At 33.0% G+C, this 288358-nt stretch overlaps 2 protein-coding genes across 7 annotated transcripts; one reads left to right on the top strand and one right to left on the bottom strand.

Annotated features, from left to right (window-relative positions):
• Positions 1-99048: 99048 nt before the first annotated feature.
• LOC143232875 (glutamate receptor ionotropic, NMDA 2B-like) lies at positions 99049-189210 on the top strand. 2 transcript variants are annotated; one of them, XM_076468869.1, is made up of 16 exons: positions 99049-99175; positions 131772-132319; positions 144009-144190; positions 148825-149078; positions 153476-153659; positions 159059-159185; positions 159897-160117; positions 162380-162527; positions 164642-164825; positions 168456-168581; positions 169924-170144; positions 177595-177755; positions 180331-180512; positions 182848-183083; positions 183921-184090; positions 187654-189210. In XM_076468869.1, exons 2-16 carry the CDS (start codon positions 131846-131848, stop codon positions 187811-187813), a joined length of 3030 nt encoding a protein of 1009 aa, XP_076324984.1. In that variant the 5' UTR covers positions 99049-99175; positions 131772-131845; the 3' UTR covers positions 187814-189210. The 2 variants fall into 2 exon arrangements, with proteins under 2 accessions (XP_076324984.1, XP_076324983.1); XM_076468868.1 differs by having other exon boundaries at positions 183921-184102; positions 187654-187953.
• Positions 189211-214073: 24863 nt separating this feature from the next.
• LOC143232874 (uncharacterized) lies at positions 214074-274986 on the bottom strand. 5 transcript variants are annotated; one of them, XM_076468865.1, is made up of 8 exons: positions 274665-274951; positions 269901-269936; positions 268108-268238; positions 259822-259920; positions 238072-238141; positions 222605-222737; positions 216412-216526; positions 214074-214564 (listed from the first exon to the last, which is right to left on the bottom strand). In XM_076468865.1, the coding sequence occupies exons 3-8, from the start codon at positions 268207-268209 to the stop codon at positions 214229-214231; spliced, it is 855 nt and encodes a 284-aa protein (XP_076324980.1). In that variant the 5' UTR covers positions 268210-268238; positions 269901-269936; positions 274665-274951; the 3' UTR covers positions 214074-214228. The 5 variants fall into 5 exon arrangements, with proteins under 5 accessions (XP_076324980.1, XP_076324981.1, XP_076324979.1 ...); XM_076468866.1 differs by having other exon boundaries at positions 274881-274939; XM_076468864.1 differs by lacking the exon at positions 269901-269936 and having other exon boundaries at positions 274881-274986.
• Positions 274987-288358: the final 13372 nt, after the last annotated feature.

Raw genomic sequence — 288358 nt, 5'->3', positions numbered from 1 at the left:
ATATATGCTCACACACGTTTTTCAAAATCTTTACTGTTAATTTTTGTTCCGATTTTGTCCAGTTCAGTTTTCATATTTTCACACATCAGTGCTATTCTTTGCATCTAGTAACATTTTCCCTACACTTTAAATTGTTATCAAGTACTCATTACTTTACATTCTAAGTTCTGCTGTAAGTCTACATATTCAAAACACTAAGATCCTGAGTTCGACAAATAAAACGAATAAACAAACAGTAGTCCCTTCTTAGGGTTACAAATGACCGAGTGGGACAATTGTAGTACTTTTAGTACAAAACAAACATTAGTTATACAATATATTTTACCAAAGTTGTTCCTTCAGACTCTAGTAGTCTCTTCAATTCTGTTAAATGCCATTATGAACCTAGCTTTTGTTCTTTAAGTTTATTTTGTAGTTTTAAAATATTGTTCTTTAAATACATTGTTATATCCACAAAATAAGAGCTAATGTCAAGTTAATATATTTACGTAGTGACAGTTCGTTATATTCAAGTTACGATATAAACGACATATTACAGTGATCAGATAAATTACTGTCCAAATTGTTTTAGTATTAAACATTTTGCCATCCTCATCTGACTAGTTACATATAATATCAATTATGTTAGCGAAGGTTTTGCTTCATTGACAGCAACATAAATTTGTTGATTATACAAAATGAAACTGTTGACAAGGTAATCAACTCGAGGATTTAAATCAACGCGTTGAATAAAAACATAATTCGAATGAGATTTCATTTCCTCTTTCAAGTAATGTTATAGCATGACACAATATTTCAGTTATCTCAAGGTTTTGATTCAGGTTTGAGTGTCATTTACGTAACATTTTTTTAAATGAGAGTTCCTGTGCATGCCATTTTGGCTACGTATCAGAAACGTTCTGGTCAATATTTTATTGATTATAAAGCTGAGAATTCACTATTTGTTTTTCTCTTTCTCTTTTTAATAGTTAATTTTTGATTTGTTGGCCTTTAGAACGCAATTACTTTTACTAGCCAATGACCCCCGTCATTTATTGTAGACAGCGCAAAGAACATCCTCATGTTTCTGTTAACTCGTAACAATGCTTGTTGAATGACGTACTATATATATGCATGAAAACAGTCGTATATGAAAGAAATTGCGGTCTAAGTCACGAAGAGTATAACAAAATTTGCAGTGTCTTCTACTGTCACTTGATATATGTGAAGTAGCATCCATCGTTTACTTTCTCTTCTGCATATATTTCAAAATCTTTAACATTCTGATGCTATGGGACAAACTGAACCATACTGTGAAACATTCCTTATTAGCTAGTAATATGCACATCGCTTGGCTTGAAGTAGCGGAAAGTTTCATTTAATTATACACGCTAAAGAACTTTAAAACTTACGTATCTGTAAACTGTAAAAATCTAGATCCTCGTATTATTATTGTTGTAAATTCAAGGCGGTCGATAATTTGGCAAATAATTTATACGTTTTCGTAACTTAACAACTTAATACTGCATCCTGAACTTGCATATTAATCACTTATTTATAATATATTTCTTTTGTTTTAATTTCCCTTGGTTAGAAACTTGTGTTTGACATTTCTTCTTTTTGTGCTTTCCAAAACAGTAGAGGCCCGGTATTGCCAGGTGGGTTAAGGCGTGCGCCTCGTAATCTGAGGGTCGCGGGTTCGCATCTTCGTCCCATCAAACCCCTTTTTCAGCCGTGGGGGCGTTATATGTGACGGTCAATCAAACTATTTGTTGGTAAAAGAGTAGCCTAAGAGTTAACGGTGGGTGGTGATGACTAGCTACCTTACGCTGCTAAATTAGGGACGGCTAGCGCAGATAGCCCTCGAGTAGCTTTGCGCGAAATTTCAAAAAAACAAAAACTTCATGTTTTAAAAAATGCGGCGTATTTTGTTTAATTTTGTTTTGGCCAAGAAATTATGGTTATAATATAATTAATCAGAGGTTGGGATTTGCCGTTTCTAAAGCAGCCCTTCCTCATTATTTTGTTTACTTATTTAACTTCATTTAAACATATTTGTTTAATTTCACTGATATATATTTATGAGAGAAGATTACGTCCAAATAACACGTGGAAAAAATTTCATATTCTTCGATGCAAAGATATAATTAATTAAATTTTTTGTGGCTACTATAATGTCAAATAAATAAAATGCTAAAAATTTGGGATTTAATAATGATAAATCGTACTAGCACGTAAATTTGAATATTCGATGTTTTCTACGAGAAAAGGATATTATCGCTATAATACCACATGGGGTTTTCTTGTTTGTTTGTTTTAGCAAAAAGCTACATCAGAATATCTAAGAACTGTCTGAGTGAAGAGTCAGATCCCGAAGTTAACGTAGTAAGTTGCCATTCACGTATCAGTATTCAGATTCATAAACCAAAAACAAACTACTCGTTCATGTTTGTTCAATAGCATAAACAACTGTAACATGCCAAATACGAGTTATCTTAACCTTCATTCAATTCTTTTATTTTTACTTCATGTATTATTAAGCTGTCTCGTAGTTGTGAATGTTGAAGGAACTTTCAATATGTTAATTCACACGAAGTTCACACTTCACGGTGCTGTAGAATAAAAGACTTGTGTAAAAAGTAACTATTTTAATTTGTTATGATATTTTACTGGTAATACTTTGATCTAAATACATTAGCGTGAAAATCTTATTTAGTTAATTTCGTATATATGATGTGTGATGTTACGAGAACAATAAATCTTAGAAACTTACATCGTCTGAAGCAATGAGTGAATTACTGATTTAATGAGAACGACAGTTCTATACATATTTTGGTTATGCGAAATTATCTGTGTGAAAATAATAAATGACAAAACGTCGACAGATGAATTGTGTGATACACTGAAATACTGATGTATGAGAACAAGTTTAGATATGTTACATTATGCGCTTAGTCGTTGATGTAGTAAGGTTGGATTTCTTCATTACTTGTTAATTATTATGTTCCGGTTTTACGAACGTCTTCCTCTATCATTTCGTTGAACGTCTTGAGTTTCCTTATGCATGATACAATCTATATCCTATTAGAATTAATTCTAACATTGAGTGTTATACCAGCTTTAGACTGAGACAAAATGGCTGACACTAAGTGCTACTAACATATGTCATATGTATTAATAAATCAGCGTTGCTGTATTTTAGTATGCTTTTGAGATGCTTTATCAATAGTCAATAATCGTCTTGCTTTGAATAGCAATCTCGCCATCTGGTACCAAATAAAAGAGGAGTGAAGAATGTTAAGCCAGACGCTCTACAATGCAAAATTTTAGATTGGAAATTGAAATTCAGAAATAGCCTCTCAGGATTGTGAGACGTAAATAATTAAACAACTTGAAAGTATTGTATTAGAACAATTTACTAGGTCATGAGTTTTGTTTCAGATTCTTTTTACTAACTTGTGTAAAATCATATTGTTAAGGAGAAAAATCAGTTGTAAAAGTTAGGTCCAAGCATTTTCAATTTTTTTGAGTATATTAGCAGTCGTACCAGGCTTGGTAAGAGGGTTATAAAATTATTGTTTTTTTTTCAGTATTTGTCATTGGCAATGTAAAAATAAAGTTATTCATGGACATTAAGCTTGATTATTTATATAATATTTTATGTTCCATCTTAGTTTGTTTGTTTTTTGTTTTTTTATCAAAAAGCAGTAAATAATATGTGACATAAAATCATATTTCATAGGCGTGTCTGTTTTGAAAGAATGTATAAACAATGTGCGGATTATAAATCCTTATGGCCTAGCGCGTTAAGGCGTGCGCTTTGTAATCTGAGGGTCGCGGGTTCGCGTCTGAGTCGCGCCAAACATGCTCGCGCTCCCAGCCGTGGGGGCCTTATAATGTGACGATCAATCCCACTATTGGTAAAACAGTAACCCAAGAGTTGGCGGTTGGTGGTGATGACTAGCTACCTTCCCTCTAGTCTTACACTGCTAAATTAGGGACATTGTAGAATTAATGTTTTAACAATTTTCTGTTTTGGTCCTAAGTATGTTAATAGTGTGTGAAAATAAATATTCTGCATGTACACCTCGTATAATAAAAGACAAAACTGAAAATGTCCTATTAGTATCTCTAGTGGCCACTCAGGGCGATTGAACAATATTAAACCAGCGCTGGAACTATGAAATGTTTGTATTAAGAAGTGCACTTCTTTTTGACACAACCCAAATCATACCTAGATTAGTCACAGCTGACATGTCTAAATACAAAAGTGTCCGAAAAATTAGAGGGCAAACAAACAAACTTCTGTCAAATTATAAGAGGATTCTTTATGAAAGTTAAACATAGTTTTCAAGAATCTTGTTAGTAACGATTTAACAATTTTTGGTAGAAAGTGAGATAAGTCATAGTTTAATGAGAACGATAATTTCTAGACATGAAATGTATCACGTGATTATGTGTCAAGTTCAATACATCTTGTTCTTATGTTTATAACAAAAAAGCAATATATTATAAAAACAGAACTTATTTATTTGTATTTATTTGTTATTATAAAGATAACAACCAAAATATTAACTTTCTAATATATACGCTACACTTGGTTGAAAGTTACAGAGAACAGATTAGCCCTGCTCATGACGATGATATGGTGTATTCTCTATTAGCTGTGTAATTATATCTAATGTTTTTGTACAAACTATTTTTTTTCGAAGTGAAACTTTTTATGGAGTTCTTTACTTTCACTAATTCAATAACCATATTGAATAACACAAAAGTGTCGTCATCTAGTGGCCAAAATCTTAGAAGTTTTCTTTGAATTTGTTAAAGAACTTCAAGGACAGGTAAAGTATTTTTTCATTTAAAACCCCACACAAGTAAACCAGATTTTTATTACACGATTATGGGCTAAAACATTGTGAACTAAATAGTGTTGTTTTACACTTTTTCCTAATAAACTGTAATATACTTATAATCTTATTCGTATATATAATTTTTTATGTTAGAATACCACAAACATTAATCTCAATTTGGAGAATGCAAATGTGCGTAAAAATAAATTAACTTAATATTATTTATCTATAACATAAGAGTCATTGAATGTAAGCCAATTGCATTAGCAATTCTTTAAAGTTCGTTAGTGAACACCACTTTCACCTGTACTTTGACATACTTTCATTCGCTAAGATCTTAGCCCTCTACGTTTTTAAGTGTTATCTATGTATAATAACACTTTACTAAAAATGCTAACTAGTTTTCAGCACTATTTTTGAATTTTTTTAAATGTCTATACAGTGTAATTATGGTTGATTTTATTGATTGTTAAGTTACCTTTGTTCTACTTTTGAGCTAATTACTTAACTTATAAGTTCTTAAATATAACATTTTTATTAACAACAGTTTAATAATCAGTTTCAGAAGATCGTAAAGAAATAAATGTTTTAAAATATTAATTATAAAGTATTGTTTACGTAAGGTCAACTTAGATGTTATTGTCATTTTGAATTAAGCACAAAGCTACATATTGAAATATTTGTGCTGTATACCGCGGATATCGAAACCTGGTACATCGCGTATAAGTTCACCAGCATATTGATTTCCCCAAACCAAATTTATCTTACTATTTGTATCCAACGACAAGCATTTAGTGATTAGTACTGTTGTTTGAAGATAATGAAACAGAGATTATCTTGAAATATATAAAAATCAATTCATTCACATATGAAGTTTTTCCATTTTACTAAAAGTAGAAATTGTAGACTAAGAATGAATTGAACTAAGTAAATCATTCAGGGATAGCCTCGAAGTAAACACAAAAGCTGAAAAGAAGAATTTATGAAAATAACCTGAAGGTTGAGGAAGATGTATAATGTTGGATCGTGTTACTTAATGACTGTTTCTTTGTTTCAATTTCGCGCAAAGCTGCTCGAGGGCTATTTGCGCTAGCCGTCCCTAATTTAACAGTGTAAGATTAGAGGGAAAGCAGTTAGTTATTACTAGAAACCCCCAACTCTTGGGCTGCTCCTTTACTAACGAATACTGGGATTGACCGTCACACGGCTGAAAAGGCGAGGATGTTTGGTTCCACGGGAATTCGAACCCGCAACCCTCGAATTACGAGTCGAACGCTTTAACCCACCTGGCCATACCGGACCGCTTAATGACTGAAATAATGTTATTAATTAAGGTTCGAACGCTTTTTGGTGACTTAAGTTTTCATTTGACGTGTCACAAGTCTTTTAACGATAGGTTTAAACATATAGCATGATTAGTAAAGACATAAATTTATAAGCTCTCAATATTATAATTACATTTTTAGTTGTTATTATAAGAAATAAGTTTTTAATATGGCAGAGCTATCAAAGCTAAAACTTTTATATATATTCTGTATAATATCTGAAAATATAACAATAACAGCACTTACAGTTGACCAGGGCAGCTCTAGCAGGGCAGAAATTTGACGAACTGACTTATTGGATAGGTGGAATCCTATGAAAATGGCACGTCGAAAGTCACTGAGCTCTTCAGTACGACCCATTTCACTGTCAATGTTTGTCTATAGAAATTGCACGACTGTATGTTTGATTTTATGCACCTGTTAGCAATGGGTGTAGCTGAAATAACCGAATCCTTTAATGAGAAGGTGTGTCCACATACGTTTGATCATATAGTGTATTTGCCTGCTGCAACTTTTGGTGTAAAAAAATCCCTCTAAAATTTGGTTGGAACTACTCATTTACAATATAATATGACAGGCATTTTCAACAGCAATACCTAAGGTTCGGTGCAATTTGATGGTGCTTCTGTTTTCAGATTTAGTGCATAAACAATTCTGAATAACTGTGTTCAAAAATCTGGATTTATACTGATAATTCTAGGATTAAGTAAGTTGTGAAGTTTCTAGACAGCGCAGATAGCGTATTTGCTTTGCGCCATAAAACACCAAACCAGCCAACCAACCAAGTTTCTAGATTAATTTGGGCTTCTTAAAATATTCGTTTTTTTCGTTACTGATCAACGATGCTTTTAAAAAAGGACCATAACAACCAGTTCAGTATGTAAGCATTTTGAAACATTTAAATAACAGTCTGTTTGTTGCATTCCTCATAGAAACGCAATTAATAAAAGTATAATCTTTTTTCTCATTTGAACTTTGAATTACTGTTAATGAAAAATATTAATGTAATAGAGCAAGGGACTGACCAAAGTAAGCCTCACAAAAAATGTAGGGCCAGTAAATGAAGTGGCGCAAGTAAAGCTAAAATAAGACTAGAGAGTGAGAGTCTAAATAATTTAATGATAACAACGATAGAATGGGTGTTGTTCAGTAAGACATGAAAAGGAAAGTTGGATAAGTGATAATAAGAAATAAATTGACATGTCTAAATGAAAGCTTTTTGTAGTTTATTTTGTGTGACGTTTCGAGCAGATTCCCATCGTCAAAACGGTGTTGAAATTGAAATAGTTGCAAAAGGAATCGTTGAATGACTCTAATTACATGCTGAGTGGTCGTGTTTGTGAACACATAAGATTTGTAAAAGAAAGCTCCACTGGTTTCTCAGTTCCTTTTGATCACAATTATACCTCCAACATCTCAGTCTTCTCTTTAGTCATAAGAAATGAACTACTTAACTAGTTAAAACGAGAAAGTTTAGAACACTGTCTTATATGCCAACTCAACACCAAGTCTCCTTATGGTTTTAACGTATTTAAAATAATTATTGTTTCTCTGATTTCATTTCGTTAAATCTTATCTTTAGACACATTTTCCTCACTTCTTTCTGATGGTTAAATCTCTTTCTCCCATTATTATATCCATAGAGTAATTATTATTTTATTATTTAGAGAGTTTATGTTATTATTTTCATGTGTTATCTTTTATATTTGCTTTTGCCTCATATTCTTGTTATGTTGATAATAATTTTGTAATAAGTTAAACAATGTTTTTATCAGTAGTTTTGTTACTGTGCTCCACGTATAATATCTGTGATTAGAACACTGGTATTTTTGTACATATTTACACTTCATTCTGACACTGTTTTCACTGTAACACGTTCTTTACAGCCTGACGAAGGGCGTCTGCTCTAAACATTGAATAAAATTAACCAGAGAAAGTTTTCATTTTAACAATGGGATTAATAACAATAGATAGTAACAGATTAAACCAATTTATTCTATAACAAAAATAATTTGCTTTGACATAAAATAACATGTATAAAAATGTGTACATATAATCAAATCACTCTGTTATGATTATTGACAAATCACTTAACGATGATAATCACATTAAAGAAATTTTAAGTTATATCTCACAGAATCTAAGTTGTTCGAACAGGAAGCTGACTATAAACTGAAAGTGTATTTTTAGTATCCATGCATAGAATGTTATGTAGTTCAGTCTTAGTTTCGGAACCTGTAAATAGTTATTGACAACTGAAGCTTTTTAGCGTCTTTGTTGATGGATAGTAATTAATGTAATGTGTAATTAACTTAGCACACACATTACTGAATATCCTGCATTTTTTTACACTCTTAGTGAATACTAGTTTTAAAAATTTGTTACAATGTAAGTGAGTTGCAGAATAAGAAGAGTTGAGAAAATTATGAAGAAAAACGAACAAAAAAGCATTATTAATCGTCTAAATTTCTAATTATTGCCTTCACGTCTTAGGATCATTAATCACTTTTACTGAAAGAAAGATAACCATATTCTGAACACATTCATTAACCATTAATTACGTGATTAACACTTGCTTAATCAACCAAATCTAAAACAATCTGTTTTGTTTTCGCTAGATTGTTACATTCAGTTATCTTTCATAAAAATTTAAATATTTTCTTTGTGTATTTATAGAACATATACTAAAGACAAATACTGTACATTTATGATATTAAAAAACTATTTAATTTTAACATTTGTAAACACAACTGAAATTATGTTTTTTCAATGTGAATAATATTTATTTATTCGTTTCATTTTTTCATGAAAACAGTTGTATTAGAAATTAATAACCATTTTATACTAGTATTATGAAAGATAAATCACTCATAAATAACAAAAAAATACTTATAAGATTTATTGTTTTTTACGCTTACTGGAAAATGATTATGATAACTTTTGCCATATTTGTTTCTAAATAATATATTTCCATTGAGCTGTCAACAAATGACGGGTACTAATTACGCAAACATGTATTCATACCAAATTATTTCGGGTAATATCACTTGTGCATTAATTTATTAAGGTGTCTTGTGTGAATTTTGTTATCATCATATACACCGTCAACGAGTTATATTTCACTAAAATAATTTTGAAACGTTAATCACAAATAGCACAATATTTCTTAGTTCATATTACACACAATAGATGACAGGATATTGTAATCACCACTGTCGTATCAATGTTTTTATTGATATAATAAAATAAATGGGATTTATTTTCTTGAATTCAAATTTGGAAATAAAATCAAAATTATAGATAAATCTGTAGAACTTTACTATTAGGAATTAACAGTGATACTGATAAAGTCATTTATAATTGTATGATGTATATATGGCAGCATTTTGAACTATCGAATAGGAAGAGACCATCTTACTGCTAATGCTAAGGCTAAACAATTGACTGTCATTCTTTTAATTCTCCCACAACTAAAAGCACAGTATATGGTATTACATGGATCCGAGTTTAGCTTAATATTTCCGAAATCTAGAGTTCTACTATGATAGACAACCAGCATCTCCCTTGTAATGGTGAAAATTTATAAGACTTATTAATATATATATTAAGTATTAAAGTAGGATTTTATATAAAAGAAAGTTAAGGACTACACAAACAATTTAATTTATGAGGATTTAATTAAAGTTGAAACCTTATTAGATACACTACTATTATTAAACAGGATATCATTATACAATCTAAAACAACATCAAACAAAAATGTTAATGAAAAATATAAGAGATGAATGAAAATCAGTTAGATCAAGACAACCTACGAGAGTAAGAGCTGAAAGTACATTAAAGGCGTATAGAAAAACAAAATAACATTTACATATGAAATAAATATGATTGGTTTGTTTGTTTTAGAACAAAGCCACGTGGAGTTATCTTATATGAATATTTTGGGAAAATAAACGTCCTAATTTAGTATTATAGGTCTGTGAACATACCGCTGTCTCACCAAGAAGCAATAAATATGAAATATATAATAATAAATCTACTCTGAGGTTCTCCAAGTACTTAGTGAAATGTTATGATCGTACACAGAAAAATTAGTATTTAATAGGAGAAAATCAAAAGAATTTTATGATATGAAGATATACATAATTTTATTTATAATAAAGGTAAATGTGTGAAAAATATTGAAGAATTATTAAAAAAAGAGAGAAATAGATCCATGGATTACTTTCAATAATTACTCGATAATAAAATTAATAATTGATAAAGCTATTTGTAAAGGTTAAAAAGCAAATTACTCGACTGTAACGGTTGTGTGATGTATTTCTTAAATATTGTTTTAGCTACTTTGTTTTATAACTCTTTTATTACAATATAGCGTTTATTCGGAGAACAAGGATCGTGTTAATATTTTTCTAACGTTGAAAATAAAGTAAGCGAAGAAAACAAGAAACAACAAAATAATAAACTGAGTAATTATTAAAATGAAATATCTAATATGTTTACCAAGCAGTATCACTATTTGCTAAGAAGAGAACAATATGAAATTAGTTTATATAAGGCAGGTTTAGGAAATAACGTTCAACAATAGGCTATTTCTCCTTGTAAACTGTGATTCACGAACGTTTTCAGTTTATATCAATGAATTTCCTATGCAAAATAACATAGAAAAATGTCTTTGCTTCAAAAACTAAAACAATTATTTATGTCCTTTTTTATAGACCTTGGGAGCTTTTTCTTGCAATGTAAATGTAAATGTTAATCTCAGTGTTATGTTTCCCTAGCTGAGAAGCTCTGTTTGTTTTGTTTAGAAGATTTAGACAAACCACTTCTCCTCTATTCTTGTAAGGCTTTCATTTGTTCTTGCACCATCTATTGTCATTACATTGGTGCTAGAACGAAGTACACCCGCAGTCTGATGTTAAAACTATAGCTACATAGTCCAACTCAGGATTTGTATGGTCGCGTCATATTCCCCAACACTCTTCGTAATCTTCAGGAGCCTCATATGAAATGCATCTCACGCTGTCCTTGACTCACAAAGTCATCATGTCAGCAGGATTCGCTAAACTCTTCAGTTTATCCCCCATGAAATCTGCTTCTTCCAGCTAAACAAACACCTCTTCAATATCTATGAGATGCCTCTACGTGATGGTGATCCAAGATATGTTGATTCTGCCAAGAGATATGTTTATTTTTATATATGTGCCTAATATATTTTATTAATGTACTAACGTGATAAAATGCAGCAATAATTTCATGTCATGGCAAAAGGTAAGGATATTGATAAATTGAAAGCAGTCATTCTGAAATAAAAAATACAGGTTTTTATAGAGGTATAGTTTGGTTCATAAAGGAATACTTATTAAAAATATTTGATAAAACCTGGCATGGCCAGGAGGTTTGGGCGCTCGAAGCCTCGTCACACAAAACATGCTCGCCATTTCAACCATGTCACGTTATTATGTGACGTTGAATCCTAGTAGTCGTTGGTGAATGAGTATTGCAAGATGGCAGTGAGTGGTGATAACTAGCTACCTTCCCTCTTGTTTAACGCTGCTAAATTACGAACGGATAGCGCAGATACCACTGTGCAACTTTGCGCAAAAATTTAAAAAAAAGTAAACAAAACAAATATTGTTTATATCTATAATCGTATTTGCAATTTATCTTGGGTTATATCGCTTATTTCTTAACAAAATTAAGCATAGTTTATTAAATTTACACCCTGACGAAGTAACTTCTTAACTAAACACATATTATATGAATACGCTATAACAGATACGTTACTATTTTTTTAATTTTTTGAGAAAAATATATGAAGGTAAAACACTTTCATGAGCAAATATTATAGTGTGAAACAGGTACAATACATTTTGTTATTGTTTATAATTATGCACAAAGCAACACACGTATTCAAGCTTAGAGGTACAAACAAAAATTGTTAAACTTTCGTTTTCTAAAATTTAGACTCAAAAAGTTCTTTTTTTCTCTCTCTTTTCAATTGGCTTGGCATGGCCAGGTAGGTTAAGGCGTTTGACTTATAATCTGAGGGTCGCGGTTCGAATCCCAGTCGTACCAAACATGATTGCCCATTCACCCGTAAGGGCGATATAATGTGGTAGTTAATCCCACTATTCGTTGTTAAAAAGTAGCCAAAGAGTTGGCGGTGGGTGGTGATGCACTAGCTGCCTTCCCTCTAGTCTTACAGTGCTAAATTAGGGACGGATAGCCTTGGAGCTGCTTTGTGCAAAAAAACGAACAAACAAACATCTTCTTAATTATCATAATTAAAATAAGTAATTATTATTTGATTTTGAAAATTTTGATAAAATATAATAATTATTTTAATCTCTTATTTCTAAAGATACCATCAATAGTATACAATTTATATATTTCATATTATACACTTTACTATTTATTATTTAATTACGAAATAATGTTATTTTGAAGTGAAACAAAATTAGAAAGATGGTCTAGTCAATAATAATAATCATTTATGGTCATAATTTACTAGGAAGCTTATGTATTTTAATAGAATTTGAGTAAAAATCTATTTTGCAATTCAGCTAAAAACGTTGACTAATATGAAGATTACGTTAAACAGCCTAAAACGTTAAAACACCAAGAGTTACACTCAAAAATATATCATCGCTTAAATTTCCTTTATTAGTGAATAATAAATATAATTCTAAATTTACTTTTGATTTATCATGTGTGGTATTATTTTAAAATAAATTAGAAATTACTCAATCATTTAATGACTTTCAAAGTACGGTAAAAAATGTATAATATATATTTTGAATTATCACTATAGTTAACAAACGTATGTATTTCAAGAGACTTGTTTAAACATAACCACAATATATCACTGGCTATCAACTATTTGAGAAGAAACTCAAACATATATTATCAAAGTTATTTTTGACATACACTTTGTTAAATATAGATTAATATATATAGTTATGTATGGAATTATTAAGTTCCACAAATTTTACAAATAACTAGATTTATCATAAATATTATTCAATTTATTAAAGACATATATTATTTCGTTTTCCTTCCAAATTTATCTCGTACTTTTGAGAAACAACACATACCGTTTGCTTTTCATTTAAAAACTTACTTGTGTAAAGTTAAATATCCTATTCGCAAGAAGATAAAGAAATTCAATATTTGAAACAACACTTTTCTCATATTTCGAAACAAAATAAAAAAATAGCAAACTTCAGTTTATGTCAGCCTATATTTTTGTCCTATTAGCTATAGTATTTGTGATGAGTTTGTCAACTTCCTTAGTTTCTTGTATTAAATGTCTCGCGCTGAGATAGAGGTTGAGTTCTGTGGACACAACAGATTGTTCTATGTGGCTTTGTTATAAGAAAATATACACTTATATTGAAATTCAAGTGGAATTATACCGAAATCTGTTTGAATTAAGCTCAAAGCTACACAATGGGCTATCTGTGCTGTTTCCACCACGAGTATCGCTACGAAAACGGACAGAGTCAAAGTATTCATATTACGAGATAGCATATCATAGCACAACATACATCTAATGTCATCAAACGAGAAATGATTTCCTGGGAACAAGGTATAAGTTTTACACATGTTCTTCATACTCCTTCCCGAGCTCCTTAAGACTACTCCTTTTGTACAGTTAGGACAGTGTCTTTGTTTCACACACTTTAATATGTTTACCTGTCTGGCTTTCTCTCTTTTTGAGGCTACAGCATATCCATATTGGACTAAAGAACTCACGTGACCTAGTGGTTAGAGTGCGACGATTATATATATGAATCTTAGAAAGAACGGTCGCATCCCGTTTCCACAAATAATTGTTTCACACTTTGAGGTTATGGGTGCAGTTAAATTATAGTCTTTAACAACAGTATCTTCTCTAGTTTATTAGTTTAAAACTAGGGTCAATTGTGATTTGATAGCTCTCTACGTAGTTTAAGCGAATGTTTTAAAACAAACTTTCTGATTTCTGTAAGTTTTGTAACGTTTTGTACATGCTATTTTAAGCGCTAAATAGGAAAGTAGCTAATATTTTAAATCGAAATTAAAATTTATATATTTAATTCGAAAATGTAAAAGAATTGTTGAAATAGCTTTAAGGAAGTAAGAATACTGTTGTTAAAATTTTGACTAAACAATCTTTCTTTGGAACACTTTATTTATATAAGTATGCTACACTTCAACAAGAAAAAAAATTGTGTATGTTCAACTTATTCAATTATGCCGTAGGCCTTTTCCCAAATAGCGGTGTAATATCAAGCACAGAATCAGTATGATAAAATTAATCCGAAACTAAATATTCGTAAATGCCCTAAAAATTAAATGGTTACCAAACCTTATAAATACAGTAGCAAAAAACACTTTACAAATAAACACCATTGAATAACGTTTAACACTTCTGATTGCAAAGTTTAATTGAATTAAATGCTTTGTTAGTTAAATTAATCATTAACAGATCCATTCACAACTAAATACTTTTAACTAGCCCAAGAGAATGCCACCTCAACTGAAAATTCTACGTTCTGCCAAAATTAACACTTTTAGCAATTTGTCTAAGTTGGTTGAAATTACCTAACTTTTTTACAAAATTGTTTTGCGAAGTTCATGCGTCACCACCTAGGTGCCACTGATATAGAAACGGTTAAAGTAAGTCGACATTAACATTTTCTTTCTTTGATTCAAATAATTTTATTTTATACGCACCTATAAGAACGGTTAAGTAACTACTGGAATTATTATATATTGGTCTAAAGTCTTTAAAACTGAATGAAATCCTGAGAGATTCGATCTGTTTCAAATTTAATTGAGAACCAACTTTTTAGATGTTGTAAGGAGGCCGACATTTTCTGCTTCCCAAGAACTGAAAACAATTGAGACTTAACTTATAGGTGAAAGTTTTTCTTTGAAATCCATATTTTTGTATAATGGATCAAGATCATCATCTGAACATCGTAAGTTTTTTAGTAAAGGCATTAAAACACGATAGTGTTAGTGGATTGTTCTTGCTCACTCTCACCAATATAACACTTCACATCACGAAAGTAGCTGTTTATGATAACTAAACTAATTTACAATATTTGAGGGAAGAAAGGAATTTTCTGCAAGTAAACATGCACGCAGTCAAGAAGTGAAGTCTTCTCAATATTTGGACAATTGAAAGTGCTAAGATGTTAAGCCCATTCAAAACATCAAAATTATAGTGGTATTGATGTTTAAGATTTGTGTATCCAAATACATTTAAAATGAATAGTCTATAATTTATTTACGCATATATAATTTTTCATATAACTTACCGTCATTTAAAAAAATTCCTGATGGGGCAGCGGTAAGTTAACAGATTTTTAACACTAAAATCCCGAGCCCTATTTTCTTCATGTGGGAGTGCAAGCTGTCTAAAATTTAGCTTCGTCCTAACACAAACCATCGAATGTAAGTCCATTTGTACTTCCTTGTAGCTTATAGTTTGCACTTCTTAGCCAAGTGTGGAGTCTAAGAGATTCCAATTCTAAATACGGTGCACAGCATAAATAGCCCATCCTCTAACTTTGTGCCTAATAAGAAAGAAACAAAGTTTCCAAAACAACTTATAAAAAAAACTCCTACTGTTATATCAACTGCAAATGTACTTTTATGTACATATTTTTTAAATATATATAAGTGTTTATAAACACATTACAGTTGTTATACATTTATTATTAATAACAGTATTTGTACATGTTAACTTCTAAAAGTTGTAATTGTTCAAGATACATTTTTCAATACAATATCGAATCACAAAAAAATGAGTAGTTCTAAATAAATTTTAATTAAATGCAAAGCTCTAAAGTAGAAACGTTTCATTATATTTTTATTGATGGGTGCGCCATATTATTTTTTTTATACGTTAAGATTAGACATCAACAACTTTAACGAATATTTCTTCTTTGTGTACTTCAAAACTTTTATCTTACTTCTATTACAGTAAAATTCCATATGATAAGGAGTGTTTTAAAGCAATCAAATATATATACATAAAGAGTGACCCAAAAATGTGCACACATTTTGAATGCTTATATGACTATAGTAAATGAGCCTACAAGCCAGCAAAACATCTCTATTGATATATCTTACAACACATTAATTGAACATACATTTCTGTATCATTTAAGTTGCTCAGTCTTGGCTCCAGCAACATTTATTCAGTTATGACATCTACAAAGGGAAGAATTTGTGATTTTTTGCTTTAATTCGTTACATAGTTTTGGGTTTATTTTTAGACATCTTTCAATATTATCTAAAATCAAATTAAAACTTTTAGAATCGACATACGGAAGTTTCACAATTTAAAAGTATTGATACACTCTGTGTATCCTTCTGTTATCCGGTGTATTAATTTCTCTGCTAAGTGTTTTTATATTATTATTTCTTCTTCTTTATTTCTTCCTCCTTCTTCCAAACACTTCAATCATCTGCTATTCCTTTATTTCTTCCTCCTTCTTCCAAACACTTCAGTCATCTGCTATTCCTTTATTTCTTCCTCCTTCTTCCAAACACTTCAGTCATCTGCTATTCCTTTATTTCTTCCTCCTTCTTCCAAGCACTTCAGTCATCTGCTATTCCTTTATTTCTTCCTCCTTCTTCCAAACACTTCAGTCATCTGCTATTCCTTTATTTCTTCCTCCTTCTTCCAAACACTTCAGTCATCTGCTATTCCTTTATTTCTTCCTCCTTCTTCCAAACACTTCAGTCATCTGCTATTCCTTTATTTCTTCCTCCTTCTTCCAAACACTTCAGTCATCTGCTATTCCTTTATTTCTCATGGAGTGTGTTTGTGTTTTTCTTATAGCAAAGCCACATCGGGCCATCTGCTGAGCCCACCGTGGGGAATCGAACCCCTGATTTTAGCTTTGTAACTCCGGAAACTTACCGTTGTACTAGCGGGGGGCATTTCTTATTGAATTGACTTGAATCTTGGTAGGACTATGCTTTGGTCAAAAAGACGACTTTTTGGTTTTCTCAGGTCAACTAAAATCAAATCTGTATTTTGGGCTTCTATGCAATCGTATTTACAGCAATGAAGATGAAAATCGGCACGGATATAAATTTTCATGCGTTCAACATATTCTTGTATAAAAAAGCTGTATTTGTCCATTTTCAGTCTTTTTAGAGAGGGGTCGAGCTGAGAATAAACAACTCAATATTAAGATGTTTTGCCAATTACTTGGCTATTTATTCATCACTTTACATGGACTTTGGTACAAATATCTATTTAAATATCATTTTAAAGAGTAAAAACATTATTTTAGTGATACTGGTATGTTTCTTGGCCATATTTTGATTAAGTGACTTGGGATTTAGGAGAAAGATATTTGTAGCAGATCCGAAACACAGACACAGAGAATTAGTAATTTTTGTCTTTTTCTCAATTTTTCTCCATGGAAAGCACAATTTGGTGTTTACGTGAACTACCCAGGCGCATTCAACCAACTTTCATGAGATTTAGTACAAAGTAACTTCCTTGCAATAATGTAGACAGTTTTCGATTTTTTCTTTGCTTTTCATAATTTTTTCTCGTGTTAAATTTGGTGATGTTGGAATTGCGTGGCGGAAATATATTGCAGTCTTTAAATTCACAAGTATTTTTACAAGATATGATAAGGATTACTATTTTTACTTTTATCCACGTTCTTGTTTCTATTTGTGTTCAGAAAGATTACGTCTAGCTTTCTAATAATCTTTGCACTGTTTTTTCATCAACAATGGTTACCAAAATTCAAAATTTAATTCATTCTGCAAATCTTCTTAATCCATCCATTGCAACAATGTAGCAAGTATTTTAAGCTCTTTTCCATGAATTTCACAGGTGTTAAATCATAGCAGTTTCAACAAATGGTATTAGTGTTATGTCTATGTTGTCTCGCATCTATTTTATTTACACAAGGGTTAAATAAAAATGTCACTTGTTGTATTAGAACTTAGCACTGTTTGTAACTTACGCAATGAAAAATGTTATTCCTTCTCAAGCAGATAAGCTCAATTTGGAGTTATGGTCATATTTAGCGTATTTGCAATAATTCTTTAAGCTAGTGGATTTGTTTTTATAGTTAACAAACAATTGTAGTGTAGAATATGATCATTTCGTCCATGACAGTTTAGTAGCGAACCAATTTATCTCAAATATTTAGATGTTGCGTTGATACTTGAGCGTATTAGCTAAGTCATTATTTTTCTATATGTATCTTTTTGAGATAAACATTCTAGTCAGGGATAAATGCTCTGTTAATTTTCACATATTTACAGGATGTGTTGATAATTTTCTGACACAAAAAATATCTTTCATACAGTATTTGGCCAAACGTTTACATTCTGTTCTATACTGATGTTATTTCTTGCGTGCGTGGAGTTGTTATTGAGTAAATTCTCGAGTAGTAACAGAGGAGATAGCGAATGATCGGATGTGGGTTCTTATAACTTGTTCGTCATAACATATAAACGTCTGTTTTGAATAAAAGGGTGTGTTTTTCGTAAACACTTTTGGAAACGGATTAACGCTCTTTTCAGACAGTTTCCTGCACTTGATGTAGAGTAATACGTTATCACGTGTTGGAAGTTACAGAAGGTCAAATTCTTCTACTGCCCGGAAACGGTATGAAGCAAACGGATATTGCCAGAACAGTAGTGCATTTAGAATCCTTAAACGTTATCTGACTACAGGAAAGTCTATCAGTGGACACCGAAAACTAATGCTAAAATGACCGCATTTTGATCTGATCAACAAGTTTTGCAAAACTTACGATAGAAATGGTATGAAAACATTCATTACAGGAAACTGAAAAGAATAGTGAATAGAAAACTGACCAAACAAAGTTATTTTGAAAGAAGAACTCTCTGGAAACCAAAATTACCTGTAATCCACGGATATCACTGTGTTATTTGGGTAGACAGCATGCCAAATTACAGTTAGGATTCCAGTAACTGCTCTCTTTTAAGATGAGTACTGTTAAAGGCTTGTTAAAAGCTGATAGTAGGGTTCGTACTCGTCTTTTGCATGAAGAACTGATAAGGAAAGATTGCGTTTCCTTCAAAGAACTACAAGAAGCGGTGCAGTGCGTGTTTGGGTAGCTATTCATTATGGTAGAAAGACTGTTCTTTATATCTTCTAGGGAACGTCAATGTAATCTCCTACAGGCATCATATAGAGACGATATTTCTACCATATGTTAAGGCAAGGTTTGGCAATAATATTGTGTTCCATAATGACAATGCCACTATCCGCAATGTACGTATTGTGGACACAGGAGGACGTTACAAGATTGTAATAGATAGCAAAACTCCCAGGTTGTGATCTCATTGATAACTATCAAACGAAATTGAGCCGGAAAATTGCTATCCATCACCCTAAATTAACTACTATTGCTGAGTTTCAGCGCCTTCTTGTGACAAGGTAGAACAAAATCACAGTGAATTACAACAATAACCATATCGCCTAGCGGAGGTTATTAGGGTACGAGGAGGACCAACCAATTACTGAATGTTTAGTGCGAACTGTTTATGAAAATATGATGCTAAATTTTGTCATTATATATATATATTTCTAAGGTTTTATTGTTGTAAGTGAAATGTTTCAGGCGTGTAATAAAGTTGTTTTCTATTCTAATAAATCATTCATGATGCACATACATATACTTAATATAACATGCCTTTGTCAGTTTGACAGCTCTAAGTATATTTGTATCCCATCTTACTAAGAATGACCTTATTTGTTACAAAATATGCTAACTTTTGGCCAAGATTGTAGATTAACCTTAGCTGTGGTTTTTACATAGGCTTTATGTGTTCAAACATCTGAACGTTAGAATGATTTTTTCTTATTTGAACCTGAATCTGTGCTTCTGAATTTTTCAGGATGTTGTGAGAACATGACATTAACCTTTCATTGTGTAGCATTGCAAGACTCAATTCAATTGTTCTCTTAGGAATTGCTATTTGACTGTACTAAAGTTGTAACCAGGTAAGTTTCAAGAATAAACAACTTCTTGTGATATGAGAGCAAAAATAGCAGAAGAGAATAACATCGTTAATCCTATTGTTATGTTTCTGGATTATGTAACTTGTGAGAGGTGCTATGCTTCAATGAAAGATTTTGCACTTAGAACTAACTCAATAAAACTCAAGAGGATGTGGGTTATTAAACATTAAAACCATAAACAACTATTTTCAACTAGTTTACACTTTAAAAAAAATTATTGACCCATTGATTGATATTAATATTCTTCCCATTACTTTCTTCGCTTTCATACGTTTCCCACTAGTATAGCAGTAAATCTACGGAATTACAATTCCAAACTTAAGGGTTTGATTCCCCTTGGTAGACTCAGGAGATAGCATAATGTAACTTTGCTATAAGCAAACACACGCTTTTCATATTTTTTCCATAAATACTTATCTAAACTGTCGAAATTTTATATATACTCTTAAGAAAAAATGTTTATAAATATTTTTAAGCTCTTTCGTTGGTTTTGGTTGGTTTTAAGATAAAGCCACACTGAGCCATCTGGTACATCCGCCGCTGTGAATCGATTCCGGATTTTAACGTTCTAAGTCCATAAACATACCATTAGCTTATCAGGGAACATTTTTTAAGACGTGTAGATCTATTATACAACAATAGATTTATTTCCCAACTAAAAAAAATGGATATGACAATGTAAAATTGCAATATATAGAAAAGAAGTGTAATCTAGATTTTGTATCGAATAATTAGTGCTTCACATTTACCAAAGTAAATGATTAAATTTGTGGAATAAATGATTTAAAATTACGCATTATATAAATGCGCGTTTTCATACAGTTCCTATCATTCGTATTTATTATAATTGCATCTTTTATTTAATTTTTAATTTCGCGGAAAGATGAACGAGGGCTATCTGAACTAGTTGTCCCAGTGTAACACTAGAGGGAAGGCAGCTAGTCAACAACATCCCCCACCAACTCTTGGCGTTTACCAACGAATAATAGGATTGATCGTTACATTATAACAACCCTACGGCTGAAAGGACGAGCATGTTTGGTGTGATGGCAATTCGAGCCTGTGACCTTCAGATTACGAGTACAGTGCCCTAACTACCTCGCCTTTAAGTGTATACATTGTGATGTTATTGTTGTATACAATCCTGATGATGGTAAATGTGCTACCGAAACTAATCCGCTGCTACTAATATTAAAGATTTTAATTTTCATTTATTTAAAAAAACGTCTTTAGTTTGTGTTCTCTGTGAATAAGTCCAGAAATATTAATATTGCATTGTCTTATTCTATCGTATATTGAACTAACAAGTACTGAAAAAACTGGAACTGTCTCTTTTTTTACATTTTACAATACAACCTTATAACACCTTTAGTTCTTTAGTTTATGTTTTCTCTAATGTCATGTTATTATATTATGTCTGATTTTAAAACAAGCTTCTCTTTCTAAGCTGATTCACAGAACATTTTCGGATTTTGTAAGCTCAGGGTGTATAGGGTGTTTTCTTACAGTAAAGCCACATCAGGCTATCTACTGAGTCCACCGAAGATAATCAAACCCCTGATTTTACAGTTGTAAATCCGTAAACTTATAGCTGTACCAGGGGAGCTGTAAGCTCACTCTAAAACTTAATTATTTTGAATATGCCACTCTTTGTATAAACACAGTTTAAAGTTACGTTTCTTTGAACAGAAGAATAATAATTTAAACTTATATAAATCTAACAAAGCATGAAAACACAAAACACGATTAGCACATCAAAAATATTTGTATAAGGGTTTCAAAATGTTAGTCAAGTTCTGTCAATGACTGAAATGTTTACTAACGAAATAAAAATTCAATTTGAGATTCCTACCTTAAATGTAAACCTAAATGTAATTTTCATACCTTAAACGTTAGGTATCTGTAGTCAGGTGAATCTGATTAGATTTCCGTGGTACAAAAACATAAAGCACCAGAAGTTCCTCACTAAGTGGTAATAGGCAATAAGAATGCCTGGATAGTCGTCTTGTTTAATAGGAACAGAAATTACCAATTAGGGAAGTTCTTCAGTCGTGAAAAAGGAAAATGGATTTGCACTTTCGCATCATTAGGAAGACAAATAGAATTTTCTTGGCAGAAGGAAAAACAAAACAAGAATTTGCTATATCTTGCATTCTTTTTTCTTCTTCTAGGAAGGAGCTACAAAGAAAAAATATCTGGAATATTTGGAGCTTCATCGAAGTAATGCGAGAATTGTTATATTGAAAACATAGGATTTCCTAAAACAAATCTATGTAGTATACTTATTTAAGTTTGTTAAATAAAAAAAAGGTTTGTCTACAGATATGTAATCTAAGGAGTGTCACTGATTAGAACAATAACAAAATTATTAAGCGTTAAAATATTTTAACATAGACAATGACAGTTAAATTTTAATTTAGTTAAAAACTACATTAATGGTGGCTGTTTCATTCTGATGAGTGTTTGGAGATATAAAGCTGGAAAAGACAGACAGACAGACGGAGGGTTAAAATAAAATTTTCTTGTATAACAGCAAGTTTTGTTGAATCCAAACAGACAAAGAAAATTAATTAGAATTCCTAGTACACAAACTTGAAGTTGTTATTGTTATTGCGTGCATCCTTTACACAGTAATGTCATTTTTACGAATTAATTTTTAGATCGGTGTATAATAGTACAAGTTATTAAAAACAACTCTCACCGGCATTATTCACTATTCACAACAAATAATCGAATAATTCGCTCAAACTTTTATGTCTAGAAAGCTTTCTGTGGTTCTATTTGCTAGACCCCGAGCAGCACAGTGGTATGCCTGCGGTGATCATACCGCTGAAAGTTTCGATACTTGTGGTGGGAAGAGCATACATAGCCTATTATGTAGCTTGGTGCGTAATTCAAAACAAACAAGTTGATTGGCTACTAAAGTTATCATGATATATGCTGTTGTAGTTTATAATATTTATTTGATTTTGATATTCCTTCGAATTAATTAACATTTTATCATCAAGTATTTGATCATAACGTAGTTATCAACATCTATGGAGAACCACATGAGTAATATCAGTTCTTTTTTTTTCTTTTGGTTTTGTTCCCTTGTGTGATTGATCGGAAAATATATTTGCAATATTGATATTAAAAATATCTCTTTAAACATGTAGTGTTGAAAATATTTATGTGGTCCAATATTTGCCATAAATTTTCAACCATTAAAATCAATATAGCATTATGTTCCAGGAGTTTTAAAATGTTATTTAGCCTGCTATAGTAATAAATCGTACACATGACTTAAGGTGAAGTAAGTGTGTTTTAGTGTTATGAAATATTCAGCAAATTTATAAATTTGTTGTAAAATATTAAACCGTCAACTAGCCTCATAAAAAGTATGAAGTTTTACTGTGAATAAGTTTGCATTACACATTTTCTTCTCTTTATGTGTATGAAGTTTCTTCTCCTCGAGCTTATAGATTCTTCACCACGCCATGGCTCTATATTCAGCGTATTTCTGATTCTAACATAAGATATGGTCGCTGGTTTCTTAATGTTAAGACTCCAAGGTAGAAAACATATTTCCTTTCGTTCTTCTAAAAATAAATTCGATTTCGATGAAGCGACGGAGTAGAAATTATGAAAACTCTCCAGAAGATGATAGATATTCTTATCCAATCACATAGCAGTTACTCCAAGAAAATTGTCTAGACCAGCGGGAATAAACCTTTAACATTTCCTCTAGCATCTTATGTATTATAGATGGCAATAGCTGCAGAACATCGTATATATTTTCATTATTATTGAAGTAAGAAGGTTCTGTCGAAAAATATAACCGTATTTTGATCTCTTTCTTATGATCTAAGAAATAAATTATCGTTATGACTTTCCAGTAAATGGAAAAAAAGTAGCTTAAAGTGAAAAACAAACAATTTAAGTTTATCAATCAGCTCTTATGTGTTATTTGTGTAAATACTTACATGTTTTTTTAAGAGTAAATATAAAAAGGCTAAAAATTAGAAAATTTTCTTTTACAAGCACATTTTTGTTTGTTTATTTCGTCTTCTTGCGCAAAGCTACACAAGAGCTATTTCCATTAAAAGTTCCTAATTTTGAGCTATCCGCTAGTGAGCTGTATTAAAGGCCAATCCTTTGGATACTGTCATTCAGTACTGGGAGTTCATGTCATATTTATAACACGTGCACGGCCCCAATGTACAGAGCACTATTTTGTGGCAACGTAAGTTATTTATTAGATATTAGCTACGTGATATTTTACCTTGAGAATAAGTCCTGATATTAGTTTTCTGTAGATTTATAAGTGTTAATTGTTTGTTTGTTTTGGAATTTTGCACAAAGCTACTCGAGGGTTATCTGTGCTAGCCGTCCCTAATTTTGCAGTGTAAGACTAGAGGGAAGGCAGCTAGTCATCACCACCCACCGCCAACTCTTGGGCTACTCTTTTACCAACGAACAGTGGGATTGACCGTCACATTATAACGCCCCCACGGCTGGGAGGGCGAGCATGTTTGGCGCGACGCGGGCTCGAACCCGCGACCCTCGGATTACGAGTCGCACGCCTTACGCGCTAGGTCATGCCAGGCCTATAAGTATTAATAATTATATCCTTTCCATTGGCTTCCTTTCAAACACGACACCACACACAGGAGACCACACACACATAAAATATGACTTTGAGTATGATATTATATTTGCATTTAATTCTCCTCATTAATTTTGACAGAACGAATTGAAACTTTCTGTGTAAACTCTTCTTCCCCACAAAATAGAATTAATAAAAAAATCGAAAGAGTCTTAGAAAGGCCAACACGTTAATTTTAAAAACGAAGTCTTGGAATTACTTGTATTTTGCATTAACATGTAAGATATTATTCAAAATAATCATTTTGCCTCGTCACACAAAACATGCTCGCCATTTCAGCCATGTCGCGTTATTATGTGACGTTGAATCCTAGTAGTCGTTGGTGAATAAGTATTGCAAGATGGCAGTGAGTGGTGATAACTAGCTACCTTCCCTCTTGTTTTACACTGCTAAATTACGAACGGATAGCGCAGATACCCCTGTGCAGCTTTGCGCAAAAATTTAAAATCAAGTAAACAAAACAAATATTGTTTATATCTATAATCGTATTTGCCATTTATCTTGGGTTATATCGCTTATTTCTTGACAAAATTAAGCATAGTTTATTAGAATTTACACTCTGATGAAGTAACTGAAAGATTTAAACACTTCTTAACTAAACACATATTATATGAATACGCTATAACAGATACGTTACTATCTTTTTAATTTTCTGAGAAAAATATACGAAGGTAAACCATTTTCATGAGCAAATATTATAGTCTGAAACTAGTACAATACATTTTGTTATTGTTTGTAATTACGCACAAAGCAACAAACTTATTCAAGCTTAGAGGTAGAAACAAAAATTGTTAAACTTTCGTTTTCTAAAATTTAAACTCAAAAAGTTCTTTTTTTTCTCTCTTTTCAATTGGCTTGGCATGGCCAGGTAGGTTAAGGCGTTCGACTTATAATCTGAGGGTCGCGGGGTCGAATCCCTGTTACATCAAACGTGCTCGCCCTTTCAGTCGTACGAATGTTATAATGTGACGTTCAATTCCATTATTCGTTGGTAAAAGAGTAGTCAAAGAGTTGGCAGTGGGTGGTGATGCACTAGCTGCTTTCCCTCTAGTATTACACTACTAAATTAGGGACGGCTGGCGCAGATAGCCCTCGAGTAGCTTTGCGCAAAATTCAAAAGAAACAAACAAACCTCCGTATTATTAAGCATTAGTTTGAATGAGATTTTTATTGCATAATTTACGACATTATTCAGTTTTGTTAATAACTAACTGGGAAAATGCCCAACAACATATATGAAAACAATAGACACATACTCAGCTTTATATTAAGATAAGTTTAAAGACCATATTTTATGTTTTAATTGTAATTTATGTCCACAAAGTATTCCTATAATCAAGTAATATGAATTAGAAAAGTTAAACTTAACTCTTAGAATTTATTTCAATAGCAACTGACTTAAGGTCTATTTACTACTGTATGAGAGTATGGTGAAGTGTCAACTTGTCAAATGAGCATCACTGTCACTAATTGTTAATATGGTATTTTCAAGTGAAATACATTTGTATAAACTTATAAAAACCAACTTAACATAACAAAATGAAATCATTAACTATTTTAACATATTTCTAAAATTATGTCTATATAAAGGTGTATGAATCTGAAAGTATTGGGTGTAAGAACAAAATTGATGATCACAAGAAATGGAACGTTCTTTCAAGATCTACGATACTAAAACATTATTAAGTAAACCATATCAACATGAAATAATTCAAATAAAACATTCATTAATGAGATAAATATTACGTATATTGCATATTCAATTTGAAAACAAATAAACAACAGAACGATGTTTAATAGATGTAATACTTTTTAAAAATGTGGCATATTAAGCTCAGTCTTCCAAAGTTTGATTAATTGTTTTACTTGCTAACTAGTGACGTTGGTTGACAACTGTAGAATATTATCTAATTCAACATATTTGTTTTGTGACTTGATTATTATTTTATCTATAACTGTTGTATATTAATATATTCTGATGTTACTTTTCTAATGCTCAAGTTGTATGATTAACAAACCTGTTGGAATGAACCTTATTTTTGTTGTTTTTTTTACTGCCATGAGAAGCTATACACAAAATAATAGACTCAGGCCTTAAAATTTCAACAGAATTTTATCTGTTTATTTATCTATCTATTATTTGAGCTTGTCGACGTTTTTTTACATATATTTTTAAACAAGCGCTCACATACAACCACATTCAAACACACATGAACATTTATATATACACATATAGAAAGAGAGGATTGGGAATAAAGATATTTGTTTCAATGTATTTAGAAAGGTCACTCACATTCTGTCATAGAACTGAGTTACTTATTTTGTAAGAAGATTTGCTCTTACATTACTCTTTTTTTCGTTTAACGAGTTAAACAGGACAAGAATCCATAATTCTGTCAGAGTTGGATCTAGTTTTTCAACTGACTGCATATCCTCCTTTTTTAGCCAATAATAAAAATATATTAGATAATCATGTCGTTTCACAAATGTTCCATTACCATGATTTATTCAGCATTAAAAAAACATTAAAAATTGAATAAAATGACATACAAAATAGGAAGAAATATGAGATATATCAATAATTCAAAAATATGAACTGAGATGAATAATATAAAACCTCAAGTATTTTTTTTGTGATTTATACAACTCTTGACACGACCCTTCCTCCAGTGGCACAGTGGTATGGCTGGAATCGTACAATCCTAGAAACTGGGTTTTGATACCTTTGATGTGGTTTCTTGTTTAACTTGAAGCAAATAAAGAAATATTAACACAAATTAATTGCATTACAAAAGAAATTATATCATAAATTACAGCTTAAATCATATCAGAAAAAGAGAAAACAAAGACAGGGTGTTAAATGTAAACTGTTTTGTTTTATTCCTTTTGACAGTAAAAGTCAAAAGTAAAGCACAGAAGAGTCATGGTGTTCTTTATCATGAATCACTAAAACCAACATGTTATAGCTTTTTATAGTCAGAACCTTTATCACCTGAAGCAGAAACCTCTATTGTGGCTTTTATATAAGAAAACACACACACATATAAAAGTTCAGGCGGCTGTAGTACCACAGGTAAATACTTCATAAAAAAAAGAATGTAAATTTGTCAAAAATAACGCACAAGGATCTACGTGAAATGATACGTAAAAATAACTCATATTGTTTTACTAGAGTAAAATTTAATATAAAAATAGTAGATACTCGTACAAAGTGAAAAGACCAAGTAGAAAATTAGAGAAAACTGTATTATAGCAGGATAATGTATACAAAACTTCTTATAGTTGTATCATGATTTTGTACTTGTGTTATGGTAAATACCTATGTAAAACTATATTTATAGGGTTTTGAGTTCTTTCAACTTGCCATATATGTTATAAATTACTTTAGGTGTGTATATAATATTATAGCATTGCTCTAATTTAGTATGCAATATTATACAAGGAACTGACTGTTTAATGCTTATGTTTAACATTTCGTTTATGTAATTTACTGAGCCAAAATGTGCTGATGGATCTCAAAATGATGAACCTTTAGTACACAGTAGAGACTGGGATGAATGAAAGAATGCATTAGGCCTTTTCATCACAGATTATGTTTTCATATTTTAAGTTTAGTAAAAAGAAAATTGTAATATAACCATTTGTATAACAATGTACAAACATCACAGATGTTATGATATTCTGTAGAGAGCTACCGATAAGGACATTCTTCTAATAACCAGATCTATCAAGGTAAAAAGGAATTTTGTATCTTTCATGTCAACATTATGCTATTCTTGCTCTAAAAAACTATGCTTATACTTCAACTTAACATTAGAATTATCATTTTATTTCTAAAAAGCTATACACCCTAAACAAAATAACAAACAATCAACTTATTTTAAAAGTACCTCTTTCTTACTGTAAACGAGTTAGCTTAAAGAGTTTACTGTTATCAATACCAATGTTGTACCCTGAGAAAAATATATCTTTGGATAATTTAATAAAAAGTTAAAGGATCTTTGAAAATAACTCCTATTAGCGGTAAAAGCAACATGTCTACATTGTAGAAGAAAAGCTTATCTAGTTTTGGAAGTGATTTTCTTCTATAAAGTAATTCATTGCAATAGCAGAGCAACGTTTCTTTATTGTAGGCATTATATTATGTTGCTTTAAAAAGCGTCTTTTCAACAATAAAGTCTTTATGAATGAAAGTATGAAAGTAGCGTTTTTTAGCGTAAACAATTCGTTTATGTTACTCCAAGAAGAGTTTTCTCTTTAAACAGTTCTTAATAGTTTTGACTCTTCTGTTAGCTAATTTCAGTTTCAGAAGATATTTTCTCCTTGTGAAAGCATGTCATATTCAAAGCAGTTTTCTATTAGATCACTAAACCTGTTTAGGTTGATTTACAAGGGAAGGTATGTAACTCATACCGTATGACCAGATAAAACAAGGCATTTATATGTCATGAAGACGAGGTTACATTAGATAGTATGTCTAGTGAACATGCAGTCCTTCTTTAGATTATTATATGTAGCAAAGGTTTACATTGCTCATGCTTTTCGAGAAGTTTTAATAAAGCATCAAAAACCTTCTCAATTCCTAGCGACTGCACTGAATCACACGCATAATGTTTTAAAAAAAGAAACTTACAAGTGCAATAAGAAATTTTGATATATTTTTAACTGATGAAATTTTAGTAATATATTTCTACGATATTATCAAATTATATTAAGGTTTCTTTACTTATATTTGTTTCTAGCGCGAAAGTAAAACATTTGCTTCAGTTACTCCGAAACATAAATTTTCTCATTTAAATGTTTTTTTTTATTATTTAACGTGTAATAAACTGCTTTTTAATTGTTATGAGTTATTCGACCAAGAGTTCTGGAAAATTAACATTTCCACAACATCTATTTCTAAGTCGAGCGTTGACCGATTTTGTGAGATGCCACCTGATTTATCGATTGCTTCAACTAGGTTTTAAATTTTTAATCTTTAAAAAGCTTCTCTCAATGGATTAAAAGGTCATTAAATTTGTGAGCATCACCCTGAGACCAATATTGCAGTATCTTACGTCAAATCATTCTGATAAATAAGATACCATATTCAAAGAACAACATAGGTATCTGTGAGAAATGTAGCTACTCTTGAAAGCTCAACCGCTAAATCGGTTCCGTTAAAATCTGACTTAGCTTTAACGGTGCTTAGTGACGCTAAAGTGAAACGTGCATAATTTTATTGACTCATTATTTCTGATATTTTAAAATGTTTTAACGTCACACAGAAACCCAAAATGTAAATGTTATTACATAGAAACTCAAATCATTTAACAAAGTTCATTTAAACGTAAAAAAATAGGTTTTGAAACAATGTTTCAACATAATTGGCTCATCCACAGATTACTAACTAACGAAGTTAAATATGAATTTGATACAAGTTTCTGGTAATCCTATAGCAACTGGTAGTTCTTTTGCCAGTTGTTTAACGCAGTAAAGTCATCTTCAAAACCACTTTATATAGATGTATAAAAGTTTTATCGTATGTCACTGACTAAATTACTAGCACTACCAATTCTTATAGTTGAGATCTAGATTTGATTTATTTGTAGGCACATCATAACAATCTGATAAACACGTTAGATATCTACATTATGCTAGCTTATTTACTAATGATCCAAGGCCTAAAAGAAGCAACATTAACCGTTGTATATTCCTCTTTTTCTCTTTTCGTATCTTCTGTCTTTACACTTTCAGTTTTATATTTCAATCCAATAATTGGTAACTTACATCATCATATGACACAAGATTCGACGAATGACATTTTATTTAACTTCAACAACCTTATGTTTTGAGAGTAATTTGTGTTTCTTATTACTATAAGCTGCATTCTATTATGTTGACCTTTCATACCTGAGTCGTTGTCATACCCCTCTACACTCTTCCAACGGTGTTTCATGTTAGGGGAGCTCCTTACGAACATCCTATGAGAAATCAGAGTTTGTGGTCTTTTTGTCGTTAAAAAAGGAAACGAATATTGTTTGACTGTTACCTCCTGTTACTGTATAGTCCGTGTTCTTATAACTACTGTCAATCTACACTTGATGACACACTCACTCGGAGCACAGTTCGTCCATATAGAATAGTACTTCATACTTTTACTTTTTAAAACTATTACAATAAAGAAATATATTGAATGAATCTCAAAATGGGTTAATACAGAGCTCATACAACTAGAGTTTAGTTTGTTGCTTACGATTGTGTTAATTCATTGTAGGGTCAAACTTATATTAGTTTGAACTAAACATTTTTCTGTCTCTACATGAATTAAAATATCAGAAATTCTGCGAAAAGTTTCATTTCTTTCTAAACAAATTACTCTATTAAGAACGTTCAATAAACGCTGTTTTTCAATTTCGATTAAAGTTTGAGCTGTTATATCTGCTACCAGAATTTTAATTCATTGTATTTTATAAGTCATTCTCTACATAAACTGTTTTTTTATGACATTCAAGGATATTTCACCAGGAACCAGATACATTTCGTGTTGCCAAACAATTTAGCGAAAAAAATAATCGTATATATATTTTATTGTATGAACCAAAATGCAGCATGTCGCGTTTCAGAATCTTGTCATTATTTTAATAAATTGATTCATTACGATTCATAATGAATTGATTCAACATGCAAAGAAGTAAACGAAATGTTAAATAAGAGAAATATCGGGAAATTTTGGCGTCCTTTGTTACTGGCTTTAAATGTGATAAAAATTAGATCCAAGTATTCCTCAATTTTTCTTGTACAATCTAACTACTTTTAAATCACGTGTCTACTCAGACACCACCATGTTCTTTAAATTTTAATTACAGTTTTAACAAAACAGAATTTTTCACACATACCAGTTTTGATCAGTTGTTTTCTCTTAATGAATGTAATATGTTGTAAAATCTTAAAATTCTTACTATGCAGACTTGAACACACAGTGATAGGTGTTACTACGAGACGATAACAGAATTTTTACTCACTCTAATTTCAATGTAATTATTTATATATAAACACTTAAGTCACTTTCTACTTAGAATATACGTTTTTAATTACTAGGCATATTACACATGTGAAAACGAAACATTTCATAATTCAAATGAATACCTTCCTTGTAATCTTTTTGTGCGACGTCTCTCGATTTACACTTCGTTTCGTTTCCTCAGTATGGAGAAAAATAAAATATTTATTTGTAATAAACCTTAAAATTTCACGATGGTGTACTGAAAACTTGCTTTTAGTTTTAAGTCCTGAGACATGTCGCTGTGTCACTGGGGTCAAGAATAAATTAAATAAACATAATAATTTTACTTTTGTTGAAAATTCACTTTTCTCAAGCTAAAACAAACAAAAAGTGTACCAAGACATGTTCAGAAACATAAAAGCAATGACATATCAGTACTAGAATGGCTATGAGAAACTTTACAGATTTGTCCAAAATTGAATGTAACAGTAGTAGTAGCTCAGCCGTCTTTAGGTGTCTCAAAGATAAGTTAACGTAAAACATCCATGGTTCGATTCCTCACTGTGTACACAGGAAATAACCCGATGTGTATTTGTGCGATCCCACACAAACACACTATCATATTCTCTCGTATAGTAACTTAACTGGACTGACGATCGCACTTGCTTTGTACAAGGAAACTAATGATTTTTGTTCAGTTATATGACGAACTTGGCAAATTACGATATCTTTTCTATGCTTAAAAAATATCAAATGCTTTTCAAACCAAACTTCACCTTGTTAATTACACATCTTATTTCTTTAATAAAACTATTTTAAAATTAAATTAAAATTATTTTTCATCTCGATTAAAGTCTAAACACACTTTATTAGTATATTTAAGTATTTTGATTTTGATACTGGAAAAAGATCTAAAACACTAACAGTAATATTATTCAGCACTCATTGTTTATTTTTCCGTGTAATATATTTTAACAAAATATATTATTCTAAAATTAATTGAAAATTATATTTCATTCGAAGTGGGTGCGACTCTTATTTATCAGGTGGAGAGATCATCATAGATAAAGTAACTTAACCCATTACAACATTCTTTATTTCAGAGTTTTCGCCACCTTAAGTCATAATTTTAACCTAATGATTATAGAAAGAAATTCACCATGAAAATTATAACACATTCATAAAAATATTAATATCTATGATACAGTTGTCAAACTAGAAGCGTTCCCTAGCTATTCTTTGATAGATTGTTTAGGCAGAGTATTCATGATAAAACTTTGTAAAATGGACATCAACTTCCTGTTATGGAGACACAAATGTAGGGACGACGTTTCAAAAGTCTTCTGCCTTTCGTCTTTAGTTAATTTTGATACCTATCAGTGGAACGTTCTTTCGCATCAATCTTCTCGTGTTTACTTTGTGTTTTGACTCAATCATATTAAAGAAATAGAATTTTCTCTTATTGTTGTTTTTTAGCATGTGTATTTGCATTACGTCTATTAAGTATCTTGATTATTCCTACATATATAATCTACTGACTCTTTTATATATCGTATTTATGATATTTCGTTGTTGTTGTTTTTGAATTCATTCGTGGTAATCAAGCATTTAGTACTTCGTGGTTCAAAAGTAAAAATATTCATATTTCATTTAAAAAACTCTTATTAAAATATATTTTAATATTTGTAATAATTTTACATGTGCGTTTGAAGATTTTAAAGATTATTATGTTTCAAAATATTAATATGTTCAAGTTAAGATGTTAATCGACGTTGTGAATCTACGCTGTAATTGAATCAGAACATATTTAGAGATTATTTGTGTGTTTTTTATTGCATTTACTTTTTTCAGATAAAATATATACTTCGCTTACAACATAGAACAATAAATGCAAAAATCGATGTTGTTAAACTTCCACATTTAACGCATAATTAAAAGGAAATTATTTTCTCTTAACAAATACGATGTTTGTTATTCTTTATAAATGTGCCAATATGCTCAAATAATGATATGCCTAATGCTATAGTAACATTCCATTCTCAAAATCCTTTCCGATGGATCAGCTGTAAGTCTGAATGTCTTACAATGTTGGCCTGGCATGACCAAGCGCGTAAGGCGTGCGACTCGTAATCTGAGGGTCGCGGGTTCGCGCCCGCGTCGCGCTAAATATGCTCGCCCTCCCAGCCGTGGGGGGTGTATAATGTGATGGTCAATTTCACTATTCGTTGGTAAAAGAGTAGCCCAAGAGTTGGCGGTGGGTGGTGATGACTAGCTGCCTTCCCTCTAGTCTTACACTGCTAAATTAGGGACGGCTAGCACAGATAGCTCTCGAGTAGCTTTGTGCGAAATTCAAAAACAAACAAACTTACAATGTTTAAAAAATAAGCTTTCGATATTCGTGTTGAGCATAACAAAGACAAACCATTGTGTAGTTTTGTATTTAATAACAACAAAACACTCTTGAAAATTATTAAAATTTACTACATGCAGAGGTGTGCTGGTCGATCTGTGCGTTTATGGTATCACATAAACCTTTCCCATCACAGGGGCTTCAGAAAATGCTTAAGCATCCCGACTTTCAGCGCAGTTGCAACTCAAGGCCGCATTAAGACATGTTTGAATAAATTTATTTTCTTATTATAGGCTGGGATCGGACATGTGAAATGAAGAGTTCGTTTGAAAGCGATCCAAGAAGAAAATAGACAATAATTTATGAACCCAAAGCGTGATTTGCTCAATACCTTTATTGTCAAGACTCCAAGACAACCAATGTGATCCAATGCTGATAGAACATAACATACTTTCAGATAGACAGGTACAAGGGACTGAAGGTCAACAATTAAAGGATCCTGGACAGTATGTACTCGAGGACCCTATAATAAGTGGTTCCTTCTCTGTAAAAAACACACGGAAATTTTTCATCTGATTTCGACATATATGATTCCACTGATGTCAATGTTGCTGCTTATGTTGAAGGTGAAATTCCGTTAACTTTTTTTTTTACAAAACCAAAACCTGGGAACGTTAAGAAGTTCTTGAGATTTCATCCAGTGCAACCTCAAAGGAATTCTGCAGTAAAACCAGTAAGAAAGAAAAGATCAACTACAGCGCAAACAATGGTTGATACTCAATGAAATGGAGCAAATTTTACATTGTGTCATGTGTCTCACATTTTTAATAATTCATGACAATCTCTTTGTTATCGGTTGCCAAGACTGAAAACACAATAGCCAACGAATTGCGAAACACCAAAGTACTGCTGTTCACAAGTAATAGGTCCTTGTACTGCTTTTTCAAGTAAGCATACACTGTTCAGAGAGAAATCATCAAATAACTGAAAGACGAAAAAATCTTCATCAGACTGATCTATGTGGTTCTTTATCTTTCAAGACAAGGCTTATTTCTTCGCATCAATTCCAATGAATCCTCCCGCTATATTCTTAATGAAATCTGTTGTCTCGGCAATTTTTTGGCTCTGGTTAAACATCTTCTTAAATATGACAAAACTCTAGGACTGCACGATGATACCGCTTCTCGAAAGAGCAATCTAAGAAAAGAGACAAAAGGACGAGGGTCATATGCTACGTTTCAGAGTAATCGCTTTATTGAGAAAATAAGTATAGCATTTTCGATCATGTCAAGGAACAAATTGTAGCTGGAATCAAATTAACTGTTTACTTTTCAATTCAATGTAATATCACGCAGAATGTCTGCGTCATTGAGCAATGAATTCTGGTTGTATGTTATATTTGTTTGTTTTGAATTTTGTGCAAAGCTGCACGAGGGCTATCTGCGCTAGCTGTTCCTAATTTATCAATGTAAAACTAAAGGGAAGGCAGCTAATCATTACCGCCCACCGCCAACTTTCTTAGGATACTATTTTACCAACGAATAGTGAGATTGATCGTTACATTATAACGCTCCCACGGCTGAAAGGGCGAACATGTTTAGTGTGACAGGCATTCGAACCCACAACCCTGAAATTGCAAGTCAAGCACCCTAACCGCCTGGTTATACCAGGTCTGTACGTTATGTCAGTCCAACTTCGCATGAGACGACGGAAAGCTTTTTTTTTTCATTAGATAGCATCACGTTACAGAGTTATTTCGACAACATCAGGAAATAACTGGAATCAGTTCGACTTCTTCACAAGAACTGCGTTTCTTCTTTTTTTGGTGGAACATCTGTATTGAGAGGAGACATTTCACCATTGCAAAGACTAAGAAAAATGAAGTTTCCCATCTCATTTTATCGGTGTTTAACACATGTAAACGTCGATGCTTCGAGTTCGGTTGTTCTCACAGTTTCATTGTTTCATCTTGTGCAGGTAATGACTGATTTTTTTTCGTGAATCAGGAAAACAAATGATGGTCTGAATTCAGCAGAAAAAATCAATATTCGGAATAGAAAACATCGAACGGTTAACTTTGATTAGCAAAACAAAATGGGGAAGTTATGCAGAGACAGTCATAAAAATCTTTGGCGAATTCAGCAACACATAAAACAACAACAACGGAGTGTTTGCAAATGTCATTTTAGCGCTACAAACAACCGACATTTTAACAGCCTTTAACCTGGCAGTGAATAAGGCGAACAACATTTTGAAAAACTGTGCGAGTTACAAATATTTTCGTACATTCAAATTTTCGGAATAACGCTGTTTGCATCTCTCTGTCTCAGGACGTTGGGCTTGATTTGTCTCAAGTAGCATATCTGCTTGAAACAGCGAAAAATTCGGTGAACTCGATTACTCGTCAGTGCACATGCGCTTTATCAAGAATTGCAACTTTCTTAAACAGGTTGGATGAAAATCTCACTGAAATCTTAAAGTTTCTTCAGAATTTAAGTTTTCAAGAAAATATCACGAACCGAAAATAAATTTTGAAACATCAGCGTATAACATAATCTTGGACACAATCTTATTGAGTCTCAGAACGCAATACTGTTCTCTTGGAACGATTCTACTAAAATTCGCTTTTGTTTTTATCCAAGACACTTTTACTGAAGTTCCTTTTGCTCGCTTCAAGTGAAAAAGAGAAACTTTTGGTTTCAGTAGATCAAGTGAGTTTTGCGCGCAGTTTGAATCTTTTGTAAAAGACTCTCTTAATCATGTACTTCAGGTTCTACCTGCTCCAGTTGATTTGAAACTTTTATTGAAACTTTTAACTTGATTATATTTGATTAATGATGATGATGTCTAAATCGAGAGAGTGTAACTTGTTTTCAGTGAAAGAGATATTTATAGAATGAGCTCCAATGGGTAAATTTTCTTAGACTTGATACTTAGGTATAAGAGTGTTATCGACATATTTACAAGTACAACAGATGTGATAAAATACTCGATCATTTTTCTTACTAAGATTTGTTAAGTGTAAAAATTCCAGATTGAATAAATATGCCACCTAGTGGCACAGTGGTATGTCTGCTTGCTGATATCACTAGACAAAGTACTTTGTGCTGAATAGCAAACAGCAACAGTATCAAATAAATATAAATCTGTAACTTGTGGGATGAAACTACCACTTCTCGTTGGAATTTCTTGTATTTGGTAGAAAATAAATTTGGCCAGATTTTTTGCAAGAATTCATTTAACGTGGAACAGTAGTAAATTTTATGAGCCACGAAACATTTTGCGTTTACCGACGCTGAGCATTAATTTACTAGAATTATTAAAGCGTCATGATATGGTTGATTAAGCTTTTTAATTTTATCAATGAGAAGCCTAGTGTAAGTATTACTGAAATCAACAATTTTTTTATTGTTACACACTGAAAACCTTTAATTTTTGTTTACATTCAATGGAATTACTGATGATAAAGAAAGGATTTCTCTCTTTGATGTTAACATACCTTAAAGGTGTTCCAGATTATAAGCTGTTACAATTGATAAATATTCACCTGTAGATTTTCAACTTTGGAATGAGCTTGTATTTGTACGGCATTTTTATGTAGTTTGGGAATAGAATATAATTTAACCATTAGAATGTTAGATAAAACTGAAATGCATTTTTGTATGATACCTATTATTTCCGTTTTAACGTACTTATACATTTCGATGGCTGGAGATTTAAATGTTTTAAATTAAGCACCAGTGTTATTATATGTTGTTATTTTTTATAAATTAAAACAAAGTTGTTAGTTGTTTTATCAATGGAATTGATCGCATCTCGTATACTGTGCAAATATTCCAAACGTTCAACAACTGCTTTTTTATTCATAACATGCTGATTGTTGTTATATAGTGCATTTCTTTAAGCATGGTATGCGTTTATCATGTCTTTAACTTTATTTATACATTTTCTAAGTAGGGTTACTATTACGTTTTCTTTTATTTACTTCATTCAAGTAAAATTTTAGTGAATTATATATCAGTCACTTGTTTGTTGTGTTTCTAATATATGTCTTTCTAGCTAATAAATTATATTATTGTGTTACGCAATCAGAACTTTCATTTGGTAGTCGATGTGTAATTTGGTCCAATATAAAATTAGCAGTATTTTATTATTCAATAAAGATTAATCAAAATACAACAAAATTTAGTCCTTACTCGGTGACAACAGGTGAAAACAAAACATGAAATACAGGACAAAGGTGTTGTCACTTCCCTCTCCCTCGCTAATTTAACCCCATTTATTATATATCTATATTAAATTTTTGGTTTCAACCTTATTAGTGCAGAAAAATCCTCAGTAGTCTGTCTTTTACTTAGTTCGCCGAATTTTGTTAAATGTAAAGTCGAATTTTATTCATTCATTCAATGAAATTTGCTGACACTTTCAAGCTTATTGCTAATAGTTCTAAAACCGTATTTATCCTAAAAATAGCTTGAGAGACTAATTATTCATAATCCTATGAAATTGTCGAACCCCAAGCGGCCTGGCATGGGCAGGTAGTTAGGACCTTCGACTCGTAGTATGAGGATTGTGGGTTTGAATCCCATCATACCAAACATTAAATTGATTTACAAAAGTGCAGGTAATGTCTGTATCTTCCTTTTGAGTGAACCACGGTTATTAAGGTATCAAACTCTATTGAGGCTTTACAAACATATGTGGAAGAAGTCCGAAAAACAGTACACAAATACTGTCACGTTTGTAACATGTATAAAAACACTTCCTTTGTACTTAAAGATTCTGGTTTATAAAATAAATCAATATCTGCAGTAAGCTTTACTTTTTGGGGGAAATAGTTTATTTTAGCAAAACGATATGAAACACGCTACTTGCATTTGTCCACAACAGGGAATCGAATCCCAGACTTTATCATTGTAAAGTCCGTAAGCATACTGCTGACCCATTTGAAGATCGTAAATAGAAAAGAAAACGTATAGAGTAAATATCTCTCTTGATTGTTTTATAAGAAAAGTTATGAACACTTAAAGAAGCGAAAATAAGTGCATAAAAAGGATGTAAGTACTTCACAAACTGTTACTGGTGTTTTGTCATTCACATTCTTAATGATTTTTAATCAATTCTAAGTATTTGCTCGGTTTGAGCCTAAAATTATGCATAGGTTTTGAAAGAAGCTCAATGAAGTATTTTAGAATAGTTCAAGAAATTGTTGAGAAAAGGATCATTGATCCAATAACAACTTTCAATAAATATAGTGATGAGGTACAGCACCATTTGCAACAATAGGATTGTTGTTTGGTATGTTTAATTATTCGCTTGATTGTTTTAAATTAAGCACCAAACTACACGATGGGCTATCTGTGCTCTGCCCACCACGTGTATCGAAGCCTTGTTTCTAGCAGTGTGAGTCCGCAGACATATCGTTGTGCCACTGAGAGGATAATCGCTTTATTTTTTGTGTAATTACATAAATAAATTTCATTTTGTTTTTTATCTACTCTTGTTTGTTTGTTTTGAATTTCGCACAAAGCTCGAGGGCTATCTGTGCTAGCCGTCCCTAATTTAGCAGTGTAAGACTAGAGGGAAGGCAGCTAGTCATCACCACACACCACCAACTCTTGGGCTACTCTTATACCAACGAATAATGGGATTGACCGTCACAATATAACGCCCCCACGGCTGATAGGGCGAGCATGTTTGGCGCGACGGGGATGCGAACCCGCGACACTCAGATTACGAGTCGCACGCCTCAACACGCTTGGCCATGCCGGGCCTTTATCTAGTCACAGAAATAAATTAAGACACTTACATCATACAAAAAATGCCCGTCCAATCTTCATTGCTATATTCCAGTGGTTCCCAACCTTTTTTATGCCCTGCACCCCTAAAAAATTTTAATATGTTCTCGCACCCTTCACAGTAATTATTTATTTAAGAATAAAGGTAAAGGTGGCCAAAACAAATGTTATCTCGCACCTCATGGAACGCTATCTAGCACCCCTGGTTGGGAACCACTGCTATATTCACTCTAGTTTATAATCGTAAAAAGAAATGTGAATGTAAGATCAAGTTTGCGGAGTTGCTACTGACCTTATTTTTTCATAGCTTCTAATTTTCAAAATAGAAACAACAACAAAAAAAAGAGACCTCAATTTTTTTATGGCACCAGAGGAAATCTGTAGATGTTTATTTGTTTCGAGGATCGGAGACCAACCATAAGCAGTCTAGATGTTTCAGAGATTCTCTGTTTATTTGTCCCTTGTTGGTAAGAAACGAGTAGTTCCTCTCAGTTATTACTGTGAAAGCTTCAAGTAACGAGGAATAAGATTACTAAGTCTCTTCATGGACTGTAAAGTGGTTCATTCAGGCGTGTTTTTACCCGGATACGCCAGCGGCGTGAATGAAGGTAGCGGTCTACTTAATCAACATATGTTCTTTGCTCGAACAACGGTCTTCTTTTTTTTTTTAGTGTGGAATAGTTTTTATGCATACATGTTATCATGCATCTCTTTATTCTTAATACCTCATCAAGCACAGAATTTTTGTATGATAATTCCTTCGTCTTACGGCATTATATAAATTCAGCATGGTTTCATTTGTCTTTAATAATCATAACTTCAGAATAAATACTGTAATTACAAATGCACGCTTAATTTTTTTTCTCACTACACATTTTACTGAGCTAAAATATTAATTATAATAGTAAATTAACTATTTCTTTTCAACTTTAAATTAATTATATGATTTTTATTTTCCATTTAAAAATTAACATTGTGATGTTTGGCCATGACTAATTTAAGGTCTGTTAAAAAATTACGCGGACTGACGTCATAAAACAAAATGTACTTTATTTAGAAGTTACAGGTCTGGGACCCCTTCAAAGTACTCTCCTCCCCAACGCACACACTTATCCCAACGGTGTTTCCACTTGTTGAAACAGTCCTGGTACGCTTCTTTTGTAATGTCCTCCAGCTCCTTCGTCTCATTTGCCTTAATCTCGGGAATCGTCTCAAATCTTCTTCCTTTCAAAGGTCTTTTGAGTTTGGGGAACAAGAAAAAATCGCAAGGAGTAAGGTCAGGTGAGTAGGGGTGGTGGTGGTGGGGAAGAACAGTGATCGAATGTTTGGCCAAAACTCACGAGTTCTGATGGCTGAATTTCGCAGCAACGCGGTGCATCTTCAATTTTTCGGTCAAAATCTCGTAACAAGATCCAACTGATATCCCACACTCGTCAGCAAGCTCCCTGACAGTCAGACGTCGATTTGCCCGCACCAGGGTGTTGATTTTATCGACGTGTAGGTCGTCAGTTGACGTGGAAGGACGTCCAGGACGCTCATCATCTTCAATGGACTGTCGACCATCCTTAAAACGTTCATGCCACTTGAAACATGCCGTACGCTTCATAGCAACATCACCGTAAGCCGTGTTAAACATAGCAAAAGTTTCAGTCGCAGATTTTCCAAGTCTAACACAAAATTTCACAGCAAGTCGTTGCTCCTTCAGGTCATTCATTCTGAAATCCGCCAAACGAAAAAATTGCACTTCACTTAAAACCGCGTAGCTTATACACAAATGAAGATATCTGCAATCGGGAAATGGCGTCGTAATTAGCTGATCTGTGCAAACCTAGCGACACCAAGCGGATTCCCTGGAACCAACTGGAGCCGCGCAATTCAAGCAGTCCGCGTATTTTTTTAACAGCCCTCGTACATGCACACACACACGCATACTCCGTCTATCAGCCTTAAGCTCCGTTCGCCAGTTTCACGGGAAGAAACTCAAATAAGTAAAATCATCAAGAAAAGTACGAGATATAGGTGGCCAAGCCTACAACATTCTACATCTATCTTACCTTTATCGAGCGTAATCATAAATGAAAAATATTAAAATTATTACTGTTTTTAAAATACTGTATTTTCCGATATCGTTAGCTGATACGAAGAGATTTCACTGCTCTCCAGAATTGAAGCGGTAAAGTCTACGATCTGGCGAGGAGAGTTAGCTAGAAACGTTATCCTCTTAAAATCAAAATATATAAACTTGGTGATTGTTTAAACTATTCTTTAATTTTGGTATCTTTGTCGCATATACGGTTAATTATATATTTCTTTTTTACATGATTAATCTTGTTTGTTTGTTTTGAATTTCACGCAAAGCTACTCGAGGGCTATCTGTTAACCGTCCTTAATTTAGCAGTGTAAGACTAAAGGGAAGGCAGCTTGTCATCACCACCCACCGCCAATTCTTGGGCTACTCTTTTACCAACGAATAGTGGGATTGACCTTAACATTATATCGCACCCACAACTGGGAGGGCGAGCATGTTTGGTGTAACCGGAATTCGAAACCGTGACCCTCGGATTACGAGTCGAACGCTTTAACACGCTTGGCTATGCCGGGCCGAAAACACTGTTATTTAAATCAATTTAATATATTTCTTTTTTATTGTTAACAATATGTACAATTATTTCAGCTAAAGTATGTCAGATATTTCTTTTGACATATGTAGGGTGGTTATTTTTAAGATCTAAATAAGCATTGGAACTTGCCGGTTTATAAAAAGGTACCGGTTTCTAAGGCGCTTACATTAAACAAGAAAAATGGATAATCATTTTAAGAGTGATATTCAACTGTGAATTTCCATCAATGACAACCATCAAAATATAATAATACTATGTGAATAATAATAAATTCTACTACGTCCATTACGTTTTCAGTACGCTGTGTAACTGGGCCGTAATGCATTGTTAGTTTACTGTTTTTCATTTCACACCGAATAACATTCAGTCACTCAGAATCGTTAGTCATTTTTCACACTTCCTTTTGGAGATATATTTACGAAAAGTTGGCAGTAAACATAAGATAAAAATGATTTTAATTCTGGTACGAGCATAATTTATATAGATGGATTCTACAAATGATAACTCAATATAATTAAATGGTCATCTCTGAATCATTGTGAGTATTTGATTTTATTGTTTTAGACATATTCAAGAAATCAAAATATATTATTAAAGTACATTAATTTCCTCCGTTGGCTGTAACGTTTAACATCATCGTGAAGACCAGCAGACCAAAATACTCAAAACATGAGCTTTGTTCGAACTTCATCATACTAAACTTATTTATTATTTTGTTTTGTTTTTCATTTCTGCAAATAATTAAATATTTATATTTTACTTTAATGTAATGTATATTTATTCTATATTTACCAGAAAGCAGAGAACTCTAGCTTGGTGGGTAAGAAACAAATATTTCAAGAAAAAACACAGTATATTTTTAAACCCAAAACTTTGCATCATGCCTGTCCTATAAAATCGATATATTTTCTTTGTTTTTTCTTCTTGCTATCTTCTAACATACTTCAAACGTTAAAGGGTTTTGTGTCAGCAATGGCACATGTAACATTTAAGAAAAACGAAAAGAGAAGAGAAATAAGATATATTTCACATTTTATGGGAACGCTTCCTTCTATAACTGTTAGGTTTTTCTTCATTTTTTATATTTTAGATGAATTTCCCCAGTATTTTATATAATCGTTGTTGGTACAATTTAAAATATTGAATAATTTTTAGGCTGCAACCTTTCATGAAACAAAAGGTTTAGATTTAAGAATAAATCTTCCTGAGTCATGTTTCGCTGCAGATCTTTAAAAGGTTACCAATTAATTATGTATTGAACTGTGTAAAATTAATGAACATTAATGTTCCGTATTTAACATTTACACTCCCTTTATATTTGCTATTTTGGATATTGTGTGACCACCCGTTGCAAAGATATATATCAGTCACTAGGAACTATATGGTAATGAGGCAAAGAAATGTATTTATTCAAACAAGTCGCATCGGTAAATATCCAAAGTACACTAGCCCTAAATTATAAAGTACGTCTCTTGGGCTGAGGTAGGCATATAAGCAGAATACATATAACCATTCGGTCGGTAGTCCTCATCGTAGCAATGTTAGGATGGTGCGTTTAATGCTTTCCTTCAAAAGGATATTCTTAAATAGAACAAATGAGATTTGCTATTCGCGAAATAACCCAAAGACATTCAACAGAAGGAAGATACACATGTGTTTAGCATGTGTCTTTCAGAATTGTAAAGTAAGAAATTGCTTATACATTAAGCTTAGTGCTTTTAGGGAATTAAAAACATAAAGTTCAAATATTACTGGCATTGCAGACAGTTCGGAGGGACATCAGCTTCGACCTAAAACGATAATTAAGAGAAAGATAAAAATATACAGGATTAAAAAAAAGAAAATTAAATCTTCCGGATTAAATGAACATATTAAACAGAAGTTAAAAAAACAAGCTTAGAGTTTAATAATACATGATGGCTATCATAAAAATAAATTATACTAAATTAATAGAAGTTTTATTGAAACACAGAATAGTTAATAAAGAAGTAAACAATTATCTTTTCTAGTTACGATCTTTGTACTCGGTTGCTGTGCGTCGTAGGTTTTCTAATTTCTAAGCTTTAAGAAATTATACACGTGGAGGACATGAAATAAATTTTTTTTAGGTTTTATGTATACATTTCAATAACCAAAAAGTCGTAAATTACTATATCGATACTTTAAAATTCCTTTATAATTAATCAAGTTTAATAACTGAATTGTATTTCGGTCTCAAACAATATGAACTTTGGAACAAGCTAAAGACTTGATTTCCCAACAGCCCGGCCGAGTAGTTATGGCACTCAACTCGTAATGGGTCGCGGGTTCGAATCCCAGTCACACCAGTCGTGGGAGTGTTATAATGTGGTGGTAAATCCCACTATTCGTTGGTAAAAAACTAGCTCAAGAGTTGGCGTTGGGTGGTGATGACTAGCTGCCTTCCCTCTAGTCTCACATTGCTAACTTAGGAACAGCTCGCGTAGAGAACCCTCGTGTAGCTTTGCGAGAAATACAAAACAAACCAAACCAGTCAACTTTCCAACACCGAGGTTTGTCTCGAAAGAGAGAGACGACGCCATTATATTTGAAAATGGTTGAAAAACAATCGTGGGGAGATATTCTAAGCTTTCGATTGGTTATTCACATGCTGTATATAGAATTAAGTGTATTTAAGGGTCCGTTTGATTCACTACATTAGCGGTATTTCAGCAGATAAAAAAGATAGGAGGTTGTTATTTATATTCTAGCTTTTAATTATCGATAATTTCAGTTTCTAATTCGTACTTTGTATTTTGTCATCATAAACATCTAATTTGAACTAGTGCTGCATGCAACATTTCATGTGACCGTGACACTCAAAAATCAATGTTTAGGTGTGGTTTTTAAATGCTTACTTTAAATAATGTAGTCCGGTAAAATTTCAGTGCAAGTAAACAAAAGCAATGGCATGGTTTCTGACCCATGACCCGTCGCGATGGAGTTAAATTTTTATCTGTCTATAGTTTCGATCTCTAGATATTTCGATAAATGATATATTTATCGGTTATTTTAATGTGAGAAATATATATATTGTATAGAACTAGTGAATCTAGTACGCGATACGCTCTTATACATGTGCGTGTGTGCATGTATACGTTCTAACAATTTACTAGTCTTCCAAATTCAATTACAGAGAAAAGGCTAACAAGCAGCCACAAATAGTAGGAATGGGTCTACAGCTTCAAAATTGAGAATCCAAACTTACAGTGTTATCCACTTAAAATATTTAAACATTTTACTTTTATCTGATTGACAATTTTTATCTTATTTAGTTTTCAGTTTGGGGTAATTTAAAATGACGGGTTTATGTAGCTTTCACACAATTATTTCATTGATAATATGGTAGTTTTGTGATTTTCAGTCTAATCTTATTAATAATCACATTTTTTGTAATTTTTAGCATAACATTACTAGATAATATTATTACATACAACTAAGAGTGATGTAACTGATAACATTATTGTTATTTGGCTGTATTCTCGACGTCACATAATTTCCTATGTTAATTGTGCAAAATCTTATGCTCAAAACTAGAAACAATACTTGTTTTCCAAAAAACTTTAAGAGTTTCAACGTTGTATTTATTTAGGAAAAATATTCTTAATAAGACATAAAATTAACTGATGTAAGCTATATTTCGGCCCGGCATGGCCAAGCATGTAAAGGCGTGCGACTCGTAACCTGAGGGTCGCGGGTTCGCATCCCCATCGAGCCAAACATGCTCGCCCTTTCAGCCGTGGGGGCGTTATAAAAATACGGTCAATCCCACTATTCGTTGGTAAAAGAGTAGCCCAAGAGTTGGCAGTGGGTGGTGCCTTCCCTCTAGTCTTACACTTCTAAATTAGGGATGGCTAGCACAGATAGCCCTCGAGTAGCATTGTGCGAAATTCAAAAACAAACAAACCTTATCAATAAAAGTGTTAATACCCATACTAGCCGTTCTGAGATACATTTTTATTTCAAGTGGGTTTCTCGTCATCAAGAATTTAGATTTCTTGTTTATAATTTCAGAATCTAGGTGAAAAAAAGATGCGTTTCTTCGAATCAAGCTTAAGTTGCCCAGTGTAGTACTAGTGATTTGATTTCTTTTTCCACATCTAGCCTGTCTGCGGAATGAATTGCTCAGTGGATCTAGATGATCTTATTATATATGGAGAGAAAGAGAGAGAGTAGAAACCTTGGTTTTTCGTTTTTATTAATAGGCTTGCACAATGACGTGGACTGCAAAACATTTTGGGTTGTTCCAGTCTGAAGTATTCATTACTTACAAATAGTATTATAATTTGAAATTATCTTCAGTGGTATATCTTTTGTGCATACATTATGACATTTAACTCTTACAGTCTTCTGTACATATAATGACATTTAACTTTTACAGTCTTCTGTACATATAATGACATTTAACTTTTACAGTCTTCTGTATATATATATATATATAATATGGCATTTTACTTCTACAGTCTTTTGTGTATATATTACATGGCATTTCACTTCTACAGTCTTTTGTGTATATATAACATGACATTTAACTTTTACAGTCCTCTGTACCGATTAATATGACATTCTTTCACACTATTTGGCCCTGTAGTAAAGTTAGGGATTTCGAATTGTTGTGGTATCGCTAAACAGTTCCCATACTCAAGGCTATGGGTGACGTATACATGTGAAAGTTAATCTTTTATAATGTAGATGGTATTGGGGCAGTGTGCTGCTGACTGATTGCCTTCTATCTTGCTATTAGCTCAAAATTAGAAACGGTGGTAGTTACTTAGCAGTGTTGTCATAAAGAGAAAACTACCAAAGCATCCTGAGTAAAATTATTGCTAAGTATACCTCATGAAACCTAAAAGAGAACAAACATGACTTATTTTGGTAGCTTACAGGAATTATGCAATATCTATTATGTCTATCTCTATAAATTCCAAGTAAAAAGAAATAATTCTAGATTCTCAGAAATGGTGACATTGTAATGATAAAGATCTCAGTCAGGAAAGCGAGAGTACGAAGTTACGAATGAAGCTTAAAAACGTTCGTTGCATAATTGGATATTATTGTCACATTTTTTCCAGCGAAATTAAATGTTTATACGTCAGATTTATGTTTATAAAACTATGTTTTCATATCGATTCTATGGTTTGGTTTAGCAATTGCACTAGATGAATGAGGTTTTGTGAATGCTTCTCTGTCAGTTTAAAGACTATTTTAAAGAGAAACTAAACTATAAATAACTAGAATTTCACACAAGGACAGTTTCTTGCAAGTATGTGCCTTAAACAAGTAGGTTCTTCACTGTGGTAATTTTCATTCTTACTGGGTTTTAGAGAACAGATCTTGGCAAAATTCTTGAACTGAAGTTCTGCTAAATTCCCTATTTAACAAGTTAACGCAGTACTTGTGGTTTGCTCCTTCTCCAATAAATGCTCTCTTATTATTAAAGTATCTCAATAATTTCTTTCATATCTTCAAAAAAGACAGAGGTATAGTAATTATATAAACATTTCCATGCAATTTTTTCTAGATAATTGGTTTATTAATTACACATATAGAGGAGAATTTACTGTCACAATTATTTTAATATTTTTATTTTTCACTGATCATATAACGTAATAACTTGTCATTATTTAATGATTTCAGTTTAGATTAATGAATTTCTGACAGGTTTTAAGACTACAATCATACTTTTGTTTGTTTATTGTTTACATTAAAACAGTATAGTATTGAATATTGTATAAATTCAAACAAATATGCTAAACAACGTTTTTCCCAGATCCCATGTTTTGTTTTTATTACCCGTGATTGAAACATTCATGTAGAAGCTTAATAACTAAAATTAACTTAAATCAACCACCGAGGTTCAAAGTCTCCTTTATAGTCAACAAGTAATGGGGTTATGGCCTCTTGATTGTGCCTACCCAGATTTCTATTGTACTAAAATTAAATTTACGAATATCTTCTAAACATAAACGATATTTTGAAGACAAAGAAATGTAGTTATTATTTCATCTGGCTTGATTGCTTGTTCTCATCCAATGTATATGACATCTAGTATTTATGTCCATAAGTCAGATTTTATAGCCTTAAAACCGTATTTATTTTATTGTAGGTTCCAATAGCCTATACAATTATTATTTTATTACATCTTGATCGCCGCCACCTTAATAATAGTAAATAGCATAAATATAAGATAGATATTGTGACTATATGTGTCCATTGTATTTGTATTAGTTGTTAAATTTTATTTATTTATTTTTAAATTAATTTTATCAAAAACAGTTATCAGAAATTACACTGTTTTCAGTAAGGAACCGAAATGACAAGTTTAAACGGTAATTTCTATATGTTTGTGTTCATCCAAATAAATTAGTTTATGATGTTTTCAAGAGAAAAGAAGGTATTTGTCTATATCTGAAACAGATTTTTTTTTCACTGCGTATCTGATATGTTTTCTTAGTAGTTTTATCAGACACCACTTTCCTTAACGCTTTGATTCAATATACTTTTAAGCTGTTTTCATCATCATATATAAACGTCCAGTTATACAAGCTTTCACATTTAAAATAATTCTAGCATTGTCTTATGATTCTTAAAATACATTATTTTGTGATATTTCTTAACGCCTGTGATACGATCACAAGAACACAAGTTTGATGTTTTTCATTTAGTAAAAAATTAACATAAACCAAAATCTATTTAATGACAATAAGTTTTATGTATGTCTGAGGTAATACGAATGTTATCTTAAATACGTCTCATATAACATATTTAATAATTTATTTAACTTCTAAGTTACATGAATAAACGTATTGTTTGCTATAAAGTGTTAATCGCATATTTAATAACTTTTTGAGTAACAATAAAACACTCTGTAGGTTTTATTCGAAGAATCTTGGATGTAACAATTATTGCAATATAAGTTGTTTTTATTGCATAAAATCTGGTATGAACCTTTTAGCCATATAGTGAGGGCCCTTGACTCGTAATCTCAGGGTCGCGAACTGAAATCCCCATCACATCAAGCATGCTCGCCCTTTCAGCCTTGGGGGAGTTTTATTGTGACGGTCAATCCCAATATTCGTCGGTAAAAGAGTAACTCAAAAGATGGCGGTGGGTTGTGATGACTAGCTGCCTTCCATCTAGTCTTGCACTGGCATATTAGGAACGAATAGCGCAAATAGTTCTCTGGTAGCTTTAAGCAAAATTCAAAACAAACAAAGAATCGTGATCAAAAATTGTTCTTTAAAATTATGCCTCACAACATAGTATGCGGAATGTACGTGTTATAATAATTTAAAGTGTTCACTTCAATATGTGTTTAATAGATGTTTGTCGTATTCTAAGATAGCAAACTTGAAACTCTTCAAATGAATGTAATTACGTTATAATAAAGAAGAATTGAAGAGATCAATTTCACAATATTCTTTTTTTCTTTTATTCATTCTTTAAAAATGGACACAAAAGTTAGTGCAAGAGGTAAAGATGAGCAATCGCCTGGAGAACATAGGAAAATTAAATCAAACTCGCCTCTAATATTACTGACTAATGGCATAATATAAAAATGGATTATAAGGTACCAAAACATACTGGTCTTACATATGTGTATGTACTTTGATACAAAACATTCCATCACTTAATTGCCAGTTTGTTCTTTTTCATTATCTGCATTATCGGACGTTTCTCAAATGTATTTAGCCATTCCCTGACATCTGTATAAAGGATTCTAAAACCAAATATAATTGATAAAATGTTAATGCTCCGAAACCCTATTTGTATATGTTTTGATAGCCAACTAATATCCGGGTTGCGCTGTAATTAACTCACAACAAGCGTGATATATTGTCAGTAGGTGATAAAAATAAGTTATCACTTTATCATATTTAATTATCCACCTCATTTAACCAAAATCAATTATAGAAACTAAATAACATTACGATCAAGAAAAACATGATTTCCCATCTACGTTCCTAAAAGCACTATTGAGCTTATCGTAATGGAAAGACGTTTATGACATATCCTTAATACAAAAATATGGATTTATTGGGTCTAAAACATTACATCATTTAGACAGCTACTAGTGGCGTAGCAGTATATCTGCGGAATTAAAATTCTAGAAACCACATTTCGATATCCGTAGGGGGCAAAGCACACATAGCCCATTGTGTAATGTTTTTGCTTTCTCCAGTCCAACAAACAAACCTTGTAGACAAGCTTTAAATGAATACAAACATAAATTGATCTATTCGTCTAAGCACCTTCACCTTTTAGAATATGTTTTCTTGTGTGCAAGATCAGAGTTATTCAATTTTTTAAATTACCATTTTACCTAGAGGATATTGTCTAACAAGAATCCAGTATCCCCAGCATTACTCAGTCAGTTAAAGATACTTTTGAAGTGTGAAGGTGCATATAATAAACATTGTAAATACTGGACTTCCTTCTATACTGATTGTTCAGCGGTGGCCTAAACTAAATAAAAAATATCAATTGTGTTACTCAGTTAAAATGTAAATTAATAAAAATGTCGCTAACAGCGAAGATGCCGACTAATGAAACAAAACATTTTATCTTTATAACTAAGAACGCAAAAAAGTATATTTAATTATCTTTAGTCTTTATGACCTTGATCTTTTAGTTTCTCTCTTTCTAATTGGTGTGTGTGTGGTTTTATAGCAAAGCCACATCGGAATATCTGCTGAGCCTACCAAGAGGAATCGAACCTCTGATTGCAGGGTTGTAAATCCGTAGACTTACCGCTGTACTAGCGTAAGGTCTCTCTGTGATCGGAAATTAAAATTAGTAATTCATAATCCATGCATGCGTTAAGTGACTCCTAAAACCGATACTCTACGTTTTTTTAATGCCACATAGTGTAAGAATGGACTATAAAGTATCGAAGAAATTCTGATGACAGGTCCGATGTTTGTAACTGAAGTAATGCTTTATCTAGCTATAATTAATTAGGATCTTCTAGAGTCGTCTCACAGTCAATTATGTAATAGATGCTGCAGATGTTATTTATTCATGTGTCCATCTATTTTTTCATAGGTATGTGTTATTATATTTAGCTTAATAATTACAATTGCATAAGGCAATGAACTACATATGGTTTATCATCGTGTCGTAAAGCTTTTCTATAATGCTTTTGTTTTTCATATTTTATTATGAAAAATTATTATTATTTTTTTATATTCATTGTTTTATTTGACATTTAAGACATTCTGACATAATAATCTAGGTTGTGCTCCCCTGATATCGAACTTCGAGGAAATGTCGCTCAGAAATAAGGGAGAAATGTTTTCATACAATATACTCTTCTATACAGAAATCAGCTTATAATTCGTTTTAAACTGTGGTCTCATCAAAACAAACCTCTTGGAGAACTGTTATTTCTTAGTACGTTTGACACCAACGAAAATATGGTACGTCCAGGGATTTTACAAAACTTCTAACAGGAAAATGAGCAAAAATGATCTTAAACAGCAGACTTGTCCTTGGAACATCACTTAACCCTCCTAAACAAATGGCGTAGGTTTCAAACATATTAATATCGGAAAAAAGCAACAACATAATTTTCCGATTGTTACAGGAAATTCAAAATTCATACATTTGTTTTTAATATTACTATTATTCGCATTCGTCTTATTTCATAAGCCTATTGAAAAAAACGGCTACGAATATTTTGTTCAAACTTACTATACAAACTCCTGCGAAAGACGAAGACTTTTCAGTTGATTCTTGAAAGTCAAGATTTCCGCCTTCTAAAATTTTATGTCTTCTTCGCTACTAACACAAGCTTTACGAAGTCATTCAAGCATCGCAGAAATGTAGGAGTCATTTAAGCATCGTTATACTAGTCAGAAACGATTCTTCTCATCAGAATAAACAATGTGTATATGTGTAAGAGGGGCTCTAGAGCTATTATTGTTAATTATAGTATTCAAGCCACTATACAAAAAAAACAACAAAAGCATTGTGCCTCGGTTCGTTGTGGCCAATGCTTCCTGTTGTAGTGCGCTGCGGTGTCCCTGCTGTCCCAAAGGCAAAGATAACAGGGAAACTTAGTAAAGCCTCCTTGGAGAACCATCAGGAACACCATCATTTTGAAGTCTCAGATAACCTCCCAGCCATACTCATCATATTTCAACGCTTCTAGCAAAGTCTTGGAGCTGTTGTATTCCTCTTTGAGCCAGGGAAAGAGATGGATACTTATTTCCTATTGTGGAGCAGCACAGCTTTGAGGCTTCTGGATGCGTCTGGAGAATGCTTGCAGCTTCTTGATGCCATCTCTGATAAAATCAGATAGGTCTATGTGCTCACTTAGGCAGCTAGAACTAAACTAAAGTGTTGAGTGGTGAGACCCTGTATATATATATTATCATGGAAAGTTCTAGAAAATTGTAAAAGTTCATGAAAATTCTTGTAAATTTAAGAAAATTCTCTATCAGCTACTCAGCACTGAATCTACAGGGAATGTCCTAAAAAATGGGTAAATTTGAAAATTTCATTATCCATGTCACGAAAATAAAGTTTCAAGAGAAAAATAGGTCTTTTCCATTTACTTTAGACATAAGCAAATGGGAAATAACAATTTCTGCCCAGAAACAAGAGAAAGTAAATTTTTGTTACATAGTGTTATTAACTTAAGTGAATACATATATTTAAGGTGCTCGCTGAGCGCTGTCAAATAAAAATAAGGAAAAGTAAATGTAGACAAATTCTTTGATTGTTCCACTGTTCTGGTCTCGTGGCTTGAGCATTGGACTCCTAACTTACAGGTCGCAGAATCGGATCTTATCAGCAAACGTGCTCGCTCCATCAACCTTGGGGTGTTCATTATAATTTAAAGTTCAATTCCACTGGCAAATAATTGTTGGTGGATGGTGGTAAGTTGCTCCTTTCTTTCTAGTCTATCACTTAAAAATTAGATATGGCTAGCGAAAATAGCAAACTGTTCCACCTGTCTGTGAAAGTCAGTATATGAAATGTCATTATTATACTAACAAAAAAAATTCAAGCTATACGACAATGTTCATATCTTTATACTATCTCTGAATTAGAAGTAGACATTAGAAAATGTTATAATGTAATGTGAGTTTATGTAGAATTCGTCACATGTATCTTCCAAAACAAAAAGATGATTCAAATTTGAAGAAACAGTTCTGTTTGAATACGAACGTGACATAAAGAGGAGTGTTAATCTCACCAGCACATAACCAGATTGTCATCAGAATTATGTCACATGCTAGCGTGCTCTCTTATTATAGTTTTGCCATGAGCAGTTAAGTTCAGTTTAACCTTTTCTATTGGCTCCCAGTGGCTCAGCGGTATGTCTGTACCGATACCGTTGGTGGGCAGAGCACAGATAGCCCATTGTGTAGCTTTGTGCTTAATTCAAAACAACAACAATAACCTTTTCTATTGAAAAATATTATATGAAGATTCCTTCTCCATGAAACATTTATTACTCTCAGAGAGCTTGAACATTATCTTCATGCACCAGAAAACGATTATCATAATATAATGTTTGGCAGGTGCTAATAGAAGTAGATTCACCGTGAGATAATCTTTACTTAAATATCGATCCATTCGCCATGTCATTTTAAATGTTTGTTTCATTTGTATCTCATAACGGCTGGTAAGGGTATTAACACTTTTATTGATAAAGAGAAAACAACGTTTCGACCTTCCTAGGTCATCTTCCTTAACCTGAAGACCTTAATGTGAAACTTATTTTCTATCACAATTTACAACATTTGCAGAAACATAATTACTACAATCAGCTCGCAAAAATAAAACTATAGTTTCATAATATGTCATAAGTTAATTTTATTACACTTAACTTCATAAAGATTGAACAGTGTAATGGAAAAGTGCGACATAGACAGCAACATATCACATACATTGAATATATTTTTAGAGAATATTATACTAATATAGTTCAGTAAACAAAATCAAAAGGAAGGACTGCGCTAAAAGCAGCAAATCCAAACATTTGACTAATTATATCAATTTGTTATAACTAAGCCGAAACAAAATAAAATCTAAAAACGCTGCACTAACTAAAATTATACCAGGATACAGGCTATAATGTGGGATATAGAATGTACTTTAGGTTTTGGAGGTGACCACGGACTTAGTATCCACATTGGGATGGAGATACACCATACATTAGTTTTAACTTCCATTCTCCAGTCTCAAATAAAGAAAAAAGTAAAGGAATAGCAATAGAAATAATAGATATAGAAATTAGGAAAGCAAAATGTGGGTACTCAAACCCACAACGTCCCACATCTACATCACCCTTCACTGCCTGCAGAGAGTAGTAGAAAGGTGACTTTTACCTTCATATGAGACTAGTGAAAGGAAGTTAAAACTCATAGAAAAGCTACACGTTCACTGAATTCTTATTTTTGATTCTAATGTGTATGTCGCTGTTCTTGATGTAACATTCATATTAGTATTTACAGCAACCAAGTCCAGTTATCAATAGTGATCTATTTCGTAAAGAGCATTAATAAGAAATTTAATATAGATTTTGGAAGGTTTTAATTTTCTACCTCAACCATATACATTTCTAACAATACCACTTTCACACCACTATTACTACTACAAACCATAGTATAAATGCCTGGCATTGCAATAACTAATTGATTGGATTATCACTAGTTGGAGTGTTGGCTATAAACATATGACTGTATCGTGGTACAGTTAATTTTCACGTGATAAAGAGGAAGCAAATGTGTTTTATACCATTTATATTCACAATCTCTATAATTATTTCTGTAATTGTATCTGTATATTAATCACTTCGTTTAGAAAATTGACACAAACATATGGTTGACGAACTGATTATTTTATCACGTGAAAATGCTTATTGCTAATCATCATATACTTCTTGTGACAGGAATGAGAGGAAGACAAGACCAACACTAGCTCAAAATAAAAACAAGTCAAAACTAAACGCTTACAATTTTAAAAAAATCCTTTACAGGATAATAGTAGATATGAAAAAAATGATATAATTGTACAGTCGATCTGCTATAATAGTAATACATGATGTGTTTCAGAATAAAGTAAAAAGGTTAGTTTACGCAAGTGTAATCATGTAGTGATAAACTCAAATGTGTAAAATCAATCCGTTTAATAATCATTTAGCAGAATGCAAACGTTCGTATAAAAGCGAAAGAAATAAACATTTTCAATGCTGCCAAAACCATAAAAACGAAACTCTTTAACATCGATTTTATGAATTCGTAAAAAAACTTTTAACACAAAATTTAGGTCAGCTGTCAACGCAAGCTGTCTTAAACATCCGACATTGTCAAGTAAATAAAGTACAAAAGAAGCTAACTAAAGACCAACCTGATGTAACATGGTCTAGCCCCGGATAAACAGAACCATAAATACGTAATACACTGTTAACACACATGCCAAAAAACTATTATAAACAAAGCAAATGGACAACTGAAAAAAACTATATAATATTATAGCTATGTAATACATAATAATATTAATACTAGGTCACTAATAATGATTAAAGAAATAACTCAGTAGAAATTTTAACTTATTTTAAAACTCAAAAAAAGGTGTGTATGTGTGTTCTTATAGAAAACCTATATCGGGCTATCTGTTGAGTCCACCGAGGGGAATCGAGCTCCTAATTTTAGGGTTGTAAATCTGTATGCTTACCGCTTTGCAGCGGGGAACCTCGAAAAGGGTAATACTGAATTCAGGTCATTATCTTTGGCTAAACTTTACAGAGTTTGAAGAGATTAAAAAACTCAAACCTAGAAGGTTGAAACATTTTAATCAAAACGTACTGAAACACTAAATACAAGTAAAGCAAAAACTGTTATTAAAGCAAGTATATGAAATTGTAATCATACAACTCAGAAATGTGAAAACAATGAATGTAGAACTGTTATGTATAAACTAAAAACAAAGTAATACGCCCCGTTTAAACGCAGTGTAACTTGGCACAACTGATAATCATAATGACAATTAAGCATTCTCAATCTATATGTTGATATAGAAATAGAATAAAAAGTTAAGATGAGGATGCATAAAGGCATATCTACAATATATGATATAAAGAGATAGTTGTTCATAGGGTAGGTAAATTTAATGGCTCAAATGAACCATAACAGCACTACCGTAAATGCAACTGAAATTATGCATTCAAATCATAACCATAATTCATTTATTTGCAAAAGGGTATAATTTTATAGTCACCAACGTGTAATTCATTCCCACTTCCTGTAGGTCAGGAGAATTTACAACACTAAAATCAGCGCTTCGATTCCCCTCAGCAGATAGCCCCATATGGCTTTGCTATAAGACACACAATGGAAAGTTTGTGGACTTACAATACTGAAATTCAAAGCTTATTTTCCCTGGTGAGTAATTTTGCTTAAGCAGAAAAAAAAGAAAGTAAATATTCCTGCGTGTTTGTACTTTACTTATTTTTTCATCCTTATAGTTACTTTCTAGTAAATTGTACGTTTTAATAAATATATCATCATTTAATATTTATTGTTGAATAAAACTGATCGAGGGCTATCTGTGCTGCTCGCCTCTAATTTTGAAGCGATGGGGAAGCAGCTGTTTAAGATTTCCCAATTTCAACCCTTGAGCTAATATTTTACAACAAATAGTTGCATTGACTGTAATATTATAAAGCCTCACGGGTGAAAGGAAGAGTATGTTAAATGACAGGTTTCGGTCTTGCGACTTGCAGATAGCAAACATATCGCTCTAATAACCATACTTTGTTAGACCATATGTAATAATTAACATATTGTTATGTATACTCATGTATTAACCTTTCTCTATGTTTTTACCTTTACCTATATTTCGCTTATTGTGTACTCTGTGCATATGTATCCTTTGCACTTCATCTATTTAAATACGCTAGTAATGACGGATTACAGAAATATACACAAATATATGGAGCTAGGACTAAAGTGATACGCACATTTTAACAAAAACAGAAACAGCAATCTTTCAAAGCTGAAGAAGTAAATGTAAGTATTACAATAGTCTGGAAATAGTAGTCCCCGTTTTAATGTTAAAAATGATCTTGATCCGATATTTTTTTATTGTAGCATTTTTTTCTGGTGTGAACCAATCCTTATTATGCTTCATTTAAACTATATCTTTCTAATGCTTGGAATGACTACTGAGAAGTTCATGTGTATTTTCAAGACTGAGACGTATCATGGATGGCTCTGTTCCATTTGAACAGCCAGACTTAGCAGCGAGCCATCCACAAAACATAGAATATCTACACGATATCCACGATTTTTAGTAAATGCCCAAATGTTATCACAATATATTTTAGTCATTTATAGATAATTCAATTTTTAGATATTATTATTGCTCTTTAGAGAATGTCCTGAAAACATTCACAGAATCCCTAGATATTAAGACTTGTTAATAAATAACTTCAATCATAAGCTTAATATTAAGTTTTCTTATCGTTATTTCAAAACCTTTTGGCCCGAATACTGAAAAGTCAGGCGATACAAAAGTTTAAAAACAGAGAAAGCTTATTAAAATATTGTTGTTGGTTTTACCAAGTTATGAGCATGAAAAATAAATTAAATGCGTTGAATATTATGGTAAATGTAGCCCTCCAGTGGCACAGCGGCATGTCTGTGAATATACAACGCTAAAAACCGACTTTAGATATTTGTGACAAGCAGAAAACAGCTAGCCCGTTGCGTAACTTTGTGCTTAACTTCAAAACAAACAAACAAATGATGAATGTAACTGATTTATCAACAACATTTTGTGATCTATACACATGAAACTGGATTGCCATTTGTGTCACGATAATTTACATAATACTTCTGTTACAAGTTAACTTCAAAGTACTGCGTTTAATGTCACATCGAATTGACATCAATTGTGAAGTGCCACGTGAGCTCATTTTTACTAACAGAGTAATTTATGAAACCCAGCTATTGTAGCAAGTTGTGTTAATGAAGGTGTGGTCGTATTCTATATTTTGATACAGTTTGTGTTATTCATGCACATTAACTTTAGGCACACACAAATACGTACGTTGCCAAGGGATTGATTTATTCAACATATACATAAGAAGCAGCTGAAAACACTAGTGCTTCTAAGAAGAAAGTCGACCACAGGCTAAAATTCCGTGAGGCACATAATACTTATAGACACGGTTGCAGAATACGTTAGCAGTGTATACGTGGAGTTTTATTGTCATTCAAAGGTTAACATATTAAAAACAATAGATATTAAAAATACCAAGAAATACTTCCAAAATCATAAGACAATCATCAAAAACAATAAACAAACATCAAATTTAGCCCCTTATAGTTAATAAAAAATCGAAAAATACTTATCAATTTCTTTTATTATATTTCCCTCCACACTTGCATGGTACAGGGTTTCTACGCCATCTAGATGCAAAATAACTTAAAAATGAAGATTTTAAATATATATATATATATACATTACATTTTTAAAAAATATTGAGCTTCTAAATGGGGGTTTTAGTTTAAAGGGATGAATGTCTGACCGACCGATGTATATATCAGTATTCTTTTAAAATGTAAAATATAGTGAAACGTTTGTTTGTTTTGGAATTTCGCACAAAGCTACTCGAGGGCTATCTGTGCTAGCCGTCCCTAATTTAGCAGTGTAAGACTAGAGGGAAGGCAGCTAGTCATCACCACCCACCGCCAACTCTTGGGCTACTCTTTTACCAACGAATAGTAGGATTGACCGTCACATTATACGCCCCCACGGCTGGGAGGGCGAGCATGTTTAGCGCGACGTGAGCGCGAACCCGCGACCCTTACGCGCTTGGCCATGCCAGGCCCTAGTGAAACGTATCCCAAAACATTCTTCAATTATTCTACAAAATACAGAAATAATTTAGGTAATTCCAACAAGAGATCACCAAACTGATTTTTTATTTTTTATTTTTTTTTTAATTTAGAGACAAGGAATTCGTCTCCTGGGTTTAGTTCGCTCAGCTTACCGTTTTCAGTATATTCAAGTATTCGAACAACATTAACATTCTTTACTATTTCAATATATATAAGAGGTATATCTAAACAAACAGACAAAATCAATTAAAATCGCTAAAAAACCACCAAAAAATCCGTTCACTTGAAAGGTACAAAGCATATCAAAAATGACCTTAAATAAATAAAACTAACAGTTACTACAAGACCATCGCAGACAAAATTAGTTTCTGACAAAATATACAGCAAATTCATCGAATGGATTATAAATAGTGAAAATTAACTCAGTCTTACCATTTTTATAAACATTAACAAAATGCGTTTCGATGAATATGTTCACTTATTTTAAATTAATCTAATTGCTTTTTCCTCTTTTTTTAATTTGAAAGAAAAACTTAAATCCATATTGCACTTGAGGTTTCGCATATAAAATAGTAGAAATAGATCTTTAAAATAGATTGCTTAATTTACTTTCTATTAATTTATATGAAACAACAGTTTCTGCTTTTTTTATCTAAAATATCAACAACATTATCTTTTGCTTTGATTGAAACATCAGTAGAAATGCCTGTCTTCATACTATTTCTTACTTATTTACATATAAATGATGTTTGCTATGATCCATTTATTATTAATTAAAAGTAATATATAAATTATTCTTTGTTTGTTGAAGTGTTTTGACGATCGTTATCATCATTCTTATTCTATAAATAACATTTAATCTTTTAACATATGCACATCTTAAATTTGTTTCATCAATTTTAATTAGACTTCCCAGTGAATAAGAAAAAGCAAAGAAATACAAAATATCACTTAATTCATTATTGTATACCATCCCATCGATAACATCACAATGAATGTGAATGTTATATATACGTCTAGAAACGTTAATTGTATATTTTACTCTCTTTCTTGATCATAAAAAGTGTTTGGACTCAAATTCCAGTATTTCGTTTATTTTCCTTTTATATATCCGTCTGATAATTTGGAGCTGATTTGATTATAAATCTCGAAGTTGCAAATAGAATGGTAAGTTTTATTGGAATATAATATATATTAAATAATTTAAAGAAAATGTTATTTAAAAAGTACACTAACTATTTTTAACAATTACCCTTTTACAATTATTTTCATCATAATAGTTAAAAGTATTGTTATTACATTTTTATCATTGGTATTACATGGTACCGACATTGACATAAATTTTAATTCATATTATTTATATCAACAGATTTTTAAAATTTTACTATAAAGTATTTCGAATGCTTGCTATCTTTAAAACCTAGAACTATTATTATTTTCATTTATTAAAACATAACGCCTTTTGAAATAATTTTGTGTTTGAGTACATTTATATAACACTTTATAAGGATTGCTACTGATATTATTTCGTTTATATATGTTATCTAGATTTTCGAATTTTACTCACACAATTTTTGTATTGATCTTAAAATACAGTTTAATTTGTTTTGGTATTATATCTTTAGAAAAGTTTATATTATTTAATTCTTAATATATAATAATTGAAACATTGAACGAAATTATATTTTGGATAATTGTAATAATAATCCCAATGAGCAGCAGGTCCTTTACTTTTATCTAGTTAACAATTGCACCTTCAAATTATTTTATGTTCTTAAGTAATATATCAATAGTGTAAATGCCCTATAACTGTTTTAATTGTGTATTATTTTTATACCTTTGTTATTCATCATAGTAATTACAATTTTGAAGTGTTCTTTTCCAGTTTTATTATCATTATATCTTATTGAAATTCTATATCAACTGAATTTATCCATTCACGAGGTGCACCAATCCCAATAGCTTTGTCTACTGTTATCAATGTAGGAACCAAAAATACCAAAGGTCTCTATTTTCTTTCAATTGAGTTTTCGATACTTTAACGTTCTTTTTACCATTTACTTGTTTAATTTGCATTTTAGTTTAATATATATATCATGATTACGCTTGTTAAATTTATTTATTTAACATGAAACAGCCTCTTACTCTTTGTATACTGTTTTCAGTTTTTCATGGTTAATTGAATACATACTCGTTCTAATATATCTAATTTATTATGTATTAAAATCAGTTGTAATGTTTTTACTTCACTATTTGTTATTTCTCTTTCTTTAAGTAATGTGTCTAATAAATCAACGATTTGGTTGCACAACGTTTTATTTTGTATTCCTGATAATACCTTAGTAGTAAGTTTTACTAATTCATTGGTTAATCGTTTACTATTTATTTTTATAGCATAACCTTAGTTGTACTACTTATTAATTCTTCAATTCTAATTTTTTTAATTCTTCTAATGCACCAATTATTTTTTTCGAATGGTTTTTATTTTTCGAGATATTTATTTATTCTCCTAATTCTTTATTTTCTGCAGTTGCTTCAGTTGTTTAACTACTAAACGATTTATTTGCTTTTCTTGCTTTTTCGATTATTTCTTTAATTTTAATATGTCTATTATTTAATTTGAATGTTAATACAAATATTGTTTCCTCTAAAAATAATACATCTAATATTTCATCTAAATCTACCATATATGTTTGTGGTTGTTCGATAGCTGTTGATTCCAACTGAGATTCTAATTATGGTATTGTAATTTTATGAATTGCATATCTCAATGCTTTCAATTCTTTTCGTTTCTTGAACTTTTTCTAAAGAAATAGTTTGAGATTCCATTCTTAAATTACTGGTTTAATAAATTTTGCTATTTATCCTTCATACTTTAGTTTATCTATAACTTGTGTTTCAGTCTTATTTCTTTGTTTTGTTTTTATGGTAGTTTTATTAAATTTACGCTCTTTATTTTTCACTGGTCGTTTATTAATATTTACTTTCAGTTAAATAAATGACAAAGACTAAAGGTTACACAGAACGAGAAGAGTTTGAATATCCCAATAAAATTTCTTTACTACTTAGACATAAAATTAAAGTTTTAATATTTGGTTTATCTGTTTGTAGAAAATTAAATTTTTTGTTAAGGTTATCTATGATGAATTGAACTATGATAACCTATACATATGTAAAAAAAGACTTAGAATACCCTAAACATGTAAAATTACAACACAGTTTCACATTTTTTAATATAGGCTTACAGTCTATCATTTATAAAAAATTAGAATTATATAGAGAATTTCAGAAAGAAACATTATTGTCTAATAGCTTAGTAGATATAATAGATGTTAATAATTTAGATTCAGGAAACAAAATTTTGAAACAAAACAGAATAGTTGACATTTTTTTGTCAGATAAAGAGAATATGCATCAATTACTGATCTATCGCCGTCGTACTATTATACTTTTATCTTTTACAAACTTCAAAAAGAGTTACAGATAAAAGATCATTGGAGAAATTGATAGGTCTAAGCGTTAAAAATATATACAATGTATAAACATACTTTGAAAATACATTATGATTTTATTATAGATCTTAAATCTACTTGAATGAAAAAGAAACGAGGAGTATTGAAATAAGAAAATATTTCTATATCACATTTTAGTTTGTGTGAATTTAAGTACAAAGCTACACAATGAATTAATTATGTTATGTTCACTACTGCTATTACAACCATGTTTCTAGCTTTGCAAATACGCAGACATACCACTGTGCCAATGAGGGTCATTTCGGGGAAGCCATGAATTTTATTCTGATATTAATATGTCTGTGATAACTGTTAAATTTTTATTCAGTTCTGCTGATTTAGCTGCATTTACTATGCTGTCTTAGCAGTATTAAATCTTGGAATCGATTTTAATTATATGAACATATCTGCTTAAAAAGAAGGCCTTATACGTTTTACAAAGATAATAAGTTTAGTTTAGTGTCAAAGTATTACTGAATAAGAAATCAAAAGAGGAAGTTTCATACAAGCAATAAAAATTCAAGAGAAAAGTACAATAAGCATGTAAAGTTAAATGAACATAAATGAGAAAAAAGGAAAGAAAAAAGAGTTGATCTAATTCATTGGATGATAAATACATTTAATTTTCCTGTGATGAATTTACATGAAATTAATTACTATGATTCCTTTACCAAGCTTTAAAAAGTGTAGGAAAAGAAAATTCTGGTAGTAATAGAGTGTATAAAGTGTATAAGAAACATGAAAATGCTTATAGTCAGTCATCATTTACAGTCCATAGACATGTTGCAGGCTAATAATTGATAGATTGCTGATATTCAAAATCCATATTAAAGTTAAATAATTGCTAGAGGGATTATGTTTCAGAAAATGGATGATATGGCCTTAGCAGCTTTTCGTACTTGTATAGACAGAGCATTTTTAAAATTTGTTCTGATTCTACTATTAAATTAAATTATATAACAACATTGTTAAGGACATTGATATAGTTGAACGTATAATATAAAGAAACTGCAATTTAATTTTTATCAAGTAGTTTCTTTATTTGTAGTTCAGCGCAGAGCTACACAATGGGCATCGAAACCCGGTTTCTGGCGGTGTGAGTCCGCAGACATATCACTCTGCCACTAGGAGCTTAGTAAAGAGTGTACTAGATTAAACCGTGTCTATGGTTAGAAAAGTAACAATATAATAATATTACTATATATACAAGGTGTAACTAGCGAAATTGTCAATGAATTCAGAAAAAAATTTAAACCATTTTACAAAATTAGAATATTTCCTAGTATCAAAGATAAAAACATTTTAGAGAAAAAAGTAACTATCAAATTAAGTGTAAATTCAACAAAATATTTTGCTCAAACTAAATGTTATTTAAAATATTGTCTTAATGAAATAAAGGTTATGTACGTAAAAAAAGTGCATTTTTTTCTCTTACTGAGAATGTTGAAACAAGTCATTCAATACACTGAAAAGAAACGATAATTTTAAATAAATCTAATAGTCTAAGTGAATTAAATATTAGAGAATTAATATAAATTTTGTTTTATTGTTTTATTGCCCCATTATATTTTAACATTCATTATCAACTCTGTATTAATATACCTCAATAAAATATTTATACCATCAAACATCATAAGTTTTTAACTTTTCGTAACATTGAATACATTTTCCCCTATTTTTTCGTTTTTATTTTATTGAATTTCTTTTATATTATTTCCAACCTGATCTTATTAGCAAAAAATAATTTATTTACTTATTTTTGTAAAAAATACCAAAATAATGTTTATTAGCAGTGGTATCATTATTAACTCATTAAAGTAGTTCATTTTATACTTTCATTATAATAACATTTCTTACTTAGGCTATGATAACATACAGTATCATAAGCTAACATGATTGTAATTATGCTACAAAGCTCTGTTATAATCTCTTATTCTTATTACTTACCTTATATACCGCATTATCATTTTCACCAATATTTTAGATGTTTTAAAAGCTGCCTCAAATCATTGAAAGTATTGTTTTTTTTCTCTGTTTATTTCAAAATTTATATCAATAAATTTAAAAACGCAAGAAAGTGTATTATTTTTAAAGCTGAAAAAAACACAACGGATTTTATAAGAATAATAAAACAACCAAAGACGATTTTCTAACGATCTAAAATATGAGTTTGTAATTATTATAATAAAATTAAACTTGTGAAAAAGTTCAACGTTAATGTTATGATTAAAGTGTATTTACCCTAAATAAAAAGAATAAATAGATCTTAAATATTTTCTACGTGTTTTAATCAATTCTTTGTTAATAAATTTGTTTCCAAATAAATTCAGTCTGTTATAAATTGAGTGAGCACTTCGTTATCAAACCCTAATATAGTTGAAAGAGTTCACTGGGCAAAGAAGATATAGTTTTTATTCTAAACTTACAAAAGTTGATTTAATAAAGTTTGTTACTCATGAGATTGAAACAGAAATATTTGCTAGAGAGTATATCTTTCATAAAGATCTAATTATTAAACCAAGCAAATCTATACAGAAACAAATGCAATATGATATATGTGGAAAATATTACAAGTCATCTTTTAAAAACTTCATTTTGAAATTAAAGAGCATAATAAATAGTCCACAATAAGTTTCAAAACTGTAGTTCATACCATCCAAAACTGATTATTATCGTCTATATTTTACGAACAACTAAAGATAAGACAAAGATGAGTTAATTCGATTTGGATTCAACAAAAAAATTAAGAATATTTGGATAATCTCAGATTTTAACTATGTTTATAGTGTATGTGTGTAATCAGTTTTATAAAAATAAATGTTTGAAATATTCTAGTCAAGTTAACTGTGAGGAATGATACCTGATTAGCTATTTGTGTGTTTAGCAAAAACAAAAAAAAATATTATTTTAGTTTACTCCCATTTTACAGGAACTGTTTTCCATTAAAAATAGTATAACTTTGCTACTACCTTAATACCATTTTTCAGTATCCCGTCTTATGCTTTCAACTTCCTAGTATAAAGAATTGTTTTGAACTGTTATACAGCGCATAATACTTTAATTTAGGCCCAATGTATTACAGTATAGTTTTAATTTTCAGGTTCATACAGAAAAAGGAAGGAGAACAGAAATTGGCAGAACACTGTTCTGATGTGGACGCTTATATGGAGACATTAACAATGTCCAACACGAAAGAAATTCCAACTATAAAAAGAGTCTTATGTACATCTGACAGAGATATAAAACTTCACAATTTTACCATAACATAAGTATATGGAACACATTTATCTCCCCTATTATCACCACCTATCTGTTACAGTCAAATACATTGACCGGAAACATCTTGCAACTCGATCACCAAACATGACTCTACTAAATATTGGCAGAATAAACAAATAACTGTCTATTTTCCCAATCCTAAATGCAAAGAGCACAGCTAATAGAGAAAAAATTGAGTTTCTGTTCAAGGTGATTTCTAGATGATGACTACAAACGAGAGTGGAAGGTGCTGATTACACAATGAAACAAAATTTTTACTTTTTCTTGTTCTAAGGCAGAAAGTGTTATTTCCCAATTGCTTATGCCTAAAGTAAATGGAAAAGACTTATTTTTCTTTTCACACTTTGCTTTTGTGACCTGGGTAATGAAATTTTCAAATTTACCCATTTTCCAGAACATTCCAGGTAGATTCAGTGCTGAGTAACTGATAAAGAATTTTCTCGAATTTACAAAAATTTTCAAGAAATTTCTGGGATATTGTAGAATTTATGAGAATTTTCTAGAACTCTCCATAGTAATATATATATACAAGGGCTCACCACTTACCACTTCAGCTTAGTTCTAGCTGCCCAAATGAACACATAGACCTATCTGGTTTTATCAGAGATGGCATCAAGAAGTTGCAAGTATTCTCCAGACGCATTCAGAAGCCTCAAAGCTGTGCTGCTCCATAATGGAAAAGAGGTGAACAACAGCGTCAGCGTCAAGACCTTGCTATAAGCATTGAAGTATGATGAGTATGACTGGGAGGTTATCTGAGACTTCAAAATGGTGGCATTCCTGATTGGTCTCCAAGGAGGCTTTACTAAGTTTCCCTGTTATCTTTGCTTTTGGTGACAGCAGGGACACCGCAGCGCAGTACAACAGGAAGCACTGGCCACAACGGACCGAGTTCTCTGTGTGTCAAGTGTGAGCTACTATTGGACCTTCAGAAGGTGTTGTTCCCACCATTGCACATAAAATTGGGTCTTATGAAACAATTTGTCACAGCTCTTGATAAGAAGTCTGCAGCCTTTAAGTGCCTTCTTGACTTATTCTCTAAGCTGTCTGAGGCAGAGGTCAAAGCTGGTGTCTTCGTTGGACCACAAATAAAGAAGATCCTGGAGTGCACAGGATTCCACAAGAAACTCAGTAGAAAGGGAAAAAAAGCTTGGAGCAGCTTTGTCACAGTGGTTCGGGGCTTCTATGGCAATCACAATGTCGAAGATTTTGTAGAACTCGTTGAGGCTCTGGTGAAGAACTACGGCAAAATGGGCTGTAGGATGTCCATGAAAGTCCATATCCTTGATAATCATCTTGATAAATTCAAGGAGAACATGGGTGCATACTCAGAGGAGCAAGGCAAGCACTTCCACCAAGATATATTGGACTTTGAACGCCGCTACCAAGGAGCGTATAACGAAAACATGATGTGAGACTATATTTGGGGGCTGATACGTGAAAGTGATTTACATTACAGTCGCAAGTCTCGAAAAACTACTCACTTCAAAACATCGTTCTATAACTTTAGTATAAATACATGTAAATTTTAATTCATATGTTGTTTTATTCAGACCTTATGTAAATGAAAATGTGCAAATTTGCCCGTTTTTACATAGAAAATAGGTTAATTTCCAAATTTCATTATCCAGGTCACAAAAGCAAAGTTTGAAGAGAAAAATGGACATTTTCTGTAATTTTACAACATATGCAATTAAGAAATAACACATACTATCCAGGAACAAAATTTCGTTACATAGTGTTATTTGTTTGTAGTTAAACATAAAACCATACATTGTATGACTGTTTGTGCTGTTCGCGTTTTTGTTATCGAAATGCGATTTTCAACATTGTAAATGTTCTTCCCCTCAGACTAGAGCAGAAGACGCAAGAAGATACGTTGAAAATAATTGTTGTATTTTTAAGTAATGATTATTCATAACTTTCAATAATCATAAAATGCTAATAATACATTTATTGGGCAAATATAACCAACAGTCACAGTCACTCCTCCAGGATCCTTTTTCATTGTTGATTACTGATTCTACGTACTCTAATTTTAACTCGCAATAATTCAGTTTAGCATAATTTTCTATAAGATTTTTCTTTTCATATGCATTCCTATGTATTTTCATAGCGTTTGAATTATAGTTAGGTTTGAAGGCATTTGCTATAAAAGGCTTTTACGTCGTTTAGAGAATCTTGCAAAATCGCTATGATGAAAAAATTATTATTTGAAATGTAAGATGGACATTATTGTTGGCTATTGTTGTTTTGAATTAAGCACAAAGCTACACAATGGGCTATCTGTGCTCTGCCCACGACGGGTATCGAAATCCGGTTTTTAGTGTTGTTAGTCCGCAGACATACCGCTCAGCCACTGGAGGGGCGGACACTATTGAACAAACTTTAAGATCCTGAAATTGAAAACCTCGAGTTTCGCACATGGATCCAATCTGTAGATGTCAATCAGAACTGTGAATAGAAAAGTGGACAATACATTTTACCACTTTAGAAACACAGCGATTTAATAATTGTGGTGACAAGATTGACCGAGTCATCCTGTAGGCTAAAAGTGTTTTTGTTCTAAATTATTTTCTGAATACATTGAAAACATCACCCACAATCTCGTAAACTGTTCCACTCGACAAAATATAATTGTGCGTACTGAAGTACTTACATAAGAATAATCACTAAAACGTTTATTCTAAATATTTCATTTTTCAAAATCATGTTCAATTTTTACAAACCATACCTTAAATATATATATACACTTTATACCTTAAATAACTCAAGAAGTAACTAGGAGTCTTTTTAGGTGAACGTTTGCATTAAATTTTGAAATATTTTACTGGTCCTCCACTACACCTTATATTTAGCAACGTACTGAGAATAATTCACTGTTTTACTATAATAAAAATACGAATAGAAATGCATGCAGTATTAGACTGTACGTTATTATACTTAATTTTATCTCTCTTTATCGGATCAACAGTTTAAGATATACATGTTCCTTCAGTTTTATTTTAGAGCTGTTGTTGTTCAACCAGGGCCACGATATCAACTTTATCACCAATAAACAGTTTTGTTTTTCCTCGCACTCACTGGTTGATGAATTTAGTTGGATTGGAAGAAACAAGAAGAATAAAATTTGAAAATTACGCGCTCATCCACAAGGCAGTCATAAGTAAGTGCTTTGCATAGGAAATAAAAAATGGCTTGGTTCATTTGCGGTCTTCACGAGTATAAAATTGCTGTAACAGGAAACATACTTATAACTAGCTGTAAAACGCTGGCAATTTGTTTTGCATCCTATCGTGTGTTACAGTGTTTTCTTCATACATAATCCTTTTTTAAGAGATTATATTTTATAGAAAGAGTGTTAAATTATATACCAGGGGTTCGATTCCCCTTGGTGGGCTAAGCAGATAGCCCTTTGTGGCTTTGCTAAAAGAAAAACACACACGTTAAATTATATAGCGCGAAAACACAACTTTTATAAAAAAAAAAGGACGTTCAATAATCTTCATAGAAGTGGAAAACTCATAAGTTTATATTTAGAATTTAGATTTTCGAAGTTGTGGCGAAATATGATTATGACATCAATATAAGTCACGAACCTCCCTATTGTAAACCTCATATTTCTAAGTCCATCAGCCGCTCAAAACCTAGCTGCCGCATTACACAGGCCAAATGTAATGACATAAAACGCACATATTCCCTCTTTAGCACTGAAAGCAATATTAAGTCTGTTTTTTTTCATGAAATTCTGCTAGTCATTTTTAAAGTATAGAATTGCTCGTGGAAGAGCAATGGTGAGAGTAATCAGCTCTACCCTGATGAAGTCTATTACAACCTTAAAACCTCTTCTTTTTTTCTTATAATTACTAAACATAATAACCATCCACTTTCTGGTGGCCTTATAATCTGGTACGTTAAAGTATAATTTATCTCAGATATGTTTAACAGAGTTGTTTCTTTTTTATCATGAAAGCAAGTTATATTTTTCAACGTAGGTGTTCATCAGGTCAAATAAACATATAACTCAATTTATCAGGTTTTCTATCTTGGTGTTCATCTAAATTGCTTTCCTTCTTTATTAGTACCTTAGATATTTTGGAGTGTATATATATATGAACGTGGTATGGTTAAAGTAGCTCCATAAGTAACCTGCTAGTATCAATCACCTTTCTTTTACATAACGTTACTAGTACCATTCCAACTAGTAACTACACACGTAAAGTTCATAGTTACACGTAATAACTGGAATATAAGTATCACGAAATACTGCTTGTGAGTTTAATCGAATTGTTATCTGAATTTTCAAATACAACCTTATAACCCCAATGTTCCACGATTTTACTTAGCCAACATTTGAAGACTACACCACAAAACTTCAAATAAGTTATGCAGTAGGTCCATTCTTAAGATGTCTGTGATTGTGTCAAGATCAACTATTACTAGATTTTATCTTTGCGAGATAACTCCGATAGTAAGTTAGAGTCAAACTTCTCTATTTTTCTCTATTAGTCAAAAAAGTTAATAGACATTGGGGTAGGTATCTAGATACAGCTATAAAATAGAATTTGTTTCAGTATGTCATTTATGTAGGACCACCACATGTTATGACACAGAGATTTAAATGTGTCTTCCCAAATGTTAGTTATTATGGTCATTTAGTCTACAGCAGCTGGTTTTACTGCTCTGATGTTTTATTACTCTCCTCATACTTTAATCTGAAACGGGATGTGATGGCATCATCCCATTATATTTTGAAATTAAATTTAATATTTTTAGTTCTGTCTCTACGGCGACCTAAACAGTAAACATATAGCATTCAACTGTCGTAGTACAAACGCAAATGGCAATATACTTTTTCAATTTTTGGATGAATCAAAAATGACTTTATTAAACGATGCAACACCGACACATATCTCGTACGCACACGGCACTAGTGAAATACTGGACCTATGCCTGTGTTCGTCAAATATGAGTCGCAAATTCGTAAATTTTCATGTTGGTCACGATTTGGATAGTAATCACCTCCCAGTTTGGTGTATCTTCAATCTCACCCCCCACTTAAATAAAATCATAGTTAAAGACCAACTGAACTACAAAAAAGCTAATTGGCCAGTTTTTCAAACTATATTAAATGAAACCTTACCTCCTTAAGTACTACATTTTGCCGCGGACGCATCAGATATAGATGCATACTGTCATATCATCTCTGAGTGTCTAAAACATGCAGCCAATAGTTCGATACCGAAACAAAAACACTTCACAACAACTCATTCATGGCAACCACATAAAGAGATAATACACTTAATTAAAAACAGACGTATACTCCGCAGACAGTACATTCAAAATCGCAACCCCATACTTAAAACTCAGATAAACACAATAAGGAATAAAATACGAAACTTAATCAGACAACAGAAACAATAAAACTGGGACACCTTCTGTTCCGATCTAAATCATAAAACTGATCCTAAACAATTCTGGACACACTTGAAAAGATTTATAAATACAGGAACAACAAACACAGTATATCCACCACTGGAACTGGATGGAGAAACAGCATACACTAACACAGAAAAAGCCGAGATATTAAAAAACACCTAGAAAACACGTTCAAGACACATCATAAACCCGACATGAACAGATACTTTTATAATACAGTCACAAACTTTATTGATCAAAACAGAAGCATTTTTACACCTAAATTTCCAGTCAACACTATTACACACCAAGAAAAAACAAAAGACTGGAGCACTCATCAACTGATAAAACATATCACTGTAACAGAAGTCGTAACTGCTATTAACAACACAAAAAACAAAGCTCCTGGAGAAGATGGTATTCAAGCTATCCTCCTATAACAAGGCACTCAGAGATTATATGAACACCTAACAGCGTTATTTAATCTCTCACTATCAGCTAGATATATCTCCGTTTCTTGGAAGGAAGCAATAATATTAATGTTCCAGAAAGAAGGAAAGCCAGCGAATAAACCAAACAACTACCGCCCGATTAGCTTAACCAGTTGTATTGGCAAAGTATTAGAGAGGATAATTAGTAATCGTCTTTCAGTTTACTTAGAAGAAAATTCAAAATTACCAGAAATTCAAAACGGATTTCGAAAAAACCGCTAAACTACAGACCACCTGATTCGACTTACAGAATCAATTACCGACAGCTTCAACAAAAAAAGAATGCACTGTAGCTTGCTTTCTCAACATTGAGAAAGCATTTGACACAGTGTGGCATAACGGCTTACGACATAGATTACTTGAAATGGCATTACCCCAGGAAACTATTGGTTGGCTGTCCAACTTTCTGGATAACAGAATGTGTAAAGTAAATGTAAATGGGGCCCACTCAGGGTCCTTTTCACCCGAAGCAGGAGTCCCGCAGGGAGGGGTTGTTAGCCCTATATTATTTATCATGTACGTGAGTAATATGCCTCTGTCGGACCTAAATTTAGGTTATGCATCACAGTTCGCTGACGATGTAGCAGTCTGGAAAAGCGCCCCCACTCCGTCAATAGCAGCAACGAACCTACAACCAGTTCTAAATAACATCGAAGAATACTGCCAGAAATACAGAATCAAAATCAATATTCCGAAAACTCAATTCATAGTATTCAGCAGACTGAATAAGCTGAAAAAAGATCCACCAAAACTCTATATGAATGGATCACTTTTACTGACTGCTACTTCTGCTAAATTTCTAGGTCTAACCTATGATTCAAAATTAACGTGGTTACCACATATTAAAAATGTACTGATACGAATCTGGAAAAGAGAAAACTATGCAAGAAGTCCTTCAGGTAAAATCCAAGGAACATCACCAGACAACATACTTAAAATTTACAAAACGTACATTAGACCAACAATAGAATATGCATCACCTGCCTGGATTAACATAGCACCCACACATGTACAGAAACTTCAACGTATACAAAATTCAGTACTAACTTCAGCATATAAAGTACCACGTAGCACCTCAACCACATTCATGCACAAGTATGCAAACATAGACACTATATCTGAAAGACTCTTGCATAATTCTCTAAAATATTTCAATAAGAATTGGCATAAAAATGACTTAATGTGTGATCTCGACAGATATCACGTACATGATGTAAATGGTCCTAAATACCTCTCCCCTTTTAACATATATTTAAGAAATGTAACACAAGCTGGCCACTATGAATTAGACACTTAGTCCTTGTTTCTTTTATTATTATAATTATTATTTTCTTTTTTGTTTTTTGTAATCATTTTTTTTCTCTCTTATTGAATTATCATTCAATTATTGAATAACAATTATTATAATTACTTTCTTTTTGTGTGTGTGTGTGTTACTACAAGTAGTAGTAGCATTCTCTCTATGAAGAAAAAGGAGAAAAATACAAAATATATATATATATATGAAAATACAAAAAAAAAATAAGAAATGAAGGAAAAAAAACAAAAAGACTTCTTGTTCGTCCATGCATGGACTGAGCCCTGAAATGGGCCTGAGTATGATGTCATTCTATTACTCTGGCCCAAAGCTTAAAAAAAAAAAAAAAATAAAAAAAAACCTAAAGACAGACGCTATAATCGTTCGGGAGGGAGGAAGAGGTCAAATGTGCCTGACCCTCCTGGGTATTTAACAACATCAATACCCAAATACCGACACAGTGAAACTTCTGTCTCTAGTGCCTTGGTTTACAGTAGATGTGCCACGCATATGTGTTCCACTGAGCCTTCTTGTTACTTCTGTGATAGGATATTTACATCATTGTTCGATAAGTAAACTTCATCCTTATTGCTGAGTTAACAAACAATAGGAAAACAATAAAAATAAAGATGTCTTATTATATACAAAATGAAACTTTAAAAGCACTTTAAGCATAGATTGTAAAAACCTAACAATGCAAACAAGTGGGCTTCAATTAATGAGGAAGACAAAAATAAAGAACGAAATAATAATAGCTACAAAATTAACTGCACTAAGCAACTAGTAGTAAAAACGGCAAAAAGGCTTTAACTTCTATGTATTACTCACCTCTGAGAAAACTAGAACATAAAGCACTTTTACTGAGGACGCTGAAAACGAAATTAATGATAGCAAACTAAACACGATCCATCAAATTTTAAGTCTGTTCCGAAGCCAATCAGGATTAAATGATGTCACCTAGATGTTGCATTTCTCTCCCCTTTTCTATGACAAATGTATGAAAAATGAACATCACCTGCAAAATGGCACAGTTAAATTCAAAACAGTGCTATCTGGTAACACCTACTATAAAGTAGAGAACTTTGAATATAAATGTGTTGGTGTACGATTCACGTAGCAATATATACTGATTAATTTAAATATACGTATACACAAACACACATATATATATATTGACAAGGTGAACGTTCGCAGACAATGTGCAAACAAAACTTTTCTTATTTGTGTTTTCCTATGTATGGATGGTCTGAGAAAAAGATAGCTGCCACATTCAGTCTATTATTCTATGATGCTTACAAGTAATTCTTAAATTTAGTTATAACCTTATTCGAACAACTATTTTCCATTATCGAGCGTTTCACAGCTTGAATAACAGTAGTATTAATTTGTTATTCAACCACACGTATTTGTGTGAGGAAATAATAGAAAGGAAAACTGCTCCACATATCAGTAGGTTCACTTTATAAATATAAACTATTTCCATATTTCATAAATAATAGTTTCATTTCTGGTCACAAGATGGAAACACAAACTATTCTCATATGAAGGCCGTTTGTGACTTTCCTACTGAGATATTAACTTTAAGTCACAATTCAACCTAATGAAATTTAAATTCATATGATACATCTGAGGTTCAACTCTAAGTATTTCGTTAGGGTATTTTGTGTTAGAAGTAGAATTTCTGCACAATGTTACCCCAAACGTTTATTTCTAAATTGTCGAATTGAACTGGTACAGCAGTAATGCTTTAACATTGTCTTTACAAAAACTCTCTTCCTTCTATAATCTGTTGAGCAACAGATATGTGAGTTATGTTTTATATTCAAGTTTAATGACTGTTATAATCCGTGTGTAAACAATAAAGTCTAAGAACTTTTTTCCATTAGGATCTAATACTGTCATGACATTTTAAAGGTTTACTATTTATATTATAATGCGAATTTTGTGTGAATGTCTGTTTTTTATCCGTGGCAAAGATTTTCAACTCAATTATTCTCGCGCTTTCACAAAATGAACTTTTATACCTGCTAAAAATTCTACTCTTTGAAATTGACTTAGTTTATTGGTTTATTTTTCCAATGCTAGCCCATATTTGTTGATCTTGCGTTCTATAGAATATCATGGAATATTTTCAACTTTCCAGCATGTGATGACAGTGAAACTCTCATGGGTTTGGGTATGCCTCACAAGAAATATAAACTTCTTACTCTATTAGATTTTCCCAATTTTGTGAATACGACAGTTGTGCATTTCAATTATTTATTTTGCCACTACCTGCAAATGATACATGCGCATACCATCTTGACATTTCTGCAAAACCGAAAAATAAATGCCGCACCGGCGCAAGTATCTTTTGCTAATACAAATGAAAATGCAATTTTTGGACTGTAATTTCATAGAAACATCAAACACAGGTTTTCTAGTATGAAATGCAGTTTGGCATGTTCTGTAAGAATCGGTGACCATCACATTACACTATCATCAAACAAATAACACATTTCTGGTTTGTTTGTTCCGCCATGAACGTAAATATGATCTGCTGAGCTGGTAAATGATCTGTCAAACGAAGGCGCTTCCACCGTCTTTTTCATGGATAGTAAAAGCTAATAAAACTTCTTTAGTACTTTCCAGAACTTTGCTTTAAATGTGGATCGTACGCATTGAAAAATGTCTAACTTTTGTTGTATAATGTCAATAAAGGAGAGAATTATTATTGTCTTTTGTATAATGTCAATAAAGGAGAGAATTATTATTGTCTTTTGTATAATGTCAATAAAGGAGAGAATTATTATTGTCTTTTGTATAATGTCAATAAAGGAGAGAATTATTATTGTCTTTTGTATAATGTCAATAAAGGAGAGAATTATTATTGTCTTTTGTATAATGTCAATAAAGGAGAGAATTATTATTGTCTTTTGTATAATGTCAATAAAGGAGAGAATTATTATTGTCTTATGTATAATGTCAATAAAGGAGAGAATTATTATTGTCTTATGTATAATGTCAATAAAGGAGAGAATTATTATTGTCTTATGTATAACGTCAATAAAGGAGAGAATTATTATTGTCTTATGTATAATGTCAATAAAGGAGAGAATTATTATTGTCTTATGTATAATGTCAATAAAAGAGAGAATTATTATTGTCTTATGTATAATGTCAATAAAGAAGAGAATTATTATTGTCTTATGTATAATGTCAATAAAGGAGAGAATTATTATTGTCTTATTCTACTCTTCTAGACCTTTTTATCTCTTTTCAACACTAATGTCAAAATTGTTCAGAATAATTAGAATTATAATAGATTAGCAAATGTTAAATAGATCGCTAATCAGTGAATAACGCTCGACTCGTAAACCCAGGGTCGTGAGTTCGAATCCCCATCACACCAAACATGCTCCTTCTTTCAGCAATATGACGGTAAATCCCACTATTCGTTGGTAAAGGAGAACCTCAGAAGGTGGTGATGACTAGCTGTCTTCCCTCTAGTCTTACACTGCTAAATTAGGGACCGCTAGCGCAAATAGCCCTCGTGTTGGAGACATACAATTCTCTAGAATGTCATAATATGCTGTAGCATTAAGATTTTCCTTCATCTTTGTATAGAATAACTTGAAATATTTAACACTATAGTATATCATAAACTAACAAACACAGGAATTTGCACTTCGATAACTTTATATAGCATCGTTATGAAGAAAACATAATTAAATTATTGTATACTATAATATTGTCAACATTATGAGCTTTTTGAAAAAAGAAAGAAATAATTTAGCATCCTTTTTTAGCTTTTTTCAAAACGTTTTATTAAACTTAATATTGTAAAAATACTAAATATCTTTCTATTCTTTCTCAATTTAATTATTACATGCCAAAAATGTCAGTTTATAATATTACCTTATACTGGTGTTTACTTCAGTCAGATCAAAAACAAATTGAATACCACCATAAGAGTAATTTAAGTACAAATCAAACTAAATTTTAAGACGTTTATTTGGATTCAAAAAAGTATTCTTTTGTCGATCAAGGAAAGAGAAAAACATTTATCACAATTTTCTCGAAGTTCCTTTCTCTTTTATAAAAAGAAACAGTTTTTTGTTGTTGATGTTGTTATGAATAAGTTTTACATTAGTAAACTCACAAACATAGAACAGTCTCACTGAAAAATAATTTCATATAATAAAGGTTCAAAATCAAAAGTAGATATCAATTCGGATAAAATAAATATACTTCTAGAAAATGTCACATACATGTATTATTTCCATTTTTAAGCGATATTATGATTCACTAGTTTTCTTATGGACTTTTTGACGATATGTTCAAAATATTAGCATTGTTTTCCAGTTGCTTTTAAATTTAGGTAGAGATTTATTACAAAATGAAATGGAAAAAAATTCCTTGAATATCACTGAAATGAAAAGCAGATGTTATAAGGTAAACTCAGAGATGCCGCTTCGAACCTTAAGTTGTAATGTAGTAATAATAATTGTAAGAGAAAGACTGGTGATAACATTATGCCCATGAAATCAGTCATAGTCAAAAGAAATTCCAGTTACATATAATCGACAAAAGAAAATTTCCATTACATGTGGTTAAAGTGAAATACCTTCTTTAACAATAAGCTCTACCTCAGCTTCTTCACAAAGATTTAAAAGTGACTCTTCACAATCATAATTTTAATGCATCTGTATGTGATGTATTAACTCGAAATTCCATCCAGGACAACCTGCAACTCTGAAACACTAAAAATGTCCATATTAATTCTGTTTAAAAATCCTGTAGTTTGTTTATATACAGCCACGTGATTTCGTTTACTGACATTGTTTCATTGTAGGTCGAAGTTTAATTTAATCTTTATTCTATAAGCACCTCCAAGCTCACTAAGCAGGTTTTTATTTTGTATTGCACAAGAAACAATCATAAAATGTGTTATGTTCATGAAATTTTAATATATATATATTTTCAGTGAATTATAATTATTGTGTAGCGTGTTATTCCCGTATCGATGTAGAAATATTTTATACTTAATGAATTTTATTTCTTCTTTCGTTAACATTTTCCAAGATATGCCTTTTCATCTATATGAAACTGTTGATATGATTTGCGTTACTTGTCTTTTCCTCAAAATTATAGACGATTTTATGAGTTTGTTTTCAGGACTGTAGAGAAATTCTGAACTGGGCCCGGCATGGCCAGGTGGTTAAGGCACTCGATCCGTAATCCGATGGTCGCTGGCTCGAATCCCCGTCACACCAAACATACTCGCCCTTTCAACTTTGGAGGCGTTATAATGTTACGGTCAGTCCCACTATTCGTTGGTAAAAGAGTAGCCCAAGAGTTGGCGGTGGGTGTTGATGACTAGTTGCCTTCACTCTAGTCTTACCCTTCTAAATTAGGAACGGCTAGTGCAGATAACCCTCGAGTAGCTTTGAGCAAAATTCAAAACAAACCAATCTATTCTGAATTATTTGACTCTTACCTTGCCCTTGTTCTCAAAGGAATGCTTCACATTCCTTCACAAACAAGTCTGCACCACTGCAAGTTTTGATATCACTTTTGTTGCTGACAGCATGTCTCAGTAATATTTTTTTCAAAACTGGTACCAAGGTACTGACTGTTACATGTTTGGTAGCATCTAAAACATAGCACTTCTAGTCTAGGTGGATGTTGGAAACATTACTTGTCAAGAAGATAATATCAAAAAATAAACCTAAAACATTGTTTTAGCCGTTATCACAATGGTATAATTTAATGACTATTATTTTATATGTCGGTATTGTATATTAAAAACGTTTCAAAAGTTGAAAAAATAAAATTAAACAATTTTTTTTCTGCTTCTTTTGATGAATTACCAGGAGAAACACTTCACAATAAATTTATACGCGTTGAAAAGGTTGCTCAAAATCGAAGGTTATATTCAACGAGCTACATAAAAAAAAATACTTTGCATGTTTCAACATGTCTACGTAATTTTCAAAGGTAACATAAGCTACGGTGTTAACGTTTATACACTGAATACAAGTAATAACTTGCTGGTCATTCTATAACATGGGTCACACCATATACGAATACAATAATCACCTGGACCTTTATCTCCTTTTAATAATATCTTTATATTTGAATTTTACGTTTCTTTTAAAATATTTGAATATTTTAGCTGTCAAAGTGTGACGCTGAAATAGAATTATAGCGTTATACCAGAAAACTATGTATTATATTATTTGTACATATTCTATTACAGCTGTTAAGTTTTTAATTAAGCAAACTTTTATAAATACAGCTTTGTAAATAAAAAAATGGTGTATAGTGATCGATATTAATTTTTATGTTGTCAAAAATAAAATAAACACTGATCACCAACACAAGTATTACTAGTAAATAAAATAAGAAAAAATTTTTAGACAATAAAATTGCCATAATTGTCACAGTCCAACTCTACTAAACTTAAGCATTATCCCAAGTGTTATTATATAACTATCGAATTTCTCAATAATCGAAACTTATCTCTCAAAGCTCATAATTAATGGTTGTTAAAAACTACCCATGAAGAAACAGCTTCATGTCAAACATAAGAAGGTATATATATGTATATGTATATATGTACATGAAGGTAAGGTGACAATAAAAAGCCAGTGATGCACGTGAGCTTATCTTATTGGTTGAAACTGAATTAATAGTTCAGTACAACTTTCCATGTCTAAAACGTTTTATTTTTCAGTTGATACTGTTCAAAAACTTTAAATTGTAAGTAGAATTTAAACTATGCATACTCACAGTATATTGAAAGTAATTAATAGTAACTTTTTTCATGCACCAATTGTTGCAAGAACCGCATGTGCCAAAATGGAGGTGTTGTGACTACTGTATCGTGTGAATTTATATTTTACATTCTATATTTTATTAGTATGGTATAGTTATTTAAAAAAAATGTATTGGAATTCATATTGTCAGATGAAACTTAAGAAAAATATCTTTTTTTTAGCCACCCCGCCCAGCGACATGATGATAAGTGTACGGGCGTATACCGGTATGATTTGAGATTTGATACCTACTGTGTACATAGTGCACAGTACTCATTGTGTAACTTTGCGCTTAAGGGGAAAGAAACATTATTTCTCTAGTATTACTGGTTACACTTAATTCAAGCATAGGTGTGAGTGTCTTGAATTTCGCGTAGAAAGAGCATTGTGTTAATTAAAGAAAAAAAACGTTATTACACTGCACAACAAATTTTTGAAAAGTTTTATTTCCTGAAAAGTGTTTGCTGATTGTGACAGGTATCTGGTGGGTGTGCACAAATATGGTTTTGGTTTTGCTTCATCACGTAGGAACTCTGAGAAATAGTTAAATGTTTACCGGCAATAACGTATTTAATTACGTTTGTGTTTCTAATACGCTATTACGTTCAACATAATTAAAAGTGTTTTGCTCCTGATTTTCGTTTGTATTCAATGTTCGGTGCATCACGTTGCAGTATCCAACAGTAGTCAGCAAGCACTGACGGTTTCCAGTTGCCCTGATATCGTTTTTCCATTGTAGCAATGTCCTGGTGAAACCTTTCACCGAATTTGTCACTGACAGCACCGAGATTTCCGGGGAAGAAGTCCACATGTAAATGGAGGAAATGAATCTTTAGTGACATGTTGCACTCAATTGTTTTGTATGCTTTGAGAAGTTTGTCTACCAGCTGAATGTAATGTGGGGCTCTATAATTGCCAAGAAAATTGTTAACAACGTCTTTGAAGGCTCTCCAGGCAATCTTTTTCAGCCCAACTAACAGATCTTCGAACCACTTGTCACTCATAACATGCCTGATCTTAGGGCCAACAAAAATGCCCTCTTTGATCTTGGCCTCAGTTATTCTTGGGAACATCTGTCTTAAATAACGAAAACCTTCGCCATCTTTGTTCATTGCTTTCATGAAATTCATCATAAGTCCAAATTTTATGTGAAGAGAAGGAAAAAAATCTTTGCCGGGTCGACAAGCGGTTCATGCGCCACATTTTTCTGTCCTAGAACGAACTTTTTACAGAGTGACCAGCTCTGTCTAGAATAATGTGACTCTTTGGCACGACTGTCCCATTTACAGATGAAACAACATACTTTGTATAGCCGAGCTACAGTCCCAGTAACAGAGCAACGACTTTCAGATCTCTACAGATATTCCAGTTGTACTTGCTGTACTGGATGCGCTTCAGCAACATTTCCATGTTCTTGTAGATTTGTTTCATGTGTGCTGGATAACCAACAGGTATTGAAGGGTGAACGTTGTCCTTGTGTAACAGAACAGCTTTGAAGGTTAACATTGATGAATCAATAAAGAGACGCCACTCTTGCGGGTCATAGTCACAACCCAAAGCAGAGAACAATCCTTCTATGTCAACACAGAAACAGAGGCTGTCAGTTTGTGCAAATAATTTGGTTATATCATATTGGCGGCTTCAAAAAACAGAAATTTTCGTACCTGGTGACAGCAAACACGATTCTTACAGTCTCGAACCTAGCAATTTGGGTTTTGCTTTGGACAGCTCCAAATCTCTGACCAGATCGTTTAATTCTGACTGTGTTATGAGATATGGATTGTCTGAGGAGCACGGTCCAAAATCCGGATCAATGTCACTTGCAGTTTCTTCACCTGGTTCGTCTGAGGTCCATTCCTCTGGTGGTTTCGGAATTGAAAGACTGTAATCATGTGACACGGGTCTCATTGCTGAAGGCAGATTAGGGTATTCAATTGACTTGTTTTTGGCAGAAAAACCTGACACATTAGTCAAACAGAAGTAACAGTCCATCACATGGTGTTTTGTTCTTGCCAATCATCGGGACAGCAAACGACATTGTTTTTCGAGTGTCTCTGAGCGAAGATCTCAGACAGACAGCACATGTCGCACAACAAATGTGAGGGATCCATTCCTGGTCTTAATCGCCAATTTTATACAGATGATATGCGTTCTTCACAAGAGCAGTCATTGAACGTCTCTGATGAACAAGCGTATACTCAATATACTGTATATTGCTATATACACAAATATAGCAAAATGTATCGCGGCTGTTACGACATTGACGAGACATATTGACCGACACCAATCGTCTTGTAAAACGTCTATAACACATAATTTACTTGTTACAGTGTTACTGAGGCAATGTTATATTCTCAAACAATATGTACACACTATAAGGTCTATATTAATCCAATGAGCAGCATCTGTGTGTGCAAACCACTTTTATAGCCTGTTGAGATAGTGTCAAGCTGGCTCCGGCCTACCCGGGCTGCATACTTCCACAGAACAGATTCCAACCTGGCCTGATTTCATGCCCAGAATGCACAAAACATTGTTCATAGGTCTCTTATAGAAACGAAAATTTTTGTACACAAATATAAGAAGAAACATGAGAAAACTGAAGATTTCGATGAAATGGTACGTGATGAGCAAATTTGGATGTGATTTTCGTGATCAGCAGCCAAAAATCTATAAAAAACACCCAACAGTGTTCAAGAAGCAAAAACTTTGTTGTGCAGTGAATTATTTGTATTTGACAATGGAAACAAAATATACCATACTAATTTATAGTTTTTCACCAATTGATTCAATGCATGATAAAATACAGTCTTTATACACCTGTTAATTTTTAAGAAAATAGTATTACAAAAACATATTCCACAAAGTACAAGAATATAACATTTTAATTAGGTGTACGTATTCTGGGTAACGTTTTGTGAAACCCGAGCTTTTACGATAATTACGTTTAGAAACTAAATACTATTTATTATAAAACAATCAAAAGTTTTGTTTTTGCTCAGTTTCATTTAGCTGAACTTATATCAGTACATCGAATATTGTGCAAAACACAAAATATTGATATCAAGGAAAGTTCTTTTTATTTGTTAGTGTCGCTAAGCTTTTGCCTTTTGTTATTCTTTTGGAATAGCAATATAGAGATAGATTAGACACCAAACGCTCAGCCCTAATCGCAAGTCTCTTACTTTTTCACTATATATGTTATAGAGTATTGTACAGCATATGTACAAATATATAACACAAAATTGTCCGTATGCACGTCTGGTGTCACAAGTTTTGGGTGGATAAGCAATAGTACCAACGGTTTGAGTTTTTAAATCATTTTACTTTTATTACCTAATGCTTCGAATGAAAACTCAACTGAGTAAGGATGTTGGTAACAAGATACACGAAGCCGACGTCAAATGAAAATGACGTTTAAAGCCAAGTGTAGCTCGGGTATATTTGCATCTGACGAATAATTCCTGTATTAAGGTTCAAATCCGTGAAAGAGGAAGACTTATGCCCATATTTATAGCAGTCCTTTTTTTCCCACTTGGCACTGCCAAGTACCTTTGCTAGCTCACTATAAGGTTACGTTTGCACTAACTAATTTCACTTTTATAACCCTGAAATAAAACTCAATGTAATAATTCTAGCAATTTTACACAAATTAATGTTATTATTCTATCAAAGAAAACAAGGCAATAAAAAGTGTTACAAACTTATATTAAACACATGGTGATATTACCAAGAAAACTAAGCTTCGAAATAGAATACAAATACAGACCGTATCTCGAAGCATTCGTAATTGGTAAGAAAGTATCAGGTAAATACTATACAGAAGCAGAATATTGATCGTAACTGAACGTTTGAGTATTATATATGCATAATGCCGACTAAGTACTTCTTAATTCAGATACTTATTTATTTGTATCAGTATGTACAAAGTAGCAACTGAGACTCTGAACTTTTAACAGTCATTGTTTCTTTGTTTTCGAATTTTCATGAATATATATCTCTATATATACACACTAGCTAGTTGCAAATAAGTCTCACTGATCTTTTACTAATATTATCCAGCTAATAAATTTAAATTGTCCACAAAAGTGTAGATTGTGAACACTAAAGCAAAAAAAAAATTGGATTGGGACAGCAAAGGAAAAAAGTGATTATTTAAGCAAAAGTTTAACTAAAAGTAAATTTGATTGTTAGTTTTATTGAATACTTGGTTGAGATAGGCTGTTAAAACTTTTCCACACAGGGCAAAACCTGTCAATTTTATACCGCATTTAAATTACAGAGACTGATTTGTTTGCAAAGGGACGAGAACGTAGAATCCTTTTAATTACAGTCTGGAAACACTAATTACTTGGCCACTTTCTATATTACAAAAGTTTAATCACCATGCTAGTTCCCAACGTGGTAACTTTAAATAGACATAATATTAGTAATTTTAATATTCTTGCAGGCCTGTGGTTCCTGATCTAGAAGTTACCAACTTTTCATTTTCCTGAGTTCAAAATTTGTGTTTCTTGGTAAATTTATTTACACTAAATATAACGACAATAATTTGATTGATTTCTTTAAAATTTAGCTTCACATTTTAACATTATACATTGTATTAAAATATCCAAAAATCAATACCTTTAACTTTTTTTTTGTAAACTTGTTGTTGTTTTCAATAAAGCACAAAGCTGTGCTCTTCCCACCATGGGCATCGAAACAGGGTTTCTAGAGTTGTAAGTCTGTATACATACCTCTGTACAACTTGGAGGAAAAAGCTGCTCGAAAACAATGATTTATTTACTTTTTTTCGCTCTTGAAAGAGAAAGATAAAAGCAAAATATATTATTATTTTGATTTTACTTAACAATACTCATCGTATCAGCTCTGGTTTCCAAAGTCCCCTTGTCTTGAATGTTTTTGAGTATTATTGCTTTTCATGACTTTTGGCTTAAGTGAATCTTAAGAAAAGTAAAATGTTAAATTGTTATAAATATACGTGTAAATGCACTATTCTATAGATTTACAAAGCCTTCCAGTTTTCCTACGAAATCTCTCTCTCTCTTTCTCTCTCTAAATATATATATGTATAGTAGTGCTATTCTATTGGAGCAAATTATTGAAAGTCATTGCCCTATAACAAAATTAGTTAACAGGTTCACCAGATGATTTTAACTGAAGCACTAAATTTTCATGACCAGAGTATTTCCAAGTTATTTAAAAAATTCGCAGTCTACCAAGATAAAAATCTGCATTTGAAATAAACAGCAGACATAAAACAGATAAACACATCAATTAAATTTCCATTGAAGATTCGATGTTTCTGAAGTCATCAATCGCTACATTGTGTTGTATTTAGTAGTAACTGGTATTTATCCACTTATAGAAACCTTTTTGCATTAAAATAGGAACCATTTCCTAATAAAATTTCATAAGCGAAGGTAACCTATTTAGAATTTCATTACTTTAAATTGTTGAATGTTTATTGAAGAAGAATTATTACCTACTTATATGTTTTTCATTGAATAATGAATGAGTCAGCAGCGTATAAAAACTTTATATATTTACAAAACCAACGTATAAAGTAGGAAACGTTTCTATTCTTTCATGTAATGTTTTTAGTACTTTATTTTAATTTATAGAAAGACCTTTATTTTTGTTAATTTTCAAACTTAACATAATATTTTGTAACCAATTTTAACTGATTACGTATAAAAATATTAATATAAACCGAAAAAAGTTTCAAATATTCAGAAAACTTACAAACTGAATAAGTTTGTTTGTTTTTGGAATTTCGCACAAAGATACTCGAGGGCTATCTGTGCTAGCCGTCTCTAATTTTGCAGTGTAAGACTAGATGGAAGGCAGCTAGTCATCACCACCCACCGCCAACTCTTGGGCTACTCTTTTACCCACGAATAGTGGGATTGACCGACACATTATAACGCCCCCACGGCTGGGAGGGCGAGTAGGTTTGGCGCGACTCGGGCGCGAACCCGCGACCCTCAGATTTCGAAGCGCACGCCTTAACGCGCTAGGCCATGCCGGGCCTCAAGTGAGTAAGTGATAAAGTCTTTGGTGCTTCGTATATTCTCTCCTTAGCTCCTTCAGTATTGTACTAATACCATTACTAAGAGAATTTTAACAACTCTTTTATGATATATCTTTTCATAAACATCTACAATAAATGCATGATATCATATTTAGTTATAACTCTAGTTACTTTTCCCCCGTACATAGGATAACATGAAATTAGAAATTATTAAAATAAAATTACCAATGATATGTTTAAATAAAGAAGTGTTAATTGAAAAACAAATGTGACGATTTTAAAACATCCATCTACCACATCATATTTGTCCTAAAGTTCCCAATGTCTCCTTATTACAGAGTAGAAATTTTAATTTTAGCCTTGGTGTCATCTATGTAATATAGCTCATTCTATAAACTGTAAGTTCATGACAATTGGTAGCTCTTTTCCGGACTAATGTAACTGAAAAACTTTAAAATTACTTTAAAAATTGTTTTGGCACAACAACATTTATCCTATAACATATAAAATGGTGCAATCATAAATATTTAGAACTACTCTTAGTGAACGTTTCAGTAGCAATAAATCTTCTATTAACATCTAAAAAGACATACTTGTTGACCCAACAATCAACTAACCTATTCATTTTATTAATGGTGCAGATTTTATAGGTGTCGAAACTAGTTTCAGAACTCTAGCTAATGAAAAAACCTTTTGGATTGCTACTTTAAATAGCGTTCATCCTGACTGAACTAAAACTAAATACCAGAAACAGAAGTCTTCGATCTCTATATTCCTATCTGACAAATACCTTTTCTTTCTAATTTAACATATTCGTTGTAATCGAGTTTGATATCATAAACTTATTTTACTTCCATAACACCACAATCGTTTTTACGTTATTTTTAACGAAGCTTTTAGTTCCTCTTTAACTTCTTGTTCTGTTGCACAACAAAACCTAGTCACACCTGCAACATTCCTTCGAAAGCTATTCAAAACACTTTTCAGGTGTCATGGTAATTTACTTTGCGTAAACTTGACGTCAGTCCACCTATCTCACACTTTGTTTAATCTAGTCATTCCTAGTTTGCCCGTGATGAATAAAAGAAGTATAATAGATTTTCTTATTTTTATTTTTCATATTTTCTTCTTAACCTAATTGCTTTCTTAACATTATGAACGCCATAATTTACTGTATTTCGAGCGTGTATAAGTGGGTAGTATGGCAATACGCCTTTTTCATTTCATATAAAAAATTGGACATTTCTATCATGGGCATGTATCGTACTCATACGAAAGTTGCAGAAGTTTGGAGGATAGGGTAAGGTCGAGAGTATTTAGATTTGATAAAACTAATAAATTATAGAGTTAAACGCAAGTCCTGACACGATCCGCTGGTTAGGGCGCTCGACTCAAAATCTGCAGTTTGCATATTCAAATTCAGTTACGAAAGAAGTTCGACCCTTCATCCGTAGAGTCATTATGTGTAAGTTAATCCCCTTTTTTATGATAAAAATTGTCGAAGAGTCTGCAAAGAATAATGCAGATTAGTATTCTTTCCCTTAGTCTCTCACTTTTAAATTAGAAATTCGAAGTTTCCTAGACTTCCAATGAAACTTCTTTGTTATTCTCAAAAAGAGCTCTGTTTCGTTAGTTTTTCATGACACCATAAATTTCTGATAAAACTACTTTTTAGTCTAATTTTACCTTAATGGTCCATAAAATTCTTTATCCCAAGGTATTGAAACTTTGCCTGTAGCATTTTCGAAGCTGAGCTTCATTAGTAGTTTTTCGGATCACTTGCTGTGATATCATAAAAGAGTGGGAACGAAATCCTGGCGTATAAGAACTATAAATAGAAAAAGGAAAATTACGTGAGAAATAAACATACATACTTATATTATAAAAGCTAACCTTATGCTTTGAGATGATCAGAACTTTCTTAAATAACCAATGTATTTTTTACATGCTGAAATAATGTTTGAAGTTTTCCTTCTTTTTTCTTTACGAATTATGCTGTTTAATGTTGTAGATATGGGAGCAAAATTTATTTTTTATTTATTTTCAATTGGACTTAAGAATATATTTGAGATAGGTGTTGAAAAATTTGATACTTTTATTTTAAATACATCATTTTCGTGGTTTTCATTATTTTTATTTTATGTTATTAAATTATGGTTTCCGAAGAAGGTATTTTCGTTTTATTTTTTCATTTATGTTCTTTTATTTCACCCCCTCATATAGCTTTTAGTTTATGACCTGATGTTAAACGTTCAACTTATTTAATATTTGTTTTGCTGTAACACTTAACATTTGCGGGTTTTGATTCGCCATTGACATAATAGAACATTTACTTGTTGTGCTCAGACATGCTTTTTTTTATTGTGTAGTATTGTTTTAAGTTTCTCTAATTACAATATTTTATGTCCGAGTTCCTATATTCGAATTTTAATTTACGATTTCCAAGTTACAAAATCCATATCTCGAATGCAGTGACCCAATCCACATGATTAAAATGATGTTTAAGAAATACGTCTTTCCCTATTTTCCAACCTGTTCAACACCTCCATGTGATTTGTTGGTGTTTTTAGCGATGTGGAGGATTTACTATTGTATATTTATTTCAATATTGATGTTTGTTTCAATTAAATATATATTTAGAAATGCGCGTAACTTACATTGTTAAGCCTGTAAGAATTGATTGTAAGAATCAACAATGTACTATATGTGTACGTAAATATTAATGATCGCCAGTATTGTTGCCTTAGCTGAAACTTCTAGAACTGCTATTCTGAAGTTTATAACATTATATAATTTCAACAGTGAAAAACTCACTTGTGATCAGCGAAGAGCTAATTAGCTCCATTTACAATGAATTTTACCTGTATCAACTCGTCATTAATTCGCTCGTCGTGAATCCTCGATAAGATATCAAAGAAGTTCTGGATCGGATAGAACTTTTAATATTGTTTGTAAATTTGCAAAATATTTATAAAAACTCATTATTTATAATAACCATTATTATAAATTGTATTATTTTTTGTGTATCAAAGAACACTTGTATTAAGAAAGAACATTTTGTGTATCAGTCTTATTGATAAATTTGATAATATCGCATTTAATTAACTTGCAATTTTAAATTGCAATTTAACTCAGTTTCAGTCTCTTTGAAATTAAAATACGCAACATTATAAATCGGAGATTCGTCTGAGAAAAATCATAATGTATAACAATGATGATGTATTTTTACTTATTATACGTGTATTTTATTTTCTGTGATTGATATTAAAAAACATATAATGCTAATATTTTGTATTAAGTGCTAATTATCTTATATGTTACATGCATGAAAGAACTTGTTTCAAACAAAAGAAAACTAATTATTCAGGAGCGTCACTCTTATACTAAATTATTAACTTCTGGGCATGTGTGTTGATATGTGAAATAGCCTCTAAGTTATATGTTTTTATACTGAAATCTATTTTTGAGGCTTTCTTGGTGCCTTCAGTGGACAAACAGTAAAATAGCGAAATATACAGACAAGTGTTCTTAGTGTCATATGGAAAATTTGAATTGTTTTTCTTATTTTGTACAAAGTACAAGATGTAATGTGTAATCATAATTCTAGTGAAATATAATTTATACTGCCGAAATCCGTGTAAAACGAGAAGATAAAATGAATTTATTTTTATGTCAATAAGCAATTATAAGTGCACCTAGAAAAGTAAAGTGGTAATCATTTTTTGTGGCAAGATTTAATTTACTTTAAGCTGTCAGAAGACATCAAAAATGCACTTTTACGTATCTTAATTCCCAAATGTTCCACATTCCAAGTAAAATTTCTTCCTCACTAGATTATTAGAAATGCCCTCTCCAGACTCTAAACGAAAATGAGTGACGTTCCATATTCACCCATGTTCACTTGCAGATTTTAAATTACCCGTTCATTTTTGATGTGAAAATATTTAGATAATGCAATTACATTCAACATTAGCCTGTCACTAAAAGCCACTAGAGTTCTTTAAGATAAACAAGACGTTGGTACTACATAGGTTGTATGTCATATAGCATGTACAGGCACTTGGAGGGTTAAATATCATGCATGAAGCTAATACAATAGATAAAGGTAAGTCGTTTGCAATTCTAAATGAAAATTTACAGAATTATGCCATCTTAACACCGAGCATTATCTACATGTAATTTCAATATGTTCCCTATCATAAAAACAGAAACAAGCTGATTTGGCGTAAAATATGGAGACGGCTACTTTAAAGCAGAATTTTAGTTGCTAAAGCATATTTTTCGAAAATTCATTCCAACTCAAAGCTCGTGATTTTTTTGTTGTGACTTGGAACCTCTATTCGGGAATCAAATAAAAAACGCAGAACTTATAAGAAGAAAAGCATAATCAGGCATTTTAAAATAGTCTTACATTTTTAAAACGGAATTTTCGTATGCTTGTCGAAACTCGAAAATCCCAACCCGAAACTCGTGATCTGAACTTATAATATTGGAATCTCTACTCGAAACTGGAAGGAAAGATAGTCAGAGTTTACGGAGTCGTTATGTACTCATAGCCTAAGAATTTTACCTAAATCAGATTGTATGCAATGATATCAAACAACTGGTACGTGGATCTTTACACTTATCTGTCTCAAATACGCATAAAATACAGTTCTTGGTTTCAACCTTACATTTTTCAACAAAAATATCTTGCCTGCATCACTAAGTGGCTATCAATATATTGTTTCAAGGGACGTCACAGTAATTTCTACATACTTTTGCTATCTATGTATAATGTGTTTATTTTGTGTTATTTTATAACATATAGTTTATGAGTTTGAGTAAATTTTATTTTTTCGACTTTAGATTAGGTTACAGCGGTGAGTCTGCAAACTTACAATGCTAGAAATCCGGGTTTCGATAGTCGTGGCGAGCAGACTACAAATAAACCACTGTGTAGCTTTGTGCTTAACTTACAAATAAACTATAAATTAGCAAATAGCTTCCAAAATAAATGAAAATGCTTTTATAAGATTGGGAATTTTCATGCTATGTTTTTGCATTTGTAATTTAATTCCAAGCTATAAAGTAACTGATAAAATAAAGTATTTACCTAACTTTGGGACATTTATGGTATTCTTGAAAAATGTAACATGTCATGTGGCATGTTTTAATAAAACATATTTAATATGAATGAAACCTCAAATGGTGAAGATTCGTATCTATGAAGAAAAGTTTCCTCGCTGAGCTCAGCGTCTATTTAATACAGCTACACTTATTTATATTATTAAAATCAATACATGGCTGCAAAAAAAAGAACAAGTACCAAAACTCTGGAAAAAGTAGTAAAATACAAATGCTAAATTGTCAGAAAGTTTGTTTGCAACAGAAATTTGGAACACAACCCAATCACACGGATTCTGCGGGGAAATGTAAAACATAAAGAACAGTCCTTCCGTTCGTTCTTGTAAACGCTACAAGTTTTGTGAGCATGTATGTGACTTGCAACCAAATTGCATAATTTTGGTACAAATTACCAAAGATTTATGAGAAAATAATTGCAAACAAGAAATAAACCTAAGGCTCAACCTGCGAACTTCGTAACAAAGAAAATGCTAGTTCGGGTTAAAAGTGTCATAAGCAGAAACTTTTATGAGTATATGATGCTTTATTTACCATAAAAACGAGCAGGGATGCATTAGTGTTAAGAATAACTTAAATATTGATCAGAAGAGCGTTGCTTCCACTTTTCACAAAGGAAAACACTACCAAATTCTGTAAATAATAATGTATTGTCAACAGCACTGGAGACTTGGGTAAGCATCGTGACTTTCTCCTGAACCTTTGTACTAAACCAGGAGATTTAACGATAAGATAAATGCATCCAGCCTACCATAAAAACGTCATTTACAATTTTCATTATATGCGCGTTCGCGTTTTAAACGAACAAGCTTAATACAGAAATGTATTCCGTCTTTTTAGTACACACCATATAGGAATTTCAATTTGACACAAACTTGAATTCCTACCAACACTATGTAAAGAAAATGAATATTATGTTGGCCAGTCATTGAGGCGATTCCTTTGTAATGCAAGTTAATGCATGAGCTAAGTGACGAGTGTAAACATACAAATATCTAGCTGTATTCTTCTTTGCAATGAAAAGTAATCTAAAATATAAAGAGATTCAAGAACGTATAATTATTTCTAATATCTTGTTTATAGAACATACTGAAGTTCGTTAAATATCAGTAAATTTTACCGTTAACCACAGTTTTCCTAATTAATCTTGTTAACAGTATAAGAAGCTTAGCCTAGTGATGATTCAAGTAATAGATGGGACTTCATATTTATAAATTGAATTGTCTAATGATGATAAAGGCACAATACCCTTAAAAACTCTTCCTAAGTGCCAAAGCTGTAATTATTCTATGAGTAAGTGAACATCTATTACAACTATTTAGTACATTAGAAATGCTGTTTTCTCATATTTCAAATGTTACTCAAAGTAATGGATACGCATTCCTTTCGTTTTCCTTTATCTGTAGTAACCCTCTGTAAATGTATGCCAACAAGTGGCTCAGAGGTAATTCTGAGGGCTTATTAACGCTAATAAACAATTTAAATACCTCTTGTAGGCACAACACAGATTGCCTATTGTGTAAATTTGAGTTTAAAAACAAACAACTAAAATGCGTGTCTTGTTGTTTTATATGATATTCCGACTCATTTCCTGAGCTCCTTTCATTTTTGTTTATTTTCTTATTTCATGAAGTTTATCTTTTTTCCTCTCTCTCTTTGCTTGTTACCATTTTAACTTATTTCATGACATCACTTTTTTTGCGAGACTAAGAGAGAACAACTGTCTCTACCAGTTTCTTGTTTCTAAGTTAGTTGTTTTTCTATCATTGATCCAGCAGGACTGCAACAACTGGTATTGCCCAAAACTTCATTCCTTAAACGAACGTGTGTGTGTGTTCTTCTGTTTAACGTGAACTTAGGTGTTATAACATTACAATTCAGAAAACCGATAAAATAAGGGAACGTGTTAAAGCTAAAAAGTTAAATAACTTAAAACTCTAGTTTCGATAATCAAGGTAGACAGATCACAAGTAGATCATTGGGCTTAACAGTAAACAAACAAATGAAAGAATATAAGGGCACATATATGTTTGTGTGTATGTATTTTAAAGTTTACCACAACAACAATTATTTTTGATGGTTGGTTTATAGAATGTATTTTAAGTTTCACCAAAAGAAGTGGAAGGCAGTATAAGTCCAACAGTGTAAGCTTATCTAAGTGATAAATCGAAAGATGAATTGAGTCTTATGTTAACTTCTGATATCTTAAACAATTTGTTTGCGGACATTATTGAACAATGTGACATAGCATAATCATTCTCTACGCACTCTTCTGCAACGATGTTTACTGCAGTGATTAAAATACAACTCAAAACACAATATTTATAATAGATCAATTTTCACGAATACATTTTCGTTATGTTCTAAGACTGAAAAATATTTCTGGATGGTGTAGCTTTGAAATAAGGTAAAAAATGCAAATGTAAATATTTGGCTGGAATTCGGGTTTGTAAAAAAAATATTATTATTATTAGTAAAAGAATAAAGGGAAAACACGAATAAGGATTAAAATAGGATGAGAAGAAGCTGACTTAGGGCAACTGAGAAAAGATGGAAGTTGAATCTCAGATTTTACCTAAGAACAGATGGAAAACATGCTCGTAATTTTCCTTCTTTTTATGCGAAACTTCTCACGTTTGATGAAACCGATAAAAATGTCGCATTGCAGAAGACATTCATCCGCTTGATCAGACTTTATCACATCTATGAAAAACTTATAATCACTTCAGAGATATGGAAATAAGTTTGAACACACTTTATGTAGAAAACAAAGCAGCTTTTAAACCAGATTTTATGCTCCAGAGTTGATATGAGAAATAATGAAGCCTTATTGAGCCTTAGGTTCAGTTTAGGTTTTTGCATATTTTCTAAAGACATAAACATTCCTTTATATCCGTCTTTATTCAGAAAAATAGTAGTTTTAAACTAAGTAAATTACAAGCTAAATTTTCCACTAACTTTTCTTCATTTCTACGCGTTATATGCTGTAAAACAGAAGTATATGTTTTAATTCATTATCTTCCGTCTTACGTTTTAGGAGTGTATGTAGAAAGTGAAATTAAGCACTTTTATGTATTATTGCGGTTATATTAATCATAATTTACAATGCAATACGTATGTGGCTAGATATCTTTGATTTGTTATTGTAAGAACTCAAATCATTTTAGTACAGAGAATATTCTTGTTAAATGTCCTAAAATGTTGATTCGAGTTAATCCATAGTTTGTAGTTAATCCAAAATACTTCGAAAGACACTTAATACATAAAAGACTAAGAAATATGAAAACCGCACTTTATGATACGTTTTGATATATTAATGGCAATGAGGCCTTAACTAAGATTAATAGTCATTACCATATAATATTGTTATTATATTTTTAATTTGTAGTGTTTTAAATTTATTATCATTTCATGCTTATATTGGACAATTATATTAAGAAAAAACTTATATATATATAATAATGATATTTTAAGTAAAAATATAATAAAATTATAAAAAAATTGTTTCTTATTTCTAAAAACGCGTTATAAGTTTTTAAAAATAACACAAACAACCTTTTTACTCTAGAATTCTATTTTTATGTTATACCTGTAATAGTATCCATAGCATGTCCATACAACGACTTCGTAGAATATGGATGGATCTTATCCAAAATAGGTGTAGAGGTTCATTAGGTCCATACAAATTTTCAGTTTTACATATTTGTCTTATTTACCACTACTTCGTTCCTTGTTCATGGATCTTCAACTAATTTGGCATGAAAGTTTGTTATGTCCGTGCGAAGTTATAGGCAATTTGTGTTTTCAGATATTATGATTTGCAGTTTATGTCGGCGTTTTTTACAACGTTGGTTTCAGCAACTTTCCATGTCTTAAAATAACTTTTCATTAATCATAAATTTACATAACTTCCGTCCAACTTGTAAATAAAATACGACTTCCGCTCATTTTAAATGATTTAATCAACTTTTGATATTTTGATAATGGTAGCCTTTTTTATATTATAGCATACATAATATTATTCCTTTTAAATGCGCAACTGAATATGGTTGTAAATATATTTCCGTAGTCATTAGTTCTTTTATTTTTTAGACATTAATTATAGACTAATATTTATATATTATTTTTTTTGTTTTAACTATTTATTTTAAAGGAATTAACATTAACTTTAGATCTCAGCAAAATATTTACTTAGAGCGAAATTAAAAAACAACGTAGTAATAAGTATAGCTCAAATAAGTGTCATTTTCTTACGTTTCTATTTATGAAGATCAGAATGCATTGTATCGTCAGTTTATACATTCCAAGTTAAAACAAACATCCGTCAGTTCATATACCTTGTTGTTTCACGTTTTATACTTAACTAAGGATCGTTTTTCAACCTTTAGTGAGAACGCAATACCTGTGACATGTTAGTAAGACGGTTGCGTTGTTTTAAGTTAAGCATAAAGCTACACAAGGGGACGATCTCTGCTCTGCCCAACACGGGTATCGAAACCCAGATTCTAGCATTGTACGTCCGTGGGCATTCCGCTGTGCTATTGAGGGGCTATTAAGACAGATTAATACCTTTTACTTTTATAATTTATTTTCTTTTTTCACTTTCATCATGTTATTACTCAGTCCTTTCTCGTGCGAATTCCTATATAATTAAAATATTCATGAAATTCTCTCTAATTCAGAAAGTATCTAAGTCTAGTATTTAAACTTTAGAAGATTAAGATAGAACTTTCAGATCTGTTTAACTCAAAGAAATTAAAAAATGGAATGTAATAATAATATACTGTACAACTTGCTTTTATTAAATTAGCTTCTCTTTAATCCTCAGTTACTGTTTAAAAGATCTATGAGCAACATCAAAAGTTTTTACGATCCAGTTGTCTATCGATCCAGGGAATGGCATATATTGTTCTAACTTTGAATTTCAGTATTGTAATGATGAAAGTACATTTAGAAATAACGCAAACTGGTTTGGTTGTTTGATTTCAGATAGTTGTGCAAAGTAACTTAAAAGCTTTTGCTCTCCGTAATTTTTAACTGGTAGAGTAATCAACTGTTGTTCCATAAGAAAGATAGCTAAACAAAACTTGTAACCAAATCCCTCTATTCAAACACATACTTACAAATCATGATATGTTGTTCCAATTGACTTATGTACTTTTATTCTTTTAGGCTAATTAAACGTGGTCTTAGAAGCTTACTTCTATATACAGTCTGTGAAAAGCTTGTCAAAACCGACCTTATCCAATTTCGTACACGTTTGTTACAATGAAAATTATGATGTTCAAAAATAGTGACGAATCAAAGTCATCAGAAGAAGCAGGATTACAAATGGAGGACTTTCTTCCAGGACTAATATTAGAACCAGAACATCGTTTTTGTAAACTGCGATTAATCCTATTCATATTTCATAAAGCCTCTACTTGGTAGAGTAAAGGAAAGGCAGCTAGTAAACAGCAGAGAGTAACAGGACTCAAAAAACATATTCACCGTCGGCGCTAGCTACGAATTAAACTGATATACTAGTTGTTCTTAAACAGGTGAAAATATAAATAAAACTTATATGACAATGTCACTTCAGGTAGATCTTAACTTAATTAGATATCTAAGCTTATTTATTATCAGCACGTAACACTAATGTTTGTTTTTTGTTTTGTTTTTTTAATTTCGCACAAAACTACTCGAGGGCTATCTGTGCTAGCCGTCCCTGTTTTAGTAGTGTAAGACTAGAGGGAAGGCATCTAGTCATCACCATCCACCGCCAACTCTTGGGCTACTTTTTTGCCAACGAATAGTGGGATTGACCGTCACATTATAACGCCCCCACGGCTGAAAGGGCGAGCATGTTTGGCGCGACGGGGATGCGAACCCGCGCTCCTCAGATTACGAATCGCACGCCTTAACACGCTTGGCCATGCCGGGCCTGCAACACTATTGATGCTTACATTTTATTTTAGTATTTCTTAAGTTTAGACAGTTTATATTTGAGTTGTGCAGATATCTTCAATAACAGCCACAACCTATACATGACTATAACTGTAGGTAATTTTCGATAATAGTTTAGTTTTCATCATTACTAATTATCTATCTACATTTAATGGCAGGTCCTAAGCTTTCTAACTTTGTTTATACGACTATTCTCGATGTAATAATTATATATTCAAAAGGTAGAATTCGTTCTACTCTCAGGAACAACAAGTTTATGACTCATATTAATTGTCCATCTACAGGTGAACTTAACAAGAAAACACATTATTTTATTACAACAACCAATCTCTTAACTTTTCAAATCGTAAGGATAATTTATGTTATTTTACGTTAGATTCTTGTGTTAATAAGAGTATTTTTATCATCAGAGCATAATATATATTTAAAATATTTTTCCACTAAGTAGTAATAACAAAAGATATTTAGATACCCTAGAGTAGTCACTCCTGGAAATACGGTTTTTCTTTAAAGTTTGTTTCCAACTCTTCACAGATGAAGCCAATACCACCATTATATCTTTCACGGTGTTAACAGTAGTACTAAGCTGAGTGTTTGCTCACATATCAACCAGCTGTCAACGTGCATCTATGAGAGTGACGCTGATGCCGTAAAACGCTAATAAAAAGATTTGAAGACAGACATAATAGTTTTGTGAAACTTGTCCTATACTTATCTACTTATTTTAATTAGTTTTGGTTTGTTTTCTTTTGAATTTCGAGCAAAGCTACACGAGGGCTATCTGTGCTAGTCGTCCCTAATTTAGCAGTGTAAGACTAGAGGGAAGGCAGCTAGTCATCACCACCCACCGCCAACTCTTGGGCTACTCTTATACCAACGAATAGTGGGATTGATTGTCACATTATAACACCCCCACGGCTGATAGGGCGAGCATGCTTGGTGTGACGGGGATTTGAACCCGCGATCCTTAGATTACGAGTCGAACGCCTTAACCCACCAGGCCATACCGGGCCAGGACTATCTGCAGTAACAGTTCCTAATTTAGCCTCGAAAGACAAGAGGAAACATAGTTAGTTATCACTACCCACCGGCAACTTTTGGGCTAATATTTTGCAAACTAATAGTAAAAGTGGCTGTCATATTATAACGCTCACGCAAATGAGAGGGCGAGCATGTTTGGTTAGACAGGATTCTAACCCACGACCCTCAGACTGCGAGTCGAGCTCCGGGCCATTTAGGTTAGTTATGATAGTTTTCGAAATTATTTCCCGTGCGTTTGTATTTTATTAACAGTTTGATAGCTCTAAATCATCTTTAAGGGTGTGTAATTTATAGAAGTATTTGTATTGGATTAGTTTTTGATTTGCAATTCAGAATCACCTAGATGTTAATATCCCGAACGCTGTGATTCGGTAAAATATTACTTTTTCTCTCAATTAGAATTGAATCGTTAACATGGCACAAAGAACTGTAGCATATATTAGGAAGCAAATATTAGTTTCAGAAGAAGTTAAAGACCTGTCTAGCTTAATGAAAAGACCTGACTTCCCTTATAGAGTCAATATGTAGATGAAACTCTTTAAGGGCCCTATGTCGCTTAACTTGTTCAGCTCTTGTAGAACTGAGTATGCGCAGTGGATGTTCAGGGAGTCGGTAAGTTTGATACGTGGCTTTGTTAGAAGCATGTAATAGAACGTTTGGTTCAACAGTTCATGAAGCAGCCTCGTCAGTACTGTCGAGAGTCGGTCCTTGTCAATTTCCAAACACACGGAAAACATAGACAGATTAACAAAACCGAAGATACAACAGACAAGTAAGTACATAACTTCGTACTTTGCTTTTGCTATTGCTATCTACTGTCATTCAGTGGACATAGTGAAATGAAAATTCTTAGTACGCTTCAATGTACAAAATGACTAGACATATATGTCTCAGTAAGTGTTGTTTTCTTGGAAACTTGAACTATTTCAGTGTGGTATGTCTATTTCACCTGCATGCTTATTTCTAAGTTAGAACAGAATTTCAAAATAAGAGGCATCGCTTACATCGAATAGCAGAAAATGTTGGTTTCTGATAACAACAAAATACACCCCAGCAGCACAACGGTATGTATGCAAACTTACAATCTTAGAAACTAGGTTTCGATAGGCTCTATTGGGAAATTGCAGTTAGCCCAATGTTTAGCTTTTTGCTTAAGCTACAAACAAACAAATATTAACAGAAAACGAGGCATGCGAATTAAACAGGAAAACAGTAACATTTTATTAACATTGAATTATTCGTCAACAGTTTGACATATCCTGAAGTACAGATGATATGTTTATTCATATGCATAAAATATCTGAATTTATTATCACATGTGTTGATTTGAAATATTTAAATAGTAACCTTCATGTAGAGCGTTTTATGACGATATTACTCAAAATATTTTAAATATTTCTCAATAATTTGGATTCCTGGAAGAAAACTATGATATTCGTATGATATTTCAAGTGTAACCACGATTTGGTGGTAAAAAGAAACATTCAATACAATCTCGATAATGTAATGGAAATATTAATTTCTTACCACAGTCTGGTGGTAAAGATAGAAAAACCGTGATAACGTGTTTGTAATGTCATTCACTCAACACACTTTCGTGGTAAGTAAAACACAACAAAACCATGATAGACCATTGTATAAGAAAATACACATAGTAAAACTATTATATATCAAATATATTAGAGTCTATCAAACTAATTAAGACAAATTTTTTTCTAAAATACATCATTTGAAGGAAAAGATTCTAAAACGTTATTCATGGGTTCCGAAACTCAAATCAGTTCGAAGAAAATTGAAGGACTTGGTTTTTAAAGATAACCCTTTTTTTTACAAGGAAGCAATTATCGCAAAGCTTGGTATATGTCATTATGTCATTAACAAGATAACAAGAACGGATTAAAGTGCATTAAGACTCTTAGGGCAAATATCCACGAGTTTCCAGCCACTTCACGAAATCAACTGTTGTTCCATAAGAAAGATAGCTAAACAAAACTTGTAACCAAATCCCTCTATTCAAACACATACTTACAAATCATGATATGTTGTTCCAATTGACTTATGTACTTTTATTCTTTTAGTCTAATTAAACGTGGTCTTAAAAGCTTACTTCAATATACAGTCCGTGAAAAGCTTGTCAAAACCAACCTTATCCAATTTCGTACAAGTTTGTTACAATGAAAATTATGGTGTTCAAAAATAGTGACGAATCAAAGTCATCAGAAGAAGCAGAATTACAAATGGAGGGCTTTCTTCCAGGACTAATATTAGAACCAGAACATCGTTTTTGTAAACTGCGATTAATCCTATTCATAGTTCATAGTTGTGTTTTCAATGCTGCCTATGTTTACCCATCTGACTTTCTATTTCAAATCTACACAAGGTTTACAAATAGGCATGCTTTTTATTCAACTACACAAAATCTTTAGCGGTGAGATAAGTGTGTTTAAATGAACTGAAGGTTCATAGATCAACTACACAAAATCTTTAGCCGTGAGATAAGTGTGTTTAAATGAACTGAAGGTTCATAGATCAACTACACAAAATCTTTAGCCGTGAGATAAGTGTGTTTAAATGAACTGAAGGTTCATAGACACGTTTGTTAATATATTTAGCTCTACTCTACTTTTAACAAAATGCTTAGTGTGTTAAAACCTATTTGTAATGCATACGTCTGTGCATAAAAACTACTAACGATTCAGCAGTTTTGTTATTTTTGTTAGTCTGCCTAAGGTTTAGCAGCAGGATAACTGATATATATTTAAATCTATCAAACAATCATAAATAGTTTTAAAGTGTTTGAATCTTGCTGAGGTGTGGTAGTTGCCTCATGAGTTTACTCAAAACTGCCCAGCGATTGATTGTGTCATATCAAAACTATTTTCGAGCCTCAACGTGTCGTTAAAGTCCATATCGTTACATTCGTTCATGTTCTTTTGACGGTCGTGCATCTTTACAATAGCTCTGCAGAGTAGTTTTCATTGCAAAAGGCTGTACAGTAAGACTGTTATGAGGACAATGTTTGTTGCAGCGCCTGTGTGTCGTCGTATATTATAGTATGAATACCCGTTTCCAGTTGCTTCAGGCGTGCAACAGTTGAAGAGATATCATATGGAAGCAACTTGAGTACATGTTTGTTATAGCAATATCTAATGGAAGAACCAAACTACTGCCTAGACTTTACTAGACTTCTCAGTCTCTTGCCTCTTCTGAAACACCAAATGATTCCTTTGGTTCTTCTTTGTCTTACTCTCTTTCCAAATTTCCACGCAGCTAATTAACCTGGTTATTTTTACTCTTTTCTCACTATTGTTGATTTCTTCACATAGTTCCTTTATTATCCTTTCTAACGTAGCTAGAACTTAATTATACAGTCACATATGAATTTGCAGTTCATAGGACAAATTGAAAATACATGTTTCAATGTATGAAAAGCAGGATAGTAAGTGAACCTGTTGGTCTCAGCAACACCAATTTCTTCAGATTAGCATTTGAAATTTATGATCACATACTGAAAACTGATCACATACCGAACGAGCTTAATTCGCGTTCAATCAATACTTCACAGCATATTCCATGATGATTTTCGCTGGTCGTTGCCTCCCTGTTTCAACCTCCTGCGACTTTCATGCTGCATGAGCTACTCATGTCTTTTCTTCTGTACATCTTTACACGTCATCCCCTATCTTGTCTTGCCATCTTGCTTTGAAAACTACTTAGAAGACCTCCACCCTTTCTGATTTTGTTTGTTTGATCTCAGAACCTCCATAAATTTCAGTTTACTGATTGCATTCTTCACTATATCTAAAGTTAAAAACCTTTTACCAGTTAGTACTCCCAGGTAGTGTCCTCTTACGTCAGCATCCTTTCACTTTGCTATCATGTCCAACCTTATCTTGGCGGCTTTGAATTCCCCCGCTAAGCTTTACTGGAGAATAACTTATATTATCTTGCATACTGTCCATTTATAACAAACGATCGAGATACATTAGGTCACTTTACACGAACTTCCATCCTTTCCACTGTTATTAGCTTACCTTCGTAAAATTGTACCATTATTCTTAGTAGCAGCACAAATTGGAAGCGTCATGCCTTATATATGATTCTTATAACCTTAAAACCTATTTCCAGTTCAACTGTTGTCCAGATCGTTCTCGTATGCTCAACACGTGGTCGAAGTCCTGGCACCCCTGAATCAACATATTAACGTACTCATTGTCCAACATATAACTTAATGATCACCTCAAAACTATTGTGAAGATATTCCTTTGAGCGTTTAGAAGTAACTTTTATAGCTCATACTTCTCTTCCTTTGTGATGTGCTCTCTATTTGCCGAGCACTGTACTTTAGGTTTCCTTCTTCTCTTCCAGATTATTTTTAACAATTTACACAACACCTTCCTTAAGCCTGGAACTTATACACCTAATACAATATTTGATTAATACCAGGCGTAATAAGATGAAGCTCAGATTCTGTCTAGCTAGGTTTCAACTCTCTTCCTTTGTTCTGTTGACATCATATCTCTTTTCTTTCACCTACAGGCATCTTATGTTCTTCCTTTTTCCTTGATTGCATGTCTTATCTAATTAAAAACACAGTCAGATCTTCCCTTTTGTTTTTAGTGCAAAATTCAAGTTGCCTTTTCAACATCCTCTGTTGTTTTCTCAATCTATTCTTTCTATTTTGCCTCTTGTCTTATTGTTTTGTTGCCCATTTCAGCTTCATCTCGTGCCTCTCCTTTCTGAACAGAGGTTACTTCCTGATTCTGCATAATCTCTAGTGCCTGAAGCTCTGAAGAACTTCACTGTTAATTAGAGAGTGTCCAGCATAGAAATTTTTTCTTAACTTGAGGGATTATTATTTCTTGCTGTGTCATAAAGTCTTGTTGTCATACACATGTTCATATTCGGTCCAGTTCTGTAGTAATCATATCCGTCCTTATTATTCACAGATTATTCACTGTCCTTATTACGGAGAACTCTAAGGGGCATTTATTTTTGTTGAATTTCGTAGCTTATTGCTGGTGTCTGTTTTTAGACTGGTATCGCGGGTTGCCATCCCCGATACACCATATTGCCTTCTTTCTGGCTGTCAACAGTCTTTCTTGCTGTCAGTTGGTTACCTTGCAGTTTGCATGAATCAATCATATTTTGAAAAACCATAATACAATCATTCTATCATTATTCGATACCACGAAACATAGTATTTTTAATGTCTACACCAATACGTCGTTCGGCAACGGTCCCAGCAACCAGCGTCACCTGGATGGAGTTTGTGACGAAGCCTAATAATTTCATTTGGACATGTTCAACATCCATGCAGAGTACCTCGCCCTGATCGTATCACTTCCAGCTTTGCCTCCCAATTCAGTTTTATCTGCATATGTATTTTTTATGTTAGTGTATTCTGTTTAAATTAACCATAGTAATCTAGTAGTATAGTCAGTTAGAGAGATAACTTAATTCTCATATCCTTTGCACAATGAGATATGGAAGTGTTTTAGTCACTTTAGTTCTGTTTATATTGATGAAAAATACATGACTATATACACTAATCAGAGAAGAAGTGCCGGTCAACAGCACCTCCTTCAACTCTTGGTTTTCCCCTGTCTGGCTGAACAGTAGGATTTGCTCGTCTCCCTTAGATCACACCCAAAGTTCCAAAGTTTTAGAGAGTGAATTGTTTTTTCGATAACAGGATAAGAATGATAACTCCGTAGATCTATATTCTGGCACGTTATCCACTGGACAACCATTGGAGCTAGGAAGTATGGTACAGTTACTATCTTTGGTAACATTTGTTACCAAATTTGTTTCTCTCTTACTTTCTTCTACCCTGTGTAGCAAATAAGTGACTCTATTTACACGAGTTCAGTAGTTATTATTTTTCCATACTACACAGTCTGTAGGAGATTAGAAACCATATGCATTCTCTTGGTGAATGTGATTATATATATTTATAATACTACCACAGTCGTCTTGCTGCTTGTATGTGCTCTGTAAAATAAGGGACTGTATGTAATTTTGATTCTGCTACACGAATTGTTGGGTAGTTTAGACTATGTCACACCTCACGAAGACACTATAGTCTGTTAGAATTATAAAAATCAGCCTGTAGATTCAATATCAAATTAATTTTCAAGAATGTAGACTCTTTCAGAAATGAGAAATCTAATAATTTATTTTGCCATCGATACATTTCACTAAAAGCAAATCATATAAAGGGTAAAAGTATTTAAGAAAATTAAAATATTAACCTAAATTATTTCATTACTTACACATGTAGTTGAAATTAAAAGCCATATTAATCCTCAATGTACTTTTGATTTCTGTAAAATATGAAACACCTAACTATAGTAGCTACTTTGATGTTTTTGCAGAGAAGGTTAACCCTCTTATTATTCTAATATTTCGTAGAAAATAGGACATGGTATATTTAAAAAAATTGAGCTCCAGAAATACTTTTATCTTATGATCAACATTTGTCCATGACAACTTCATTGGCAACTATCTTATAGAAAACAACCTCTATGATGAAACTGTGATTACTGTAAGAAAATAGTGCCAAATATTCATTACTTACCACTTAATGATGTGCAAACTGAGTGGCGCCATTCAACAGAAACAATATTTTACTTCACTAAATCATCATGAATCTTGCTCCAAATCTCAGTTTTTCTCTTCTTCAAATACATGGGCGAAGCTTCTGCCACTCTTAACATTAGAATCGATTTACAAATATAAGGATAAAAGGAAATTTTAGTACAATAGCCTTTTAAAACGTCAATGGTAAATATTAAAGTTTAATATTTCATAAAATATTATTTTGATAAAGTCAAGATCTTTATATTACATTTCTAAAAATTGTAATTTATTTGTTTTTGCTAAGCACAAATGTACAACTTGAGCTATCTGTGCTGTGTCCACCACGAGTATCGAAGCCTGGATTTTAGTGCAGTGAGTTCTTCGACTTACTGCTCGATGAGCCACTGGAGCGAAGATGCTAAAGACAACATATTAGAAAAATACGTAATTTGTTCTGGGCACATGTCTTAAATGAAATGCGTAACAATTCTGTTAATACCAACCAACAATCATACAACAGTTTTTTTTCTGAAAAGAAAAAACCAACAAATCATAGTAATGTAAAAAATAAAGCTATAAGTTTAAAAATTTGGAAAATAAGAACTATTTTAATTATAAATTTGTCTACGAAAGTGTTAGGTGAAACCGTTACCTTTAAAGATTTTGATCTTAAACGTTTGAGGATAGACTTACTAAACATGGATAAAGATAAAATAACTTGAACATTGTAAATATATTATGCAGATTATTGTCTTGTTTTAAACTGTAAACATAATTTGTTAGATAATTAAAACTTTTAACAACCAACTTTAGCAATGGCTCATTTTGTAGTTTTATGCTTAATATTAAACAAAGAAAATGTAAAAAAAACTATTACTGACAGTATTTTGAAGAAAGACATTTTTTTTCTCGTTACTCGTACGTACTGGTCTGCAATAGTTCAGGGGACACAGTAGGTAGCCCACTGTGGCTTCGCTCAAAAGCAAACAAGTGACGTATGCTTTTCAAAACTGCTTTATAAATATTTGACGTTTCGGAATAATTAGCAGAGTGACTAATTATATTATAAAACAAATTCCTGTTCTACTTAATAAGTATTTACATTTCTTATTGGCTACAAGTAAATTTCGGTCACTAAAAGTATACAAGAAGGCTAAAATAGTAATGAGACCCTCATATAAATAAATTAGCAATTGATTTCAATGTTCTTTATACTATTGTTTGACAGGTGTTAAGCACAAATCTACACAATGTGCTATCTGTGTTTGCTCATTGTAGGTATCGAAAACAGATGTGTAAATCTGATACTTATTGGTAAACCTCTGGGGTGCTTATACTATATTATCTCACAATATCGTAGTTTAAATTTTTAAAACAAATAATTTGATTAATATTTTGCCAATGGATTTGAAGAACAAATACAATGCAAAATTATACAACTGGATAACGTTAAAATCTTTGTGTTTTCAAACAAGACCCAAAACTTCAGCGCTTCAAATAGTTGACTGTTCATCTTAATAAAATTCTAATTAATTCTGCAATAAATGTACTTTTAATTTCTAATAGAAGTGCTCTAAACAGCTTAATGGTATACATTTTCGTTGTTGTTACGAATCCAATTTTAGGAAAACGTTGTTTAGATATGATTTCATTTAGGAATAACCTTGTCGTGAGAAACATCAAACAATTGTATATTTTAGCTACACAGTCAACAAAAGTACTATTCGATAAAACATACTATCTCAATTCAGAAATAAATTTTTAAATCAAATGTTACAAGTTTTGTTTTAGAAATATCGAAAGTCATAGCTTGTACGATTTTCTGCAGTTTGTACAGTAGCTAATACAATCAGGTCCTAAAAACAATAAATTATTGAAATTTTATGTTTGATATTTCATAAGTTTTATCACTTTAGCCTCCTGTGACACTGAGTTATGGTCAAAACCAAATTGTAATTCACCAAGTAGTGTTTTAGTTAAACCTTACATTACTTTTTTATGTGTTAAATTAGGCTACAGATAGGCCTACTATTAGTAACATTATAGAGTTGGTATTTAAAACTTTTTAAGTGGTGAATAAATATTAATTAATAGATATTCTTTTGGCCTTAAAACATAAAGAAGAATTACGTTTATTACTGTCAAATGTCCTTCATCCTTTGTACAGTCGAAAGAGTTGAAAATTTATGTCGAAATGTCCGCATTTCTACTGTTTCCTACTTGCTGACCTATAATACAGTGAAAAGACTAAAAAAATGTATTGATTAAAGAATTACTCCGACAAATAATTACTTTGATGTAATAAGCGAAGAGTATGTGCATTTTCTAGGTACAAACAAATTCCTTTTAGTTAAATTTAATAATTTTCAATAATCATTCAACAATGATATCTCGTCATTTTTTACTATTATACTAGTGTCATAATTTCCTGAAGTCTAAATTATAATAACACAGTCATTTTAAAACAAACATTGTGTTGTTTGTGTTTTTGTATAATTTTAGTGAATTCTTTTTTATGGCTCGGAGGCATCAAATCGAAATATGATCAATAGAAAACGCAAAAAAGCTTGTAGTAATTATGCATTCTAAATTTCAACACCTAAATTTGGCTTATGCATGAAACATATGAAAAGTTAAAGTGTTAAGCCTCGATACCTTTCGTTCAAAAACATTTGTTGTAGCCTTCGCTATGGCTTAAAGTCCATGTTTTACTTGGGAGTGATTTTTTTCTAACTTGCACAATTTAATCAGTCATTATTATATGATAAAGAGTTTCTGGTGCTTAATGGGCGTTTTTCCTCTTACATCTTAAAAGGATGTTATCGCTCATTTTATGTAGCATTATGACTTCGCACTTCGTAGGTTACTTTTGTTTTTATTCATAATAACTTCTGTCACCCGAAGCTTGTTTTCTTGTGCACCTGCAACGAAAGTTTTAGTATTCGTTGTACTTTTTGTTGAATGGTTACATTGTTTTATAGACCAATATAGAACAAGTATTTCTGTAGATAACTTTGTTAGAGTTAATCGAAAATAAAATATGGTCACTGAAAGTAAGATATATGTCGACCAATACTGTCGCCACTCTTTTACTCAAGTTGTTAACTGCAAGGTTTCCTACTTGAAGGTTTTTTTTTGCCATCTCCTACAAACACGTTAGAAATACGAAATATTTTGGCAACTGCTGTGATCTTAGTAAAAGTTCGAAATGCAATAATCAGTTTCAGAGATTAGATATATTGCGAAGTCGTTTATTTGTTTTATTTAAAGAGGGAACTAGCATGTTTACGGAAAAGATATTAAACAATTATTTGGTAGCCGTAACGTTAATATAGGATGCTTGAAGTAGATAAAGGGCCTTTAAGACCACATAAACGTGAGATTAAAGTATTATTCCTTTTAAATGTATTCTTTCAAACACATATGTGAGTTATCAGATGTAATTTTGGGCTGTTTGTTACAACTTTAGATTTACGAATAAACTATTGGAATACAGCACACGTTGTATACTGCTAAATGCACTTTTCTTGTTATTAACATGCTAACTTATTAACTTACCATGTAATGTGACATTTTGATACTAAATTTACCCATACAAACCAACTATTCAATTAGTGCATATTCATCTATACTGCGTATTCTGGGATATTTAGAAGTACAGTAATGAATCAAGACGTGTAATATGTCTTTTATTGTACTGAATGTATTTGTACATATTAGTCTATTAACACACATAAAGTGGTATTCTTTTATTGAATTTATTTTGATAAAATGCTCAGATAATGGATGTTAATCTATACAGTTTAGCCCGTGCTTACTTTTATAAATACGATATTAGAAAAACGGATTTTATTATGTACTGTCTATTTACCAACTGAATATTACACCTCCACCCTAGAATTAACTGCTGATTATCATACTCAGTCTGTTTATTCAGAATCTGTATTTACAAATACATTACTGAAATAATGCATGTGGTTATGTGCTGTTTAATCTGACTTTCTCCTTACTAACACATCAAGGGATCAATAAATATGTTTAATGTATGAGTGTATTTAATTTATTCTAATAAACACACTAAAAGGTTATTATTTTTTATCCTAAGTTCTTAATCCTGAATATAGTCTTACAGACTTTCCATTGAATTAGCAAATGTAGCTTTATACTCTTTCACCTGAATCTATTCTTATAAACTTTCTATAGGATGATGAAACATAGTTCTATATTCTTAAGCCTGAGCGCATTACTACAAACACATTATTGGATCAACTGATATAATGCTCTGCCCTTAGTTCTGTGTCTATTATTTCAAAACATACGTACCACTGGATTCTAGATATGGCTCTGTTACTCTATTCCTAAGTCTATATTACATACTACTAAATAAAAAAAATATTTTCTATTTTTAGGTTAATAAAGTTGAACAGGAATTTGTCTTTACAAACACGTTAAAATAGTTATTTAATGTGTCATATTTTAGCTTTCATAGATATTTCCAGTTAAATAATTTTGAACTTTAAATATTTGAAATATATAAGTTAAACGAAACATTTTCTTAGAAACGTATCGAACATGCTTCTGAATTACATGAAATAAATATATATCATCTGCCACTTTAGAATAAAACATAATGAAATTCATCCATTACACCCACTTAAATGGAACATATTACCAATTATATAATGAAGTTACAGGTATCTTATTAAAATTAGCTCACTTAGCTAAGTATATGAAATGTCATTATTTCGATAAATATTTCTTCAAAACAATATATATACATGTGTATATATATTAATGATAACATCAGTGCCTAAGGAAACAAAACATACATATATGCAACAGATTTACAGCGGTATGTCTCCGGATTTACAACGCTAAAATCAGGGTTTAGATTTCCCGCGGTGGGCTGAGCAGATAGCCCGCTGTGGCTTTGCTATAAGAAAAACACAAAAACACATGCAACAGATTTACTGATGTACATTTGTTTTAGTGTCTACGTCTGTTTCTGTGTAGTTTTGTTCTTTGCCTTAGACGTATAATGTTAACTACGTATGGCGCAAGTCCCGCCTATGCTCGAAATTTGTAAAAATTCTTGAAGAGAAAAAATCAACAATACTTGCTTGACGATAGCGCGAGAGAACTTTGTTGAAGTTTCTACAAACATGCGTGATAAGTATAAAAAACGACGAGATGGGAGACAGGAAAAATAATATTATTAGACACCTATAGTCAGTACGGTTAATTTACGGTTATTTGAGATAGTAATACAAAACGTACATAATATAATAAATCAGATACTTGTCCAAAATAAAAGTAATAATACGCAACATTTTGAATGAGAAGATTTCATGATAGATGTACAATTACAATGGCGTGATTTCCTGTCGCGATCACACAAGCATCTTTCTAATTTTATTTTTCTTCAGATAAATAAATACCTGTGACATCTAATCAGAGGTAAAGCATAAGAAAATAAATAGGCTAAAATGGGAAAGAAAAAATCTGTTACACCTCATGATTATATGCATTAGAAAACTTCCTTCAAATCAACAATACATCGATATACATTGTGTAGTAATGATTTAAGTTTGTTACATAATTTGTGTCATGAAAACAATAAAGAATGTTAAAAACGAATACATTAAATATTAAACAAGTGTTTTAAATAATTAGTAACATTAAAACGTAAAATACAAGCAACGCATATAAATATTAACCTTATGAACATGTGTATGTATATTTCTTATACCAAAGCCACATCAAGCTATCTGCTAAGTTCATCGAGGGGAATCGAACCCCTGATTTTAGCGTTATAAATCCGTAGACTTACTCGCTGTACTAGCTGGGGACTCATGAATATATATATGTTCTCAATTAAAATAATTAAAGAAAATAATGTAATTTTGTAAAATAACACAGGTCTGTGAATTTAAATTTAAAAAATATTGTTTTGGTTTTAATAACGGATTATCCATAATTCAGCAATGTAGCTTTTGAAAACAATATTCTCTATTACGAAAGAATTTATTTTACAAATTGAGAAAAAAAACTCTTTCTTAGATCAGCTTATGATTTCTTTTACCGCTATGAACATTTTTTATTATCTTGTTTGATGTTTGGGATCTAGAACGACCGATATAATCTCACTGTACGATTCATTTAGAGAAATCTGTAGCCAGCGGTTTTCAACAATTTAAACAGAAAAAAATGTAACCCTATTTCAATAAAACATGATTCACTTATGTAAAAGTACATATGACATTTTGTGTAAAATCTGTACTTGATGGACAATAATTGTTATTATTATATCATTCTTAGGAGAGGAGAGTTAATTAAAGATTATGATTGGTAATGAAACTTAGCACGGGAGTTGGTTTGCAATATATGCTTTAATATGATTCACATTTACAATTGATAATTAGCTTCAGTGAAGCATTTAGTGATAAATAAATTATTGTATGGAGTGAACGTGATTGAAAAACTAAGTGTGTGTTCTATAGATGGGAATCCAACAATTGTATCGTCAACATACCTGTACCATTATAGTGGTGGGTGTAAGGCTGAACTAATTGCTTGAGATTCAGTTTGTATCATAAAAATGTTGGTTAGAACTGGTGATGAGGGATTCCCCATACTTAGGTCATTAGTAAGTCGTTTTGGTCATTGAACATAAAGTTAGTTTTGATGGTAATGGATTCTATAAGGGTTGATAATTGGTTGTGTTTATTTGATTTGCAGTGTTCAAAACTCACGTGCATCCTTTGTAACAACTTAACAACATTCTTACAAGTATTAATTAGCTAAGCTATAATCGTAACTTCTTCACTATTTTAACAATGCTTTCAGCCGTTGTAGTAATCTGAGTGACATTCTTTCAGCTGTGGCAACTCAACCGGAAACAATCGCGGCTTCTTGAAAAATCCGTTTAGCAAGGTGTTGTTTTTTTTCCATTCCGATACTTGTTTGCGTGCACTTTGAGTTACTGGAGTAGAAACAAACTATCATGGCTTGAAGAATAATACATACATTTGATATAATGTACTGGTTCTCTGATGAATGTTTCAGTACTTAGAAAAAATATTTTTACCCAGCTTACACACGACTTTTTTATAACGTTGCTGAAAAATGCATTTTAATGCAAAAGTCGTCACTTTTACCAATGCAAAACTATTTAGAAACGTTGTAGAAACGTCATATGTTATCTGGTGTAACGGATTTACTGTTATATATTTATTTCAATATCGATATTTGTCTCATTTAAATATATATTTAGAAATGCATGTAACTAATATATGTCGTAACATTCCCGTCTTTTCACTAAATTTGTAGACGATTGTAAAAGATAACTTTAATTAACGCTTATTAAATGGGAAGCTACAGATATTTGACAAGTAACGCTTACATATTTCGAGCATTACAAACCGTTTAACTTCAGCGGATTAATATCAGACTTTAACATGTTTACGAAGACATTTCATAACTTCAACGGTGAAAAACTCAAATGTGAGAAGCTAGCAAGTTCCCTGTTAAGTAAATTGTGCATATATCAATTGTCCTCAGAATAAATTCTCTCATCGTCGTTATTTGTTTGTTTTTGAATTTTGCGCAAAGCTACACCGGGGCTATCTGCGCTAGCCGTCCGTAATTTAGCAGTTTGAGACTAGAGGGAAAGCAGCTAGTCATCACCACCCACCGCCAACTTTTGAGCTACTCTTTTACTAACGAATAATGGGATTGACCGTATCATTACGGTCATTCACGCCTGAAAGGGCGAACATGTTTGCTGCGAAGGAAATTCGAACCCGCGACCCTCAGATTACAAGTCGAGTGCCTTAACCACCTGGCCATGCCGGACCATCTCATCGTGAATCATCGACAAAAATATTCAGTTGCAGAACAGATAGAAGACTCAATTTTGTTTGTGAGTTTGTAAAACTTTTATATATTGTATAAATCATTATTTATAATAACTATTTGTAATAACCACTGTTATGAATTGTATTATTCTTTGTATATTAAAATATATTTATATTTAAAAAGGAAACTGTGTATCAATTTTGTTGGTAAATATGATAAATTTGAAACATATCTATATTTAGTTGACTTCTAAACCCAAATTACGATTTAAATTAGTTTCATTCTCTTTGAACTCATAACACTTAGCTTAATAATTCGTAGATTCATCCGAGATAAAATATAATACGTTAAATAATAAATTGGGAGCGCATTTCCGTAATCTGAACCAGAGACAAAATGCATTCTAAGTTAAATTCAAATCTAGTTTGTTTGCTATATATTGCTGCTTATAATGGTATTGTTTTGTTTTTTTTTTAAATTTCGCGCAAAGCTACACGACAGTTATCTGCACTAGCCATTTCTAATGTATCACTGTAAAACTAAAGGGACGGCAACTAGTCATCACCACACACCACCAATAGTTGGAATAATATTTTATCAACGAATAATGAGATTGATTGTCACTTTAAAACTCCTCACAGCTGAAAGAACAAACATGTTTTGATGAGAGGGGTAATCGAACCCGCAATCCTCAGATTACGAGTCGAGTGACCTAATCACCTGGCCAAGCTGGGCCACAAATTTACATTTCAATTCATTTTATATTTGTCAGTGAAGACAATATTTCATCATGTCTGATTATCAATAATGTCTTGAATCCTCCTCCCTCAAACAATTAGAAAGATATAACGAAAGTAAATTGCTCGAAACTGCCAAAGCCGTAGAACTAGAGTTTAAGAAATCAATATGAAAAAATGAACTAGAAAAACGTATTATTGAAATACTAGTCAATGATGAATTGTTGTTTGAGGAAGCATTTGGAGACTACTCTAGTGTCTCCACTAGTTCATCAGAATTCAGTGATAAAGATAAGTTTCAAATCCAGCTAAAACTCAAACAAATCGAGATTGAACAACCTTGTATCGAAGATGAAAGACAAAGTAATCTTCTTGAGGTGGAACAAGCTCGTATCGAATTTGAAAAGAGAAAGAGCAGTCTTGTATCGAGGAGGTTTGTTTGTTTTTTTAATTTCGCGCAAAGCTACTCGAGGGCTATCTGTACTAGCCGTCCCTAATTTAGCAGTGTAAGACGAGAAGGAAGGCAGCTAGTCATTACTACCCACCGCCAACTCTTGGGCTACTCTTTTACCAACGAATAGAGGGATTGACCGTCACTTTATAACGCCCACACGGCTGAAAAGGCGAGCATGTTTAGTGCGACGGGGATGCAAACCCGCGACCCTCAGAATACGATTAGCGTGCCTTATCCACCTGGCCAAGCCTGTATCGAAGCTGGCAAAGAAATTAAGCTGAAAAAAAATGGAAATTAAACTCAACTCTGATCGATTAAGGCAAAATGACAACTTTCAACTTAATAGATAAGTTAAAGTACCACCATTTATGAAATTGAAGTTGTTAAATATTTTCAACATTTTTAGAAGGTTGCATAAACTATTGCTCGCCAAGTAATGGCCGTTATTATTACAAAGTGTTTTAACTGGTGAAGCACAAAAAACTATGCCATTCTATCTCTGGACGAGTGTACAAATTATTATCAGGTTAAAGCAGCTGTTCTGAAATCATACAAGTTAGTACTGGAGGCTTATCGCAAAAGGTTTCGAGGTTATCACAAGCAAGATAGTAAAACTGATGTAGAATTTATCCACAAAAAGATGTTTACTTAATGGTTGGTGTAATTCTGTGCATATTGGTAGCAGTTTTGACAAACAAAGACAATTGTTTCTAATTAAGGAACTTATACGTTGTGCATGTGACGACCTTACAACTTACTAAGATGAAGAAAGTTGAAACACTCCAGGTAGCAGTTGCGCTTTTCAATTATTACACTATAACACTACAGTACCACTTTTTATAAAAAGAAATTCCTGGTATTTCAGCAAAAACCATTCAATCCACTAAAGTTGAGGATTCTTCTAAAACTTTCATCTCCTCTAGTTCGAAATCTTCTGACAGTCGGGATAAGGCTTCATCAAAACCATTGAGGCATGTCTGCCACGTTTTATAAAAAACAACCTGGTTATGTTATATTTAATTGTTTGTGTTTTTTTATTAATGTCTTGCTTAGTATAGTTAATGATGCTTTTCAAATAAAAGATATACTGATCTCCATTTGAATAGTATATTGGTTCATAAAAAAACACAAAAAGATCGATTTTTGAAAAATGTATTGAGTATAGCTCAGCTAATTGTAGTTTAAAAGAAGTAGATTAAGAAATATATTATCTGGAAGATGTATTGCTTAAAAGAAATAATTATCCTATTAATGGATAAGTACTAAAAATATGGAAAATTCCTAATAAATAGCATGCATATGTGGCTCATATTTATGTAAACTTAAAAGTTCATTATATTACTCCAATATGTAATATATGTAACCCCTCAATGTGGATTCCTGTAGGCAGTGAGGGAACATCTCCGAGAAGGTTCTGTATTTTAAATTTACCTTTTTTTGGGATTTGAACAGTCACTCACGTATTTGCCGTGAATAGCAACCTGTGAAGGGGATGAGAGAGTTCTGGTTCTTGAGAGGTCCAACTCCAACACACCACTTTTATGTTTAACATCTGTAGACAGACGGCCTTGGGATGCTCCCCCTGGATCAATCGGCTTGTCCTTTTGGGTTAGGATTCCTCGAATCAAACCACCTTCTATTGCCCAATGTCCCGAGGCCACACCTTTAAGTTTCAAGATTAATGCTATCACAATACAATTTCTTCTTACTGTACTGAAAGCGAACTATGTTGACGACATCTATTTCTCGTGTTGGTCGCTGAAAATGAAGTTTACTTGGTTAGTTTTCTCGTGTTCACAGATGAACTTGATGTTGGGATGTATGAAGTTCTAGATTTTTTAAGCAGTAACTTCAACTTACATTCAAGCTCTTGTTGAGGTAAACCACAGCAAATAGCTCTACCTTTTCTTCCTACAAAACAGTTTGCATGCAATTCTGCTAACAATGGGGTATACACCTTAATCCACAGCTCCATGTTAATGATATCTTTCTTCTCGTGGTCTCTGAGACAATATTTTGGGAGAAATGTTTGACTGTAAGTTCAATTTCATTTCTCATAACGAAGCAACTAAACGTCATGTGCATGAAGGCATTGGGCTTCTTCATGTCCTCCCTTCCACCTCTTGGGGAACAGATTGATATTCTATGCTCAGGTACTATCGTGACCTCATTTACTCCAAACTGGACTAGGAGCCTCTGGTCTGTGGTTCTGTCAGGACCTTCGGCCTTGAAGATGCTGTACCCCATTCACCATCTGTGGCTTCACCTCTGAATGGGAGCATTACACATTTCTCCAGTCCAGAATTTCTACACTAAGTCCCACAAACTTCCTTTTTACCCCTGCCATTTGCAGCTTTCTTTGCAATATATAATTAATCTTCATTACTTACCACAATATTCTACTTAGGGTTGTGCTTTCTTTTCTTAATTGGCTATGCTCTTTTGAAATGGAAAGATTGCCATTCTTCCTTTTGGCCGTTGCATTCAGGCACAGCTGGCTGTGTCATGGGATGACGTTCCTATATCCGTAGATAAAGCCCTCTCGCCATGGCTTATTACCGCCCCTACCTGTGACCTTTCTTCGAGCCATCTGAGGAAGGCGAATACTCCTGATTGAAGTACCGTCTTCTCTTTACCGAACATCTTTCAACCTGTTCTTTCATTCCCGTTTATATCAGGGGAATATGTGAGCTCTTCATTTGTTTGTTATGGCTCAGTGGCTGCTCAGAGGATCCTGTTTAGCTTCTCCGTACATTGCAAAGTTGTATGCTATTTCTCTTTCCTGAATCACATAAAAGCTATAAAGTACACCAAATGAACTGTTTACAATGACTCTCTTAGCTCTCTAATGGCCATGGAATCGCTTAGTGTTAGTTCTCATCCTGTTCTCGTTGATATTCAAAAATGGTTGTCCATTTTCGCTATCTTCTATTAGTATCCATTTTTTTTAGATACCTGTCTACGTTGGTATTTGCAGGAACGAGCTCATTGACATTGCGGATAAGTTCTTCTGCTCTGGTACGTTCACTCTTATGCCTATTCCCTAAATGGACTACGATCATATACTGAAGGCTCGGCTTCGCGCCAGCTGGCAGTCGACTGGGAGTGAGCAACGTGATAGCAAGACTTTCGAGATTAAATTTTTTATTGTCCTTTGGCGGTTGGTTTCTGTAAGGATTGGAAGGAAGAAGTTGTCCTGGCTAGACTACTCATGGGTCACAGTTGTTTAACCCATCTTTTTGTTTTATCGTCGAGTGATCTATTAATGTGTGGTCTCTGAGACACTCAAGCCACAACTTTATAGGAGCCACTAGCCCTTTAAAGTCTATTTAAAGTTTTTCCGAATTTTGAACATTATTTTGTTTTAACTCGATTTTTTAAATTTTATAATAATATTACTTTTACATTTTTATCGACTGTTTGGCATCAATAGCCCAGTTCAGTTTCTTTGGGCCAATAAACGTGAAACAACCAACCAACTTGTTGTGTAAAGTATCTGTAGCAGTGGCGAAATGTAGTTATATTGTATTTTGTCTATCTCCCTTTAATTGTTTTTAATGTTTAAAAGAAATGATGGTTTTAGAGTTATAAGGCTAGTAGATTTAGGAATACAGTTAACAGATTCAATAATTAGATTTTTATTTTGTTATAATGGTAGTACTAGGAGTATTAAAAACAAATCAAAGCTCTAATTTAAATGGAATACAATTGTATGATCAGAATAACTGAATCTTGATTAGGTCTGGATAATTTCGATAATAATTTTTTTATGAAATTTAAGACAAGTTATTATAAGAGAGGATGGCTTTTTATATGATATCTGTTGAGCTTAAAGACATAAATAAATGACAGTCAAGAGATTACAACGGATAACAGCCAGGAGTTTCAAGGGTAGAAAGTTTCTAATTGGTAATTTTTATACGTCACTGAGAAACTGTATAACGAAGCCAGATTTATTACTAATAAAAATACTGATACAATTAATTTAGGGTTAGACATCTAGTTTGTATTTGTATGTACCCAAGTATTGACAAAGAGTAATTCACTGAAGGGATTCAAAATGGTTTTCTACACTAAACCGCCAATGAGTCATAGTCTTCAAGCAGAAATCTGTGTGGTTTGTGTTCCTTATAAAATGTATATATAATGACGTGCTAAAGAGAGTCCAGAGAAGGAATATTAAGATAATTCCCGAGATAAATGAAGATATTTACTTTTTGAGTTTATTGAACTTTACAAAATTACTGGCATGGTTAGGTGGGTTAAGGGTCGCGTGTTTGAATCCCCCGTCGCACCAAACATGCTCGCCCTTTCAGCTGGGGTCGTTATAATGTGCGGTCAATCCCACTATTCGTTGTTAATAGAGTAGCCCAAGAGTTGGCGGTGAGTGGTGTTGACTAGCTGCTTTCCCTCTAGTCTTACACTGCTAAATTATGGACGGTTAAGGCAGATAACTTTTGTGTAGCTTTGCGCGAAATTAAAAAAAAATCAATAGATGAATAAAATAAAAACTTCTGATTTCTTTAAACTTTCCTTTAAAGGCGATGGGACGAGAAAATAGAGTTCTGAAAGTTAGTAAAAACAAGTTAGGCTCACGTTGCTAAAAAGAGTCTGATTTTTCTTAATAAGTCTACGTTATAAATAGTGAAGGCTGGCATTTTGCAAGTATTTTAGAAAGGAATGTTCCCATGTCTCCATGCTCTATTACGGGAACGAATGAAACGAAAAATTAATAAAAACAAGTTCTTCACACGTGGGCTTTTCACCACTGAAATTATCTAATGTTTTCGAAGAAATAATAACGTACGAAGTTAACATGCTGAAGTTAAACGATTTGTTACGTTCAAAATTAGAAATGTTCTTGGTAAATATCTCTAGTTTCCTGTTTAAAAATCATTAATTAAAGTTATAAATTTAACCAACTTTAACAAATTAACAACATATACTGTCTCTTTGCGCGTTGATTTTTAAATCTTAGGCGAAGTTCTAAAAATTTCAGAACCTTAACAAAGGTTCACGATGAGGGAATTAATTTTGAGTTGATGTAAATACAATTCACTTAACAGGGAGCTTCGTTGTTTTCCGATCATACGTCAAAGATTTCATCTTTGAAGTTATATCTTGTCTTTGTAGAAATACTAATGTATGACGTAAATCTGCTGAAGTTAAATGGTTTGTAATATTCTAAATTTTAATTATTCCTTATAGCTTTCGAGGTTTAAAATACACAAACTTAGGCAAATCAATAATATATACCGTCTTTAGGCACTTGACGAGGCGCGTTGGTTATAAGTTAAGAAGAGTATCTCGAAACTTCAGCTTAGGCAATAATACTTGACGATACCGTACTGCTTTCGTAAAACATATATTGTTGATTCTAAGCCTGAAAATTCTTCTACAAATTTAGTGAATAGGGAAGAATGTTGCATCGCACTTTTAACGGTATAAGTTGTGTTATTTCTAAATATACATTCAACTTAAAGAAACAACGACATTAAAATAAGTATATAATAGTAAATCCGTTACACCTCCCTCCTTAAGGAATTAGAAATTGGTTTTAGACAATTTATAACTCAGGTATATATGTATACATTGCAAACAATAAATATAATTTAATACATTGTCAAATAATTATATAACTTCAATAATCTGGAGGCAGTCTTTCAAGCATTGTTGCAACATATTTTATCAGTATTTTTTGAGATTTTTCACGAAATGTCTATAATACACTCTTATGAAATTTTTTGGAAGTAGCTTTTGATTCTTCAGGTTTTTAATATATCAAATCTCATTTGTGACGAAGAGAAACCCACTTAATAATTCAGTATACAGCATAATCAATACAAATAATCTCATGATTCTGAAATTACGTAGCACTTGAAGGTGCATTAACACAAATGTCATTATTTTGGTAAATACCAAGCACAATCAACAATTACACAATTGAGAGGTTCTTCGAAAGCTGGGATAGGTTTCAAAGGAGCAACAGGAATTTTCTTATTAGGTTTATCAACCAACTGTCATGTATGGCAAGTTTTACAAAACTGAGAAACATCTTGCATAATTTTTGATCAAACAAAATCTCTCATGATTTTGTCACATGTCTTGTTAACACTTAAACGACCACGACCTTCCATGGGTAACTTTCAACATTTCAGAATAACGTGCTTTGGGAACAATGATTTGGTAAGCTATAGTTCAGTCCCTTGAAGCTGGCACGTTTGGTGGTCTCCACACACACACACACACTTTCGAAGAACAATGGAAGGTAAATCACATATGAAACATTAAAATTTTATTCAACTTCATGTTTTGTATAGCAGAAGTTCGGTGGAACAGCCTGAGTTAAGTAAACAGTTAATAATTTGTTTTCGTTTGCTTTAATAACTGGAGGCAGTCTTTCAAGCATTGTTGCAACATATTTTATCAAAGTATTTTTGGGGGATTTTTCACGAAATGTCTCTAATACACTTTCATGAAGTTTTTTGGAAATAGCTTTTGATTCATTAGGTTTTTAATATATCAAATCTCATTTGTAATGAAGAGAAACCCACTTAAAACAAAATATAGCTCAAGCCGGCAGGTATGGGTATTCAACTTTTATAAAACCAAAGTAGAGAACAACCTGAAATCTTTGTTAACCTGAAGGTGACCTAAGAAGGTAGAAACGTTGTTCTCTGCTTTATTTTAACTAAAGTTTTAATACCCACACCAGACGTCTTGAGATACGTTTTTGTTATCAAATCCCAGATGTATCCAATTGGGTTGAGATCAGTGCTCTGTGGGGACCACTGCATTATTTCAATGATTCCAGCAGCTTCTTTCTTAGCTAAGTAATTTATGCATAGGTTGGGATCATTATCTTATTAATAGTATTATTCTTTACGAATAATACGCAAGTCACTTCATATACTATGACAGATCAGTATTTGACGGTACTTGCGTTGGACCATTATTCCATTCGCCTCAGCATGAGGACACCCCAAACAATCACACTATCTCCCCATACTTCATAAGGGCTATGCTTTCAGATATCTTTTATCGTTCTTTCTGTGGACGTACAACCTACGTTTTGAACCAAATATTTCAAACCAGGACTCATTCGCTCATAATATCCATTTACAATCATAAACAGTACAGCTTTTCTAGTTTTTAGCAAATTTTAGTTTCTTGACAATATTTGCAGATCGAAGTAATGGTTTTTAAACTGTTACAAGACCAAATATTCCATTCTTGATGAGTCATCTCGTTAGGCTTTTATGACAATTTACTGACAATTCTCTACATTTTTTGAGCTGTGACATCACAATAAAACTTAATATATAAAGATGAACATTGTGTTTATCGAGGTTTATTTGTAGAGTGTACTCTGGCATAAACCATTACCATGTGCTAGCTTCTTTCTACTGCATGTAGTACCATAACAGTTATTTCAGGCCCTAGGTTTAATCAGTACGTTCATTCAAGCAAAACCCTTATGACATGCTCTTGGTATAAGTGTATGGGAATTCTAAAGAATGATAAGTATTCTTACTCTGGCTCATTCAGTTCTCAACAGGGATCAGTTAAATATACCGTAGTGCTGAAGTTTACATTCTGCAACGGTATGAAAGAATTAGTCCCATAAAATGGAAAGAATGACACAGTATTTTCTCATCCTAACACTTTTGTATACTACTGTGTATTAATAGTAACCATGATAGACATATTGATCATATGCAGTGCTAGACTGATTCATTGATCATTAATTAAGAGTTAATTGCGAGGAAAGTTTTGTTTTATTACCGTTAGTTTAATTTATCTTTATTTTGACTTCTCTGTGAAATAATAAGAGGGGGATTTTATTTATTTATGTTCAATTGCAGTTACACCATCTTGCTCTAATCATTTTTATAACTAATTCATATGTCCGTTGTTTGGGTTACGAATCTTTAAATTTTAATGAGAACTTTTAAGTCAAAGTAAAAAAAAAAGTAACATTGTAGCTTAGAACCGGACTCGTGTAATATTTCACTAAAAATTCATTGTGTAATTATCAAATAATTAATGTTATCTAAAATTTATATGCTTCAGGAAATTTTATGTAATAACATAAATGAGTTATACATGGGCATTAAAACTGACTTCAAAAATATAAAGTTTCAAATCTGGGATGGTATTGAAGGTAAATGCAATGGACAATCATATTCGTATTGCAAATAATATTTTTGTTTCTTTAAAATGTTACAAACTTCATGTTCTCATTATTTTAATAATTTTATAGTCATTTGTACATCAACGTAAATTTTAATAATTTAATCATATTCGTATTGCAAATAATATTTTTGTTTCTTTAAAATGTTACAAATTTCATGTTCTCATTATTTTAATAATTCTATAGTCATTAGTACATCAATGTAAAGTTAATAATTTAATCGTTAAATTAACCTACAGTTTAAGTATGGACGATCCCGTGTCACCAGTTATAGCCAATCTTCTTATGACACAGATTGAATCTCAAGCGATCTGTGCAGTTTTACACCAACCACTATAATGGTACAGGTATGTTGACGATACAGTTGCTGGATTCACATCTACAGAACACACACTTAGTTTTTCAACCATGTTAACTCCATACACCCAACACCAAGTTCACCTGTGAACACGAGAAAAACTAACCAATAGCATTTCTCAACCTCAGTATCACAAGGACCCATACACAATTAAAAACAGAAATCCACAGAACAATCCCAGGGAATGTGCTAAACATGACACTAAACAAAAACTCGGCATATTAAGAAATCGAATAGACAGAGCCACAAAACTCTGCTCACCCGATAACATTAACGATGAAATCAACAAAATAAAACAACACCTCACCAACATCAACAAATTTCCTCCAAACACTGTTCAAAAAATTTTACACACACACCTAGATCAACAAGACAGTCAACAACAAATAGACATTAATAAATTCCAAGAAACAACAAACTGCAAAACCTTACACTGCTGCATACCATATATTTCGATATCAGCGATAAATAACCAACATTTAGAATAAACTTATATTAAAACACAACATTCCAGTAAACACCAATTTTTATTAAAAAACCAGGTACAAAACTATGGTCCATACTATGTAAAAACTACACTGACAAAGACAACACCAACATTATTTATAAAATATAATGCAACAATTGTCACGACTTCTATATTGGAGAAACAAGCAGGAAAATGGAAACCAGATTCCAAGAACACAAAAAACACCTCACGTTTTTGAACACTGCAAATCAAATAAACACAACATAACAATATAAAACACTAACACATTAAATAGGGAAACAAACATAAACAAATGCAAAATCAAAGAAGCCTTACTTGTTCAAGAACTCAAACCAAAATTGAAACAATCTAAAGGAACACCTTTATACCTACACTAATTAATAACCTAACATCTAACTGCAACGCTTCTACAATCCCGTATTCGCTTATGCTCTCCACCCTAAGACATGTGCCCAGCAATGGTCAGTTGGGAACACTCTTTGTTAACAAGAAGATGACTTAAGAAAGTCGAAACGTTGTTTTGTATTTTATTTTGATTAAAGTTTTAATACCAGTACCAACTGTCTTGAGAATACATTTGTACCTCAAGCTGGTTTCTCGTTATCATGAATAAACTACAGTTTAATTATACGATATTGTGAAAGCAAATATAACAGCTTTTCAATTAATTCTCTGCCGTCGTTTAATTTCTGCACATTCTGAACCATTTTACTGTGTAGGATTAAAGAAAAATTAAAAGGTTTACTTAAATATCTCTTAGTGTTTGGAATTTAATCATTACAAATATGTAAAATTGATATGCATTTGTATTTAAATTTGCAAGGTGAAAAGCTCAAATACTTTGAATTTGAAAATATTTTCATTGCTTTCAATAAAATGAAGTAAAAGGTATGTTTTCTCTAACAGTAAGAAATTTTCAAAATCATCAAAATTTTGTTCATGAATAAGAGTTTCTTCTTTCTGGAGGTAAATTAAGAATTACCAAATTAATATGTTTAAACATTAGTGGTCAAAATATTATTGATTAAACGCCATGACTGGATGTTCATTTTAACTATTTAATATATGATATGATTACTGCCATACGAGTAAATAACTGTTTTTTCTAAGTAAGAAACCAAACTAGTAAAGTAGGTAAATCGTAGGTAACTGAAGATAGAGTAGGAATTCTTCTATGCACAGCCATCTAACATTCTTCCGTTGATTTTTGTGAAATTTCTTCTTATTCTTCTATTCGTTTGTTTGTTTTTATCGATGTTCTACGTATGGTACAGTTTAACCGTATAAAAATCTCATAACCCGAGCGTTTTCAAAAGGCAGTTTATTTTGAATTTCGCGCAAAGCTACTCGAGGGCTAGATGCGCCAACCGTTTCTAATTTAGAGGTGTAAGGCAGTCATCACCACCCACCGCTTACTCTTGGGTTATCCATTACCAACGAACAGTAAAATTGACCGTTACATTATATGCTCCACGACTGAAAGGGTGAGCATGTTTGGGGTGAATGGATTTCGAACCCACGATACTCGGATTACGACTCGAATGCCTTAACCAAATGGCCATGCCGGACCGACGATATTCTTGACTTATAGAAATAAAAGTTCTCTTTTCTTTTCCATGGAATGCATAAGTTTGATCTCCAGATAGCGCGAAAGTATATTTGGCCTTGGAATCAATACCAAGCTTTAAAAAAAAAAAAGGAAAAGAAAAAAATTATGTTTGTTACCGGTGGAAATGTATGGAATTAAAGTTTTTAAAATTGCATTCTTGAAGAATATTTTAAAGCTGTTATACGACATTCCACGATTAAGTGATATGACTACTTGGCGACATACTTAATTTAAATGTTTAAAGTTTATGAAATGGTATTAGCTCAATTTATTAATACAAAAAAGAAACTAAACACTTTATATGAATTTCTGTTGAACAAAAGTTTCTAAAAAATTACCTCCTTAATTTAAACTTGTTTAGTTTTTTGGCTTAATTTTTTTTCCCCTAGAATACACTTTTAAAATATCAAATTATTTTACACAGTATATATATATATATTAAATTCAGAAGGGTTTTTCCTTCAAGGAACTACATTGTACTAAAAAATAAACTGCACATACTGAGCAGATTGCCTTTCTTCTTATTAACAGTTCTAAATGATTATGTCATTTAGGGCCTTTCAAATTTATATTAAGGTACTTACGTTTGTCTTTATCTCGAGCTTAATCTACCAAACAAATTTAATTCAAATATTTCTAATAGTTTGACTTTTTGCGAAGAATCTCAATTCGAAATGACTTTCATTTCGTTTGATTGTTGTTAAACGCAAAGCTGCACAATAGACTGTTTGTACTATGATTACCATGGGTATAGAAATAAGGTTTTTAATGTCATAAGCCTGCATACTTAAAGCTGAGCCACTAGGGGTAAATGCATAAGTTAAATAATCAAGTAAGTAATTCTACTGAAACAAACCTTGAATAAATACGGAACATATAATAAAAACTATTCTACTTAGAAAACCAAAGGTGTTATAGATTTTAGCTTATATTGATTATGCATGGTATTACATAATGTAATAATTTCTAATAGCTTAAAACTGAGTTAAACTGTAATTTAGATTCAAAATTTAAATAAATGTTGATACTCACGATACTTGCCAACAAGATTGATACACACAGTTTTATTTTTAAATACAAATTTATTTTAATATACAAAGAATAATACAATTTATAATAATGGTTATTACAAATAATGTTTTATATAAAAGTTCTTCAAACTTACAAACAATATTGAACCTTCGATCAGGTCTGGAACTTTCTCGATATCTTAACGAAGGTACACGATGATCAAACTAACTCTGTGTTGGTGTAGATAAACTCCACTTAAGAGGGAGCTTCGTTCTTTGCAGATCACACGTCGAGATTTTCACCGCTGAAGTTATATAATGTCTTCGTAAAAATAGTAATGCCTGATGTAAATCCACTGAAGCAAAATGGTTTGTAATTTTCTAAATCTAAAATCATTCCTGGTCAGATATTTGAAGTTTATAACTAATAAGCATTAATTATAGTTATAGCTTTTGAGGCTTATAATACACCAATAGCATATACTGTCTTTTGGCACGGCGCTTTCATTATATTCATAAGTGTGAGAAGAGTTTCTCGAAACTTCAGCTTAAGCAACAACATTGACGATACACCAGTGTTTACGTACACAAACATATTTATGATTTTTACATCCGAGAATCTTCTACAACTTTAGTAAATAGGCGGAAGTTTTACAATACAGATTTAACAGTATAAGTTACGTACTTTTCTAAATATGAATTTAACTGAAACAAACATCGATATTAAAATAGATGTATAAAAGCATATCCGTCACAATCTTTGTCTTGTAGTTATCGTACTGTGCTACAGCAAGGAAAGTACAACATTGAAACAGATGGTATAGGGAAAAATATGCGTGGTTCGTTTATTTCTGTGCGCGTTATAGGTGCTACATTCAATCTTGCAACTAAACTAAGAGTAACTATATAGCTGGCGCGTGTTGCTTTCTCTCTCTGTTTAGTTATCAGTTCTAAGTTAAGGAAGGTTATGAGTGAGCTTCGGTGTCTCTGACCTAAACTTATAGTTTATGTGTCGTTTTTTTTTTTTGTTTGGAAATTTCGCACAAAGCTACTCGAGGGCTATCTGTGCTAGCCGTCCCTAATTTAGCAGTGTAAGACTAGAGGGAAGGCAGCTAGTCATCACCACCCACCGCCAACTCTTGGGCTACTCTTTACCAACGAATAGTGGGATTGACCGTCACATTATTGGGAGGGCGAGCATGTTTAGCGCGACGCGGGCGCGAACCCGCGACCCTCGGATTACGAGTCGCACGCCTTACGCGCTAGGCCATGCCGGGCCTTATGTGTCGTATAAGATGACGTTGTTATTTCAAATACACAAAGTTATTTTAAGATAAAACATCAGACGTCACGTTTAAGCACCTCTCTAATGACAATCAGCTAAAACATTAAAGTAGTAATTATATGGATTTGTCAAATCTGATAGATAAATACTTTTTTTATTATTATTTGGTATGGTGAGAATAGCATATTAAAAACTACAAGTTATTTTACTAAAACTCTGAAAAAGTTGAAAATAACATATGAAAGTATACTCAGCTGAAAATATGCAAAAATGATATAAATACAATATAATAAATGAAATTACACCTTATAGCACAAATTGGAAATTTACTACGAGTTTAGTATATAATTCACAGACCTTGTTATGAACTGTTTAGCATAAAAACTAAGGCAGAATGTAACACTTTTGATATTTAACGTGCATGGAAATTTGGTGTATGTGAATAGCCATATAAAATATTTTGTAAATTTAACTTTATCAACGTCAAGTGCAACAAAACAAGAAACAAAGAAAAGACATAAAATATTCCAAATCGATCCTTTGGTGAAGATGAGGTAAGAAAAAGAAAAAGTGGTTACCTTAGAGACACCGAAATGCAAACACAATATCGCCTGCGGAAATACAATTACTATTTCAGAACATGCAAATATCGTCAACTACTCCCATGAGTGCATTCTTAAAAGAATAACATTAGAACGAAACTTTACGCCATAAACTCAGAATACACAATTAACAAAGCTTTCACATTTTCATTCGGCAACACCACAGCGTATAAGATTAATTAAAGATATAATTGCTTTTATACAGATGTAGGATCCCTTTAAGTATATTGCAAATGAGCATGTGAAATTTTGTTTTTCTTTTTACTTAAATATAACTGTACCCGTCTTATTTGCAAATGACTTGTGGTTGTATCTTCACTCTACTGTTAATTATAATAGCTTTACTCTCTCAAGTGTTTTATATTCGCTCACCGTTATAGTTTTAGAAGGTTCATCCTCACTCAGCTTCACTTTCACTTTCACTCGATTAATTATTGTAACAGACTTGTCTTCCATTGTCTGTAGCAAATTTATATTTACTTAACTTGAAATCTTATTTACATTCTAACAGGCCTGTATTATTTTGTTATGGCATTTAAGTAGTATAAACTTAGTAAATGGAGAATTGTTTGTTTGTTTTACGTTTCTTTGAAGTTGAGCACAAAACTGCGCAATGGGCTTATCTGTGTCACGGCCACCACAGGTATCAAAACACGGTTTCTAGCGGGTGAGTCTACAGACATACCGCTCTGCCACTGGAAGGCAACATAGAGAAATACAGTTTAAAGTTATTTCATTAAAATTATCTTTCTCTTTTGCGCCCCAAAACAACATAAATGAAAAGGATCCTCATAATACAGTAAAGCCCTCATAATACAGTACAAGGTCGATTATCCAGTCGTACTCATAGACATTTAAGCTATCAGATATTAGTGTAAGCTCATGACGTTATATGGGCATTAAAATGTGAAAGCTACGTTCTTCTTTTCACGATGAGTTTATTTTTCTCAGACTTCCATATGCAGTTTCAACAATAGTCTACAGGTTATTTTAGTTAATTTACTATTGGTGACGGTTGCTGAAACTGTAAGGAAAGCTTGTCAAATATGTGAAATTAGAAATGTTAGTTTTATGTGTGAGTATGTATGTATGTATGTATGTTGTCATCTATACTTCAAATCAACTGTGTGGAAGTATTAAACGCTGTTGCAGAAAATTAGCTTGTATATGAAAAATCAAATAATACATTTCTAATATAAATCAAGTAACATTAAACTGTAAAGACATCTTGTTTGTTTCTTTGTTATAAGCACAGAGGAACAAAATAGATTATCTCTGCTATGTTCAACATCGCAAATATCGAAACCCGATTTTTAGAGTGGTTAGCCCTCAGGCCTCCCGCTGAGCCATCCGTGAGCTTGTAAAGATATGTCGGGTTAAATATTTGGTAACGACGAGCTTTGAAGTAGCTTTTATTCTTTGTTTTCTCTTAACCTAAGACATTGCAATACCTCATGTACATAAATAAATATATGTTTGTTTCAAAACTTCACGTAAAGATACATGATCTATTATTATTCTCTCACCGAATAGACGGACCGTCTCATTTATAGCACAGCCGCGACATTAAAATATTGTGGCAATATGTATACGTTTTCATCTTATCAGAAAAGTAATGACTGGCAAATACTTATATTTAGTTAATTTTTGTTGTTGTTTTTTTATTTCGCACAAAGCTACTCGAGGACTATCTGCGCAAATCATCCTTGGTATATTGATGTGTTTGTGTGTGTATGAAGATAAACCTGTTACTGCTAGGCTCAACTCTACCTCATGACGGACATAAGTAGTATAAAATGAGAAAATAACGATAGCTAAAATATTTAAGTAAATTTCAAAAGACTCGGGGGTTTTCGAATACTTGAATATTCTTCTTCAGGAACAAATACCATTTTACTTTAGTTTTATATTCTTTCACTTGCCCTATAAACTTCATATTATTATTGCTTGTTCTTTACAGTTAAGGCCTGGCATGGCCAAGCGCGTAATACATACGATTCGTAATCCGAGGGTCGCGGGTTCGCGCCCGCGTCGCGCTAAACATGCTCGCCCTCCCAGCCGTGGGGGTGTATAATGTGACGGTCAATCCAACTATTCGTTGGTAAAAGAGTAGCCCAACAGTTGGCGGTGGGTGGTGATGACTAGCTGTCTTCCCTCTAGTCTTACACTGCTAAATTATGGACGGCTAGCACAGATAGCCCTCGAGTAGCTTTGTGCGAAATTCCAAAAACCAAAACAAAAAAAACTTTACAGTTAAAATAATAAATTTGAAAATTGTGGAAACAGCAATAAACAGGTTTGTTTGAGAACACAGTTTGTGTCGTTCTGACATAATGGGTGTTAAAATATTAGTTTTGATGTCAGTTGAGCAAACAAATGTCTTTCTAAACACCACTTTGAAAGTTCCACGAAAAACTCCGTCTTAGCTATATTATGTACTTAGAGATAAATGTTTTAAAAGGGCAGGCATGAAACACAGACTGGAGTATCTTTACCAAATTCTCGTAATGGAATATTAACAATGCACGAGCGTTTCGGAAATCAATAACAACGCTAACACATGATCCGGTTTACACCAATGAAATGCTCAACTTCATCCTAAGATAATTTCTTAGATTAATAAAATAAATTTTCTGTGTGTCTTAATACTTAAAGATTATTAACAGAAGGAACAAACTAAAGAGACTTGGTACAATCATGATAAATAATATATAAATGCCTTTTTATTGAAGTAGCTAAGTGTCTAACCATGATAAATAATAGAATACTACTTCTCCAATGAAGTAGCCTAAAGTATGACAAACCTTAATATTGCGACTGACGGTAAAAACGAATATATTGAGCACTTCCTGTTATAGTTCAACGCTAAAAGTAGGGGTTCGATTCCCCTCGGTGGTCTCAGCAGATAGCCCTATGTGGCTTTGCTATAAGAAAACAAACAAACAAACAAACTGTTATAGTTTTTGTCATGTCTAACGTTACCTAAATAATTAACTTAATTATAGGGTTTTCTCATAATCACCTTTATTTTCTCAACAAGACCTCATAAAACAATAATGTTTCCTAAATATTTCTAACGTACGTAATAACATGGCGTATTACTAAATAGTTCTACCTTTTATTTACAGTTTTACGTACAATAAGCTACAGACCGAAGCTTATCAATCACGGCGATCGATCGCTTCATATTTTAGAGGTTTTAAGTGGCTTTTCCATGATGGCAAATATTATGGTTAAAATATATAAATTGAAGGATTTTAACATTTCAATAGCTAGTAGTAGTAAATGAGAAGATGAAACAGCGAGTTACATTTAAATTCAAAAAATAAACAAATTTAATTTAGAATGAAATATCTTCTGACATTAAATGTGTTTCAAATGTTTTAAGCAAACTAACAGTTTTGAGTAATGATGTTGGTGTTTTAAAACACTAATTAATATTGCAGTACACAATTTGAACCTATTGTAATGAAACTGAAAAAAAACTATCATATTCTATTGCAAAACTCTTATTCTAAAAAGATATATCCATGGTTGGAAATCGACAGGACTGTTGGATCTTAAAATAATACGTAACTGAAAATTGAAAATTGAAACATTTATTTTATATGCCACTTTTACATACAATCCTGAACTAAAGCAAAGAAACAAGTTAACAAAGAATATATTTATTTATAGATTGTTAATAACATTATCGTAATATGTCGAAAAAACTAAAACAAGAAACTAGTAGGAAAATATTTCTTTTATATATATGTGTGTGTGTATGTGTATACTCTCACGTTTTAAACTTATTCGCTAGTAACAACTGTTCGAATAAACGCTTAAGACTGATTATTCATAAACTACTTTAGATGTTTCTCAAAATTAGATAAAATCAATTATTTGTTGTTTTACCTTTGTTATCCTGGTAATGACTATTTGAATGTTTGAATCAATGGTTAAGGTTGTTTATTCATAGAATTACAGTAGTCGTTTTTAACAACTAGATAAAATCAGTTATTTGTTGTTTTATTGTTATTATTTTTATATTCACAGTACTTCTAATTCAATTATAATTTATTATAATAAATTATCTATTTATAATGCAACAAAAATACTTCATTTCATGTTAACTTGACGCTAAATGCCTTGCATGCTTTACCTTCTTATTTCAAATCACTAATATTATTTCATTAACTTCCCAACAGGAACAAGAATGATTACAATGTTTCATAACCACTAACCAAGAAGAAGGAACATTTTTAGACATCATTGAACCAGTATGAAGGTTTCAGTTTTCCTCATATATCAAACGTTCTTGCTGTATGAGGTATTAACAGCTTTTAGCTCTCTACAGATGGTACAATCAGCCAAAAATTCTTCAAAGTTCCAGGTTACATTTGGTGTAATATTTCCTCAAACATTACTCCTCACCGTGACGAGATCTTACGACAAGAAACTTAGAGAATCTGTTGAAGCTTTCACACTCAGCAAGTACATAAAATATAAGTTTAAAAACTCCTATGAAATCACTTCGCCTCCTAGAGCAGACCTGTCTTTGAACCCAAGCCCTACTGATATACTAAAAATATTATGTAACAGTGTAGTTAAGGAAAACACAATTGCTATTCTATACTTCACCAATTCGGAGATATATGGCAGCAATACGGCATCTGTACAGTATTTACTACAACTCACAGCATATATGGGAATTCCTGTGATAGCATGGAACGCAGACAACATTGGAGTTCAACAGGTAGGGAGACCGAATCGCCAAATGTACTACAGAATTTTGACACATAAATGACGGATTTATTTTATTATGAAATAAATTATGTATACGCACAAGTACAGATCACATCATATTAAAATTTGGAAAAAAAATATTAATAACTTAATAATCATAGATCTAATAGGTTAAGCAGAATATTATGTATACGGTGTAATATTATTTGTACAGTGTAATCTTACAAAAAGTAAATAGTGAACGGATCATGGAATTATATCGAGACAATTTATTTAAAAATAATGTGGGCAGTTGTTTTGAAGAATAAGTTTCAAGATAATCCGTTAATACTGTTTGTGTGATAATCTCCTTTAAAGTATGTATACATTTATGTATTAGTGTGTTCTATGGGCTCTTCTCAAATGACTAAATATCACAACACATATAAACACACTATTCATTGTAAGTCTTTTACGTTAGTTTCGTATACACTAGATGATTTGTATGGTAATTTTCAAATATCTCCACCTCAAAACATTTCATAGCTATTCTTAAAATAAATATCGATTTCAGTTATTTCTATATACCTACTGTAATCCTCATACGCAACCCTTAAAAATGTTTATTTTAGATATTTGCACATAATAGATCAGATCAGTCTTAATGAGTATGGTTTCTCTTGCAATTCTGATACAACCTTTGAGGTCTAGAAAAAAAAATCTTTTTCGTAATATTAGTGTTATACTTGCTAAATTATAGTTAAAACAAAGGAAAACTGAACATATATCAAGTTAGCAAAGGTGGTTAATACAGATTATTTTGAAATTATTATAATGATTATCGACTGTCATATGTGAAGCTCATCTTCTGTATGACAATGTAGTGGGGTGTGGCCGCTGATGCAAGCTATGGCGCCATGAACGACGTGCTTAGCACTTACATGTTCCATTCACACGAACTCTCAATTATTTTACAGAAATATTCCACCACAAGTATTCTTATAGTTAGAACAATACACGTCACAGCCTTTTCCGAGGAAGAATATTGTAAAGCTAAATTGCTAAGTGACGTAGAACTTGAAAATTAATCAAATTATTTCATGAATTGGTTAACTAAGGTATTGATCAAAACACTGTTTGATGTACTGATCAAAGGTTGCAACGTATAAAACAAAGATTCACTCATTGGTGGGAATAAAAATCCTTAATTTTAGTAGATACGTTTATTTCTTTTAAATACATTTAGTACATCGGTTATAGAAGTAATGGGATGACATTCATTCAAGTTAAAATATTCATTTATACATACTCTAGGCGTTAAGATTTCTAGTCAACTTCATTTTTTTTATTTACTTGTACTACGTACTCTTGTAATTTAGTTGAATTAACCTAGAATGTAGTTAATAAGTTTTCAGGAAAATTGTTATCGTTAAATACTTTACAATGACATTTTTAGAAACAAGAGGGGAAGTTCTGTTTTCCAAAAGTAAGCTCACCACTGAGCAAGAAAAGAATACACAAAGCCTTTCACTATTTAGTTATACATTCTCAAAAAAATAAACTGGAAAAGTTCTGTTTGGTTACTTTTTTCAAAAATAATGTGCTTATAAGGAAATGGATACAACAGATGTTCCAGCTTCAGAAGACTGATTGGTAATTTATCAAATCATTGTTCAAAAATTATATTTCTATTAAATTTTGAAATTTACCCATGAACTCCACATTGTAGGTCATTTAGTTGTCAATAAGGTACGTGACAAAATTATGAGGCATTTCTTTTGACTAAATATTAGGCAAGATGTTTCTCAGTTTTGTAAAACTCGTCATAACTGTCAGTTTGTCAGAAACCTAACTTGAAAATTCCTGTAATATATCCCATCCTTTCAAAGAACCATTCAGTCATGTAATTGTGTTGAACCTTTACCAAAAACTCGATCAGAAAACCAGTCCTTGCTGACTATCATGTGCACATCCACTCGATTCCCTAAAGCTATTCCTTTGAAAAACATTTTTAAGGTTTTGATTATTTTTTACTTTTGTTGGCTTATCTAAAGAAATACTGACTGGTCAGGAATAAATTTTATTTGTCGAAGTTGTTTTTTACAAGTTTTTTAGCAGCTTAGTGCTAAACGCATCAAATTTTATGCATACCACCCAGAATCTTTAGAGATTCCAATATACTTTGAAAAATATGACACGGATTTACTGTCTCAATAACGAGAAGGACTGAGATGAAAAAGTTAATTTATTGTTACTTGCTGTTCATGAGTCGGATCAGGAGTTGTTCGGGTTTAGTCCATTGCAACATGTGCTTGGCTATTCAGTGCCTGGTCCTTTGAAGTTGCTGAAGGAACAATGGTTGGAAGATGACCCGCTATTACGTCCGAGATGCATCCGAAAATATTTTAACTGTTGAAAGTTTTCTGATAGTGATGACAGTTGCTTTGACTCAGACTCCCGTAAATTTAAATATACCTGAGTAATTTTGACATTCTGGCCAATCTTGATCACTTGCCTCCTGAATAAACAGTTTATTGGTAGTTTATTGATTTAATATAAATGTATGTTTCCGGTCATTATTAATCAAATGAACATCACTTCTCATGGTATACATAAAGATGACGCTTCTTCTGTAAAGCAACATCCACATCGTATGATCAAAACCGATAAAATGCGCAAATAAATATCTTATATGCTTGTGTACTTGTTCCTAAATATGATGGTTCATTTTGATACTGCACAGACTTTCAAAACGTAAAGGCTTTGACGAAGACAGTTTCCTATCTCATTCTAAGAATGAAGACTTGTATTGCCTAAATTGTAAAAGCCAGATATATCATAACTACTAAACGTGACCTACTAAACGGATACTGGGCTGCTTCTCTAGCTTACGAGGCAAAAGAAATGTCTGCTTTTTTGGTTCCTGATGGATTATACCAGTATAATGTAACGCCTTTTGAGATGAAAGTTTTTAACTAACTTTTTATTGAATAATGAATAATTTCAACATTCTCTGAAATGTTGGAATTAATATTGATGCTATTGTGGTTTCTAGTGATACCTAGGAGGAACATTTATGTGTATCGTGTAATATTTTGAGAGGCTTAAGAAAGTCAGTCTCCCTACAAATATGGCAAAAAGTGACTTTTGTAAAGCGAACGGTTTTTATTTAGATCATGTAGTAGACCACGGCCACATTTTTTCAATTCAAGCCAAAACTGATTGTATTGTAAATTTTCCAACTCATACCAACAAGAAAAAGTTAATGAGATTTTTGGAAATAACTGGTTATTACATGAAGTTTTGTAAAAAGTTTTCTGACATCACTGTACAATTAACAAACATATTGAAGAAATATCGAAACTTCAGATGGCCTGAAACATGCCAATTTATTTTTGAAAAGATGAAATCTTTATTGTGCACTTACTCTGTATTGATGGCACCTGAATTTGATAAGAGTTTCGCATTAGCTGTTGATGCCTGCGATTATGATGATGGTGCTATTCTGTTACAAAAGTATTGAATACCCTGTCTGTTATTTTTATAAAGTGTTTAATTTTCACCAAAGTAATTTTTCTACTGTGGAAAAGAAATATTGATTTTAGTGTTAGCTTTAGATCATTTTAATTACGGCAACCTAATGTCATTTACACTGATCATAACCTATTGACGTTTTTGAACCAAACTGAGGGCAAAACAAAAGACTGATAAGTCATTACAAAAGTATAACTTGAAGATAACCTATGTCAAATTGGTTAATAACATTTGTGTTGAAAACTTTCATGGCCTATGTAATTTTATTATTGATTACTTTATATACTGTTATGGTTATTAAAGTTGTATAATTCTTTCATAATGCATTATATTTAATGTAGTATTGTCAGTATATATGTATAATATCTGAGTTAAAATTGTTTAATACCATTTTTAAAAATTTTTCATAGAGAAAGGTGTGACGGTTTTACTATAAAACATTTATTTTAATATAAATGTTTAAGTTAAATTCATATTTAGAAAGGCGCGTAACTTATATTGTAGAATCTGTAGTGAGAAACTCTCGTCTATTCATTAAAGTTGTAGAAATTTCTCGAAAGTAAGAATCAACAATATATGTGCGTATGTAAGCAAGGGAGTGTTGTCAGTATTGTTGGGCAGTTTGAATTGCCTCTACTATATTGGGAGCAGGAATGCTGACTTCAAGAGGTAAGTTTCATCTTACTTACCCCAAATGCTAGTACCTTATTTCCTAATTTTTATCTTTTTATGCTTCTCTTTTTCTTATTCTTATTTTAACTTGGGAGTGTAGTCACCTTCTCACAACCGTCTGCAGGCAGCGAAAGGTGATATAGATGTGGGACGTTGTGGGCTGAGCACCCACATCTCACTCTTCTAATTTCTAGTCTAATTGTGTCTATTTCTTACGTAAAACTAGTGAATTGAGGGTTAAGACTGATAGACGGTGTATCTCCAAAACCTAGGATACATATTATAATCCCACATTGTAGCTTGTACCCGATAATCTTTTTTTTAAATTGCAGTGTATTTTTTTTGTTTTATTGTGTTTTGTTTGAGCTTAAAAATTATGGTTATAATATAATTAATCAGATATCGGTATTTGCTCTTTCTAACGCAGTCCTTCCTTATGATTTTGTTTACTTATTTAACTTTATTTAAATGTATTTATTTAATTTCACTAATATATATATATACAAAGTTATCTTCTTTAGTCACCCCTGTAACGTTTTTGTGCAAGAAAATAATCGAAATTGTGATATCTTAGTAAATTTAAAACTTGTTAAACAATTGCGGTATACTAAGTTAAGAAGTACATCCATTGTGATTGCATTCCTTTTATACCTCAAAGCCTCAAACTTATTTACATGGTATATATGCTATTTTGTGTCTATTCGTTCGGAAACAATGAAAGCATTTTAATATAAATAAAGAGCTGTTCAGATAAATAAACTAGCAAATAATTGTTTATTTATTGAAACACATTAGTCATTCCTTGGTAAGTAGAATTTCTAACAAAAAATATCGAAAAGTGAATTTTTTTCCTTTAATATTTTATTTTTGCTTTAAAGTTGTTTCTTTATTGGTTGCACTAATTTTTTCCTAAGATAAGACAAATTTAATACTTGAGAGTAGGAATTAAAAATAAGGTTCATTTTAACTTTTCTTCGTGTTTTCTGATAACACTTTGTACAAAATACGAACAACAAACTAACATAAAAATATTTTATCGTCAGTAACTAATCCACTAATCTTGTGCTTAGGGAGCTAAATTGAGAATGTTTATCACTCTTTCCCTGAATATACTGGATCAAACTATTTAAAAAATCCTTGAATATCATTAAATTTTAAATTAAAAATAAGATTTTTGTTTAAAATTTGTTTCTACTAACTTAAAACCTACTTACTAGATCACTTTGAAAATTTCAATATTACTGTGTCTCCGATCAATATATGGTATATAAATACCGTTTCAACAAAACTAATAAAAAGACATGATATTATTCTTTGGATTGTAAAACTCTTCTCAGTATTGAAACTAACATTGTTTAAGTACAATTAAGGACACTTTTATATTGTCATTTATCGCAAATACACTCAAAATTTAAAAATTGTCTTAAATTATTATGAAAGCAGCTATTAAACGTGTATCTTTATAAAAATCTAAATAAAATATTTTAAATTCTTAAAAAACTCAACATAGCTTCAACCTCTTACCTCTTACGTTATTTGATACTGGATTGTTTTAAATATATATACACAATGGATGCACATGTTGTCTGCTAGTGAAGTCCAAAGGTTTTTGATTTGACAATAACCGATGTCGCGTGTTTGTTAACTTAAATATTTTTATATCTGTATATATATTGGAAACAACATACATAAACGCAGGTTTTACTTTAAATTGAGATCAAGACTGCTGCATTATAGAAATACAACTAAAGTTATAAAAACAAATAAAACTGTTAATGTAGAGAAACATGGATTATTCATTTTCTTGTTAATATCAGCTCACATTATGAATGTCGAAGGAGACTCTCTATTGGCAACCAATAAGATTTCCTCCGTTCTAATGCTGTCATAAATTTCTGAGTAATGTTATCAATTAATATAACGTTACATTTCTGAGTTTCTTTGGGCTGAACATTCATGTTAAAATTTTTCTTCGCTGTTTAGCTTAATAGAGATATTTTTTAATGATAATAAATGAATGTATTGTCTCGTTAATTTAAACGCCATGCATTTTTTGTTTGTTTGTTGAATTTCGCGCAAAGCTACACGAGGGCTATCTGGGTAAGCCGTTCCTAATTTAGTCGTGTAAGACTAGAGGGAAGGCAGCTAGTCATCATCACCCACCGCCAACTCTTGGGCTACTCTTTTACCAACGAATAGTGGGATCGGCCGTCACATTATAAACGTCCCAACGACTGAAAGGGCGAGCATGTTTGGTGTAAAGGGGATTCGAACCTGCGACCCTCAGAGTAGGAGTTGAGCGCCTAAACCACCTGGCCATGCACCTCATGCATTTTTGTACCTGGTAGAACATTATAAAAAACTACTTCTATAACATATATTATTTTGCTACATAAAATTTATGAGAAAACTTTATAAAGAAAAAACTCAATTTCTTAAAGATTTTTGAAAATTAATCTAAAGAGTTTATTAAATCAACCGGTTGACCAAATACGTTACGTATTCACGAAATCATGTTTTAGATTTTGTATTACAATATTCAGAAGTTAATTATTGTTGTTGCTGTTGAGTATATGTATATAACTTAAAGATGGTTGATCTAAATACCAGTCAGAAGTCTTATAATTCTCACAATTTTAAGAGGTAATATTTACTAGCTCCTCTCATCAGATAGCCCGATGTGGCTTTGCTATAAGCACACACACATTTACTAGCTCCCTACTGACAACTTGGTAAACTAAACAAGTCTCACTCACAAACATTGTCTTGATAATGGAATTGTTATTCATTTCAAGTAGGCCTTATTGCTATTGTTGTAATGTGGTATAAAATTGTTTTTATTTTCTCACCTGATGCTCGTATATACACATAAAAAAATCAAAACATTTTGATCAATCAGCATTTTAGCAAACGCAATCCTTATTTCCTAAAAATAGCTTAGATCTTTGTTCATTAAGAAATCAGTTTATTAAAGGGTTTGAGTTTATAAGGTTTCAAAAATGACCCTGTTTATTGCAGGTAACTCTAGAAATGTAGAAAAGAATTGAACATTTTCACAAACTTAAATCTTCATAAAAATAAAATAAATTGTTGTCATTTTTAGATTAAAATCAAAGTGTAGACGAACCGATAATTGTATAAAGAAATCCCAATGTTTTTAAGTTTTATTACAAAACCCTTATTAAGCCAACATTCTACGGGAAAATCAGCTGATTTATGCATACGGAGAAAGATAAATGTGTCATAATTTGAAATGAATCTGGTAAAAAGTTCTCAAGTGACAGAAGTCGAAGATAAGAGTGAATTAATTCATAAAGTTTTCAACAAATTACTTGTAACAAAATAAAAGTATTTTAATAATCATTAGATAATATGTATATGGATATTTTAATCTGTTTAATAGCAATTAGTTGGTCCTTCTCGTTCTATAATAACTGCTGCAAACCTGGCATGCTGTCAGTAAGGTTTTTGGTGTAATCCACCGTGATTTCATCCCACCTACAACTCAGTTACAGTAACTGGTTTAGGGTCATGGTTAACCCTTTATTTGCTTAATTTTACCCAGCGGTTCTCATTGAGATTACCATCTGACCATGGCAATATTGTAATGTTCCTCCTTGTCTTTATAATACTGCACAATATGCACAGTGTAGAAAGTGGTATTGTCATCCTGGAATATCAAATCACTGCAAAACCTTGCCCTAGAATATGATAAGCATGTGATGCCTGTAGGAGGCGTTATTGGCTTTTTACTGGAGGATATGAAAAACAGTTTTTCCATCATGATGAATAATGCTCAAGCACATACTACACCACTTCCTATGTGTTCTCAAGACAATCTTACCTACAGACAAATTACGAACATGAAACCTACCATCAGCTTTAACAAGATGGAAACAGGACTCATATGAAAGGATAAAATGCGCCAATCTCTTAACTGTAAGTTAACATTTTGTCTTGTTCAAGTAATATGGTAACGGTAGTGAATTTTGGTTAATATCGGTTTTCAGATAGCCCGTCTTGTAAAACACTCTTGATTGATCAGTTATCTATCCATCGTTCTTCTCAATATCCTAAAACGAATGTGTTCATGCTATTCCTTTCCTAAGGTGTTGCAAGACTTATTTCGACCTTGAAGGGTTAACCTGATAAAAATACAGTCATCTCGAGTAGTATTATTTGGCGTTTATCAATATAATTTACTAGATGAACGTTTCTTGTAGTCTTATGATGTTTCACTTTATGAATGCAATATAATTGAGTACCCTACCGTTCTGGCAATGTGTTTTTTGCTTCATACCACTATTGGAAAATCAAACAGTTTAACGCTCTACGACGCATGGCACATAAAGATACATGATTCTACAGCATGTATAAAACATTGTCTGAACAAAACGTTGAACTGTTTCGGAAATGATTATACCAAACGCACAAAAAATATAACTAAATATGTAAGTGTATCTTCATAAACATATGCTCGAAACAACTTATACAACAGACCAGAATAACAACTTGCACATGTTGTCCAATCAAATGGCGCCTTTCTCTCACTACTCGATAATATAACTTGCATATTATGATGAAAGAATTATTATGCACGTAAAGCGTCCTTCGTAATAGACCTAATAGGCGGCTTCCAGTTATTGTAATATGATTTTATGTTCTATATTTCGCAAAAAATAAATCAACCCAAGAGCCGCTGTGATTTCCACCGTTGGTAATGAAGCAGAACATAGCTTCTCCAAACTCTTCCAATTATAACAGCGTTCCTGTATTTTCTTGTTACCTATGTTTCTGGAATTGCTTACAAGTCCACAAAAATAGTTCGATACACTTTATTTATGAAAAGCAAAGTAAACACATAAAACACACATCAGTTGATTTTGATGATAAATAATAATTACATAAGTTTAGTATCTTATGGAAAGGTTTTAACACTAACATGAGAAATTTAAATATAACTTGATGTAGGTCATATATTTGTAGTAAGCTGGAAAAGCAAACACATTTTCATGCAAAACAGCGCTTCTATCAGTGTAATGAAAAATAGTGGCCACTTAAACTTAATGAATATCAAGTGATTGGTTGTTCAACCTATGCTCGTCACCGAACATTATATATATATACAATGTGGTGATGGCGGACCACAGTTGCTTAAATAACATCTGATGATATAAATAGCACCATGATCGCTTTTAAGTTTATCATAACCAAACGAGTTTTATGAATTCTGTTATTTAGCGAAAGATATTTTTAGTACTGGATATATGTTTGATATATGATTACATTTTTCCTTAATTTTTCTCATAATGGCTCGGCATAGCAAGGTGGTTAAGGCGCTCGACTCGTAATTTGAGGGTCACAGGTTGAAATTCTCGTCACCCTTTCAGCCATAAGGAAGTTTTAATGTTATGGTGAATCCTACTGTTTTTTGGTAAAAGAGTATCCCAAGAGTTAGCGGTAGGTGATGATGACTAGCTGCCTTTCCTTTAGTCTTTCATTGCTAAATTACATAAGTTTAGCACACGTAACCCTCTGATTTGTTTGTTTGACTAGAAGGAAGGCAACTTGTCATCACCACACATCGCCAACTCTTGGGCTACTCTTTTACCAACGAATAGTGGGATTGCCCGTCACATTTTAACACCCCCACGGCTGAAAGGGCGAGCACATTTGGTGCGACGGAGATTCAAACCCGCGACCCTCGAAATATGAGTCGAGTGCCTTAACCACCGGAATAGCCCTCTGGTACCTTTGTGCGAATTTCAAAAACAATCACACAAATAAATTATGTCATAAACTCCTATATTCTTTAATACTAAAGTCCGACCAAACAAAAGCTGAGCGAAGAGATAACTATAGTGCTGTTAATATTAACATTCCACATAACGTATAGGTCAGTTCTCCTCCAACTCTTATTCTTACGGTATTATTTAAATAATATTAAATGTTACACATTATTGTATTATGAAGGTGCAGTTTAATCTATTTCAAATTTTTTTCTTTCAAAATTACTATAGTTGTGAGATGGATGCTTTTCTTTAGTATAAGGAATATTACCTCGTTAGTCAACATGGACCATAGAAGTAGGTCTTATCTCTGCATCCTCTGAAAATGAAGTGGCTGGTTTCTAGGAGGCAGTAAGGAAACTAAAGAGCTTACTTCTTACGTGATGGCGAGTTTACAGTTTTTGCAGTTCCATATTTATAGGATTATTTGTTGAAAAAGATTCTTGACTTCTTGCTGCAGAAGTATTCAGTTAGATTCATAAACCACAGATCTAGTGAAAAGCCAGTCAAGTATAAAATAAATCTGGGATCCAATGCCGCAGCCAAACAGAAGACACTGCGTTCCTTGTGTGAACGGTTTTCTTCAGTACTTTAGACAAAACTGAAATTATATCTGATTGCATGCTGTCAACCTGAGTCATCATCTCATAAGCACATGGTACTACATAACTGAAGATAACAATGCTCTGACCTTGGACGAATACTGTTGCCTCTTTGAAATGTGTCACTAATGTCACCAAGCAGAGTTTGATTGTGACAAGTAAATTTCAAATTACAAGTATCTGAATCATTCAACTTCTGGGGAATCTTCAATAGAGACTTTATAATCTTCATTTCTGAATTCTGTAACGTTTATGTTACGGACTTAACGCTCATCTCTCTTTCAAGTAGATTAGTTATTTGAGTTGATTTGCGAATATAAGGCATGATGGATGATGCTTTGGAAATCACTTTCAGCAGTGATCCAGTTTTTTACATGTGATTCCTAACACCAAGCTGTAGCGTACGGGAACAGCAGAGACCATGTTGAGGAAGGAATTCAGATAAATTGTCTTCTGCTGGTTTAGATTCAACCTAAATTTATCCTCTAAGTCGCTATCTGTAAATGAGCTTTCACCATCTCTCACTCTAGGTAGTATTTCAAGTTCAAATCCAGGCAAGCAGAAAGTCTGGATCATATTGAATGCGTAATCAGATATCATATATGACACCTTGTTGTTATGCTGAAGAGATTTACTATTTCGTCATACTGAGCTTTTATGGAAAATTTCTCGTGGGAACAAAGCGTGTAATGAAAGAGAAATTAACGTGCTGCGACTATAATAATGACAGTCTAGAAACCTGACGAGTACAAAAGTTGATATGTACCCTTACTATATTATGTATTCACTAAGTCACTTATATAATACGAATACTACGCCATTGAATTGGAATACGAATAATTAATTTTCCCTATTAACATAGTCGAATATAAGTACGAATACTTCCAAAACTGCATTTGAAGTAATTTGAATACGAATATCTCATGCCTGGTTGATTGTGATTTGCATTTCAGATCACATGATTGGTTATCAAATGTTAGATTTGCATAATAATATATTAATGGAAGTGATTGCCATTATTTGATCACAGTGACTTGTTTACATTTTTGTATCTATATAAAAAGTCAAATAATCTTTCAGAACGCTTTCACCCTACTGTTTATTTGGTTGTTCTTTTTTTCAGCATGTTTCGGGATCCCGGATCCTTCAGTTGGCACCTTCTATGGAACACCAAGCCGCTGCTATATTGAGCATACTGAGAAGATATCTTTGGCACCAGTTCTCCATCGTTACCACACTTATAGGTGGACATGACGATTTCGTGCGCGCCGTGAGAGATCTAGTCCTTGAGAGTACAGAATTTACGTATGTTGTTAAACACTACATAAATAAGAAAACTTTACTACGACATACTACATACGAATTTGATTTGTTTATTATAATTTACGTTGCTTTTTTTTGTGTCAAGCTATACACAAATATACCTGTCTTCTGTCTATCGCGATTATCGAAACACAATTTTTGTCGTTACAAGCACACTAAATCACCGGGAGGGCGTTATTGAATGAGGCACACAATTTGACCCAAAGTTTCTCTTTAAGCTAAGAAGATATTATAGGATTTATGATAATCCAATTATCTATATTTTTCACAATAAAAGTATAATTTACCTCATACTTAAGTCTATTTTCTCCTTTTGGTAGCTTAGTATTAAGCTTCATGGCCTGACGCCAAAATTCGTTATTAGATCTCTGCAGTGAAAATAGCATAGACAGTTCATTGCGCATCGCTGCGCTCAACAACCAGGTTATCACTAGCTAGATTTAATGACTTGCAGTGTTATTAAGACTTTTTTTTTCTGATATCCATATTTTGGTTGTCAGAAATATAATTTCTCGCTCTCTTTTTCTATGAATGTAATGTCTCCATGATGACGAGAAACCACTTGAAGTGAATATGTATTCTAAAGACGGCTGATATTGGTATTAAACTTTAATTAACATAATGTAAAGAAAAACGTTTTGACCTTCTTAGTTCAGGTTAACAAGAGTTAACAACTGATCGTTGCCAGGCACATGTGTTAGGGTCAAGAATGTAAACGGGTACGAGATTGCAGGGGACATTTCAACGAATGAAATGATTAGCAAACTTGGGAAAGATGTATTGCAGACGTTTTAAAGTAATCATTATTTGTTTCTGCTTGTATTAAATGTAACCCAGAAAAAAAGAAAAACACCAAATAATATTTTCTCTGCTGTCGTTAATAGTAATTTATTCCTATGAAGTTAAATAATTTATTCAGTGATAAACAGATAACACAATTTGGAAAAAAATGTATCGTTTTGTTTCAGCCAGTGTAATTTATTTATATTACATTATTTCTTCTACTCGTCTTTTATTTTATTATTTATTTTCACTTATGCAATTCACAAATTCATGACGTATAAAGAGTTGTGCGAGGTTTAAATATATTTTAGTGTTGTTTTTTTTCAAATAAATATTTAAGCTTCATGAGCGTGAAATTGCAAAAAAAAAACACGATAAAACCAAGCTAGGAGATAGAGAATAAAAACCTTAGAAGCTGCCCAAAGTTCGAGGTAGTTTTATAGAAACCAGAAACTGAACGGTATGGACATCATTTCTATCCATATAGTATTTCAGAGAGGGAAGGAACAGTAATTTTGGTATTATATTTATGTCTTTGCGGAAAGTTTTTCATTAATATATGAAATGTTTTCAAATGGTTGTAGACTAATGCACAGTTATGTACATTGTAAAGTAAAACGACTGAAAACATCGATAAAAGCTAAGGGTACCCAACTGACTGATAAATACCTTCTAGGATTATAAGGAAAAATGGATTACTGAATTACCTATATACATAATTAAATTAATTTTTAGTTTTGAGCTTTGTAAGTATTTGATTTGATTAGGCGTTAATTAATTAATTTACCCTATAACTCAATCTATTCCATAATATTTGTGATGCTGTTTGGTTTAATTACTCCAAATGAGCTGTTTGATATTCACTAAAGCCGATTAAACATGTGTAAATCAAATGAAGTTTGAGCTTTAGTTATATTAAAACTAAAGATATAACCATATAATTGATATCAACGTAAACAGTATTTCAACCTCTTATGGGAAAATAATAACTATATTATCTATGAATTAAATAATAACATTATAATAGTGTTTGTGAAATTTAACTTGTTATGAATTCAATATAATTTAACCTATTCTTGTTCTTGAAAAACATTAATTTTAATTGTAATTAAATGACATTAGTTATTTGATTGCAACTTTAAACAATACTGTTTATACAGTAATACATTCTAATAACCGAAAGCAGAAAGGTGATATTTATATCCAGGAACAGTCTAAGATTCATATACCAAAACCATACTTTCTATTTTGATTTGTTTATAACCTAATATGTGATTTTCCAGTCTTGACCAGTTCTTATTTGAATTCTAAATTGTCATCACTAGTAAAAAGAATTTTTCTCCTGATAATTTATCTCCCTCTACTTTTGTGTTTTAAATTATGAATATGTGTGCGTAAAAACATTTCTTGTAAAAAATATCTAATAATTTGCCATTTCAAGTAAGACTTACAAATAGATAATTTGATTTAATTATATATATATATATATATTCTTCTCATCGTCAATGGTTGACAATATATAAAAAATGTTTCACTTATCCTTATTAAAATCGAAGACTGATGTAAGTAAATTGCAAGTGCTACGTTGCTTAAGATAATGTGGTAGAAATTGTTGATTAAAATGACCAGTTGTTCCCTAAAGTCTGTTAGCCACCTTCACTTTAACAAATAAGCCAAATGTTTCCAAACTAGACTTATTCACTTTATTCTCGCAACACATTTTGCAGTGAAACAATTTTTTTGGTTTTTAGCTGGTTTTAAAACGTACAGTCATATGAAAACGTTAAGATACCCTATGAAAGCCCGTGTATTTTTGTAACATTTTTGGATATATAGATATTTAATCTTGATTTTAACAATACTGAGAGATTATAGGAATATAACTAAACAATTAAAACTGAAGAAAATAGTTTTCAAGATCTTCTGTAAATATAATTCTACAAAAATGCATATTCTAACTGAGGAAAAAGTTAGGACACCCCCACATTTATTCCCACTTAAAATGGCTCAACTCACACACAGGTGTATCAAACCTGGTGCACATGATTAGAAGATGGTTACTCAACATTTTGAATGAGGCTTGCCCTATTTAAACCTCAAACATTTAGTTTGGTGTGCTCCTGTCTGTTGAAGTGAGAGTGAGCACCATGGTGAGAGCAAAAGAGCTGTCTGAGGCCTTCAGAAAGAAAATTATAGCAGCTTATGAGTCTGGTATAGGATTTAAAAAGATCCCAAAAGATTTTAAAATCAGCCATTCCACTGTCTGGAAAATAGTCAACAAGTGGAGGGCTTTCAAAACAACTGACAACATGCTAAGGACTGGTCGTCCAAGCAAGTTCACCCGAAAGCAGACCGCAAGATGCTAAAAGAGGTCTTCAAACACCCTAACATGTCATCACGGGACCTACAGCAGGCTCTGGCTACTGTTGATGTGAAAGTGCATGCCTCTACAATCAGAAAGAGACTGCACAAGTGTAACTTGCATGGGAAGTGTGCAAGGAGGAAACCTTTGCTCTCTAAGAGAAACATCAAGGCCAGACTGAAGTTTGCCAGAGAGAATGTAGACAAAGGCCAGGACTTCTGGAATAATGTTCTTTGGACAGATGAGTCCAAATTTGAATTATTTGGACACATTAGAACAGAGGACATGTTTGGCGTAAACCAAATACAGCATTCCAAGAAAAGAACCTCATACCAACTGTGAAGCATGGAGGTGGAAGTGTCATGGTTTGGGGCTGCTTTGGTGCAGCAGGACCTGGACAGCTCACAATCATAGAATCCACTACGAATTCTACTGTGTATCAGAGGGTGTTTGAGGATCATGTGAGACCATCTGTACGAAAATTAACGCTGAAGCGGAACTGGACCCTGCAACACGACAATGACCCAAAACATACCAGTAAATCTACCAAGGACTGGCTGAAAACTAAGAAATGGAGAGTCCTGGAATGGCCGAGTCAAAGCCCAGATCTTAATCCCATTGAGATGCTGTGGTGTGACTTGAAACGGGCTGTACATGCAAGAAACCCCTCAAACATCTCACAGCTGAAAAAATTCTGCATTGAGGAGTGGGGAAAACTTTCTTCAGACCGATGTCAGAGACTGTTAGATGGCTACAAGAAGCGTCTCACTGCAGTTATTTCAGTCAAAAGGGGTAACACTAGCTATTAGGGGGTAGGGTGTCCTAACTTTTTCCTCAGTTAGAATATGCATTTTTGGAGAATTACATTTACAGAAGATTTTGAAAAGTCTTTTTTTTAGTTTTAATTGTTTAGTTATATTCTTATAATCTCTCAATATTTTTGAAATTTAGATTAAATATCTATATATCCAAAAATGTTACAAAAATACACAGGATTTCATAGGATGTCCTAACTTTTTCACATGACTATGCTTTCCATGCTTTATAATTGACTCTCGGATTGTAGTATATCAAGAATTTTAAAGAAAAATTAAACTAAATTTGGGTGAATTATTTCAACACAATCTCTATAAATATTCAGTCATCTTAATATGTATACCTTATTAATATGTATACCTCATTGATTTTTGCAGGAGATTGATTTAATTTAATTTAAATAACATGTTTGTTTCTTTCAAATAATATTACTAGTTTAAATGTCTTTGTAATTTGCATTTTATCTGTAATATAATCATATGTTTTAAACTTCATCATTGTCCTCCGTTTAATGAATTCACTATTGAATTAATCATTGTATTTCAAGAAATGATAAATTGTATAGCGTTTCTTTGATAGTGGAAATTATCATTAATTTAAACAACTTCTTTCTTATATTAGCTTTAAATTGATGCTTTGTTTTAAACGTTCACAGATTTAATATTCTTGACATATTCGTGCTGAAAGGAAAAACCAGGGAAGAAATACGAACTGAACTGGAACTTTTAAAAAATAGTGACACGCGAGTAATTCTTCTCTATGTTACAAAGGAGGAAGGAGTTGACGTAATGGGAGCAGCCAATGATTTAGGAATCACAGGAAAAAACTACATATGGATTGCCACACAGTTATCTGTCGGTTCTGGAACTGTACACACTGCCCCTAGTGAGTTCCCACTTGGGATGTTAGGTAAGACAATTTCACTCTTATACAATTATTGTGTCACTCTCATTGCTCAAAAATATAATGTTTTTTCAGAACGCAATTAGAAACAATGAAATTATTAAATTTTATTTTATTTCAGTATATATGTTTTATCATTAAACACGATACTTAATATTAGGGATTGTGACTAAACAAAGTAGAGGTCATAAAACTCGCCTTTTTAAAACCACCTTTAGAATATCTAAATATTGACAACGATTGTTTCACAGTAATGAATGAGCACAAGCATCTGTAATAAATAAATCTGTAATTTTGCTAGTTCAACGAATTTTCATCTTAGTAAGTAAGTAACTTTTACAGACAAACGTACAGAAAAAATAACGAGTCTTATCGCTCTAATTCTTTCATAGAACTCTTCCATCCAGAACTCCAACGATTTGTTTTTCGTAACAAAAAGGATACTTGTATATATAGTTATACATATATACAGGCCCGGCATGGCCAAGCGCGTAAGGCGTGCGACTCGTAATCTGAGGGTCGCGGGTTCGCGCCCGCGTCGCGCTAAATATGCTCGCCCTCCCAGCCGTGGGGGTGTATAATGTGATGGTCAATCCCACTATTCATTGGTAAAAGAGTAGCCCAAAAGTTGGCGGTGGGTGGTGATGACTAGCTGCCTTCCCTCTAGTCTTACACTGCTAAATTAGGGACGGCTAGCGCAGATAGCCCTCGAGTAGCTTTGCGCGAAATTCAAAACAAACAAACATATATACAAGTTATATATGTGTATATACATGTATATAGTTATATGTATATATGTATATATATATATATATATCTATGTATAACGGGCGATACGCTGCTTCGGCCATACGATTAAATTTGAGGGTATATTGGAAGAGATCATGATGAGTAATAAAATCGAATTATCCCTACCCTACTTTGGCCGAGACTGGCATAATTACAGTCCCAAAGTAAGGGTTTTTTATTTATTAGTTAACTCACTTTCGTAGCTTTGATTTTTTTGTTTCAATAGCTTTTCAGCATTAAAACGTTCCATGTTACTATAGCTAGCTAGGTTACTTGTATATCGATCGCTACCTGTCTTTATACAATTGGCCTGGCATGGCCAAGCGCGTAAGGCGTGCGACTTCTGAGGGTCGCGGGTTCGCGCCCGAGTCGCGCTAAACATGCTCGCTCTCCCAGCCGTGGGGGCGTATAATGTGACGGTCAATCCCACTATTCGTTGGTAAAAGAGTAGCCCAAGAGTTGGCGGTGGGTGGTGATGACTAGCTGCCTTCCCTCTAGTCTTACACTGCTAAATTAGGGACGGCTAGCACAGATAGCCCTCGAGTAGCTTTGTGCGAAATTCCAAAAAACAAACAAACAAACTTTATACAATTAAATATATACTTGTTATTTATTCAGAAGCAATGCCTAATGTCTACCAATTATATGAATCTGAGATCCGCACCTGTTTTAAATTTTTCTTTATCTAAAGCTAGAAACGCTATTACTTTAATATTTCCTCAGCTGCATTGTGAATTGATACTTGACTGAAGTAGTCAACTATACTACTATCTTCGCTCTTATTCCAAAAAGTAATTTCGTCCCTCAGTAACGCAGGATGAAGCTGCGGACTTACAACACTAAAAACATGTTTTTCGATACCCGTGGTTGAGATTGTGTAACTTTGTGCTTAATTACAAACAAACAAACAAAACGTGAGCTTACAAAACATTTAAGTTATTTTCCAAAACTGAATATCCTTCTAGAGAATTTTCTGGAGATCATTTCGTCACAGTGAGGGCAAACTTAGATAGTGTTTCCATTCATTCATTTTGCGTTATTTTGGTGAAATAAATAACGAAAATTTACTTATTATATTTCGATTATCCATATAATTGGCTATATCTTTGCGAAATCCAAGTTTAATATAAAGATAATACGTAAAAGTGTACCGATAGAACACCTTGACTCTTTCATCTCCACAATTTTTTGGGAATATTAAACTTTTCTTAGCCAGTACTTTACAGATTATAAATCAGAATCGTGTTAAGACCTTTTATATTCCACGGCACATAATCCAGAAGTGCAATATTTATTTTTAACAATAAGTTGTAATTGTAGAAATATTGCATCTCAGAAAGACTTCATGGAAGACAGATAAGGAAAATTTTAAGATGTTATTTCTATACACTGCGTTATCTGCACTGTGTTCAACAGTTTTCGAATCTAGATTTTTAAGGCTATAAGCCTTTAGACGTACTATGGACTATTAGGACATTTCTAGAACAACCACCCTGGATTTACAGTTTGTTTTATTTTGTTTCTACGCATTTCGCATATTTGAAACATATAGCTTAAACTTTTATTTTTTAACACAAATAGCTGAAATATGTTGTAAGTTACTGGATACAGAGACAGCATCAAGGCTTCAGATGTAATATATTATAATTGAAAGATGCAAGAAATTCATTCGAATAAATAAATATACTTGAAATATTCAATCTTATATCTTACAGTTTCACTTTATGTTGATTGAAATGCATTCAAGAGGCGCCCTGTAGAGAGAGCATAGATATCCTTAAAAAACTAACACTTCCAAATTACTCAAGTACACATTTGCCTAAAATATGGTGTTTGAACACTCCAGAATGAGGCCCGACATGGCCAAGCGCGTTAAGGCGAAGGCGTGCGACTCTTAATCTGAGGGTGGCGAGTTCGAATCATGGTCGCACTAAACATCCAAACATACTCGCCCTTTCAGCCGTGAGGCCGTTATAATATGACGGTCAATCCCACTATTCGTTGGTAAAAGAGTAGCCCAAGAGTTGTCGGTAGGTGGTGATGATTGGCTGCCTTCCTTCTAGTCTTACACTGCTAAATTAGGGACGGCTAGCACAGATAGCCCTCGAGTAACATTTGTGCAAAATTCAAACAAACAAACAAACAAACACTCCAGAATACTGAAAACTTGTGTTATTAACAATTTTAACAAATGTAGACTACATTATGATTAAAAAAAACAACAACTACGGTTCTCGCAATATACGACAAACAGTTTCAGTTGTAATATTTTGATAGAATTAGTTATAATAAGATGATTATAGATTTCGTGATGACGAGAAAACCCACTTGTAGAGAAAAATATATATGTAAAAACGACTGGTATCGGTTGAGAAAATTTATTTTATGTAGAGGAGCTAACAACGTTTCGACCTTCTTTTGCCATCGTCAGGTTCACAAAGAAAGAAAGAGATAACTGACCGATAGCTGACCACATGTTTGAAGACGGTTATGTAATTGAGTGTAGGAATGTAGGGGCGTGTTTAGATTTTGGATTATATTTATTAATATAGGTATAAAGGTATTTCTTTGTATTAGTTTATTTTTGGGCTTGAGTTGTTGTATAAGTAAGGCTTCTTTAATTTTACGTTTGTTTATGTTTGTTTTTTATTTTGTATTTGAGTGTTTTCTATGGTTATGTTGTGTTTATTTGAGTTGTAGTGTTCGAAAACCTGTGAAGGTGACTTTTTGTGTTCTTTGAATATGGTTTCCATTTTTCTACTTGTTTCTCCAATGTAGAAGTCGTGGCAATTATCACATTGTATTTTATAAATAATGTTGGTGTTGTGTTTGTCAGTGTAGTTTTTGAATAGTATAGACCTTAGTTTTGTGCCTGGTTTCTGAATAAATTTGGTATTAACTGGAATGTCATATTTTGTTACTAGTTTTTGCCAAATGTTGGTTATTTGTCTGCTGATGTCGGGAATATATGGTATGCAGCAGTATATGGTTTCGTGATTTTGTTGGTTGATTTTGCTTTCTGTCTAGGTGTGTGCGTATAATGTTTTCTACGGTTTGTAGAGGAAACTTATTGATGTTGATGAAGTATTGTTTTATTTTGTCTAATTCATCGTTATTTTTTTCTGGTGAGCATAGTTTTATGGCTGTGTTTATTTGGTTTCTTAGTATGTTGAGTTTTTGTTTTGTTTCATGTGCTGAGTTCCAAGGAATATATAGTCCAGTATGGGTGATTTTTAGGTGGATTTCTGTTTTAAATTGTGCATCAGTTCTTGTAATTTTGAGGTTAAGAAATGATATTTGATTGCTTTCTTTCTTGATTTTAACCAGTCTAAAATCAAGTTTCGCAAGGTAAACAGTTTGTTTAAGGAAGAATTTTCGACTACAAATAACATTTGTAATGTTTTTTTTTATAATTTTGTCATGAAAATATTACAAAAACAGGAGAAAAAAATAACATTATTTAGTATTTGAATTTTATAAATAGTGTTGATTATTATTAGAAATGTGTCTTTAAAAGGTAACGAGCCCCCGAATAGAAATACGATGTAAACTAAATTATAGCTACAGGTTTTGGGTTTTGGCTTCAACTGAAATGTTTTTATTGCCACATCTAGCCATCCACTTCAATGCCAGCACAAACAAATTGGAAGATGAAATAGAACGAGCGGTATCGATATTTTTTCACGGCTTGGAACTCTTTGTAAACGACCATCATAACCACAATGAAATTCTTTCTCACAACCTGCAGTGTAATGGATCTGGGGACACCAGTTGGAACCGTGGAGATTTGTTTTTCAGGTAAGTACCATAGCTGGTGGTGAGTGAAACAAAGAATGCGTCCATTACTACACTAGCAGTCTTCAACCAGTGATGGAACAACGGTAATGACTGAACCTCAGCAACATGCGTTTTCTTTGATAGGTTGTTTAAAGAAAAGCATTCACATTGAGTTGACTGTTAAATGGGAGGAAATAATCTGATAGAGAAGTAAATATTTGTATAAAATATATTTGTGACTATACAATACACTTATGCAGCTCAAGTGTAGAAGACGATGTCTATATTTGAGCAGCATTAATAGATTATGAAGTCACCACTATATTTTCTAGAAGTGTTTCTCTAAATGGTAGTTACCACACACTTTGTAGTCAACTTAACATACAATTTGTTCGTTCAGTAATAACACTTAACTCACTTCGTTACTTAGTAACGATATTTCCGATTTCCAGTGAATCTTTATTGTAAACAAAGAACAGTTGTTAATAAATATCGTCATTTAACAATAGAAGAATAGCTAAAGTATATTTTTAAAATCGACATTTATGATTGACATTAGTTTAACAACTGCTTATTTTAATACTTGGGAAGTAACAGCCTATATCATGACACTGTATACTTGTATACACTTCTGCTTCTCAAACTTGTTGAGTTTGTGTTATTTCGTTAAAAAAACATGTATATTTTTTTCTATTTTTAGTTTTAAGTTCAGAAAAGTGATCAGTTACCTTAAGAAAATTCGAAAATATTTCACACACATGTTGGTCACCGTGTTGAGATTATAACATGCTTTGAAGTGTATCGGCATTAATTTTGTCATATATTTTATTCAATGAAACATTTTGTCTTTTAGTTCTACTATCACTTCTATTTCTTTAGTTTCTGTTCACTTTAGGAAATAAGTGTATCTAAAACACTACAAAAATATTCCAACTCTGCTGTAAAATAATAGTTAAAATGCAGTTGGACCTAATGGACAACATAATCTCAATACGACTGCTAATAGTTCTTATTTTAACATTATTTAATGATCCAATAAGAATTCCTAGTTAAAAACATAGTATATAATAGCATTTCAGTTCAACTTAATTTGTTGTACGTTACTTTCAACTGGATCTCTCACTCAGTAGAGTTGACAACTGTGTCACAATATACGAAATTTAGTTCAGGTGTTATTTATAACAGTCTTTTACAAGACACGTAGGTTTATAGTTTCTAACATAAAAGCTGGTAAAAGCAGTATTCCTTGTAGTCGTAATGGAGTGACTTGCGTCATTCATTTTAATTTTACATTAGTGATGCCACATCACATGCTCATCCAGTTTACGCAAATTTCACAATTAATGACTTCCATAGTGATTTTAAAAAATAAATAATAAAGAAAATTATTTTATTATAAAGCTTACTTACAATATGAATAACTAGTAAAATTGTATAAGCCATATAACATAATACATTTCAGTGTTCTATAGTGAGTTGGAGATATTTAGTTGAAAATTGTATTTGGAAGGAAACACGAAAAGTTGGTAAATAACGTTTTTGGGGAGCCAAAACTGAGAGTTTAAAATAATTTGTTATCATAATCTTTCCATTTTTTTCTTGAAGCTTAGGAAAATTTACAGTGTATAAAATCTCTTGTTAAATTGGTCCTAACAAATGTTACGTTATGTAAGTGATTTTGTTGTATATTTCTTTGATATGTTGTTTATTGAATTTCCTAACCTCAAATCACACAAATCATGTCAGTGTACTTGTAATAACCCTAAGTAATTTAAAAAATCAAACGGAATTTCTGAAGCTGAACATTCACAGAAATATTTTATTCTTTTAAATATATATGAGTGAAATATTTCTTAACTAGTATATATACATATAGGTAAGATCATTCTTAGTTAGTTTATATACATAGCTTTGATCTTTCTTAGCTAGCAAGGCTAATATTAATAAATAGTATATTCCTTCACAGTAACTTGTTAGTGACATTAACATGTAGTGAATCTATCAGTGCTTCGTATAATAATAACAAAAACAGACACGATTATGAATTAATGGACTGTGACAAGCTAAACGCTACATTTGCACAGCATGGTTCCTACCAATAATGGCAAACTAACTTGTGGTCTCGTATGATAACTTTTGAAAGCGATAAAATTGATACTGTTTGTTAAATATATTTCCTGTTTGAAGACAAGCAACTTAAGATTCAAAAGTAATATTTCAGGCAACATGAGTCAAACTGTGATAATGTGTTACATAGGGAGACGTACGTACTTATGTTCCCCCACTTATAATAAATTTGTAAATAAATAGATTTAATTTTTCTATACCTTTTAATAGACATGTGTATATCGTCACGATCAATGGAAGTATTGATCATTTGTTTTCTGGAATTGGAAAAGTTATACATTATAATTCAATACGTGTAGATTTCCACAAATTATGTTTTTGGTTTGTCAATGACATTATATGCTTGGTTCACAGTGGTTAATGTCGCCTCTTTATAAATAGTCTATGCTGGCTTAATTATTTTAAGTGACACTTTGAAGAGTCATTTTGTTGTTGTTGTTTCAAATTTTGCTCAAGGCTACACTCGAGTTATCTGCGCCAGATGTCCCTAACGGGAAGTCAACAATACCCATCACCAACTTTTGGGCTACTATTTTACCAAAGAACAGCGAAATTGACAATAGGATTATAACGCCTCCACGACTGAAAGGACGAGCATGTTTGGTGGGACGAGGAGAACCCGTGACCCTCAGATTACGAGTCAAGCGCCCCAGCCGGCTGGCCATGCCAGCACGTTTCAAGAATCATAATACTAGTTATCTTACAGCATAGATGACGGAAATAACACAATAAACCAAGTAGACATCTTAGATATGTTTTATAGGAAACTTAATTGTGTGTGTTTTGTATCTTTTCTTATAGCAAAGCCATATCTTCTGAATTCACCGAGGAGAATCGAACGCCTGATTTTAGCGTTGTAAATCCATAGACTTACCGCTGTACCAGCAGGGGACGAAACTTAATTGAAACCACTGTAAATTATTAAACTATGTCCGAAGTAATATTATGTATCTAAAATTTGGTGAATTAAGATAAACTTTAACAAAAAGGAAATATTTTGTTGTTTTAAAAAGAGCATACTCAAATAGCTTTCCTCAGAAACCTTGTAAATAGAGGATTAATAGTGTAGAAAGAAGATAACTTATTTTATTCATCTTAGTAAAAACACCTGTATTGATCCGATTTTCAACAGTGTGTATAAGTTTCTTTTTAAATTGAGAAAAATAAAGAGGTTTTGTTATTATTTTTTCAATAATCTTTTATATCTTGGAAGAATCCACGTGATGCAACGAAAGCATCATAATGTCGCGAGGACATGCGAAACATTTCTGTTTATCATTAATAATTGTGATGTGGTTTTGTTTTCCATATTCATGAATATCGAATACAACAAAGATCTACGTCAGTAACAAAGGTCAGAACGTAATTTGTAGAAGCTTTTATTTTATCATAACTACACAGCTAAAAATTTACCAACTAACTTTTTCCAGTAACTTTAGGAAATTTAGCCTTTGTTTGGATGAAAGACTCCTTGTACATAAACATATGGCTGAATACAACTGGTAATTATAAAGGAGGAAGTTTATCATTTCTTGGATGAAGCATATTTCTATAAATATAATATTAGAAAATAATATGTTTTCTATATCGTGAAAAGTGAATAATTCAAAACATGGACAGTTTTTAAATATGTATATTTCGTGATAATCTAGGAAATAATTTTCAAATGAAATGCTTTTATTAACAGAATTAACCTCAACTGTTATTTCCGTAGTGATTTCAGACCCCCGGTGGCTCAGTGGTAATTCTGAAGGATTTATGATGCTAAAATTGGGTTTTAATATCCTTTAATGGGCATAAAATGGATATCTTTTTGTGTAGTTTTGTGCTTAATAGTATAAAATTTTATGCATAAGACAAATATTCTTGATTTTTTTACTGTAAAGGGCAAGTGGGAAAATTATTTGACAAAATTAATAGTCATGTGTAAAAATCTACATTAGCCTCATATCAAAGTGAGTTGAATATAAAAATTTGCTTTTCAAAAACTAACTGATCTATAAGTAACATGTACACTTTTATGTAATTAATAAATTTGAAGATTAAGCTATATAACATTTGCAGTTAGACAAAGTGAGATTATATTGATCTTAATATCCTCACATGTGTTTGCATTTATTGAAAGTTCATCATAAAAGTATCATTAACATTTAAAAGTTCAGATAGACTTCTGATGGTAGTGGCTAAGGAAATCATGAAACTAGACTACATCTAAACAAGAAGTTGTCCTAAAACCATGTAAATAGTTCTTATACGAGTAGAATTAGCCAGATATACATTACTATCGCTAATATGAATATGCGTCATTACAAGTGATTCTGAACTGACATAAGTATTCGGTAAAAATGGAAAAGAAGTTAGAACAAAAACATAATCTTATTTTTCTTTATAGAAAATGAAGCAGAAGGCATGGTTTATTATTTATTTGGTTCATTTTTAATTTCGCGCAAAGCTATTCCAGGGCTATCTGCGCCAGCAGTCCCTAATTTAGCAGGGAAGGCAACTAGTCATCACTACCCATCGCTAACTCTTGGGCTACTCTTTTACCAACGAATAGTGGGATTGACCATCACATTATAACGTCCCCACGGCTGAAAGGACGAGCATGTTAGGCGCGGCTATGATTCGAACCTACGACTCTCAGATCACGAGTCGAACGCCTTAACCCACCTGGCCAGGCCGAGCCACCAAGGAGAAGTACTTTCTCTCCTCATCACCCACCCCAATTTTGATAGCAACTTAATTTGATTTTGTTATTTTTGCTATATTTTTTGTTTTTTTTCTCAAGTGATATAAGAACGTTCACCTTGTTTAAGTGACTCGTTGTTGTTTTGTTCGATATTTTTTATTTACTGGAAATGAACAATAAAAAGAATTTAAAGAGCAAATAAATGAAAAAATATAAACACATTTGTTGAAATTTCTGTTTGAAGGGTTTCCTTCTAGCCTGTCAAAAGATTTTGTATTGGTCTTTATGTTTTTAAGTATATTTGTTATTCACCTAGTGAGTGTTCCTTATTAAGTTAGTGATTGTAGTATCTCTTATGATCCAATAAACGGCATTTACTGTTTTCTTTCTGTATGTTTTTTTTTTTAAATTACTCAACGTTCAAACAACATGCTACAGATGTTTGTGTTGTGTATATATTTTACACATTTGTCCTACTGTTGTTTTCACAAATATTTTATTTGGAATTATTTATGTTTTTATCTTTATTTACTTGAATACCTAACTACAAAGACGTTTATCTTTATAATCAGACGTCTTATATATATATCATTCCCTCTTCAAGGTATCTTCGCAACGTGAGCGTTCAGACGAGACAAGGACAGTCTAACATACACTTTAATAGTGATGGTACTCTAAAGGATGTACAACTTGAAGTTCTCAACCTGAACAGAAGAAATGTATGGGAGAAGGTATGTTAACTATTGGTACCTTAACGATAAAATGTGTGGGAAAAGGTATGTTAACTCTTGGTACCTTTATCGATATAGTGTGTAGGAGAAGTTAGTAACTCTCGGTTCACTTATTGATACCTTCGACGTAAAAGATGGATATATATATATTATATCCAATTAGTTTAAATGCATGAAGGTATGTCAGGCACTTAAAATGAAAAGCAAGAGTTTAATATCAACCCTTCTTTTTAATTTTAATCTCGTAGTCTATAAATAGTCTAAAACACACAGAAATATACTCATCATAACAATAATTTGTACACTGCTTAGTTTCTCAATGATATAGATTATTGTTTTATTACTCCTACAATATATTAAGTTTGAATAATACCGAAACGTTAGTTTTTACGCATAGTAACAAACATAATAAAGAACATTTGAAATTGTGTTCCTGAGCATGTAAATGCGATTCATATTTTTCTTCCTGGAGAATAATACATTTAAACAAAAGCTTAAAATAATTTTGGAAAAAACTTAATACAAACACATTAAACAATCATATATCATTCCTAAAGTTAAAAATAGATGAAATGCAAGTACGTTGATAATATTATATCTAATCTTTTCGAAAACCCTTCATATACATAGATTTTTTAAGTATTAGTTTGATATAGCTATAAAACTGTGCTATATTAATCGTTCGACTCTTTCTTTTTTTTTCACCTTCAGGTCGGTTTCTGGTCAGAGAATGAACTGGAAATTAAAGATATTGTTTGGCCAGGCGACTCACCGGTGCCACCACCTGGAGTACCAGAAAAGTTCAATTTAAAAATCACATTTATGGAAGAACCACCATATTTAAACATTTTTCCGATGGATAATGAAACTCGTGAATGTAAAGCGAGCAGATCTGTCAGATGTCGAGTTGTCCCTGAGTCTAAACTCGTCGGGTAAGGAAGGAAAACAATGAAACTGCTTGTTTGTTTGAAGTTAAGCAGAAAGCTAAACAACGGGCTATTTTTGCTATTCTTACCACAGGTATTGAATCCCGGTTTCTAGAGGTGTGAGTCCGAAGACATACTGCTGTGCCACAAAGAAAATAAATCTAACAATAATAATTATGTGTAATGGAACTGGTAAAACGATATTAAAAACCTCATTGTACGGAATACATTAAGTTTTAGGAAACCTAGAAATGTAAATATATCTTCAAAGACAGTTGCAGTTGATTCACTAGGAATTAACAGCTTTTTATATGGCCAGGTGGTTGTGGTGTTTGACTCGGAATCTGAGGGTCGCGGGTTCGAATCCCTGTCCCACCTAACATGATTGCTCTTTCAGTCATGAGGACGTTATAACGTTTCGATCAATTGCTCTATTCGTTGACAAAAAAGTAGCGCCAAGATGATGACGGATGACTAGCTGCCTTCTCTCTTGTCCTTCCCTGCTAAATTAGGAATGATTAGAACAAATAGCCGTCGGGTAATTTCAAAAACAAAACAAGAAGAACATTTCTGACTTCAAGAAAAAATTCCCCTTTTTTTTCGATAGGCTTGTGTCTGTCTGACTAGAGATTCTATTGTCTCGGGCCTGAAATGTGATGTTGCCAAACACGCTTCGCACGTTCAGACTTTTAAAATGCGTTATAAAAGTCAGTTTCGTTTATGGTTAAAAAGTAGTTAATAGGTGGTGCCGACTGATTGCCTTCCACTGGCCATTGTCCCCCACTAGTACAGCGGTAAGTCTACGGACTTACAACGCTAAAATTCGGAGTCTGATTCCCCTCTGTGAGCTCAGCAGATAGCCCAATGTGGCTTTGCTAAAAAAAACACACAAACACACACTCCTACTGACCGCAGCTAAAAAATTAGAGACGGCTCTGACTGAACTATTAAACCGTTCGGCACACTATGTGTATAAGAAATTTTTGAGATAAACGAGTGACCAACTCATTTAAAAATAGTACCAAGTGATCTTCCTCATTTGTCCAAGAAGAAAAACTCACTATGTAAGAACGTCTCCTGGACTTTTAGAAATTCTTATTGGCATTAGAAATTTAGTTGTTTTTCTTGTTGTACTTGTGGTTTGTTTATTTCGGTAATATTAAATTACAAATGTCACTCGATAAGCCAGTGGTGGTTTTGTAAGGTTATTGATTAACAACGCTAAAATCTGGTGTTCGATTCATGCTTTGGACATAGTAGGTAACCTAATGTGGCTTTGTTTTAAACGCACAAAAATGTTATTCACTTACTTTTCACAGTTTGATTGCACGGAATAAAAATCTGAAATGTTTTTATTTATTGTTTACTTTCTTATTTAATGCTTCTTGAACATTCCAAAACCCAAAATACCGGTATGTAAACTAACGTCAAATATTCGTTAACGAATGGGCACTGCTGTGCTATAAACTTAATTGATTGAAAGTTTTATAATTTTGAACAATAAAAAGTTAGATCATGAAAGATACTTCGCCTTTTTTACCAGTACAAAAATGGAGAATAATCGGAATGACTTCGGATGTTATCGAGAATTGCCTGAATAAGGTACTGTTAACAAGGCTTAAAACTGTCAAGTGAAAAACTAAAAAGTTTAATGTGATCTTAAATAATAAATAAAGGTTGAACTGTTCACACGATGAAAAGAGTCGAGTGGATATAGTAAGTAGCTACATATAGCCTTCAGTGTATCTCAATATTTTGACCAACATTTTAGTGTGATATTTAGAAACAAAATAGCTTATAAAAAGATTTTTAAGACTGAAATTATAGTATTGCGTATATTAGTTTAATTATGTATTTCTGGAAAAATATTTGTCATTATTATCATGTCACTTAGTGGGTAAGAAATATATTTACTTACTTACAAAGTGGACAAAGAACAGATGTATGGCTTTAAGTTGAAACGAACAAACAAAGATTATTATTAAAATAATTTTTAAACGTAGTTTTTACTTTTTTATATCATGAATTGAAATCAGTATGTCCAACATTTAGATTTCGTGTGTGTGTGTGTGTGAAAAGAACTATCACAAATTAGAAAGCAGTGATAAAAGTAAATAACAGTGGTTGATTGAAAACTCATATCTTGACAACCCAAGCATCAGAAAAGGCATTTTTAACACTTATCTGTTTATAAGGAATAGTGTTAATTCCAAACAGCTTTAATGATGACAACATTATTGACATTTCTGTTTACATGACCTTTTCAAGGGTTAATATGTCTGAAGCGATCCAAGATCCAAAGTATTATAAGTGTTGTTCTGGATTCTGCATAGACTTGCTACAGAATTTTGCTGCCGACCTAGGCTTTACGTATGACTTGTTTCGAGTCACTGACGGAAACTGGGGCGTTTTAGATGTGAGTAAATATTTTTGTATATTATTGTATAAAAATAACATTTAAATAAACTACTTAATTTAAAATTCATTTTCCTTGTATTTTAATGTTATCAGTCATTAAATTGTTCGCTTTTTATTTCATAAGCTGTTTTAATTTCATGTCTAGTTATTTCATCTAAACGTAAGTATTATGCAGTCACTGTTAGGTTCAGTAGCTTGTTACGGCAAGGCTTAAAGTTTTGTAGTTAGTAACATCTAAACGTTAAGTATAATGTTGCTAGTAATAGCTCTGAGTTTCAATATCGTATTGTCAATAATAACTACAAGCTTCAGTATCGTGTTGTCAGTGATAACTATAAGCTTCAGTACTGTATCATCAATAACTATAAGCTTCAGTACTCTATTGTCAGTAATTACTGTAAAGTTCAAAATCGTGTAATTAGTAAACTCTGCAAGGTTTAGTATTGTGCTATCAATAATAACTATAAGTATCAGTATTATTTTATCAGTAATAACTATAAGTATCAGTATCGTATTGTATATAATAACTATAAGTATCAGTATCGTATTGTATATAATAACTATAAGTATCAGTATTATTTTATCAGTAATAACTATAAGTATCAGTATCGTATTGTATATAATAACTATAAGTATCAGTATTGTTTTATCAGTAATAACTATAAGTATCAGTATCGTATTGTATATAATAACTATAAGTATCAGTATCGTGTTGTCCATAATAACTATAAGTATCAGTATCGTATTGTATATAATAACTATAAGTATCAGTATCGTGTTGTCCATAATAACTATAAGTATCAGTATCGTGTTGTCCATAATAACTATAAGTATCAGTATCGTGGAATTAATAATAAGTTTAAGTATATCAGTATCGTATTATCAATAATAATTATAAGCTATTGCCTCGTGTTTTGAGACTCAGCATCGTGTTGGCAGTTGTAACTATAAGTTTCAATATCGTGTTGGCAACAATCACTATTAGATTTGGTATTGTGGTGTCAGTAATAACTATAGGTTCAGCATTGTGTTGTCAGTAATCACTGTGAAGTTTAAAATAGAGTAGTTAAAGATCAGTGTAAAGTTTAGTATTGTAAAACTGTCGTCAGCCGATTAATATCGTATAGACAGTAATCACTGTAAGGTTTGGCATCTTTTAGTCTGTAATTAGTTTAAGATTCGATATCTTATAGTCAGTAATGAGTATAAGACCAGTGTTTTGTTGGCACTAATCACTGTAAGCTTAACAACGTGTAGTAAGTAATCAGAATAAGGTTCAGTATCGTGTAGTAAGTAATGAGTAGAAGGTGTAGTATAATGTAGTGAGTAACCAGTAGAATGTTCAGTATCGTGTAGTAAGTAATCAGTAGAAGGTGTAGTATAATGTAGTGAGTAACCAGTAGAATGTTCAGTATCGTGTAGTAAGTAATCAGTAGAAGGTGTAGTATAATGTAGTGAGTAACCAGTAGAATGTTCAGTATCGTGTAGTAAGTGATCAGTAGAAGGTTCGGTATCCTATAGTAAGTTATGAGTAAAAGATTCAGTATTATGTAATTAGTAATAAATATAATGTTAATATCTTATCAGTAATTACTGTAAGGCTCAGTATCGTGTAGTCAGTAATCAGTAGAAAATTTAGCATCATATAATAAGTAATAAGTGTAAGTTGAGCTTCGAGTAAACGGTGTTTCATTGTAAGCTAACAATCTATCAACTTTCATAATTAAAAGGTCAAAATTAAAACTCTAATGTGTATACTCTTAAATCAAGTATTTTGAGGAAATGTAAGTAGATAAATCTATTTTGTTAAATGTATTTTCATATTTTTTATACTTTAAGAAACTCCTTTTATATTTAAATATTTCATTTTTTGTTAATACTAATTTCTTAGTGTAGGAAATACTGCTTTTCTAGTTAATTACAATAAGAACTTCTCATAAAAAGCAAGTTAAAACTATGTAGATCAGAAATAAATTTAAGTTTTAAATGAAAAAGGAAGCTTTTTTTCATTATAAAGTGAAAAAGTCTGTTCAAAAGTAATATAGCACCATTTGCTACTACACTGGAACATCTATTCCGATAACGCTTAACAAGCTATTTTACGTCTTTTAGAATGGCAGCTGGAACGGTCTGATAGCTGAAATTTTATTGGGTAAGGCAGATGTAGTTGTGACTAGCATCAAAATCAACTCGGAACGGCAGACAGCGGTCGACTTTACTGTGCCGTTCCTGGAAACAGGGATAACTATTGCTGTAGCAAAACGCACAGGAATTATTTCCCCCAAAGCCTTTCTTGGTGAGAAACCTTTGTTGAAATTATGTAAACTCTACGACATAAGAGTTTTTAACTTATAACTGATATCTTGCTTGACCCACGGTTAAGAGAAATACTACCTCAAGAATCTTAAATATATGTAGCAACTAAACTTCTCATAAAGAGATATATCTACTCTGTAATTGGTTGAGGTAAGGGTTTGCTCTCCCTAACTGAATTAATATGATTAACTAAATGACAAAGTAAAAGAAGGCCAGTTCTAGCGAAGAAACTTAAAAATAATTCTGTAAATACGGAGTATTCATGATACATTTTACAATGTAATGTCAGTCGCTGAACAAAAACCATTAAAACATCTGTTGCATAGGTCGAATCAAAAATGTACTTAAGCAGCATGACTTTTCTCTACTGGCAAGAGCAAAGTGTTTCGTAGGGCATTTTACTGCAAACTAAAATGTTTATATAAACAGCTGTTTTACAAAGTAATGTGATAGATACATTGTATTTAGTACTAACTTTGATCAAAATATTTACTTAAACTGAAATTCACTCCGTTCAATCCGTTTCAAACTAGCTACGTATGGTTGATGTAGAAAATGTTACGCGGCTTCCTAAAATATGTATAGGTTTGTTTACGAAATAACTCCATCAGTCTACAATGTATCCTATATTAATTTAACTTGTAGCTTTGTATGTATGCCGAGCTAACTCCTTTCACAGCTATAGAGCTAGCAGGACCACATTTGGTAGGAGGGTATTGAATATTGGCATTCTCTACCAAGTGGAAATAAAGCTACCCAAGAAGGTCAAACATACCAGATGATAGTATGAAAGTCGGTTATCAGGGTCAACCCAAATATGCCATAAAATAACGTATACGTGGTCCTCCTAGAATTCCGTGCTCATTTTTTCGCATATGTTAGCTTAACCAAACTTGGCACATGTATTCAGGTTTATGTAGGGTACGAACTATCGCTTCCTCATCACTGGGGTAGCAATAGAAGTAATTAGGAATAATTGAATTGCTTTATCAGTACATTGTGTTTCCATGAGCTATGCAGGGGTCTTTGAAGCCCACAACGGATCACAAGTATTTTATGCTAGTAGTACTTCAAACGCTTAAAGAAACAGTATATTTTAAAATAACATTACGTCTTTGATACAGATACATTTTCATTGAGCTTTATGAAGAGTTTCTGATGAATGAACTGAAAGCATTTCACAGAAACAATTTTCATTTCAAAGCACATCACATCAGGATATTAGACATGTATTTTATGCATATTAAAAGGAAAATAATCAAAGTTATCACAAAAAAATTTCGTGTTCAGTAACTTTACAAAACATTTTCACCATAAGAATAAAAAGATATTCTCAAGCAATACGAAACTTTATTTCTTAGATCGTTTCAATTTATTCCCTCATCTCATCTTCCATAATCATTTCTTTAGCTAAGTTCTCTTATCCAATATTTGTTAGTTTAATGAAATTATTTATATAAAATTTAGTTATTTCCTGCATGTGAAAGTTTAAAGTATGAAAATCATGTTTTCTGTAATAGAACAGCAGATATGTTAAAAGTATCTAAAAGCATTACTTGATTTAGTATAAGTGAAATTAAACAAGTGTTTCAATTACACGGGTAATTAAAGTCTGAGCATAAAATATCACCCATGGACTATTGTTATTGTAATACCTCCAAATCTCGCCCGGCATGGCCAGGTGGTTAAGACACTCGACTCATAATTCGCGAGTTCGAATCTCCGTCATACCAAACATGTTGGCGGTGGGTGGTGATGACTAGCTGCCTTCGCTCTTGTCTTACACTGCTAAATTAGGAACGGCTAGCGCTGATAGCTCTCGTGTAATTTTACGCGAAATTCAAAACCTCCAAATGCAAATAATTTTTTATCCGCTACTATTTCACGATTTCCCAGTTCTAACTATTTTAATAAAGAGGTATTGTTTCTCTAGATCATAATAACTTATTTTTTGATAAATGAGAATATAAACGAAAGTGCTAGTAGCTAAGATATGAGTGAACAGAGCGAATGTCTAGCGTAAGTACGAAAGAATCATCAGTAAATGTTCTACTTTTTTCAACACTGGTGAAACAAATCGTCATCACGAAGAACTAAACCTTGCTATCACTTTTAAATAAGAAGGAGACGATGGCGTTTTAGTGTTATAGAAATAATCTATGAAAACTTTGTTAGTTTGTTTTTTGGAATTTCGCATAAAGCTACTCGAGGCCTATCTGTGTTAGCCGTCCCTAATTTAGTAGTGTAAGACTAGAGGGAAGGCAGCTAGTCATCACCACCCACCGCCAACTCTTGGGCTACTCTTTTACCAACGAATAGTGGGATTGACCGTCACATTATAACGCCCCCACGGCTGGGAGGGCGAGCATGTTTGGCGCGACTCGGGCGCGAACCCGCGACCCTCAGATTACGAAGCGCACGCCTTAACGCGCTAGGCCATGCCAGACCCTCGTGATGACGAGAAACTCACTTGAAGTAAAAATTTATTCTCAAGACGGCTGATATAGGTATTAAAACTTTAATTAAAAATTAATCTGAAGATGATCTAAGAAAGTCGAAACGTTGTTTTGTACTTTATTTTAATTAAAGTGCTAATATCCATACCAGTCGTCTTGAGAACACATTTAAACGTTTAGTTCTTTTTATCTATCTTCAAACCTAATAATCATGTCAAACTTTGATTACAACTTTTTCCTTAAGAATACCTAACCATTACAAACTAGAACCTTAAATTAATTATGTATATAATAAATAGCCAAGATCTTTTCCAACAATTGATAAGATTGGCTCTAGATATCTGTACATCTTATTAGTACATTCTGATTTTCAAGACCTGTACATTATATTAATATATTGTGATTCTCAAGACATGTATTACATTTTATTAATATGATTCTCAAAAATTGTTTCCAGGTGTAGCACTTTATATTGATAAGAGTGGATCTTTTTCACACAATTTCAATAACGATTTTCATGTTATTTGCACATTCTGTTCTGCTTATCATTTGCACTCAGATAATTTTATTTACTCTTGTGTACTTTTTAGTATTACCTGTATAAAATGTAAGTTATTATAAAAAACAGACTAAATAAGCCTTATTACATAAAAAGTATTAACAGTTTTAAAAACAAGATCAGATAAGTCACTAATTTGCGTTCATAATTTTCTGTTATGAAAGTTTAAAAATATATTACTTATAAAATAAAAATTATGAAAATATTTTACTAACAAATAAAATTATATATAGATTATCCAGTATTTTACATTAAACAAATTGTTTAAACCTCAGGATTATTACACTGTATAAATTGTCTTTATTTTATCACTTCCCTTTTGAAGCAAGCGTTTTTATGAGTATATGCTTCATACCAACACCACATAGTTTATTTATTTATATGTAAGACAGTATTTGCTTTACCCTAGAGGATGTGTAAGATTTCCTATCAAATAAGCTAGGGTTTCGTCGAGTTTATTTCAAATTTATTTACCAACCGTTTCGGACCCTTACATGTTTTTTTTTTTACTGTCATATGCAATATTCTTTACTTTACTTGTGGAACCTGATGTGTATCTGTTTTCTGTTTAAAGTTTACAGCGTTTATCTTTCAGAGCCCTTTGACACAGTATCATGGTTGCTCATTTTACTTGTGAGCATCCAACTGGCAGCATTTTTTATATTTGTCTTCGAATGGATGAGTCCATCAGGATATGACATGAAGGGAGTGCCGCCAAGAGGTAAGAAACTAGATAAACTAACGAAATGGGTTGGCTCGAGAAAAACGATTTCAAGTACTTATCTATTCCCTCGGTGGGCCCAGCAGATAGCCCTATGTGGCTTTGCTATAAAAGAAACACACACACATACACATATACTATCTGTCGCCTGTTGTATGTCCAATAACTACTTCGCAGGGTAGAGATAGATTAACCTTAACCAAAATTGTTGTAAAGATTCATTAGGTCTATGTAAGGGGTACATACAAATTTTTGGTTTTGCATTTCGCAGTTTTTATGGGTGTTTTTGCTTTTGTTTTTTTACCACTAATTCGTGTCCTGTTTATGAATCATCATCAAATTTGGCATGAAGGCTTTGTTAGGTCTATGTGGTTTTAAATTTTGTGTTTCGCAGTTTGTGATATTTGTGTTTTCTACAATTACTTATTACAGATTTTCATGTTTTGAAATGAATTTAAATAACTGCTGTCCAGAGGACGGGTACTCTAGCTAGTTATAAATATGTAAATATACTGTAAGCTCATTAAACATACAAAATATGAATAACTCTTCTTTTTCACATAAAGATATGCCAATGATGCTAAAATAATACTGGTACAGACATAGATATGTTTGTAGTTTTATAAATGTTTATAATTTCCAATGTTAGATCAAAATAAGTGTTTCTATTTGATAAGATTGGAAACATTCATCGAAACATCGTGGTGTGTGTTTTCCTATAGCAAAACCACATCTGGCTATCTGCCGAGTCCACCGAAACATCGTGATAAAAATAACTGTTTGAAATTCCAAATTAATGTCATGTAGTCTATGTTAGTCAAGAAACAAAAGTCATTTTCAATAACATGTTTCCGTTTAAAATTGTTAAAGTATAGTAACAATAATTTCTCAGTTTGCTGAAGAACTGTAAACATAAATCTAATTAATTATGCATTGACACGTTTAAAACAAAATGATAAAGGTGATAAATAACAGCTTGGGAAAAGTACTTGTTTCCACCCTTGTAAGTTTTTCTTATGTCTGAATTCATGTTTTTTCCTTTAACTATCGTCTTGTTAGAAAAAAGGAACTTCGTTTTATTACAATTAAACATTAGGAAAAACACATTATTTCCCACAATAGTTTGTAGTTTGTTTAAAACAGTCTTCAATTTGGAAAGAACTGGCGATATCACAATTCTGTCCTTGAAATATACACCACATATGTTTTTTGTAAATATTTTATTAATTGGTTTTATATTTACTTAGAAATGTACACTTTACTTCACCGATTTTTAAAGTAATATAACTCCGGAACAGAAGGTATCAACCAGTGTTCGTTAATTTTGCTAACCTCTTTCTAGATTACAAGTTCTCTTTGTTTCGTACTTACTGGCTAGTGTGGGCTATTCTTTTTGGTGCAAGCGTCAACGTCGATTGTCCTCGAGGGTACACGGCAAAGTTTATGTCTAGCGTGTGGGCGATGTTTGCAGTCGTTTTCTTGGCTTTATACACGGCAAACTTGGCTGCCTTCATGATAACCAGAGAAGAATTTTATGATCTGTCTGGCATTGAAGATAAAAGGGTAAGCCTCGTGGAATCTTTTAGTCATTACTGTTCCATCTTAAGTTCCTTCCTTTCTTAGAAAGCTATTAATAGTGAAATTCTTACTAATCCTCGATGGTCATTTCACCCAAAGTCAATATCAAGGTTACGCAGGATTCTATCAAGATGATTACAGAAAATTTACATTTGTTTCTCAAAATTATAAAAAGAAAAGAAAAATACACTTTGCTCGAAATATTTTATTGTACACATACGTCATAATCTGACTTTTTCAGTCATATCACATGCAGAACAAGCTACAATAGCCCACCGTCTAGCCCTCAAGTCGTATCCACTATATAATCAGTTCTGATATTATGTAGTCTAATTTCTCAGGTTGTATCGTAATAAAAAGTAGCTTTAATGTTACAGTGTGCTTTTCTCTGATTCTACTATAGTTTTAAATTTTGATACTCTATACTCTAATCATTTTAATGACACTATATGCACATAACAGAACCCATCTATTCATTATATAGCCATAAAGAAGTCTAACAGTCTGTAGTGTATCTTTTCAGGTCGTAACACAGTTTAAATTTTGATATTCTATTACCGGAGTTCTTTGGTTGTACCACAGATTAAATTCTGATGTTCTGATTGTGTCCTCTGTCCTACGACAGTAAAACCTTCATGTTCAATTTCCTGTTTCCTCTGTCGTACTGCAATGTAGAATCCTGATATTCCATCGTCCGGTTTCTATATTAGCATTTAAAATCATGGGGTTTTGTTGTTTGTTTCTATCATTTGTAAGCAGCTTAACCTTTGTTATTCATTCATCTACGTCCTTTGTTGGAACATAGTCTTCAACATGTTATTAACTCGTTTTGGTTCTGTTGTAGCATTATAGATGTAAACTGTACTATTCCGCTGTGCTAAACACCTGTTTGTGCTACAGTTTGAATTCTAAAATTCCAACAATTTAATCTCTTGTTCTTTCTACTACTTAAACTTTAATGTTGTAATGTCTGTTTTCTATGTTTATACACAGTTTTACATTTTTATAGTCATCACAGAAGTAAACAGATAATGTGTCTCTGAAATAAAGTTGTTCTCATTAAGAAAGCTGATTAATTTAAAACTATACAAAGCTATATCCTGTTACACAAACACAAAATAGACGATTAAACGCCATGACTGGATGTTCTGGATTTTAAAAAAAAATTATTTTAACTAGTTAATATATATGATTATTGACATACGAGTAAATAACCGTTTTCCTAGCCAGTGTGTGTGTAGGTGTTGTCGGTCTTTTATAGAGTCCTAGTAGATTCAACCAATGGCAGCCACAGGTTACTCACCTATAATCTGGAATCTCTGTTTAGTGAAGGTTTAATAGCGTTAATATAAAATGATTCTTTGATATTTCTTGTCATCCAGAATTTGTCTGTGTTGATTATTCTAGTTTTCTCCTAGTGTAGTCTGTGTCCAGTTGACGTGGCGCGCTTTGAGTAACTTGTGGCTGTCATTGCTTGAATCCACAGGAAATCTTTCCTCCAACCAGAAACAGTGATAATTTAATCAATCATAACACGCTCGACTCATCTGTACAACCAGAAGAAATCAAACTAGGCATAGAATCTCAAATCCAGGCCAAGGTATATGCTGTACATCGATTTTTGCGTACCTCATGAAGAGAGTGACAACATCGAGGTACAGTGCTGACTGTATTTTACGTGACAGATGTTACTACCATATATTTCACTTTAGAGCCTAACGCCCGCATCGCCGACCCTTCAACTCGTGGTTAAACAAAGTGCCCAGACAACATAGATAACCAACGGACAACTTTCAACGAGAAACTACGGAAATACCGCCGAGTCCAGAACCAGCTAGAAAGAACATGAAAGCAGATACAGACAACTCTCACTGGTAACAACACGCCAAGATTTAGCAATCCAAGGAAGGAAAGTGACAGATCATGCCAGACTTTAGTTCCAGTTTCACGGAATTCAACCACCAGCCAGACTCAGACCATTCACAAGATAACTATCGACGCGTCAGCTCAAACAAAAAAACAGACTACCATCACTCAGAAAACACAAACCAAAATTACAAGAAGAAACAAAGCATCCCAAACCAGCGAAGAACAATTCACCGAAGAAGAACAGCCAGTTGTTTCACCACCAAGACCACGTTTTTCTCTATCACCAAAGGGCTTCAGGTGTGAACACAAGTTCAAACGAAGTTCCTACCTGATCTACAAGACCGCAGCTAGCAGTTTTCCTAGTCACCTAACATCCAGGCAATTGTGTACTACTGCCATAATCCATGAGTTTTCTTTTTATTCCTGTGTTTTTTTCCTAGCTACTTCCGGGCACGGTCTGGGTAGATTTTTCAGCGCCTAGGCCGTGAAAGTGGGTTTTCTCGGGGTACTACCGTTTCCCCAGCTAAAACTTTGGTATTGGATTTGTAGATCCCAGCTAAGTCATCATTCTTGCCCATTCCTGAAAAGAGCCGTTTTAGTCAGGTATAGTCAATTCTAAATCAACTCGCCAGCCACCAGGGTATTATGACCATGGGCCACGGCCTGGCTCACTTTACTTATGCCGCCCTCGTCCGGTTCTCTTTTCTTTCGTGTTACTCTCACATACTTCTTTACCTTAATAAAGTCAAAATAAATTAAAGGCAAAAACTCCCACGTAAACTTCAATAATTTTTCACGTAAGGGGACGAAGAGGAACCACAACGTTCCTGACCATCCCAGTTGGAGAGTCGATTCACCACCACGCTCACGTTTTTCTCCATCACCACTGGGTATCAGGTGTGAAAGCAAGTTCAACTTGAAGTTCCTACCTGTTCTACAACACAACACCGCAGCTAGCAGTTTTTCTAATTACCAGACAACCAGCCACATGTATACTATTGCTACAATCCAATAGTCTTCTTTTTCATTCCAATATGCATTAAAAACCATGATTTTTTAACCAACTACTTCCGGCACACTGACTTGAAGACGAAAGGCAGAAGGCTTTCGAAACGTCGTCCTCTACACTTCTGTCTCCACAACAGACAGTTGCCGTTCATTCTACAAAGTTTCAATTGGATAAAATAATTCGAAAAATTCAGGAGTTAATGAAACCTCAAACAGAATGTAAATTGTGAGTCCCAGTAGACCACTGGTTGGTCCGAGACACATAGGTTTTGTTACTACTTTGATTGTAAAAGGAAACTACAAGTTACAATGTTTTCTGTACCTTTCAGTTGGCCTCTTTGAAGTAACTGTATATTCTTACAGAAAATTGATATTATTGAAAACCTGTGAATATTACGCGAATTTGTATGCGGATTTACAATTCTAGAAATAAAGTTTCAATACTTGTAGTGGACAAAGCACAGCTAGCCCATAACTTTTTGCTTAAACTAACAACGAACAAACTAATGTATTATGTTTCATCTGTAAGCTATTACATAATTACTAACATTTGAAAAGGTTTTAATAAATTAACTAAGTCATGTCAGGAATTCTTCGAAACAAGGAATAAAAGTTTTGAAAGTTTTATATAAGTTTTTCTCCATTGTTTGAAGTCAAGTCATTACACAAGTTTGTTTCGTGAAATAAACCTGTTTTCATGAATGAGACGAATGGTAAAGTAAATTATTATTTATTTCCGTTAGATCGTTCAAAGATATTTCTCTTGGAACTTGGTAAAGTTGAGTATATTTGAACCGATAAAAAAACACTAGCAGCAGAGATAAATATCCAAACCTACATATCTGCCTTCACCAGAACATTAGTATTATATTTTCATCATCTTAAGAATAATTTTATATGCAGAAATGTGTAAATTCCAGACGTTCTGTAGATTTTTTTTGTTTGTGAATTTTTAAAATTATTTAATTTTTCCCAATATTCCTGGAGTTTTTTTAAGTTATAGAATTTGATTCCAATACGTATACGTGTGTTCAATACGCGTTCATTATTCCAATATTTGTTTTTTATCTTTTTCATTGCTGGCCCGGCATAGCTCTACTCCCAGGTTCGAATCACCGACACACCAAACATGCTCACCCCTTGAGCTGTGAGAGCATTATGTAATAGTCAATGTCACTATTCGCTGATAAAAGAGTGGCCCAATAGCTGGCGGTGGGTGGTGACGACTAGCTGCCTTCCTTCTAGTTTCACAATGCTAAATTAGGAACGGCTAGCACAGATCGCCCTCGTGTAGCTTCGAGTGAAATTCAGAGACAAACATTTTTCATTGTTTCAAAGTTCAGTTTCACTGATCGTTCTTCTGTATTAAAGTTACTAAGTGTCTTAGTTTAGCTATAAGCTTAGTGTATTAGTTTTTATTTGGATATGGCACAGCATATAATACTTTTAATTGGTTTAAAATATGACTAAATTTTTCTGCAAAAATAATGTGTGTTTAACTGGAATAATACAACACACTACCAAGTATTGACTTTTTAATTTTATCAACTTGTAAAACATAACATGTAACTTTTTATTGCTAATATTCTTCCTTGTGACCGATTTAAAAAAAACAACATTTTTATATCAAACTTTTCTACTTGTTTGGAGAGTTAGGCAATAAGCAGTCAAGCTTATTGTCAAACTAACATATTTTCTGTCCCTTATCTATTTCACAAAAAACAATCTTCTTTTAAAAAACTAATAACAAATTTAGTTAAAATAAATTTTCGAAAACAGCTACTTGATCGACTAAAATTGGTAACGTTATAAAAAGAACTTCGTAGTCAACCAGTTCAATATATATAATAATAATACACTGATTTTCTTGAAACTTTCCACTGATCTTCATTTTCGCAATCGAAACAAAATATGAACTGATTTAATCAATCAATGTAAGTAAGCAATCATTGAATGTAACAAAAATCGTACGTCAACAAAAAATGAGACTGAAAAGTATACTTAGACTGTTTCATATTAGTTTTACCTTACGTGTTTTTATACTGCTTTACTTTACCGTATGAATTCAGGGAGTTTTATCTTTGGTCTTCGCTCAATAAGAAACCCATTGGTTTCTGGAGAATTTATCTGTTTACTAAAACTGTAAATTTGTAAACCTGAGATCTGCTTAATATTTGTTTGAAAATATAAAGAAATGAATTTCATACTCAGTATATATCTATATATGATATTTCTTTTGTGTCAATCTTGTTTTTAATTCAAAACATTGTTTATTGTGTTTCTATGTCTCCCATTTGATAAAGATTTTACAGTTACATTTGAATGCTATGAATATACAAAGCATTTTGATTACAGGCAAGATACTAGCACTTAGATGTGAAATATGTTAAGTTTTTATAGTGACTTGAGTAGTAACTACTAAATAATGCATAGTTACCTGAGTTAATATGTTATAATCACTGTATTATATGATATGTCCAACTATCATTGTTTAGTTTAAACATTGTACAGTGACTAAAGTGCTTAATAGTCAGGAGTCATAAAGTTAAATAACATACTACGTTTATCAGAATTATAACCAATAGAGATCATTAGCACTATAATCACAGGATAATGTAAGCCTCTATTGAAACAGTGATTAGTAACCACTATAGCTACAGGGTTAAAGTGCACTATAATATCAAACAATAAAGTAAATTACTATGAAAACAAAGATTACCTAACACTAAGACAACGGCGTTAGTTTACACTATATAATTGCATGAAAGTATAACTTTTCATTGAAGCAGGAATTATTTATCTCTACACCTACAGGACTAAGGTTCCCCACATAGTCAAATAATAACTCACAAATAAGGAATACTTAACAGTACAAGTACAACTTTAGTGCACACTATGTAGTCACATGATAACATAACCTTTATAGAAACAGCGAATAGCGGTCATTATAACCACAACGTTCGTGCACGCTATTTAATCACAGATAGGATAACATCACCCTCATCGAAACAAGGAATAATTATCATTAAAATATCAGCGTTAGTGTACACTATATATTTACAGAGAACGTAACCTTTATAGGAACAGGGAATACTTATCACTAAAGCCACAGAGTTAGTGCAAACTATATAGTCATAGGAGAACGTAACCTCTTTAGGTACTGAGAATACTTATCCCTAAAACCGCAGCGTTAGTGCCACTATGTATCCACAGGGGGAACTAACCTTTATGGGAATAGGGAAAAATTAATCACTAAGAACACAGGGTCACTTTTAAACGCCCACAGATATCACTAAACTATTTAACACATTCTTGGGGAAGATTTTTTTATTCAGTGGTTCTACATGCTTTACCGTGTTACAAAGCGCATACAATTCCTATTTGGGAATTCATTGTCTTGAACTGATACCCACAGAATTCATGTTGCTAACCCTACAGACCGTCATTTGTACCATTTAAAGAAAAAAATATTAGCCAAAATCTTGAAGTCTTTGTCAACTAGTCAATCTAATGAAACAGCAATCCAAACAAAGCACAACATGGCAAACAGTAGTCTCGAACATGCGCCGTAAAACTGAAAAATTTGTAAGTCTTGTACTATGTTCACCATATCAGAAAAAAATATCCCTAGGACTCTACCGTATGTTTGAACAGATTTGGTTGAGCACTATGTACATAATGAAATCGTTTTTAAAGTATGAAGAGCGCCCTTTTTTTTCTCAAACAAAATAAATAAGGCTGGAATTAATGAATTTTTCGACAGTAAACTTTGTATTTTTCAAAGTTCACGTTATTTTAATTCGCCTGAAACTAGCTGCAACTGATTTTTAAATTTTTCTTTCTCTCCGTATATTCTTCAAAAAAACTTCTCAATGAATGGGGCTAAATTTGGTATATACGTTGAGCTTCAGTCCTCTTTTATTTGACTAGAAATAAGTAAAAACGTATTGAAATAAGAACGACGAATAATAAAATATAAAAACTTAAGTTGTGAAATGATAGATGAAAACAAAGATTTAAATTCCCTTTATTAGTTATGGCATCACTTCATATTAACAGTGATCTAGTGTAGTTTATTTTGCTAGAAAATTTGTTTAATTAATTATTAAAATGATCATAGCTAAAGCAATGATCTCGCACGGTCGTTTTATTTTTAAAAAACATTTAGGATTTTATGTTAATTAAATATCCGTGGCACTCTTCAAATAATATATTCCACGTTTTCTCAGGTAGCTTTTCGTAAAGTGTTGTCGCTAATGTTGTGTATGACGGACAGAATTTTTATTTGATCTGGTACGAGGTAGAGTTTAGAGTTGAAGATTGTATTGAAATGTTCTACTTTATCATATTTTCATATTTCTTTCTGAAACTAGATTGTCCTATTAGAAATGTAATTTTTATAAAGGTGTAAGGAAAGTCTATAGCCTTCTGACGTTTCTCTGTATGATTTTTCACTTCAGTAATACTGGTAAGATAAATTTTTATCATAAATTTCTCTGATATAAAATTTTTTAATAAAGTTCTATTTTTGGGGGTGATATTTCTTGTTTTATTGTAGCTAAAAAATCCTTGGCTGACGGATCCTCCGTTTCGTTTCGGAACCATTCCTCACGGTAATACAGAGGCTGTCCTCGAGGATAATAAACCAAAAATGCACAGATATATGAAGAATTTCAACCGGTCCTCCGTGACTGAAGGAGTTAAGGCAGTTAAAAAAGGGTACGACAATTATCTAAGCCTTGAATTACTAGTGTTTGTTTTACAAAAAAACTGTTTTCTACGCAACTATCAATTGTCTAGTGAACACAGTCTCATTTCATAACAGGTAAATATTTGGTATTATAGATGATAAAGTTTTCTAAACATTTTATTCCAATACTTTGTCACTTAGTTCGAGTAAACACATGAATTATTAACGGGGTTGACTGACAGAACTATACAGTAGCTTTTTTATATGCAAAAACGGCTCGTTTGGGCTGAGAAAACACTTTACATAGAAGAGCGAACAACGTTTCGACCTTCTTCGGTCATCGTCAGGTTCACAAAGAAAGAGGTAACTGACCGGAAGCTGACCACATGTTTGAAAGGGGTTGTGTAACTGAGTGTCGGAATGTAGAGGGCGGAATTAGATGTTTGAATATATAATTTTATTTATTTTATTATATTAATATAGGTATAAAGGCGTTCCTTTATATTGGTTTAACTTGGGTTTAAGTTGTTGTATAAATAAGGCTTCTTTAATTTTGCGTTTGTTTATGTTTGTTTCTTTATTTAGTATTTGAGTGTTTTCTATGGTTATGTTGTGTTTATTTGACTTGCAGTGTTCGAAAACGTTTGAAGGTGACTTTTTATGTTCTTTGAATCTGGTTTCTATTTTTCTACTTGTTTCTCCAATATAGAAGTCGTGGCAGTTATCACATTGTATTTTGTAAATAATATTGGTGTGGTGTTTGTCAGTGTAGTTTTTACATAGTATAGACCTCAGTTTTGTGCCTGGTTTTTTGAATAAATTTGGTATTAACTGGAATGTCATATTTTGTTACTAGTTTTTGTTAAATGTTGGTTATTTGTTTGCTGATGTCAGGAATATATGGTATACAGCAGTATATGGTTTCGTGATTTTTTGATTCGTTAACAACCATTACTTAACATTAACAAACAAAAGTAAATATATCTCACGAATCAAAAAATCACGAAACCATATACTGCTGTATACCATATATTCCTGACATCAGCAAACAAATAACCAACATTTGGCAAAAACTAGTAACAAAATATGACATTCCAGTTAATACCAAATTTATTCAAAACCAGGCACAAAACTGAGGTCTATACTATGTAAAAACTACACTGACAAACACCACACCAATATTATTTACAAAATACAATGTGATAACTGCCACGACTTCTATATTGGAGAAACAAGTAGAAAAATAGAAACCAGATTCAAAGAACATAAAAAGTCACCTTCAAACGTTTTCGAACACTGCAAGTCAAATAAACACAACATAACCATAGAAAACACTCAAATACTAAATAAAGAAACAAACATAAACAAACTCAAAATTAAAAAAGCCTTACTTGTACAACAACTTAAACCCAAAATAAACCAATATAAAGGAACGTCTTTATACCTATATTAATATAATAAAATAAATAAAATTATATATTCAAACATCTAATTCCGCCCTCTACATTCCGACACTCAGTTACACAACCCCTTTCAAACATGTGGTCAGCTTCCGGTAAGTTGCCTCTTTCTTTGTGAACCTGACGATGACCGAAGAAGGTCGAAACGTTGTTCGCTCTTCTATGTAAAGTGTTTTCTCAGCCCAAACGAGCCGTTTTTGCATATAAATTTCTCAACAAGTGGGTTTCTCGTCATCACTGATTATACAGTAGCTTTATATATAGATTTTCACATTCAACAGTTACTTACTTCTACCAAACCGTTTTGACTTTATTTTGGCAGATGATAAATGGTGTTGTTCTCTTCAAATGCAACGTCTTTAAATGTCATGCAGAAAACATAAAAACAATTTCGTTTGCACTCAAATACTCTGGAAATGGTAGTTTAATTTTTTGTATTTAATGGAGGTGAAACGGTATGTTTATTTCAAGAAAACTTTGCAGTAGAACATTACGAAAATGTGTCTTTATCACAAGTAAACGAGAATATCTTTTCAGAAATAATACTTTTTTATGTACTTTGTATTGCATTGAAACTAAATGTGACCTGGAAACTGGAAAAGCTATATTGCTCCGTTCACTTCAGTAAAGGCCTGATGATCCAGCTGAAAATATAATAGAAGTTGCATGTATCAGTTCTGCTGTCAATTCTTCTTATAAAAGTTTAGAATTTTTCTGAAATCAAATAGAGAAATGTGACTACTTGGATTAGTACCACAAACCACGTTTATATAAACATTTTATCAAACAGAATGGTTTATAAAAACCAAAACAAAACTGTACCAATACCTATCTATAATGTTTTTTGACTACATATAGAATACAAGTAATTCGAAAATTCGAATTTTATATGTAACTTATTATTATTAGAGTCTCGGCTTACGCCTTCACTGCAACGACGTTGTTTTTGTCATCTCAAAATCAGTTTTTGTATAATAAAAATACTACTATAACACACAAAAATACAACTTTATATACATATATTTCACTTTAACAATTTAATTTAATTTTTCTGATTAGGAATCACAATATAATCAATTAATCAGAATATAAGATTGTAACTTTATATATATTTATATATATACAAGCCAACTCTACTCTGTAGGGAGTTAGATGCTTTTATCTATGACGCCACTGTTCTGGAATATCTGGCCGGACAAGACAACGAATGTCGTCTGTTGACTGTTGGTTCTTGGTATGCTACAACAGGCTACGGCTTTGCTCTGCCCAAGAAATCCAAGTATCTAAGTATGTTTAATAAGTGGATGATACATTACAGAGAAAACGGTAAGTTGTACGCGAAGCTTGAAGTGGATTTCCTTTTCAATTGTGAGAGGATATTCAGGATTTTCTACAAAGTAAGAATATTTAGGTTTTTGCTAATATATTTGGAGATTATTATGGAATTTTTATTTTTGGTTTGTAGGAAAAAATCTTAAAACTTAAAAAGTGTTTTTAGAGTCTTTTGTTTCTTCAATTGTCAAAATATGACCTACAATAAATAGAAATATATCTATAATTTGGTTTGAGGAAAAACGAACCAATCACCTTTTAAGTTAGATTTAATCTCATGAGATGCTCGATTTGTAATTAATTAATTAATTTAAACTTATATAAACCCACATAATTTAAAAAGGTTTTAAACTGGTTCATAAAAGATTGATATCATTATATTTTAATATTAAACATATCCAAATAATTATCGTGAAGACTATTTGTTGTAGCGTCAACAGTAAGACGTCATTTAGTGAAACATGATATGAATTACATAGCATGCAATAAAAGATATTATGAAACCATAAAACATCGACTTAAAAATAGTTTCAACAACAAAAGACCTTAAAAACAGTCATAGATAATTTTCAAAACTCAATTTTATTAAAAGTCTTTTCGTTAAAGAGTTTATTAATCATAAACACTTTATCATAAAATATAAATTAATTTGTGAAAATTTAATTGTTAAATTCATAGAAGGTAATTAGTAGTTTACTAATGAATTTCAAATCTTTCATATAAATTAACTTTTTGGAATTTGTTTTATAAGAAACTATATTTAAAATTTTAAACATGAATGGTTTAAGAGTTCCATAAGAAAGTGAAAAGGGTAAGGTTAAAAATGTTGGGTAATTATTATTCAATTTTTTTATTACTCAGGGGAGTCTTAAGTAACAATTTATCCCTAAATCAACTTATACTTGTAATGACGGAATGGTAACCAAATAAACATGTAAAGCTTTGGTGTCCAGCATTTCGCTTTTGTTGCTTAAAAAAATAACAGAAGTATTGGCAACATTTTAAATTTCAGAGAAACTGACTAACAAAAAAAATAATTTCTATTTTTTTTCAAAACTTGGGTAGTTATTGGACTACATAATTTATAAAAATAGAAAAAAATATGAACTATAGCAATATTCTAGTTCTGTATTTCTGTTTGTTCACGTTTGAAGTTAGAAAAATTCTGATTCTAAAATATTATATCAAACCCCAATTTAATAACGACAATAACGATGAAAGGTAATATACATAATGTAAAACATCTGATCTTGAGTCATTTCAATTCAGTAAAGATCAGAATACGTACTTGTATCTTTCTGTTCTGTTAATACCTTTGTTACCCGTATCTAACACTTCTTTCTATACAATACTTTAATAAATGTCATGTCATAATTCATAAAGTCTATAACCGTTTCACTAAAACGATAATTATCCGTGATGACGAGAAAACCACTTTTAGAAAAAATTATATATGTAAAAAACGGCTAGTATAGATAGAGAAAGCACTATGTAGAGGAGCAAACAACGTTTCGACCTTCTTCGGTCATCCTCAGGTTCACAAAGAAAGGAAGAGGCAACTGACCGGACGCTGACCACATATTTGAAAGTGGTTGTGTAACTGAGTGTCGGAATGTAAAGGACGTGCTTAGATGTTTGAATATATAATTTTATATTGTTTATGTTATTATTATTATTTATTATATTATTTTTATGTAGATATAAAGGTGTTACTTTGTATTGGTTTATTTTGGGCTTGAGTTGTTGTATAAGTAAGGCTTCTTTAATTTTGCGTTTGTTTATGTTTGTTTCTTTATTTAGTATTTGGGTATTTTCTATGGTTATGATGTATTTACTTGATCTGCAGTGCTCGAAAACGTGTGAAGGTGACATTTTGTGTTTTTTGAAACACATTTCCATTTTTTCCATTTTTCTACTTGTTTCTCCAATGTAGAAGTCGTGGTAGTTATTACATTGTATTTTATAAATAATGTTGGTGTTGTGTTTGTCAGTGTTTTTTACATATATAATTGAAACGATAATTTTTTGATCAATAGCTGTGTTTGGTAATTATTTTCTAATGAGAATATTAATAAAAGTCAATGCAGACACTGTTAAAGATGTTTCTATGCTATGATTACATATTTGGTAAAAAAAATGGAATACTGAAGAAAATATATTTTTCTGCTATTTTACAAACATAAGAGAGATATACTCGTTTTTATACAAAATTATGGATTGTACTACGACTTGTATACGAACCTCTTTAACAACATTTATAATGAAATTGTTTTAAAAAATGTTTACTAACTAGATTTGTGAAACATCTGTCTGCTTTTATTTTTGTTAGGAGAATTAGAGCGCCTTCAAAGATTCTGGTTACAAGGGGCTTGTAAGCCAACAAAAAATAAAAGAAATGCCACAAATCCGTTGGATATCAACCAGTTCATGAGTGCCTTTCTTCTTCTTGGTTGTGGTGTCATTTTCACTGTTGTCCTGTTGGGAATGGAACACTTATATTTCAGATACATCAGGAAACACCTTGCAAAGACTGACACAGGAGGCTGTTTCGCACTTGTCAGTCTTGTATGTTTACATCATGCGCTTGTCTTTCTGATCTTGGTTATTCATTTCTAGCAAATAAAATAAATTGGAGAACTTAGACCTAATGACTAGGTAGATAAAGTCTTAAATTTTGCATTATAGTTAACATCATTAGGAACAAATGCAGGACACTTGGACACTATTCTTGAAGAGTCTATGGAATTATTCAGTAATCAATAATAGACACATTTGGTGTTTTCGAAGCTCTGTCAGACAAAAATATTCATTTAAAGCTGCGTGCTTTTTTCTACAGTAATATGACAGTATAGAACCTGTTCTTGAAACTATGTCTGATACTAGTATTACTCGAAAATAATGATTTATATCGTAAGAAATAAAAAACACTTCTAGCTTTAAATGACAAAGAGAACTTGAAACTTCTTAAATGCAAAAGTTCAAGCAGTATAGGCATTTTCCCTTGGAATTACACAACTTGTAGTTTCCCGTTAATAGTTGTATTTTAATGTTAAATTATTTCTTTTTAATAACTAGAAGGACTGCTTTCTTAGAAGAGGTTGAACTTTCTTTCAACTATATGCGTATACATATTACTCTCTGGACTATAATATATATATTGGAATGAAAATATATTGTCTAGCCATTTGTGTAAAACTTAATCACTATAAAAACATTTTAGAGAGCTCAAAGTATGTGCAAAGGCCAATAACGTATATTCTGACCAAAGATTTGAAATTAGGGTTTATTCTGTAGAGTTTAATTGTCTAAATGCATAAAATAATATAATATATTTATTTTATCAAAATATGCATTAATGGTACAGTTTAAAATTTTACCTTCTTTACTTCAATGTCACTCTAGAGCATGGGGAAATCTCTCAGTTTTCGCGGAGCTGTCTTTGAAGCTCAAGACATGTTAAAACATCACCGATGTCGTGATCCAGTCTGCGATACTCAACTGTGGAAGGTTCGCCATGAACTAGACATGGCCAGATTGAAACTACGACAACTTGAAAAGAAGCTGAACAAGGAGTACGTTTGTGTGTATGTGTAAAAATTAGTGCATATTGTATAAGGTCGAGAGGTTTTCTACTTCATCGACGTAGTAAAGAGGTCAAACACAGAATAACGAGTAATAGAGTCTGATGAAGCAGATTGCTATGTTGTTTAAATAGTTCCTTACTTAACGAAGCATGGCCCGGCGGGTTAAAGCGTTCGACTCATAATCTGAGGGTCACGGGTTCGAATCCCTGTTACACCAAACGTGCTCGCCTTTTCAGCCGTACGAATGTTATAATGTGACGTTCAATTCCATTATTCGTTGGTACAAAAGTTGCCCAAGAGTTGGCGGTCGGTGATGATGACTAGTTGCCTTTCCTCTAGTCTTACTCTGCTAAATTAGGGACGGCTAGCGCAGACAGCCCTCATGTAGCTTTGCGCGAAATTCCAAAACAAATAAACAATTCTTAATGAAGCTTTATATTACTGTTACATTATTCATAACAGGAATTAATCTGATTTTGATGAAACACTATAATAGAACGTATGGCGAAAAAAATTCTTTCCTAAAACGACATATGAAATGTTCCTTAAAACGTTTAAAAAAGCGGGAATAAAGAAACTATCGAATACTTAAAATGAATCTAAAATTTGACAAAATATGTTCAATTGTTCTTAAAAGATTTAAAAATATTGAGAGTTTAAAGACCTGCAAAAAAAGTAAAGAAACAAAACTGGAGTTACTGTAGACATTATTTACTCAAACTATAAACATCTATTTTGGTTCCATGATGTTACCTGAAATTACATTTGGTAGAATCAAAATATGGATTTGTAGTTTTAGTAGCTAGCTTCTACAGTATCTCCAGCCTTGTTTACTTACTTTTTACCGTCTCTATTTGCAGGTTTTTAAATTCCTGTCTTTTTATTCATCTTGTTTGTTGACCTACATTCTCAACTATGGGCTAAGGATTGGTTGATAAGGTAGCTAATCTTATACATTGTATTGATAATAAACATAGCTAGTAGCTAGCTGATACAATTTATGATGATTTACTGTAATTATTAACTATCTCTTCGCATTAATTCGAGATATAGAACGTTAATCTGCGTATAAATTGATTATATTGATAATCGTGGTTCATAATATGGAATGACCAGATTTATACGAAACATTCTATGAAGCGCACAGCGAAAAACATCTTGGAAAGGAAACTCGTTCCCGAAACAACACTCAAAAGTTTCCTTTGCAATATTAAAAGCCATACACGCTTAAAAATTACAGAAAAAATAAACTATCCGTTATTTAAAACAAATTTAAAATCTGCTAAAAACTGTTTGTAGTTAAGCACAAAGCTGCACAAAAATATATCTGTGTTCTAACTATCACGGGTATAGAAATCCGATTTCTGGTGCTGTAAATCCGTAAGCATACTGCTGTGTCACGGGGAGCGCCACTAGCTGCTCCGTGAACAATATTATTATTCTTTATGTGCCAGCTTACAGCAAACACGACTCGGTATATTGTGCCCATATCTTTTGTAGAATACTAAACTGGGTATTGAAAAGTTGATGTGTTTCTTCTATATTTTACATAAGCTCTGAAACATACTATCACAATTCTAGTGTCAACGATGTTATCATTATACCTTGAAGGTAGCCTTCTTATGTAAATATAAACAATGTTTCTTCAAAAAAAATTAAGTAAAGGGTGAAACAAGACTATTCAGCTAATAATAGATGAACATTACATGACTATAACATTTACATACACAATGCTTTGTACACTATACAGTCAGTGTCTTTAGAGACCAAATATCTAAATATTCTATATTATCTATGAAGTGAAGGAGAACAAAAGTAAATACATTAATTAAGCGTTCAATATTATACAAAATATTAAATTCTATTTCACAGAATTATAGAACAATTTTATATGCACTTAGTGAGAGGTGTGTCTTAGACTAGACATATATTTGCTAATTGCTATGCATATATATACATAGAATAGTTTACTCCATGCAGGGATATGAAAAGTAAACAAGCTAGAATGTTAAAAAATAAGAATAGCAAGGAGGCAGTCAGAATAGGGATTTGTAACTTCACACGAATTTCTATCAGAAGTACTGTTTGTTTACTTGTCATATTACTTATTCTAGATTTATACATTAGGTAATGTAATAATTTGTAATTTCAAAGAGATTTAGTACTTAAGATCTTAATTCTTTACTTTTAATAGCTATAATAACGGATCCCTATTACCATTTTAACAATGTTAATTAAATATATATATATGTTCTAGAATTTCCACTGCTGTACAAATGTAACTAGAGGTATCCATGGGTTTAGTTCCCTCACCTCCCCCAAACGTTTAGAAAATACTAATTTGATATATTTCTATAGTATTTATAGTATAAATTATTAAGTCATTTGCCAACAGCCTGTCCTTCAGTGCAACAGAAGTCTCCGGATTTACAACGCTAAAATCAGTGGTTCGATAGCAGATAGATCGATGTTGCATTGCTATAAGATAACACACACCAGCCACTTCCATTCTGAAAATTCTTCTTCTCTACAGCTCTGAGACAAAATCACCCCAGTAACACAGCAGCATGTCTGCGAACTTACAACACTAGAAAATAGGTTTAAATGTCTTTGGCGGACAGGGAATAGATAGCCTATTGTATAACTCTGTGCTTACATACATACAAGCCGATAAAAAAAGATTAAAAACAACACTGAACAGGTTTTTCTACAGTCCTTTGATAAAGTGCTTCATCAGAACTCTAGAGTTAGGTTCTGTCGGTTATTTTTACCTCCTTTTACTTATTATAAAAGACGTAACTTTGTGCAATATTTTCCAATAATTCAAATATTGTTAAGTTTTCAACACTATATTTCAAAATGTAAGTACAACACTAACATCTAAGTTATGTAGATATTAACTTCTGTCTTTTCAGAAACCTAATAAATCACAATAAAAATGTTAAAGTGGTACAAGAACAAAATTAATTCATACCTAGTGATGTCTGATCACAAAATTTTAACAAGCGCATTAATATAAATAACTTGCTCACAACTCATTAAAATTTTACATCTAAATGTTGTTTCATTCTTTATGTATTTTTACTGTACAGTCTCACCATTGACCTACTATTTTCTCCAAAGAAGAAATTCCAATCGGATTTATTAGTAAAATTTATTTATTGAACCACAGCTACAAACTTAAGTATTGTATGAACGTATCTACTTGTTTCTGTGTCTGAAACTGTTACAGCTCCCCAGACTATAGGGCTATTCAGCTTCCTCCAGTTGAGGAATGTAACTGTCAACATCTATTTCTTTATTAGTAAACTGTGTGTTTTTAACACATGTATGTTAAGAATAGTGAGTTCCTGTTTCAGATTGTGCATTTTATAATCCTGATTGGTGAATTTGCCCTCGTCCATTTTAAACCAGTTTCTGAGTTTCTACTTCGGCAAATTAATTTACATTGAAATAAAACACGAGTCTCCATACATATAAATTCAAATATTCTGCTTTGTAAGACCATAAGCACAGCCAACGTCTATATCGCTCGCATATTTTGTTCGTAGATCTTCATCCGATGAATTCTTGGTACCAAAAAGTATGAGCCGGAGCCACATCTGCATTAGTCAACCATATCTGCTACCTTCTTCTCACAGCTACTATTGCAGAAGGTATTACGGCAGCCTAGGAAACACGGAAATCACCGAGCTTGAAACGGTGTTGTGACCTAAGTCTACCTATTTGAGCTATTTGAATGAGTGATTGATGTAGATTGAAATCTCTTCTTTGTCTCCAAGTATGAATACATGTTGGAACATAGGATTCAGTGATTATTCAGTTTATGGTTTATTATTTTAGTGCCAAGTTTTAAGCAAACGTGTATATGATTTATTAAACAAAATTATCTGCACTTCTGTGGATTATTTGAGCAAAATGTTTTTTTTTTATTTTCTTGTTCTTTATTTAATGACAGATATAATAAAGCATTCAATGTTTTATTAATCAACATTTGGATAACGAATGTAGTGCTAAAAAAGTAACATTCAAACCAATATTTACGTGACATATGTAGATGCTGGTGAATATGGATTTAAACATTCTCTTTCCTTTATAATTTCTTCCAATAACAATAATTCAAAAGCTAGTGATAAATTCTGTTAAACTTAATTGTGATATCATCAGGTGATAAAATACTATAAAGACGTGATCTTACAATATTGGAATATAATTAAAATGCACCAAATTACTCCTCACAACAGTAAACGCTTCAAGTTTCTTTTGTGATTTGCATCAGCAATCATCAACATTTTCAAATATTCTCAGTTTTGCACTGCATAGAATTATTCGGTTATATGACTATAGTCATATAAGGCCACCATCTTAGGAGGGAACATGAAATATTGTGAGTAGACACAAAATAGCTTGACGTTAGTTATTTCTTTTATCACTTTATTTGAGACAGCGTTTTTAAACTTGTGGCTATACAAGAAAACATTTTTGACGAAATAGTAAAGAGAGTTTTCTACACAATGTTATTAATGCACTTCAAATAAATTGTTTTTGTTTATATGTTTTAATAAGTCATATTAAAACTGAGAAACTTAGTAATTTGAAACATCGTTAACCCTATTCTATACTGTGTATAGTTAATTGTTTTAATATTACAGCCTTACTGTCGTATCAGATTTTCGTGAACTCAGTCGACATTTTATAAACTATTTATGTTCATATCAGTTTGTTTATGTGTAAGTAATGATATACAGTAGTGTTAAAATTATTTCAAAGCAGATCACTTTAAAAACAGATAAATTTAGAACTAAATGTCAGTATCTGAAATGTACGACCGCAGTAAAAAAGTAAATATAAAAATATCTCTAGGTCGGGCCGTCCGAAACATGTGCAGAAAACTCCGAGGTATCTCAGTATTACGACCTTTTGTAAGATAAACTAGCACTTGCTGTTAAAAGGATTTAGCAATCTTGATATACGTCTTATTTTATTTTATTCATCTGTGTATGTGCAGTAAACCCTGTTGCTGCAGTGTGTAAAATGAACATATGTACATGGTTTATGTAATAAACATGTTCCAATTATTCAGAACTTCTAATAAATTCAAGGAAAATTTCATTTGCATTGATCTTTTAAACTCGTCTTTACAATAAAGTCATCCTAAGTAATTTATTTCATCGGCTGTAGGTTTATAGTTACTAACAAAATGTACCCGCACCAAGCTCGCTATTTGGCTTCATGTGAAATATTATTCATTGGCAATTACAAGGGAGCGACCGAAAATATATGTCTGTTCAACTTTTAAAAATTAGAAAAGAAATAATGTAAGAGGTTTTAGGATCCATCTATAGCATACCCAATAGTTTCTGAATGTTTCATTACGGTCAGTGATCAGAGGTCAAAAAGGTGAAATATTTCATGATATTCCAAAGCACTCATGAACAACGTCAGAAACAAAGCCCAATAATCCGAGCCCTTTAAGAAAGTGGATCTTGTTTCATTAGGAGAAATAAAAACGCAATTTTTGAAGGTGCTGAATGATTGAACTGAAAATATTTGTTACAGATAAGCAAACAGACATACATACACATAAAAGTCACATTACAATATAAATAGTAAACTTTGAGATTTGAGATCTAATTGCAGTTTTGGACTCAAAAGATCAAATCCTTTCGACTGACGTATTTAATCACGTCCGCCCCAAGTTCCATAAATTAATTTACTATAATCCTGCATAAAAGAATTTCAACTTGAGTGTAGGCTGGTAGAGATCCTGATGAGTAATAAAATCGAATCGAGTATACATGCGTCCCACACTAATGCTAACTAAAATAATTTCACATGTCGCAGCTATTGAGGATTTCCTCTTGTTCTTTAAATGATTAAAATCGTTAGACGATATAGAAAAAAAATCAGCTCAAAATCCAGCTGGTCAGAGATTATAGTCCAAAATTAATACATTTATTAAATTATTGTTGTTGCTTAAATGTTTTAATAAGTGAGATTAAAATTGAGAAACTTAGTAATTTGGAACATCGTTAACCCGAGCCATAATTCACCGATTGTAGATGTTTAAATTTTATCTGTCGTAATTCTTAAGGCCTCGCTTGTTAAAACTTATAGCTATTATGATTAACAGAACCATGAAAACTTATAGTCATTTCATAAGTTTTAATAATAATCTTTAGTAGTGGGAAAACATAAATATATGTCGCGGCTAACTCCATAATGTATTAAACGCACGTTTACGAATTCAATCACGATATCTCGGTAAGAAGAGAGACTTTTATAGCAAAAATTACAGAAATATTTAGCAGAACTATACATACAAGTACGATTACTGTGTTATATAAAACTAGACATTAAGCGTAAAGCTACTTTGTTTAACAGTAGAACGTACAAACATCTGGTTACTTTGTATGCAAAATTATATATCAAAAGTTATATCAACCTTGTCATAAAAACTAAATTTGAAAACTTTCAGTTCATTAGTTTAACAGAACTATGCATATTAAATCTTATATCTAGTTCTTTTAAAGTAACTGAATATTAAATCCTATATCTGTTTGTTTATTTCTTTTTTCTTTATTTGAACTGAATATTAAACCATAAACTTTTTTTTTTGCAGCTGACATGAGTGTTATAACCCAGAGGTCGAGAATTACTTATGGAGATTATATATGCATCGGATATTTAAATATTTTCTTTTTATAAACTAGGTTTTTGATATATTTCATAAAGAAAATTAGCGATTTTACACATTATTTTGGTAAATACAAACACGTACAAACATAAAAATGATTAAATATGATATAATTTGTTAATTTTATTGGTAGTAAACCGTATAAAAGAAGTTGGTAATTTAAAGATTAACTAAGTGTTATAAACCTACACGTTCACTCGTACATTAATGTTTATATAAGAACTGATTATTACATAAACTACACGTTCATCCTAAACATTAGTTTTTTCTCTTTTTTTTTTACAGAATTGACTTTTCAGTGATGTCGAGAAAACCCACTTGTAGAGAAAAATATATATGTAAAAACGGCTCGTTTGGGTTGAGAAAATATTTTACATAGAGGAGCGAACGACGTTTCGACCTTTTCCGACGATGACGTAAAAAATTTTCTTAACCCAAACAAGCCGTTTTTACATATATAGAATTGACTTTTATACACTTATTAGCTTCAACAAAGTGAGTATCTCAACCAATCCATCTAATCTATAAAGCTACTTTGTTTAAATAAATAAGCTGTTAATACCAGTAATTTCTTCTCATAGGGTGCATTGTTCAAAATGGCCTATCAATTCCCTTCAATTCTTCTACTTTTGTTTAGTCGGTTAGGAAAAAGATATTTCTTCTAGATCAAGTTTTACAGATTCACTTCATTGTTTCCGTATATTTTAAACAGAGCAACCTAGCAGCAAAACATAAACGATCGGATAACGTACTAACCAATTTACGGACTTCGTTATTAATATATGTTTCCAGAAAGCAATACAAAGGAAACGATTATTCTATAAAATGAATATCGTGAAGTAGTTACTAATGAATACTTAAGTATATTTTAAGAACTCTAAAGAATACAAATATCAGAAAAACTAAAATAAATGTATAAACACTCTGGTCATTATGATGGTCTCTTGTGTGGCCAAAAACAATCAGTGTCTATGTTATGAAATTCTCATGAGATTCGAAACAAAGAAAACACGTGATGACTTTCAAATATCACTTAACAAACAAACGTCAGTAGTTATTTTATGAAACTACATCTTTCTAACCTGTAGGGGAGAACCATTCAATCATTATACGTACTTTTTTGTCCAACAGATCCTACCTAATAAAATGGTTGATTGCTATTTCAAGCGTTAGTTTATAATTTTGGTAATTTCAGAATATCAAATAAAAACATTCTGGACTGATAACAATTTTATACCACTCTGCACAAAGATGAAAAAAAAAATTAGCATTTTCTCTGTTTTCTTCCTTTAGTCTAGATGGTGTTGTTATGATTTTATTTTCATTGTACTCATTATCTGTTTTCATATACGTGTATTTATTGTTGTTCAGAATATCAACCCAGGTATTTTCAGGTTTTTTCCTCATAACTGTTATAAGTAACTCCACTTTCTAAGCATTTATTTCTCACTGGTAACGAAACTTCACACTTGTATATATCTACAGCGCTCACTATATTGCAATCGAACGATCACAGACGCGGGGGAGCAACTTTTTTATAGTTACTTGGACATATTACCTTAATATTATATAAGCTATACGCGAATCATAAAAGCGGCAATACTCTTCTGAAACGTACGACGTAAAGAAATTACACGTTATGATAAATGGCAATAAATAATGGATCCTGAATGCTTGCAGCATTTCCAATATGCTCGCATCATTTCGTGAGGTGCAAACAGATTTTACAAAAAATCGATAACATCACAATCTATACTAAAATCATGATTTGCATCAACATTATTTTATATGGATGGTTCTCTTTAGTTAGATTCATCGTATAAACATAACGTTAAAATACAACACTAGTAAGTCTGGGTTAAGGCGCTCTATTCGCAATCTTTGAGTTACGGACTAGAATCCAACTCACCAAACATGCTCGCCCTTTCAGGAACTAGGGGCATTATTATGTGTCGGTCAATCCCGCTAGTTGTTGATAAACGAGTAGTTCAAAAGTTGGCGGTGTACAGTGATGACTTTCTGCCTTCTTTCTAATCATTCACCGTTAAATTGGGGATACAGTGTTTTACGATAGACAGCCTATTCTATCTGGATAGTGAAAACACTCACTTCTCAGATGTTATATGTGTTAACTTATAATCTTAAGTACATTACTCGTTGAGTTTCCATTTATTAGAATTTTGTTTTATATAACTTAACCTCGAACCCATATAATTTCTTTTTTTTTTACATTTTGAAACTTCCACTAAATTTCAACTAAATAATTGAAATAATTATGTTATGTATAAAAATAATTATTATTTATAATTATACATCTAAAGGTTTGTCTTACGTTTAAAAGACAGTATAGAAACCCATATTAAGATATAACAATATAGACAGTAAGTGTACTGGCCCGACATGGGCAGGTGGTTAAGGCGCTCAACTCTTAATCTGAGGGTCGCTGGTTCAAGCCCCGTCGCACCAAGCATGCTCGCCCTTTCAGCCGTGGGAATGTTATAATGTTACGGTCAATCCCACTATTCGTTGGTAAAAGAGTAGCCCAAGAGTTGGCAGTGGTGGTGATGACTAGCTGCCTTCCCTCTAGTCTTACACTGCTAAATTAGGGACGGCTAGCGCAGATAGCCCTGGAGTAGCTTTGCGCGAAATTAAAAAAAAACACACAAAGAAACAGTAAGTGGGAAAAAAGACAGTGTAAAATACAAGAAAAATACAGTGTTATATACAGTACGTAGGAAAAAAAATATGTAGTGATAAGAACCTATCGTAGAAAGTGTTGTTTACGGAAGATGTAGAAATATACTGCCAAAACAATGTTTACAAAATAGAATGGAAGTAGTATTAAATATATAAACTACTCTAAAAGGAATACCGTTTAATTAAAAAACATTTACTGGTTAAAAAACTGTGATTAAAATGATGTGGAAAGAAGACAGTGCAAAACCACTGCAGGAACAACCAAGAGAAAAGTGAGGAATAGAAATCTGTATCAGTGGTCTCTTCACCTAACCTGTTTGATACCTGAAACTTTAGTATTCTTGAATGAATGTTTTCCGCAGGACTTAAAAAGAGAGAGCTGGATAAAGGGCAATAAGGAACACATTGACACGTCGAAATGAAAACTTCGTTCTAGTTGAATCCAGTTGATTTTGTTCGACGTTTAAAGTTGACGTCTTTCATCGGACAGTAAAGTTGCTGTAATTACTTCTCGTTTGCATCACCACATTACATTTCTATCATTGGGGTTTTTACAAAAACCTAAAGAAAAATAGGTTTAGAAAGATAGATTTAATATTTAGATATATTTCAGTAGTGTGCCAACTACTGTGATCGTGCTACTTTGAAATTTTTACCTGATATCGTATTTGAGCGTAAGAAAAGGACACACATATATATGTGTGTGCGTGTTGACTTGGAAGAACTTTTGATACATATATTTGTATAGTAAAGTAACACAAAGAGTAATTCTCAATAATAGCTCCTATTAAGTCTGATTATCATTAAATCTGATTTAGGCCTCTCAATCTTTAGATCATGCTTGCCCTTTCAGCGGTGGGGGCGTTATAATATTTAGTCAATCCCATTATTCATTTACAAAAGAATGGCTCAAAAGTTGGCGGTATGTGATGATGACCAGCTGCTTTCCATCTGGTTTTACACTACTAAATTAGGGACGGTTAGCGCGGATAGTCCTCATGTAAATTTGCGCAAAATTCAAAGCAAACCATACTTACCACTCAACTATCTAATGGCAATTTTTATGTATGCTTTTTCACTTTTATTACATTTTTTTAATGGTAATCATAAAAGTTACGAAATTATATACTTTATAACTTTGAACTTTAACCTACTTATTTCATGTGTTTATATGTACAATACGGTTTTTTTATAGAGTAGCTCCCTAACAACAGCTAAGAAATTCATTAGGTATACCTAAGGAGATGTTCAAAATATAAAAACTGATATTGCATATCTGCACAGTCATTGGCCTGGCATAGCCAGGTGGGTTAAGGCGTTCGACTCGTAATCCGAGGTTCGCGGGTTCGAATCCCCGTCGCACCAAACATACCATGCGGGCGTTATAATGTGACGGTCAATCCAATTATTCTTTGATAAAAGAGTAGCCCAAGAGTTGGCGGTGAGTGGTGATAACTAGCTGCCTTCTCTTTAATCTTACACTGCTAAATTAGGAACGAATAGCGCAGATAACCCTCGATTAGCTTTGCGCGAAATTCAAGAAACATGCAAAGCCTCTAAATCGCGAGTAAAGACATATTAGTTTTTTGTGTTGTTTTTTGCTTGTAATACCAGTATTCAGTAACAAATGAGTCGCCAAGCATTTGAAATAAATTGGAATTTTTTTGCTGTAAGTATCTTGCACATTGTTAACAAGTCTAGAGGATTTTTATCCGCATGGTTGAAGCGCAAGCTAGTTATTCTGTTTTATTAAAAGTGTCCAAAATTTACAATTTAAAAACATTCAAGATGAAAATCTCATGGGAGAACGAATCCTTTTATTTGTACTTACTACTGCTGAAAGGAGTAGTTAGCTCACAACATAAAGCAAAGACAGCCATAACAATACGTTTTTTCAAGTTAGGTTTATGCTATTTGTTCATCCTATCTAATGAAATACTCAATATAAATCCCAAAGCATCGTCTGATGAATAAATATAGTCAGGTATATAAAAGCAACACGATATCATGTTGATAGAACGTAGCTACATAAAATGTTAAGCTCTTATCATAAAAATATTATTTTATCAAAACTTAAAAAAAAAAGAAGGTTGGTTGTAGTTTCATATTGATCAAAGTTCCAAAATTAGTAGTATGGGACTTTGTAAAACTATACTTTACAAAAATTCTATTTTATCGTATTTTCAAACAAACTATATACCAATATATAGTGTTAATATTCATTTCGTCTTTATCTTTTGAATTTGTATTTATTAATTATATCCGTAATAAGTACTTATAGTGTAGAGGGGAAGAACATTGTACTAAACAGACTTCAGAGTCTCACCACGTTGTTATAATTCATGTTCTCACATTTGGTCATGCTATATCTGACGACCATACATACTGAAAGTGTAGTTTTCATTGCAAAAGGTTCTGTCATAAGACTTACATGTCTCAAGCATACCATTTTCTCCCTGTACTTTCCATCAACCATCTAATCTCAAAGAACAGTGGTTTTCCAGAGTTCGTTTCAATAATATAACCATTCAGAAATACATTGGCATTAACTCTGACGACTTAATCTGAATGTTTTCTCCTAGAGTAGTATGAATACTAGTTTCATTCTTCAGCTGTTTGAGATATGCGATATGTCGGGGAAACAGGTTGAATCGCTTTTCCAAACGAAAGTTTTTTGTTGTTGTCTAAGAGACACGTGAACGGCTTTTACTGTTGACTTCTTTGTTTGTGTATTTTTTCCTGTTACATGATGCCTCACTTTTCTTACTAGCATACGACTAATTACAGGTCTTTTCCTGAATGGTTAAGGTGCCCCAAACTTTTCCATATATCTTTGCTTTCCAATATCATTAGACACAAGAGATAATGTTGTAAGTCCATAAATTTAGAACAGTCTTATCGGGAGACTAGTGAGTTTTAAAATCTGCTAGTCCCTCGATAAGACTATTGTAAATTTATGGACTTACAACATTAAAAGCCGGGTTTCGATTCTCCCAATATGCTTTGCTCTAACACAAACAAATAAACAAATGAAACGTACTATGTAATATTTATTATAATCACTTAACGTCACATAGCTAATTGCATATGTTTTGCAAATAATTAGTTACAGCAGTTAGTATTCTACCAAAGTTGCTCACAGCGATTCATAAACTAACTCTGAGTTTGTTTTTGGTTTTTCTAGTACAAACTTTTAGCTAATATCTCCGCCATTTCCTAGTCAATTTAAGATATAAATGTAGTTTTGGAATAGAGAGGTCAAATCCTTTTTATTGATATATTTGACCATGCTAAAGGTCTCATAGAATAATTTACTTTAATCCTGCCTAAAAAATTGTAGTTTGAGGAGAGGTTGATAGAGATCATGATGAGTAATAAACTCGAATAAGATATACACGCGTCCCACGCTTGATATTGCTGGTGCTCAAAAAATCTAATTATAAAGCTAAGTTTGTATCTGTTTCTTCGCACCTTTCGGCCCCTAGAACAATAAGTCTATAGAGATATGGAGTCAGCGCAGTCAAAGTTAATGTCTGTGACGCCAATGAAAATTTTGTGACATAATTTATCCATCTAATTTCGGAAAAAATATCAACTCAGCACAACTTTACACAATGATACAGGTTGACATGAGGAATGTCATGAGGAGGTTGTTCCTTATCTGATATATATGAATAAACGTCGATACGTACATTTCTTTGTCAATCACCACAAAGCTTATCACAGTGGATAAAACTTATCATACTTATAGGATGACATTAGGTAGGTCAGGACGGGGTTGGACTCCCATCTAATTACATATTTAAGTTTAGGCCTTCCTATGGCATACCGGTATGTCTGAAACTCACACTGCTAGAAACCGGGTTTCGATACCCGTGGTGGGCAGGGCACAGATAGCCCCATGTGTAGCTTCGTACTTAAATCAGCACAACTTGACATAGTGATACAGGATGACATTGGGAAGGTCATGAAGGACCCTTTAGTATTGGAACTCTTATGTATTTTTATTGCATTTTTAATGTTTAACATGTTAAGAAAAAAATAAAAGCACGATTGCCTATTCTTTTTTTAAAACGAGCTTTCACTTCACCCGTCTAACGAGTCCCCCGCTGAGACAGCGGTAAGTCTACGGATTTAACGCTAAAATTAGGGGCTCAATTCCCCTCGGTAGACACAGCAGATAGCCAAATATGGGTTTACTGTTAGAAAACACACACACACACGCCTCTAACGAAGGATACTCCATCTAGTAGTTAATAAAATGATTAAAAAGACATCATAGGTTAATTTACTCTTTTCCTGCTAAAAAGAAGTTCAAGTGCCGCAGCTACTGAAGATTCCCTTTCATTTTACTTCATTATGTTAGTAATATTTTGTTGTTGTTGTTTTTTATAATTAACTAAAGTAGATTTTATATAAAATAAGTTTTGACACAAATTGGTATGGAGTTTGAGACATTCAAACATCAGTTAGATCGTGATTTAAGTTTTTTTTTTCAAAATGATCATTTAGCTTTTAGATATAAACAAAGATTGCGGATCATATGCTTGTATGTTGGTTACAAATCATAAGTTTGATATATGTATATTATTAAAAATTTTCTATCTTCAAATATATTCCGTTTTGCAGAGCAAATCTTATAATAATTAGCTGCACTTCTTACAAAATCTGATATTTATATTTTAACTTGTTAATTATTAGAACCAACGTTGGGATTCCATATAGTGTTGTTATGAATATGTCATTTATTGTAATATGAATTATTTTCTCCTTTTGTATTATCAACATTTTGAAAATATTTGCCTTTCTTTATAATAACATTACTTTCTAGCATTATTCCAAAATAATGTCCCTGCTTGTACATCGGTAAGTTTACGGGCTTAATACGCTAAAATTAGGGGTTCAGTTTCCCTCAGTAGACGCAGCAGATACCCCGATTTGGCTTTGCTATATATAATAAAACAAACGCACACCAAAATAATGAAGAACAATAACAGAGAAATTTTGTTTTTCATTAATAATTCATTTGATTGCAATTCTAAGAACGTATTATATCTTTTATAGTATGCAATTTGTTATGAATTCTATATTGGTGAAACAGATTATTTAAAACTAAGGATAAATTTAACTAAATCTTATGTTAGCTGTCCCGAAAAAAAGCCAGCAAATGTTCTAATGCTTCTATTTTGAAAACTTTTTAAATTCTAAAAGAACCATATTTTCATGTTTCCTCTTTTGAGGCATCTAATGTAAAACATGTGAGATTATTCTTCGAAAAATATCATATACATACATATATATATATATTGCGCCGATTTAAATTGATAGAAGTAAGAGGGAAAAAGCAACTGGTTGGAAAAAGTCACTAAGGATTGTGAGATCATTGAAACTGTTACTAGGACTTACCAAAAAGTCAAAGTATATATAAAAGGTATGAGACAAGTAAATTGAACTTCTATAATAACAATTTTTAATCTAAAAAGGAAAGTACATCAGATATACTTTGAATAATTGCATATGTTTTTGAGTACTTTTAATAGACATTTGGAAAATAAATGTATTTAGTATAGATTATTTACGTTTAGTTAGAAAACAAATTATGTTTATGTCATAGATTTTCGGTAAAATTATATACCGAAATCACGAAGCTAGATGAATAAATTAATAAAGGAGAAAAGCATAGAATAGTATGATATTCCAGTATTTTATTATTCTTACTATGTTTTATTATTATATAATATATAGCCTTTTGTACATTTTTGTGAGAAAAGAACAACTGGCTTCCTTTTAAATATTCTTATAAGCAGAACCGATACAGGATTGTCTGTCTATCTAAAGAAAACCAGTAAACCCTCTCAGTTTCGTGAATATTTTTATGCTATAAAAAATATGTTAAATCGTCTACTCTACTAACATTAGTGATAGTTTTAGAATATGATCCAACAATATCCATTTTGTTTGAAGTTTGAAAACAAGATCACCTAAATAAAAGTTGTAATCAACTTTTGTGACCTTTCGAGCTTGTAGTCTTAAGGTATCTTCCATTAACCAACAACAAAAAAGTGAAAAAAACCTCAGTCTATTCTACAGCCATCACTCACAAAGGTGATCAATAACGTTGGCTAATACGCAGTGTCAGGAATGTGTTCAAAACTATGAAAAAATAAGTCAGCAAACACCATTATTCACACTGTAAGCTTATTATATCTAAAATACATTACGATAGATGCAACTTTTACATCAGAAATGATTGAGGTAGATCAGGGCTACTGATGAAACAGTCTGTCAGCTGTCAAAACGGTCTATAACATGAGAAAAGTATGGCCAAAGCACTATTATGATGCCCATGAAGAACCGTTTAAGCGCACTAAAATTCTTCAGCTGAGTGAATTTCTAGGATACCATCAATAAAGCATATAAGGTTTTATACGTATAAGTAATATGAAATAAAAAGTTCTTAATTCAAATGCCTCATAAAAGCTCTCAAATCCATCACATTAAATTGAAGGTTTATCCAATTTTATGGCTTCAAGGCTATCCTGTGATCATTGCTTAAAATGTGTTAGAACATACTAGTATATTATCTTAAACACTAGTCAAGTATTCAATATATTGCTCAACTTCAAGATAATACCCAGTTTGTAAATCTTACCTCATCGATACTTTTATATCAGTCACAGTAGAACTGACGTTTATGGTGTGCTTTCAACGCTATGAAAGCGACTGTTGGTTTAGTTTAGTTCACTAATGAGATAATGAGGCTTGATGGTTACGTTATGATTTCACAGTATCTTTCAGTCTGCATAACAGAATCACTCCATCCCCTCGACTGCAAAATATGAAAAAAAATTATTATGATAACACTGAAATAAGAACAAACAAATAAATAAATTGACAACGTTTTATATTTGTATTTGATGTGTCAATGAAATTTATACAACATGATTGATTTGTTGAATTACAAATATAATTCTATCATAAGAAATTTGAAAGTGCATATTTTGACTTTACACTGTTATTTCATCATACGAAATCTGACGATGTTTGCTCGAGTTTCAATTGTTAGTCACAAAACATTAAGTTGTATTTATACTATTGCACATAGTCATTAAAATTGTTAAGTATTTTTACAATTTATACGAACATGAAGATAACACAGCTCTTTTAACTTAGAACTACTGTGAACATGCACTACAGCATCAGAGCTTTAGTTAGCGTATCAAATTATAGTAGATGGGGTTTTCGACTCACAATCTATAATAGGTCACGAGATCAAAATCCGTCACCCAAAATGCTCGCCCTCTCAGTCATGGGAGCGTTAAAAGTGACGGAAATGCCACTTTTCGTTGCTAAAGAATAGTCCAAAACTGATTATGAGAAATATTAAGTAGCTTTGTTTGTTTCTTTTTGAAATTCGCACAAAGCTACTCGAGGGCTATCTGTGCTAGCCGTCCCTAATTTAGCAGTGTAAGACTAGAGGGAAGGCAACACGTCATCACCACACACCGCCAACTCTTGGGCTACTCTTTTACCAAAGAATAGTGGGACTGACCGTAACATTATAACGCCCCCCACAGCTGAAAAGGCGAGCATGTTTGGTGCGACCGGAATTCGAACGCCTCAACACGCTTGGCCATGCCGAGCCCAGTGTGGAAGGACTTAAGGAGTTGGGTGTTGAAAGAGGGTAACAAAAAAGCACCTCTACCACCACTTCTTTACCTGTCGTAGAGTATGACGAATGTTTAAGCACGTGAAGGCCTAACATTGCCAGGTGGTTAGGGTGCTCGACTCGTAATCTGAGAGTCACGGATTCGAATCCTCGTCACACCAAACATGATCGCAGTTTCAGCCGGGTGTGTTATAATGGTACGGTCAATCCCACTCTTTGTTGGTAAAAGAGTAGCTCAATAGTTGGCAGTGGGTGGTAATTACTAGATGCCTTTTCCACTAGTACTGCACTGCTAAATGAGGGATAGCTAACGCAGATAGCCTTCGTGTAGCTTTAAGCGAAATTCAAAAACAAAACAAAACAAAATTTTAACATGTAAACCGTGCTGTATTTTCACATATCCCCCTACCCAGATAGTTAAGCAGTAAGTTTGAGGATTTATAACAAAATTATGGTTTGATACCTACGGGTAGTATAGCGTAGATAGCCTATTGCATAGCTTTGTACCTAAAGTAAATAAAGAGTCTAAGTAACCATACATAAAATAATATAGAACAATAATATCTAGTTTATTTTTAAAAAAAATATCTTACAGGTGCTCAGTTATTGTCAGAAACATGTATTACAGTATGTGCAGACAAGGTTTAGGAAATGACAATTATATTAGAAGTATAGTTTGAAAAGAAACTACTACATTAGTCTTATATTCAACACTGATCTATTTTATGCATTGACTAACGTTAGCGGATTTGATATCCTGTTATTAGAGTAAGTTAGAACAGTAGACTTGTTTTAGTTTATACCACTTTGTTAAATTGATCTTTTGATGAAAACTTACATACTGATTCGAAAATAACAAGTCATCACTTTGCTACTCTTGAAGGCCCGTTGGTTAAGACACTCAACTCGTAATCCAAAGGTAGCTGGTTCGAATTCCCTTCACACCAAATATGCTCGCTTTTTAGCCGTGGGGGTGTTATAATGTGACGATCAATCCCACTATTCGTTGGTAAAAGAGTAGCCCAAGAGTTAGTGGGGGCTGGTAATGACTTGCTGCCTTTCCTCTCGTCTTCTTCTGTTAAATTAGGGACGGCTAGCGCAGATAACCCTCGAGTAGTTTTGCGCGAAATTCAAAACAAACAAACAAACAAACCACTATGCTACTCTTGCAAATGGCGATATTTTTGGCCATGTCTTATTCCTAATATGTTGTAGGAAAAGTTAATTTGGAAAGAAAATATACCTCTCCAGACAAAAACAGAATTTTAAGATATTTGAACCAGAAGCAGAAATTTAGCTGTTCTTACAATAATAGTGAATAAATAATTTGTTGAATTAAGCACAGATTTTGACATATTTTTAAAAGAAACTTTCATGATCTATAGCTGTTAACTTGAAAACTTCAGTGAACGTTTCATGCTTGCAAATATACTATTGAAACAGAAAACTTAGTGAAAGTCAAAGCTTTACAAAATAGAGCACTTCAGTAACAAAGATGGGTGACAGTAACAAGGAAGGATAGTTTCGGTTTCTTCCTCATATAAAATAATTACGTAAAAATAGTAATAAATCTACTGATCGTAGAAAAATATCCGGCTTGTTCTGCAACATAATAAACTAAAGATTGTGTTTCATCAATGCGGCTGCTTCTTCATGATATAATCCGACAGCGAAAGCATACCATTAATGACTATCAGATTCATGATATCAGATCATAATTCATAAATAACTGAAGGTAGAAAATTAAACACAATTTTAACATAGCATTTTCATGGATAATTTACTAGTGTATTACTGATATAACAATCAGTAACACACAGCTAAATTATCAAGGAAATCTCAATTGAAACAATAACTACGCAAAATATTTTTCGTATACTGTTTAAAACGACCATTTAGACTTTCTTGTAAATTATCAACATAAATTCATGCAGCCAATACTGAGAGCGTCTGAAACCATCTTTATTCACGAAGAATTGCTAAAATTTGGAAAGTCTCATCTTAGAGAGTTATTTAAACGAATAAATTTCAAAATCTAAATTTCAGTTATTGTAGTGAATGGCTTACTAAGATATTAAATGGTAATCTTTGAGAAAGTCAGTTCAGCAAAACCTGAAACTTTAAAGCTTCAAATATGCTCGCCCTTTCAGCCATGAGGGCGTTATAACGTGAAGGTTAATCTCATTATTCGTTGTAGCTCCAAAACTGGCTACGGGTGGGGATATGACTAGCTGCCTTCCCTCTAGTCTAACACTCCTAAATTAGGGATGGTTAGCACAGATAGCTTTCGTGTAGCTTTGCACAAAGTTCAAAACAAAGAAACAACCTCGCATTTTTGAGACTTTTCTCACAAGCAATATTTCTTCAATCGCATTTTTCTGAGGTTAAAATCCTACAATAAAATGTCAATCAACTTGAAAATGTTTAAATTGCAGGATATGATTACAGAAAGTATTTCTTCCTTGAAATAGAAACTCTCTCCAGGGGAAGTAAAATTAAAAATGTCCAGTGAAAGCTGCTTATAACACATGGACAGCTTTGAGTGTTAAGCTTTTTCAGTTCTTTATTGCAGAACATATGGTGTACTGAATAATTCACTGCACAACAAAGTTTTTGCTTCTTGAACACAGCTGGGTGTTCCGTATAGATTTTTGGCTGCTTATCACGAAATTCACATCCACATTTGCCCATTACTTACCATTTCATCGAAATCTTCAGTTCTCTTATGTTTTTACTTAAATTTGTGTCCAAAAATTTTCGTTTCTGTAAGAGACCTATGAACAATGTTTTCTGCAGTATGTCCAGGCATGAAATCAGGCCAGGTTGGAAGCTGTTCTGTTCTGTGGAAGTATGCAGCTCGGAGACAGCTTGACACTGTTTCAGCAGACTATAAAACTGGCTTGCATACACAGATACTCCTCATTGGATTAATATAGACCTTTTAGTGTGTATGTATTGTTTCAGAATATAGCATTGCCTCAGTAGCACTGTAAGAAGTAAGTTAGATGTTATAGACATTTTACAGGACTATTGGTGTCAGTAAATATGTCTCGTCAATGTCGTAACAGCCGCGATACATTCTGCTATATTTGTGGCGAGTATACGCTTGTTCATCAGAGACGCTCAATGACAGATCTTGTGAAGAAAGCATATCATCTGTACTTCAGCTGTAAAATTGGTGATCAAGACCAGGAATGGGCGCCTCACATTTGTTGTGCGACATGTGTTGTCTGTCTGAGATCTTGGCTTAGAGGCACTCAATAGACAATGCCGTTTGCTGTTCCGATGATATGGCGAAAACAGAAAGACAATGTGACGAACTGTTACTTCTGTTTGACTAATGTGTCTGGTTTCTCTGCCAAAAACAAGAAGTGAATTGAATACCCTAATCTGCCTTCAGCAATGAGACCCGTGCCACATGACGACAATCTTCCAATTCCAAAGCAACCAAAGGAATGGACCTTAGACGAACCAGATGAAGAAACTGCAATTGACATTGATCCGGATTTTGAACCGTGCTCCTCAGGCGATCCACATCTCATAACACAGTCAGAATTAAACGATCTGGTCAGAGATTTGGGTCTGTCCAAAGAAAAAGCCGAATTGCTGGGTTCGAGACTGTAGGAATCGTGTTTGCTGTCGCCAGTTATGAAAATTTCTGTTTTTCGAAGCCACCAAGATGATATAATCAAATTCTTTGCACAAGCTGACAGCCTCTGTTTCTGTGTTGACATCGAAGGATTGTTCTCTGCTTTGATTTGTGACCATGACCCGCAAGAGTGACGTATCTTTATTGATTCATCAATGTTAAGCCTCAAAGCTGTTCTGTTACACAATGACAACATTCACCCTTCAATACCTGTTAGCTATGCAGCACACATGAAAGAAACCTACGAGAACATGGAAATGTTGCTGAAGCGCATCCAGAACAGCAAGTAAAACTGGAATATCTGTGGAGATCTGAAAGTCGTTGCTCTGTACTGGGACAGCAGCTCAGCTATACAAAGTACTGTTGTTTCATCTAGCCAGAGCTGGTCTCTCCGTAAAAAGTTAGTTCCAGGACAGAAAAATGTGGCGCATGAACCATTTGTCGACCCTTCGAAGATTGTTTTGCGTCCTCTTCACATAAAATTGGGACTTATGAAGAATTTCGTGAAAGCAATGAACAAGGAAGGCAAAGTTTTTCGTTATTTAAGACAGATGTTCCCAAGAATAACTGAGGCCAAGATCAAAGAGGACATTTTTGTTGGCCCTCAGATCAGACATGTTATGAGTGACAAGCGGTTCGAAGATCTGTTAGATGGGCCGAAAAAGATTGCCTGGAAAGCCTTCAAAGACGTAGTTGACAATTTTCTTAGCAATTACAGAGCCCCACATTACATTCAGCTGGTAGACAAACTTCTCAAAGCATACAAAACAATGAGGTGCAACATGTCACTCAAGATTCATTTCCTCCACTCACACTTGGACTTCTTCCCCGCAAATCTCGGTGCTGTCAGTGACAAACACGGTAAAAGGTTTCACCAGGACATTGCTACAATGGAAAAACAACATCAAGGCAACTGGAATCCGTCAATGTTTGTTGACTACTGCTGGACACTGCAACGTGATGCACCGGACATTGAATACAAACGAATATCAGGAGCAAAACGCTTTTATATATGCAAAAACGGCTCGTTTGGGTTGAGAAAGCAAAACTTTTCAAAAAAATTGTTGTGCGGTGTAATTAGATTCAATTTCTCCATGAAGTGAATTGACATAAAGCATGTCTTCTAACCATTACAATTCGCTCATAAGAATTATGAGATAATTGTTATACTGTAATAACCTGTGATTCTGTTCCTCTTACAAAGCCAAGAAAATGTACAAGTTGGATCACTAAACATCTTATAATTGGGATTCTATAACCGGTCTCATTTAAGTGTCAGTAAACTTACACGTCATTCCTATGTTGCTTGATACCTAACAATGTTGGCCCGGCATGGCCTAGCGCGTTAAGGCGTGCGCTTCGTAATCTGAGGGTCGCGGGTTCGCGCTCGAGTCGCGCCAAACATGCTCGCCCTCCTAGCCGTGGGGGCGTTATAATGTGACGGTCAATCCCACTATTCGTTGGTAAAAGAGTAGCCCAAGAGTTGGCGGTGGGTGGTGATGACTAGCTGCCTTCCCTCTAGTCTTACACTGCTAAATTAGGGACGGCTAGCACAGATAGCCCTCGAGTAGCTTTGTGCGAAATTCCAAAAACCAAAACAACAACCTAACAATGAATAGAGATTACATTTGTTTAAATAATACAGATTACTTATCTAAGAGGTCACTAGAATAACATTAATCAGTAAAATGAGGAAGTAGTTCATTTAATATTTTTTAAAAAAGTGGGAATTTTCTTTGTCCAAACCTTGTAGAGGTGTAACGTTTTATTCATTGCGGAGAAACAAGCCTGATTCTTAAGTTTCAGTTTTTATAAGTAATTTAATAGTTTTGTCTTAATTACTATGGTTGTATTTGTGCACAGTTAATTAACAAAAATAAAAACAACCCCACCTACAATTATTCATTCCTAATTTTTGTAGCTTTGTGCGAAATGCAAACAAACAAAACCTAATTGTTATCAAAAGTAATTCTATGCTATATAAATGATTAAATACTTGGATACAACATATTACAAAATATAGTATATATGGATGAAATACGAACACTTTAGTGTTCTTTTAACACAAATCATAGAGTTTCAGTGGTACAAAACAGTAGTTAAAAATACATAGGAGTTAAAGTGGTCGGTAATGTAATGTCATGTATTTTGTACTTTCTTCTCAATCAAGAAATATATTTTCAGTTTATTATTTGGCCTTACTATCTTTGATTGCAGCTAAAATTGTAAAACAAAATAAAAAAAAACTGTCCGTTTTTGTTTTCTTTCTTGTGTGGACATTTTCTAGTTTTTTAATTTTACTTAGTTTTTTAATTTTACTTTGAAGCATGAATAACTTATATTAATTTCGATGATCCGTTTAAACTTATTGCATTCAATCAAGCCTAAATACTAAATCGAACGATCTATTCAGTCAGCACATATTGAAATGACGACTTGCACGCCACACTGATATCTCATAATTTCAGTAAAATATCATTAAATGAACATTATGTAAATTCGGTTAGTTTTCCATATGTAATAATGAAGTTTACTTTTAATAAGTATTAAAAAAAAGAAATTTATTAAAAAGAAATAAATCAAACAGTATAATAGTACAATAATGAAAAGGTTTCCATATATCAATGATAAAATGGACATTTTTAGAACATTTAGCCAACTCAAAGCGCATATTCATTCTTTGTTACAGTATGTTGTTTAAACAGTGAGTTGCAACACACTGTTCCTTCGTAACATATTTACAATTAAGTATAAACACGAAATATAAACTGATCATTACAAGTAACTGGAAAAAAAGTATTAGCGTGGTTAGAAAATTACGTTAAACACAAATATAACGAAGTATATATTTTATCAACTAAATCTTATCAACTATTTATATTGTTTACAAACTGTTTATATTTTTTTGTTTTTCAGTTTTTTTTTTCTAATTATTTTCCTTATTCCAATAATAATTGGTTGTATTTGATTCCAAGATATATATTATTTTTACTTTTTTTGTCAAAGTGCTACTGCCAAATATAAACGAAACAAGAGAAGTTGTTGTTGTTTTGAATTAAGCATAAAGATACACAATGGGCTATCTGTGCTCTGCCTACCACGGGTATCGAAACCCGGTTTTTAGCGTTTGAGTCTGCAGACATACCGCTGAGCCACTGGAAGGCCAAACAAGAGAAATATCTATCCTAAGGTTGCAGTAAAAGGTAATGATATAGTTATTAAAAGTAGCTTTTCTTGGGAAAACACTTTTGTTGATAAATGATTTGCAAAATGTTTCAATATAAATGTCTTACAATTTTCAACATACGAACATTTTTAATGGGACAATAATATATAATGGGATAACACGTTGGCACACCAACGGCTGTCTTCAACCCTAGCGACAAACATCTTTGACAATCTTATGTTGTTGTTCGATAATTATTCTCCAGAAACTTTCTTCGAAAGAAATATCAAGTAATTAAAACGTAAGTACCTTACAAACCATAACTGTAATAAGCTTTGTTGTTGCTGTAAGATTAGCATCTAGAATACATGCACCATAAATAATAACATTAATTTTTATAAGGTTGGCCTAATATATTATAGTATCAAAGCAGTTATTAAATTGATTAATAAAATGATACGAGAGCTGTTACACTCCTCAAAATATAAAATACTCAACAATATTTCTTACGACAAGATGTATAATACTAAAAAAATATTTCTTACGAGAAAAATAATAAACTAAAAGACATCAAATGACAATAATAAAACAAAATAGAAACCTAAAAGTTTTGAATGAATCAATAAAAGTATCAACAAATTAACGAAATCTGAACAGGATTCCACTGAAGACAAGTATTTCAATCCTACTCCATAAATATGTGGCTTAACATAGATTGACAGTTTGAAAGTTTCCCCAAGACACGTGTTTAGAACAAATGATTCTTTACTCTATGAGATTATTAAGATTTTAGCAAGAATTAAGTTCCCTTCTGAAGATTAGTATGTTACAAGTCATTGTAATGTGAAGAGTAGCTCTCCAACAAACTAAGTCAAGAAGCTCTCCATGTAATCTATTAAAGTTTAGAAACGATTAGTATCTAGCAGAGCAGACTACATGTCAACACACTTTTAATTAGAACCCGTAACAAGCTTCATTTTAATCTCTTATATTCCTCTCAGAAAACGGCTATGGTATCACTATTTCTTTAATATAGAGCTGAGAATCATCCTCATAGGAACTTTTGTTTTTAATATAAAATATTATGTTGAAAATTTGTAGTTTATCAAAAGAAAACTACTTTTGATTTTCTCAATAAAGAAGAAAATATACATAGTTATAACATTCAGTAATAATAACAATAACATGCAAATATAATTTCATTTACAAAATGCTTTCTGTTTGAGCTCATGTTTATAATATTTATTGTTAATTACTGAGAAGTAAAAATTAAATAAATGGAGGCGACTTATTGTTTCATCTCCAGGCACACTGGTAAATGGTCTTGATAAAGTAATGATTTTGTTTTTAGTTAAAATTCTTAATAAGCATTTTACCATTATTAAAGTATTTACGACTATGAAACAATGAAAATATATGCGAACATATACAAAGTTTATTAATGCTTTTCATGAAAATGGGACATTTGCTAAGGTATTATGGTCCAATTTTTTAAACAACTTTCTTGCTTTTTTTAACGTTCAATCTTTCTTTATTATTACCATTAAGTGATTTTGGTCATCATTTAATTGGGAGGCAAACCAATAATTCAATAAATCTAGAAACCCCAAAAACCATTTCCGAAAAATAAAACATAACATTTAGTAACTTAAGATTATTTAGAGTCAAAATATTAAATCAGTAGTAACGACGTATAATAATAATAATATTAAATACAATACCAGTTACATTACAAGAAAAACACTCAATGATTAGCATTATTAACCTACTCAGGAAGAGGTCTGAGTGACTTATAACGTTAAAAATTTCCGCGGTGAGCAGAGCCTAGACTGTCCATTAAGTAACTTTGTGCTTAACGATCGACAGTTTCTTTTCTTTAAGGCCGGAAAGTTTGAACACGTAATGAACAAGCTGCGTGTGCAATCTTTCTAGATTCAAATTTCAACTAAAATGAAAGCTAACACTGACGTATATTTTACTGAGAAAAATTAAAATTGTTTTTGTAGCACACATCTGACATTTTTCTCGTTTTCTTCTTTTGACTGAATATTAAACGAAAATGATCATAACAGGATTTGAAAATATGAAGGTATAAATTATTTAAGATCATCAAGCTTGGTCCATTGGGCCTGGTTGCTTTTTTATGTGATGTTAATCATCTTGTCATTTATACATTGTTATAATAATATTGATCTGTTATTTTCGTTTTTTAAAATAAAAATAATTGGTTATAGCGTCTCTCTGTTTTTCTCTCTCAAATATCACCATATCAAAGTTACTATTTTGTGACTACCTTCACCATACATAAAATTAATTATATATATATATATATATATATATATATATACACACACACACATAGTAACTGTTTAACATTGATGTTTATTTAAGTTAAATTATAATTTACAAATGAAATAATTTATACTGTTAAATCTGTATTATAAAACTTCCGTCCATTCAATAAAATTGTAGAAGATTCTCAAGTGTAAGTTTGTTTTTGTATTTTTCTAAATTTCGCGCAAAACCACACGACGGCTATCTGCGCTAGCCGTCCCTAGTTTAGCAGTGTAAGACTAGAGGGAAGGCAGCTAGTTATGACCACCTACCATCGACTCTTGGGCTTTTATTAAAGAATAGTGTGATTGACCATAACATTATAACGCCCCTTGTTAAAAGGAGCGAGCATGTTTAGTGTGCTGGGGATTCGAACCCGAGACCCTCACATTACGAGTCGAGTGCCTTAACCACCTGGCCATGCCGGGCTTCTCGAGTATAAGAATCAACAATATATGTACGTAAACACTAATATATCTTCAGTATTGTTGTAAAGATGAAATATTTAGAAACTCTTCTCACGCTTATAAATGTAACCAACGCACCGCGCTAAGAAACTGTATATTATTAATCTGTTAAAGTTGGTATACTATAGCTTTGAAACTCTAAATGTGATTAACACTTATTAATCGGGAACTTCAAATATTTGACCAGAACGTTAATAGATTTTGAATACTACAAACCTTTTGAATTCAGTGGTTTAACATCGGACATTAGTGCTTCTTATGAAATTTTAGAGGTGTAATAAACTCGACTTGTGGCCGACGAAATAAGAACGCAGATCTTCTTGTTGAAGAGATTTATGATTTTAAGAGTAAATAACAAACGTAATTGAAGTGGTTAATCTTGTAGATGTGTCTACTTACGATTCGTTTTACTTTACGACATTTTAAAATCACCAGAAAACTGCATGTTTAATGTTTTGAATTTCGCGCAAAGCTACTCGAGTGCTACCTGTGCTAGACAAATGTACAAGGTATTGGAGATAGGATTTTTCCAATTTGAGTAACCTCAGCAGTCACTTGAAAAAGCTGATAAGTATGACTGGCTAACTACAGTTTGGATTGGGCCAGAAAAAGCCAGTCGTCCATGTAATAATGCAAATGCAGCTTCAGGGCATGAAGATGATGAGCAAAAGCCCTGACCACCTGAGAGAAAATCTGGTTCAGAAATAAACCTGAAGGATAGTTGTGAAGCTGGTACACCATTCCATGGTAGACAAACCAAAGATATGGATGAGACCATGCTGAGATGAGATATACAAGTATGCATTGGTGATGCACACCTTCACTACCCATAAAACTGGAGAAATTACCCACTAGAGGGTGAGGCAGGACTCAACAGTGAAATGGGGTACGTGAATAAAGCAACTGAGGTAAGACAAATCAATGACAGGCCTCCAGTTCCCACTTATTTTGGAAGTGGGAGATGGGAGAAAAAAACCCAGTGAATAATGGGTAGCTATTTTGATAGCCTGTCAAGTGAGAAAGTCCTGAACCACCTCTAACAGGGAAGGAAACAGGTACAGGGAACAAGAAATGTGCAGCAATGAAATGAGTTTCAAATTCTTCTGACAAAACTCAAAGAATCTAAAACTCATTGATGACAGAGAGCAACAAACTGTGGCACCATGAGAAGGAGGTAGAGGTAAAGGTTGGGAAGGGGAAGTACAAGAAACCAGAAATGGTGGCACACTTGGATCCAACAGACATTGCCTGAACTTTCAAAAACTCTGGAACTATTTCAAAGACAAAATACTGTAAAAACAAAACCTTATGAAAATCCTAGAGATAAAGTGCTCAATAATACAGCATCAAAAACCAGAAGATCCCAAAAAATAGATAAACTGCATTTGCAAACCCAGAACCAAAGATGACAAACAAGCCAACACAGATCAGCAAGAAGAAGATGTCTCCTAAAAACCCCTCAGGATTTCTGTGAAAAGCTTCAGATAGGAAATGAAATGTGGAAGGATACTGTAAAAAAGTTGTGAGGATAAGACATGGGCAAAAAATTAGGTGTGGGTTAAATTTAAAAGGAATTCAGGGACTGCCTGCAAATGGGTAAAACAGGACCCAACAGTTGCTGGTCAAGATAAGGACAGTCTGCCCAATGATAAATGAGAGCACACTGATTTGAAGCCTACCTTTAAGGTAAAACCAAATAGGGTTGGTAAGAATATTCATGCAGTAAGGAAGGATGTGGGTCATAAGAAATAAGAACAAGGGATAAAATATGACATACCTGAAAATTAAAATTTGAAAAAGATACAAGAAAGGCCAAACATAATAATTATGAAAGATACTGGAAGGCATTGCAAATTCAGGTAGTTGAAACAGGTGATTAAAGTTGTCTTCAGCCTGCTCAGGTTCAAGAGGAAGTGAATCAATGTCTGGAGATTGAGACTGATTCATGTAATGTTTAATATCTTTGTGAATAAATGTTGGATAGCCAGCACCCGAAGCTTGTGATAAAGTATCCACCAAAACTGAGACCCTCAAAGCAGTGACAGACTGCAAAATTCATTCTTCAATAGTTGACAAAAGAGAATTTAGTTTAAAAAAAAGTAACTATAATTACGTAAAATTAACGTAATTAAAAAAAAAACTGGGTATGTTAGAAATTATAACCACTTAGAAAAACAGCTATCTTAAACTAAAATTAGAACAGAAAAGAAACATGTCTGAATATAAATACTGCCAAACAAGATGTGCTGATTTGGTAGAGGTGCATAGAAGGAGTCACATGCATCACATGATCCTTTGGTGGTGAGGTGATACATAATGATTTACATGAGTCATGTTGGAATAACCTCATTCCAATGCTTGAGTGAAGGGGATGAAGAAGCAGAAGATGTGTCATGCACAAGGAAGAAGTTTGCATACAAGAGCATAACTAATTTTGTGTGAGAGAGAATCACCATGCCCGAAAGCTTTATCTCTTGTCTATATGCTACTTTACAACTATTCAGAGCCATTTGAGGTCAAAAACTGGCCAAGAGCCAAACCTGAGATTTCTTATTTTTATTCATCATCATCTCTCTTCAACAGTCCTAGCTCTAGCAGTAACTATAATTTCATAATCATTTGACAGAGTAAAACGATCTGCATGGTCTTTGACTACCTATTTTATTATTCATCTCTGAAAAAATTTATAAAGCTTTAGAAATATACTCTACCATGTTATAAAAAAGTATATAAACAAGTATTAAGAAAAATTATACTAAATTAAGAAAACCATGTAGGGATAGATACTCAACATGAAAAACAAACCAAACAAGTTAGAGATGAAAGTGGACATATCACCTGATCTAGCTAATGAGCACAAAGCATAGTAAGCCATCTCAACTTTGTATGGAGAATTAAATACTTACATTCCTGGATTGGCAAAAGAAATATAACCAGAATTTGAAGTTATAAATTGCTACTCTATTGAGAAATAGTCATAACAGTAATATTCTAAAATTAACTAAAGGAAAGTTATAATGATGAAAGCTGAAATTTTATTCAAACACCAAGTTTTCAATGAACAAAGTGGTAAAGGCAGTATTGTAAGAATTTTATTGTCAGGATGGCTTAGTCTGCTATTTGATCACTATCTTGATTAAGTGATATGTGCACTTCCATTCCTGTCTCAGTTGGTTTCTTCTTTTAAATTTCAGCAGCTAATCTACATATCTGTTTTATTTAGCAATATTTTTTTCATTAATACCTGTTTAATACTTATGTTGTTACAAATGTGAGATGAACAACAAAGTCATGATTTTTCATAAAATTTATTAATTTTTTGAAAATTATATGCCAGCATTTCTAATATCTTTCCCATATACTAATCTATAAAATTAATTTTATCAATGTACTAAAAATGTCCATTAAAAAAATTAATGCATTATACATTGGTAAGTGCAATAATATTCAGTCCCAAAACACATCGTTCTCCAGCTCCAAGTTGTCTGTTAGCTTTGACTGAGCTGTAACATCTGTTGATCCTTCTACTTTAGCTGTGACATCTGTTGATTCTTCTACTTTAGCTGTGACATCTGTTGATCCTTCTACTTTAGCTCTGACATCTGTTGATTCTTCTATATCAGCTGTGACATCTGTAGATCCTTCTATATTAGCTGTAACATCTGTTGATTCTTCTACCTTCTTTTTATAAAGACCAAAAAGAGCTGAACGAAACAAATTGACAGCATGGACAGCAATCTGTATTTGAGCCCACTGTTTTTGTGTGATGAACTGTGCATCAGCCTGTAAAAAATAATAACTAATTGAAGCTAACCTCTACACTTCTGTAACTAATGTATGATATATAAATTTATAGAAAACCTCTTGTATAAACTTGCCTTCCTCCAATTAAAAAAAACTGAATTTGGTAATATCCACACTGTCTCAATTTATTTGCATAGGTCCACTGGATCAAGCTCATACTGAAAAATTAATGTTTACTATAATTCTGAATTTTCTTGGTGCATCGTCACAAAATTTGGTAAGCATTTAGTGAAATATAGAAGTATGATTCATACAAAAAATAAAAAATTTTAATAAAGTATTTCTATTAAAGATTTGTCTATTGATTCATATCTGGACTAGTTTAAGTGTAAAGTGATTTCTGTGCTAAGCATAAAAACACTTTTCATCTTACAGTTGTCAAACATAAGTTACATACCCTCTAAAATCTCCTAAATGAATATCAAGTCATTGTTGTTTTCTTTAAATAAATTTTACATTTTATTTACATCCTTATTTTCTCTACCCTAACAGTAGCAAGATCATCTGTAGGAAAAGTTGCAAAATATGAAATGAAATCAAAAGTACATTTCTCCTTATAATGACTATAAACTGTAACAGACAGCTACAATTGTTTATCTTAATAATTTCATGCCTCTATCTTTCCCATAAACCCTTGCATGTAATTTTATTGTTTTATTGGTTTCTAAACCTTGTCTAACTACCAAGCTAGAGTAACAAAGTAATAAATCACCTGGTGAGAGCTTAATTTAAGTTACTGTAAACACAGTATTGAAACAGCTTAAGTGCATTCTCATAAAGAATTTTTTCATTTAAGTTTTCTTATATACCCTAATACATTTCTCATTTTATACTTTTACTTCCTTCTTTAATAAATGCTAATAAAACATTCGTAAAGAAAACAACTAATTTAATACTTACTCCTGGAATCTTGTGTTTCAAAGCTGCCTTTTTTGTAACACTGTTGTTGTCTCAGAAATATTTTAAAATTACAGTATATATTTTATAATAAAAAATATTATCAATCAAAAGGAAAAAGAATGTGCTAAGGCTACTACTGTACAATTGGCTTCCTAAATAAGCTACAAAGGTGATAGTAAATTCTGTTAACCTTGTCAAGCTGTACTTACACAATGGTAAACAAAGAACTTGATACCAAATTTGTCAAAACCTTTTAGCTGAGTAATATAGCATTGTAGAAAAGTAAAAATCATTCCTTTCTACTGGTTATAAAAATTCAGTAGCAAATGTCAGACAATTATTGACATTGTCTGATAGGAGGGGCAAGACATATGGATGTCATTTATTTGTTTATATCTCAATAAAGTAAAAAGCTTGAAGGCTAGAAATGTACATTTTAATTTAGAAATATTAATGTATAAATGTTTAATTCTTGGCAAACCTAAAAGATCAAATAAAATGGAAAACTTCAAGCAAAGAAATGCCAAATGATTCAGAGTAATGAAGGCTCAGAATTTATTTAAATAATTCCTTTTGAAATTAACAATAAAATCACAAATTATGTTTAATAATGTTGGTTATATTTATGGTGATGTCCAAAGTTATTTATAACAACTAACAGGTTACGTCCTTAAATTTAACTCTTTTGATAATACATCTAGATCACTGTAACAAAAATAAATTGTATGTACCTGTTTTTCTTTTAGTGAGAAAACTCTTTGTTCTAATTGATACCACATGCAAGTATAACAAAATATGTAAGTAATATAATTACAGTTTTTTAGTATCCCAGTCATAAAAAATACATACCAATTTATTGAAAGAAAAGTGATTTAAGTAAAACTGGCTTATAGTTTTCTGATTTTGAAAATGATATCAAAACTTACTTGTTGAGAGAGTGTTGCTTCCCAATCAACTTTACTAATCCACAAAATGTCAGATAAGTGTTTTTCTAATTCATTTAGAAAAGATAGAGCAGTGTAAAAGAACTCTACAACTGATCTGGAAAATATTTAAAGTAGTATGAAAAAGCTTAACAGAAAACAAATAAAAAAACATCATTAATTTGCAGTACTAAAATCTGACCAATAGATATATTCATCAAAAGTAAAACATAAATTACCAATATCATTTAAAAATCCTAGATGTAGAAATCTAGTTTTATAACTAATAAAACTAAAAGTATAAGAAAAATCCATAACATTTATTTCAGTGAAATCCAATACCAATGCAGACAGATTCAAACACATTTGTACCTGGCTTAGGTAACTTAATTTTTCATAACATTTTCAAAATTTTTCATGATAATAGCAAAATTGACTAGAAAATATGAGGTACTACAGTCACCCACATGTATTGAATTCCATAACATTAAAATTGACAACTTTTGTAACACTTTTTCCATAATAGTTAAGTAGTCAGAAGTAAATTGGTCAAAAAAAAAAAAAGTCTTGGAGATTTTTACTTATTTTATTTCTGGCTTGAAAAAGAATCATAAAAGTGTATGACATAAAAAATACAATTCATTTCTCTTATCAAGATTTCAAAAAATGCAAAAAAGATCTACTATCAATAATAGTCAAGGTTAGACACAATACAAACCACAAATATCTGATAACAAAGTGTGACATAATAAACTTGAAATCAAAGAAAATCTATTAAAAGTTTTATTGAATACAGAAGTTGTGAATGCCTATTTTTTTTAAATTACATAAAAAATGACTGTCTTAAAGTTATAAAATTACAAAAATGTCAATCAGATGAGAAATATATAGCAATATATAGTATATAGTATGAAACCTTCAATATATGATTAAAGATATTGAATATTAAAAATATATGATATTGTAAATAAAGGTAGACATTCAGCAATAAATTCTCATATTTATTAGTCTTTACTTATCAAATTACAGAACTGTTATTGATGTAATGCTCCAATACCTATCTTTCAGGCAATTTTAATTATCACAATTTGTTCAGTATCTCACATAGAAAAATTGCATTTCTACTGTTATATTACATCATTCTTTTATCAAAATTAGTTCTAAAAATATTTAGTAATGCCACATTATTGTTGCTTGCTCTAATTTCTTCTAGAACAGTTTTAAAAAATATTGTAAACAATTACTAACAATGTAGAAAGTTCTTATCAATTCAGTTAATTCCCTAACACTTCAAGACACTACTTTTGAAATACAACCAAGTTATTTGTTTAAAACCATAAATAATGCTTCTTAATACCATTTGGTATAATAAATCTTTTCAAAATTTTATTTTCACTTTCCAGGTCTGAACAGTAATATACCAATCTAATTTTTCAAACACTAAATATGAAAACAAGAAAATCCAACTTATGTTAAAATACTTTTTTCTATGTACAAGTAACTGGACTTGAAAGTTTTCATTTTAATATAATTATGGAGAGGAATTTGAATATTTTTCTTATGTAAGCCTGATCTATTTGCCACAGAAATGAAAACTAAGAGGAAATGCATAATATAAACAAACTACTTTACTGCACAATGAATAATTTTACTCTAGTTTCTTTGTTTTGAGAGATACTGAACATATACAACACCCATAATTACATATCAAACAAATATGAAGTGCTTTATAACCTTACTAACATATGATGAATTTAATTTGTCCAGATGTAAGATTAAAAAATTTCCAAAGAATATGGCATTGATATGTTTCATATTGTTCAAAGAAACATTAAATCATTATATAAAAGAAAAGTGATAAGTTGTGCAGGTAGATTTCCTTGATAGGTATTTAGAAGCTATTACTTACTTCATGTACACCAACAAACAATTCTTCAAACAAAAATAATAATACCACCATATTTAAAATAACTATTTTTCAGTTACAGAACATGGGCCATTCAATGAGAAGTCAAAAAAATAAATTTATAGAAAAGCCAGAAAAAACATAAAATTCAGAATCTATATTCTTTCAAATGACACACTTAAAGAAGATATTCAGTCAGTAATTAATGCAAGTGGAGTCTGATAATGAAAGAAAACAACTGTAGAAAAGAGGAAGAACTCTGTAGCATGAAAGCCAGTAGTAACCTATAGATAATTTTTTCTTCATTTCCAGAGAATTAAAGTATAAAGAGGTAATTTTTAAAAGACTTCCACTAACTTTTAGTTCACACTAGTCTATACTATGAAACAGCAGCTTACAGTTACTCAGCAATATCTGAATAGCTGTTTTCATGCTTTAAAAAATTGTTACTTTTTTAGTACCTGTAATTCCACATGCAGAGGAGAATTCTCCAACTGTGGAAATTCTAAGGCCAGTACAATACATACACAATGAAACAAAGACTTAATGTATCCCTGGACAAATTCTAGACTTTCCTTTCATGGTAATAAAACAACTGAAAGTAACTTTAATTTTGAAAAAAATCAGTAATTTATATACATTTTTAAATCTTTAATTAGAAGATATACAAGATAACTGTAATATACAAATTAAAAATATTTTAGCTTTAAAATTAATTGAAGATGAAAATTTTACTTTTCTTTCAGGTGTGTTTTATATCAGTGATGCAAAAGGAATGATATAAAATATATTTGTAATGCAGAATATTATGTATCTTAACAAAATATTGTTTTCTCATGTCTGTAAGTTATCAAAGTTATTTTCATCCATTTAAGGAATTTATTATATTACATTTTATTTCAATTTCAGCAGCCCTGACTGAAGTTGAACCCCATAAAGTTTAAAATAAAAAGGGAAAATGGAAAGAGGTGATACTGAACCACATTTGTTCTTATTTACAGTTGTAGAATTTTATTTTATAGAATACTCTACTTCTTTTGCATTTTGACTTATCAGAAGACATTAATTTGTGTTACACTATATACAACATCTACCATTATTTTATTATCTTCATAATACAAGAACCCTTTCCAGGATGGTATAGCAGCAATGGATTATTCAAATGAAACTTCAGAATAACTTGTCAGATGTTCTACTTGTTGAATACAAATGTTAGTTCAACAAGTCTCTCCAAGATCTTCAGTTTTTGTACAAAGTCTAGACATAGCAAAATCTAAGTTTGTAACATCCTGTTCTTGTCATAGACCAGGCAGTCTACACAATTTTTTTGAAATACTATTACAAAAACTAAAATGGTTTCATCAGCATATCTAACAGTCTAAATGAATTCCACACATGCATGTTATAGGCACCTATTTTTCTGTAACATCAGCAGGAACTTTAACTTCTAACTTGAATTACATCTTTGTTTTGCAGACTTTGTAACTATCTTCAAGTTAAGAAACATGTCCAAATATATTGAAAAACATAAGTAAAGAATGTTCTGTAAAACTCTTATGTGTTTGTGTATTCACATTTGCTATATTCATAATAAGGCCATTAGTGATTCCTGCAAATTGAAAATTAATTTCAATTTACTATTAATTTTGGTTTATAACAAAACAAAACATGATAATAGGAAGCATTTATTAAACATTTTGGAATGACTAAAATTCCATCATCAGTAATCTAAAGGAAGGAAGGTTACAAACCCTCCCAACTCAGCTACCTATCAGTACAATACAGAAACAGAACATTTGATTTCTGTATTTAACTTTAAAGAACTCTCAACAGACAAAACATGACACAGAACCTCTTGTAAAAGAAACTACATACATAAAAACTATTCTTCCCTTCCTAAATACTATGCAGTCTTCACTAAATTTGAACTATTTCATTTCTACCACATATTTATTTTCTTAACTTATATTTGAATATTCAAATTGTTCGCTCTTATGTAATGTACTTCTGTTATAATTACAAATATTGCTTGTTTTGTACTTGTAGATTACTGATGATAAAATTTTGATGGTTTTGAAACAATTCATAAATGCTTCTTATTATCAAGTTTGTGTGTTGTTTGATCATCAGGTTACGTTTTCCAAAAAATGAGTCAATTATTAATTTTCATTTACTTTAAGTTTAAACAGCTTGTATGTCTACAGAAAATAACATGTAAAGTTATGTATTGCTGTCTTCTCCCTTCTCTTGCACACTCCTAACTAGTTTTGTCAACAAATAGAACCTTATATTTCTCAAGGACATTTCTACAGCATTCATGCAAAGGGGTTCAGTGGAGGTCAAGACACACACTGTGTGTGTGTGTGTCTGTTCCGTTCAATCCACTCATATGATTTGTGATATTATGCTCCACTTGGCCATCATTGGTTGTGGCTGATCAAGTCACATCACTTGTGCTGCAGAGAACTTCATGTGCTTAGCAGTCAACTTGTGACTGTAGTAATCATGTGTCATTTGTGATTTTTTTCCTAATCTTTCAATCCCTTTATACTAACTATGTCGAGCAGAAAGTGAAGGAACGAATATGTACAATATGGATTCACGTGTATAATGGAACATGATGGGAGTCAGCATCCTCAATGCATGATTTGCGATGCCAAGTTGAGCAATTCTAGTCTAGCATCAGCAAAACAAAGAGAACACTCCCTAAAGCTGCATGGAGATGGGAAATACAAGAACACAACCCTTGCTGAATTCAAGGTAAAGAGAGCCAGGTTCAATTAAAAGGCTACTTTGCCTGTTCTCGGCTTTGTACCCATCGATAAACCGATCCTCACAGCATCATATAAAGTTGCATACTTGATTAAAAAGCAAGACAAACCACACACCATTGGTGAAGCACTCATAAAACCAGCTGCATTAAAGATGGCGAATATCATGCTGGGAAAAGCTGCTGAAAATAAGTTATCCCAAATTCCTCTTTCAAATGACACCATCAGCAGCAGAATAGATGACATGAGCGATGACATCTTGGCTCAAGTAGTTCCAGATATGATTTCAAGCCCAGCAAAATTCAGCCTTCAAATCGACGAGACCACCAAAGTTTTCAATCTAAGCCAGCTTGTTGTATTCGTGCGTCATGTGAAGAACGACGAGATAAAAAAAGATTTTTTATTTTGTAAGCCTCTTACAACAACAACTAAGGCAGGCAACGTGAAGAAACTTGTGGATTACTTTTTCAGAGACAATGATCTTTCGTGAGATATGGTTTCTGCAGTTTGTTCGGACGGAGCTCCAATCATGCTGGGACGAAACTCTGGTCTTGGTGCGCTGGTGAAAGCCTATGCACCACACACAATTGTAATGCACTGTGTTCTGCACAGGCATGCATTGGCAACAAAAACTTGCCTTCAAAACTGACAGAAGTATTTAAAATTGTAGTGGAATGTGAGAACTTTGTGCAAAATAGTGTCCTGAAACACCACATCTTCAAAGAGCTGTGTAATGAAATGGCCTCTGAATTCGAGGTACTTCTGTACCATTCAAATGTTCGATAGTTATCCCAAAGAAAGGTACTGAATCGTGTTTTTGCCATGCGTGTGGAATTAGCCCTGTTTTTGCGAGAGCACCAACAATGTCATGCAGATTGCTTCGAAAAATCTAGGTTCATTCTCATTTTGGCATACATGGCTGATATCTTCAATGCTCTCAATTATCTCAATCAACAGATGCAGGGCAGTGGAGTAAACATCATCGAAGCGGAAGAAAACCTGAAGGCTTTTCATAAAAGCTACCGTTATGGAAACAACGAACAGAGAACGATAACTTCGCAAACATTCCCCTGCTGGACAACTGTGTAAGTAAGATCAAAAATGTGTCTGAAATTGGAGACATTTCTGTATCCGGAGAACTGAAGCAATTGCCATGCACATAGATGAGCTCGCAAAGTTTCTTGATGGATACTTCCCCACTGGAGAGTCATATCCAGTACTTAACCTTGTACTTGTTAATAATGTCAGCGACAGAACATTGTTTATCCAATTTCAACAACCTAAAATCTATAATAGTATCTCAGCAGTAAAATCTCATTATATATTCAACAAAAACAGAAGGAATTTACAAAAAAAAAGCAAAAAACAAAATGCAATTCAAAATCATTTATAATACAGTAGTAGATGATTGAAAAAATTAATAAATTTATAGATAACAAAAATAGTTTAATTTACTACAATTTCTATAGCCATGGTATGACTAATCTATTACTATTTACAACAAATATTTTATACATACTTGTGATATGACACATGAATATTAACAGCATCAGTTGAAAGAGGTTGCTGAAGTCTATATCGAAGTTGATCCGTTTCATTAACGACTGAAGACAGGTGGTTGGCTAATTCTGCTATCATTTTTATTTTTGCTTCTGTGAAATTTTAATGTAATAAATAAAAACTGAGCACATATTACATAAATGCATAACTGAAATAGCTTTCTCATTTACTGTTCTTGAATGCTTCTTGCAAACGTTCATGAACGCTCCGAGACTAATAAAATTCCTATGGGAAAAAAGACTAGAATATCATAAAAGAAGGATTTGATAGGTACTGAGTCTATAAGAAAAAGTACCTATCAGAGATTAGAAATTCATCCTTTTACATGTTAGCTTTAAATAATGAATTTTGAATATGGATATCTACAGAGTGCATTTTCTTATAGGGTCATTCCATGTCAAATAACCAGGGAACTACAGGTGACCCCCACAGAATGCCTTGAAAAAATTCACGTGCTCATCTACCCATATAATGAAACATCGCAAAAGATTAGATCAATATCTCTAATAGTTTCTGATTTACAGCCCTGTAAAATTTAGTTCATTTTTTTTTTTATTTTTGACAAATTCTTTTTCGGGCGACTTAGGCTGCTTAAAGCTGCAAGAGTAATGGTGGTAGAAGGCTGAAATTTGCTATACTGACTGAAGTAATCTCACAGAATTCAAAAATGGGCTCAAACCAAGTTTATCTTTCTTAGGATTTGCATAGTGAGGCAGTAAAAAACCCAAAATTGTAAAAAACATTGGTTTATGTAATAAGACATAGCTCTACGACTTAATATGATACAAAGCTGAATTTTGTTTTCTAATTTCCTTTAACATATCAGCAATTGTTGTAATTAAAAATATATTAGATCTCCTGTAAAAAAATTTAGTTGCATTCAACTTATGATTTAATTAAAAATAGCCATATTTCAGGCCACAGTTTGACCATGTCACCAGTTATTCAGCCTTTTCAGATTTTGACCATATATTCTTACATCTCTAAATATGATCTACAAAAAAAATCAGGATGGTGTTCAACCTACTTTTTACATTATAATTTTTTAAAGTATCCTTTGACCATACATTTTTTATTAAAAAAAACATTTCAGTTCAGGTGTTTTACTATGTGCAAATATATCCATACAATTTTGAAAAATATCTGTCAGAATTTTATGAATCCCACTGAAATATTCTAACCATCCTTTCACAATGTTAAATAATGAACTTGTAAGAAACAAGAAAGAATTAATTCATTTCTGAACAAGTTTATTGGTATAACTAGTTAGATCACAAGGCAATGCAAATATATTGTGTATGCATTACAGTTATGCAAATATGGCTGAGTTTAAGATTCATAATATAATAAATACAAAGGTAAATCAGACATAAAAAGCACAGTGCTACAACAGGGGATAACTGAGAAAGATTATAGTCCCACCAAACTATAATAATCATGACAATGAAATGTTTAAAAAAACTGCTTTAGTGATAAATTACCCTTAACAACATCAAATAAAAATTGCTTTGTTCAAACAGCTTGAATAAACTTCTGAAATTCGAGTTTGATTATGTTGAGATCACTTTGACTTAGAACATAGTGGCAAGCACTACTGCCTTGCATTCTGAGGGGGTCACCTGAAAAATTTTCTGGATGATTTGACATGGAATGACCCTATAGCAAAGTCACTTTGGGCTATCTGTTGAGCCCACCAAGGGGGATGTTTACAGAAGGAATATATCTTTCAGTATTGAAGTTACACTCTTTTGGGTAAGGATAAAAAGAGTGTGATACATTGGTAGTTTGTTAATCAATAGTATCTCTTTTAGAGATAAACTCTCCTCACCCTGTCTTATTGTGAAAATTTTAAACATACAATGTATAACTCACAGTATCTTGTATACTTGATTCATTAGTGGTCATAAATGAGCATGTTTCCAATCATCATACCCAAGATTATCTAAAAGATTTAAATCTGTATACTGCTATAGATGTTTTTAAGTGTGGAATTCTGTCCTTATACCTGAATAAAAAGTTGTACTCTTTTTCTCAAATTCAGAAACTACTCTAAAAATCAACTTGTGGACGAATTTTATAAAAAGAGTTCACGCAATTTATTTCTTATAGTTAATATAAGTTTACCTGCATATGGTAATGTGAGAAACACTGTTTGCTTTGGAATATCAAACTTTACTTGTTAAAGATTTTTAACCTCATTCGCATAATTATGTACATTATTAACTTTCATATTATTCAGAAAACAGAAATGAGCTAGTTACTTTTGAATATTTGCAAGAACAGGTTAAAAACTAACATGAAGCAATTCCACAGTCAGCAGAGAGCTAAGCAAGTTGGTATAAATTGTACAGTTAATGTACTGAATAGCTTCTACATGATCTAGGTCAAGAGAAATAGCATAAAATTCAGCTGTGAACACAGAAAATTTAGAGGGTGTGCAACCACTGAATCACTGATTAGCTGCTTAGACAACACAGCCAGTCAATGCTGCCATGCAGTCATCTATAGATGGCTTACAGAGAATGGCAAAATCAAGTTCCAAGAGGGCAGTGAAAAAAGGGCCAGTTAGACTGATTCAGCTTCCACTGTGACATCTGAGTCAAGTGGCATAGACCATGGCAAGTCTCTCTAAAAATGACAGGAATATTATCATTGCACCATAGGTTATTATAAACCCTCTAAGAAAAGTAAGAGAAAAGTGAAAAGGAGCAGACAGAGAGTTGGTTGGTTGATTTGATGTTTTATGGCATAAAGCAGCTAGGCTATCTGCACTAAACATCTGGTAAAAAGTTGAAATTAATGTAAATTTAGTAAAATTCATAAAAGGAAATTAAGGTAAAACAAAACTAAGTTAAAAAAAAACATAAATAGCATAAAACCAATGTTTACATCTAGTCTACAGCAGTAAGAAAAAACTACAGTAATACAAGTTGTAAAGAACTTTCTGTAACATAATTGTAATTATTATAACTCACCAGGAAGACTAACATAAAGTACAAAAACCATCATCAATCACCAGATTGTTTGTTTGTTTTGAATTTCGCGCAAAGCTACTAAAGGGCTATATGCGCTAGCTGTCCTTAATTTAGTAGTGTAAGACTAGAGTAAAGGCAGATAGTCATCACCACCCACAACCAACTCTTGGGCTACTCTTTTACCAATGTATAGTAGGATTGACTGTAACAATCCAATGCCCACACAGCTAAAAGGGCAAACATGTTTGGTGCAACCAGGATTCGAACCCGCAACCCTTGGATTATGAGTCGAACGCCTTAATGTGCTTGACCATGCTGGGCCTATAATCACCTGAAGATGGTATTTCCAGTCCTGGTTCTGAGTTATTTGACATTATGGCCATTTTCAAAAAGTAATAAAAGTTTTAAAAGACTTGTAGCAAAATTTTAATAATAACTCACCAGGATGATTAATGGGTAATTCAAACAGCAGCGTTAGTCACCTGAAGTTGTCCTTTCCAGTACTGGTTTTGAGTTATTTGACGTTACAGCCATTTTCTAATTTCAAATCGAACTAGATGGACTGTGATTCTTAAAAGGGAACCACATTAAAAAAGATATAATGTATAAATTAAAAAACTTAAATGGCATTAAAAAGATTAATGGCTTGCAAAAAACTAAAATGTTTCCAAGGTGTACAGTGTCATCATCACCAATAACAATGTCTAACATTATGGACAACCCTTGGGACAGAACACGTTTTAAAATGTTGCCATTATTGAAAGTCATAACGACAGCAAGTGTATCAATCCCAGTTAAAAGAAAACAATGAATTAAAAAACTGTGACCAATATGAAGTCTAGTTAAAACAACTTCCTCTTTCGGTTCCTCATGGAAGCAAGATGGCCAAAGTCCAGTATAGGGTTTTATTTGGAAAAGCTTGTTTTCACATTGCTCATTCCAAGTCAACTGCCAGTTGGCACAGAGTAGAGCCTTGAGTACAGGACCATAGTTCATGTATAGAACAGGCACAGCATTAACAGTGCCAGAGCAGATAGATTTAACTGCAGTGTCAGGGGCTGCATTCCTGTGAATACCAACATGGCCTGCTATCCAGAAAACCTGGATAGTAGTTGATGTTAAAGAAAAATGGACCAGTCAGTTTTGAATACCAGTAAGAACAGGATGTGAACTGACATGAAATGATTCCAGGGCCAGCAGAGAACAAAGCAAGTCAGTATAAATAGTGCAATTTGAGTACTGCTTATCTTCTATCTGATCCAGGACGAAAAAAAATGGCATACAGTTCAGCAGTAAACAAAGAAGCTGTAGAGAAGAATCTGTGCACAACCACCAAACCACAAGAAACTATGGCAGAGCCAAAACAGTCACATAATTTTGAACTATCTGTATAAATAGGAATGAAAGAATGGTTTGAAAGATGTTTAGCAAATAACAGACAGTATTTCTAATCATGAGAGTCTGTTTTTCTCAGACAACTTGAAGATAGGTCACATTTGGGAACTGTAAAAAGCCATGGTGGAATGGGCTGATCAGTGGATACAGCAATATTATCCAAGGACAGACCCAATTCATCCAACTTCTCCTGGATATGAAGGTCAAAAAAAGCAATGATAGATCACCTGTTCAGAAAAAGTATGGCCCACTGAGGAAGGAAAACACAACTCCAGGTGGGATGATTTGGCAAGGAGCAAAGTTTTGAAGCATATAGTAAAGACAGTTGCAAATGGCAGATGTGCACAGAAGATTCACGAGACTCTGTGGATAAGCTCTGAACAAGGGATGTGCAGAAAGCCCCAGTACAGAGCCGAGGTCCTTCATGATGAATAGGATCCAGCATCTTTAATCCACTCTATCTAGACCAGTGATCCATAGTCAAGTTTCAATTGAATAAGAGCACAAAATATCTTTAGAATAGAACATCAATTCACTCCCTAAGTGGTGGAAAAGAGGACACGGAGAATGTCCAGTGCTCTTGTACGTTTGACCAGTAGCTGCTTAATGTGTGTAATAAAGGTTAGCTTAAGGTCAAAGATAAGCAAAAGAACTTTCTTTCAGGAACCAAAGGCAGCACAACTTCACCAATACAGAGTTCAGGATTAGGGTGAAAACCTTATTGGCAGGAAAAGTGCATGCAAACAGCTTTAGAGAGAGAGATGTTAAAGCTGTTTGGTGTGGTCCACTTCAGTAAACATGTGAGGGTAGGCTGTAGCTGTCGCTCAGTATACATCAAGTTCAACAACTGACAGAAGATGTGAAAGTCGCCGACATAGAGCCCATTTGCAACAGTAGGAGGAAGTCATTCAGTGATGGTATAAATCTTTATACTGAAAAGTGGGTCATTCAATACACAGCCCTGAAGGACTACAACTTCCTGTAGAAAAGTACAGGAAAGTGCCAAACCCACATGAACATGGAATCACCTGTCCATTAAAAATTTTTTAATAAAAATGGCAAATGGCCACATAATCCATGTATATGGTCTCGAAAAAAGCCATACATCCATGTTGTATCACATAAGTCTTCTCAATTTCAAAGAATATTGATACAAGATGTTGTCAGTTGAGAAAGGCTCCTCTGATTGACACTTCAAGACAAATCAGGTGGTCCAAGGTCAAGTGCCGTTCTCGGAGCCCAAACTGGGTGGGTGAGAGGAGGTTCTTTGATTCGAGGAACCAAACAAGATGAGCATTAACCGACCTCTATAAAGTCTTACAAAGCAACTGGACTGTAGTTTGAAGGAATCTTGGGATCCTTCCCAGGCTAAGAGAAAGGTAAGACAACAGACTGTCACCAGACATCAGGAAAACATTCTCCTGCCAGACCTGGTTAAAACCAATCAAAAGCATAGCAAGAGAAGCAGGAGAAAGATGGTGCATTGTTTTATAGTGTATATCTTCAGGTCCATTCAATATACTACCAGACCAATGAAGGGCCACTTTGAGTTCCACCAGTGTGAAGGGACGATTATAGTTGTAGAGAAAATCAGCTCAAAAGGAAAGAGGTGATTGCTCTGCCCAAGTCATGATGGCTAAGAAGGTAGAGGAAGAAGCAGAAGTGCTAGACTCGCAGCAAAAGCCTTCACTTAGAGTACTGACGATGCTCCACGTATCAGCTACTTCCCAGTCATCAGAGAGCAAGATCGAGAAGGAAAGAATTAGATTGCCCCTGACCTTTCGAATCTTGTCCCATGTGACTTAGGAACTGCTGGTAGTAGATATGCTGGTTGTAAACTTAATCCAAGATTTCTTCTGGCTTCCGTTCTTATCTACCAAGCATGTGAACAAAACTGCTGAAAAGTGGGATACCCACGAAAAATATCCCAGGCCCGTTTTTGAGCCTTCCGTGCCATGAGGCAAGCAGAATTCAACCACAAAAAAGAATATCGTGGAATACGTGTCTGGGTTTTAGGAACACATATAGCAGCTGCTTGTATAATACAGTCAGTTACTGCTGTCACACAGTCATCTAGTGATGGCTTATAGATGATGGCAGGATCAAGTTCTGCGTGAGTAGTGAAAGAAGGCCAGTTTGCTTGATCCAGCTTCCACCGGGGCATGCGGGTCAGGTGGTATTAACCATAGCTAGTTTCTCTCAAAAGTATAGGAAAATGATCACTGCTTCATGGATTATTGTCAACCATCTAAGAAAAATGGAGGGGAGTAAATTGAGAGATGAATAGCAATAAAGGACTGACTAGGTGCATGAAAATAAATAGAAAAAACAGTATTGAAAAGAGAAAAGTTGTGATCAGAGAGCATACACTCTATGGAGTGACCCCTCCTATCAATATCACCACTTCCCCAGAGGGAATGATGTCCATTAAAGTCCCCCAGGATTAAAAAGGGAGATAGCAACTGTTCAATAGGAGTATCAAGGTCTGATTGATCACAGGTCTTTCCAAGCGACAAATAGATATAAAAAAACAGTGATGGTACGACCCCAGGAAAGAAGGATGGCTACGGCCTCCAAGGATGTGTCGAGTGGCAAAGACAGGGTGGGCATACGCTGATCAACCAACAGTGTCACCCCTCCATACACTTGTTCATCAAATAGTCTGTCATTTCTGTACAAAGAAAACCACCAAAAGGTGACTGTATCAGCAAGTTTCACAAATGTTTTCTGTAAGGAAAGACATACAGGATGGTAGGAAGCACTCAGTGCTTCGATGTAATCCAGATTAGAACGTAAACCTCAACAGTTCCATTGTATCAAGGTGGCCATTTTTATTTATGAGTAGGCAAATTGGGTGGAGAACCCTTCTGTTTATGACAATGTCTTTTTTTCTTTACTGTCTTTATTCGAAGGAGGTCTATCATCCACAATGGATCCTGCCCTGAGTCGGTTGGGCAGGTCTTTGCTGTTGGAAGAAGATTCCAGCTACTGAGAACATGAACGAATGATTGTTTTGCATCTTGGGGCGTGAGAAGAAGATGTATCTGAGGTAGTGCCTGCACCTGGAATCAAAGAAAGTGGATCTTGGGATTTACTGGAATGTATGTTAGGATCAGAGATGAGTGTTGAGGTTGATTCATTAACGTTTTTGACTATGGAGGTCAAAAGACTTTTCATTTAGTTTGAGAATGATTCTTTTGGAGGCACAGAGAGATCTGTTTGCACTTCCCCTATTGAAGTGGAATGAAGTGCAGCAGCATACATCCAAGATAAAGTGGTGGACAGCAACTATTAGGCCTCATGATAAGTAATGTTATGAATCATTTTCATATGCTGCACCTCTTTTTCTTCCAACCATTTAGGACAAGAAAAAAAAAAGGATGGGTGAGAGCCATTGCTATTGATGCAATGAGGGTTCATTTCATACTCACAGGCATCATGGTCCTTGCCACTGCAATGAACACACAAAGAACCACAACATGAAGTCTTCGAGTGACCGAACCGCTGACACTGGAAACATCTGAGAGGGTTTGGAATGTATGGCCAAACCTTGCAATTAAGATAAACTGCCTTGATAGTAGCAGGTGGACAAGGTGATGTAACTGTCAGAATGAGGACACTGATCAGCACTGTAATTCCATCTTTGTGAGTGGATATACTTCTCACTGCAAAAACTACTTGGGTGGAGAAACAAGCAAGAATTTCTATCCCAGAAATGTTCTTCAAATTCCTCCCAACAATAACTCCTCATGATTAATTCAAAATAGCATGAGGTATGACCTCAATACTTATACCCCCAATTGCTTATAAATGCAAGAGGAGTTCACTATGTTGAGATGTGGATGTTTCCACCAATATGTCACCAGAGTGAAGCTTCATTACTGACTTTGGAGACCCAGATAGTCCCTCTAGGCCCTTCTGAATGAAAAAGGGAGACATTTGCCCTAAAGGTTTGTCTGCAAGAGAATGTAGTATAAGAAAATGAGGCACTACAGGAGTTACAGATGTTGAAGATTGCTGCTCAGAATCTTCAAGAAGTGGTCATTTACCTATGGACTGTTTTCTCATTATTTTATTTAAGTTTTAATTTGGAGCATCCATAATAAAAAAGGAATATTTCAGTGCCAACTGACCCCACCCACCACGGAGCCCTACAAGGGGACACACTACAATGTCAAGCAAGGACACTGCAGCAATGCCAGAGTTTTGTAAACACTATACCCAAACACCTACATCAGACACAATGTCCACAACATCAGTATAGAGCATCCAACACTGGTACTCGGTTAACCCTAGCCCAAGTGGACCAGCTGACTGACTCCAGGGTTCACCTCAAGACTGCCCATCTACAAGAATTCCAGGCCAAAGTGGTATGTTAGGGTTGGATCCCTCATACATCATGATCCTTTCCTCCCCTTCCCGGGTCACCACACATGGCAAACATGTAGGTGGATGTTTAGATCCTAGAGGAGGTAAACTGACTGAACAGAACCTTCCCTGGGAGGTCCCATCACCACATACAAGAATCCACTCCGAGGGGGCAGACAGAGAGATCAATAGTAGTAAAAGACTGACTAGGTGCACAAAAATAAATGTAGGAACCAGTACTGAACAGAGAAAAGTTTTGATCCAAGAACATATGCTCTCTGGGATGAACCCTCCCATCAATATTAGCACCACTCCAGAGAGGATTATGTCCATTAAAATCCCCCAGCATTAAAAAGGGAGATGGTAACTGTTCAATGAGGGCATCAGGGAGAAGGTAAAGAGAAGAAATAGTGATGGTATAACTCAAAGAAACACGGATGGCTAGAGCCTCCAAGATGCATCAAGTGGCAAAAACAAGGCAGGCATACACTGATCTACCAACAATGCCACCCCTCCATGCACTCATTCATCACACAACCTGTCATTCCATACAAAGAAAACTGCTGAAAGGTGATGCACTGACAGGTTTTAGAAATGTTTCCTGTAAGAAGAGACACACAGGATGATAAGAATCAATCAAGTCCTTAATGTCATCTATATTTAAATGAAAACCCTAATTGTTACACTGTATCAAAGTGACCATTTTTATTTATATGGAGGAGAATGGGGCAGGAAGCCTTTCTGTTTTTGACCACATTTTTTTTTTCTTTATTGGACGGAGGTCTATTGACCTCCACATATCCTGCCTTGGTCCAAGTAGGCAGGTCTCTATCTATAGATGAAGATTTCAGTGACTGAGGCCATGAACAAATAATTGTTGTGTATCTTGGGGCTGGAGAAGAAGATGGTCCTGAGAAGATGCCCAAACCTGGGGCTAATAAAGTAGACCTGGGAAGCAACCAGAAGGAGTGGCAGGGGTAGAGATGAGAGTAAATGTAGACTCTTCAATTCTTTTAAACATGGAAGACAAAAGACTCTTCAATTGTTTTGAAAATGATCCTGCTAAGAGACACAGAGAGATCTGTCTGCAATACCACTGTAACAGTGAATGGAGTGCATCAGCATGTGTCCAAGATGGAGGGGAGGACAATAACTTCCAAGCCTATGGGTAGGAGATATTGTTTAGTCTTCAAGCATTGTACCTCTTTCTCCTCTATCCACTTAGAAGAAGAACTAGAGTAATAGGGGTATGAACCACTACAGTTAACACAGTGTGCTTCCAGTTCACACTTGTAGGCATCATGGTCTTTACCACCACAATGTGTACATGTTAAAGAACAGTGACAAGATGTCTTTGAATGACCAAACCACTTACACTGGAAAGATCTGAGAGGATTGGGAATGTATGGCCTTATCTTATAGTTCAGATAACCTGCCTTGACAGTGGCAGGTGGATGTGATGATGTAAACATTAAAATCAGATCATTAGTAGGCATTATAATTCCATCTTTGTAAGTGGAGATTTGATGTACTGCAAAAATGCTTTGGCTGGAAAACCTGTGAGGATCTCCAACTTAGGAATGTTCTTCAAGACACTCTCAATAATAACTCCTCTCAAATAATTCAAAATAGCATGGGGAATAACCTCAATGGGTATATCTCCAATGCTCTCCAAATTCATGAGGAGTTTAGTGTGTTTCCACCAAAATGTCTCCAGATCATAACTTTCTTACTAACCTGTGGGAGAAAGCAAACCTTCCTAATCCCTTCTGAGTAAAAAAGAGAGGCATCTCCCCTAAGGATTTTTCAGATAATGAGTGAAAAATGATAGATCTAGGTACAGAAACTGACTGTGATGGTGAATGTTGAACAGTCATCCATTTGTGGCTGTTTACATTTTTTTTCTCTCAATTTTATTCATTTATTTTTCTTCATGAATGGAGGTATCCATAATAAAGTAAAAACATTTCAGTGCCCACTCTTCCTACTCACTAGAGAGCCCTACAAGGTGATGCACTGCAATGCTAAATAAGAACATTGCAGCAACACTACGGTTTTAAGAGCATTCCATTCAAACACCAGTATCAGACACAATGTCCATAACAGTGGTTGTGAATATTCAACACTGGTACTTAGTTGTACCTAGCCCAAGTGGATCAGTCAATTGACCCTGGGGAGTCCACCCCAACACTGCCCATCTCCAGGAATTCAATGCCAAAGTGGTGTGTTATGGCCAGACACCTCAACCACCAGGATTCTCTATACCCCATCACAGGTTGCCACACATAACAAACATGTAGGTGGATGTTCAGATCCCAGAGGAGGTAAACTGAAAGTACAGAAACTTCTCTGGAAGGTTCCCTCACCACATACAGGAATCCACCTCAAGGAGGAAAACCAAATAATTCATATTTAGATGAATTAATATACCAGCAACTAAAAGTCTAAGCAAGTGCTTTTTTATGTACCTTAGGAACTCAGAAAATATCTGAATGACTCTCTAGTAGTCTTATCTTTAAATTTTCTTGTTTTAATTGAATTATTTTTTTAACTTTTAATTACTAATATTGCAATTTTGTAAATTTCTCTTTTAACATAAATTTTTATATTGTTATTCAAAGTATTATTAATTTTGTAAATATCGGTTTTCTTTAAAATAATTACATCATTATCAGATTTCTGTACAACTATTTTACAATGTATACTGAAATTTTAGATTCCTCACTAAAATTATGCAGTTTAAAATCAGAATTAACAAATAAAAAAAGCTATTTTACTTATTTAAGTTCCATCATATTAAAAATTCTTTACCATGAGTTATATCTCCTAATCTGAAATTTGTTGAAAAGACCAAAGAAAATTTTATAATTAAAATTTTAAATATGATGCAGAGATTAAAAACTATCATTTCTATCACATTCGAAAGATATTCCAAAAAATTAAACATCTTGTTATAAAGACAATTAATAAGTGATACTTGTTAGTCAATCAAGTTATTCCATTTTTCTATCTAATTGCAATTTTATATTATTTCGAATGTTAAAACATTTTACAGAATATAGGTAACTAGTGGACAAAAGGTCTCTTCAAAGTGTTCTTTGAAAGTTTTACTTACATTTCTCTTTATTTTTAAAATTCAATGTTTCTTAATATTGTGATACACTCTTGATTAATTTAGTTGATTCATTGCTACTATAAAATTCAGGTGTAACATTATTATTTTTACAATTATTAAAGTGTTTTGCAAAATCTGTTTTTGGAATATTCTAAACATTCTTCTAAATCCTGATACAATTTCAAAATGTATAATTTACAAAAGTTATTACAACAATGGATGTGTACAGTACTGTGCAAAAATGTTAAATCAAAAGAATATTTTGTTATTCTTTCCATTTTATGGGACTAATTCTTCCATGCCATTAAAGAATGTAAACTTCAATGCTTTGTTAATGCTTCACTGATCCCTACTGAGAACTGAGTGAGACAGGGTGAGAATATTTATTCTTTAGAATTCTTATATACTTATAACAAGGGCATGTCATGATGGTTCTGTTTCAGTGAACATACTGATCAGCTTTGGGTCTGAAATAACTGTCATGGTACTTCATGCAGTGTCTTATCATATTGTACAAGTTCACGCTAAAATAAACCAATTTTATAGCACTTCACAAATAACCCTTCATGAAAACAGTGATAAGTTTTGTTGTCATGCCATGACACAAAAAGCATATAAGATTATCAGTAGAGCAGACACCTTAGATAATTAGATAAAAGCGTTACATATTCTGTTTGGACTCACACAAAATGCTGCAGACTGAAATGCTCTCTAAAACCTGTCAAAAACACCCTAGATTGTGAGACCAAGACAGGTCAATTTGAAAATAAAAAAGGAAGAGGAAAACACCTGAACTTAATGATACTGATGTTAAGTATCTTCTTTTATGCAGCCTTTGGGATAGAAAGAAGACTGCCAATGATTTTAAGCATGATATCACCAACAATGTACCACATGACAGAAAGTGTCCAAACCTACAGTTTCAAGAAGACTAAAAAAGAATAGAATATTTATTTGTGTTCTAGTTAAAAACGTTTATATTAATTTCCAAATATTGTCAAGAGACTGAAATTTGATAAAAAAAAAAGTACGAAACTGAACTGTTCATGATTGGAAAAGGGTGTTATGGATGAATTAGTCCAAGTTTGAGATATCTGATTCAAAGCATAGGTTACACATCCAGCAGAAGAAAGGTGAAAGATACTTCAATGCACAGCACTTACCATATAGTATGAAAGAGGCAGTGTGATGGTTTGAGGATGTTTTTATAATGAGGTGGCGTGATATATTTGCAATAGATTGAATAAAGGACCAGCACAAGCACCATCAGATACTGTCACGGCTTACTTAGTTGTCTGTGTATCTTACTACACTATGATACATCAGATACTGTCACGGCTTACTTAGTTGTCTGTGTATCTTACTACACATACATCAGATACTGCTTACTTAGTTGTCTGTGTATCTTACTACACTATGATACATCAGATACTGTCACGGCTTACTTAGTTGTCTGTGTATCTTACTACACTATGATACATCAGATACTGTCACGGCTTACTTAGTTGTCTGTGTATCTTACTACACTATGATTTTATTATGAATAAGAAAATGAATCCAAATACTCATAAAGCCTAAGCAGAAATTACTTAAGAAAAAGGCTGCTGAAGTCATTCAAATGATGCAATGGCCTCCATAAAGCCCCAGTCTCAACCCAACTGGACAAATCTAGGATCTGATAGATCAAAAATTACTTTTAAAGAAATTTTATGAAAGTGTATTAGAGACACTTGGAGTAAAATCTCAAAGGACACTTTGATTCAATGTGTTGCAAGAATGTGTAAAATGCTGTTTGCAGTTATTAAAGCAAAAAGAGGAACATAAAACCCTGTTTACTGAGCGTGAACATTTCTGCTGAGTTTCTGTTGTACTAAATATGAAGATTAATAGAATTTTGATGTTTTATCTGTGATTGACAATCCATTGTCCTTTGAAAGTAGTGAAAAATATCATTTTTGGCTTTGTTCTAATACTTTTGCACAGTACTATAAGTGAAATAATAAACCTCATAATACTGAGAACGACATAGCAGATTTAATGTATAATGATATTATGCAGGGGGTAGAGAAAAAATGTCCCCCCAAATGTTGTTAATTTCTTATATCTTTTCTTAGATAACAGAAAAAAATGTAAAACTATATGTTTCCAGGGCACGCTCGATGATATCTGTTCAAATATGACCTCAAATCCTAATTTCAGCACTGACTTTCATTACAACTGTGGAGTTGTTAAATGATATCTTAGAAATAAGATAATTGATGTTTTACAATGGCTAGGTCAATCACCTGATATTAATCTAACTGAAAGTTTATGGGCTGAGTTAAACCAGTTAATGAAAGGTCTCAAGCCACACACAGAAGATGAACTTTTCAAAGTACTTAAAGAAGGATGGCAGTCAATCATTCAGGAATATCTGCACAAACTTATTGAAAGCATGCCATGTTGAAGTGAAGCAGTACTGAAATCCAAGGGAATGCTGACTAAATATTAATTCATGAAACTAGTTTGTTATTTTGATTTTCATTTTTACATTTATTTATTGCAAAAAAACATGCTTGATCATTTTTTATGCAAATTGGCATAAAAACATCAAAGAGACTACAGCAGGTGCACAACACTTTTTATGAGAAAATGTAACTAAAATTAGGTATTTACAAAAGCCAGGGTTAAAGTTAGGATTTAAAGTGATATTTGAATAAAACTTATCAAGTACATTCTAAAAACATATAGTTTTACATATTTTTTATAAAATACTGATCTGCCAAGCTTATAAAACAGCTAGCATGTACAAACATCTTTATAAGAAACTAAACAAGACATTAGAATTTTTAAATAAAATAGCTTTTCCATATATTGTGAAAACATCATTATATGGATAAAGTTAAAAATCTAAAACAAGTAAAATTTAATGTTCCAAAGGAAACAGTGTCTATAATATTACTATATACATATTTGTAAACACATTAAATGCAAAACATAAAAGTTTTCTCAAAAACATGCACAAGGGAACCTGGAAATTTTGTGGCAATCACTATGATTTATCTGAAATTCTAGGTAGAGGAAGCAATAAAAGGTGTTTAAGTTCAAGATATATTACAGACATTACTGATTAACAAACTAGAGCAATAGATGAACAAGATAAGTTTAGACATTAACTTGTTGATAAAAATACAAGAGCTAAATTTATATGTAAACATTTTTTTTATTTTTTTCAAAAATTGTGGATCACCATAAGTATTATTTTAAATTAAGTCTTAAAGAGGTTTAGTTATCCAAGATATTCAAATTGCAAGACTCAGAATTAGCTATGTGCTTAATCTATATTTACCAAATTATAAGAGAGAAACTCCATACATTATATATCATATAGTTTTAAATTAAGCTTTCATAACTAGTTGGATATCTGCTAAATTTCATCAGAAAGTTACATAATATTAAACTGTTACACTAAGAAATACCCTACTATGATAAGAGTTAAAAATACAAACACATACAAATTGGATCTCTAAATTGTCCTGTAAACAACATTAATAAATGTTCAGAGTGAAGACATTTCACATATTATCTTCCTACCTAAGAGAGCAGATTGTGTGATATCAGTAGTTCCTGTCGCCAGTCTATAACGATGAATATCAGTAGTCAACTATATTAATAGAAACAGTTCAAGTTTCAACTTTATAACAGTATAAAATATATAAAACAGTTACCATGAATAATGTAAATCTTCTACACTGTAATTGTGAATAAATGATGACACAGAAGTAGAAACATGTCAAATCAACTTATGATGCTTTCGTAGTTCAATTTCACAAGAGCTTTTATTCTAATATCTATAGCATATTCTTATACTTTTCAAGGAATTAACATTTTAGGCTTTTTGTCTTCAATGGATTTTTTGTGCCTGTTTTTAGAGCAGGTCAATGTTTCAAATTCTATACTGAGGCTTTTTCTGACCTCATTATGGGAACCAAAACATTCTCCTGCTTTAGATACAGTCAAGAACAATCTACTCCTGTATTGAGGCCTTCTTTAACCTCGGTACAGGAGCACTGTTCTTGCCTGTTTCTAAAAGGCCTCAGTATAGAAGCCAAAACACAAACCCACTCTAGGAAGAGGCAAGAGCAGTCCACTGAAGACAAAACTCTACTATGTCTACACTATCTAAAATATTTTTGAAACATTCTTTGGCTGCTTTTACTAGTTTTATAAGAATAAAACAGTATTACAAGTGGAATAAAAATCAACACTTCAGGTAAACTTTAACAAAAGCTATACATCTGAAATATTTTTATACAAATTTGTACTGAAGCCTTAATAAAATAAAAATAGCAGGAATGAAACTTGATAATGAATTTTCAAAATTCCTGCCATAATGAGTTTAGATAGTTCACTATCAATTACAAATCTGAAATATTTTAATATTGTACTATATTATCTCAAAAATCCAAAAATATGACTAATTTTTAAATTTTTCTTTTTCATATTTACAAATTACAAGTGTTTGTTAAGAAGATTAAGTCTACAATGTAACACTAGTGTTAAACTATGTTTGCTTGTTTTGTTTTTAATTTCACACAAAGCTACACAAGGGCCATCTGTGCTAGCCATCCTTAAAGTTGCAGTGAAAGAACTAGAGGAAAAGCAGGTAGTAAACACCATTCAACCCCAACTTTTGGGCTACTTTTTACCAATTGACCATCACATTATAATACCCCCACAGCTGAAAGGATGAACATATATGATGGGACAGGGATTCAAAACCTCAAACTGCAAGTCAAGTGCTCTAACTACCTGACCATGCCAGGACATTTAAACTACAAATTCGATATATTTGCCTTTAAATTTTACCAATTTTAGAAATACTATGTGTGATGAAATATCTCTAAAACACCACCAGCAAGGATGATACCACCAACCACATAATATCTAATATTAAAAACAAAACAACAAAAAAAGGATAGAGCATCACAACAGTAATTCATGATCAATTTTAAAATATTTAAAATATTCAAGAAAAGTGACAGTTTTGTCATTTGTGACTTGGATTTGGAAAGGTTGAAAGATATGTATATTATTTAAGTGCATAAATTCAATAAACCATACAAAGTCTGTTCAACTCCCATAAACAGGTGTGATGACAAGTTCTTGAAATTACTCAACCTATACTGGAAAAATAACTGGTATATCTAAAGAATTTAATGTAGCAATCAACAGTATTAAGAATATTAATTAGATACATATTATATAAAATATTAAAAAGTGACAAAACTTAAAATATGTTTTATATTTGAAACAAAGCACTGTTTATGATGTAGAATGTACATTATAGAAATTTTGCTTAAAATTCACAAGACAATATAAAAATGCTCACAAAATTAATCCTACTTTCATTAACCCTCTCACATGTCCCAACCTTTACAGAGTTACAGTTCAACTAGTTTATTAGTAACGTATACAAATAATCTAGGCATAATACACAGATAATAAATCAAGTTTTAATATTATATGTTTTAATGTTTCAATTTTAAAAGGACATATTTAACACCCCAAACCCAGACGACAAGATCCTGTATACAATACTCAACTTGAGGAAACAGAACTCATCTGGTCTAAAATTATAAACACTCATCCTCACTCCCCCATCATGTGGGAAAGGTAAATTCCACTTGCCCCTGGAATTATGGGGAGGATGTGAAACAAACTGTGCTCAACAAAGAACCCAGGATGGAACCATTTTGCATTCAGGATTATGAGGACACAATGGACCCTCATTCATGAACAATGTACTGAACTCATACGTATCAAAAACAATGGCCACATTCAACCAAATCACATAGCCAAGCATCAAATCTGAATTAGTATTATGAGTAGGCTCCCATGTAGGTTGATGCCTCTCCTACCAACATCTGAGGTAAAAAACATCCAGGATCCTGAGTAGGAGGGCCTTTAGATTTGCCATCTTCTCTAAGAGTAGAAAAAAATTCACTTGACCATTCTCAAAGAATAACCTCTGTCCACCACCCAAGTGATTGAAAATTGAGTATGGTAAGGACTCTTTGGCTCCACTAGTATAATACCGAGTTCATTGGTTGATTGGTATTGGTTTGTTTTTTTTATGGTAAAAAGCAGCTTGGTTATCTGCACCATACATCTGGTAAAAAGTTAAAATTAAAGTAAGTTAAGGTAAAACAAAACAAAGTGTAAAAAAAATATATAAATAGCATTAAAACCAATGTTTACATCCAGTCTACAGCAGTAAGGGAAAAACTACAGTAATAGAAGTTGTAAAGAACTTTCTGTAGCATAACTGTAATTATCATAACTCATCAGGAAGACTAAAAGGTAAGTTCAAAAAACCACTGTCAGTCACCTGAAGTTGGTCTTTCCAGTCCTAATTCTAAGTTATTTGACGTTATGGTCATTTTCAGAAAGTAAAGTAATAGATGTTTTAAAACACTTGAAGCAAAATATTAATTATAACTCTCCACGCTTACTATCATGCAGTTCAAACAGTAGCAGTAGTCACCTGAAGTTAGCCTTTCCAGTCTTGGTTTCAAGTTATTTGATGTTACACCCATTTTCTAATTTCAAATTGAACTAGATGGACTTTGATTCTTAAAAGGTAATGAAATTAATAAAGGTCTGATGAATAAATTAAAAAACTTAAATGGCATTATAAAGATTAATGGCCTTTAAAAAATTAAAAACATTTCCAAGATGGACAGTGTCACCATCACCAATAACACTGTCTAACATTATGGATAAACCTTGGGACAAAACACGTTTAAAACGGTGCCATGCTTGAGAGTCATAATGACGGCAAAACAGTAAAATGTCACTTAATGTGATCTGAGTGTTACACAGATAATATATTGGTGCATCAGTTCCAGATAAAATAAACCATGAGTTAAAAAATTTTGACCAAAGCATAGTCTAGTTAGAACACTTTCCTCTTTCCGATCCTTACAGAAGCAAGATGGCCAAACTTCAGTATAAGGTTTTATTTGGAAAAGCTTGTTTCCACATTGCTCACTCCAAGTCAACTGGCATGAAGCCGAGCCTTGAATACAGGACCATAGTCAAAGTATAGAACAGGCACAGCAGTGATAGTGCCAGGGCAGACAGATTTAGCTGCAGTGTCGGTGAGCTCGTTCCCACAATACCAACATGGCCCGGTATCCAGAAAAACTGAAGAGAAGCAGATGTTAAAGAGAAATGGGTCAGTCAGTTTTGAATATCGGCAAAAACAGGGTGTGAACTAACATGAAGTGATTCCAAGGCCAGTACAGAACTTAAAGTGTCAGTATAAATAGTGCAGTTTGAGTACTACTTAAGCTTCTATGTGATCCAGGGCAAAAGAAATGGCGTACAGTTCAACATTGAACACAGAAGTTGTAGAGGGGATTCTCCACATCACCACTAAACCACAACAAACCATAACAGAGCCCACACAGCCATCTGATTTCGAACCATCTGTATAAATAGAAATGGAAGGATGGCTTGAAAGATGTTCAGTGAATAACAGACAGTATTTCCAATCGGGAGTGTTTGCTTTTCTCAGATGACTTGAAGATAGGCCACATTTGGGAACTGTAAGAAGCTATGGTGAGATAGGATGACCAGTGGATACAGCAATGTTATCCAACAACAGACCCAATTTATGCAACTGCACCTGGATACAAAGGTCAAAATGAGCAATGGCAGATCACCTGTTCAGAAAAAGTATGGCACACCGTAGAAGGAAAACAAACCTCAGGTGGTATGCTTTGGTAAGCAATGAATTTTCAACACATTTAGTAAAAACAGTTGCAAAGAGGGTTCATGGGACTCTGTGTATAAGCTCTGAACTGGGGATGTGCAAAAAGGCCCCGAGCAGAGCTGAAGTCCTTGATGATGAATGGGGTCCAGCATCTTTAAAGCTGAGGTCCTGGCAGAGCCATAGATCAGTGATCCATGGTCGAGGTTTGATTGAATAAAATCACAATATATCTTAAGCATGGAACATCACTCTTCTCTCAAAGTGGTGGAAGAGAGGACACAGAGAATGTTTCATGCTCTTGTACATTTGACCTATAGCTGCTTGATGTGTGGTATAAAGGTTAGCTTACAGTCAAAGTTAAGCCACAATAACTTTATCTCAGGTACCACAGGCAGCACAACTTCACAAATATGGAGTTCAGGATCAGGATGAATACCCCATTAGCAGCAAAAGTGCATGCAAATGGTTTTAGAAAGAGAGAAGTTAATGCTGTTTGCTGTGGTCAACTTCAGTAAACAATTGAGGGTAGTCTGCAGCTGCAGCTAAATATACCTCATGTTCAATGACTGGCATAAGATGTGAAAGTCATCAACAAAAAGAGGGAGTAGTTCAGTGATGGCATTAATCTTTATACTGAAAAGTGTGACATTCAAAACACAGCCCTGCAGGACTCCAACTACTTATAGAACAGAACAGGAAAGGGTCAAACCTACACAAACTTGGAATCTCCTGTCCATTAAAGAAGTTTTAATAAAAATGGGCAAATGGCCACATAACCCATATATATGGAGGTCTCACAAAATGCCATACCTCCATTTTGTATCGTAAGCTTTCTCAATGTTAAAAGAATATTGGTACAAGATGTTGTTTGTTTGAGAAAGGCTTTTCTGATTGATGTTTCAAGTTGAATCAGGTAGTCCATGGTGGAGCACTGTTGTCTGAATCCACACTGGGTGGGCAAGAGGAGGTTGTTTGATTCAAGGAACCAAACAAGATGAGCATTAACCATCCTTTCTGAGGTCTTACAGAGACAACTCCTCTAATCAATTGGATGGTAGTTTGAAGGAATGTTAGGATACTTCCCAGGCTTGGAGAAAGATAGGACAATAGCCTGGTGCCAGGCATCAGGAAAAACATTCTCCTGCCACATTCATTTAAAAACAATCAAAAGAATAGCAAGAGAAGCAGGAGATAGATAATGCAGCATTTCATAGTGTACATCATCAGGTACAACTGACGTACTGCCAGACCAATGAAGGGCCAGTTTGAGTTACATCAGTGTAAATGGACGATTATAGTCATAGAGGCAATCAGCTTGAAAGGAAAGATGTGATTGCTCTGTCCAAGTCTTGATGGCTAAGAAGGTGGAGGAAAAAGCAGAAGTGCTAGATACCCGGCAAAAGCTTTCACCTCGAGTATCAGCGATGTTTCAGGTATCAGCTACTTCCCGGCCATCAGAGAGCAAGATCAAGAGGTTGACAGAATTATATTGCCTACTGACCTTTTGAATCTTTCCCACATGACTTTGGAACTGGTGGTAGAAGATATGCTGGTTGTGAACTTAATCCAAGATTCCTTCTGGCTTTAACGTCTTACCTACCGAGCACGTGCATGGGCCTATTTGACAGCTATGCAAAGTGAGAGTGTGGGATACCTATGAAAAGTATCCCAGGCCCATTTTTGAGCCTTCCATGCCATGTGGCAGGTAGGATTCCATCACAAACGGGGATATCATGGAAAACATGTCAAGGTGTTGGGAATACATTGAGCAGCTGCTTGTATAATACAGTCAGTTACTGCTGCCACACAGTCATCTACTAATGGTTTACAGACAAGGGCAGGATCAAGTTCTGTGAGAGCAGTGAAAGAGAGCCAGTTTGCTTGATCCAGTTACCATGAGGGCACATGGGTTGGGTGGCATCGACCACAGCCAATCTCTCTCAAAAGTATAGGAAAATGATCACTGCCTGGTGGATTATTGTCAACCCTCCAAGAAAAATGGGAGAATAGTGAAGGGCAGCCAATTGAGAGGTCAATAGCAGTAAAGGACTGACTGGATGCATGAAAATAAGTAGAAGAACCAGTATTGAAAAAGAGAAAGGTTGTGATCAGAGAGTATATGCTCTATGGAGCGACCCCTCCTATGAACATCAGCACTTCCCCAGATGGGATGATGTCCATTAAACTCCCCCCCAGGAGTAAAAAGTGAGACGGTAACTGTTCAATGAGAGCATAAAGATCTGATTGAGCATAGATCTCCAGGAGACAGGTAGGTAGAACAAACAGTGATGTACAACCCAAAGAAGCATGGATGGCTATGATCTCCAAGTGTGCATCAAATGGCAAAGATAGGACAGGCACATGGTTATCAACCAACAGTGTCACCCCTCCATGCATTCTTCCATCACCTAGGCTGTCAATTCTGTAGAAAGAAACTACCAAAAGGTAATTGTATTGGCAGGATTCATAAATGTTTCCTTTAAGGAAAGTCATACAGGATGGTAAGAATCAATCAGCACTTTGATGTCATTCAAAGTAGAGAGCAAATCTCAACAGTTCCACTATATTAAAGTAGCCATTTCAACGTATCTAAAGGAGAATTGGATAGAGAGACATTATGTTTTTGACCACATCATTTCTCTTTGTCAGAAGGTCTATTGATTTCCCTGCTGTGGTTTGAGACAGCAGGTTTTTGTCAGCAGGATTACAGTGACTGAGGACGTGAACGAATAACTGTTCTGCACCTTGGGGCTGAAGAATATGATGGACTCATGGAAATGTCAGAAGCTGGAGCTGCTGGAAGGAATAGTGAGAATAGAGATAGGTGTTGACATTGACTCTCTTAATCACAGAGGGCAAAAGATTCTTCACACAGTTTCAAAATGACTCTGCCTGAGATATGAAGAGATATGTCTGCACTCCCACTGTAGCAGTGAAATGGGTTGCAGCAGCAAATGTCTGAGATGGAGTAGGGGACAGTAACTTTCGAGCCTTGGAATAAGAAATATTGTGGGCCGTTTTGAAATGTTGTACCTCTTTTTATTCTCCACCCACGTAGGTTAAGAATAAAAATAAGAGAAGTGAGAGCCACTACAATTAACACAATGAGGGTCCATTTCACACTCATACACACCATGGTTCTTGTCACATTCATATCCATCATGGTCCTTGTCACCATAATGAGCACAAGGAACCATAATATGATGTCTTTGAGTGACTGAACTGCTGACACTGGAAACATCTGAGAGGGTTTGGTATATATGGCCATACCTTGCAATTTAGATAACTTGCCTTGATGGTGGTGGATGGACATGGTAATGTAAAAGTCAAACTTAGGACACTACTTAGCATCATAATTCCATTTTTTTCGAGTGGAGGTACACTTCACTGCAAAATCTCCTTGGGTCAAGAAACCAGCATGTATCTCTGACTTGGGGATGTTCTTCAAATTTCTCTCAAAAATACCTCCTTGTGATAAATTCAAAGTAGCATGGGGAGTAACCTCACTAAGTATATCCCAATGACCTTCAGATGTAAAAGGAGTTCACTGTTTTGAAGTGGATGTTTCCACCAAGATGTCCCCAGAACATAGTTTTTGACTGACTTAAGAGGGACTGATAGCCTCTCTAGTCCCTTCTGAATAAAAAAAAAAAAAGAAGAGACATTTGCCCTAAAGATTTGTCTGATAAAAATGTAACATGGAAAATGAGGTACAGATGTTAAAGTTGAAGATTGCTGTTCAGAATCTTCAAGACATGGTCATTTGCCTATGGTCTGTGTGTATTATTTTATTTTTGAGTTGAGGGATCCATAATAAAGGAAGAATATTTTGGTGCCCACTGACCCCACCCAGATGGAGCCCCTACAATGAAATGCACTACCATGCTAAACAAGGACATTAAAACAACACCAGGGTTTGATGAGCATTATGACCAAACACCAGCATTACACACAATGTCCTTAACACTTGTTGAGAACATTCAACACTGGTACTTGGTTGTACCTAGCTCAAGTGGACCAGCCTATTGATAGTGGTGTGTTATGGTTGGACTCCTCAACCACCAGAATCCTCTCCTTCTTTTCCCAGGTTACCACGCATGAAAAATACGTTAGTGGATGTTTAGATCCCAGAGAAAGTAAACTGAAAGAACAGAACCTTCTCTGTGAGGTCCCTTCACCATATACAGAAATCCACAATGAGGAGAGAATACTGGGAGAAGGGGAAGGTAACACACAATGTAGAGTCCTGAAAAACAATTCTCAGGAAGCAGTGCAATAGATGAACCAAGTTTTCTAAATTTTTAAAAGCAAACTTACCCAAATTCATTCAACCCATTGATCAGCAGGTATGGGCAAGATCCCCTTATGCCACTCTTATGATAGTTCATGAGTGTTGGTTCAGAATAATACAGTAATACTACTCAGTATGCCTCTAGGTGGTTTTATGGAACATCTCACTTTGACATAGCCTGTTAAAGTACATTGAGTTGATGACTGCTGGTATGGAATGGGTTTGATAAAGGCACACTCATTACAGAATGGAATCCTGTGAAAAAGAGGTGAGGGATCATAAAAATTAGAGACTATTAGTAATGAAGATACTCATATACCACCTTATAACTTAGCAACTCTGGTTAAGATAGTTACAGGAGGTAATCAAAATCCCTCATGGGAAGATAATGTCAGATGAGGCAAGAAATGCAAGATATCTGGGGAGATCTACATATCAGTCCACAAAATGTCCTCCAGTAAAAAATTTAACTGGGATGTTAAAGACATAGAAATAGGATGAATATTAAAATGTGATATGCAGAAGTTTCTTTACCTTTAAAAAGAGCTCATAATATGTGATATGGATCAATTTTCATACCCATCTTTAAAAAGAAACTGGGGATAAATCCCAGGAAACTGAGGGGTCCCAATAAATAAAATACTGTTTAACCCCTATAAAAGCATTATTGCAGACAAGATAACACTTTAAGGCTCTCACTGGAGATAACGAACAATTAGAATACAAATGGTCATAAACATGAGAAATATCAGTCAGATGGATCAGTGAAAAGTATTTACCTCCTTCACTGAATGCCAGTGTCTAAGGTGTAAAGGACCTGTCTAGGTATAGGAGGACATGTGTAGAATAATAAAGTACCCTGTACACATACAGCCTGAAGAACTCTTGACCAGTGAGGTCTGCAGTTTAGCAGCAACAAAAAAATAAACCTAAAGGGAAAGGTGATACATGATATACAAGGATAAGGGTGCAAATAGATACTGAGAAAGAGCATGTAATACCCCCTTAATATACCAGTTTTGAAACTGAAAGAGTTATTTGGGATGAAGGACCCAAAAAGACTTGAGGAGACCAGAGTGTACTAAGAACTCATATAATTTATCTCTTCAAGTATCTAAAAGTAGTTAATAACACCACCATATATAAGATGATCAAAGAAGATGTAAAACTCTTGGCAAAGAGCCAGATCAAAAATAAATTATGGTTGTCACTTCAGGATGAAGTAGGTTCAACCTCCTCGCAATACACCGCTGTTGATATGTGTGTCACTTCTGATGATAAATGTTCATTGTGAGATTATACAAGAGCTAAGACATGGCAAATGTAAAGATAAACCCCAATACTATGTGTACAGTGTCAGACTGTGGCTGCCTCAACATCGTGTGCTCTCCTGAAGATACCTCAGAAGCAAAAACCAGTGAAAGCCTGACAATTTGGTGTTACCAACAGAATCCAACAAGGGGTTGAATAAATCATAGCTGGGAATGTGGAAAACATACATATTGGTGGGGAGATATAGAAGTGCAATTCCATCCAGTTTTGACTGAATGCATCTATTGCCAATAACTGAGTGAAAAAATGCTGGTAGTTGAGTGTTCCAATGAGTGGCAAATAAATCAATCATCAGTGTCCCAAAGTGAGAGCAAATCCAATGGAAAACCTCATAATTTAGCATCCGTGCTGTCAGGAAAATCAAGTTGGGTCAAAATAATTGATCAGCTACCAAATTCATCTCTCCTAGAACATGGCAAGCTAGTAGAACAATATGATAGGAGTGGGCCCAATAAAGAAGACTCACGTTTTGAAAATCATGAGACCTGGATCAAGTGCCCCCTTGAAAGGAAAAGTAAAACACCACCATTGAACTGTTGAAGTATGGAAATTTTCCCGTCAATGAATACAGACCTTGAAACATTGCCCTTTGAAGATCAAGAAGTTCTAATGTACTGTTTTGTATGGAAGCCTTGTCATGCATCCATAGGCCCTGGAATTCCTGACCACTGAGATATGCACCCAATTCTTAAAGTGAGATATCCACAAAGAGATGGACCTCAGACAAGACTGGTGACAAAGAAACACCTCTTGCAGTAACATTCCATATGAAATCAAATATTTTGATCATGAAAATGTTGAGAATAAGGAATCCAGAACATTGCTATTCATGAGCCATTAATTATGTAGAGATCAATAAAAATATTTCATGTGTACTTATCCCAAAAGAATGAGGGATTCAAGTGATACTCATATCCCCAAAAAAGAAAGAACTATCCACACAGTGGGAGAAGGAGACATGAGTAAGTTATACTACCTGTTCCATGCCATGGAGCTAGATGGGAGTCAGCTGAGCTTAAATGTGATACATATAGAAAAATGAAATATATTAGATGGGAGTCAGCTGAGCTTAAATGTGATACATATAGAAAAATGAAATATATTATGTTGGAGTAAAAATAGATTTCTCAGTTTTGATAATAAAGCCTGTATTATTACTTCTGAAAGTAGCATATGGGTGTCACATTCCACCAACTGAAGAAATAGTGCCAGAAGTAACCAGAAGTCCATGTAATAGTGTGTGCACAGATCCATAGAATGAAGGTGATATGAAAAAGCATATACAATTCGGTATGATGCACATGGTGCTAAGATGCTAGTCCAGAGAGCAGAACCCTGAACCAAATGCAGATAGTGGTGTGATAACTCCCTCACTAAAATGTGCAATTAGGCATTGACAACATTGAACTTGGTTATCCATGGTCCTTCCAAAAAAGTGCTAATGCAGAACAGGGAATAACTCCTTGGAGGGTCTAGAAACTGATTTAAAGAAGAAACATCAATATCCTGATGACATCTTCTTGGGCACAACACACAGATGGATAGAAAATCCTGAAAGAAATGAGGTCTCTCTTCATTGCACATCAACCAACAAATCTATGATAGCTCTAGAACAAGATTCTGAAATTTGAGAATCTGCAGGAAACAAATACTATAGGATGGGTGGATAATTGTGGTTGTGATCTACAGTACCCATGGATCTATGTTAAAGGTTTCCACATGTCTAGAAATTCTTGGAGTTGAGCTCTCACAGATCCCAAAGGAATATGAGAACTGTAGTGGCATTCCAAGCTAGCAAAGGAACCTTGTAAATATAGGTAAAACCTATTCTAGGCATAAGAAGGGACCAAGAGGCTGATGTCAAGAAACTTGAAAAAAGGTGAAACTATGGTCCCCTTTAAAAGCCAAGAAAATTAGGGAAACTAATGACAACAGGAATGAAAGCAGACAGACATCAACCACTGATTCCAAAGATTCTGGAACACTCACAAATAGTAAGGGTCAGAGAAAGGAGTGGCCTTACATACTCATAGAGTGCAGTAGCCTGCAGATAAATGCTCTTCAGCAATGCGCTTCTACCCAACCAGTGTTAAAAACTAGGAAAAGTGCAGAAGCTGACAATCAAACCAAGACAGATGTTAACAATGGTTTCAACTCATCATCAAATTGATGTGGTAATTGCTAAGAGGCTTCCAACAAAAGTTGAAGAGATAATAAATATGTTAGCACTGCAGCTAAGGTCAGGCAATTATTATCTATTCACGTGGTCCACAGACTCCATTATGGAGCACCACATTTCTAGAAGCAGGTCTATTTTTTTTTAGTGTCTAAATATGTGTCCAACTGATGGTGGTAGGCTTAAGCATGTTGTTCCAACAGATGTAGAGGACAAAGCACAGCTGTCCCTTCAACTGATTGAGCAGTAAACATTCCTGCATGAATTATAATGTACAGGGTGTTCGGAAAGTCACTGTGCAGTTTTGTCTGTTAATAAATATATAAGTGCACAGTGACTTTCTGAACACCCAGTATTAATTCTTTCTTCCAGAAGGAAGACACACACTCAAAAACAACTGGAAAAAGATGCAAAACATCACACACTTGGTTTACCAACTGCAGAATGTCTCAGATCTCTTAATTTCCAACCTCAGAACCCTTTGTTGAAACACTACTAGATTGAATATACATCTCCATCTCACTACAGATAAAGTCACTACAGCCTCAACTGAGAGTGACATTCACCTGCCTGTTGAGCACTGCTAGATATTAGAGTTTTGTCAAGAAAAAATGATAATATTATCTGAATAGCATGCTTACATACTTTATCAGGAAAGAGGGTGCATTGAAAGTGAAAAGTGCCACAAGAAAGATATCAACAAGGGCAATTAAGTGGGTTATAAAAGACAGAAGCAAGCAAGTAAAAATTAGACCAATGCTTGGATAGGAAAAGTAAGAAAATCCTAACAGTCAAGTAATAGCTCTGGTATGAATGGAGGTAGGTATATTTTCAAATTTTAAAAGTTTAAGATCAAGAAATGTATTTTTAATCTTAAAACCATTTTGCATTTGAAGCAGTCAACACCTTGACTTCATATACTCATGAACAAATATTTAACGATAATACTTGTAACATTTACTGAAAGCTTGCAAAGTTTTGTGAAGATATAAAACATAAATATTAGGTTGTCCAGAAATAAATGTCGGTTTTGAACTGCAAAGTTTCGAAAAGTATAAATTAGTGTTGTAAAACATGCTTTAATAAATTGATTGATTGATTGATTTAGTGTTTTATGGCACAAAGCAGCAAGGCTATCTGCGCCAGATATTCGGTAAAAATGTAAAAAAATAAATAAAAAATAAATAAATGTAGTAACAGACATAAATGGAAATGAAGGTAAAACAAAAAAAGTATAAAACCAATGTTGACACCTAGTCTACAATGTTAAGATAGAAGGCAGAGTATAAGAAGTTGTAAGGTATTTACTCTAGCAAAAAGGTAATGATCATAACCCGCCAGGAAGACTGACAGGTAAGTTCAAGAACCACCGTCAGTCACCTGAAGTTGGTCTTTCCAGTCCTGGTTCCGGGTTATGTGTCATAGTAACCAGTATCAAAATGTAAAAGAATAGAAGTTTTAAAAGATACATAGCAAAATTGTAACAATGAGTAGCCAAATGTCCAGTAAAAAGATAAAGTCAAGCAAATGGAGTAGAATTTGTAAAAGTAAATGAAGGTAAAAACAAAACAGCAATTAAAACAGAAAATGGTGTAAAAACCAATGGTGACATCCAGTCTTCAAAGTTGTAAAATATTTACTCTAGCAAAATGTAATGATCATAACCCGCCAGGAAGACTAACAGGTAAGTTCAAGAACCACCGTCAATCACCTGAAGTTGGCCTTTCCAGTCCTGGTTCCGGGTTATGTGTCATAGTAACCAGTATCAAAATGTAAAAGAATAAAAGTTTTAAAAGACACTCCGCAAAATCGTAATAATGAGTAGCCAAATGTCCAGTAAAAAGATAAAAAGTCAAGTAAATGGAGTAAAATTTGTAAAAGTAATTGAAGATAAAAGCAAAACGGCAATTAAAACAGAAAATGGCGTAAAAACCAATGTTGACATCCAGTCAACAAAGTTGTAAAGGACTACCTGTAGCAGAATGGTAATGATCATAACCTGCCAGGAAGACTAACAGGTAAGTATAAAAACCACCGTCAGTCACCTGAAGTTGGTCTTTCCAGTCCTGGTTCGGGTTATGAGTCAATATGGCCAGTACTAAAAAGTAAAGTAGTAAAAGTGTAAAATGATATGCAGCAAAAGTATAATAACAACTCGCCAAGATGACTAACGAGTAGTTCAAACAGTAGCGTTAGTCACCTGAAGTTGGCCTTTCCAGTCCTGGTGTCAAGTTATTTAATGTTCTGGCCATTGTCCAATGTCAAATTGAATGAGAGAGATTAAAACTGTAAAAAGGAACCACAATTAAAAGGTGTAATGAATAAATATGCAACACTTAAATGAGATTAAAAGATTAATGGCCATTAAAAATTAAAAACATTATCAAGGTGGACAGAGTCACCATCACCAATAACTCTGTCCAATGTTACAGACTGACCCTGGGAAAAAATATGTTTAAAATATTGCCGTCGTTGAGAATTGTAACGATGGCAAGAAAGTAAAACGTGGCTGATAGTGATTTGAGTGTTACACAAACTACACATTGGTGCATCAATTCCACATAAAAGAAAATGATGAGTTAAAAAACTGTGACCAATGCATAGCCTAGTGAGAACAACTTCCTCCTTCCAAACTTTACGGAAGCTAGATGGCCAAAGTCCAATTTTGGGTTTGATTTGAAAAAGTTTGTTGTCGCGTTGCTCACTCAAGTGGACTGCCAGCTGGCACGGAGCCGAGCCTTGAAGACAACACCATAGTCCATGTACGGAATAGGCATAGGAGTGATGGTGCTGAAGTAGACATATTTAGCTGCCATGTTTGCAAGCTCGTTCCCGTGAATACCAACATGGCCTGGTATCCAGAAAAACTGGATTGAAGTAGCTGCTAATGAGAAATGGGCCAGTCGGTTTCGAATATCAGTGAGAATAGGATGTGAGCTAATGTGTAGTGATTCCAAGGCAAGTATAGAACTAAGCGAATCAGTATAAATAGTGCAGTTGGAGTACTGCTCAGCTGCAATATGATCCAGGGCAAGAGATATGGCATACAGTTCAGCAGTGAACACAGAAGCTGTAGAAGGGATTCTGCGCGTAACTACTGACCCATAGCAAACCATAGCAGAGCCCACTGAATTACCTGATTTGGAACCATCTGTATAAATGGGAACTAAATGATTGTTTGAAAGATATTCATTGAATAAAAGACGGTACTTCCAATCTGGAATATCTGCCTTTTTTAGGTGACTGAAAGAAAGGTCACATTTGGGGGCTGTAATAAGCCATGGTGGGATGGCCGACCTGTGGAATCTGCAATGTTATCCAAGGACAGACCCAATTCATCCAATTGCACCCGGATGTGAAGGCCAAACGGAGCAATGACAGATCATCTGTTCTGAAAAAGTACTGCCCACCGAGGAAGGAAAACACATTTCCAGGTGGGATGCTTTGGTAACGAATGAAGTTTTGAAGTATATTGTAAAGATAGTTGCAAATGGCAAAGGTGTAGAGAAAGTTCATGAGATTCAATGTATATACTTTGAACTGGAGAGGTACGGAAAGCCCCAGTGCAGAGTCGAAGTCCTTGGTGATGAATGGGGTCCAGCATCTTTAAGGCCGAGGGTCTGGCAGAGCCATAGACCATTGATCCATAATCGAGTTTCGATCTAATAAGAGCATGATATACCTTTATCATTGAACAGCGATCTGCCCCCCAACTGGTAGAAGAGAGAACACGGAGGATGTTCAGTGTTCTTGTGCATTTGACCCAAAGCTGCTTTAAGTGTGGTATAAAGGTCAGCTTATGATCAAAGATAAGCCCCAAGAACTTGGTCTCCGGGACCACTGGCAGCAAAACTTCACCGATATGAAGTTCAGTATCAGGGTGAATACCCCGTCAACAGCAAAAGTGCATGCATACAGTTTTGGAGAGAGAGAAATTAAAGCTGTTCGCCAGAGTCCACTTCTGTACACAATTGAGGGCAGTTTGTAGTTGCCGCTCAATATATCTCATGTTTGATGACTGACATGAGATGTGAAAGTCGTCGACATACAGCCCATTTGCAACAGTGAGAGGGAGTTGTTCAGTGATGGCATTTATCTTTATACTGAAGAGTGAAACACTCAATACACAGCCTTGAGGGACTCCAAGTTCCTGTACAAAAGAACGGGAAAGTGTCGAACCCACACGAACTTGGAATCTCCTGTCCATTAAAAAATTTTTAATAAGCATGGGTAGATGGCCACGTAACCCATATGTATGGAGGTCTCGCAAAACGCCATACCTCCATATTGTGCCGTAAGCCTTCTCTATGTCAAAGAATATTGATACAAGATGTTGGAGGTTGAGAAAGACTTCTCTGATAGATGTTTCAAGATGAATTAGGTGGTCTGTGGTGGAGTGCTGTCGACGGAACCCACACTGGGTGGGCGAGAGGAGGTTGTTTGATTCAAGGAACCAAACAAGACGAGCATTAACCATCCTTTCTAATGTTTTACAGAGACAGCTCGTCAAAGCAATTGGACGGTAGTTTGAAGGAATCTTGGGATCTTTCCCTGGCTTAGAGAAAGGTAAAATAATAGCCTGGCACCAGGCATCAGGAAAAACATTCTCCTGCCAGATCCGGTTGAAAACAATCAGAAGGACATCAAGAGAAGCAGGAGATAGATAATGCAGCTTGTCATAATGAATATCATCAGGTCCAACAGACGTACTGGCAGACCGATGAAGGGCCATTTTTAGTTCCACCAGGGTAAAGGGACAATTATAGTCAAAGAAACAGTCAGTTCGAAAGGAAAGAGGTGATCGCTCTGCCCGAGTCTTGATGGCCAGGAAGGTGGAGGAACAAGCAGAAGTGCTAGATATCCAGCAAAAGCTTTCACCTAGAGTGTTAGCGATGTTCCAAACATCAGTCACCTCCTGACCATCAGAGAGTAAGATCGAGAGGGGGGACAGAATTGTAGTGCCCATTAACCTTTTGAATCCTGTCCCATATGATCTTGGAACTGGTGGTAGAAGATATGCTGGTTGTGAACTTAATCCAAGATTCCTTCTGGCTTTGTCGTCTTACCCACCTAGCATGTGCACGGGCCCGTTGGAAAGCAACCAGGTTTGAAAGTGTGGGATATCTACGAAAAGTATCCCAGGCCCACTTTTGAACCTTCCGTGCTAAGTGGCAAGCAGGATTCCACCACGGACCAGGATATCGTGGAAAACGTGTCGAGGTTTTAGGAATACACTGAGCAGCTGCATGTGTAGTACAGTCAGTTACCGCTGCTACACAGTCGTCTATTGATGGCTGATTTACGATGGCAGGATGAGGCTCTGCGAGAGCAGTGAAAGTGGACCAGTCTGCCTGATCCAGCTTCCACCGGGCACGAGGGTAGGGTGGCATCGACCACGGCCAGTCTCTCTCAAAAGGATCGGAAAATGATCACTGCCTAGTGGATTACTGTCAACCCTCCATGAAAAATGGGAGAATAATGAAGGGGAGCAAACTGAGAGATTAATAGCGGTAAAGGACTGACTAGGTGCATGAAAGTAAGTGGAAGAACCAGTATTGAAAAGAGAAAGATTGTGATCAGAGAGCATCTGCTCTACAGATCGGCCCCTCCCATCAATAATAGCACTTCCCCAGAGGGGATGATGTCCATTAAAATCCCTTAGGATTAGAAATGGAGATGGCAACTGTTCATCGAGAGCATCAAGATCTGATTGATCATATGTCTCTTCAGGGGACAGGTACAGAGAACAAACAGTGATGGTATGACCCAAGGAAACACAGATGGCTACAGCCTTCAAGGGTGTGTTGAGTGACAAAGACAGGGTGGGCACGTGTTGATCAACCAACAGTGCCACCCCTCCATGTAGTCGACCATCACACAACCTGTCATTTCTGTACAGAGAAAACTGCCGAATGGAGACAGTATCAGCAGTTTTGAGAAATGTTTCTTGTAAAGAAAGACAACCAGAATGGTAGGAAGCAATCAGCGTTTTGATATCATCCAGATTAGAACGTAAACCTCGACAGTTCCATTGTATCAAGGTGGCCATTTTTAAGAACGGGTAGGTGAAGTGGCTGGAGAACCCTTCGGCTTACGACCACGTCTTTTTTCTTTACTGTCTTTAGTCGGAGGAGGTCTATCAACCTCCATTGATCCTGCTCTGGGTCGGGTGGGCAGGTTTTTGTTATTGAAAGGGGAATCCAGTGACTGAGGGCACAAACGAATAATTGTTTTGTCTCTTGTGGTGGGAGAAAAAGATGTATCAGAAGAAATGCCTGTATTTGAAACTGAAGGACGTGGATCTTGAGGTTTGTTGGAAGGTATGGGAGGAACAGAGATGGGTGTGGAAGTCGATTCATCAACCTTTTCAACCACGGAGGTCAAAAGGCTTTTCATTTGTTTTGAAAATGATTCTCTTGGAGGCACAGAGAGATCTGTCTGCACTCCCACTGTAGTTGTGGAAAGAAGTGCAGCAGCATATGTCCGAGATGGAGTTGTGGACAGCAATTTCCGAGCCTCAGGATAACTAATGTTATGTGTTGTTTTCAAATGCTGCACCTCTTTTTCCTCCAACCATTTTGGGCAAGAATGAAAGTAAGAGGAGTGAGAACCATTGCAGTTTACGCAATGTGGGTTCATGTCACAGTCATAGGCATCGTGGTCCTTGCCTCCACAACAAGCACATGTCAGGGAACCACGACAAGATGTCTTTGAGTGGCCGAATCTCTGACATTGGAAACATCGAAGAGGGTTTGGTATGTATGGCCGAACCCTGCAAATGAGATAACCTGCCTTGATGGTGGCAGGTGCACGTGGTGAAGTAAATGTTAAAACGAGGGTATTTGTTGGCAGTGTAACTCCATCTTTGCAGGTGGAGATGCACCTCACTGCAGAACCTCCTTGAGTGGAGAGACCAGCGAGAATCTCTGACTCGGGAACGTTCTTCAAATCCCTTTCAACAATAACTCCTCATGAAGAATTCAAGGTAGCATGGGGTGTAACCTCAATAGGTATATCCCCAATTGCCTTTGAATTCAAGAGGAGTTCACTGTGTTGGGATGTGGATGTTTCAACCAATATGTCACCAGATCGAAGTTTCTTTACTGACTTTGGAGAGCCAGCAAGTCCCTCTAGTCCCTTTTGAATAAAAAAAGGGGACATTTGCCCTAAAGGTTTTTCCAAAAGAGAATGTGATATAAGAAAATGAGGTATGTGTGTTACTGATGTTGAAGATTGCTGTTCTGAGTATTCAAGACGTGGTCACTTACCCATTGACTGTTTTTTTACAATTTTATTTAAATTTTTTGGAGGATCCATAGGAAAAAGAAAAAATTTCGGTACCACTGACCCCACCCACCATGGAGCCCTACAAGGGGACGCACTACAAAGTCATGCAAGAACAATGCAGCAACGCCAGGGTTTCGTGAGCACTATACCCAAACACCAGCATCAGGCACAATGTCCACAACACCTGTTGAGAACTACCAACACTGGTACTTGGTTGACTCTAGCCCAAGTGGACCAGCCAATTGACCCAAGGGGGGCCACCCAAAGGCCGCCCGTCTACAGGAATTCGAGGCCAAAGTGGTGTGTTAGGGTTCGACCCCTCAACCACCAGGATCCTCTCCTCCCCTTCACGGGTCGCCACGCACGGCAAACACGTAGGTGGATGTTTAGATCCCAGAGAAAATAACCAGATAGAACAGAACCTTCCCTGGGAGGCCCCCTCACCACGTACAGGAATCCATACCGAGGGGCTTTAATAAAAGTAAGCACCATTTGCTTCAACGCAATTTTGCCGATGTGTAATGTTGTTTATGCCCCTGCTGTAGAAATAAGTTTGCATGGTCAAATGAACTCTCTGAAAGCTTCTTCTGCAGCTGCCTGGTTTTGAAAGCATTTATTATTCAAAGAATTATCAAAGTGCTTCAAAAAAAATGAAAATCTGTAGGGGAAAGGTCTGGGGTATAAGGTGGATGAGGCAGAACCTCGATTCTCCACTTCGTTCAACTTTTGGAGCATCATACTTGACTATCAACTCTGAACTGTACATTCAGTAACAGATCCATGGCTGAATGCCTGGTTGATGTTCCATGAAGTTTCAGTAGCTTTTCGTCCAAGTTTGAAGCCACAGAGGAAAATCAGATGAAAGTCTTTATTGTCCATGCTGCCTTAGGAGTTGCAAACCTTACTCTGAGCAAAATTGAAACAGCAGACAATTAAGACACCTTGCAAATAACAAACGTTGGATTAAAACAACCAGCCAATAGTAAGTTTACTCAATATTCAGCTTCTAAATGTCATTGTGAAAATTCCAACATTTATTTCTGGACAACCTAATATTAAATGTTCTATTATGGAAACTCTGATGATTATTTTGTGGTTACATTGGTCAACTCCATATGGAAAAAGTTAAAAGGATATTTTCAGTCACTATTAAATACTAAGCCAATTAGATTTGCAAATATGAAGCAACAAAAAATGTGGTTACAGCTACTGAAAAACATTCAGTGCAAGCCTGCTAAAAGTTCAGCTACAGCCCTTTGAAACACAAAGGAGCCATCTTTATGAGTAAAGCCAGCTCTAGAAAAATGAAAATAGTTTAAAAGATCCACCACAAAATATACAAACAAGCAAAAAGAAAAAGATATTTGTGTTTTAAGTCTGTACACAGAACTTAAATTAATATCATATCAAATGCCAGAAAATTCAACTCTAGATAAAGTCTTATCTTACAAGTGTGAATAACAAATAAAAAAAAAAATTCCTAAATGCCTTTCTTGTTCGACGAAATTTATTAACTTTGCAAATTAATGTGGCAAGTAGTGAAAGATTGTTTTCAGGAATAAAGTTGAGGAAAAACATTTTTGTGTTCCACAGTGAAACAAGAGCAATTAAATGGTCTAGTAATAATTTCTATAAAAAGTGAAACAGCTAGAGAAAGTAATATGGACAAATTGAGCAAAAGTTTTGCCACATTAAAAGACTACTCTTTGTATTTTATATTTATTTTTCTACTATGTATCATATGTATACTTTTTATTATAAATGTTAAAAGATATACATATAACATTTTGTAAAAAAACAGAAAAATAAATAAAAAATTATATAATTAAAAATAGGGCACCATTTGTTTTCAACTCTTCAATTTTTTAACTGGAGCTGACACTGCTTATGAAAATAAAGAAGTGGAAATAGTAAACCTTCAATAAAACACATTGCCTAACATTCTTGTAACATTGGTCAAATAATCTGTGGAAAAAGGACAATGAGTAGGACTTTTAAGAATAAATAATTTGAAGATATTCCTGGCTGCAAAATTTCAATACTGGAGAACACCCATGCCAAAAACCTACTTAGCAGGTAAAAAAAGGAGAACTTGAAAAGTTGTTAATTTCAGAGGTTGCTATAGATTAGATTGTAAGAGTAAAAATGTAAAGGACTTGTTAAAGGAAACAGATATATTATAATACACATGGAAAAAATCATGTAACAATGAAATTGTATAATAGATTTTACCCAAAAGGTAGCAGTTACAGTTCTAATATACGTGCCTGAAATGAAAATATATTGTTTAACTTAGGTGTTATGAACACAACTGTATATCTAATTTTAAGGTTCAATGCAATTGTCTGATGCAATAGTCACCAAACAAGACAACTGCATGTACAAATACCCTTTAATAAATTTTCATATACAATGTAATTAAAACCTTTACTGTGAAACACACATGAATACAAAATATTATTCTAAGCATCACATTACCTTTAGTAACTCTGACTCTTTCTCTTCACAAGTCTTCAACATCTCAATAATATTCAATGATGACTTACATTTTTCATCATTTATTTCTTTCACAGATACCTGAAAATAGGTCAACAAAGAAAACCAAATTCTTTTATATAAATTCATAATATATTTTAAATGAAAAGTACTTATTATCATGCATGTCTTTTTAAATCATGTTTGTATATATAACAAGACTGATATCTAAGTATGTACCCAGGGCTCTCACTAGGTTCTTACAGTGAAAGGTCCAGGACCCTATAGGTAGAATTTAATATAATCATAAAAGGAAAAAAGTGCTTCACTGTCAATGAAGAACTTCATTTACAGTGGACGCTATGTATTTACGTTCTGCAAGTGCAAAAGTGCATGGTAATGTTTCATGGAAACCTTTATTTACAATTTATACTGCATGTTATTTCTCTATGCTAAAAAAGTTAAATGTAGCTTTGTGCTCAAAGAAAAACTAGTATTTATATTGTACACCACGTGTTGCTTACTCTTGGCAAGCACTAAATTATGACAATATGCAAGAGGATAAAATGAACAGTTTTTTAAAAAAAACATGAACATTTCTTCTGTTTTATGGTATCGTTACTTGAAAGCAACTACTTCATTTTTCATTTTCTCTAATGATTTGTTTTGGTTGAAATAACGTTATATATAAACAAATTATTGTAAGAACCTGCTTGTTAACCAACTACAGTAGACTCTCCCTATTAACATCACCTTTCGGTCTGAAAAAATTATCTTAACAGAGAAGTGGTTTAACTAGAGATCAACCAGTTTATCAGTTAAATGTAAAATATTTGAATATTAAATTGTGTTATGTGATATTTTCTTTCATATTGTACATCCAAACTATTAATAATTATTCATTTCTTGAATATTTTCTAATTTATTGCCTTTATTTTCATCATTCAAAGTATTTTACAAATCTGTCACAAAAAATATATATATATATATATATATATTTTACTATATAAAAAAGTTAGTGATTTTGGATTGTTTATTGTTTTTTTTTGACAGTTTAAATTATTTCACTTCAACGTTATTTAAATTCTCCATTTTCATGAGCACTGACTTTCTTTGTGCAAACTTCTTCTGGTCTGCAATGCATTTCAACATTTCCAGTATTGACTGGATTGTAAACTGGTTGCTGTCTTCATTCAGACAATCACCATTCAGGTTGTTGAGAAGTTCTCATTTCCATTTCTCACAGAACTCTTTGGTGGTGAGAAAGTTGTCTTTGTAAATGTATTTGTTGAGGCCAGTCATGTCATCGGGAAGATGGTCATTAGTATGCTGAAGTAGTTGAGCCAATGGGGTGTTGTAGTCTTCTTCTTCAGTGTTTTGTAATGGGCTTTGAATAAACAAATGATACCACTGTCAAGAGTTTGTAGCACTGATGTTGTGTTGGGAGGCAAGAACACAATTTTGACACTGCTAAGATTCACTTCACTGTGCATTGTGTTAGTGTAACAGCAAGACATTGTTGCAATACTGTGTTTTCATGCACTTACTGAAGCCTGCAACCCAGCCTTGGAAGATGGTGTTGTTCATCCATGCTTTCTTGTTAGCATGCCAAGCAACAGATAAGTCACTCATTGTGTTTAAGTGTTTGAAGCTCCTAGGTTTAGTACTCTTACCAATCGTAACATCACGTTCAAATTTACAAACACTATTGCAACACTTAGTCCATCTTTTGATTCTTCCTCCAGTGCACTATTCACCTTTGCACACAGTGTCTTGTCTGGTAAACTATGATAGCTGACACCAGTTTCATCAATACTGTAGATGTCTCTAGGTACATATCCCTCAATAACAGCAGGCAATTTGGCATTCCATTCATCAACTGTCATGGCATTGATACTACCATATTCACCACTGTTTGAGAGTGTTAAATGTTATGTGTCTTTGAATTTAGTGAGTCATCTGGACAATGCTTTGAAGTCAGAAAGATTCAGTCTAGTGGCATTTAAGTGCCTTTTCTTGCAATATAGGTTCAGCATAAGTTTTGATACTAAGAGCATAATGATGATCCAAGGTCATCATTCAAGATCTCGAACAAGGGTCTTTTCATGAATTTAATCGATTCTTTTCAAAAGCTGTCATGCATTCAGCCTCATGCATCAAAATTTGCTGGATTTGTTTTTGCCAACATAGAACTCTTCAAATAACTTATGCTGGCTTTTATTGCTAGCATTATGTACCTGAATAACTTTGGCTTTATCTGCCAATGATAGTTCAGCATGATGAATTTTGAGGGCTTTGGCATCATTTAAGAATATAATTACTATGTTATGGAGATTTATAAGGGCATTTGACAGTAAATTTACAAACAATTAAAACAGAATAAACTGATGTTTTACTCACTGACTGATGTGGTATTTATACATAGTGTACCTGTCATAATAATGTTATCAAAGAATGAAAACATCACACCTTCAGGTGGCTTCATTTGTGGCTGGCTCTCATTAAATTTATGACTAATAGAAAACCTAGATTTCAACTGATTGATTGCAATGTGATACATGCCACATTATGTTACAGATAACTGACAATTCAGCTGACGAGAAAAAATTTTCCTACAAGAACATAGTGGGGAGATAAGTTGAATTTCTAACTGTTCAACTTAGATGATAAGATCCATAAGAATTCAGAAATACCAAACATTCTTAGCTGCTGACATGGTATTATTATGTGTTCTTCCATGCATTATTTTCTTAAAGAAAAAAATATTTTGTGGACCAGTATCATTGGTGAAAGTATTAGGGCTAACATAGAATGACAGTCAATGACAAAAGGAAGGGTTGCACAAGTAAATGCTATATTTCTTGTTTTCTTAATTATTTTTTATTTATTATTACAAAAGTAACTGAAAATAAAATCACAGTCCAAAATGCAATAAATCAATATATTTTAATTAAAAGCACCATCAGAGTAATTTAAAAGTGATGCATATTGAATGTTGACAAATACTGAACATAATTGCAATCAACATCAGTCACACCTGTTAATGTTCATAGAAAAAAGAACAACAAAAAAAACAAAAACAGACAGCAGACAGTCACAACATGGAAAGTGAACAATGGTCCTAAGACATATTTCAGTGATCATAGTATAAAAGATAAGGTCAACCTGGGGAAATAGTTTATAATGGTAAAGATAGAAAATTTGTTGGGACAATTATTTTACCTGAAATGGGAAAATGGTTTCCTCGGGGAGATGGTTACTCAGGGAAAGTCTACTGTACTAAACTTTGATATCTTACAAATTATTATCAAGCAAAAAATAAACAACTTGAATATTTTAAAACTTTTCTCTAAAATATGTGAATCACTCTAGAAATATGAAAAAAACTGTTATATAACAGACAAGATTTTATAATTTTATAATGCTTTTGAAGGGAATATTTAACTCCATATGAGGTCAGTTGATTTGACCAACCTTGTAACCACCATGCAAAAGTAGGAAAAATTGAATTTTTCCTATTTTCTTTACGGAATGACAACAAATTTTAAAATAACACCACAACTGTTTATACTAAGTAGCTTAAAATTTGTAACAGCACACATCTATTTATACTTATCTCTTATTGGTTTATTATCATCTGAATTATTGCTAATTAACATTTACGCCATATAAATTGAAGATCACTTGGGTAACTTGCAACTCACATTAAGGTACTGGATAACATAACACATGGACTACTCACGAATGTACACCATAAAATTTATTTTTTAATAACTTTTATTTACTTAACGTAACATAAAATTATTTAAATTTAATTCATTATTATAAAATAACATGATAAAACAAGTACTTATCTGGTTTGCTTTTTCTCTGTCAACTGTTGATGAAACTTAACCCTACTTTTTTTTATACTAATGGAACTAATGCATTAAATAATTATTTAACTAAATAATGCACTAAAGAACACTGAATAATAACATGCAAAATGAAGACAATGTTCCACAACTATCACATTTTTTCTACTTTTCTAATTGAGGGGCAAAACCCATTAAAAATTTAGCTAAGCTTATCAATTTGTCTCCTGTGAAATAAAGTTTGAACTGGAAGGGAAATGGACAACTCTGTATACAGAAAACATAAATTAACATGCCAATTGATAGAAAAGCTTTTGCTGTCTATTTACTATAAATAATAGTCTTAAATGTCAGAGAACAATTAGTAAGTTCTGAAAGAGAATACACAAGAGATTAATGTTGCAAGAAGGATCTGATTTTCTATCTTATGTAACTAGAAAGTGAAGGCTATTTAAAATATGTTTTATCTGAACAATCACAATAGTATAATGAGTAATTTACAAATTTCATACTTCTGAGAGAGATAGTAAAAAAATTAGAAAAGGGAATAAAAGTACAATAAATATTACATTTTTCATACTAGGAGAGAATGAGATTTTCTAAAAGTATATTCTTACAATATTAGGAACTTAAAACTTAAATTATACTAAACTTTGGTTTATCATCTATGTTGTGATGGTGAGTTTATTCATATACATTGAAAATATAGTTTAATTACATTTTGAATATAACTTTGTGAAAGGTTGTAGCATGTGCACTTTGACCTACCAGATGTGAAAGGGTTAATCACATAGTCCCTTCACATGGCTTTAATGATGGATAAACTGTATGTTGTTTAGTTCATTATGGTGCAAAGTTCAAAGAAAAAGCATTCATGTTTGCCTTGCATATGAGGCATTTTGTTATGAAACCTACACAACATTTTCTCTAGTAAAAACTGATGTGAACCAAAAATAATTTAAATGTTCAGCCATCTTGTAATCATCAACCTAAACCTACTACATTTGGTATGGGTGCAGATAGCCTAGTTGCTTTGCACAATAAAACTTCAAACCAACCAACCAACACTTGGTTGGATATCTCTGCATCAACCCAAGTTTTATAATCCTCACAATTTCAGTTGAACCAAAACAATATACGAGGAAAAAAATATTTTGCTTTTGTATATTTTGTTGCTAATTATTTCTATTTCAAAGGCTACTATGATAAAACATTGAACAAATTCTAATTTAAAAACAAATATTGAAGTTGAATGACGAGACAGAAGCTAAATTTTGTTTTGAGAAAGAATTTGAACCTCCTGAAAATTACACAAGATATATAAGACTGATGAATTGTACATCTATTACAAGAAAGCCCAGCAAAATATTATTGTCAGTTTAAACAAACAAACACAAACAAAATACTTTAACCAATATGATATGATAACAAACTTATGAAATGCATTGAAAATTTGTTCTCTATTGAACTAAAGGGTTTGTCTTTATTTAATACAACTTCACTTTACTGTAAGTTACTACAAACTAAGGTTTAAGGTTCTTGGTGTCTTTAAACGTCAGAGACAATATTAATATCATTATGAAGAAAAAAAATTCTCAAAAATGTCAAGTTTTCGGTTGATCAGTATAAATTGCATGGTGCTTACAAATACAGTGTTTGTTATTCAAACGTTTTTGTGTGAAATAAGTGATTATATTTTGAATATATTTACCTGAGTGTAGAGATACATCTTACAAAAAAAAAAAAAAAAGCTTCTTCACAGTGTCTTATGCTCTAGTCCTTTACATTTTCAAGATAAATGAGCAACAAGTTCTCCAGTAACGTTGTGATGGGCAATATCAAGCAATATTGTTTTGCCTAAGTGAGCATTCATAGGAATATTTTAAAAGAACAAGAAGTATGTATAAAATAGGTATGCTTGTTTGTAGTTAAGCAGAAAGCCACACAAAGGGTTATTTGTGTAATGTCCACCATATGTATTGAAACCTGGTTTTTAGTGAGGACTAGTTATTTTTGTTTGGGAAACCCATAAACATGAAAATAAAACATTCACTACATAAGTAATCAAACAATAATAAAACCCACAATTATAATTTTTTAAAAATGAAATCCTTATTCTGTCCTACAGATAAGTGTATTAAGTTGCCAAAGTAGAGATTTGTTATTGTGGTTTTAATTCTTATTTGTTTACTTTTTATGTTATACTTGTATAAAGTATATACTTTACAGTTAGAAACTGTCATTTGTGCATCCATTATGTAGCACCATCTATTGGTTTGATAAAATATGTACACAATATGCTTACCATTTATTTTATAAATTATGTATATATTAATCAAGGTATCAAAAGAGTATATCCATAGATCCTAAATATCTTGTAGCAATAGTCTGAACCACCTGGGGGTTAGTCCCACTGATATGATCAGGTACGTTGTAAACAAAAAACATGTTTCAGAATTGTTATGTTGAAAATATTAGCCACTTTTTCAGCATATTATCAGTATACATGGGCATAATATTTCATAATGAATGCTCTGAATGATTGGTTTCTTCACTTACAAATTCAATAATGGTGGGTTTTCCACACATGAATTATTTGGAAACCTTAAAAATATCTACTATTAAGTACTACCATACTTAATCATATATTCATATAACCATTGACAACCACAAAACATTTACTAGAATAATAGTTTAAGAAAAGGCATACTTTGTAGGAAACCACATGACAACTGATCAACCATTAAATCACTTCAATTTTAAAGTTTCTTATAAACTAAGTCTATAATTATAAAAGAGCCTGTCTGCATGTGTAACCTGTGACCAATGTAGTTCCAAAAGGAAAGAACCAAAAGACCTGAAACTGCACACATGCTACAGAGATTCTGAGGGTATATATCTGGGTATTATTTTTTAGATTTGACTGAGAAAAAGTTAACAAATTTATGCACCATAAATCTGTTTCCTGAAGGTCTATGGAAATGTATCATATTTTTTACTACACTTTGTTTACTGAATGAACACTATGAGGAGGTTTTTCTTTTCAACACAAACATGTGAAGGAAAATACAAATCTGAGTATTAAAAAAAAAATTTGAATTTAACAAAGATTTTCAATTAACTGCCAGATATATATGAAACTTTTGACTTACACAAAACCATAGAATATGAAATTGTCTCCTGCTAGTACAGTGGTAAGTCTACAGATTTACAATGCTAAAATAAGGGGTTCAATTCCCCTTGGTGGGTTCAGCAGATAACCCAATGTGGCTTTGCTATAAGAAAACACAAATGAAATTGTCATTGATCTGCACATTATACATTGATGAATATAGTATTTTTTGTTTGATTAATTTATGAAATTCTTCTTTACTTCCATGAGTTCCAATCATATATATTGTGATATATGGTGGCTGTTTACAGCAACCACTTCCCACACTGTGTTTGAAAAGTTGGGCATACAGGCAAGCTCAACATTGACTTTTGAAATGATGGGAAAAGAGACAAATAATACTGACACCAAAAGGTACCTTGTATGCAGGATATTCTACTCCAAGTTGTTGGGAATTAATTACACTTTCATTTACATTTCAAAATGTAACAAATATTAAAAGTGGATTTACTGTATGTTATCTGTTGAGTGGCTCTTAGCATAACTGAAATGCTCAACAACTAATTTTCATGGGAAGTGGTATTAGTAGCAACACAGTTAACCTTTTATAATCCATGAAATAATTTAAACTGATAGATTAACTTAAAATTTTCCCCTCAATATGAACAGGTAATTTTGCTTGTAATTTATAATTAATTTATTTGACCTATCATTATGGAATAATGCTTTCCTCTCAGTTTCTTTAACAATTTTCAGTTTCAAGTTTCTTTTTCAATAAATCTGATTTGTACTGGAATAGTTACTAACTAATGGTTTACTTTAAAACTTTCAAGTGCACATGTTTAGGTTTACTAACAAATTATACATACAAGTTAGCATGTTATTGCTGTTATTTATATCATGTTATATGCATTATAGAAATATTCCAGCTGGTTTTTGGATAAGTACATTTGCTTTATTATAGAACAAATGCATAACATTTTTATTCCATAAAAATGGTGAAACTTCCTTTTTCTTATAAAGATATCTGTTTGAATTAAATAAATGGAATATTATTTTTAATTACATGACTATAATTTGTAATGATTTTAAAATGCAACTTTAAATTAAACAACAGCTGCTTTATGTTCAGTGTATAAAGCTATAGTAAGGTTAAAAACTCACCTAAATTTTAACATGTACCACATAATTTTTTTTTAATTATACAAGTATTTACAAAGTCTGAAAACTATAACTACCCATTTTATTTCAGTATTTCATGACTATGCTTAAGATTTTAGTCTTATTACATTTTTGCACTCATTTTGATAAAATATTACTTACATTTCCAAACATATTCATAGTTGTATCCCCTTTCCCTGCCCATTCAACAACAGACAAAACTTTACATGCAGCTTTACAAAAACTATCATTTACTTCTTGCATACTTCACTTGGAACACTCAATATTCTTCTCTGAAAAAAAGAACAAAACAATTAATGTTCATGAGACAAATATATTATTCACACATCACAGTACACAAGGTGCTACATACCAACTTAATGATTAAATCATGCCACCTTTTAGAATATGTAATAAATAATATTAATTTGCATTATATGCAATCATCTTGACTAAGCCTAAACTATGATGCCACATGTACAAGGTATTTTTTGTTGACTGGTTTTTGATATGGAATTATGTAAATTATATAAATTATGTATATGACACTCATGTATGATGAGCTCCAGTGTATAAATACCTATCTGTTGAGTTAGGTAGTTAGTTTTAATTAGCATTTTCAGTTTGATAGTTGTTTGTATTCATGCATTATCTTCTAATAAGTTAATTATTTAAATCAGTTACATGTACATATGCAAGTTTAATAATGTTACTTATCCACTCTCCAGGAATTTACTATATATCTCTCCTGAGCTAACTAAGGCCATAATAAATGATCTAGTTGCTGAACAAGGAAAATCCAGAATTTTCAGGGTAAGAGGAGTTCACCACAAAAGTCTGAATGGCCTATAGTTTATAAGAAAACTCTTATCAACTGTATTCAGAACAGAAATAAAATTGGTAGTCCTCAACTATTCAAGAAACTTCCTAGTTTCTGTTGACTTACCAAAAGCTGAAGTAGCTCATAAGTATAATCATTTATCTCCTTTAAATACTGGCTATTCCAAGTGCTTTTTCATTTCTCAGTTTGTTTGTTTCTTTTACCCTCTGTAAATGAACTTTTATATGATTCAAGTCAATCTTAAGATTTTCCATAGAATGTTCAAGATGTGAACTGTTAAGATTTTCCCCTGCAAAAACATAAGAACAGTCAAAGCCTCAAGTACCTTAGTATTGAACACAAACCTTGCCATTAACATCTTTTAACCCTTAAGCAGTAAGAATGTTCTAGGTAGCAGCATCAATTGGCTTACTTTCAAAAGACTTAAATATCTTTACTGTTAAGTTTTAATACTGTTGGCCAACTGTTTTTCATAAGCCCTTTCAGTAAGATTCTTGTTTTGCTGATACTTTAAACCTTCCAGTCTTGGTATCAGTAAATTTCAGTTTTTAAACTTAGGTATTTATTTCTAATTTCCTCCTTTGCCTTTAGTAAGTCAGTGAACTTTAGTCATTTGTGTTACCTTCTTCCTCTTATTAGATGCATGCACAGCTTGAATAAAAGAGTCAATTTACTTTTTAAGAATTTTTTCCAATCTATTTTTGTATTTTAAATTAAAGGTTTAGAAAAAAATACATTTAAAATCTGTTAATGTAAGGTAGCACACAAAGTTAATCAGATTCAATGGCAAGTTTTGTGTTAAGTTCTATTGGATGGAGGGAAGAAAATTTTATTTTCCACAAATATATCTTGACATGCAAATGGCAAGTGTGGAACACTCATTAAGAATCAGTTCCATACTTTTCTCTTAATGTCCTCAGTCAAAGAAAGTTGTTTGTAATGGTATGAATCTAAGAAGCATAGCTTAATAATATTGAATTTTGTGATAATATTAATAATTGATTTAATGCTATAGAGTTAGTGTTATGGTTTAAGCTTACTACAATTTTCAGTTATCTACACCGAAATCAGTTAATTTTCATTTGAAGTTATCTGCCTCTAACGAATTACTCACTTCACTTTCGGTACTGTATTCTTTAACGTGGCATTCCTAACATAAAATTAAAAAAAGAGAGATAGAGAGAGAAACTGTGCACTAGTAATTAAATATTTAAATCTCTACAATAAACGGTCATACAACTCAAGAATCGTCGTTCCAATGGTATTTGGGTATTTTGCCCTGGAGGGTCAGGTTCACTTTGACCTCTTCCTCCTTCCTGAACTTATTTTCCCTAACTGTTTGTGTTAGGTCCTTTTCAGGGCAATGTCCATTTATAGTCTCTCTCTCTTTTTTTTTTTTTATACAGTAGTCAAGGTAACTGGTGGCATTTTTTTTTTTTTTAACTGATTATTATTTTAAAATACATAAATATGTAAACTATAAATATTTTATTTTAAAGTTTATATACATAATGCATACTTTATTTTATTTTATTTTTTCTTTATGTTTAATATATATGTTAATTGGGAGAGATATTTAGGATTTTCTTCATCATGTATGAGGTACCTCTCTAGTTCGCATAATAACTCATTTTTCATCCAATTTTTGTTAAAATATCTAATTGTTATATTTAGGAGTCTATCTGATATGGTTGGTATGTTCGAGTAATTGTGAATGAATTTAGATGATGTTGATCTCGGTACTCTGTATGCTGTTGTGAGAAGTGTATTTTGTATTGTTTGTAGTTTAGTTTTGATTGTTTTATTACTTACAGTTACCCATGCTGGAGCTGCATATTCTATTACTGGTCTTATATATGTTTTGTATATTTTCAAAATGTTATCTGTAGATGCTCCACTGTGTTTACCAGTTAGACTCCTAACATAGTTGGTTCTTCGCCAAATTTTATTTTTTAATTTCGTTGACATGATTGATCCAAGTTAATTTTGAATCATAAGTCAGACCTAAAAATTTTGCTGATTGGGCAACCTGGAGTAGAGTGCCATTCATATATATTTCTAGCTGTTGTTTTCTGTGTTTTGTCGATTTCAGTAAAAAAGTACCAGCTGAGTTTTTGCTGTGTTTATTTTAATTCTATATTTTTGACAGTATTCACTTATTCTATTTAATTGTGGTTGTATGTTTGTAGCTGCTATCGTGGGTGTTGCAGCACTTTTCCAGATTGCCACATCATCTGCGAACTGTGATGAGAATCCATGATTTGGATCCTTCAATGGCATATTGTTTACATACATGATGAAGAGTATAGGGCTAACCACCCCTCCCTGTGGGACACCAGCTAGTGGAGTAAAGTATTCGAAAAGTTCCTTCTACGTTTACTCTACATTTTCTGTTTTCCAGAAAGTTAGATAACCAGCGAATAATTCCTCGCGGTAGTTCCATTTCATTCATTCGAACCTTAGACCATCGTGTTAAACGGTGTCGAATGCTTTCTCTATATCGAGAAAGCAAGCGACTGTACATTCTTTTTGTTGAAACTATCTATTATAGTTTCGGTTAATCTTATTAAATGATCTGTCGTTTGTCTAAATTTTCTGAATCCATTCTGTTCTTCTGGTAATTTTGATGTTATCTCCAAGAATGTGGAGAGTCTATTACTTATTATTCTTTCGAGAATTTTGCCAACACAGCTGGTCAGACTGATTGGTCGGTAGCTATTTGGTTTATTCGCTGGTTTTCCTTCCTTATGGAACATTAATATATTTGCTAGCTTCCAAGAAACTGGGATATATCCTGAGGATAGCGATAGGTTAAATAGTGAATTTAGGTGGTCAAACAATTTGAGTGCCGTTTTTTAAGAGAATAACTTGTATTTCATCTTCTCCTGCGCTTTGTTTTGGTGTTTTTTATTGCTTCTAGTATTTCATGTAAGGATATTTCTTTTGTTAGTAATGTGCTTTCATAATCAGTGTTAGAACTTATATTTGTATCAGTTATGTTTACTGGAAATATTGGTTCATATTTATGTTTATTGTTTGCTATGTGATCAGTGACTTTATTGTAGAAGTATGTATTCATATCTGGATCTGTGTGTGTTTTAAATGTATTTTGAGTTGGTTCTTGAAGGCTTCGCTATTTCTTTATTTGTATGTGCAATGGTGTTATTGTGTTCAAGTGGAGGATATTTCTTTGTGTTTGTGTTTTCATTTGTGAATCTTTTAAGATGTGACCAGAATTTTTTCGGTCAGTTATCTCATTTAGTTTATTACAGTAATTGTCCCATTTATTTTGTTTTTGTTGTTTTATTTGAGTTCTAATGTGATTTCTAATGTTGTTTATTTGTGTTTTCGATCTCTGTTTCTTGTAATCATGTACTGTCTTCTCAGTTGTCTGCTTTTTATTAGGTTGATTATTTCTGTGGTGGGTTTCCATGTATTGATTGTTGTTTTATGGTGTTGTTTTGGTATTGTTAACTTGGCTGCTTTCTGAAGGCAATCCGTGATTGTTTGACAATAGTTGTCCATTTCGACATGCGCTTTAACTTCTTTAATAATTTTATTAGGTAACAGATTATCTAATTCTTGTTTATAGCATTGCCAATTTGCTTTACTGTAATTAAATTTTTCTTTCCTATATGTTACATTTTATAGGGGTGAGATCGAAGACAAAAAAATTGGGAGATGATCACTATCTACATCTTTTCCCACTTGAAATTTTACTAATTTCTGGCTTAAATTATATGTACACATACACAGATCTAGTATGTCACTAGAGTTAGTTGAATAGGATGTATGTGTTGGGGTGGTATCATTCAGTAAAGCTATATTATTATCATCAATAAATTGTATTAATTTTCTACCATTTGGATTAGAACTCGGCATCCAAAGGAAACATTTATGCTGTTTAAGTCTCCCATGACTATGGTGTTTTGATTGTGGGAAAAGATGTTATTTAGTAAAGTTGTATCTAATTGTTTACTGGGTGAGCAGTAAATTCCTGCTACGGTTATTTTAGTTTTATTCAATTGAGGATATCTACAGTAACATGTTCATTGCTACTGTTTAATTCTATTTCTTCTACAGATAAATCTACTTGATGAAGCAGCATTATGCCTCTGTTTTCATCATTTTTATTTTTCTGTCTTTTCTAATAGTTGAGTAATATGGTATTTTAAATCTATTATTATTATATGTTAAAGTTTCACTTAATATTATAATCTGGGGTTTAATTCTTCTATTAGGTCTTCGATCTCATGTTTCTTGGAAGCTATTGCACCTTGGATGTTGATATACACTACTGTGAACATTGTGCTGTGAGCATGTAACCTGTTAGTGTTGTTATAATGTAGGGTATATGAGGTGTGACGTGTTTTATGGTAATTGTGATCAGTAGTTCTATAAAGTTAGTTGTCTGGTTTGGTTTAGTATATTCTGTTATAAAATCAGTTATAACATTTTGAAAAGTGTTGAAAACAGGCTTGCTTTCTCTGTTGTGTTAACATTCGTTTCTTGTATGGTGATGTTGTTTTCTTTTGGTTTTGTGTTAATGTGTTCTTATTCTGTGTATTAGTCTTCTGTACTTGTTGTTTTTTGTGGTTCTTTCCTTTTAACATTTCTGCATATGTTGTTTTATTGTGTTCTGTTGATGTACTTGTTTCGGGTAAGCTGTTTGTTTTCGGTTGATTTTGTTCTGTTGGTGTGTCTGTTTTAGGTAAGCTGTTTGTTTTCGGTTGATTCTGTTCTGTTGGTGTTCTGATCTGAAAAATGCGTTGCTTTATTTGTTTATATTTTTTCGCAGCCTTTGTAATTTGCTGTGTGGGTTTGACCACAGTTACAACATTTTGGCGTTTCTTTTTTCTTTTTTACATTCATTGATATGGTGTTCCTCGCCACATCCGCAGCACCTCGGTGATGCTAAGCAGGCTGCTGAAACATGTCCATATCTCTGGCAGTTGTAACACTGTGTTACAACAATTGCGGAGTTTTCAATAGTTCAACTTGGTATTTTTGATACCAGAGCAATATTCCATTGTTTATCAGATTTTGAATGTTGTAGCTGTCATCAATGTCAATTCTAATAAGGTTAGTTGGTGTTTGTGTTTTTTTGAAATAATTCTTTCTGTCTTGGTGTGTGGTATGTTTTGTTCGTCAAGTGCCTGTTTAATTAGGTCCAGGTCAATCGCCTGATGAACCCCTCTTACCACTATTGCTTTGGTTGCGGCTTACTTCCGGAAGGTGGATTTTGATATTTCCAGGTTTAAAGGCATCTGTTGGCCATTCTTTAAGTAGTCGGTTAAGATCGACTACATCTTGCCCTTGCACCAGTACTCCGCCCTCGGCAACGCTTAATGTTAACTATGTTAACATTTGGTTTGCATCTCTTTACTTCTGTGGCAAGCAGGGGTTGGTTATATTGACCCGAATGCCTTCTATTATAACTGCGTATTGTGGTGGTCTTGTTTTTGTCACTGTATTATTGTTAGTTGTAGGTTTATTTTTCTCATATTTCTCTTTGATATAACAGTGATAAAGTCTTGGTCTTCCAATTCTTTATCACTGTTATTTTTTTCTTCATTATTATGTATATCAACTTCCATGGTGTTCCTTTTTTTACCTTAACATTATTGGGACTTAACCCTACTTTAATTGCAGGAGTAGCTACCTCTACCTCAGTATTAGTAGCCGTCTCTGCTTCTTCTTCACATTCCGAGTTTTCCGAAGAATTAATTTCCTTAATTAATTTACGCTTAACTTTACTTTTTTTTTTTAATGGCAGTATTTGTTTTTTTAACAGTACTTAATTCACTTTTTGCCAAAGAACAGAGAGTTAGTAATGGGGAGATATTAATATCGCTGCCACCAGTTACTCTTGACTTACCTTCATTATTCTTTTGTTTAGCTGCAACGGTTTTTTCCGCCATTTCTTTTCTTGGTCTTATTGGACCCGTTGTTGTTGCTTGTGCGGTTTCCCGCTCTTCCGTTCTCAATTTGAGAAGGCCTCTGTGATTTCTTTACGTAAGGTGTTGTTCCGATGAAATATATAACAAATTCAAATTCAAGGGATTCTTATATTCTTATTTCTAATTCTTCAAACCTAAATCGCTTTGAGCAAGAGAGAGAACGTCCTACTCGTTTCCTTTCCCACGCCAAATGACATGTAATAAACTATTGTAAATACCGCGTTTGCCGTTAAAACAAACCTCTTACGGATAAAACAGAAACTATTTATGTCGAACTGATGTAGGATGCCTGTAAAATACACTGAAAATAAAAATATTTTATTCCAGGCTTCTGAAATTAATTAACATCAACGAACATTTCTTTCAATTCCTTATGCCCTCAAAGGCTTTGGTTGGTTTGTTTTGAATTTCGCGCAAAGCTACTTGAGGGCTATCTGCGCTAGCCGTCCCTAATTTAAGTGTAAGACTAGAAGGAAGGCAACAAGTCATCACCACCCACCACCAACTCTTGGGCTACTCTTTTACCAAAGAATAGTGTGATTGACTGTCACAGTATAACTCCCCCAGAACTGAAAGTGCGAGCATGTTTGGTGTGACAGGGATTCAAACCCGCGACCCTCGGATTACAAGTCAAGCGACTGAACCACCTGACCATGCCGGACCCTCTTCTTTGTCAAAGCGACGATTGTGCATTGTGTTCTACATTTCGTTTACGTATTCATTATTTCATGTTACATCAGTTCAGTTAATAAAAGTTTTACTACTACTTCATAATCAATATACTGTTTGGATCTCCATGCTATCTATGGACATATCCAGTGTAGCTCTAGAGTTAATTCTGTTTCACCGATATATATCACAGAATAGATGGATAAGGGGAATTCTGGTGTCATGACTTCAGAATACTATTATCGCAGAATTTGCTATGTCTGCTGAATTATTGCTACTCTCTATTTGAACTGTTGTGCATTAGATTTAAAAGGCTTCCAGGTTAGATAAAATGACATTTACCTGAAGTAGAAGGATTTATAACCGAGAAGAAGGTCAGTCTCTTTAATAAGATGTTTATCCGTTTGGGAATTTGAGTTTATAGAAAGTTGTCTCCTCTACGTATTACTTTTGCTAATGATGGAGATGTCCATAACTTCAATCTTTATGACACAGGCGACCCAGAAAGAAAATTGACAAACGCTTGTATGTCCAGTATAATTGATCAAAACTATTCTCTGAAGACCAATTTTGATGTGATGAAAACACAGACACAATCGTCGTGTTGATGTACCATCTGGTAAGTTTAAAACCTCATTCAGTCTGTAAAGGACTTCCAAATTTACGGCAGCCAGAGTAACTCAACTCCAATTCTGATTAAAGCCATCTAAAACTAGTAGAGAAAAATAATGTGAGCACCATTGGTAGGTTATATCTGCTAGCTAAAGCTATAGTCCTAGCAAATGAGACAATCAATATAGTAAATATGACCCACAGAGAAGCGTGAAGTCTTTTCAGACTGGCTGCCTAGAGCACGTTGTTGTTCTTCCATCCTATACCAGGAGCCTACTGCTTGTCAGAATATCAGAACCTCAAAGAGCTCCTATTAATTTTCATTCAGAGGATAGAGTTTTCAGCTATGATCACAAGCTCTCATGAGCATAGCAAAACAGATCACTCTGCCGACATTTAAGAACACAGTAAAATAATATTTGGACCATTTTATGAAGTGCTTGAAGCAGGTAGCTGCCTGTTATAGCTGGACTCTTAAACAAACTGTAGAGGGTCAATCCCATACTACATGAAGTGGATGAGGATCAGCTATGGGACTGTGTGACAGTCCCTCCCAAGATGCACTTATGATCCAGAGGGAAGAGGAGCAGTCCATCAGACAGAGTTAAAGGCTCAAAAGAGGGGTGACACTAAAAGCTTGTTCACTTAGTGAATGATCCATAATAAACGTATAACAGAGCTTAGCCCGAAATGGCTTTAGCAAATCACAATGAATTTTTGCAGACAAGTTTGTGTAAGGGATATACAGTCAAATAGTATAACAATACTTGAGTGTAAGCGACCTTTTCATCTTTAATTAAGGAAGCAATTTCTCCAATGATGCAGTACAATGTATAAACTTCGAGCCAAGCATAAGAGAGGAAGAAGACTTTAGTAGCTGCTGCATTGTTTTTGCCTCGGATAAATCATCCTGCCCAGACACATTCTTCACATCTTTTTCTAACTCCGACAAGATTTATCTAACCACACATCCCAGCATTGTGATATAACCAATCTATTATCCAGTGAATTGACAGGGTTTTTCCACTGTTTAGATGTTACAGCACAAGCCATTGATGTCTCTACACAGATATTGTCTATTAAGGGACGAGCAAATCATGTTCTTGTCTGTAGAGCACTGGGTTACGTTTGAATGAGCTGTTCTACTTTGCAAAGCAGGCAAAATGTGTACAGCTACTGATTTCGAATGACAGTGCAACATGTTCAAGAGAGTAACAACAGAGAGTGAATACTGAGTATTTAGCTCAGGAAAACTATAAGCCCAAGTTAAACATAACAACCAACAAGACGAATTTCGATATGTGTCTGTCGAAGCACAAAAAACGAAAGGAGGTTAATCAGGTACTACAGGGTGTTCGGAAAGTCACTGTGCACTTTTATTTATTAACAGACATGTTTATATTTATTAACAGACATGTTTCAATATAGAATACAGGAGGTAAATATGAATGACAATTATAAACAATGTTGAAAGTGACCCCCGTTTGCATCAATACAGGCCTGGATCCTTCTTATTTTGTTTTTAAACACCGCTATCAGTTGCTGGCTTGAAATAGACTGAATAAAATATATTATTACAAAATTGCATAGTGACTTTCCGAACACCCTGTACAATAACATATTGTAACAGGGTCATTGTCCTGATCACTTTGTATTACTTGGCTGATACAGGAGTGGCTAGAAAGTGGGTAGATCTTCTTCTATATGGGTTGTTCTAAACAAAACAACCACTTAGGGCTTTGGAAACAAATTTGTCCTATCAAGTGGAAATAAGCTATTTGTTCATTAAATGAGAGGAATTGTCAGATTTGAAGTACTGAGTGGCTTATTGGTCAGTTTTATCAATGATGTTCCATGGCTTACTATGGACAATATCTAGTGTGTCAGTGCCATGTAATGCAGATATTGGGCCCACAGATGAAATAGGTTATTTTCTGTTCAGAAACAAAGCATCATCATTTGAGGTAGCTGTTTGCCCAAGAAGGGGTGAAGTCATAATGCTGTTCTACAGTTATGAAGATTAGCTATTCAACTACAAACTGTAGTAGTCTTAGGTTGCGTAGAGTGTTAAACAAAAGTAATCAATCTTAGTAGACAGTAGGGCTGCATCCATCATGTTGTGTCCAAAGTACATGGATGACAACGCATCTGAAATTGCTTTTTAAGGGTTATGATGAAAGCTTGACTTGACATAGCAGCAGCGATTCAGTTACTTGTTGAAAAAAATGGCGTTGTATTTATGGGACTGAGTAGGTGAATTCAATTATAGTTACACTACATTAAATACATGCAAGTGATACAAATTTCATTATTAAACTACTTCTTTCCCAGATTATTCTATAAGTAGCCAACAGTTGACTATATAGGATGTTAATGGACATAATCATGCAGCTTTCACATAATGCTGTATTGTCTTCATTAGTGATTATCAGACAGAATGAAAGTACACGCAGGTTTTACGTTAAATTTAGACTTGTGAGCGTAATAAGTTGCATTAGCAACTTTCTATTACCATGAACAGATGAATGACAGCATGCATTGGAAGGTGTAGATCAACCAGGTTTCTTTCTATTGGTATGTCGATGTGACTGTATGTGACCAACTGTAACACTTTGATGCACTGCCTAGACAAAAAGTAGAAGAGGAGGTAGTCGAGTCAGATAAAGTTGAAGCCATTGTTCTATTCAATTCCAGTCACGAAGGTGAGGAGGAAATTGTGAAGAGTATTTATTTGGTTATTCAGGAAGAGCCAGAAGAAGAAGTATTATATCTAGAGGCAAGATTCAGCAATGATCGTTGAAGACCTTATAAGTATGGCTCGAATTTAACACTGTCATGGTAACTTATGTGATCCATAGTTCGAGAACTCAATTATTGTTTCTTACTTTCCAAGCTATTTTTTAGTATAATAAAGTACAATGTAGGTGCTATATTTTATGTTTGCCACTTGATCATTAAAGTTAGGATGATCATGGGATCAATCATGTGATGATTGGAATAAATGGGATCCCTGATTTCTTAGCTGTCGAATGACGTTCACCGTGCAATGCATACTTTATATTATGTAATTTTAATTTGATTACCAAAAATCTAGTCTGGCTGATGCCAGTAAACGTAATATATGAGGCATTGATAGTTTAAAGAACTGAAAATGATAGACAAAAGTCAGAAAATACAGTAAAAAAAGGCTTTGCGACTTTTACTTTCCGATTTAATGTTAATATAACAATACTTGAGTGTAAGAGACCTTTTCATCTTTAATTAAGGAGGCAATTTCTGGAATGATGCAGTACAAAGTATAGAGTCTTGGCATTTGAAGACCCTACTTTGAAAACCCTGTTTGAAAATGTCTCACAACAAGGTACCACATATGCAATTATCTTTGATTGGAGTTTTACATCCTAAAGTAGTAGATTTGGCTGAATCTATTGCAAAAGTCATTCACCTGATCTAGTTCATTAGCAAAATGTCAACATGGAATGCAACATATTGTTCTCTAACTCTTTTATTGAACAAGTATAAAGTGTATAACTTATCTGCATTCAGTAATAGATCGGTGTTCCATTTAAGTATACATTGATATATATTATGGTAATTTAACAAATAATTAATCCTTGCTTACGAAATTTTCGATGAACTAATTCAGGGTAGTGATTATTTATTTCATAATGGCTGGAAAGGAAAACACGCAAGTTCGTTGCTCGCAAACGGCATCGTTTTACTAAGTGATAACTACTACCCATTAGCTTTGGAAAACAACCTGAGATAATTTACAAAGTCGTTTGACTGGAAACCAGTAATAGTTTGTTAAAATATTTAGTGTAACCTATAATATATAATAGAAATGCATGTATATGATAATGTATAAGCCTGAATAGATACACGTGTGCGGTTCCACACGCACATAAAGACATCACATGATATTATTTGATATTTAGGATTTGGCTGATTGATAGCTAGACTAAATTTCGCGTTTTCCTGTTCTATGTTGCCTTCGTAAATGGTGGACTTTCTCACAAAACCCAGGTTTTCACCAGACTATGTAACTTTACAGCTCTGGATAAAATACCTTCATGTGACGACCTTGGTAATGGTTAAGCGAAGACTGTCAACTATTTGATCATAACTGGTCACAATCGCAACTCTAACGGTACAGAAGAAATGTTGAGAATCTTGGCATTTGAAGACCATACTTTGATACCCTGTTGGAAAATGCCTCACAACAAGAAGGTACCATATATGGAATTATCTTTGATTGGAGCTTTACATCCTAAAGTAAGAAAACGAAAAAGCAAAGAAATGTATTCATTAATGCTTGACAGTATCACCACTAAGTTTATTACGATTACAGTAGTAGCTCCAGCGATCACTAACCAAAATAGAATTTAGCCAGCTGGTAAATACTCTATGTTTCTTTCACAACCATCCTTTAACAACAAGGACTTTTCAAATAAATGAGGGACCTTCAAACTTGGCAGTCCACAAGACAATAAATGATACAAAGTAAAGATCTTCTCTCTCTATATCAGTTAGAACACCAATGCTCTGAATGGATTGAGAAGCAAATCGGGGCAGTAGACGATGACATTCTTAATGAAACTATTAACCATCAGTACTGACCACATACAATCCAGGAGATCTAGCTATTGAGAGGTGTTATCAAAAGATGATCACAAACCAGACAGAATTCTGGGAGTCTGGTTAATCTGCTGACCACACTGAGGAAAGGTTTGTTTGTTTTAAAGTTCGGACAAAGCTACACCAGGAATATCTGCGCTAGCAATTCCTAATTTGGTAATGAAAAACTTGAGGAAAGGTAGCTAGTCATCATCAACCATCGCTGAGTATTGGGCTACTATTTGGCCAATGAATTGGACGTCACATTATAATGTCCCCAAGGCTGAAAGAGCGAGCATGTTTGATGTTATTGGGACTCGGACCCGCGACCCTCAGATGTGTTACCATACAAATCTTAATTTAAAATCAGGTGGTTTATTTTGTAATTTATATATTGTACCATTGGATATTACACCTTTTAATGTTAAAAGAACATTTTATTCCTCGTTCTTCATATTCAAATATGTTTTATTTAATATATAATCTTGGTTTTTATATTTCCTTAAATATACATATGGTAGCTGTTTTGATGCTCATTAAGTTGATTCTATGTTATGAATGGAAATTTTGTTGCTATATTTGGTATTATATTAAACTATTTATTAAAGTGTTTTTATTTTTGTATTGATGCTGACAAAATGATAATCTGCATACTGTTTGTCGTTAACAGCTTCTTCTAAAAATATATGGTTTTCATTGTTAAAGAGTATTTCTTTATGTATTTAAGTACTTGCATATGTGCTGAAGAACTTATTTTGAAACTATGTGTTATCTTTGTTAAAGGGCTCATTTTTGCCTTTTTCTTTATTCACAGATTCTCTTTGTACAGTGTGTAATTTGGTTAAATTCATTTTGTAGTACTACATTCTCTTCGTTGTTTAAGAGTATTTTAATTCAATTGTTAGTTATCTTTCTTTGTTTGATGTCTGTGTGGCGTATAAGTATTTTGATTTTCCAGAGGCTTAAAATGTCTCTCAATCATTTGTTGTTATTATTATTATTATATTACTGTTTATTCTCATTTCATTCCTTATTATGTATATGGATATTTTATTATAATAATTGGTTGAGAAATTCATTAATTGGATCTTGTTTCAAGTTATGTTCGTTTCTTTTTGTTGCAATTAAAAGTTGGTAATACCTTTTGCTTGTTTGTTTTTTAATTTCGCTCAAAGCTGTCTGCGCTAGCCGTCCATAATTTAGCAGTGTAAAACTAGAGGAAAGGCAACTAGTCATTACCACCCACCGCCAACTCTTGGGCTACTCTTTTACCAAAGAATAGTGGGATTGACCGTAACATTATAACGTCCCCACGGCTGAAAGGGCGAGCATTTTTTGGTGCGACAGGGATTCGAACCCACTACCCTCAGATTACAAGTCGAACGCTTTAACCCACCTGGCCAAGCCGGGCTCAGGTAATACCTTTTACCACCCGACAATAGCATGACTTACTATGTCTTTTTGTGTAAGAATGTCGACTCCAAGGACCTTGCAAAATCAAATAATGTTTACAGGTTACGCCTTCACCATTGTTGTACTGAGAATCACAAGTCATATGGGTAGCACTTGCATTTAATGTGCCTCTCAATGGCACAGCGGTATGTCTACGAATATACAACGCTAGTAACCGGGTTTCGATTTCCTTAATGGGCAGAAAACAGATAGCCTATTGCGTAGCTTTGTATTTAGCTTCACACAAACAAACATAAGAATGATTTAGCATTTTCTTTTATATTGACATGATCCATAAGAAATTTATTACTATTCCGAAAGTGATATCTTTAATGAGTTTCCAATAATCAATCGACCTATCTAGTGTAACCGTACAGCTAATTCACTTTCGCTTGGGGCCCGGCATGGCCAAGTGGTTTAAGGCGTTCAACTCGTAATCTTAGAGTCGCGGATTCGAATCACCGTCGCACCAAACATGCTCGCCCTTTCAACCGTGAGGGCGTTATAATGTTACGGTCAATCTCACTATTTGTTGATAAAAGAGTAGCCCAAGTGTTGGCGGTGGGTGGTAATGTAGCTTTGCGCGAAATTCAAAACAAACGTTTCTGGTTTTCCCTCAATAACTTAATGATGTAAAAGTGTTCAACAGATGGCGACAGTATCATAAAGAGTTAATTTTGTTGGCTGTATCGCAAAGAATTGCAAGAAGCATTTTTTAAGTTACTTAATTAAGTGACTGAAATTTAAACATTAAAATAAAAAATCTTCCATCTCATGTAATTTATATAAGAAATTCTTGACATTTTTGAGCTACTTTTTTGTTCTTATTTGATCACAGACCTTTTTGATGATTATTCTGATTGTTGTCGTCACGACACGCGAACGTTGAACGTGAAAAACTTTCTAACTTAGCAACCGCTACGAGATGTTCGATTAGTGGTGGCTCTCAGACGAACAAATTTAAATCGTTAATTTCTCAGTAGACGTTCGTTGTTAAGTGTGTTTGGAGAAGTTCGGAATAAACTGATTTCATAAAAATGTCTTCTCTACACGAACGTTTAGGATCAGAAATAAAATATGAAGCTTGACTTTCTAAAACACTCCTCGGAAGTTTCATAAATAACAAATGTAATTTAAGACCAGCAACAAGTTTGACAACTTGATTTTCTTGTTCTTTAAGCCTTTTCTTGTAATATATATGCTTTAATTCACTGAAACGGTTTAAAACTCGAAATTAATAAAATTAATATAAGATATTAAAATGAGACCAATACATTATTTTCTGTAGATATTGTATGTCTTTAATACTTCGTTTGAGTTACGACGATAAGTTTTAATTAAAAAATCCAAGTTTATTTTATTGCTTCATTTTTTTCTTCAGACGATCACAGTAAAACTGTGTCACCACACTGGAAATTATGGAAGCAAAAGGAAAGATATAATGACGCTTAGGGGAAGAATAAATAATATGCATGTATCGACGTATTTGTGTTGCATGTACAACATTGGCTGATGATTGTTTATAAAATTTAATCAGTCTTGTATATGGCAAAATTAAAGTAGGTCACCTCGGCATAGCCGTAGAATAATATATGTATGTGTGAAGTAACAGTAATTACCTATTTAAACTAACTTAGTGGGGCATTAAGCAAGAAACTAATGAATAGGCGAGTAATTTCGTACCGGATTGACAGATACGTTATTTTTACACTAGGCTACAGATTGGGATCACTAGGTAGCTTCTTTTCATGTGTAAACAAACAAGGAGAAAAAGAAAGACGGACCGGATTGAGGCCATAAACCTCAATAAAGGCGCTTTAAGCCTTAGTTTTCGATTACACCTGACAATAAAAACATTTTATTCTCCTACTAGAAAATATGCACCTGAGTAATTTGAATATGTTATTTCTAAAAATCGTGTTGAAAATTACCGATTACATTTAGTTTTCGAGTTAAAATAAATTTATTCAAAATATAATTTCAAAATAGCTTTTCTTACCTCACTTTAACGACAATTACATTTAATAATGTTCAAAAACAAGACATAAAAACAGAAAAAAGTAACCAAAAAGTATTTCTCAATCTCAAGATTACAAGAACCGATACATAATTCAAAATAGAAATTCACAGAAGAAGCACCTATTCTGGACTATACATTCGCTGGAACTCAGCACATGAAACAAAACTCGGCATATTAAGAAACCATATAAACATAACCACCCGATAAAATTAACAATGAAATCAACAAAATAAAACAACACTTCGTCAACATCAACAACTTTCCTCCAAAAACAGTTTACAAAATTATACGGACACATCTAGATCAACAACAAACAAACAATAATAAATCCGAAGATACAAGAAATTACAAAACTTACATATCTGCATCTGCAGATGAAACACAATGCAACAACTGCCACAACTTCTATACTAGAAAAAACAAGCAGAAAAATAGAAACCAGATTCAAAGAACACACACGAAAAAACCTTCACACGTTTTTGAACATTGCAAATCAAATAAACACAACATAACCATGGAAAACACCCAGATACTAAGTAAAGAAACATATATAAAAAACGCAAAATCAAAGAAGCCCTACTTATACAACAACTAAAACAAAAATTAAACCAATCTAAAAGAACACCTTTATATCTATAATAATTAATGACCTAATATCTAACTGCAACGCTCCCTACAATTCTGTACGAGTTTATTCTCTCGTCCATAAGATATGTGCCCGGCAACGGTCAGTTTCGAACTCTCTTTATTAGCCTGAAGATGACCTAAGATTGTTTTGCTTGTTTGTTTTCTGAATTTCGCACAAAGCTACACGAGGGCTCTCTGCGCTAGTCGTCCCTAATTTAGCAGTGTAAGACTAGAGGAAAGACAGCTAATTATCACCACCTACCACCGACTCTTGGGCTACTCTTTTACCAACGAATAGTGGGATTGACTGCACATTATAACGCCCCCACCGCTGAAAGAACAAGCATGTTTGGTGCAAAGGAAATTCGAACCCACGACCCTCAGATTACGAGTCGAACGCCTTAACCCACCTGTCCGTGCCAGACCTGATGACCAAAGCAGGTCGAAACGTTGTTCTGTACTTTATACCAGCCGTCTTAAGAATACATTTTTACTTCGAGTGGTTTTCTCGTCATCACGGACATAGTAACAATGCTTATTTAGGAAAACGATGAGTATAATAAGATTATATACTGAAAATACATTAAGGCTGTGTTACAAACCTGCATCATGGTATTAATTTGTATTCTTTGTTGCAATATATCTGCTTGATTTGTTGCGTCTTTTGTGCATTTTCTCATGCTGTAAGAACTAACAGTAATTTCTCATCATCAAGATTCCGTAGTCTTTGATATCAATGCTCATTCGTAGAAATATCTTGGTGAAAGCACTCTCCATGCTTATCGCTCACTGCATCTATATCATTTGGAAGAAAGTCTAAGTGGGAGTGTAAGAAGAGCATTATTAGTGACATCCTAGAATCGATTTTTTTTCTAGTCCTTAATCATATCATAGATCATCACAACATAGTTTTCATCTTCGTGATATCCTAAGAAAATATTAGCAAACAGTTTAAATGATTCCCAGACAGAAAGTTCTTCCTGATTGAATACTGTTTCAAAATCATCATCCATACTACTTTCTAAATCTGCGGCCCGACAAAGATATCTGTATATTCATTTTTGCTTCATTGAATTTTGGAAACTTGTGAGATAGATGTCTGAAAACATAACCATCCTTGTTCATTCATTTTACAAATTTTTTCGTGAGTTCCAGTTTAATATAAAGTTGGGGTAGTAACATTTTAAGGATTCACTAAAAGATAATATTGTTTTATTTTGTTTTCCTGCAGAGACAAAAAAAAACAAAAACGAAGCAATGTTTGGTATACTTACTCTGCAGGCCTAGCAAGAGTACAATAACTTTCAGATAACCGCATATGTTCCATCTATAGTAATCATATATAATGGCCTCAAGTATAATCTACGTGGTTTCATAAATTTCTTTCATGTTCATGGTATGAGCAACAGGAATTGATCAATTAGTGTCCCCATTGTGCAAATGTAAAGCTTTTAGACTAACTTTCATGTGTTGATAAAATATCCCCATTCTTGAGGATGATGGTCAGTGCCTAATTCTTCCATTAGTACATCAGTCAACACCACTACAGAAACATAAGTATAACTTGTATGCTGTAGTGAGAAGCAATACTTTGATTGTGACTTTAGTAAATTGTACGACTTGTTCCTGGAACTAATAACTTCCATTGTAATAAACGAGAGTCAAGATGTTTCTTATGCTGTTTTGATACAAATAAGTCACAAATCAAATCATTTAGCAAACTTGTTTGATCAGGTGAGGTATTATCTATTGAGGTGCAATGAGAATAGAATTATTAGACGAAGAGAATGAAGTTGATTCATTGTTTTCTTCACAGGATAAATTTTCTGTTTCCCATTTCTTTGGCGGATTTTCTACTGGAAGACCATCCCCATGAAATAACTGTTTCATTGCAGATGCAATATCTGGATATTTATTGTTTAGTTTTGCACAAATATTCTGAAACATAAATCATGCAAAAATAACAATCAGTTAGATGATCTTTGGGCCAATGCTATTTGATGGTAACTACAAATTGCATACATGTTTTCTTCTTATTCAACTACTGTGTCAAGCTAGGTGTGTGACTTGTAAAACGCACATGTATGAAGCCCAGTGTTTCTGTTAGCCACTATTTTTACACAAAAAACAATGGTAGTAATCTACTTTCATTTTGTGTGTGATGTTTTCCTTTATAAAGCTGTAAATGTATACAGAAACTGTTTGGGTGACTTTTGCACTTTCAGGATTTATTTGAACTGGAAGCAGTTTAAAAAAAATAAAATAAAATATTTTAAACTATAGTTTGGTAAAATATATTTTATACCAATACAATTCGATAAGTGCCTTTTAACCATTAAACGGTCCAAATTAAATTACTTTCACAGCATAAATATATTGAGTTGATTGTACGGCATTTAACATAGTGTTGATAAAATTTTGAGGTATTACGATATAACACAATATCTAAAGACGATGAACAAATCCTGACTACATTTCTGAAATCAACACTTGAAACTACCCCGAATCACTTGAGATTTATCTAGTAGCTAATATTTTGTTCAACACTGTTATAAGTACTGTCGACAAATATAAAATATTTTAGAATTTAACTTATTTGGTAATGGACTTTTATATTTCAAAAATATTTTGTTACAAATATAAGCAAAAAGTAATTACATACTTTATAATACATCATTTAATTTTTTTATATTTGAGAATTGTGTATACAATTTTCTCGTTTTCTTAACATAAGAACTAGTACATTACGTAGTTTGTTTGTTTTGTGTTTGAATTTCACGCAAAGCTATTCGAGGGCTATCTGTGCTAGCCGTCCCTAATTTAGAAGTGTAAGACTAAAGGGAAGGCAGCCAATCATCACTACCCACTGCCAACTCTTGGCCAACTCTTTTACCAACGAATAGTGGTATTGACCGAAACATTATAATACCCCTACGGCTGAAAGGGCAAACATGATTGAAGCGACGGGGATTCGAACCTGCGACCCTCAGATTACGAGTCGAATGCCTTAATCACTTGATCATGCCGGGCCGGCATAACACAGCACCTGTATCAACCAAATTCAGAGGTTTTAGTTTACAAGTGTTTTTGTTTTCTATTAAGAATATGAAAAAACACCATAAAATTTCAACTATCTTTTTATGATGAATGTATTTTACGTTGTAAAAATTTAAAGTATAAGAAATAGCTTCGTCTTTTACGCTTTTAAAGAAAACAACAAACTACTATTAACTGTGTACAGTATTAATAGTTTTTTGTTTCTGCTTATTAAAAAATCACAGGCAACTGAAACATTGCAGAATAAAAAAATTAGCGTTTTTTATTATAAATTATAAAACAAAACTGGTTTTACAGATGTCTTAGGTTACATAATTATGAAATTAGCCATACACATTATGCTCTAAACATTCAGAATATCGTTATACTTCTATGATGAATTGATATATCAGCCCTCGTGAAGCAACTTGTGACCATCAAATGTTGTAGGTACAACTTGATTTTTACTAAGAAGAATATTTTAAAATTTATTAGAAGTGACGGGTAATTTTCTGGGACTTAAGAATATCAAAATCGTACTAAAGAGGTTAATATTTTTATTGTCAAACTTGTTTCCAG

The sequence above is a fragment of the Tachypleus tridentatus genome, chromosome 11, assembly GCF_004210375.1.
Source record: "Tachypleus tridentatus isolate NWPU-2018 chromosome 11, ASM421037v1, whole genome shotgun sequence".
NCBI lineage: Eukaryota > Metazoa > Arthropoda > Merostomata > Xiphosura > Limulidae > Tachypleus > Tachypleus tridentatus.
This window is presented reverse-complemented; position numbering and strand designations above follow the sequence as displayed.

What these genes read in the sequence shown, in the direction of transcription:
- LOC143232875 (XM_076468868.1), top strand. Translation starts at nt 131,846, where the DNA reads ATGAAGGTTTCAGTTTTCCTCATATATCAAACGTTCTTGCTGTATGAG. An exon ending in ACAACATTGGAGTTCAACAG is followed by an intron (nt 132,320 to 144,008) that starts GTAGGGAGACCG and finishes TCTTTTTTTCAG; the next exon opens with CATGTTTCGGGATCCCGGAT. An exon ending in GTTCCCACTTGGGATGTTAG is followed by an intron (nt 149,079 to 153,475) that starts GTAAGACAATTT and finishes TGCCACATCTAG; the next exon opens with CCATCCACTTCAATGCCAGC.
- LOC143232874 (XM_076468864.1), bottom strand. Translation starts at nt 268,209, where the DNA reads ATGCAAGAAGTAAATGATAGTTTTTGTAAAGCTGCATGTAAAGTTTTG. An exon ending in AAGAGTCAGAGTTACTAAAG is followed by an intron (nt 238,142 to 259,821) that starts GTAATGTGATGC and finishes CTATTAATATAG; the next exon opens with TTGACTACTGATATTCATCG. An exon ending in CACACAATCTGCTCTCTTAG is followed by an intron (nt 222,738 to 238,071) that starts GTAGGAAGATAA and finishes AAAATTTCACAG; the next exon opens with AAGCAAAAATAAAAATGATA.